The sequence below is a fragment of the Chlorocebus sabaeus genome, chromosome 3 (genome assembly GCF_047675955.1).
Source record: "Chlorocebus sabaeus isolate Y175 chromosome 3, mChlSab1.0.hap1, whole genome shotgun sequence".
Taxonomy (NCBI): Eukaryota; Metazoa; Chordata; class Mammalia; order Primates; family Cercopithecidae; genus Chlorocebus; species Chlorocebus sabaeus.
In genome coordinates, this window is record NC_132906.1 from 71,947,155 (window position 1) to 72,235,512 (window position 288,358).

Consider the following 288,358-nt stretch of genomic DNA (forward strand, 5'->3'; position numbering starts at 1 on the left):
TATAGTAGAGACATAGTTCCTGCACTAATGGAGCTTATAATCTGCTGAGGGATCATATGGTAAAATTATGTTTCATTTTTTGATAAATAACTACACTGCATCTAATGTGTCTGTGGCAGTTTACATTTCCACCAGCAGTGTATGAGAATTTTAATTTCTCCATATTCTTTTCAAAACGTGTTCTGGTCAGTCCTTTTAAGATAGCCATTCTAATAGGTGTGTAATGGTATCGCATTGTGGTTCTACTTTGTATTTCTTGAATGACTAATTAATTGTGTTTATATAATGTTGCATGCCTTTTCATTTGCTGATTTGTCATCCACATATCCTCTTTCTTGAGGTAACTGTAAAAATTGTATCTTCCTTTTAAATGTCGGATGTAAAATATTTTATTATTGGATATTGGCAAGATGGAGGAATAGAAGGCTCTAGACTCCCCTCCAATGACCATGCAAATTTTTTTTCACAGCTCTTCTCTCTGGCTCAGTACAGAGCAAGAAATTGATAAATGCCAGTTGCCAGTTTCTCTCTAAAGGAAGATTGAATTGGCTTACATATTTAGCACCTAAAATTTTATGATTGGTACTTGAGAGACTAGTTTTAACTTACCCTCCTTGTGCAACTTACGGAACTTGGCATATTCTTGTATCCTGGGGATCACTGAGCTTGAATTAACACAAAATTTTGTGAGGCACTTATAATCTCCCGCTGGCCTTACTGGTGAGGGTTATTTCCTGTACAAGGGCAGTCTGTGAAGACTGGGGAAGGGGCTGTTTTGTCTAATGCACAGAAACCAACATGGAGACTCAAGTGAAATCAAGAAACAAGGAAATATATGAGAAATAAAGAATAATATAAACCTCCAGAAATTAACTATAATAAAATAGAGATATGTGACTTATCTAACTGAGAATTCAAAATAACAGTCATAAAAATGCTTGCTCAGATCAGGAGAACTATCATAAAAAATGGGAGAATTTCAATGAAGAAACAGAAAATATATACCTAAAAATACCGTAAAGAAATCAAAGAGCTGAAGGATACAATAACAAAACTGAAATGTTCAATAGAGGGATTGAACAGCAGATTAGATGAAAAGAAAATATCATCACACTTGAAGACAGATCACTGGAAATCATTCTCTCAGAGGAACAAAAAGAAAGGAGAATTGGGAAGAGTGAATATAGCTCAAGAGACTTATGAGATACCGCCAAGCATACCAATATACAAATTATATGAGTTCCAGAAGGAGAAGAAAGAGACAGAGAAAGAAATACAATAGCTTATTTAAAGAAATAATAGCTAAAAACTTTCCAAACTTGGGGATAGTATAGATATCCAGATTCAGAAAGCCTAAAGGGCACCAAAAATATGAAACCAAAGACTCCCACATTGACACATATTTTACTCAAGTTTACAAAAGTTAGAAACAGAGAAAAAACGGAAGATAATAGAAAAGAGACTTATGTACAAAGGACCTCCAAAAGACTATCAGAAGATTTTTGAGGAGAAGCTTTATAGGCCAAAGATAGTGGGATGATATACTTAAAGTAACTAAAAAACAACAAAACACACACAAAAAAATCCTGTGGAACTAGAACACAATACCAAGCAAAACTCTTTTTCAAAAGTGAAGGGACATAATGACTTTCTCACACAAACAAAAGATGAGGCAATTCATTACCATAAAATCTGTCTTACAAAAACTGAAAAAAAAAGTTCAAGTTTAAATGGAAGAATGGTAAAGCAACGTGAAAATAGAGAACTTGTTTGTAAAAGTAAATATATAGACAGAAATGAAATACTGTAGTACTGAAACAGTTGTGAGTAAATCACTCATTTTAAATTTATTGTTTAAATTTTTAATGGCAAAGCATAATTGTATATAATTACGGCTTACAGTGTTATATTTTGATATAACAAAATGATGTGAAATTTCATTTTATATAAAGTTTATGATGTCAAATAAATTTCATTTAATTCCATCCTAAAGTTAAAAGACAAAAGTATTAAAAAGAACTATTACTAAATTATGTTAATGGACACACATTGTAAACAAATGCTAAATCTAACACCAATAGCATAAAATGTAGAGGGAGAAGCAAAGTGTGGTTTTGTATGCAGGAGAAGCTGAGTTATTATCACTTTAAAATAGACTGCTATAGCTGTAAGATGTTTCATATAAACACCATGGGAATTCTAAATAAAATACCTATAAAAGTTATACAAATTAAAAAATGAATCAAAACCTATTAATACAAACAAAACGAAAACAATAAAACACAAGTGAAGAATTCAATAGAAAAAAATAAGTACAAAAGTCCTCCACGACAAATAGAAAACAAATAATAAAATAGCAATAAAGTTTACTTTAAATGTAATTGGATTAAGCTATCTAATTAAAAGAAAGAGCTGGTGAATGGATAAAAAACTAGAATTCAACTGTACACTCTCTATAAGAAAACCACTATAGATTCAAGGACACACATAGGCTGAAAGTGAAAGAACAGAAAAGTTATTCAACACAGATGGTAACTGAAGGGAAATAGCAGTGGCAATGCAAATATAAGAAAAAAATAGATTCTAAATCAAAAACTGTGTCTAAAGACAAAGAAAGTCATTATATAATAATCAAATAGTCAATTCATCAGGAATTTATGACAGTTATAAATAAATATGCACCCAGCAGCAGAAAATCTAAATACATAAGGCGAATATTGACATATCTGAAAGAAGAACTTAGCAGTAATGCAATAATAGTAGACCTCTTTAATACTCCATTTTTAAGAAAGGATAAAACATCCAGACAGAAAAATCAATAAATGAACAGAAAACTTGAAAAACACTAAAGATTAAATGTATCTAAGGCACATATACAGAACTATCCATTCAACAGCAGAAGAGTACACTTTCCCCTCAAGTGCACACCAAACATTTTCCAGGATGGATCACATATTAGGTCACAAAATAAGGCTTAACAAATTTAAAAAGATTGTAATCATAACACATATTTTTTTCTGACTACAACGGAATTAAACTAGAAATAAGTAACAGTAAGAAAACAGAAAAAATCAGCAATATGTGGAAACTAAACACACTCTTGAACAACCATTGAGCCAAATAGAAAATCATAAGGAAACTTTAAAAATATCTTGAGATGAATGAACTTGAAACACAACTTACCAACACTTTTTGGATGCAGCAAAGGCACTGCTAATAGCAATGAATGTCAACTTTAAAAAATAAGACAGATCTCAAACAACTTAATTTACACCACGAAGAACTAGAAAAAAGAATAATTTAAGCCTGGAGTTAGCAGATGAAATAAAATATTAAAGATTAGAACAGAAATAAATCATGTAGAGAACAGAAAATTAATTTTTAAAATTCAAAAAGTTGCTTTTTTGAAAAGTTAAAATTGACAAAGCATTAGCCAGACTAAGATAAAAGAGACAAGACAAATAAAATCAGAAGCAATAGAGGGTCCATTACAATGGAAGTTTCCAAAATAAAAATGATCATAAGGAACTGTTAAGAACAAATGCCAGCAAATCGAATAATCCAGAAAACATGAATAGTTTCCTACAAATAACTCATCAATGTTGACTCAAGAGGAAGTGGAAAACTTGAACAAACCAGTAACAAATAGAGATTGAATCAGTAATAGAATCAGAATAGGTGTATGCTTTTACACTGTTGGTAGGAGCATAAATTAGTTCAACCATTGTGGAAGACAGTGTGGAGATTAACATGGCCTTAGGGTGGGGAAAATAGTTAAAAGGTACAAAGTTTCAATTACCCAGGATAAATAAGTTCTGGAGATCAAATATATAGCATGGTGACTGCACTGAGCAGTACTAAATTGTATACCTGAAATATCCTAGAGGGTAGATACATATGCGTTCTCACTACACACACGCACACATTTGTACACACACGACATAACTACATGAGGTGATACAAATATTTATCAACTTGATTGTGGTGATTTTTTCACAATGTGTACATAAGACAAAATATCAAGTGATACACCTTAAATACATACAATTTTTATTTGTAAATACATTCAATGTCTATACCTCAATAGGGATAAAATTTTTAAAAATAATTGATTTTTAATCATTCTTTTGTATCATAAAGAAAATGTCTTTTTCAAATATATAATTTGAAAATATTTTCTCCCACTTTGTGGCTTGGTTTATCAAACTATTAGCAGTCTCTTTAGAATAGCAGAAAATGTTATTGTAGTGAATTCTGTTTTCTCAAATTATTTTTTTTATTAGCCAGGCTTTTGGTGTTATGTGTGAGAAATCTTAAAATATTTGAAAATTATGTAGTTTATCCTATGGTATTTTTTAGAAATTTTATTCTTTTACAGTGTACGATTTGGTTTGTCATCCTTTTGGTTTGTTTATTGTATATGGTATGAAGTATGTTATGAGATTATGCTTTTTTATTTGTTTTTGAACTTTTAAGTGTTTCAAAACCATGCATTGAAAAGACTACTTTCTCCATTGAATTGCCTTTAAAATTGTTGAAAATCAGTTTATTATATTTGTCTTTGTCTATTTCTGAGTTGCCCTGTTAATTGATGAGTCATCCATCTATCTTTGATAATTGTGGTTCTATAAGTTAATCAGCATGGTTTTTGGTTGCATAAATGACTTCTATTGAGAAGTATCTCTTCATATCCTTTGCCCACTTTTTGATGGGGTTCTTTGTTTTTTTCTTGAAATTTTGTTTATGTTTCTTATAGATTCTGGATATTAGACCCTTGTCAGATGGATAGAATGAAAATTTTTCTGCCATTGTGTAGGCTGCCTGTTCACTCTGATAATAGTTTCTTTTGCTGTGCAGACACTCTTTAGTTGAATTAGATCCCATTTGTCAGTTTTGTCTTTTGTTGTGATTGCTTTTGTGTTTTAGTTATGAAGTCTTTGCCCTTGCGTGTGTCCTGAATGGTATTGCCTAGGTTTTCCTCTAGGGTTTTTGTGGTTTTAGGTTTTACATTTAAGTCTTTAATCGACCCCAAGTTAATTTTTGTATAAGGTGTAAGGAAAGGGTCCAGTTTCTGTTTTATGCATATGGGTAGCCAGCTCGTCATCACTGGTTAACAGAGAAATGCAAATCAAAACCAAAATAAGATACCATCTCACTCCAGTTAGAATGGCAGTTATTAAAAAGTCAGGAAATAACAGATGCTGGCGAGGCTGTGGAGAAATAGGAATGCTTTTACACTATTTGTGGAAATGTAAATTAGTTCAGTCATTGTGGAAGACAGTGTGGCGATTCCTCAAGGATCTAGAACCAGAAATACCATTTGACCCAGCAATCCCATTACTGGGTATATAACCAAGGGATTATAAATCATTCTACTATAAAGACACATGTACATGTGTGTTTATTGCAGCACTATTTACAATAGCAAAGACTTGGAACCAACCCAAATGCCCACCAATGATAGACTGGATAAAGGAAATGTGGCACATACACACCATGGAATACTATGCAGCCATAAAAAATGAGTTTGTGTCCTTGGTAGGGATATGGATGGAGCTGGAAGCCATCATTCTCAGCAAACTAACACAGGAACAGAAAACCAAACACTGCATGTTCTCACTCATAAGTGAGAGTTGAATAATGTAAACACATAGACATAGAGAGGGGAACACACCAGGGCCTGTCAGGGAGTGGACGGCAAGGGAAGGGAGAACATTAGGACAAATAGCTAATGCATGTGGGGCTTGAAAACCTTGATGACGGGTTGATAGGTGCAGCAAATCACCATGGTACCTGTATAACCATGTAACAAAACTGCATAGGTTCTGCACATGTATCCCAGAACTTAAAGTAAAATTTTTAAAAAATTAATCAGTATGTTCATTTTTTCTATTTTACTGGCAATATTTTTCATGTTTATAGTATTTATAGCATTAAGGACTAAACTTTTTCTTCTATTTGTTGAAGATAGTTTTGATTGTTTAATATACAGGTGTAATGAACATATGATAAAATGAACATATTTAAATTATGGAATTGTATTGTTGGCATATGTATACACTAAAGATACCATCACATCAGTCAAAATAAAAAACATGTCTCTTCTTCCAGCCCCTCCATAAACCTTTCCCCTGTTGTTTTCCCATTTAATTCTACCCTTGTCTTTTTAGAATTTGTAACATTTTCTAGATTTTTACATCTTCTGTGTGCTTCTTACTTCTTTTTTTCTGCTTGATCGCACTTAATAAAACATGTGTTATCAGGTTGAATGGAAATAATAAGATTAGACATTTTTCAATTGTTGCAATCTTAGGAAGAATCATTCATATTTTTTACCATTAAGAAAGACACTAGCTATACATATTCACAGATGACCTTTATTTTATTTTATTTTTAAATTTTAGATAGCCTCCTGAAGCTGGATCACAAATGACTTTTATAAAGATTAGCAAGTAATCCTCGTTGTTGGTTGATAGTTTTTTTAAAAAAATCAGGAATCATTGTTGAATTTTTCTGCAATATTTTTTCACTATTGAGGTTATCACCTTTTGTTGTTGATGTTGTTGCTATTATGGTAATTTCAATTAACTGTTTTTTTCATGTTATATTAATAGTGCATCTGTGGTCCAAACATCACTTTTTTTGTTATGCATTATCTTTCCTATGCACTGTCAGACTCTATTTCCTAAAATTTTGTTTAAAGGTTTTACATCTACATTTTCAAAAAATTTTAACTATAGTTTTGTTTTCTAGTAGGGTCTTTATTTTGTTTTGGTATTAAGGTGATTCTGACCTGATAGAATGAGGTGGGATATATCACCCTCTCTTCAGTTTCCTGGAAATGTTCATGTGAGATTGGTATAACTTATTTCTTAAATATATTTAAATTAAATATTTTAAAATATTTCATAATTTAAATATTTAATAATATTTATTAAATAATCTAACAATTGGTAGAATTCATCAATAAAGCCATTTTATCCCAGAATATTCCTTATGCAAATATTTTATTAAAAAATAAAGTTATGTCACTGATGGACATTTGGGTTGATTCCAAGTCTTTGCTTAAGAAAATGTGGCACATATACACCATGGAATACTATGCAGCCATAAAAAAAGGATGAGTTTGTGTCCTTTGTAGGGACGTGGATGCAGTTGAAAACCGTCATTCTCAGCAAACTATCACAAGAACAGAAAACCAAACACCACATGTTCTCACTCATAGGTGTGAATTGAACAATGAGATCACTTGGACACAGGAAGGGGAACATCACACACCAGGGCCTATTGTGGGGAGGGGGGAGGGGGGAGCGATAGCATTAGGAGATATACCTAATGTAAATGACGAGTTAATGGGTGCAGCACACCAACATGGCACATGTATACATATGTAACAAACCTGCACGTTGTGCACATGTACCCTAGAACTTATAGTAATAAAAAAAATTTTAAAAAATAAAATTATGTTTTAAATCTGAATTAATAATTCTGAGATTATTCATTTCATCTATTTCTCTTTTTAAGACCACACTATTGAAATATAATTTCCTTACCTTCAAATTCACCCATTTTAAGCTTACAATTCAATGTTTTTAGTGTATTTACAGAGTTGTATAACTGTCATCACCATTTAATTTTACAACATTCCGTGACCTGAAAGAGAAACCTTCTGCTCAGTGATGATCAATCTTATTTCTCCTCACTAACTCCAGCCTTAACCATTTCCAACTGACTTGTCTTTATAGATTTCCCTTTCATAGACATTTCATAAAAATTGATTCATATAAAACGTAGTATTGGGTTTATAATGTAACATGCGTTAGTACTTTGCTATTTTTTATTGTTGAATAACATTTCATTGTATGCATATACCACTTTTTGCTTATTCATTAGGTTAATTGATTGACATTTGGGTTGTTTCCCCTTTTTGACGCTTATGCTCAATGCTGCTGTGAGCATTAATGTGGAAGTTTTTGTATTGGTATATAGTTTCATTTACCTTGGGTATAAATCTAGGAGTGGAATTGCTAGGTGATAGAAAAACTCTATACTTACCATTTTTCAAAACTGGCAAACTGATTTTCCAGAGTGACTACATTATTTTATATTCCTACCAGCATGTGAGGATTCCAATTTTTCCACATCCACACCAACTGTAGTTATTGTGTGTTATTTTGATGAGGGATTCTGGTCAGTGTGAAGTGGAATTCCGTTGTGGTTTTGGTTTGCATTTACTTAATGACTAATGACGTTGAATATTTATTCACATACTAACTGGCCATCTACGTGTCTTCCTTACAGAGATGCCAATTCGAGTCTTTTGCTCATTTTAAAAATTGGGTTATTGATCTTCCTAATTGTCATTTGTGAGGGTTCTTATACATTCTGTATTCAAGCCTCTTATCAGGTATATGATATGCAAACATTTTCTCCCAGTGTCTGTGCTGCCTTTTCACTATCTTAAACTTGTCTTTTTCAATATTTCTTCTTGAGAGAGATTTTGTTATTTTTGTCTCTCAAGGAAGCATTCATCCAAGTTGTAAAATTGTTGGGAATGATCTTCATAATGATTCCTTATTATCTCTTTACTATCTGTAGAATCTCTAGGGCTGTATCCTTTCTTATTCCTGATAATGATAAATTTTGTATTCCCTGTTTTTTTATTTGTTTATTTTTTTGTAATCAGTTTATCAATTTTATCAGGTTCCTTTGGATTTATTCATTTTCTTTGTTGTTTTCATTTTTGAATTCATTGATTTCCTCTTATATCTTTATTATTTAATTTCTTCTTATTTGTATGTATTTTGCTCTTCTTTATCTAGTTTCTTAACTTTTAAGCTGGATTCATGTATTTGGGAGTTTTCCTTAAGGTATTTCTTGCTGTTGTTAATACAGGTAGTTAGAGCTATACATTTCCAACTACATAATATCTTAGCAATAGCTCACATATTCTGATATGCCACATTTTAATTTAATTTAGCTTAAAATACTTCACAATTTCAATTTTGATTTCTTTTAGACACGGGTTATTTACTAGTAGGTTACCTATCTTCCAGATATTCAGGGATTTTCTAGAGGTTTTTCTTTTGCTCATTTCTAATTAAATTTTATCATTTCTAATTAAATTTTAAATTTACATACTTTTTATGATTTGATTTTTAAAAATTTATTGAGAAATTATGTATGGCCCAAATTTGATCTCTTTGCATAAACTTAAAAATAGCGTATTTCTCTTTTTGTTGAGGAGTAATATATAAATACCATTATATTAGTAATTACTAATGTTGTTAAAGTCTGTTACACCTTAGTTTATTTTCTGTCTATTTGTATCAATTATTGAGAGAAGAATTTCATCTTGAAATTCTATCAGTTTTCTCATCGTGCATTTTGAAGCTTTGTTATTAGGTGCATACTATGTGAGATTCTTGTGTATTCTTAATTAGCACCTTAATTAAGATATGCTTATTGTTATACATGGCTATAATTTTTGCTCTTGAAACTATTTTGTCTGACACTCAGCTGTCTTTTGAGTGATGTTAACATTGTTTAATTTTAAAGTTTATTTTATTTTTAATTGAAAAATGAGAATTACATACATTTTATGGGGTAAAGTGTGATGTTGTATGTATAGATTATATAATAATAAAATCAAAGTAATTAGCACATCAATCACCTTATCTATCATTTCTTTATTGCCAGAATACTTAAAATTATCTTTATTAGCTATTTTTAAAGAGACAGTACTTTTTAATTTACTATAGTCATCTCGTTGTGCAATAGAAGACCAGAACATATTCCTCTAATCTATCTGTAATTTTGTATGCATTGACCAACATCTCTCATTTTCCTCTTCGTCCCATACCCCCTTCAGCATCTGTTAACTGCAATTCTACGCTCTCCTTCTTTGAGTTTGACTTTTAGGTTACACATACAGTTAAGATCATGTGGTATTTATTTCTCTGTGCCTGGTATCTTTTATTTAACATAATGTCATCTTGGTTCACACATGCCGTCACAAACAACAAAATGTATTTTTTTTAAGGCTGAATAGTATTTTGTTGTGTATAGACAGACATGTTAAAAACCCATTCATCTATTAATGGACACAGGTTTTATATAGCTACTGTGAATAATGCTGCAATGATCATGGGACTGCAAACAACTCTTTTTATACTGATTTAAATTTATTTGATAATACCCAGTACTGGGATTTCTAAGTCATATGCTAACTCTATTGTTAGTTTTCAGAGGAACCTCCATACTGTTTTCCATTATGGCTGTACTAATTTACAATATGACTAGTAGTGTATAAGAGTTTCCTTTTCTCTATATCCTCATCAACACTGAAGATTTTTTATCTTTTTAATAATAGCCAATCTACCATATGTGAGGCAATATCTCATAGTGGTTTTAATTTGCATTGCTGTGATGTTTAGAGATTTTGACTATTTAAAAAATATTTCTGTTGGCTATTTTTATGTCTTCTTTTGTGAAATGGTTATTCAAGTCTTTCCCTATTTGTTATTTTTTATTTTTATTTTTTATAATTTCATCTTATGTTTTAGATTCAGGAGGTACATGTGCAGGTTTGTTACATGGGTATATTTCATGATGCTGAGGTTTGGTGTGCAATTAATCCTGTCACTCAGGTAGTGAGCATGGTACTCAATAATTAGTTTTGCAACCCTTATCTCCTCCCTTCTTCCCCATTTCTAGTAGTCCCCAGTGTCTATTGTTGCCATCTTTATGTCTATGAGTACCCAGTGTTTGGCTCCCACTTATAAGTGAGAACATGTAGTATTTGGTTTTGTGTTCCTGTATTAATTTGCTTAGGATATTGTCTTCCAGCTACATCCATGTTGCTGCAAAAATACATGATTTTATTCTTTATTATGGCTGCATAGTATTCCAGGATATATACAAATCACATTAAAAAAAGAAACCAGTCCACCATTGATGGGCACCTAGGTTGATTGCATGTCTTTGCTATTTTGAATAGTGCTGTGATGAAGATACAATTGCATGTTTCTTTCTCGTAGAATGATTTTTTTTTTTTTTTTTTTTTTTTTGGCCATATACCCAGGAAAGAGATTGCTGTATTGAGATGGCTCTATTTAAATTAAAAGATAGAGTCATCTCTATTTTAAGTTCCCAAAGAAATTAAAATCTCCAAACTGCTTTCCACAGTGGCTGAACTAATTTACATTCCCACCAACACTATGTAAACATCCTCTTTTTTCTCCTCAGCCCCGTCAGCATCCATCGTTATTGAATTTTTTTTTTTAACACCCATTCTTACTGGTGTGAGGTGGTATTTCATTTTGGTTTTGATTTGCATTTCTCTAATGATTATGATATTGAGCGTTTTTTCATGTTTGTTAGCTATTTGTATGTCTTCTTTTGAGAAGTTTTAGTTCATGTCTTTCAACCACTTCTTAATGGATTATTTGTATTTTGCTTGTTGGATTGTTTAAGTTCTTATAGATTCTGGATATTAAACTTTTGTTGGATGCATAGTTTGCAATTACTTTATTCCATTCTGTAGGTTGCCTGATTACTCTGTTGTTAGTTTCATTTGCTGTGCAGAAGCTCTTTAGTTTAATTAGGTCTCACTTGTCAATTTTTGCTTGTGTTGCAATTGCTTTAGGCCTTGTCATAAGTTATTTCTCAAGGCTGATGTCCAGAATGGTGTTTTCTAGGTTTTCTAGTAGGATTTTTGCAGTTCGATGTTTTACATTTAAATGATTAATCCATTTTGAGTTAATTTTTATATATGGTGAAAGGTAGGAGTCCAGTTTTAGTCTTCCACTTGGATCTAGCTAGCTATCCAAGCACTATTTATTAAATAGGAAATCCTTTCTGTATTGCTTATTTTTGTCAACTTCGTTGGATATGTGGCTATATTTCTGAGTTCTCTAAACCGTTTCATTGACCTATGTGTCTGTTTTTGTAACCATACCATACTTTTTGGATACTGTAGCCTTGTGGTATAGTTTGAAGTTAGGTGCAGATTCAGTGCTATACCTATCAAACTATCAATGTCATTTTTCACAGACAGAGGAAGAAAAAGACATTCTAAATTTCATATGGAACCAAAAAGTAACCCAAATTGTTTAAGCATTCCTAAGCAAAACAAACAATGACTTATTTTAAAAATATGGCTATTTTGGCTTATTATTATCTAATTTGTGTTTCTTATATATTTATATATTAGCCTCTAATCTGATGTATGATTTGCAAATATTTTCTCCTAGTCTGTGAGTTGTCTCCTCACTCTATTGTCTCCTTCATTACACAAAAGTGTCTTAGTTTAATACAGTCATCTGTCTCTCTTTTTTTTAACTTTCTTTGCTCATGCTTTTGTGGTTATATACAAAAAATCTCTGACCAAACCAATATCATGGGGTTTTCCCCTGTCTTTTCTTCTATTAGGTTTATAGTTTTAGATCTTACATTCAAGTTCTTAATCAACTTTGAGTTAATTTTCCTATAAAGACTGAGATAAGGGTCCATTTTCATTCTTGTGCTTGTGGATATCCAGTTTACCCAAAAATATGGTATATCTTTTAATGTCTTTTTACTTTGAATCTATTTAACATGTATCTTATGGGAAACACGTAATTAGTTCTTCTTCTTTCTGAAGATCTCTGTGGTTAGTGTGTATCAGTCGTTTGCAGTTGATATGATTACTAGTATAATTGGTTTTAATCTATCAGCTTTTCTATTCTATTTCCATCAATTTTCTATTTTATACTTGTATCTTTTCTTTTGCTAACTTGTTAATCCTTTGTTTTGTTTGTGTATACTTTAGGATTTATTGTGTACATATTTAACATACCATAGTCTATTTGTAAGTGATATTGAATCTGCACTTCAGATGTAGTATACATCCATCTCTCCCCTCCCAGTTTTAATGATATTGGCATGCACTTTACTTACGCATGACTTACAAACATTAAAATATATTGTTATTATTTTTTAAACAATGATCTTTTACAGATATTGAAATAATAAGAACATTAATATTTGTCATGTAGTTTTCAAACCAGATGCTGTTCGCTTTTATGTGTGTAGTTCTAGTTTTCCACCTGTGTTTCTACACTTCTGGTAATTTTTCCTTGTTGCCTGATGCACAACATTTTTTTTAATCTAATGTATTTTGTCCATGCTTTTATTGGGTTCAGATGGGAGATTAATGTAGTCTCTATTTCTAAATCTTGGCCAGAAGCAGAATTTTTCTTGCATCAATCCCTATGTGTTAGGTACTCTTATATCCTTCATTTTTATCTTAACTCAATATGGTATAATAACAATTTTGCTTAAAAGATGCATTACTTTTAATGTTCAAGAAAATTTTCTATGGATAATACAGATACATATATATGGCTAATTTAAAAGTTGGAGGGAATTCAGCCCTTGATTTATACTACTCTGACTTTAAACATAGGTTGATTAAGTTGAATCAATAGTGACAAATCAGCCTCAGCTGAAATCAAATAATCGTTAACAATCTCTTTACCTGTCAACAGAAGGAGAGAATGAGGTTGAAAGTAAAGTAACATTTTCATTCCTATCCTTATATGCTCTTCTTTTGGTTGACAGATAATTAGGAACATTCACAGTTATTTGTTTTGTTTTGCTTCCCTTCATTGAGCAAAGGAAGCAATTATGTGCCCCCTGTTATAACTCAGAGAAATCAGACTTAAACTGATATTATTTCTATGGGTTCTTGCATTTAACAGTTTAAACTAATTTTTTAATGATCTGCCTAAAATGCTAGCACTTGCTTATCTAATTTTTGCTTATAGTACTACTTGTATACCCTGCAACCTCTTTCGCTGAAACTACATTACACACATATTTGGTTTATGTAAAATATTCAATTAATTGCATCATGTTTATGAATTTGCCCTATATTTTTGAAGAATGAATCTGTCATTGTCCAGCACTGTAACTTGTGTTTATTGTTTTTCCTTCAGTTTTAATGAATAAGGTTTTTGTCAATGTAATCCCCTCTGCCAGTGACCCTGAAAACATTTTATCCATTATTTTCTGGAATCTCATTCTGTTATATGATGTGTTTTGTACATTTTTCAGACCCTATCTCTTTTGAATTTTCATTTTTTTAAATTTTCTGTTATCCTTTATTCACATCTATGTAACCAGCTCAAATTTCTCCTATTTTGTAGAAATCCTACATGACTAATCATTTACCTCTACCACAGTACTTTTTCACTGTTCTTTAAATTGTGGATTCATGAAATTCATCTCCTCCTGATGACATTATTTACTTATTTCCAATTAACTCTTTGGTCATGTATAAGCTAAATTCTGTCTTTTATTTACTTCAGTGAAATTTCTTAGTGAAAGTCACTATCTTTCATGCTGCCAACTTCAATAAAATTATTTAATTATTTTCTTATTATACATTTCTGCTCGATTGAGCATATTTTTGTGTTCAGTTTTTATAGTCCGTTCTTGATATTGCATTCGAAACTAGAAATCCTGGCCCACTCTTTCAAAGGACATTAATGCCTACAATGTCAACTAAATATCATTCTCATAAACTGGATACAAACTGTTAGGTAAGCATAGGCAACTTAAGACATTTTAAATACCAATATAAACAGAGATATAGTATGCAAAGACTCGAATAATTATAAAACAGTACTTGAAAGACACATGATTTTGATCACAGCCTTGAGTCATGCTACCTTCCTTCCTTGACTTCTATGACACTACTTTTTCTTCAATTTTTGAAAAAAATATATCATTTTAAGTATCTATTTAAATCTATTCTCCAGGGACAACTCTTACATATTTGTTCTCCTTATCACTCTTTCTTTCTTCTATATAAATACTACGTATTTTCATCATTTGAAAATACCCATATCACTACCCTTGATGTTCAACTTAGATAATCCAAACTCAAACGTAAATATATATGTTGGATAAATGTATTTGCAGGCCTACAGCCACAACAAACAATAATTTCAAAACCAAAATTACAAAATTTTCCACAAATTTTATCTGCTTTCTGTATTTCCCAGCTTTTAAAATGACACCAAACATTATCAAGTGACTTAAGTTAGAAACCCTGGACATCATTTGAGACAGACTAGATTTCCTTAGGTCCCATGTATTCCACAAGTAATTAATCATAATATGCAGTCAATATCAGTTCCTTCACGTTTTTCTGGAGAGGGACTTGGCTAGAAAGAAGAAAGTCAATCTTTTGTAAACTAATCACGATCGCAGTATTTCCTTAACATTGGCATCTCTATTGGTTAGAAGCAAACTACACAAATTCCATATAACTTGAGAGTTTCAAACCATATATTGGGTTAAAGGATTAATATTGTCACTGATAAGGGCAGTTTAGAAAGCGCAGCTTGGACTCAGGGTCAACTTGACTTATTTATTCCACGTCCAGTGAAATAAACCTACCCACTCATTCACAGGTCTCCTTCCTCAGGGGTTGAGTCAGCTTCTGTAGGCTTAACTCAGAGAGAAGAGGGGGAAAACAAAACAGAAAAACAATAAAAAGTTCTCCTGACTGTGGGTGGATGTGAATAATATAGCCAGAGACTGATCTATCAAAGGATGCAATGCTGTCATTTCTCCTTCCATATGAAGGAGCAATTTAGAGATTTTTAAAAAGGCAAAATCTTTCCCTCCGTACTTGAGGAAACTTTGTGATTAGAAGCCATTCAAAAACTCTAAAAATAAAATGGTTTTTCTTGACATCTGAAATTCCAGATACCACGAGAACAGATCCCATTATTGCTTTATACAATTAGTAGATATATACTGAAATTTCCTCATCTCTTAATGCTTTTAACAACATGGACATGAGTAAATAATTCCAAATCATAAGGTTCTGTTGCCAAATTTTCTTTGGCAAAACATCACATCCTATCACTGCCCAATCTTATATTCACTAATATTAAACAGAACCACAATCCAGAATAACCCAGCCCATGGTTCTTAGGCCAAATTTTACTGTCAAAGGTAGCTTTATTATTAAACCATGGATTCAGTTGCTTACGGGTCTCACAGATTAATATTTAAGGTGAAAAATTTGGTAACCAGAAGGAATTTCCCAGTGGTCCTTATATTGCACCAGGCATTTGCTCACTTCTCATTTGCTTTATAGATATCTGTTGTTACATCTTCAAGTAAATCCATACTGATACAATAATTCTAAATTATTCATACATATATAATTGTATTTTATATATATCTTATCAATATATGAAAGAACTCTGAATAAAACATGTATAATAATACATGCATAATTTAGATATATACATATATTATTCTTGATATATATAAGAAATATAAATAAGTGTGTGTGTGTGTGTGTGTGTGTGTGTGTGTATATATATCTCCATCTCAGGATAAATTTTATTACTCCCAGTTCTTTGCCTTCCTATAAAACTTAAGATCACATCTAACTTGAGTTCCAATTATTTCATTTAAAAAAAGATAGGGATCTGCTTATTTATCTCCCCCATCAGCAAAATACAAAGGAATGGATTGAATCATTGGAAGTGAGAGATTTAATTTGGTTATAAAACAGAGATTCTTTATATATGGAAAGATACCCACTGGGATGTCACTGTAAATTTTTAAAATGTTTATCTTTAAATCACCCAGAAATAAATTATCTGTACCCTTTCAGATGACACTGAATTTTACTAAGTCTCTGGTGTTAAGTTTAATATATTGATGATTTTATAATATCTATACAATAAACTGTGAACTAATTTGCCTTTATAGGAGTTTCTTTTTCTACTTTTCTAAGCCTGCTGCCACACCTTACCATTTATCTCCCATTACTTTTAGATATTTCTTCTTTCATTCGAATGCTTTCATTTTGCTAAAAAAGAAAATACATCGTGGTGAATGGAGTTTTATTGTATGTTTTTCAACAAGGTGTTAAAATTCCAATTTTAAAATGAACATGTTTAAACAATTATGTGCTAGATACACAGGCTGATTCCAGATAGCTTAAGCAAGCGCAATGGCACTTTTTAAAAGTTAAAGTGCTCTGTGCATTCCACATTAAAAATATGTTCCCTAATTTTGTGACCTTAAATGTTAAATATTAGAAAAATCCACCAGTTATCAACGTATTTCATGTATGCGTGATTATAGACAGGTATGTATGGATTATATTTTAGGAAATATGTGTCCTTAATTTTATCTGTAATTGAATTTAAGTATTACTTATTCAAGTCAAATATAATCCTGAAAATTCAGGTAAGAAACATTTTCAGAGTATGTGTTTATATGCTGTTTCTATATATGCCAGAATAGATGTTGCCTTCATTTTTAAGAAATAATCAGTTTCTGAGGATCCAAGATCAAAATTAGAAGAAGTGCAACCAAACTTCTGTTCAATCAGTCTAATGATAAAGTGGTTTAGTTGCACAAATGCCTAAATTTCTATTTTCAAGAGCCATTCTAGGCACTAGGAATATAGATTGAGCCTTGAAAGTTTAATAACTCCTAGGAGCTTATATTTTAATAAGGTGGAAAATCATAATCAATAAGTTAATAATAATCTTCATGTTGTGATAAGTGGGGTAAGGAAAATAAGTAGGGTGATACAATAGAAAATTATGCTAGTGGGGAAGGTTTACATTAGACAGTGTAATCAAGAAAGACTTCAATTAGTAGACAATGTGAAACTGAGGCCTGAAGAAGAAGTATCTAGCCATTTCACAGCAGAGACAGGAGCATTTAAAGTGTATTCAACAAAACATGCAAATTGTTAATATGATCAAGGAACAGAGAGGTGGCTGGTCTATTTAAAGCAAAGAAGAGAGAATTTGAAGTTTAGACTGAAGTGTGAGAAGGTTAAACCTATAAAATTAACATATTAATAATCTCAAGTAATTGCATATTTTTCTGGGTATCTCTTATGCAAGTTCAATTGCATAAAAACTTCCAAATCTGCCATTTTGATATGACAATAATGTCCACTTTTGCCTATGTTTGACCTTAAGTAATCTATTGTCCATAGTAAGGTTTCTTGCCCTGTAAGTTCTCATATGATTACATGTCTACCATCTCCAGGTGCTGATAATGTGTCAGGTTCTAATGTGTTTATTATATTATTTAATATTCATAGTAAAGCATGTATGGAATCATTCAAGCTTTAGAGTTGAGAAAACTAAGTACTATAGAGGGTAAGCCAAACAAATTGTCTGTAAGATTCAATGCCACCTACTCTCTTCATTGCACAAGCACCATTAACATTTGATAGTGCTGCCTTTACACTGTTGGTGGGAATGTAAACTAGTTCAACCATTGTGGAAGACAGTGTGGCTATTTTTCAAAGACCTAGAACCAGAAATACCATTTGATCAAGCAATCCCATTACTGGGTATATATCCAAAGAAATATAAATCATTCTATTATAAAGATACATGCACATGTATGTTCACTGCAGCACTATTCATAATAGCAAAGACATGGAATCAACCCAAATGCCCATCAAGGATAGACAGATAAAGAAAATGTGGTACATATACATCATGGAATATTATGCAGTCATGAAAAGGAATGAGATCATGTCTTTCTCTGGGACATGGATGGAGTTGGAAGCCGTTATCCTCAGCAAACTAATGAAGGAACAAAAACTAAACCCCACATGTTCTCACTTACAAGCAGTAGATGAACAATGAGAACACATGGACATATGAGGGGGGAAGGAGACTGGAGCCTGTTGGGGTATGAGAGGAGGGAGAGCATCAGGAAGAATTGTTAATGGATGCTGGGTTTAATACCTAGGTGATGAGTTGATCTGTGTAGCAAACCATCATGGCATATATTTGTCTACATAACAAATCTACACATCCTGAATATGTACCCTGGACCTTACAATAAAAGTTGAAGAAAAGAAGAAAATAAATAAATGAATAAATAAGAGCATAAAAACCATTAAATATTAAAAAAAAATTGAGAGTTCTTCCCACTTTCGATCTCTCTGTGTCTCAAACTTTTGAATTCCTGGTCTTTATGAGTTACTAAAGTTACTAGAGAAATATTTCCGCCACCTAAATTTCAAAATTGTGGGGGACATTGATTCCATCCCAGTAACTAAAAAACTCAAGCCCAGTGAAGTTTATGTACACACACGCACAGACACAGACACACACACACACACAATCTAGAGAAATTTATATGCATATATTTATATATAAAGTCCCTTTCATACTGTACTATCATTGTCTATCACCTCTAAATTTATTATCTGTCACTATAACAATTTAAATTTCCCTATAAAATATAAATCTCACCATAAGCAATGGATGCAGATATACTAATATGGAGTGCAGAAAATGAATACGTCTTCAACAAATGAAATAAATGCCACCTACTCCACAAATTTCATCTAGATGTGGCACTCTAATATTGTTTGGACCTCTCTTAGAACATATACTTGTGGTTTGTGTAAAAATCTCATATATTTGACAGGAACAGATCACTTTTCTTTGCACCCATAGCAACTCTATAGGCATTTAATATGCAGTGTGAAGAAGTATAACAAAGGGGCTAGAAGTGTTGAGTTTCTGACCCACGTGCCTGGTTTTACATACTAATTCTAACATATACCAGATTTGTTGCTTTGAACAAGTTTCTATGGTTTAGTTTCTTTATATGTAAACTAAATCTAACTGGTCAGATTGTTTGGAAGACAAAATAAGTTAATATCTATAAGGAATGTGTGGCATACATTCAACGCCATGCATACAACGCTGTGTAACTATTACAAATTAAATTTATACATTTATCTAAATAGATATGATATGACTCACAACAAAGTATACTAAAGTGTATGGATATGCAGTTCGTTGTATATACTATAATTGTTAACCTAAAAAGCATATAGGTCAGATTCACTTGACAGAGTAGGACGATAACTGCCTAGCATTATTATTATTTATTCTGATTGTCTACTTAGGGAACCCAGGAAAAAGGTACAGAGTATTAAATATGAAAATAGATTGCAACAGATTTTTGGTCCAATTTTAATTAACTTAAAAAAACTGCATTGATATGCTCCAGCCTTAAAGCAGTACAACATATAGTTTATAAAATTAAATTATTTAAATAAAATCAAAATTGTAAGTGGTACAAGGATAAATCTAACAATTGACTTCTATAACATTTATGAAGAAATTTCAGAAAAATATATAGATGACCTAGTTAGTAGAATGATAACCATGTTCATGGGTAGGAAGAGTCAGTACGGTAGAGTTGTCATTTGTTCCTTGAGCTAATCTATGAAACTAGGGCAATTTTAATCAAAATGCCGAGAGATTTTTTCATAAGACTTGAAATGTTGATTCTAGGGAAAAACAGAACAGGAATAACTAATCATGTTTTGAAGAAGCACAAGATTATAGAATTTCCTTACCAAAAAGCTAGACATACTATCGAAGTACAGTAATGAGGAAATGTGGTATTGACACAGGAATAGACAAATATGGCAATGCAACATATGTGAGAACCTACATTTATATTGCAGGTAATTGGAAAAAAAATCATATTTTCACAAAATGTGCTGGAACAATTAATTATCAATTTAAACAATTAATTTAAACAATTAATTTAAAAGAGAGCATCAAAATCTTTTCCCACACACAAAAGTTCAGTTACTAGAGCTTAAAGAAGGATTTAAAATAATAAAGTTAGGGCTATGGCCAAAAAGATTAGTTGATCTATTTCTTAAATAACACTAAAAGCGGCACAAACATTTAAAATAAATACATTTTATATTAAAACGTAAAATTCTGTTTATGAAAAGACACCTTAAAAGAGAAAAAAAGCCACTTACTAAAAATACATTTGCAAATGTACAACTAACAAATTTTAGTGACCAGAACATAAGTAAACAACTTCTACAAACCAGTATCAAGATATCAACAACTCACTAGAAAAATCAGAAACAGTTAAAAACATGTCATCAACAGAATATAAAATACAAATGATGCATTAACGTATTCATGAATGTTCAATTTCAGGAGAAATAAGAAAATTCAATAAAAATTAGGATGAGATGTAATTTCATCTCCATTAGAAACAGAACAATTTTTAGGGTCTAACTTTGGCAAGGATATGGAGCAAAGGAACTTTAGTATGCTGCAGGGGGAAGTTATATGATTGTAATTCTCTTGAATAATTTGACAATTTTTAGTTTATTTGAAAATGTACATGCCCTGTGACTAAATTTTACTCAGATCACTTAAAGACTTTTTAGAATGTATATCAAGATACAGGCAAAATTATAATCATAGCAACAGTATTTGTATTTAAAAAAAAGAAAAAAGCACACACTATATTTTTAGCAGTGGTGATAATGAATAGAGTAGCAACATAAACTAGAATAAAATAAATTAGAATAAAATTCGGATACACATATATTTTGAAAAGGAAATGTATTAGAAAAAGAGTGAAGACAGTATTTTTAAAAGTCTGGTTATATAAATATTTACATAGATAAGTTACAGGTAGATTCAGATACAGATATAGATGGAAGACAACAAACCATTGTTAAACAATCATCTTGGGTGGTGCAATAATCAGTAATTGTTTTAATGTTTTTCTGACATATAGTGGTCATATTTTTACAATATCTATCACTCTTATAAAAATATTTGTTATAACATAAATGACGTCTAATGGATTTTTCTTTTCTTTTTTGAGAGGGAGTCTCACTCTGTCGCCCAAGCTGGAGTGCAGTGGCGCGAGCTCGGCTCACTGCAAGCTCCGCCTCCCGGGTTCACGCCATTCTCCGCTGGGACTACAGGCACCCCCCACCACGCCTGGCTAATTTCTCTGTATTTTTAGTAGAGACGGGGTTTCACCGTGTTAGCCAGGATGGTCTGGGTCTCGATCTCCTGATCTCCTGATACACCCGCCTCGGCCTCCCAAAGTGCTGGGATTACAGGCGTGAGCCACAGGGCACCGCCGACATTTAAAGGATTTTTCTACAGGATATATACTATATATGTATATGCATGTGGGTGTAATAAAATAAAACTTTGGTGAGCACTATTTTTCATAAATTTTACACGTTATTATTTTTAATCTTTACAACTGCTGATTGGATAGAGAATCTCACTTTGCATATAAGAAAATTGCCCATTGCTTTTTGTAAATAATAAATTGCTGAGCTCCTAATTCTGATTTGTGCTGAATACTGAGAACTGAAACAAATATAATCGCCTTCCCCATTGGTTAAAAAAAAAAAAAAAAAAGTAAGAACGAGCAAAAATATCTTAGCTATTACCTCCAAAATATATTTGATCCTGGAGCACAAGTCTGAATCAAGTAAAATACATGCATCGTGAATACTGTCAGCTTGTTCATGCAGGCTCCCTCTACTTTCCGTGTCCACCTATTCAAAGTTAGCATGTCACAAAAGCAGCCTAGTACTAGACCATGTCCTACCTTACAAACACCACTGTAAAATCTCCCAGCCTAGTTTCTCCCTTAATGCATTAAGTTACGTAACTTCCCTTTGATTGATCAACAGATTGTTTCGGTTCTTTTTGGAAGAAGCTCACAGTTGTCAGTCCAATATACTATTTTGCATTTTTGTTTCTAGATGTCTAAGAAAAGATAATTTTACACTGTCCCAGTATTTTTCCAACTTTCTCTCTTTTTGAGACATTTTGCAAAATATTTTCTCAGTTGTTGGAACAATGGTTTTATTAAATACATTAATTTAAAATTGTGATTGATTTTTAGATAAGAAATTATTTTCCAGTCTTCATGCATCAGAAAGTTAATCAGTGGTAATGATTATATATGTTCCTAATTTCTCCTTTTCTTGACTAGTTTTACATAGAAAATGTGAGCTAAAAATATTTTTCATAGTATTCAAAATCGTCATATTTGTGGAGGATGGAAAATAATGCTGAAGAAGTTTTTTTTAATTTAAAAGAGATACGTTCTCTAGATCTCATACGTCTCAGTGTATGTTAATCAGTGGTAATGATTATGTATGTTGCTAATTTATTCCTATCTTGGTTACTTTTACATAGAATATGTGAGCTAAAAATATTATTCGTAGTATTTAAAAGTGGTAGTATTGGTGGAGGACGAAAGATAATGCTCATTTTTTTTAATACAAAGGAGACATATTTTCTAGATCGCATAAGAGACTTTGAGACACACACCTTTAATCAATTTGGACCCATCTAATTTGATTCCTTTATTATTTACATACATGGTGCCTGAGAAATGCTCCTCCTCATAGCCTTTAATTGATAACACCTTTCTGATAATTATTGCAGAATATCACATTTGAGGAAAAGTAAAGGTACAAGCATTGGATACAGAATGTTAAATATCTTTCCAATTTTATCACTTGGTTGTGTCTGTGTAAAGTATGTGTTATAGAATAAATATTTATGGTTATTTGAAAGGATAGCAGGAATTGGGACTGAGCATGCTCTCCAATGGCTGATCTTTGGGTTTCTTCTCTTTCACTGATTAACAAAATGTGGTTCTCTAATTTCTAGGAATCTCAATTCTGTCATATTACCCCCGATGCTACTTTACTAGTCTTATCATTTTACCTTGAATGTAATTCTTATTTTCCTTGATTATCAGATAATAAATCTTCCTTAGTAATCATTCCTTATCACAAGTTGCATTGGAAACATCTTCCACATGTCTTCACCTGCAACCAAATTTCCCACTGTCCCCTCACCCTGTCAGCCTTTGCTGGTACTCCTTACAACTGTAAGCCCACGTGCTTTTCAGAGAAGCATCCTTCTAAATACATGTTTTTACTCAAATACTCAAGTAAAATTTAAATTTTATCCCCCTTAAGATGAAAAAGTGGTCAACATTTCCTTGCTTCTAAAAGTCATTACAAATTGTTCCATCTTGGCCTTAGAATTCAGAAGGTAAAGCAGGAGCAGGCACAGCACATGGTGAGATAGGTAGCAAGAAGAGAAAGTGGGGAGGTGCCATACTCTTTTAAGCAACTAGATCTTGCTGAACTACCAGAGCAAAAACTTACTCATCACCAAGAGAATGGCACTAAGTCACTCATGGCAGATCTGCCTGCATGGTTTAATACCTCCCACTAGGCCCCACTTTCAACATTGGGGATTGCATTTCGACGTAAGATTCAGAGGAGACCCACATTTAAACCATGTCAAAACATTCTTTGGAGATCATGCTCCCTCACTAAACTACCTTCATCACATAGCATTATCATCATGTAGCTATAAGGATGTCTTCCATAAATGTAAGAAGTTGGTTGCCAAATACTAACCAAATCTTTGACACACTCATTTCAAGATATAAACTCAGAAAATATGCCTCATATTTTTGTCTGAAGACTACCTCTATGATCTTGAGCATAAGGAAATCCATCATATTTTCTAAATGAGAAAACTGAATTTCCATATTTAGCAAAGCAAATTTTCAAAAATCTGGTGTTTTATAACTAATAGCAGGAATTAAGTGAGATGTGGATTGCACAAACCTTAGATTAGAAGTCCATAACTACAAAGCACTATCTAAATAACCTGTGTGTGAAATGACACTTGCAGAATATCACAGATTGATTTCTGTGAGAATTGATTTCTGCAAGAATAAATTGAATAGATTTAAAGGATAGATTAATACATGGGTAGTGTTGATGGAATTTTCCACAGCATTTGTGTGAGCAATAAAACATTATTATTGACTGGCCAAATCATGGAAAACAGGAAGGATTTTAACAAATGGAAATGCAGATGACACATTATTTCAAGTGGTGGTAAACGCATGAGGAAGGGAAAGCATAAGCTATGTTTATTTTCACAAAGGTTATAAATAGTGAGTAGACACTACCGATGGAAAATGGTTTAGATCACATTTTGAAACACTCTGAAAAGGTTCTTTTTTAGCTTAATTTAATCAGGGGATTTTGATCAGTGATGTGTTTTAGAGAGATCAATCTTCAAGTGGAACTTTAAAGGATGAATTAGAGCAGGAAAAAAACAACTGGTATTGGCAAGCTAATTGCCAAGCCTTTACAAGAGTCAGAGAGAGAGGTACAGAAAAGCTGATGTGGGATGAAGACAATGGGAAAGAAAACAGGAAAGGGAAGGCATCCAAAAAACATACTTAACAACTGTCTCGAAAACAGAAGTTAGAAGAGAGAAGGCGTGGTTTTATTTTGAATCATAAAATAGAAACTGATTAAACCAAGCTTTTCATTTTTAGGTCATATATATGACATTCATTTTGATAAGTTCCTATTTAGATGACAGTGTGCTCATTTATTTAAAATATTCTTATATTGAAAATATAGCTTGAGAGCTACCAGATCTAAACACAGTATGGTGATGAACAGCTCGTATAGAAGAAGACAATATCTGGTCAAAGTAAAAGCCAGGCTGTCCAGATCACAAACAATTCATAAACATACTCCATTTCCTAAAATCTTTCCATTTTCCTCTCTTGTCAACTTTGGGCTTTATTTCTGTTTTTTTCATCCTGTAGTCACCTCCTGAACAGTTATAATGATTGAGTGGTTTTGAACATTAGTACTTTTGCTTGGTAATGGCTTTAAATACAGCTTTGAATTTAATTAGCTTGTAGCCTCTTTGGGCAACAACTTTACCTAAATTTACCCATAGATTCCAGCACCAGAACGAAACTTCAGCCAGAATGTCTAATTCTGCTCACCTCTTTTCCCTATGACTTTATCCCTATCCCCATAAACCTCTACAGACAGTGGGGCACCAGACGGGAGATAAAAAGAGTAGTCAGGGCTAAAATACGAATATATTGAAATTTCATCCACAGGAGGAATAATTGAAATTTTGAGTCATATCTCACCATTTCTGGTTGAACTGTGTCTCCTGAAAAAAAAAAAAAAAAAAAGTCAAACTTCTAATTCTATCACCTGTAAATGTGATCTTATTTGGAAATACGGTCTTTGCAGAGATAATTAAGTTAAGATAATGTCATACTTTTTTATGGTGGGCCCTACTCCGAAGATTGGTATCTTTGTAAAGAGAGGGAAATTTAGACACAGGCACCCAGGTTGAGGCTATGTGAAGATGGAGGCAGAAATCAGAATGATGTATCCATAAGCGAAGGAATGACATAGTTTGTTGGCAATGACCAGAACCTAGAATGAGGTAAGGAAAGATTCTTCCTCTCGTGCCTTCAAAGAGAGTGTAGACTTGCTGACAACTTGATTTTAGACTTCTAGACTCCCAAACTGAGAGAATAAGTGTTTTAAGTCAGTAGTTTGTGCTATTTTGTTCCAGCATCCATTAGAAACTAATACAGCTGTAGTGGCATTTGTAGTATTTCAAAACTTTCCGTATATTTGTGATATATTTTCCTGAAGAATCTTGTAAGATCATTGTAAGAACATGTGCAGTTCTTTTGACATCATCCATCTCATTATGTTGTTTCATTTAATGAAATATGTGTTTTCATTTATTAATTTATTTTAACTTCTAGCCATATACACTGCTTTCAAAATTGGGTGTTATAATTTTAATATCTCAGGGAATTCCCACTAGAGTCAAGAGATGGTATGCATGATCTAACCAGCACATTTATGACTGCTATCATAATCACATGTTGTGAATGATAAAGTCACCTTGCAATGGCTCTATCTCCCCTCCCTAGACTTTGCATTGTAAAGTAGAAGGGTAACATAGCTTTCAATTTCTGAAAAAAGAGATAGATGATAGTTACAGATAGATCATAAGGTGATTGTTTCTGCAGAATAATATCACATGTTCTTTTTTGGCAGAGGTATAAGTAAAAGATGGGGGAGTGGATTCAATGATATTTTTATATTAGAAATGGTAAAAAAAATTAAAAGATGCTGAGAAACTTGCTATACAATAAAATCAAAACAAGCAAATACGTTTATTTTATTTGAAATACACAGAAAAAAGACTGATTTTCTGATAATGACTATATGTGTACTAGCTTCGGAAGTGGGTTCTTCTGTTCAAATAATTAAGAACATGATGAATAAGTGCTAATACTAAGGATGAAAGAAAAAAGATCAAGAATAGGCCTTCCTTTGATGGGGTTCTCAAGTCGAAGGTGTTTCCAGGAAAGAGGTTGGTAGTAGGAAATGCTTAACCCTGAAAAAAAGTCTCAAGATCAGAAGTGTTTCTAAGGTTGAGAACAATAACTTGCTAATTTGATTTATGTCTTTCTTAAAAATGGAATCCACTCTCCTGCCATTATGACATTTATATTGTATCACTATTTGGAAAGAATATAGCATAATTTTAACTAAATATTATATTTGCAAATTCAGACCCAAGTCTAAAATTAATATATTTTAAATATATTCATTTAAAGACAGATTATTTAGTGACTATCTATGGAGTATTTTTGTGTTTAAGGCAAATTCTTAGGTGATTAGAATATAAAAAGAGATAAAATAGATTAAAAGACACTTGTCAATAGATAATACAAATACATATAATAAGTAAATATATGGCATTGAAATCTTAAGAAGGTTTCACATTTTATGTGAAAATATAGAGCAGAGTAATGGAGATTTTAATAACTAGGGTGATATCATGTTTTAAATAAAATGGCAAGGTAGTCTCCATTAAGAAAATGACAATTGAACAAAGTCTGTCTGATGCACATGGCAAGATCTAAATCAACTAAAAGAAGCTGAGCTTACTTTGTTTTTAAAATCCTAAGTAAGGAACAAAGGTTTAGGGCCCTTTTGCTGCCAACCATGAGGATACGAGCATGTATTTTGGTGAAGGCATTGCATCTGTCTCTGAGGATCCCATTTAGACTAAATAGTTAAAACATTAGGCACAGATTGTACTGGAAACACAGTGAATGTATTACTTCACAAGTGATCACATTCCCTTTGAGGTGTGTGAATGCAGAATTTAATTAAAAAGTATCACAATTAGATAATCAATAGTCTGCCACTGAAGTTATTACCATGCAGAAGACACAGACATTACCCTTTAGAAGACATTTTCTCACTGCACTGCTTAATTTCACATAATTTTTTCCACACAAACTTGCACATTCTAGGAAATAAACTAAATAATAAAATTAAAGCAGAATTGTACTACTGAATGTGCTAAATAACTAAAAAAAAGCTTTATATATAATAAAAGCAAAGTAGCAGATAAAAAATATAAAGATTGCTTTTTGCAATTATCTTTTTTTTTTTTTTCAAAAAAAGTATTTTAGAATTTTTAATTCCGAAGACAATTAGGTGTTAGTGATAAATACAGGATTATGTCACACAATTGGCCTAACAGCTCAGTAGATTGTGACATATATATATAAAACCCATTTATATATATATATATATATATATATGTATGTAGTGGAGCAATATATACTATATTATGTATTATATATTTTATGGAGCTATCTCCATAATATATGTATACACATATATATAAATAATGTAACACAAAATATAAACACTGCATAGAATATCTAAAAGAAAAAAATAGTAAACACTTCCAAACAGATTAATCATTTTATAAATGTATAATGAACTTAATGCAAACAACTTCACAAAGCAATTCTAGGTGTGATAGCTATGCCTGTAATCCCAGCACTCTGGAAGACTGAAGCGGGATGATCACACGAGGTCAGGAGTTTGAGACCAGCCTGAGCAACATAGCAAGACCCCAATATCCACAAAAACAACAACACAAATTTGCCAGGTATGGTGGTAGTCTGTAGTCCCAGCTGATATGGTTTGGCTGTGCCCCCACCCATATATCATCTTGAATTGTAATTCCCACATGTTGTGGGAGGAACCTAGTAGGAGGTGATTGAATTATGAGGGTAGATCTTTCCTGTGCTTTTCTAGTGATAGTGAATGAGCCTCATGAGGTCTGATGGTTTTAAAAATGGGAGTTTTCCTGAAAAAGTTCTCTCTTTTTGCCTGCTGCCATCCATGTAAGATGTAACTTGCTCCTCCTTCCCTTCCACCATGATTGTGAGGCCTCCCCAGCCATGTGGAACTGTAAGTCCATTAAATCTCTTTCTTTTGTAAACTGCCCAGTCTCAGATATGTCTTTATCAGTAACGTGCGAACAGGCTAATATAGTAAATTGGTAACAGTAGAGTGGGATGCTGCTGAAAAGATATCTGAAAATGTGGAGACGACTTTGGAAATGGGTAACAGGCAGAGACTGGAACAGTTTGGAGGGCTCAGAAAAAGACAGGGAAATCTGGTAAAGTTTGGAACTCCCTAGAGACTTGCTGAATGGCTTTGATCAAAATGCTGAATATAATATGGACAACGAAACCCAAGCTGAGGTGGTCTCAGATGTAGGTGAGGAACTTGTTGGGAAGTCTCCAACAAGTTCCCAAGTGACAGAGGGTCACTGTCCTCTAGACCCCAGATTGGTAGATTGGTAGATCCAGTCTCAGCTTGCACCATGTGCCTGGAAAAGCCACAGACACTCAACATCAGCCCATGAAAGTAGCCAGGAAGGATGTAGTAACCTGCAAAGCCACAGGAGCAAGAGTTGCCCAAGACCATGGAAATTCACCTTTTGCATCACTGTTACCTGGATGTGAGACACAGAATCAGAAAAGATCATTTTGGAGCTTTAAGATTTTACTACCTCATTGGATTTCAGACTTGCATGGGGCCTGTAGCCCCTTTGATTTGCTCAATTTCTCCCATTTGGAATGGCTGTATTTACCCAATGCCTGTACCCCCATTATATCTAGAAAATAACTAACTTCATTTTGATTTTACAGGCTCATAGGCGGAAGGGATTTGCCTTGTCTCAGATTCTGAGACGTGGGACTGTGGACTTTTGAGTTAATGCCAAAATGAGTTAAAACTTTGGGGGACTGTTGAGAAGGCACAATTGGATATGAGATATAAGGACATGAGATTTGGGAGGGGCAGGGACAGAATGATATGGTTTGGCTCTGTGTCCCTACCAAATCTCTTCTTGAATTGTAACTCCCAGAATTCCCATGTGAGGAATCCAGTGGGAGGTGACTCAATTTTGGGGGATAGGTCTTTCCTTTACTGTTCTCATGATAGTGAAGGAGTCTCATAAGATCTGATGGTTTTTAAAATGGGAGTTTTCCTGCACAAGCTCTCATTTTTTGCCTGCTGCCATCCATGTAAGACATGACTTGCTCCCCCTTGCCTTCTATCATGATTGTGAGGCCTCCTCAGCCATGTGGAACTGTAAGTCTATTAAACTTCATTCTTTTGTAAATTGCCCAGTCTTGGATATGTCTTTATCAGCAGCATGAAAATGGACTAATACACCAGCTAATTAGCAGATTGAGGCAGGAGGATTGCTTGAGCTCAGAAGTTTGAAGCTGCAGTGAACTATGATTATTACATCACTGCACTCCAGCCTGGGTGGCAGTGAAACCCCCATCTGAAAAAGCAATATGACCCGTCTTGGCCTCCCAAAGTGCAGGGATTACAGGTGTTGACCAACATGATGAAAACCCATCTCTTCTAAAAATACAAAAAATTAGCCAGGCATGGTGGCAGGCGGCTGTAATCCCAGCTACTCAGGAGGCCTGAGGCAGGATAATCGCTTGAACCCAGGAGGTGGAGGTTGCAGTGAGCTGAGATCGTGCCACTGCACTCCAGCCTGGGCAACAAAAGCAAAACTCTGCCTCAAAAAAAAAAAAAAAAAAAAAAAGAAGAAGAAAGAAAAGGAAAAGAAAAAGCAATACAAAAATGAAACAAAAATAAAAATAAAATAAAATGCAGTTTTGTTGGTTTACTTTGTTTCTTCACCCCTTTATCTCCTTAAAGGTTGTTCACATTAAAGTATTAAATTGTTACCCTTTATTTAACTTAGTAACTGTCACATCGAGGGCTTAAGGAATCAAGGCAATTTTTTTTATTTTATATATATATTATATATATATATAATATATATATATTTTAACCAGGAACAAAATCTACTATCAAAGCATGCGTATTTTTTATGAACTCTGGGTCCACATTCAGTTTTAGAGAATCACACGGTCACAGGTTTGCATAATAAAGGAACATAAATGTGTAAAGAGCCTATTTCTATTTGAATGTTAACTTTCTTTTTTATGGGAAATATTGTCATAATCACTGATTTTAGTAACTTATTTGCACAATGTAAATTGCATTTTGTAACAGTCTATGAGGGTCATCTGGTTCTCTTTCATTTGTAAAATTTGATCTGGACATTAGGAATATTCTGAGAGTATAGGTGGTGTTTTAATTAAATGACCGCTCTGACACTCTCTGAAGTTGTTATAGATTCAATAGATGAAAACATTTTGTGTATTTCAGTGAATATTTTGCTCTCTTTCTTCTACTACACACTTATAATGCATTTTTTGTTCTTAGACGGAGTCTCACTCTGTTGTCCAGGCTGGAGTGCAGTGTCTGATCTCAGCTCACTGCAACCTCCACCTCCCAGGTTCAAGTAATTCTCCTGCCTTGAGTACCTATGTGTGAGTAGCTGGGATTACAGGTACGTGCCACCACACCCAGCTAATTTTTTGTATTTTTAGTACAGATGGGGTTTCACTGTGCTAGCCATGATGGTCTCGATCGCATGACCTCGTGGTCCGCCTGCCTCGGTTTCCCAAAGTACTGGGATTACCACCGTGCCCGGCTGCAAAATTTTCAAAACGGATTCTTTTCTTCTTTTAGACAACTTTATTTTTACACTTTGATCATCCTCTGCTTCCTTAAAGCATGTTCTATGGCAAAACACAGCATTATTTTAAAAGATCAGATTATTTTCTTCTTTCAAATTTGAAGTTTGTGTATCTGTGTGTCCACATGTGCACGTTTGCAGATCTTTCTCTATTATATTGCTAAACATAAGGCACTGCATATATTTATCACAATTTATTTGTTTATATCTTATAAAACAAAGTGATCAGAAAAATAGCTTAGATGATGCCAATTTCTCCACTGAGAAAGCAAAGTCTAACATCATCAAAATATGTAAAAACTGACCATACGCAGTGACTCACGCCTGTAATCTCAACACTTCGGGAGGCTGAGGCACACAGATCACTTGAAGTCAGGAGTTCGAGACCAGCCTGGCCAACATGGTGAAATCTTGTCCCTACTAAAAAATACAAAAATTAGCCTGGCATGGTGGTGCATGTCTGTAGTCCCAGCTACTTGAGAGGCTGAGGAAGGAGGATCACTTGAACTCAGGAGGCAGAGGTTGCAGCGATCCAAGATCACTTAGGAGATCAATGTAATTTTGAAAATAATTCATACTAGTAAGGCATGAGATATATGGAGATTAGATGCTAACATTCTGAGAAGAACATTTGAAATTCAATGTTAGTGTAGTAAAAGATGCAATTGGTTAATTAAAGATATACTTGACAAGCAAGTGTGTAGTGGGCTTTTTTCCCCTAAAACAAAAATATTCATTATAACAAAAAAGACCAAAATGTAGTGATGTGTGGCTTGTCAGTCAGATCCTCATTTTATTAGCCTGCCTTAATAATGATCTCAGTGAGGATAATGAACTTTCTTCAGACCTTCAACTACGTATCTTAATATTTTCTAGATAATATATATTATCTGGAGAACAGTTTTCCAAAATATGTTATTGGAATATATTACAACCTTAGGACTTCATGAATTACGTAAAAGACAATTTTTTCAGGTATTTGAGGGTTTGAAATTTGTTCTGATGGGTATTTTTCATTTTTGTTATATTCTTATGAGAGGAAATACAAATAATGATGCCATTTAAAAAATTATTAAAGCAGTGGTACAATCAGATTATTAAATTGGCTTCTGCAATCAGACAGAAATATATTGAAAGCTGCCTTCATTTATTTTCTCTGCTAGTTTGAGTTTCAGTTTCCTTAATCTAAAATTTATTATAATAATATCTAACTCATAAGGATGTTTTGAAGATTTGATGAAGTAATAAAAGTAATCTCAGTAACTGTTTCACAGGACTAAATAATTTTGAATGAATAGTTTTTTTCATTTACATTATTGATGATAAGGATTGCTTCAATGTTATCTCTCTAATTATTCATTTATTTATCATATTGGAGACCAATTGGGCTAGTTAGAATATATAGTGACTAATGGAAATGTAGTAGTTCTTTTCTATATAATAGCCTAATAAGGAATTTTTTAAATGTCATCTGGAATGGAGGCTAATAACCATGAAAGCTGTCTGGTACTTCTATTGCTGAGGTCTTCCATTAGGCCAAGGAGGAAAGTGTGACGCTCTTTATGCAGGGTAGAGAAACTTGTGCTTTCACTTCCCCCCTTACAATATGGAATGAGATGGTGGATATTTTAATGGGAGGACTGTAAAGAAAATGATGCCTAAGTTATACAGCACTTTCACAGAACCATGTTTGTCACTGGCTTGTTCTTTAAGTTACTTCCGACAGTTCGTTTTTCACCCCCAAACTGAACAGTTTCAATCTTTCTCTTCCTTTCTCACTCACTCTCTCTCTGAATGCTTTATATGAGTACTTTGCTTCTGATGCTTCAGACGCAGTGCATTTTTATGGTGAATAGTGTTCTTTGTGTATTCATGACAGAGCCTCATGTATTTACGACTATTTTTCTTTCCTCAATCTCTGACCAAGAAGAGAACAAGACCTGATGAATGTCAAGTAACTAGGAGATATAAATACCAAGTTTGTCTGAGTGACACAAGAGAGGTGAATTATTGAACATAAATGGATCATGTCAGCAAAGAATTGTGACTGGAATTTGTAATGGTTTATACTCTTTTTCCTTTTTAGTAATCACAAATGGGAAAAATACAGATACTGCATTTAAACTTTTAAAGCAGAACAACATATAATTACGAAACAAATAAAATCAACATCTTAGTAGCATATTCTGAATAATTAAAATTAAATCTGTTAGGTAAAATATGTCTTGCTTGCTTTTAATTTTATGTAAATATTTAAACATTGACTTTATGACTCACAAGATATTTAAATCCCATAAGTGAACAAGACGTTATTGATAAAATTAAAGTACATATAGGTTTATTCATATAAACGTCCTTATTATTCTAGTAAAAATTGTTACTTTATGTACATAGTAATAACTATATATGTATAGGAATGTATATGCACATACACCATATATATAGTAAAAAGAATATATACTATATATAGTGTGTGTGTATATGTATATAGTATGTGTGTGTATATGTATATAGTATGTGTGTTTGTATGTGTGTGTGTATATATATAAACAAGAACCTAAACAATTTTACATTTTAAACAGTTTTTCTCATATATATGAATACAACTATAAAAAAATTAACAACCTGTGAAATACATTATAGTTATATTTATTTTAAATACATCTTTATTTACACATTGTTTATTCATTAAGATCAATATGCTCTCATTCATTGATTCAACAAAGAGCACATGTAATTAGTTGGTTAATGTGAAATTTTTAAGGTTCTGTTTGTAATTACCTAAAATTACAGAATGAAGAAATAAAAGCTAACAGCCTACTTCTAGGAAATTTCCTACATAAGTTATGTCTCCTCTCTTAATGAGAGAATGAGAGAGAGAAAAACTACTTAAAGGTTGGTATTTTTGAGTAAATCAGAAATAAGAATGCTAACTGCACTGGTCATCAAGAGTTGTTAGTACTTAAAAAAATCATTAGTTACTACTAACTTAGTAGTTACCCAAAGAAAAGAAAACAAATTGAAGGATAATAGTTATGTGTCAATTCTGTAAGTGATTCCTTGAAAGAGAAAAGAGCACCAGCTCCTTCTTCTGAAGTAATAGCCTTTAGAGAAGAAGATTAGCATAAACTGGAAAAATTCATAGTCCCTATGGACAAAAGTCAAGAGGAGGAGTATCATAAATACCTGAGGCTTCATCACAAAATAGCATTGCAATAGTTGTCTTATGTTTATTCTGTTCCAAAATTATTAGAAAGTCATTCTCTAATTATACTTTGAACTGGAGGTGGGGACATCAATGGATTAAAATAGTCAATAAATTATACTGGGAACAATTGATATCCACATTCATCATTAAACATCCATCCCTAGCATTAATTTGACCTAGTTGTGTGAAATGAAGCCAAAAAGAACAAGAGAGTTAGCACCACTTCCTTCTTGGTTGTTATCTCTTAAGTAGTCTTTTTACCATGCACCTTCCTCCCTTACCTCCCCATCCCCACACACAAACGTATTTCTTGGAGCATGCTACTCTTGTTCAACTTGATTTAGATAATTTGTTTTCTAAATAAAAGTTCTTTTTTGATAGTCAAATACTGTGCAAATGGCATATATACAAAAGTACTAAAGTAGACATGGCCCATTTATAAAATAGTAGGGAGATCATAGTACTCAAGTCAAATTTTCCCATGGAGTCAACTGAGGGATTAGAAGGCTAAAAATAGCTGTGTGCAGATTGATGATATTCCATGAAATTGCTTTAATAATTCAATTCACTATTCGAAGTGGCCTACATAAGATCTTATGTTTCAGAGCATCTCTGGCCAATAGAATTTTTTGTATTGATGGAAGTGTTACATAATCTGTGATGTCCAATGTAGTAGTTACTAGCCATATTAACATATGGAGCACTTGAAACATGGCTTGTGTGACTGAACACTTGAATTTTAAATTGTATTTTCTATTAATTAATTTTAAATTAACTTTAAATATACATAGATAGTTTTTGGCTCTTATATGTAGATATTCATTTGGGATGATAATATATGTATTACATATAGTATATGTAGTACATTCTAAATATATAAAGTATCATTTACATCATATAATAGAAAATATAGATAGAATATATATACACAAATAGAACTTTAGGCTTACAAAAAGGCTCCTAACACTAACACTTTACTTAACTATACTACAATTTTTTCAACAAAGAAATTAACATTTATATAATATTATTAATTGAGCTACAGTTGACCTTCCACATCCTTGGACTGGAACAAACACATGAAAAATATTCAGAAAACAAAACCAAAAAATAGCAATACAATCATAAAAAATACAAATAAGGAACCAATACAACATAACAACTATTTATATAGCATATGCATTGAATTAGGTGTTATATGTAATCTAGATATGATTTAAAGTATAGAGGAGGATTTGCCTATATTATAAGCCAGTAGTATGCCATTTTACATAAGGGACTTGAGCATGTGGTCATTGTGGTATCTGCCGAGGTCCTGGAAACAATCCCTCTTGGATACAGAGGAAAGATTTTATAGTCTTTTTTTCCAAGGTTACCGGGTTTCTTCACTCATGCCCTTTTGTTTTTCTACTGGAATCCAAAGCAGCCTTCTGTGTTACATTTAGTTTTAATTTCTCCTTAGTCTCTTCTAATCAGTGTCAATCCTTAGTTATTCTTTGTATTTAATGACTGACATTTCTGAAAAATAATTGTTAGGTTTTTGTTGTTGTTGTTGTTAATTTGGTGGACTGTCCTTCATATTGGGATATTCTCCCATAATTAGACTGAGATTGTGCCCTTTAGGCAAGATCATCATAGAAGTGATGGTCTTAGTATATCACATCAGGGAATACAAGGTGTTGGTATTTATTATTATTGTTATCCTGTTCAATTGGTTGAAGAAATTATGCAATTTTTTTGGTTTGTTTGTTTTTGTGACGAGTCTTGCTCTGTCGCCAGGCTGGAGTGCAGTGGCATGATCTCAGCTCACTGCAACCTCCGCCTCCCGGGCTCAAGCGATTCCCCTGCCTCAGCTTCCCGAGTAGCTGGGATTACAGGCACATGCCACCATGCCCAGCTAATTTTTTGTATTTTTTAGTAGAGATTGGGTTTCACCATGTTAGGCAGATGGCCTCAATCTCCTGACCTTGTGATCTGCCCTCCTCGGCCTCCCAAAGTGCTGGGATTACAGGCGTGAGCCACCGCACCCGGCCAAGATTTCTTCACAATAAAGGTATTATGTTTTTCCTTTGTAATTAATAAATACTTTAGGAGAGGCAATTTGAATATATGCCAATATTATATTTTTTCTCATATGTATGCTCAATAATTTTCTCTTATTGGCCGGGCACGGTGGCTCACACCTGTGGTCCCAGCACTTTGGGAGGCTGAGTGGGGTGGATCCTGGGGTCGAGAGATGGAGATCATCCTGGCCAATATGGTGAAACCCCATCTCTACTGAAAATACAATAATTGGCTGGGCATGGTGTCTCGCACCTGTAGTCCCAGCTACTAGGGAGGCTGAGGTTGGAGAATCGCTTGAACCCAGGAGGCAGAGGTTGCAGTGAGCTGAGATTGTGCCACTGCACTCCAGCCTGGCCACAGAGCAAGACTCTGTCAAAAAAAACAAAAACAAAAACATACCACTTATTTATTTAAATCATTAGAGTAAACTCAGACATTTATTTCATTCTATATATTATACTTTCATATTTATGTTATTTAAATTATTTCTTTCTTGGCCTTTGGCAATTATATAAACATAATAACAAATGGTTGGTTGTACAATCGTATGATTGAATACTATGTATTAAACTCATCTTTTAAACTTTTTAATGTTTAATAATATTGAATACATGTAATAACTATTTAACAATATACAGCAATTAAATAAGATATGTTAAATTTCCAAAAATATTCAAATATTGCTGAAGTTAAAAAATTCATTGGGATTTTGAAGGTATCATGGAAGAATATTCTATTATTTTACACTATGGAAAATTAATCCCAGAAAAAAATAGTTAATGGGGAAGTATGTACAACTGCAAAATTAGGAAAACAAGTTCAAGATGGGTCTGTTTTGGTACTACATGATCATAATTCATTCTCTTCCTTTTTTTCCACTTTTTCCTGGTGTTTGTTTCTTCCCTGTTTTATCTATTTTCTAAGTATTCATATACACACATACATAAATGCATATACATAGTTAGTACTTTAATTATCTCCAAAACCTTATTTTATTTACCATTAAAGGGACACCCTAATATTCTTTAAATACTTTTGTCCCTAGTGCATTATTTATCTAAATGGTATGTTACGATCTTTTCAGTAGTAACTCATAATAATTTGCACTCATTTAGTTTGCAGGAAACTTTAAAGCCTAAATAACATTTTACTATATAGAAATAGACAAGAATTCCTTATTATGTTAACTGTATGTTTTTTATTCTAATGGCTTTAAAATATTTAAGGAAAAGTAAGCTTACAATTATTTAAAGTCCTGATCAAAATACAAATGTAGTTTGTTACTTAAGAATTCTTTTGTTTTACTTTGCAGAAAGTCTTTGGCTGAGTCTTTAGAAGTTCAAATTTAGATAATGTATTATAAAACCATATGCTGTCATGTTTGAACAATTCATTCTAATCCAGTTTACTTTTATTTCTAACAAAATAAAATATTACTAACAAAAGAGTTCAGGTTTTAGTTTCATTGTGAACACTGCATAAAACAAACTTAGGATATTGATGTTACTACTGAGTAATAAATGGGCTTGCTGCCTGGTGCACATAGAGGCCAATCTATTGGCATTGGCTTTTGAAAAAAGAAAAGTTTTATTGTGAGTCAACTGGCAACGAGACAAGATAAAATGCTAAAATCTGTCTCCTCGGCTGGGATTTGGGTTGGGTTTTTTAAGCACAGGGCACTGAGGTATAATCTGACTGGATCTTACAATAAGGAGATGCCAGGAGGCATGACCTGATTGGATTCTGCCATGGGGTAACTCTAAAGCTTGGTCTGATTGGATCTTGGATCCTGCTAAATGGTGTTTGCTTCTTAATTCTGTCTCTGCTCCTTTGTCCCAAAACTTAGGTCCTCCCCTGTGATTGCACAGTTGCTTCATCTGAGCATACTCAGCTTAGATGACCTTCAATCTGGGGGTCCATGGCAACTAAAAACAATTCACAACTTTGTTACATAAAAGTTGAATGAGATTGGTCTGATGTAGATAACAGTGTGCCCCATGGTGACAGTAGGTCAAGGAGAAGGTCGGAAGCACAGAAATTGTGTAAATAGAAAATTCTGAAATACAGCCTGAGGAAAAATGTATAAGCAAGAGTATTTCTGTGAAATGATTTATCTTCCTAAAGGCACACATCTGAATATCACTGGGAAAAGTAATTACAATCCTGTTCTTCTCTATATTTAAAAAGCACGACACCATTTAACTGCTCCTTTAGAATGAATCAAAATTTCAGAATTTCCAATGAGATGTAAAAGTATTGCTTTTATACCTTGGAACAAACAGAAACCTTAGCAAGGAACGTAATACTAAGTATTTTATTTTGCTTAAATTTCTACGACTTAAACCACTTGGAACTAAATTTATACTCACTAAAACGTTTGCAATGACTAGTTCTGAGAATATAACAGTAGGAGCCACACAAATTGGATTCACTTAGAATCTTTTTATGCTTTTGCTTAATGAAATAAAAAGGAAACTCAGCTTTATTTATTACAGCTAATAAATTTTAAAAGTTACAACCTTCAAATTTGAATGGAATGTTAAATGGTTATGGCACAAACATGAAGTCAAGAGTTTTGCAATGAAGCACTATATTGCAACAACATCCTGCAATATTTTTGCATGATTAAATACAAATTGTATTCAGTGGTACGAAAGGCATCACAACACATCAAAAGAAATCAGGAAACACTTTGAAATTATTATTGCAATATTGCAAACACTTTGAAATTATGCATTTATATAAATGTATACTGTATACATTTTTGTAAATGTTGGTATCATTGGAAACTACCTATAGTGTTGTTTTTAGTATGCTATTTTAACTTAGGTATGAGGAACTCAAGCAATTGACAAATGATTTAATTTATTCTTTTTGTAAGCACCAAGCACAGTATTAGGCAATGTGAGCATGAAAATTGTCAGCTTTTTTCCCTGATAGAATGTTTAAAATTATTAAGAAGACAGAAGAATGACTAGAAAAATATATGTTGTGCATATTACAATAGGTATGAGGTGTAGGTAAGCATAAGTTTATTGAGATTTAACAGATGGAACAATTAACTTCATTAAAAACAGATAAAATTACTGCAGTGGAAGAGGCTAGCCCAAATGTAAAAGGAAAGAGACCATTTGGTTAGGTTCAGAAAATAAATTCTATATTAATATTTGAACATATTTGACTTTATCTAGCTAAAGTAGAACATTGGTCAAAAAAAATAAAGGTGGGAGAGGCTATAAAAATAATCTAGCTAATTTCCAAGTTAACAAACTTTGGAAAATTACATACATGTCCTGGTAATTTGGTGTGTGACCAGAAGTTTCTAACATAGTATATTACAATTGCCATTTAGATATTCAAGAAGAGAGGAAACATACCTGCAATAATGTTTAAACAGGATTGAGAGTTAACCTGATGCTGACTCACAATACCAGTGAAACAGAAAAAGGTAAGCCTGTTTGACATGGTATAAAAATGAATGAGGCACTTTTCAATACTAATTATTAACCAAGAACCTGAATGTAGACCATTTGAGCAACAAATCCTGTCTCTTCATTTCAAAAATAAAATCTTGTACCAAGTTCAAAATGGTTCAGGTTTCTTTCTATTGTACAGTGAGTGCTCTTTGGAGCAAACTGAATTTTTCTTTTCATTTCACTATTTATCTCATCCCCAAATATTTTTTTCTAAATTTGCAACTATCAGCAAATGCACTGGTAAGACATTGCTTCCCATAAAATATACTTCATATGCAGAACTGAATGTAAGGCAAAAAATCGGTAGAGATCAGAAAGAAATACAAATCGATGTCTACCATCTGATAATAGGGTCAAATAGCGAAACATTGAGGAAACAATAATATTTTCATCACAATTTATCAGATAACCTAAACATTAAAATTTGGATGTTGGGCCAAGAGTTTTTCATTTAACATACATATCCAGGATGAACTAAAATATTTAAGTCTCATCAAATTGGAAGAGAGAGGGGCTCAGAACAATATTTATCAAGTTTCTACTAAAACATAGGCTTTGGAATAATTTGTTCTTATTTGAGCGTGTGCACCACCACACCTGGCTAAGAATTAACCATTTAAAGAGAATATACTGTAAGGTAAGGAGCCAAGATAAGTGAAAATTGGAAATGGTATACAGAAAGCACCAATGACCTAAAATGCCCAATAGAAAAATTAAAAAACATAAGTTGTAAAATTAATACTGATATATAAAATATGAATCAGGAACATGCAGAAGAGATCTCTCTAAATGCAAGTAGAAAATCTTTCTGAAGAGAAGGATGGATGAGGTGATCTATATGGAAAAAAGCAGAAACCTAACATAAGAACACAGGTACTTTAGAAAAATGAATAAGTGTAATCACAATGGAAGCTATAAAACAAACATTTCCAAGATGATTAAGGAGCCTCCTTTTTAAGAAGCTATTTATTACTATATTTCCCCCAAAAAGCAATTGAGATCTTTAGAGGGCCTGAAAATATATCATATATGCATTTTTACATAGTTGGATAAAAATATCATAGTATGTCAAGTAAAGATTTTTTTTTATCAAAGGAACAAGTACTGGATTGGTGATTTCTCAACAATATTTATATAAGAATATATGGAATATTTATATAAGAATGTTATCAGATCTTTAAATAACAAAGTTTATGACACACGAAATTAACATCTAGCCAAATTCTCTTTCATAAATTGAGGCAATGAAAATGTCTTTATAAATGCAAGAACCTAGAAAATCTAACATTTACATATGGTAATTGAAGAAAATAGAGAGTATGATAAAGGCAAACGGGTTATAAACTGTGAGTACTAACTCAGGATTGAGAAATGGACTATAACTGGGCAAGGGGATGTGGAATTTGGTCAAAGTACATTTGTAAATTGGAAGTAAAATTAGCTTAAATAATAAAATATAACTAACACATATATACTACTAAAATCCACAATAAGGACATAATTGTCAGTCTCAGAGTTTATTTTTAAAGTCTGAGAAAAGCATAGGACAAAAAGATGCGAAGGTGATTGTGCAGACAAAGTGCTCAAAACTATTCTGTCATTTTTTTCTCTCTCAATAATATGATTTAAATAAGTAGCGAGGTGAATTCTTGAAAACTCCTCAGTGATACAACTTAAATAAGCAGGTATATCTACCCAAAACACTGAATATAGGAACGTGGGTTATTTCACTGTATATTTCTTGCCTGGATTAGTATACTGTTTAAAGAGATCACACTTATGTGTCAGGAGCCTTTATGATAGTTATTTGATCTCCAAAGCTTTAGGGCTGAAAAGATTTGGAAGCTGTTGTCAGTAATGGCAGAGAAAAAGCTGCCATCGTATTTGATATCCCTTTGATATTTGGCCTCTTTTTAGTTGTATGGATTCAGAAATCTTTTAGGGTCATGCAGTGATATACGTGGATAATACTTTTGTCTTAAAATCTGGATAAAAAGTATATTTTTAAAATTTATTATTGAATATCTTTAGTCCCAAATTATAAAAACCTAATATTATTTAAAATACAGTTTTTCTTGTATGCCTTGGTCTTTTAATGAGTATAGATGAAATAAAATAGTTATGTGTCAGAATTCCAGTTTTGTTACAATTCCAGACAAAAGGATTGGAGTACATAATTTTTGCTGAGTAAATTATGTAATATAAATAAAACATAATAACAATGCACTAATGAAATATCAATGGCTAAGCAAATGTTTCCCCCTTAGTTTTATTTCTCTAATTCACTTAGAACTAATAAAAGTTGAATTAGAAGGCAAGATGAAATAAAGATTTTAAATTAATTTATCAGAATCATTGCTAAAGTGATAATTTCTTTGGATAAATTAATTAAACAGAGAAATAGAAAAGTAAATGAGGTGAAGGAAAGTTTATCTGAAGGGTATTCTTTAATAATTTTATTTTCAGGAAGACTTGTTTTCTCCAAGAAATAATCTAACTTATTTTAAAATTTCTAGGTAAAGCATTATTTACTAGACTTAGTCTTAATAAGCACTAAGGCTTCAAACTTTAAAAGACACAAAAATGGAATTTATGCCTTTACTCTTAATAGATTGGACTCTCAGGAAAGAGGAAAATATTTTATGTGTTCCAACAGGAAACAGACAACTCTTTGTTGAGAAGTATCATTTGCATAAAATGTAGTATCTGAATTTTCTTCTAGGTTCTTCTCAAAAATCAAATATATAACTGTGCCAATATACTTTTCATTTTCTAACTTCCTTTATACATTATTTTCACAAAAATTTGCGAACAACCCCCAACCAATTCAATATTTTCACTATTCTCATTGTCAATCAGATGATAAAAATCTCTTTTTTTAACAGCAGAAACAAGTGAACATTTATTTATGTGCCTTTTTTCCTATGTGTATGTCAAGTCTTTTTCAAAACGAGGCCCCAGATATCTCCAGATTGAATTATGTACCTGCACTAGATCAACTGCTGCCAGAGTCTTAGGAAGCCTTGTTCAAATGCTAGAGTTATTCATTCACCAACATTAAATCCTAGGAGAGAGGATGCAACAAAGCCGGACTCCTTCCTCCATGGAATGTGCTGATTTCAGAGGAGGTGGCAGCCAATGCGGAAAACACTGGAATTTTTCCTTGGAACTGGACTGCGATGAGACGTGCTTGCCATGAAAATAACCTACTGTCTTTTCTTTGACCCTTCCTTTCTAGTTTTTGAAGATTAAAGCAGGAAATAATTTTATTTGAAGATGCTTGACAAAAATTCCCCCAAAAACAAAAACACATGCTTCCACTTCCCTGATAAAAATTTACTGCAGTTTGGCACCTGAATCTAGCTCAGTTGGTGGATGAGCTGATTGGTGCATTCACCCTGATAGCCAGGTGAGCCCATCTCCTTGAGGAAGCCCATGCATTTTTGGTAGCATGACAGGCCACTGAGAGGTGGCAATGGTGCAAGAACCATGAGATCTCCTGGAAATGCTTCTCCGAAAAGGCAATTTCGTGAATGAGGTCTTCCAAGCAAATGACACCAAACTTCCCCAAGTGCTCCTCAATCACTATGTTGTCTGTTAGAGGAATGGTCTTATTCTTGACCTTGGCTTGTCCATGTTTCAAATTTCAGATTTTGAAACCCTCAGGTCCATAAGGTTCCACTAAAAGCAGCATTTTTAGGTTCTGGGGGGTGACATTTACAAAGACACCACTAAAATTTTTCCTTAAGTGAAGTCTTGCAGCGGGTTCTCTGCACCAGTGAGCTCACGCCATCAATGCTTTCCATGCCTACAACAAAGGCCAAGGAATGTTTATCTGGCAATTCCAAGGTATGAGGTTTCACTTCTAGCTGTCTGAGATGCACCTTGTCACATTTCTGCCTTCAGGAATCACGCAGGAATGATTCCAGTTGCTTAAACCTGAGCCCTTTTCCTTTCCTGTGCTCCTTTGTCAAAATGCCTGCTTTGCCTGGGTGGCTAGGAGGGCTTGATAAGCGTCCCTCTTTTTCAGGAGATTTTCTGGAGCCAAAGGGATTTTTCTTTGGTCTTGTTCCACCATCTTTCTTGTGTTGCGGCTCAAAAATCTTACACGTTATAAATTAACTACACATTTTAAAAATTGCATTATATAATATGTATATACAAGAATATAATATATATGTATACCGTAAAATATGGTAATAAAATGAACAGCTGCTAAGCCAGAACTCAGCCTAAGAAATATCAAAATCCTGGCATTTACTTTTGTATTGCTGTCCATTAAATTCTTCTATCTAATCCAACACGCAGTCACAATATGTTATTAAATTTTGTACTTATCATTACCTTTTTTTAAATTTTATACATTTATCACTCACATATGTGCATCCCATGCAATACAATGTTTAGTGTAGGTTATTTTTTAAACTTTATATAAATATTTTAGTATTTACATTAATTGCTTTTTCACGCAACATTAAATATAGTACAAATGTCCAAGTTTTAGTGTTTTGCTATAATTCATTTGTTTTTTAAGCAATAAAATTATATTGTCTAAATATTTCACATTTTTTTCATCCATCTTCCTGTTGATAGACATGCAACATATTTCTTCTTAGTTTCTGCTTCTGTCAATATTCTGAATATTCGTGTACAGATCTGTTCTATACACACGATTTCCTTAACATATATCCCTAGGAGACAAAATTCCTGTACAAGGTCATGCCACATTATTTTTAAATTTTTAAAGCAATACATACTCTTCAACCCTATCTTCTATAATGCATATTTTTCCCAGATTTTTTTACATGAGTATTGCAGTCTATTAAAGGAAACTGTAGGCAGGAAGAAATGTGAAGAGTCTCCCAGTCTGTCTAGGTCTCCTAAGCAGAAAACTGGGACTGTTACATCAAAGCATGGATTGTATTTAATTCGATGAGTTTTTACTACTCTCTGTATCTATGCAATATCACCCAAAACAAGATGTAGATAGAATATTTCCATCACCTCAGAAAGTTTGCCTGTGTCCCTTTGAAGTTGATCCTTCTTTCCACCCACTGCAACTTTCTGATTTTTAATCCTTTAGAGTAATTTTGCCAAAAAGTTGCCCCTTATATAAAATATATATGAACTCATGTAGTTTATGTTATTTAGTATCTGGCTTCTTTTAACTTATTTTTTCACTTTTATCTATCATTACATCAATTAGTAGTTCCTTCCTTTTGTATTGCTAAGTATTCTTTCACTAAATAAATACGACAAAATATTTTTACAGATACAGAAGGATTATTGATGTAAGTTAATTAATGTAATATCCCAGTTACTTGTGATGCTGAGGTGGGAGGATCACTTGCGCCCAAGATGTCAAGGCTGCAGGGGGCCACAGTTGTACCACTGCACTTCAGCCTGGGTTACAGAGCAAGACACTGTCTCATAAATAATAAAAAGGCATTATAAGAGCTCCTATTATATAAATGTTCAATAAATTTGTTTTGTTATTTCTAACATTTTAATCAAAATAAGTGGTCCACATTTAGTAGTACCAAGGTAATATGTGGAGACTGGTAATTTTAGTTAATTTTAAGATGAGAAATTCTCTTCATTCATTGATTTTTTTAAAGTATCTATTATGGTTTAGGTGATGAGAAAATGTACATAAACAATAAATGATAATCTTATTAATTTTACAGTACTTGAATTTGAAGTATGGTATTTGCTGATAATAAAAATAAACTCGATGCTCTATTGATGAGAATTGTTTAATTTTCATCTCTTTTATATATTCTTAAGGATATATTAAAGGCTCATCTACATAAATTAAGAACATTTAACTCCCTCTGGAATCATTGTGAAAATATATGTCTTTGATTTCCTAGTAGCTATGTAACTCATGAAAATAAGAGAAAGTAAATTTTAAATAAATTTGTATCTACAAATTGATTTATATTTGTACCATCTGAGGACATAGAAATATTTCATAAATCAGATATCAATGATAAAAATATATAATCCATATATAAAGCTTTAAAAGTAAGGTGTTGCATTGAGATTACTTTCTACACATACCCCTTTCAAAGATGTTTAATAATATTTCACACTTAAATGAAGACATACAAATGATACAGTTAACATACTCTCTCTCTCTTTTCTCTCTCACACACATGTATATACATGTTCTTTTTAAAATTCAGAATACTAATAACAAATAAGTCCTTGAGGGGAAAAAAGTAAAAAAAAAAAAGCTCTTTATATGCCAAATTAGTGAGAAAATGTTCAGCTATTTTTTTTTCATCTTTTTTCTTTTATACAGAGAAACTCAGGTATAAACTTCTAGCAGCATTTTGATCAGATTTAGAAAATAGTTGAAAGAGGAAGAACAAAGGGAGATGATAGAAATGGCAGAAAACTTAAGGCATCTTTGGATGAAAAAATAACGTGAATCAAGAAAATGTAATTTTCAATGGTGATTACACTTTGAAGAAAATAAAGTGGATTGAGGAGACAGATATGACTGGGCAGGAAATTAGATAGGGTGGACAAGATGGTCTCTCTAAAAGGGGCTATTGAGCTGATACTTGAATGATAAAAAGGAGCAGGCTATCAGAAGTTATGAGTCAAGTGTTTTTCAGGAAGAGGAAAAGAAAAAATAATGGAAATAGGGATAACCCATTAGAGAAAATGTGAGAAGGCTTACATGGTTGGAACAAAATGAATAAGGGTAAGTTTCAGAAGAAGAGAGTAAAGACAGGAAAATATAAGGTGGGAGGAGATAAAGAGTTTATACCTTATTTTGAGTAATGGGAAATAATCATTGGATTTTATGCTGGATAATATCTGTGATCTGAATTAGAATGTGAAGATTACTGCAGCTGTCTTGCAGGTCATCAATAGTTTTGGGAAAAAGAGAATGTTTTAGAACTGTTCGCAGGTTACTGGAAAGTTTATGTAAAAGATGTTAGATACTTTAGTAGGATCCAGGCAGTACTGTTTTAAGAAATAGTCCAGTTTGGATACTTTCTGAAAAAATAAATAGCAAGATTACATAAGGTTACAATGACTGGAAGGATCAAGGAGAAAGCCTAGTGTTCTGGTCTGAGAGACTGGGTAAATTGAAGTAGTATTAACTATGTTGTATGAAACACACAAAAGCAATTTGTGAGTGGAGAAACACCAGAATTTAATATTCAAAATTCAAGGCCAAATATTGGAATTAATAAATTAATCTCAGTGATGAAAACTTTGTCAAGTTATGCTACTGACATTAAGTGATGATAAAGTGTGTCTGAGGAGAAAAAAATAAATAAATTTACCTATTGGGAAAGTGTTGTTTGAGAAGAGAAAAATGACAAGAACTGAAAACAGTTGTTCTCCATCACTTTGTGGTCTGGAGTAGACAGAAGAGCAAAGGTACAAAGAGTCATCAGCTGGTAATCCTTGAGGGATACTGAGAGAGTGTGGTAACATGGAAACCAAAGCCAATATTTCTAGAATAAAAGTGTTAACTGTGTGAGTGCTGGTGGGAAAGTTGAATATGGGTAATAGACTTGAATAGACAATATGGTGCACATTGGTGACCCTAAAATAAATTTCAGAGGTGTAGTGACAAGGATGAATGGAGGAGATTGAAGAGAATGTGCAGTGGATGAATGGGGAAACTGTTTCTGAGTCCTTTGAAAAAAAATTATTCTAAAAGGGGACAATATTTACTTGGTTGTAGTCAGAGAAGTATCATGTTCAAGAATATGGGACCTATTATAGCAAGTGATATGTAAACAGTAATGTGTTTCCAGATTATTTTTTCCAATCAAAAACAAAGTGGGAAACAACTTTCTACTTTGCAAAATAATTAATGTAATTAATAGATTCTTATTACAATGAAATACATTAAAAAAGTCAGCATTCCAAAAGACAATATTTTCAACAAATTTATTTTTATGCTTTTATTTTTAACAATAATAGTTAACATTAATAAAGTAACTGCATTATTTTCTTATATTCTGGCTGATGAGGTTCTTTGAATTTTTCAAAAGTCTATTAATTGAAGACTTCCCCTCAACTTCCTCCCCATATTCTAGGAAGGATAGATAAGTATAGGGATGTACATATTTCATTGTTATTACATCATGTCCTGGTCTGACCAAGCGTTTCTTTTAAAGTACTGCTAAAACTTGTCTACATTTTATAATTGAGGTGAATGTCAGCAATTTCATCACATTAATGTCTTTTGTTATTAAATGTATTATACTGAGATGTGTGATTTCTGTATCCTCTAATAGAAATATTTCTAATAGCAAACATTTCTCTTTTTATAGAATCAGAATCAAGATTTGTTTTCTCCACCTTGTTGAAACTTATGCAAATATCTCTCGAATAAATAAATTGACCCAAACTTTGTGGAAGTTTGACTATTTCATAATTGTTTATGAAATACACCTATTTTCTACCAGGCGCAGCAAAGAGTGTCACATAATAATGACTAGAAGGACCTCTGTCATGTAAGGCAGAAATTTTCTTACTTCTCATGTATTTTGGTCTGTTTTGTGTTGCTATAAAGGAATACCTGTGGCTGGGTAATTTATAAAGAAAAAGGTTTATTTGGTTCACCTCTCTAATAATCTATAAAATTGAATATTGGCCATCTGCATCTGGTGAGACGCCTTAGGCTGCTTCTATTACAGGTGTTACTAAGAAATAATTTTTAGGCAGCTAGAAAGGGTGAAAGTTCCCGGTGGAACTTTCCTTTAATAAAAAAGCAACTCCCAAACCATGTCTTCTCTATCAGAAAGGGGCTTGAATAACCAGACCTGAAAGCACCGATATACAAATACCGGCAGCTAGAAGCCAGGTCCACCCAATATGGTGGCTCCCACCCTCTTTTCCTTGTCACCAGGTATGCCAGGTGTCATGCCAGCCTCCAGATAAAACCACATGTGTGGGATGGCCAGTCTTTTTGCAGGCTGTGTAGAAGGCACACCTGGTCAAACCAATCCACTAGTCCCTGTGTAAATCAATCACCGCCTCCTCCAGCCTCTGTGCAAAACCTGTTGCATTCCACCAAAAACCAGAGACCCTCTTTTGAGTTTTCTCAACATGAGGACACCATTTCTCTCACTTTTATTCTCTTTCCATTAAACTTTCTGCTCCAAAACCCACTCCTCATGTCCTGAATCCTTTCTCGGCCAAGACCAAGAGCCAGGGTATATACCCCAGACAACAGAGACACTTCACTTCCACTCAGGGCAGAAAGCAAAGAAAGCCAGTGTGTGCGGAGATCACATAACAAGAAAAGAAGAGAGAGAGCAGGGAAGCTCCAGGGTTTTTTTTAAAAACAACCAGCTCTCAAGGGAATTAATACAGTGAGAACTCATTCTCTCCCCCCACCCAAAGAATGCTGTTAAACTACACATAAGGGATCTGGCCCATAACCCAAATACCTCTCATTAGACCCCACCTACAACATTGGGAATCAAATGTCAACATGAGGTTTTGAGGGAACAAACTTGCAAACCATAGCACCAAGTCACAAAACGCTACAGCAGAGATGGAGAATTGAAGATAGAGATTAGTCATGTGAGAGGACAGTTCTGGAGCCAATAAGTGAGAATAGGATCAAGGACACGAGTCAAAATGCTGGTCTGAAATAGAAATAAGTACAGGCCATCTTTTATAACTAATGAGAGGAGAGTTTATGGGTAGAGATACAGGTAAATGTGGAAATTTGATGGTGAGAAGTGGAGGAAATTATCTTCTGAAAGTTTCTATTTACTCATGGACATTTGAATAAATACCATAAACTCAGAGTAAGAAAAATGCATAAAGTAGGAAGGTTGAAAAAAAGAACAAAGGTGAAATACTTATTTCAATTTGTGGAGAAAACAAAGCACATATACTAAGAAATATGGGAAGATTAGCATTATATGGAGTGCCTGATTTCCACTTGGATTTTGCTTTATATATGTGAAATGAGACCAATTGAGATTTTTGCATTTTTCTCAAGCTTCTCAGAGCCACCAGGTTGAGGCAAGAGGATTGAGTTAAACCAAGGTAGAAGTTGTAAAAAAGAAGAGTGTAGTATTCAACACTGTATGCAAAGAAGTAATTCTGGAGGTGACATTTATTTTATTTTTAAATTTCTTGAAAATAGTTATTTAAAGGGAAAATAATTTTTTAGCAAATAATTTTAAACTGCTTCTTGGTATCCAGTCAGATGGTTAATGATGGAAATGAATTTCAAGTTCTATATTTCAGAGGTGATCTTCTAAAAGTATGAATATATGTTCTGCCTAGTTTCATGGTTACCTGTAAGAGATCTATTATTCTATCTCTAGTTATTAATACTAAAATTTTAAAATTGACCTTACATTGCAATTAAACTTTATAACTCATTTACCTTACATTGTAATTAGCTTGAGACTTCTGGAAACAATTATTTCTTGACATAGATATTCTAATCTAGTCATAGTTACCACATTTATTTAGATACACATATACATTCTCTCCTGATACAATCACTATTAATACAAACTCATTGTTCTCTATTAGGCCTTTCTCAATCATAGTATGAGAAATTCAGCTTTCAAAATTTTAGACACTTTTAAATACATAACATTTTTAATGACTTTGGTTGTGGATAATACAATTATGCTTTACCTGAAGTATTTGAAATGAACTTTGCTAATCATATGTATTTTAAGTTTCTTCGTCCAAAGATCATATCTTTCTCCATTGGGCTTTTTTTTGAAATCCAAGATGTCAAAGCCAATACCTAAAACTATTCAATTTCCTTCTCTTTGACCAAACAGTTCATTCTTTTGAGGCATAATCTAACCAATATAGTAATTTCAACATCATGTCTCTAATTTCTAGAATAGTGTAAAATTATATAAATCAGATCCTCACATGTTACTAAATGATGCTTCCTACAGTGATCTCCTTTGACTGCTAATGACTCCCAACAAGTATCTTCCTGCAAATTTTACAGTTTGTCAAAAAAATGAATAAACTCTTCTAAGTGAGAAGTCAGCAAAATGCCCACATAGCATGCAACTTTTGTTTTATTTTATTTTTGGTCCCCATGAAAAATTTCAAAACATTTCTCAAGAATGAACAGGAACTAACACTTCTTGAGCACTTATTGAATATTGCACTATCAAGACAATATTTTATGTACTATTTTGGGATTAAAAAATAAAGTTTTAAAAAGATCAGACTGGTTATTTTAATAGAGGTGAATAGATGTTTACTATTTATACTCTTATACACGTCACTGATGTTCCTCTAATAGGCGAGAAAAGAGTGAGTTACCTTTTCATCTCTTCCAACTATTACCTGGTTTTAGTTACATTCAAGCTTTCAAATTATTTTTCTTTTAATTCTATACTTTCCCTAAAGATATATGATGTTATCTGAAGCAGTTAGTCCAACATAAGTTACTCTGCCATTATTAGAACAAAAAGCCTCTCCTAATACTTAAAATTTGTTTAGTTTTTATATTATAAATTCACCTAAAAAACAAATAATGGAAAATTTTATATCAAAATGAAGTATTTAAGTTTAAGCTTCTTTATCTTAGTTATTTCTTAGAATAAAAGGTAGTTTGGGAAATAATTTTACAAATACAATATTGAAACAATGTTTTTGCTAGTGTTTTTCTAATTATTTTCGTAGAAAGTATTCCATATGTATAAACAATTAAAATAAAATTCATTTAATTTGTGATTTCCTAGGTAATTTTACATAAGCCTATTTAATTTTTTCAACAGAAAAATGCTACTTCAAAATCTGACTAAATCTGAAAAGCATTGCAGATGGTAAGATATGATAACTTGATTATTATCATCAATATTTTAATGACATCTAGCAGGAGCATGTGCAAAAGAAGAATGAATGTTCACCTGAAAAAGTATTGAATATTTTCTATGATCATAATTTCTATGATTATCATTGAATAATTAATTGAGCTACCCACTTGAATAAGTTACGTTGCTTCCTAGAAAATAAAACAAGGGGCCAGGCGCAGTGGCTCACACCTGTAACCCCAGCACTTTGGGAGGCTGAGGCAGGTGGATCACGAAGTCAGGAGTTCAAGACCAGCCTGGCCAAGATGGTGAAACCCCGCCTCTACTAAACATACAAAAAAAATTAGCCATGCATGGTGGCACGCACCTGTAATCCCAGCTACTCCAGAGGCTGAGGCAGAGAATTGCTTAAACCTGGAGGAGTGGAGGTTGCAGTGAGCTGAGATCATGTCACTGCACTCCAGCCTGGGTGACAGAGTGAGACTCCGTCTCAAAAAAAGAAAACAAGAAAAGAAAAAAACCCACTTTATCTGTTATTTTAATTAATTGCAATTTTGCAGAGGTGTCATCACTTCACTTCTTGATTAAGAAATTTTAAAGTGATATAAAAATTACCCAAACATTCTTTAGAATTTGTATATTGTATATAATAGATACACTGTAAATAATCTATTTCTACTTTTCTTGTCATTTCTACAGCAAGTTTATATTTTCTGGGTTCTTGATTCTGGTACATTTAAATATTTTCATATAATTTAATCCAAAATACAGAAGAATGTATTTAATATTTTGGTACTTATCAAGTTACTAAACTTTAAGAGTTTTTCATTATTATATACAAGGTCACAATATTATTGTGTCCTCAGTTTATGACATATTCCATCAACTTTTCTAAGTAAAGATTGATCTCCATCCTCTGCCTGCCATCTAGATTGTCAGATATATGGTTTTATTAGGATTGACCTGTCAACCATGAGATGTTGTCAGTCACAACGCTGGAAAATAAAAATAGTTTATATTTTTCCAGAGCTCTAAAATGTGCTCAGGCAAATCTTGTATCATGTATGCCCAATTATAACAGATTTCTCAATGACCATTCATTTTTTGTTCATGGCCAATACCCTTAAATTTAAACAAATATTTATAACACAGCAGGTATACATATCTTTGGTTAAATATAAAGACTTCCTCTACAATATCCCATGTAATGTAGCACTTCAAATAAGTTATTTATGTGTGTTATATCGTGAGAATAATTGCTCCTGTATGCTAGGATATATATATGTGTATTTTTTTCTATTTTATTCCATTAGAAGTTTAAATCTTTGTAGAAATTATTGTTTGTGTTTGATGGAAAACCCTGTAGCTATATATCTAGTCTTAAAATGCATTGCTTTATTCCTACGGTAATTAGTTACTATCTATTAGCATAACGCATACAAATAATTATGCTAGATTTTATGAGACAAAAACAATTTAAAATGATTTTTAAAAGCATATTTCCTGTTTGTGGAATACATAATTTAATAAATAGATATTTCTCCAATGCTTCTTAAATCTTCTCTGGTGAAAACTGACCTTTACAATGTCTGTCTTATGTAACCAACAGCATCAAATAAGGGTATGCTGCTGTTTTTCATAGCCTAAAGACTGAAGCCTATCATCTTTTCCTACCTCGTTTTGTATTTTCTCATTCCTTTCTAATATCTTTAGCATGCTCATTCTTTCTATAGTTACCTGTAAACAAAATCATATGCGTAAGTCTTAGTGTCTATTGCAGCTCCTCTTCATTTGCTTCTTTTACTAGCTAGGCAGACAGTGCCAGGTCCTCAATCTTCCACAACACCCAAGCAAGCCTCACCTTGGTTCTCTTCCCAACCCTATCTCCTGGTTAGGCTTCTGGAAAAGTAATTCTAACCCAGCAAAAGAGCATGAGAAACTTTCAAATCATGTGTTTAGACAATTCTTACAAATGATTTAAAATTTGCTGGATTCAAAATTATATATAAAATACTTTGTATTTTTAAGGATATAGGATAGGGATTTACTGTCTTTCTTTTATGCTTTACTTGGTTTTATTGTTCTGACTGAAGTATGTACTTTGTGGCCAGGTATTCGCTAGGAGTCCTGTTTGAGGTGAGATTTAGGAGACATAAAAGAGTTAGAGCATCATGAAAGAGGGTCATGCCTTTTTTTGTTGTTTGGCTTTGTTTTTGTTTTGGTTTTTTTGGTTTTTTTGAGATGGAGTTTCACTCTTGTTGCCCACCTCCCGGGTTCAAGCGATTCTCCTGTCTCAGCCTCCCAAGTAGCTGGGATTACAGGTGCCTGCCACCACACCTGGATAATTTTGTATTTTTAGTAGAGATGGGGTTTTGCCATGTTGGTAGACTCGTCTCGAACGCCTGACATCAGGTGATCTGCTCGCCTTGGCCTCTCGAAGTGCTGGGATTACAGGCACGAGCCACCATGCCTGGCCAGGTCATGGTATTATTGTTGACATGAGCAAAGAAGTAATGGTTGAGCAACCAGCGTTCACTCTGTCTTTATTGTCCAGAATTAGTATGCCTGGTTTCAAAAAATGTGAGATGGAATAATCATGATGTGGCCTCTATTTATTAATCCACTTCCTTATTTTGCTGTTTTTCATCAGCTTCCACCTTTTCTTACACATACACTTGCATTCTTGGATTATAGAATTGTTAATACTTCCCCATCATCGTGAAGCTTCACACGTCTCTAAACGTACGTTTATTTTTGCCACTTAAACAAGATCCCTTATTCTTTCAGCTTAAGGATCTTCTGTGTATTCTGTCAACTCAGCTCAGAAATTATCCTCTCTATGAAAATTTGTTGCTACATTTTTTCACCCTAATACACACTTTCTATCATTTGCCCATAATTATAATATTACATGTATACTAGTGTTACGTGTATACATGTAATTATATCTGTCTTATCAGGCTGTTATCACAGTATGAAAGGTTTTTGAAGGCAGAAATTGTATTTTATTCAGCAATGTATCAGAAACGAACAGATGTTTTACATAAGATGTCCAATAAATATTATTCAGTCAGCAGCAACTGGTTGACTAAATGCATATATGGAATGGCAGTTTTCAAACAAATACAGACTAGAGGACAACAATGTTGACTTTAAAAATGACTGTCCTTCCTTTCCAAATGGAATATTGCCAAGATGGTACTCTCATACCCCTGAATTATGAATTTAATGTGTCTTTATTATTATATTTAATAAATAGTATCTATTATATATAATTTTATAAAATAAACATACTTTTAATATCATTCATTCAAAGAATATAGAAGGAAAACATGGCCCTTCTCTGGTTGAGAACAATCTCTAACTATATAAAGGATACAGCCTGGTAGAGAAGACTGTAATAGAGACTCCTATAGCTTGCAAAATTAACAGTTATCTAGGTTATCTAGGTGACCTTAGAGTTTGAAAGACTGAAGAGGTACTAAGCATCAGTATGATTTAGCATCTTTAAAATAGTACTAGTGTTAAGAGATTCAAACTTTGTTCAACTCCCACTTATGAGTGAGAACATGCAGCGTTTGGTTTTCTGTTGTTGTGATAGTTTGCTGAGAATGATGGTTACCAGCTTCATCCATGTCCCTGCAAAGGACATGAACTCATCCTTTTTTATGGCTGCATAGTATTCCATGGTGTATAAGTACCATGTTTTCTTTATCCAGTCTATAATTGATGGGCATTTGGGTTGGTTCCAAGTCTTTGCTATTGTGAACAGTGTCGCAATAAACATATGTGTGCCTGTGTCTTTATAGTAGGATGATTTATAATCCTTTGGGTATATACTCATTAATGGGATTGTGTGTCAAATGATATTTCTAGTTCTAGATCTTTGAGGAATCGCCACACTGTTTTCCACAATGGTTGAACTAATTTACACTCCCGCAAACTGTGTAAAAGCATTCCTATTTCTCCACATCCTCTCTAGCATCTGTTGTTTCCTGACTTTTTAATGATCACCATTCTAAATGGCATGAGATAGTATCTCATTGTGGTTTTCATTTGCATTTTTCTAATGGCCAGTGAGCTTTTTTTCATATGTTTGTTGACTGCATAAATGTTTTCTTTTGAGAAGGGTTTGTTCATATCCTTGGCCCACTTTTTGATGGGGTTGTTTGTTTTTTTCTTGTAAATTTGTTGAAATTCTTTGTAGATTCTGGATATTAGCCCTTTGTCAGATGGATAGATTGCAAAAATTTTCTCCCATTCTGTATGTTGCCTGTTAACTCTGATGATAGTTTCTTTTGCTGTGCAGAAGCTCTTTAGTTTTAATTAGATCCCATTTGTCAATTTTGGCATTTGTTCCCATTGCTTTTGCTGTTTTAGTCAGGAACTCTTTGCCCAAGCCTATGTCCTGAATGGTATTGCTTAGGTTTTCAGGAGTTCGAGACCAGCCTGGCCATCATAGTGAAACCCTATCTCTACTAAAAATACAAAAGAAAAAAAATTAGGTGTGCATGGTGGCAGGTGCCTGTAATCCCAGCTACTCAGGAGGCTGAGGCAGGAGAATTGCTTGAACACGGGAGGCAGAGATTACAATGAGCAAAAGTTGCATCACTGCACACCAGCCTGGGCCAGTGTGAGACTCTATCTTAAAAAAAAAAAAAAAAAAAAAAAAAAAGAGGAAAATAAAATAAAAGAAAAAAATGTGGAAAAAGATGCTGCATGTTTTGAAATAGGATAATTGCTCTGATAAAGGGGAGTATGTGCCCTTCTACAGAAAAAAAAAAGGAAAACACAATCTCTAAAAATATAAAACAAGAAGTTTTTGCATTAATTGAATCAAATCATGCTACTGGCCAAGCAAAACAAGACTGGGTCAGGATGCCTTATTGATAACTGGTTGATCAAAAGCAAAGAATTATCATTCATAATTTATCTTGATCTCAATTTGCACTATTTGATTATTCTTGACATTCCTAGTTCTTTATACTCATTTTGCTACAGGAGTCTCTTCTCCCACAGTTTTGAATACTCCACTGTGTCTGTTAGCTTTGTGACCTTAACATTCCAGTATAGCTCTCCTTGCAAATTGCATTTATCTTTAGAAGTATGAAACTAATTTTCTCTAGCCCTAGGCCATCAAAAGTCCTCCATATGTGGGACCAGCCTCTTCCACTGTTACCAGGGGAGAGGAGGAGAGAACACTGAAGTATTTGGATTGTCCCCCAAAAAAGCTATGTTTCACGTACAACTTTATGTTTTTATATTTGGGGGAATTTTTTTCTCAAGTATTTTAAGACAGCAGGCAATAAAAAAGAAATGTCAGATTTCAGGACACTTCTTTCATAACACGATAGACAAACATTCTCTGTTGGATAACACTGCAAAAGAATTTATGTTTTTATATTTCTACCTAATTTTCTTCATATCTTGTTAGCTCCTGATGTTTTGTTTACAGCTTAAAAAACTGTCAACTGTCAAGAGTTGACAACATACATCATTTGGAAGAATAAACCATTATATTGCCTTACAGGAAATATATGGTTATATTGGGGGAACCCACCCCCAATATTTCAACGTAGGTTCTTTCTCTTTTCCATAAGTGTCAGTTGGCTGAGAAATAAAGAGAGACAGTACAAAGAGAGGAATTTTACAGCTGGGACACCGGGGGTGACAGCACATATCGGTAGGACCATGATGTCTGCCTGAGTCTCAGACCAGCAAGTTTTTATTAAGGGTTTCAAAAGGGGAAGGGGTGTAAGAACAGGAAGTAGGTACAAAGATCACATGCTTCAAAGCACAAAAAGCAGAACCATTAATAAAGGTCTAACAAAGATCACATGCTTCTGAGGGAACAGGACAAAGTGCAAAAGCAGAACCACTGATAAGGGTTTATGTTCAGCGGTGCACGTATTGTCTTGATAAACATCTTTAACAACAGAAAGCAGGTTTTGAGAGCAGATAACCGGTCTGACCACAAATTTACCAGGGCAGAGCTTTTCCCCACCCTAGTAAGCCTGAGGGTTCTGCAGGAGACCAGGGCGTATCTCTGTTCTTATCTCAACTGCACAAGACAGACATTCCCAGAGCGGCTGTTTATAGACCTCCCCCAAGGAACACATTCCTTTCCCAGGGTATTAATATTAATATTCCGTGCTAGGAAAATAATTTAGCAATATCTTTCCTACTTGCACGTCCGTTTATAGGCTCTCTGCAAGAAGAAAAATATGGCTCTTTCTGCCTGATCCCGCAGGCAGTTTGTCCTTATGGTTGTCTTCCCTTGTTCCATAAAAATCGCTGTTATTCTGTTCTTTTTCAAATTGCATTGATTTCATATTATTCAAACACACATGTTTTACAATCAATTTGTACAGTTAACACAATTATCACAGTCATCCCAAGTAGCTGGGACTACAGGCGCCTGCCACCACACCCAGCTAATCTTCTTTTTGTATTTTTAGTAGAGACAGGGTTTCACCGTGTTAGCCAGGATGGTCTTGATCTCCTGACCTGGTGATCCAACCACCTCAGCCTCCCAAAGTGCTGGGATTACAGGCTTGAGCCACCGCTCCCAGCCTATTAACATTTTTTATCAGTGTAGTATGTTTGTTAAAATTGATGGAAAACATTGATACATTGTGTGTTATTAACTAAATTTCACAGTTCACTTTAGGGTTTATACCTTGTGTTGTACAGTTCTATGGATTTTGACAAATGCACAATGTCAGGTAATACATACAGTGATTAAATTATGTGAAGTATTGTATGTATTGTATAGAATATTTTCATGGCCTTGAATGTGTCCTGTACTCCATTTATTCATGCCTTGAGCCCTCTCTTTCACAATCCTGCAACCACTGATTTTTTTTTTTTGTCTCCATAGTTTGCCTTATCAAGAATTTTGTGTGGTTGGAATCATACAGCATGTAGCCTTTCAAACTGGCTTATTTCACTTAGTAATATGCATGTAATGTTCTTCCTTTTTTTTTTTTTTTTTGGCAGCGTATTAGTTCATTTGTTTTCACTGCCAAATAACAGCAGATTATATGGATATAACACAGTTTCTTTATATATTTATCTATTCATTACTTTCAGTGTGTTTCAGTTCTGGTTAAATGTGATACAAACATTTGCAGGTAGGTTTTGTGTGAACATAGGTTTTTAACTAATTTTGGTTAATATCTAAGAGTATGATTTGCTTAGTATCTAAGAGTATGATCATGTGGTAAGACTATGTTCAGCTTTGTAAGAAACCACTAGACTATCTTCCAAAGTGTCTATCCAACTTTGGGTTCTAACCAGCAATAAAAGAACATTGTTGTTGCTTTACGTCCTTGCCAGCATTTGATGTTCTCAGTGTTTTTGGATTTTAGTCATTCTAATAGATGCACATTGGCTTCTCATTGTTTAATTTGTAATTCCTCAGTGATACATATTAGTGAGCATCTCTTCACATGTTTTTTTGCAACTGGTATGTCTTCTTTAGTCAGGTATATAGCAACTTCTTTTGTCCACTCTTCAGTTGGATGGTTTGTTTTCTTATTGTTAAGTTTTAAGAATTTTTGTATATTTTAAATACAAGTACTTTATCAGATATATGCTTTGAAAATATATTTTTCAAGTTTGTGGCTTACCTTTAACTCATTTAGCAATGTTTTCCCCAGAACAGATGTTTTTAATTTTAATGAAATCCAGCTTATCAATTTTGTCTTTTATGGATTGTGCTTTTGCTGTCACATATAAAAAGTTATCACCAAACTCAAGGTCACCCAGATTTTCTCCTGTATTAGCTTGCTGAAGTTGCATAGTTTTGCGCTTTTCATTTAGGTCTATAGTCCATTTTGAGTTTCTTCTGTGAAAAAGAATACCATTTTTCTGTAATTTATTTTTATTTTTACTGCTATCATGTAATCTATAGAATAGGAACTAGTCCCAATTTTTGATTATATCCCAATACTATTATCTGGGATTAATTTTTATTAATAAATGAATGGGAGCACTAATAGCATGTATATGATGAGTCAATTTCATATGTATACTATTTATTCCTACTCAGTCATGGCATGCAGTTTTCACCCTTTGCTTGAAGTGACAACAAATAGCTCAGTATTTCATATTTTATTCTGTTATGAGAAAGATATCATAAAGAAAAATATTTAAAATACTATAAATAATTTAGCCCCAAATATTTCAGCATATTATATCTATTTTATGCTTCTTTAAAAACAACAGGTAAAATAAATTATTCAACCAAAACCAAAAAATAACAATTTAAATAGACCAGATATTTACAATAATGTCTCTAACGTGAACATCTCTTTAAGCTTTAACTTCAAATATTTGTAACATTTGTTTTTTACGTAATGTAAAAATGAAAATGAATTTCATAAATGGAGAATGTTGTAACAGTAAATGTATTTAAGATATATGTTTCTAATATTTTGAAGATAAAATGGAAATTCATGCAAAAGTGCACACATAAATTATGCCCAGACCAGTTTAGCAACCATCCCTACAGACTATCCAGATATATGTATCTTTGGACATGACAAATTAGGCCGCATAGTTAAAGGATTAGCAATTTTGTATATTAGCAGTTCTTTTTATCTATATGTAAGCTTACTATTTTAATAAACAAATATAGAATTTAAACTATTAAAATAGAAATGCATTGCATTTTAATAACATCATATAATTGGGTTCAGACAGTACTTTTCAGTTGTTTTGAGTAATTGAAATGGGTCTTACATAATTTGAAATGCCTCTGAATGAGGCAACAGAGACTACTTACAGGGATAATTCAACAGTATACGGCAGCCAAGGGATTGTGGAGTGATCCTGATTGGAATTGACTAGGATTACAATCTGTATGGAATAAAATGTAGGCGAGCAGCACTTGCATATATATATGCAACTAATACTGTAATAAAAAGAAAAAATAAGCCTAGCATGCTTATAAGATACTCTAAAAGGACATACATTTAAAAATAATTCAGAATGTTTCCATTAAGTAATTTGTATATCAGGAATATAATAATAAGAAAAACAGTTATTCAATTTTAGATTTTAGTTTAAATTATTACATCCTAAGTATTCATACTCAATGTAAAGCAATATTATTAAAAGTTAAGAAAATACATTTTAAGATATACTTTTAAAACAAAATAGACTTTCTTCTGAAACTAGTAGTATGCATTTAAACTTTTCGGAGCAAAGTCATGTAGTAACATAACAGTAACATAAATTAACCTGGTTTTTTGTTTGTTTGTTTGTTTGTTTTTTGAGTTGGGGTCTTGCTCTATTGCCAGGCTGGAGTGCAGTAGTGTGATCTCGGATCACTGCAATCTCTGCCTCCTGGGTTCAAGCAATTCTCCTATCTCAGCCTCCCAAGTAGCTAGGACTACAGGCACGTGTCACCATGCCCAGCTAAGATAAGGTTTCACCATGTTGGCCAGGATGGTCTTGATCTCTTGACCTTGGGATCCGCCCACCTCAGCCTTCCAAAGTGCTGAGATTAGAGGTGTGAGTCACCACGCCCGGCCGTAAATTAACTTGTTTAAGCATGGTGCGTGTTCTTCATTTTGAGGAAAGGTTCATGATGTTTATGTACAATTTTTATTTGCAATTAAGGTGTAACAGTTAATATGTGTGGTGTGTATGTGCCTCTCTGTGTATGGGGGTGTGAGTGTATACGTGTCTGGTCTTTGGAAAATCATAAACTTTTAATTTGAGAATAAACAATCTTAAGAAAATACTGAAATATCTAATATCCAGAAAATAACAGCACATGATTTATTAATGTGATGTCAGTACTTTGTTGATATATTGAATTGAATTTTATTGACATATTCAAGCAAAGACTAAGGAACTATTTATTTAATTTTATAAGGGGAATTTCAAAGCCTTTCAGAAGGCAAGAGTATAAGATAATTTAGGTACTCAGAAATGTATTATTTTGAGATGTATTTACTGTTTAGATGTTGCTTTTTAGAGTTATGTTTTATAAATGAAAGTCATTCAATATATGTATTTATTTTTATACTGCATCAATATTAAAAAGTTTATTATTTGACAGGGCAATTCCTCCTCTTCGAATTTTTTACAGGTATGAAAGTATGTTTACTTGTAGTTTGAACTGAATATGTATAAATGTCTGTTGATAGTGAAGTGATTAAATGTATTATGACATTTCAGTATTTTTGAATAGTATTTCACTATTAAAAATGGGTTAGGCCTTCAGGTACTGGTCTGGAGCGAAGTAATGTTTTGTTAAATTAAAAAGAGTAATAGACAAAAATGTGCATAGTATGATTATCTTTAGGAATAAAAGATTGCACAAAAACACATGCACATTTGCATATGTATATAAATACATTAAAAAGAACACTGGAAATGAATGCTTTGGCAAAAACATCATGTCAAATTTTATTTCAGGGTAGCCAGTGCATACTTTGTAAACATTTACAGTGTTTTATTTATTTATTTTTGCTTTTATTGTTTATTATTAGAATACCATGTACCATGTATTCTATTATTCTAATACCATGTATTAGAATAAACATGTACATGGTTTAAAGAATAACAGATTTTCAGAAATAAAAGGGATCATGTGTAAGTCTAGACCACAAATCATCTATGTTTTGCCATAATAAACACAGCAATCAGATAACCGCGCTTTTGAGGGACGAAGGTTCTTGTGAGAAGAACTCTAAGATAAATACAGACAAAGCCTTTCAGATTTGTATACCACTCGTCCCAATTATTTCTTGAGAGTTGGAGTATTCTTCATTTTTCTTTCAAATATAAATCACTCAAGTATTTGAAGAAAGCAAAAATTCTCAAAGTTTTTGCAGTGCATTCATAAACTGTCACTCCCATTCCCCACAACCAGTGTAAACACACATACTACACACACTACAATACTTCAGATTGAACATCTTAAAACGTTCCCCTAAAATGTGTTTTGAGTCCCTGGTTTACACTAGCAACTCTACTTTCCAACTTTAAAATTTGTCTTCATGTGTCTCAGTAAAAACTGAGAGCCACTCTTAGGTATAGTCTTCTCTAGGGCAGCCTGAGAAACCATCACGACCTCCCTCCAGCTACCCTTACTGTCCTGAAGGGAAATGTAACTATAAAATTGCAGTACTGTTAGGATTTTACAACTAACCCCTCTTAAGTTTGATGTAATTGATGCTCTTAAGCTTTGCCTTCCTGTCCTATACTGTGGGGTTCAGTGTAAAGATCTGGTTTTAATTTGGAGACACAGAGTAATTTCTATCAAATGTGGAGTTGGTGGATGTGGCTTTGTTGAGCCCTAAAGAATTGTTTCTGAGATGTCCTCACATCTTCATCTTCCTGGGCAATTTTATTCTCAATTCATCATTATCTTTTACCTTTAACCAAGTAATTAAGACAAATTAAAATAAAACTCCACATATCCTATAATATGATCCAGGGATATTGTCTCCCTCCTCCACATTAAATTAGTTGTTTTTAAATAATTCCTATAAATTCAATTAGCTATGCTGAATTTGTATTTTCTTTAAGTTCTTTTCTTTGAAAATAACCAAACTCTCTCATAATAGACAATGTTTATGTGATTACAGGGAAAGAATATGTGTGGAATTATATAGGGGGTGAGCTGTAGTAGCCAATAGCCACACGTAGATATTGAGTGCTTGAAATATGACCAGTCCAAATTGTAATGAAAGTAGTACACATTTAGTTTTGAAGAAAAAAAAGTAATGTTAAATTATCTCTATTAATAAATGTTATTATAAGAACACATTGATTTGATGATCTGTGGGGAAAATGCATTAAATAAAATGTTATTAAAATAAATGTCACCTGTTTTCATTTGCTTTCTTTAATATAGCTACTAAAAAATAAAATTGCATATGGGTCTTACATTATATTTCTAGTTTAAAGCTGCCATTATGGGGATAACATTTTCAAAGTTCATGGAGCATTCATACAAATCATGAACCCTGGAAGATTTAAGGCAGTTCTAGACCAATAAGTAACTGCATCAGTTAATAAATCTTTCCCCTAATGTTCCACTATTAACATGACTCAGCTCATCACCATCTATCTACTTCTCTTTGTCATGCTGCTATAAACTGTCTCCTACATCATCTTTCCCTTCCCTTCTAGTTTCTACATTCTTATAGCATTTTTCTCACTTATTATTTTTTTAATGCATAAGCAAAATCATAACCTCTCTTTATCAACACCTTATCTTATTGCCAATTTTTAAATATTTAATTTTTTTTAAAAAAATATGTTTCTAAGAAGGGAAACATCTGCTTGATACAGCAATGTCATCTAAGCAGGGAGAAATCAAAAGTGGTTTGCCACTCCATACATTGCAGTTTCATGAGTAATGTGGTAAACTTGTTTAACTTCTTAGTTATAGCTAGTAGAATCGTATATTTCATATTTTTACACACAAGCTGTGAAATTTAGATACTCTACATTTACATGCATTGTATTATTCCAATATGATAATGAACTACATCTAAAAGTTTTGACCATTCACACCACTGTTATGTAACATATTAATTACATCAAAACTGTAAGGTCTAAAAATAGCATGTATTATATCCCAGTCTCCGAGAAAGCTTACCAGGTTCCCGAGGTTGCTTCCTTGGAAGCCTCTGACTCCAGGTGTTTCATGACATTATAGTCAAGCTATCAGCCAGAGCTGAAGTCCCATCTGAAGGCTTAAATGGAGGTGGATTCCGTTACAAGTTATTTTTACTGTTATTGTCAAAATTCTGTTCAGGTCTCTGGACTGATGGTCTGAATTTCTCATTGCCTATAGGCCACAGGCTCTCTCTATACCATGGTGTAAAGGACTCTCCACAGGGCAACTTATAACATGGCAGCCAGCTTACCTAAAAGCAAAAGACAAAGAGCTGTCAAGATGCAATAGCAATCTTTTTATTACTTAATACTGGAAGAGATATCTCATTATTTCTGCGATATTCTAAGTCAGTAGAAACTTAAGTTTGTTAAGTCATCCCTCTGTTTAAAATAATCTAATGACATTTCATTGCGCCTTGATTAAACTGACAATTTTTTAGACTGGCTGTATTTCCAAAAGTACCATACCTCTATAATTGGCACATTGACTTCACCTTTTTTTGATGGTGTGATAGTTTTTTTTTTGGTTTGGTTTTTTTTTTTTTTTTTGGGACGGAGTCTCACTCTGTCACCCAGGTTGGAGATTTGGAGACGGTGTGATGTCTTTATCCATTTGTGTTGCTATAACAGAATACCTGAGATTGGGTCATTTATAAAGCACAAAATTTTATTTTTTTAGTCTGGAGGCTGGGAGTTCATTTCAAAGCACTAGCAGGCTTGGTATCTGGTGAAAGCCCAGTCTCTGCTTCGAATATGGTATATTGAGGGCAGCATTGTCCAGACAGAAAGAACATTTTGTCTTCATATGGAGAAAGGTGGAAGGACAAGAAGGAGCAAACTCCTTCCGTCCAGCTCTCTTTTACAAGCGTACCTAATTCCATTGATAAGGATGGAACCCTAACGTCTCAATCACCCCTCAGAGGCCTCACCTTCTAAAACCCTTGCCTTGGGGATTAAGTTTCTCATACGAACTCTGGAAGGAACAAAATCATTCAAACCATAGCACCTGACAATGCCTGTTTTTGCTTGATGTATGATATTTCCATCAACTCTTCTCTTATTTTAAGAATGTTTCTTCTGCCCTGTCTTCAGATAGCTGATTCCTTCTGGTCATGTAGACAGTATACATAAAATTAATTCCTCAGCAAGGCCTTCTTCTTTGTCCCATCTGAAGTAGCTAAGGTGGTATCTACTGCATCACTATCTTAATTATCTATATAGTATTTATTGCCATGAGATATTTTCTTCTCTATTTTTATATTTTATATTTATGATTTATCTAAGTAGTGCATATCAAATTTTTCCAAGATAACAGAGACTGACATTATTAATTAAATCTGTATTTGCAAATCCAAGAAATCTGATCATTACATATGCTGCTAATGAAACATGAGAAGCATTCTTAGAATGCTGAGAAAAAGAAAACAAATACATAAAACCAAAGAGCAGTAAGATGACAGATTAATAAGTATAAGGGCAGAGAAGTGCTGTTTGTTGAATCAAATAAATGTCACCATTTCATTTCATTTTACTTCAATTTCTACTTTTGGTGGATATTACAACAACACTGGCTTTGGAGGCAGGCAGGTAGAGATTGCAATGATTTTCAGCAGCATCAGGGTAGTATAAAGTCTATTGGTTTCCTGCTCAGTAGCATCAGTACTATTTCACCAGAGGCAATAAATGTAGCAGAGTATCCAGAATATTAGAGACAAATACAAGTTATGTATTTGGACCAAGGTATAGATGAAGTTCCTCCTAATTTTATACTTTGCATGTCCCCTTTCTATTTTTGCTTTGCCAGTTCTTTCAACATTCACACGAGCAATGACCAGCAATAAATACAGATAAAGAACATAAATAGTCCAGGCGCGGTGGCTCACGCCTATAATCCCAGCACTTTGGAAGGCGAGGTGGGTGGGTCACGAGGTCAGGAAATCCATACCATCCCGGCTAACACAGTGAAACACCGTCTCTACTAAAAATACAACAAATTAGCCGGGCGTGGTGGCCGGCGCCTGTAGTCCCAGCTACTTGGGAGGCTGAGGCAAGAGAATGGCATGAACCTGAGAGGCGGAGCTTGCAGTGAGCCGAGATCTCACCACTGCACTCCAGCCTGGGCGACAGAGCGAGACTCCGTCTCAAAATAAATAAATAAATAAAATTAAAAAAAAAAAAACCCACAAATAATGGAATTGCTTATGTAAATTTCGAAAGAATACATTCAAAGCTGTGAGTACTGATGTAGCAGAGGAAAATATTTCTGAGCTTAAGGTCAATTAAGTGCAGCTTGAAAGACTTGCTATGCACCAAATTTAAGGTGGGTATATGCATTTGAAGGATTACCATCCCACAGACCTGGTCTGCCTGATAGATAATTAAACCACATTTTATTTTCAACACATTTATTTTTTATTTAAAAATAATTAATGATTGATTACTATTTGCAAATAAAGAAATATAAAGATTTTAAGACTAGTAAGACTAGCATACTTCTTGTTCTTATAGATTCTGATTTTAAGGAGAAAAATGAACTATTCACACATGGGAGTGATAAAAACTAAATTCACTTTTTTCCACTGTCACGACAATTTTTTTTCTGGCAATCTTAGTTTGAGATATTAAGGATGATTAAAACATTGAATTCAGAGCAGAATCCTACTAATGGTATGCCAACTTTGTCATCATTCACTGCGGAAGACTTTGCAGGTTGTTATTTTACTCTCCTGGACTTCTTTTGCTTTTATATTTTTAAAAAATAAGAATATTTGAAGTGGGGTACACTGTTTGAAAATAGGAATTAAATTAAAGGCTTGTTTTTTGCAATCTAAAGTTCCTCAAATTAAAAGGTTGTTTACCTGTATGAACACAATAGCATGCTGACAGAGAACCTCAATGAATAACCCATTTGTTAAGAACAGAGGAAATATCAAATGCATTGTATGCATGTAATTGTACATGACAATTTAAAGTGCCTCATAAAAACATGTGTTACTGATTTCCTGGTAAACATTCTGAACTTCAGATATCGGAGGATGAATTAATTCCCACCTCAGTATGACAGTGTTAGTGTTCCTAAATTGCTGGCTTTCTTTATGCCAGACATATTTCAAAGCTCTTTTCCACACACATTAACGTATGAACAGAACCAGCACCATAATTTCTGAGATCAACCACAAAATGAAAATGCAAGACTTTGTTCAAATATTATTAAGAATATCAAGGTGGCAACAGCAGAGCAGTAAATCATGAGACCTTTCTGAAGATACTTTAAGAATTTGTTCATGATCCCAAAGCTACTAAGTAGAAAAGCTGAGATCTGAACTCAGGTAATTTTCAACTGCAGCCTGTAATTATATTTTCTATGCTATAATGTTTCTTCTCACCACATCATAGAAGACCTAAGTAAAAATGAAGTTACTTCTGTGATGCATAACCTATCAGAAAAAGTCTTGAACTATAATAAACATGTAAATCATTTCTTTTCTTTTTTTTTTTTTTTTTTTCTTTGAGACGGAACTTCTCTCCTGTTGCCCAGGCTGGAGTGCAATGGCGTGATCTCAGCTCACCGCAACATCCGCCTCCCCAGTTCAAGTGATTCTCCAGCTTCAGCCTCCCGAGTAGCTGGGATTGCAGGCATGCACCACCATGCTTGGCTAATTTTTGTATTTTTAGTAGAGACAGGGTTTCTCCATGTTGGTCAGGCTGGTCCTGAACTCCCGACCTCAGGTGATCCGCCAACCTCGGCCTCCCAAAGTGCTGGGGTTACAGGCGCAAGCCACGGCACCTGGCCAATGATTTCTACTTCTTAAACATACATTTAACAGCCTAATGCTGTCAGTTTCAATATCCTTTTGCAGTAGTTTTGTATATGCAAGTTATTCTTTATTCTCCTCCAAACCACAGTGCTTCAGGTTAACATATTCTGACTCAAGTTTAGCACACTCTGTTTCTCCTTCAAATCTAGATGAGAAGTAACAGTGAAAATCACACTATGTTTTTAGTGGAAACAATAAAAACTCTTTTCCTAAAAATTTATATTGAATTATTTATTGAAAGCTAATAATTTTACATTAGAAAATACATAAAATACCTTTTGATAATGAATAATACATTTTATTATTGATATACAGAATATTAAGTACCTATGTTTTCATACAGGATTTATTTATTTTTATTTAACACTTTAACATTTTGGTACAATTATATATATTATAAATATAATAAGACTATATTATATAATAAATATATATTTATATCTTTACTATATATTGATTATATGTATAAGATATATAATAAATATATATTATTATGTGTATCTAATCTCTATATAATTATAATAGATAATTATATATCATAATGCATAATTAATATAATAGAGATTGCACATATGTAATATATATTTATATAATATATATTTATGCCAAATTGCTTGTGTTAAATGAAACTTAAAATGTTACCTTTTGAACATTATTTAATCTACTATAATATTTTTATTAATATTTCTTTAAAAATCAACGACGTGTATTTTAGCAGTGTGGGGTGTTATATTCTAAACAAAAATATAAAATCCCAAAAATCGTGATTTTACAGTGCTAATAAGAATATTTTAGCAACTTTTTAAATTCATTGACAAATTGCTAAAATATGTATATGTGTATGTATAATAGGAGATTTAAGGTTTACAGAAAAATTGAATTAAAACACAAAAATAATAAATATAAATTTTATTTTTCAACATGGTCTCTATCACGTTCAAGACAGTTTTATAAGTGATGATACCAGTCAGTCAGTCCATCCCTAAAGACCAGAGAGTCCTGGGAAATTAACCAGATCAGTGCAGTTTTTATCTGAAGAAAAATGGATGCCCTTTATAGATTTTGTAAGATTAAGAAACAAAAATAAGTCAAAAGAAACTACGTCAAGACAGTAAACTTAATGCCTAATGACTTTCCATCAGAACTCTTACAAAATTCCCTTGTTTGATGAGAGGAATGAGCAGGAGCATTGTTTTGGCGTAGAAGAACTCTCTGGTGAAGTCTTCCAGGGTGTTTTTCTGCTAAAGCTTTGGCTAAATTTCCCAGAACACTCGCACAACAAGCAAATGTTATCATCCTTTGGTCCTCCAGAAAGACAACAAGCAAAATGCCTTGAGCATCTCACAAAACTGTTGCCATCACCTTTGTACTTGACTAATAATCTGGTTTTGTTATGACTATACCACCTCTTGGTAGCTGTTGCTTTGATTGTGCTTTTTTTTATCAGTATCATACTGTTAAAGCCATCTGTTGGTAGAACTCTTTGAAGACATGCTTCAGGATTTTGATCGCACTTGTTTGCAATTTCCGTTGAATGCTTTGCTCTCATCTTCAGTTGATCTGGGCACAACAGTTTTGGCACCTATTAAGTGGAAATTTTGCTCAATTTTAATGTTTAGGTCAGAATTCTGTAAGTTGAACCAGTTAAGATGTATGTAGTATTGGCTATCGTTTCTGTTGTTAATCATTGGTCCTCTTCATATGGGCAAGAAGAAAATTATTTTTTTTTCTTACAAATTGTTGTAGATGGTCTGTAATGGTGGGTTTTATCTTCAACATCATCTTGGCCCTTCTTAAAAATGAGTCCACTTGCAAACTGCTGATTTATATAAGACATTAACCCCATAAACTTTCCACAAAGCATCAATGATTTCATCGTTTTTTCACCCAAGCATCACCATAAATTTGATGTTTGTTCTTGCTTCCACTTTAGAATTCATGTTGCTCTGATGGCGGCTCTTTTTAAACTGATGCTTTATTCTTTTTAGTACCTCAAACTGGATCCTGTTAAGGTGTGTTACAACAAGTTAGTGTAAGTTTATTTTGGTGCAAACAAATTTTGAAATTCATGCATACTCTTTTTCATAATATGTGTTTTTCATGAACTTTTTAAAGACCTCTTCTTATGTACGTGTGTGTGTATAAAATTAGTTTTAATTAGTTCAACATGTTATTTAATTAGCTATTGAGTACAATAAAATTTTGTCTATAGAAAATACTCTTGTTCCAATAAATTATTTTTATACTTGATTCTTACGTTAAAAAAAGATAATTAGTATTGTGTCTCATATGAACTTAAATTGACATAAGTTGTTTTTATAATTAGTACCAGCATACTGAAATTGATTTATGAATTAAAATTAATCTTTGGTCTCTTTTCTTTAAAAATAATACAAGAAAGATAGAAACAATGAGACTCACAATGAATGAAGGTAAAAGAGAGAGAGAGTGAGAGAGAGAGTAAGAGAGAAAGCAAGTCCTGGTGTGAAAATATACTTGCGTGTTTTATCCAAAGATGAAATAGCTAACTGAATTGTCCACAATAAAAAAGAATATTATGATTTATTTTTATTTTTGAAGAAGGAAAAATTAATAAATATTTTATCCAATGCTGCTATGAATCAAATATACTCCCAGATTATTTAAATGTGCTACATTAAAAATATGTTGGCTTTAAATAAGTGTAGTGATTCATATGTTTCACTGAGAAACATAACCAAATTGGTCAAATATTAGTAAACTGCACCGCTGTCAATAGGCCCAAAGCAGAGTTTGATTATAAAATGATTTTTTTATACACCACAGCACATGAACGTGCTAATGTGGTTTAACCAACGATTTACTTTTGCAAATAATAGGAAATAGAATCGTTGGTCCAATATTCGTGATACAAGTTAAAAGATAATTTATTTTTAAAAAGGGTTGTGTAAGACATCCTCAGTTAACTTGATTTTTCTTGAGTTCATTGACAAATTGCTAATTTCTTCAAATCGCTTATATCCATTAATTGTATCTATTTAATTTCACTGTACTAAATTCAGTGTTTGGAAATTATATGATTAGACTTTTTTTCAGAAATTAACTGTGATTCATAATAAAACCAGTATGATTAAATGAAAAATTACTATTTTAAAGTGTTAAGGTTGTTTTAATAACTTTCTGAATAAAGTCTTATTTTATTTAGCATGCACTTTGACCTTTCAGACTGTATTAGTCTGTTTTCACACTGCTGTGAAGACCTACCTGAGGCTGTGTAATTGATAAAGAAAAGAGGTTTAACTGACTCCCAGTTCTACATGGCTGCAGAGGCCTCAGGAAACGCAATCATGGCAGAAAGGAAAGGGGAAGCAAGGCATGTCTTACATGGTGACAGAAGAGAGACAGCATGAAGGTGGAAGTGCCACACACTTTCGAACAACCAGATCTTGTCAGAACTCACTCACTATCACGAGAAGAGCAGGGGGACATCCACTCCCATGATTCAATCACCTCCCATCAGGCCCCTCTCCCAACACATGGGGACTTTTACAATCGGAGATGAGATTGGCGGGGAGCAGGTGGGACACAGAGTCAAATAGAATGACCAATCCAGCTGGAATTGCCCATAAAAAAATAGTTTTTAGAAGAATCTTGTGAGGTTTGCATAGATTTTATGTGGGTTTACTCGATTTGGAGAAAAATCTTGCCTACAGATATTTCTACAATAATACCTTCTCTATTTTGGGTTATTTCTGCTGGAGGTACAAGGGACAGTTCCCAAAAGCTTCCTATAGGCCCTCTAGTTTTACTAGTATTAGTGAGAAGATCTGAGGCACACACATAATCTCCTGTGAATGGATTCTCTGGCCTTTTGATCACTGAGCAGCTTAAGTTTGTATAGGAATACACTTACTTTTCCTGCACCACTCTTTTGTAAATTGTCTCCTAATTTTAATCTGGTTAGACTGGGCATTTTCTAAATCAAGTCCTCATTTTATTTTACTTAATGATTATTTTCTCAATTTATCTCTCCCCTCATGCATTTTACTATAAGTAGCGAGAAGAAACCAGATGACATCTTCAACATTTTGCATGGAAATCATCTCAGCTAAATATCAGCATTCATCATTTAACAGGGGTGTTCAATCTTTTGGCTTCCATGGGCTAAACCGAATGAAGAATCATTGTCTTGGGCCACACATAAAATACACTAACAGTAATTATACCTGATGAGCTAAAAATATATCACAAAAAGCTCATAATATTTAAGAAAATTTTACAAATTTGTGTTATAAATTCTATGCTTTCTGCTACTATGTAACAAGGATCTTTAATCATCCAATTTCCAATCACAAGTTCTCATTTTCTTTTAAACCTTCAAAAGCAACATCTTCAACCCTCATATTTCTTGCATCAGTTTGCTCAAGGACACGTACACTTTTTATTATGCTCCTTAAAGTTCTTCTACTCTCCACTCACTGACCACTTCCAAAGACTCTCATTTTTTAAGTTGCTGTTAAGATAACATCCCACTTCCAAGTACCAAAATCTGTTTTTCCTTACTGTTGTGCAACAAATGATCACACATTTAGCAGCTTGCAGCCACTAATTCACTGTCTCACAGTTCTGTAGATGATAAGTTTCTCGGACTTGTCTGGTTTCTCTTAAGAACCACAGAAAGTTTAATTCAAATTGTTGGTTGGACTGGGCTCTTATCTGAAGGCTCTGGGCAATAATTCTTTTCCAAGCTCATTAAGGTTGCAGAAATAATCTATTTTCTTGTTTTTGCAAGTCTGAGGTACCTATTTCTTTGCTGGCTGTCAACTGGAGTATGCTTTCTACATATATAGGCTACCTGCATTTCTTCTCATGAGACCTCTATCTTCAAACCGAAAGTGGTCTGTGGAAATGTTCTTACACTTCCAACCTTTGTGACTTCTTCTGTCATTAGCAAGAGAAAATTCTGCTTTTAAAGGAGTCACATAATTAGACTCAGTGAGGACATCTACTTTCTTCCATATTATGTAACAAAAACACAAGAGTAATACCACAAGGTGAAGTTCATTGGGACTGTCTTAACATTCTACCTAATACATCTAACAATTTAGAATTCAGTGATTTGAACTATGACCAGACCTTGAGAAAAATCAAGGTTTTCACTATATTAAACTTAATTTTAAGGACAACTCAACTTCATGACAGCTATCTATTTGAATAGATTACTGCAAAATTAAATTTATAATTAATTGGTTCACACTTACCAGGCTTCCGTTTCTCCACTACTTTGCCCTATCAAGTAATAAATACTACCACTTTCCTACCTCAATTACCTTGCTCAGCCACAAAACTATTTACAAAAACTAGTCCTTTTAGTTAGAACCTAGGTTATAGCAAATATTTAAAAGAGAAAATCATGACAGGCCTTGTCCTTGTCTTAAGATAAAGCTTATTTGTAAACTGGTGTAATTTTGATGTATTATTTGCTACCCCAAACAGAACAGTACTATATATATTAAAAACAAAACAAAAAACAAAACAAAACAAAACACTTCTCATCTTGTGTGTGTTCTAGCAATATATTGTAGAAACGGCAGATATTAGTTATATTGAGGCCAGACTACATCCATTAAAGAATTCCTACATTTCTTACAAACTGGTCAAATTCCATTACATTCAGGATCACCTTCCTAGGCCTATGGAAGACTGGGGATAGCATGGGTGAAATCTGTTGTTTTACAATACTGTTTAAATTCTAATTCTTTTTCTTTCTTTCTTTTTTTTTTTTTTTTTTTTTTTTTTTTTTTTTTTTGATGGAGTCTTGCTCTATCTCCCAGGTTAAAGTGCAGTGGGGCGATCTCAGTTCACTGCAACCTCCGCCTCTTGGGTTCAAGCAATTATCCTGCCTCAGCCTCCTGAGTAGCTGGTATTACAGATGCCCACCACCACGCCCGGCTAATTTTTGTACTTTTAGTAGAGACGGGGTTTCACCATGTTGGTCAGGCTGGTCTCAAACTCTTGTCCTCGTGATCTGCCCACCTCAGCCTCACAAAGTGCTGGGATTATAGGCGTCAGCCACTACACCCTCCCTAATTTTTCTTTTTGTTGTGTGTCACCGCAAAATTAACTCTTCTCAGTTTATTCATTAACTTGAGGGTTGATTGTAGAATGTCAAACATGCAATATATTTAAATGATCTTCTTCCTCATTTATAACCAATTTCAAGCATCTTTTTTGATATTATTGAAGAAATTAAGAACTCTGGCAGGGAATGAAATATTCATGCTATGGTTGATATTTCTTTGTACATTTCTGTTTCTTATATCCTGATTCATGATTCTAATTAATAAATGATATGATGGGCTATTTTCTGTGAATGAATTAAGGGAAGATTTTTCCTAGAAAGCAACTTTGGTTAGAATATTGGAGGACACCCTGGGAAAGACACACTGTCTTAGTTTGTTTTCTGTTGCTTATGACAGAATATCTGACACCTAATTTATAAGGAAAATTGATTTATTTATTACAGTATGGGAATTCTAAGGTTGAGAAGCTATATTCTAATGTGAGGCTCTTCTTGCTGGTGGGGACTGTCTACAGAGTACCTAGGTGCCCCAGAGCATCACATAGTGAAGGGACTGAGCATGCTAGCTCAGATCGGTCTTCTTATTCCTATAAAGCCACGACTCCCACTCCTGTGATAATCCATTTATCTATTATTGGATCAATCCACTCACAAGGGTGGAGACCTCATGAACTAATAACCTCTTAAAGGCCTCATCTCTCAACATTGCCATGTTGTGCATTCAATTTCAACATGAGCTATAGAAAGGACAGATATTCAAACTACAGCACACCCTGAGAAATTGAAACATCTTTTCACTTCTTGTTTTAGAGACCAGCCTTCGAGTTAACATCTAGAGTGAAAACACAAATACACACATGTAGATACCCACACAAACTCATACAACATATATCTCCTCATCACATTGAACTTTAAAAGCTACAATAAAATGCCCAGAAAAAAGGATAAAACACAAAATATGAAGACCAGCATTCAAGTAGATTAAGAGACAAAGTTTTTTATTATTTGTGTTTTGCAAAGGAAAGAATAAAATGAAATATATTTCATAATACTACAAAAAAACCAAAGTTTTTAAATCTGTAACGAAACAAAGACTGAATTGCTCAGAAGCAATTCAAAAATGGACATACTTTTTAAATATCACATGGAAATGTTAGAAATGTTGAAAATAGTAGAAATTGATAGGGTCTAGTCTCCTGTGAAATTGAGCAATGCATATTCCCCAGCTTACAGAGAAGAGTAAAATAGATCAATGCCAGTCAGAACCTAAAGCCTGAAGTGCTATCAGGCTAGGAGAATAAACAAAATATATTATGCCGTTACTATGTGAACAAACTCCTCTTGAGTGTGAGAGAGTTTTTAACAGAAAATTCCACTAGAAGTACCGATATATGAATAACTGTAGTCTTTACAGTAAAAGAAGATTATTAAATACTGTTATTCACCTGAAGTACTTTCTTTTCAATTTGTATTTTATAAGGGTTGCTACTTAAAGCCTTGTGACCTCTCAATTATAGTCAAGAAACTCAGCCACTTTGGGAAGTTAGTGGGTAATTTTCTTACATAAAATGGAAATGTCAAAGTCAGAATACTTATTAGACGAGTAATTCATGCAAACTGCTCTCAGATAACACGTTTCCTTTCTCACAAGAGTAATAATATAACTCAGAAATGTTCTTTATCAGAATTTCTTCAAAAGACACAATTAAAAAAATGGAAATACAAGTGACTAGGTGTGATATAAGATTTATAAAACACAAAACTGATAGACTGGTATTTAATATGTATGTGTGTGTATGTATATGTATATGTATTTGCATATGTGTGTATGTATATGTGTACATATGTATGCATGTATATGTGTGTGTATCTATATATAAAGATTTTTTATAAATCAAGAAAGACAGATAAATTAAAACAGGATAAGATACTTGAAGAGATACTGAGCCAAAAATATGAAAAAATAATCAACTACATTAACAGTCATGTAAATGCACAGTCATAAAAAATAAGACATTGCTACTGACTCAGTTGAATTGTTATAAGGAAAAGACTGGCAACGCTAAGCGTGTGTTTGTGAAGGTCTATAAGTCTTTCATGTACTATCAATGGGAGTCAAAATCTACCACTAGCTAAAATTCTTCATAATTTTCTAGTAATGTAAAACATGAGTAAATAACTCATGGAAATGTGTGTAGGTATTCATCAAAAGTTATGAATAATAGTTTTATTCCACCATTATTCATAATTTACAAAACAAATGTTCATCAACATTAAAATGGATACATAATGGTATAGAATCCTACACATCAAAGAAAACCAACTAACTAGAGATGTAAACAACATAAATAATTTTAGTCAACATAATGCCTAGCCAATAAAGTCAAATTCAAATGAATATACATTCTACAATTTATTTATATAAACTTCAAAAGCAGGCAAAATGTATATATGGAACTAGAAGTCGTCACAAGGTTGTCTTGGAGAAAATGTAAGGGTGATCACTGTGAAAAGTTAAGAGGGAGGCTTCTGAGATGAAGGTAATATTATAATTCATGACCTGGATGAAGTTTACTTAGGTTCATTTTACATTAATGCATTGAAATACATGCTTATGATATTTGCACTTTTGTATATTTATGTTTTAATATTTTAAAATATTATTGATTAGAAATATTTTCAAAGTAGGGCCGAGTGCAGTGGCTCATGCCTGTAATCCTAAAACTTTGGGAAGCCGAGGCAGGCAGATCACGAGGTCAGGAGATCAAGATTATCCTGGCTAACACGGTGAAACCCTGTCTCTACTAAAAATACAAAAAAATTAGCCGGGCATGGTGGTGGGTGCTTGTATTTCCAGCTACTCAGGAGATTGAAGCAGGAGAATGGCGTGAACCCGGGAGATGGAGTTGTTTGCGGTGAGCCGAGATTGCGCCACTGCACTCCAGTCTGGGAGACAGAGTCAGACTCCGTCTCAAAAAAAAAAAAAAAAAAAAAAGGAAAGAAAGAAATACGTTCAAAGTATGCTAACAGAACTCATAGTTACTTTTTAAATTTTCTCCTTGAAAAAAAAAACAACCAATTATCCTCAAGAATATAATATGCCATAGATATTGCCTACAAGCAAAGAAATGGGCACTAGAAATGTCCTTTAAATATTATCTAGAATATTCACTGAGATTTACCTATGAAGTAATTACCAGGCTATAAGTCAAAACACTAATGCAGGCTTCCGAACTTTATTTTTCTTCTTAGGTTAATCAACACATGTCACGAGAAGAGACAAAAATTTAGTAACTTTTAAATATTAGCTTGACAGGTGTTGCTATTCCAGTAAAAATTAGTCATTATTGTAATTTTGTTTGTTAGCTAGTTTATATTTTGTGAGACTGTGTAACATAATATGTGAAAACATGAGGTTTTCAGATTGAGATGTACACTGTACATGAGCCTTAGTGCTCGCTCTTAACAGTTATTTGCCTTCACCACCCTGTTTCTCATGTCTTTATTGGCAAAGAGCTCATTGTCATACTACTAATCTCATATGGCTCTCATGCAAGTAATGTAATTATGAAAATAAAGCACATCTCATCTCAAGATGCATGGCACATTGAAAATGATCATAAATATAATTGCATTAATTTAAAAAAAATAATGCATCATTCATAATAAAATAGGAAATAAAACCACTAAATAGAATTATCAGTGGAAATCTACTTATTTCAAAATTGTACTATGCTATGTACAACTAGTTTCTACTTCTCTCTGAGTCGCTCAGATAGTTCATAGTTCAGATTCTACTTTTATATTTCATTGTATTAAATTCCCTTTTGCTTAATGAAACATGAAGTGCAGCTGAAACCTAAATTATAAAGTAATCAGTAACATACCTAATTGCAAATAGCCAACCCTAGCAGAATGAGATTTTGAGGTTGGCTATGTAATCTCCTCTAGGTTTTAAAGGCAAAATAATGAAGTTTAACATCTTTAACATTAGAGAATGAAACCTAAGTAGTCTAAGGTGCACAGTGGCTAAACTGTCATTTAAATAACCACCTGTAGTGACCTGGAATAAAATGCCTACTGGCAGCATAACTATGGAGGAACAAATATTGACCAACATAGCATTTGTTCTGGGCACACAAAAGACAGAGGTTATAGAGTGAGGGGGATAAATGCTTCTCACAATACTGAAAAATTGAAGAAAGAAAACAACATTTTCAGTTCCCTGTTCAAGAAATATCTAAAGAGTCCATAAGTTTTTATCATCAAAAGTCATACAAAGACTTTGTGACCAGTGGATATGAATTATGATGTCGATTGAACTGACAGACTTCCAGATTTCTTCTGTCAAAGTTATTCATTAGAAATATTGGGACCTGAGAGCTGGAATAATGACATTCAGAAGTATTTAGATAATCTTGAGAAGCAAAAGTTCGAAATTCATTGAGCCTTTCTAGTCAGCAGAGGTGGTTACTCTTTCACTGTCTGATGAAATCTGACTTGCATTAATTGGAAATCCATTCAGACCTCAATTTAAGTAGCTATCTTTTAAGGGACTGTCAATTTGCTTCATCCTTACCATTCCTGAATGGGTCTTGATCTGTAATCCTGTTAACATCCCAGGCTATCCCAGGGTGTCAGTTAAGAAGTTGAACTTGGGATGGCAAAAGTATTGCAAGGTTTTTAAATCTATACCTTCAAAACCGTGGGTAATTTGTGAGTTTGCTAAACTAAGACGAAGGAAGGAAAAAGATGCTGAGTTCAAAGTATTTTATCCAGCAGTTAGGAATTTTCTCTGTCTCCTTCTCGCTTTCTCTCTCTGTCACATGTCTGAAGCAGACTCAATAATTTTATACTCAGCATGTGATTAAAACACTAGAAATTTCTGGTTATAGTCAAGAACTGTTCTGTTCAGTACAGTATTCATTCATTAGCCAAATATGACTGCCAAGCAATTGAAATGTGATTACTCCAAATCAAGATGTGTTTTAAGTGTAAAATGTACACCATATTTTGAAGGCTTAATACAAAATAAAAGTAAAATATCATTAGTGCATTTTATATTAATTACATGTTAAAGTGATATTTTAGCTATATTAGATTAAATAAAATGTATTATTAAAATATTTTGCATTTTTTTAGTATGACTAAAAAATTTGTAAGACACATATGAATTTAACCCTATATTTGTATTCAATACAGTATTTTCAGAAGAAAGGATCTGAAGACTTTAAAAGATTGGGGTATTCAAATGGAATTATGTGTTTTGGGTTTACCCATGTTTTAACTATGTCTCCCTAGCAGGCCTGGAAGCCACTTCCTTAACCAGTACTTGAACAGTTCATTAGTGAAGAAAGAGCTAATATCCTTGGAAAAAGCTCAAATGATACATTATGGAATCCCTTAGTAAAGATGGGGAGTTGTAGCTATTGAGTTCTCAATGGGAATGATAGAATGAACTCAGTTTTACTAATCATTGACCAGTGCTTACAGTTATGACTATATAGAGGACAGCAAGACAGAGTGGAGATTACTGTGGCATGAAGCTATTGGGCTGCCCTTCAGGATGCAGCACTTGTTCTAAATTAGTCACCGACAAATCATTCTCTTCCTCGCATATCCACAATGGAGAGGTCAGGTAACCAAAGAATAGATGTAAGAGAGGCACACAAACTGTGAGTGTTGTTTATGGGTCTTAGTATTTAATGCAAAAACGATTTCAGCAGGAGTGACCAAGACAGTCTCGACATTTCCTCAGTTAGACTAAACTTTGGAAAATCATCTTTCTGACTCTAGGCCCTGAACTCAATTTCCTTAAAGCATTTAGTTTGGAAGATACATAAGTTGTAATCTTTACTCCACAGCTTTGAAATGTAAATCTTTTTTAGGAGTCTTTACTGGTCTTTCTCAAGGACCTAGGAGTCATCATTTTGAACTGTAATCATCGAGGAAGATAGGATCTCTATCTTCTGTTTTCCGTGGGAGCTTAAGAATGGGTTCCTTTGCTTCAAGTTGTGAAACTGCTTCCCGTCATGAAGATACCAGAAAATTCACTTTTCCTTTAAGTCAAACCAGTCAATAAGCACAGATGGCCAGTAAGCCACTCACCTTAGCTTTTAAAAACTTTCATCTTTTTTTTTTTTTTTTTTTTTTTTTTTTAGTGAAGTTGAGCTTAGACTAAATTCTGGCCTCTCTCCTTTATTGGGATACTTTTGAATAATGTCGGTTTTTTTGTTTGTTTGTTTTTTTGCCTGTTTAACTTAGTCCTCTGTGATTTTTGCTTTGACAAAAAAATTTACAATGCTTCCACTGTTCCAGAAGCCTACGTTGACTTTCAGCCATTATATACTCATCACATTATGGCACCAGTAGGCAAAAAATCCCGAAATGCAGTGGAGACTGAGATGTTATTTTTCTTACCCAAATTTGTTACCTTGTGAATGTAAGCACAATTATGCCAGGAACTTGTGATGTATTCCATTGTACCTCACAGTATTACTAGTCTAGCCATAAAGTTAATGCAAGACCGTAGAAACCCAATGTAAGCAGGGTGACTGAAGACTGATTATCCGTAAATAAAGATTTGAGTCATGCTACAACATATCAAACAGTGACTACCTAAGATGCATTTTGGTATTTAACTCAGAACATCTGAGGACAATGGAACACGCAAATAAGAAAAATGAATATGGAAAAAAGTAATGAAAAAAAAGTAATGAAAAAGTAATTAGTTGTTGCTAATTTTATGTACAGTCCAGTGACAAGATACGGAAATAAGAGCAGTATTAACTACCAAATTTTCTCTTTTGCTTTGTGGATATTAGGTGCACATTCATCTCTCTTTTTTCTACAGTTAGTTTTTAGTTAAGTGTTGCCTTTGAGAGGCATTCAAAGGAGAAAGAAAAAGAGAAATTACATGTTTTCTTTCCTGTTTCTTGCCCTGGCAGGACCTGTGGCGGGTATTTGTAGTTGACAGCAATCTCCAGGTGCCTTGGTGTTGAGTTCAGTAGATGCAGTGGGATTACAGACTTGAGCATATTATGGGCTACAGCAGCAGCAGCAAAAATTTGAACCCCTCACTCAGCATAGCAGTGTGAGATTGTAGATGCTTGTTAACACAATTTTCATTTGGCTTGATGAGTCCTGCTGTGATATGTTTCTATAGCCAACATGTCTGCTATAGTAAATATATATTCTATATATCCAGAATGAATATAATGCAATGAGTGCTAATGTATTTGGAAGTGAGAATAATTCCTATAATATTCAAATTGAATGGGCATACAAAACTGATAAAAGTTCCATATTTTATTATTTAAGTCTATCATACGTATTTTTGTTTCTTTTTGAGACTGGGTCTTGCCCGGTCAACCAGGCTAAATTGTAGTGTCACAATCATGGGTCACTGCAGCCTCAACCTCGTGGGCTCAAGCAGTCCTTCTGTCTAAGCCTCCCAAATTGCTGGGATTATAGACGTGAGCTTCCAAGCACAGCCTGTGATATTTATCTATAAAAAGCAGAAATGGAAAACACATGTAAACGATCTCACAGAGAATTATAAGCCTATTTCACAAGTAGATATTTTAATTTCATAAATAAAGTACTACCAAACACAGCAACAGATCAGTAATAAAATCTGATAATATAATTTGTGGCAAAAATGTAGTCATGCCAAAATAATTGAAAAGTCTACAATATTTAATATAACTAATTATATTACATAACTCGAGACATCTTATTAGATTAAGGGGATAGCTAAATTGCTCTTTTGGGAGTAAAATAATATTATTTGGGGAAAATGGTGATATAATCACTTGGGAGAAAAGACGATACCTCAAAAGATTCGATGTATATAGAACTAAAAGAAAATATGAGCAAGTATAAGAAAAATATAAGTATAAAAAAGAGACACATTTTATAATGCTCTGAAGGAAGTATGTGTGGGAATTCAATTTACACAGCACAATGGAAAGATTACTTGAGTCGTAGAAGATCATTACATAGATCCTCCTCAGGAATTCTCCAAATCTCTTGACTCTGAAACACTGTGGAATAACCTGAGGTTCAAGCAAATTCTATCTTGTATTTCTGGATCAAATTTATATTTAGGCTATATATTTCTGTACATATCTCATGATGTGTCAGTTGAATTATCATTAGGTACATTTACCAGCTGCATATAAAATTCAGTCAAAACCCTTGAACTCTGTGGGAGTAGAAGAGTTCTGATGCTAAATTGATTTGGGCCATCCGTTAAACATATTGAATCTGAGAAAGTTTTTAGATTATTCTTTTAGATTGGTATAATTGTCCTGGGGTAGAAGTTCTTGTGTGGACGAATGTTATGTATATCATATGGGTGTAAGTGTGTATGGACCGTGCATTGTTACACAGTGTTTGGTTTAAACAAAAACCAAAAATGCTAAATATAGGAGGAATTGCAAAAAAATGGGATTCAAATATGTGTCTAAATATATATTTTCAACAATCTACTGGATGCATTGTTACACAGTGTTTGGTTTAAACAAAAACCAAGAATGCTAAATACAGGAGGAATTGCAAAAAAAAAGGGATTCAAATATGTGTCTAAATATATATTTTCAACAATCTACTGGAAATAAAAATGAAATTCAAATCAGATATGCTTAGGCTGATCTAGATACCCCACCTGCTTCAGGTGCCAAGACAAAATCCACTGAAGACCAGCCTCTCACAGTGCGATTGGTGATTATACAAACACTGCTTCTTCTTTAGAGGTTGTAATATATCAGAAACAAGCAATATTCTTAGAAAGTGCAGTGACAAGGAATGGGGATAAGTTTTAAATTGTGGTTCAACATGCAATAGTAGAGAAGTTTCACACCTGGAGGCAAAACAGGAAAGAGATTGATAGAGTTTCTGAGACTGCCATTAGTAGTTAAATGTTGTCTCAAGGTTGCCAATGCCTCGCAGTTGTGGAAATTTGCTGGTAAAAATCAAATGAATGTTCTCTATTATGAAAAGACATAAGTCAATATTTTGACCATGAATGAACACTTAGGAGAAAAGGCACCTGGATGTGTGTTAGGTTAGACATCGTTTTCAACAAATAACACATTTTTTAAAGCACAGTGTTAAGGCATAATCACCATGAATAATTGAATACTGGAACAATTTGTATCAAATTTTGTAACAGAAGCTCAGCTTTTCTGAGAGTCTCCTTTAGTGTTAATGAAATTACTTTAGTATTAAGGAAAGTCCTATTGTAGTGAACAAATAGACTCCCTAACACCTCAAGCATGAAAGAAGGATATTTCATTAGAGAGCTTAAAAAAAAAGTAGCTGGCTTGTGAAGAGAAGAAAGTAAGCGTTAAGAATCAGAAGTGAGATAAAACAGATGTATTCCAGGTTCTAAAAGACAACTAGTATGTCTAAAGCTCAGTGAGGAAGAGGAAGCGTAGTAGGAAAGGGTTGTAAAGATAGAGGCCTGTGTACCACCGGCTTTAGGCTTTAGACATTGTTTGGAAATGACAGGAAGCAACTGAAGGATTTAAGAAATGTAGCTGAAATCTTCAGTCCATGAAGGTGAGTGTGAGGAATCAGGAGCGCAACAGATGAACATAGTGACAATGAGAAAACTGCAAAGCCAGCGGTATCAGTCTCCAAGAAGCTGATAGGTTTGGCAAGAGAAGAGACTGGAACTCAAAAAGTCCACACATTCACTTGGTTTAAGGGTACAATTTATTGTTGAAAAGACTACAGGCAAAAACAAAAAACAAAAACCAGAAAAAAACACTAGGCCTTCAAGGGACAATCAGTTTTAAATTACGATAAAGACACAAAGTCATCAGGAAGTTTGCAGAGAACAAAGTAGAAGGAGGAATAGAGCATTAGATCAAATCATAGGACGTGCAGAAAACAGGGAGATTAGATTTGGATGAAGTCGCTGTGACACAGACTAGTGGGAGACATAATGGAATGTTGATCAACCAAGATGGAAACAGACCGATTGCTGTAGACATACCATTATAGCTCCCCCTGAGGAGAAAGATACCTAATTCCTGTAGTTAATACCACATATGGGTTGGAGCAGCAGTGCAGATGAAAGGTAATATTTTGTTAACTTAAAAAAAAGTGATTTATTTCGAGGCCAGCCTGACCAACATGAGGAAACTCCGTCACTACTAAAAAATATAAAATTAGCTGGGTGTAGTAGTGTATGCCTGTCATCCCAGCTACTCAGGAGGCTGAGGCGGGAGAATCGCTTGAATCCGGGAGGCAGAGGTTATGGTGAGCCGAGATCGTGCCATTGCACTCCAGCCTGGGCAACATGAGGGAAATTCTGTCTAAAAAAAACAAAAAAAACCAAAAAAGTGTGATTAATTAATTTCGAAAATGAAACGAAAGTTTTTTGTTTTTTTTTTTTAAATAAAGTATTACAGACTGCAAGATGGCCATTCCATAAACTGGGAAGCACAACCTTCTGCTAAGACAAAAGACAGGCACTTTGATGGAGGAGGGTTTCAGGTAGAAGTTTATGCTGAATGAGTTGGCTAAATATACATATTTAATAGATGGTAGGAGGAGCTATGAATATACATGAAGGTGGTCCTGACACATGTGTATCGAACAAACACACATGTAACATATACCCCGTGTTCACTTTGGGGCAGAGACCTAACATTTAAATATATTACAATTAGGCCCTGTCTCTCCAAAGACCTTGTCAGGACAAGAAGACGTGCAAGTTTGCAGCCTCTGTAAACCAGCTAGAATCAGTCCCTGGTTAGTGATTTTCTTATCAGAAGAAGGTTACTGAAATCAGTCTCTTGTCCAATCAAAGCTGTAGTTTCGGCTGGTGGAACAGGATGTCAGTTAGTCAGTGTCTTTGAGCTGGATGAGTTGTAATTGTTTTAACATTGCTTATCTTGTGGCCAGTACTTGTTTAAGTGCTAGAAAAAAAGAAAACTTCCTGTGATTATTAGAATATACTTTGTTCGTTAAGTGTAGAGGTACGTGACTTAATCCTTGCTTGGCATAGGCTTAGGTCCTGTTTATTTGGTATCTCATTGCCACAGAGTCTGTTCTGTCAGTCTTAGGATCTCTATTTTAACATTAATGCTGGTCAGTTGTGCCTAAACTATAAAAGGCAGGGGTATAACTAGGCGGATCTGACCTCTCATCTCGTCATGGCTGGAAGTCAGGATTAAGAGTTTGTCTGGGGTCCCGTTGGCCAAGAGGGTGTCTGTTCAGTTGATGGGGCAGAGGCCTAGGATTTTATTTTTAGTTTTACATATATGTATATATATATAAATATATATTTATAATTGCGTGTGTGTATATATATATATTTGCATACTTCTAGCCTATTACACTATCTAAAAATTACATTATCTCCATCAAAAAGTAAAAAAAAAAAAAAAATTAAACTTACAACTCAGGTAAAATGGCAATTAATAGAATCTTTCCCCAAAACACCATGGGGATGTCATGCAATAACTCCATCTTTTCCTCTCATTCCACTGGTTGCCATGGCATATCATCATCACTTTGGCCTTAGGAGGTAGCCAATATAAAAATGAAAAACATTCACTCTTCTGTAACAAAAATGCTCGTTATATTTGTGTAATATAGGTCACCCAAACTAAAATAAAATGTCTTTAATATCATTACCTAAACTAAGATAAAACATTTTTTTAATTCTGTAATTTTTTACCTAAATTTCAGAGAGGTAGGGTGATGAGTCAGCCATGACCTCCTCATTACTCCTTTTTCCATCCTTTATACAGATATGAAATAAATTCTTATGTAAAGAGATGTTGAAATGCTCCAGGGAAACTGGCGCAAGATCCTTATGTTCAGGGAAGTGAACAAAATGTGGATCTACTTGAATCTTGCTGCCATTTCTTACCCTTCAAATAATTTTAAAAATCTATTTTCTGATCTATTTCACTTTGATTTTGTTATAATTATCAAATTTAGTTAGAATTTTATGAATAATGCCTTTGTTTAACCAAGTAAACTTCAAATAAAGGCAGTGTATCTCTGCTAAATAAGCCTCTCAAAAGCATATTATCCTTGTGCCATTGTTTCCTAAAAACACTGAATAAAATTTTAACCAATTTAACAAATGCCTCTGAAATTGAAATAAATTACTTCTGATATGAAATTCTAAAAATAGCTTTGTAATTGTCTTTCTTGACATGGCATCAAAGTAATCCACATGTATCATCATAAATAAGTGTGCAATTTAAACAGAATGATTATAGCAAAACAAATTTCCATTGGGAGCTGCAGCAACACCAGAGTAGGAAAAGAAATGCGTAGTTATATCAATCATAAAGCAATGCCCACAGACACAATTACACTCACAACTATTGAAACATATTTAAGGTAGCTTCACTTTAGTTGTGAACAAAATAGAAGCTAAGGTTAAAATTTGTCTCAATTCATGCTATGAACTTAATCTTCTCTTATTGTAAACACTCTCTGAACTTAGAAAAGAGATATTGATTTATGTTCAATCAAGGATTATCACTTTAATTAAAGTGCCTTAATTAATGGAATTAATTGGAAATTTTATGGTCTACCAGAAATCCCCCATGTTTCAAATCGTGAGCTGCCAAAATTTAATAGAAATAATTTTTTTTTGCTGGAGGCCCTGCTACCCGAGGATTCCTTTAGTACTTTAGGATGCCTATCTGTCCAAAGCTAGTCTATGAAAGTAAGAAAGAAAAGACTCCACTGTGGGCTTAGATTCTCTCCTCAGAGTGCTCTCTTTTTTACTCTATCATCAATTTCTGTATTGAAACTGAGGTATTCAGAGGTCCTTTATGTGTTAGTATGTAAGTAAAACTAAATGATCAACCACACCATAACATCTATTTGTAATAATAGCTTTTGGAAATTTTATGTATTTAATAGGTTCAGGCAGATCTTTGTCAGATTTTAAAGAATAATTTTTTCATTATATCTCTTTTCAGAAGTTTTTAAATAAATGATTAGTACATAAGGAAATGTGAGTAATGTTATATTGTCATTGCTCTATTGCTAAGGTATGTCCTGTTTGTGAAGAGGTTTTTAAATTATTTGTTATCTCACTAATGATTATTTACAACAATGGGTTTTGTACATATCTTTTAAACCTATGTATACCTTCTCATCTACATAGGTACTAATAGTACCATCCTTGCTTTCTATTATGACTTTCCAAATCATTGACTGTTTCTGGAAAATCTGCTCTATTTGAAAACCGTTAGCTCCATTTGAAAAAGACACTTTACACTATGCTCTCCACGTATTTCTGACACGTGTCAACTTCTTTGTGACTACTCTTCTTAAATGAAGACTTATTCCTGAGTCAAATGCTCCATATTTTCTAATTCTGCATCATTCCTAGTGATTTTACACTATTAAATATACACGATAAATCATCCAATATCCTGGACTCTGCTTTTTGAGCTCATCATTATTATGATTACTCTCTGATTACTATATTCTGTCATAAAGTTTTTCTTTCTTCTACAAGCCACTAACTTAACTCATTTTTTTCTAAACTACTTGACTTCACTTTTTTTCGTCACTATTCATCAGCCTTCCTGTGTTCAGCACTCTTCTTGTCCAGACTTGATTCACTGCCTATTGCACGACTCACTCATCAGTCAGTGCCCTCAAATCACCTGTGCATCTTTCATTCCCTTTCCCCACATTGAAAAAACAAAATGGATTAGTCACAACAAATGCCTCTCTATTCTGTATTTGAATTTATATTGGTTAGGAAAGCTAACATAGTGAAGAGACTGTTTCCTCTTTTATTTCAGAAGAAATTCTATCACTTTGTTTGCCATTTTCCAATTCATGATACTAAATTATTATACAAGCTTTTCTATCCCCTTACTTCCCATTCTCTATCCACTGCATCAAAGAAGATATCATCTTCTCTAAGAAAAAAGATGAGCCTAGTTGTGCCCTCGTTTGTCTTCCCACACCCAAGACTGCTGGATTAGTTTCCTTTTCCTGCTGCCTCAAATTACCAAATACATAATGGCTTTAAGAATCATAAATTTATTGTTTTACAGTTTTGGACATCAGAATTTCAACAGTGGGCCTAAATGGAATAAAATTAAAATGTCAGCAGGACTTCATTCTTTCTGAGACTCCAGAGAAGAATCTGTTTCTTGTCTTTTTCAGTTTCTACAGGCTACTACATCTCTTGGTTTAAGGGTCCCTTTTAGCAAGGGGATCACTCTTACCTCTGCTTCCATCTTCATGTGTTCTTCTCTTATTTGGATTCTCCTGGCTCCCTGCAAGGACCACTGTGATCACATCCGTACCTATCTAAATAATGAAGGGTAATCTCCCATCTCAGAATCCTTAATTTGCTCACATCTGCAAAGTTCCTTTTGCCATCTAAGGTAATGCATTCACAGGTTTGAGGAATTAAAACATGAGCACCATTGAGGGGTGGGAAGGCGTTATTCAGCCTACCATATCTACAAGACAACATGCATGTTTACCATCTCTCTTTCTTCCCTTCTATTATAATAGGGAGAAAAATTGTCCCTTTACCTATCAGAAAACAGTCACCCCACTTCCACTCTCTACTTTGGATCGCATTTCCTCCAAATTTCAGAAGGACATTGCTCCTTAATTTACTCTTATTTTCCTTGCAACAGCCATCACTATTTAACAGAGAATTAGTTCATCTGTTACCAAATTTAATATAAAAAAAATCCTTCCTTGACAAAACAGAAAACTTCAAAACAAAACTCTCTTGACCACACATCCCATTAGAGATACTGCCCCTATCATCTACTTTCTTTTCGAGCGTAGTGTGTTCACGCTATTGTGCTTCTTTACTTCCTTTTCATTCAACTTTCCCCAAACTGATGTATGTGCCCAATTTGTCTACTGATGTTATTTATGTTACAATTAAGAAAACCCACCATTTGTTTAATGATATAAATGGAAATAAATTAAATTATCTTGTCTTATTTAGCCAAGTAGGATAAAATCAGCTTTCTTTGATTTTAAGAGCACTTCCTACTTGTTTTCATGTGAACTCACTGTCCACCCCACCTTAATTTTGTTTTCCAGCTCCCTACTTTTCCACTCAATCCTATCAGCATTCTCCAGTGTTTTATCCTTGACTCTATCCTATATCTGCACCATTTCCCTGACAATATTATCAAGACCCAAGGGAATTTCCAATTGGAATGTCTATCTTAACCACAGGTATTTTTATATGAGTCCTCCAGATTTTGGTATCAAACTTCTTGACATCTCTATTTGCCTGTCATCTATATACAAAATAATACAAAGATTTATAGAGACGTACTTGCAAAGTTTTCAACCCTATCATCATTTTTTTTTTTGTCAACGCAAACATAATTTGCCTCCCAGGCAGTTAATTTGCATCTTATCTGGCTTCTTTTCTTCTACTCTCCACCCTGCCTTCATACCAATCAATCACTTCTATCAATGGTCAGCAGAGTGATCCTTTTAAAGTTTAAGTTATGGCATGTTCCTTCTCCACTCAAAATTATTTGATGTCTTTATATGCCAGAGCAGACTTAAAATTTCTACACAGTCTATAAAACCAGACCATACATTCGCTGGTGTCGCATCTCATCTATTACTGAACCTATCATCACCAAAGGTTTAATGCAGGTCTCTTGGCCTCCTAACTTTTGCTTGAACACCCCAGTCTTCCACTTGCTATTTATCTGCCTGAACTGTTATTCCCCCAGTGCCATACCTTAAATGTTTGTATCCCCTCCAAAATTCTTGTTGAAACATAATTGCCAAATAGATAATGTTAAAACGTGGGGCCCTTAACAGGTGGTTGCATCATGAGAAATCTTCCCTTATGAATGGTATTAAGGCTCATATAAAAAAGGCTTCCAAAATTTTGGGGCCCTTTCCCTTATGACCATGTAAGGACACAATACTCAACATGCTACTACGGAAACAGAGACCAGGGTTTCTTAAGACACCAAACTTGCCAGTGACTTAACCTTGGATTTCCCATTCTCCGAATCTATAAGAAATAAATCTTTTTAAAAAATAAAATAAATATACCATTTGGGAGGCTGAGGAGGGTGGATCACCTGAGATCAGGAATTTAAGACCAGCCTGGCCAACATGGTGAAACCCCATCTCTACTAAAAGTATAAAAATTAGTCAGACGTGGTGGCAGGTGCCTGTAATTCCAGCTACTCGGGAGGCTGAGGCAGGAGAATTGCTTGAACCAGGGAGGTGGAGGCTGCAGTGAGCCGAGATCATGCTATTGCACTCTAGCCTGGGCGACAAGAGCAAAATTCTGTCTGAAAAATAAATACATACATACATACAATATAATAAATAGATAAATAAATAAATAAAGGTAACAGTCTCAGATATCTTGTATAGCAGCAAAAATAGAATAAGACACTCAGGTATCAACAAGCCCTGTTCTTTTAATTCCTTATCCCCTCTTTACTTTTTACTCCTTACTCTTTATTACTACTTGCTATATTAGCTGTTTTCCCATTTATTTTATGATACCTCCTGTAGAATTATGATCAGTGATGATAGAACTTCCTATCCTCAGTGGCCTGGCTTAACACATTTGGTGAATGAATAAATGTACTCATATCCCAAATCTCTGGCACCTATTACCTATGTAACTGTTGACATGTTACTTAACAGGTCTAGGCTTAGTAATCTTACTTCTGAGATTCAAATGAAACTGGACTCTAGTATCATAGAATTCTAAGCAGGATTATGTAAGATAAACTATATAAACCATTTAGGCCAGTTAACTAATTTTAGCCCCCATGACTTTTTCCTATCATTCTGATCTCCTATTCCAACTATGCTTAATATTATCCTTCCGTATCATTTATAATAGAGAGATATATTCTAATATATTCTACTTTCATAAGTGCAATTCTTCTAAAACCAGTGCATCTGGTTCACTCATCTAGTTTCAGGAAATTTAGTATAATTATTAAGAATAACATACATGGTTTAAACAGTTATTGCTTTTACCTCTCTCATTCTCTCACTTTCGCCTTGCTTTACCTATAAAGCCTCTCATATATAGGACTTTATACACAAAACATACAAAAACATTGAAAAGGTACATCCTTATTTCTCTTTTTTTTTAGAATTTCATGATAGACGGTAACCAGACACTTCTATTCTAAGTTTCTTCAAAGTTTAAATTATTTCTCTTAAAATGATCTGTCACCTGAAGCTTCCAAATGTCCAATGTCTTCTTATGTCTTTAAAAGACAGCTTGAAAATGATAGATGAGCAGCAACTAAGATAATTCTTCGATTATAATGTGCATATTGCACAATCAACCACTTGAACTGATAGTATTCTCATTTGACAACTAATTTCATTCACGACACCACAATGTACTGTACAGATTGATTACTTATATCCCAAATTTCTAGGAAAGAAAAAGATATTGTCAAATTAGATTTTTTTTCATAACATGACTCCTATCAAAAGTAAGCAAAGAAACATAACTGAAGATGCATGAAACAGCAAACAGCAAAAGTTTATCTGAAGTAAAACATAAAATAAAGCACATAATTAAAATAATGTGTACAATTTACTATATGTATCAGGAGAAATAAATTCCATAAATTCTAAAGCTGATGAAAATTTACCATCTTATTAAATACCCCACTCCATATTCTTAACTCATTTCAACGTACAAATTTTAAAAGGCAATTTCAGTCTTAAAGTATGGTCGCTGATACTTTGAGACAAGAAATGATACTAATGATTAGTATAACAAGATTTCTGTACTGTCTTAGTCAAATAAGTGTACTACAAAGAGTCCACATAAGGGGTTGATAAAGTTGCTGGTTTTGTATCAAAGAAAAGTTGCAATTATTTGTTATCTTTAGTGCCACATTTTATATCAGTAAATATTTCAGATAATGTTTACTGTTTCAAGCAAAATAATTAATTTACTTTAAAAATTTTGCACAGTAATATTTCCCAAATGTAAGTCATCCTGCTGAGTTTTTTAAATAGGGTAAAAAATTGAAGCTTTATGCTAACTTTGTTTCTTTGTTTCACATTAGTGCTGACTCTGGTTTAGAAATCTAGATGCTCCATTAGTATGGTAAAAAGAAACTAAGTTTTAATATTCCCATTTGCACCTAAATTTTGCAAGAGGTGAGAAGTACATTGACCTCTTGGAATTCAACCCTTGGCCCCAGGAAGAATATCAGGTTCTAAGCTTCTAGTTCTTATAATTGCCATTACATCTGCTTTGTATGGGAGCTTTCTTCTTATAATCCTCTACATTTAAAGCTCTGTGGTTCAGGAAAATCAAACCATGAAGAATTATTAATGAAGTAAGGATCAATATGTACATCCATGAATAAAAAATGTAAAATTGACTAAATCCACATTATTTATGTATTTTTCTGTACTTACATTTTTTTAAGCTCATTTCTAGCTCATTGACATTTAGTTGGTGGCAGCCAGTTATGTGAGGTAGGCCTTTTTGTGTAATAATTGAAAAGGAATTTTGGTAGGTTTAGTAAGAGTTTAATGATGTTCTTGCCCCAATAGTGGAAATCTACATATATTACTTGCGTAGCCAAAAAAATTTACAGACGTGATTAATTTAAGAAATTCAACATGGAGAGATTATTTGAATGTCTGGATGAGTCCAAATGTAATCACAATAGTTCTTCCAAAAGGGAGGGAGGAGGGTCAGAGTCAAAATATTGAGATGTTTAATGTAATATTTGATGTAATATTTAGTGTTTTTACAAGGTAAAAACATAAGTATAATGATAGAGATTGAGAAGAGAGTGAGAGAGAGAGAGAGAGACAGAGAGACTTGAAAGTGCTAAATTTGGCTTTCTGTGTGGAGGAAGGGCCCAAGAGCCAAGGAATGCAAGTGATCTCCGGAAGCTAGAAAAGGCAGAGTTGGATTCTGCCCTGTAGTCTCCAGAAAGAACACAGCCCTGTTGGCCAAATATTTTTTTAGGATTTTTGAACTCCAGGATATGAAAAACATTAATTTGTATTATTTTAAATCACTATATTTGTGTTAATTTGTCATAGTAGCAATGGAAAACTAATACAGAAAATATGGGTGGATTAAATATGAAATAAATTATAATAGATAAATATGTTAGAAAATAACTTCACTTTTAAATTACACTATCTGATTATAGCATAAGTAATTGAATTAGTTGCTATAGATAATACTTATATCCCCTCAAGATCATATGTTAAAACCTAATTCTCCTCAAAGTGGTGGTATTTACAGGTGAGGTCTTTGAGAGGTGGTAAGATCATAAGATCAGAGCCCTCATGTATGGAATTAGTGCCTTTATAAAGACTCCAGGAGCTTGACACAGTAGCTCATGCCAATAATACTAGCGTTTTGGGAGGCCAAGGCAGGAGGATCACTTGGGGCCAGGAGTTTAAGGCTGGCCTGGGCAACATAGTGAGACCTTCATCTCTACGCTTTTTTTGTTAATAGTCAGACATAATGGGACACATGTAGTCCAAGTTACTACGGAGACCGAGGCAGGAGCATCGCTTGAGCTTGGAGCTGAGGCTATCACCTAGGAGTTTGAGAGTGTCACAAGCTATGATCTCACCACTGCACTCCATCCTGGTACTGGTGACAAAAGCAAGAAAGACATTGTCTCAAAAAAAAAAAAAAAAAAAGGAAAGAAAGAAAAATAATAGAGAAGTGTTACTGATGGTATTTTAATGAAGCAACAGGAAATGTGACCAGTATCAAGGCTTAGACTTTACCACTCCAGAAAAAATCATATATGAAATTTTCTCTAGATGTGAGAGAAGAGAGTGCACAATACTGAAAAAGTAGCTTCATTCACAATAATATGTTAAAATAGGTAAAATATATGTTAAAATGTTTACGGAAATTTTATTTCTTAAAAATCTCAAGTCAAAAGGATATTGTAAACAGTATTACGATGTAGAGATATATATATGTTCTGATACATATATGTCTAAATGTGTATTTTATATATGTACACATATATATCAGAATAAGTCTCTCAAGTCAGAGAAAATGGTAAATGTGATTTGTGATATCTTAAGCAATCACAATTTCTCTCTCCATATATATATGTATATATGTGTATGTATCAGGAGTATAGATATCATTTTAAAATAATTTTCTCTTAGATATCTAGAGGATAAAATAAGAAATCATATTCATGATATTGTAGTTTATTAATGAGTAAGGAATTTCATAATAAAATTCTATAGATCTTTTATAGAAGCAAATCAAGCAATTTAAAACTTCTTTGCATATTTCTATAAATAAAACGATTTCTGTAAATCGTTTTGATAATTTAGGACGTGATCATTTGTTTTCAAGGCATTTCTGCTGTTCTGAAAATTTTTGCCATCAGGAACTTTGAGTCAGTTTTGGCTCCAGCTCTTGTGCCTTGGGGTGATAGGCTGTGGGTGACCATCCAACTGCATCAGTAACATCTGGAGCCCAAATCTCCACCGAGAAAAAACAGCAGGGAGGACCAGCAGAAATTATGCCAGATGTACTATAATTATCATATTTGTGAAATAAGTTGGTTTCATGTGCTTTATCAGTTTTAACACTTTTTAAATATCTGATAAATTTGGTGCTTCATTTAGGGTCTTTGATAGTATGAAAAATCTCTGTGAATTTAGTAACAAAAAGATAAATAATTTTACTATCACTTACTAGATTTGAAAGGAAAACCTGGTAAATAAATAGCGGATTGTTAGATACAGCTTAACTCAACACATGATCCAGAACCACTACTAAGACAGACTAATGGCACGGTCTTCTTGTTCCTTTGTTTTAAATCAATTGTTATTAGTGCCTATGACCAGAACAGGAGGCTAATTTTTATGACAAAGCACAGGAAAGATGATTCAATTTAATTCAATTTTCAAACTATTTAACAGTACTAGGTAAAATAATATAAAAAAGTAAATTAATGTGCCAGAATCCTCAGAGTCTAGGAGCTAGAAATACTAAAATATACAAGAAAGAGTATAACACACCATGGCAGGCTCAGTACACTGCCTGGCCAACATGGGTTTACAAACCCCTCTTTTCCCATTGACTTTGTTCCAGGTCAACTTTGCTCACCCAGTAAAACTTAAGGTCTGTGGGGTCCAGCCCCACAGGGTTGGTGGTTTTCTTCCCCCGTGTGTGGAGACAAGAGATTGTAGAAATAAAGACACAAGACAAAGAGATAAAAGAAAAGACAGCTGGGTCCCAGGGACCACTACCACCAAGACGCGGAGACTGGTAGTGGCCTCGAATGCCAGGCTGCACTGACATTTATTGGATACAAGACAAAGGGGCAGGGTAAGGAGTTTGAACCATCTCCAATGATAAGTAAGGTCACATGGGTCACATGTCCACTGGACAGGGGGCCCCTTTCCTGCCTGGCAGCCAAGGCAGAGAGAGAGAGAGAGAGAGAGAGAGAGAGAGAGAGCTTACACCATTATTTCTGCATGTCAGAGACTTTTATTACTTTCACTAATTTTGCTACTGCTATCTAAAAGGCAGAGCCAGGTATACAGGATGGAACATGAAAATGGACCAGGAGCGTGACCACTGAAGCACAGCATCACAGGGAGACCGATGTCAGGCCCTCCACAAGAGGTGGAGAAGTAGAGTCTTCTCTAAACTCCCCTGGGGAAAAGGAGAGTCCCTTTCCTGGTCCACTAAGTAGCGGGTGGTTTTCCTTGGCACTGAAGCTACGGCTAGACCACGGTCCACTTGGCCACAGGTGTCTTTGCAGACGCTGGCATTACCAGTAGACTAAGGAGCCCTCTGGTGGCCCTGCCCGGGCATAACAGAAGGCTCGCACTCTTGTCTTCTGCTCACTTCTCACTATGTCCCTTTGGCTCCTATCTCTGTATGTATGGTCTGGTTTTTCCTAGGTTATACATGTAGAGCAAGGAATATTATAATATTGGAATAAGAAATAATGGCTACAAACTAATGGTTAATGATATTCATATATAATCATGTCTATTATCTAGATCTAGTATAACTCTTGTTGTTTTATATATTTTATTATACTGGAGCGGCTCGTGCCCTTGGTCTCTTGCCTCGGCACCTGGATGGCTTGCTGCCCACACAGGTGAAGTCTCCTGGGATGTTTTTGGTGAAATTTCTACTTTCTCACAAAAGTGAAAGGCAGAGAGTTTTACCTTCTTACCTTTACCATTTTATTCTACCTAATATTTAGATTTGATGTTAAGGATTGTGATAGCCCTATGGTAACCATAAGGTGATGAATATAGGACAACAGACAGTAAAACAAAATCCTGTATCATTTTTGTTATGCGCAAATAGATGCCAGCATCCACCACCCTCTAGCCTTCTTGGTAAGTGGGTTAATAAATTTCTGCATAGTTGAAGCCCCTATTAATTATGGCTCCTGTTTCTTTCAGCACACTGCTTTTTCTGATGGTAAAGAAAATATAACTATCTTGTGGTCAAAAAGGGACTACAATAATTTGTTTACTTAGTGAGAATTTGTAAATTAATGAAATAACGTGGATATGTGTGTGTGTATTTCAGTAAATTTGTATATATACATGCACATATATACATATATTATATATGTAAATGTCAGTATATGATAAGTATTTTGAGAAAAACTTAATTGGATAAGGATATTGAGGTGTCACTTTACATGAGGATTTTTCTGAGGGCATGACGTTAAAGTCACACGGATGAATGATATACTTATATTCTGTGCTTTTAAAATTAATTTTATTGTTCACTTTTAATCTATGGATCAGGAAATAAATCATAGCGGAAGGGCTGAACATTTTTCAAGAATAATGGAAGAAAATAGAAAATATGGTAAGAAGCAATATGATCTAAAAGCTATAAAAAGTGATAACAGAAATATAGACATAAATATAAATAAGTAAATGTAAATATGACACACATTCTTTGTTTACACCTGTTTATATTCAGTGATCTTAAATCAAATTTTCTGCCTTCCAAAATGATTTATTTGTAATAATCTATTTTTGACTAAAATGATTTAATAATACACGTATTATAGAGTCTACATGTTCCCCTGTCTAGGAGAAAAGATATAAATATTATAATTTTTATATTTTTTGAGTATACAATGAAATTTTTCTTCATTGAATGTTGCTATTATTATTATTATTTTTTTTTTGAGACCGATTCTCACTCTGTTGCCAGGCTGGAGTGCAGTGGCATGATCTTGGCTCACTGCAACCTCCGCCTCCCAGGTTCAAGCAATTCTTCAGCCCCAGCCTCCTGAGTAGCTGGGATTACAGGTGTTCACCACCATGCCCGGCTAATTTTTGTATTTTTAGTAGAGACGGGATTTCACCATGTTGACCAGGGGGGTCTCGAACTCCTGACCTCAAGTAATCCGCCCACCTCGACCTATCAAAGTGCTGAGACTACAGGTGTGAGCCACCGCATCTGGCCACAAATGTTACCATTCTTGAAAATAGAGCTACATATTACTTATAAGCACTTATTTAAAAAATTTCAAATAGATTATTTATCAGTAATTTGACACCTAATAATATAATTATCAAAACAGAACTTTGTAGTGTGCATCATAATTATCCAATATGTTTCATCATGGAGTCCTTTTAAAGGTTGTTCAATCATTTTCCCTATTTGAAGGAATAAATCTGAGATATGAAAATATCGGTCACCACAAGGTATGTATTTCTACTCTAGACATGACTTGTTTACTTACTTTTGTTCACTTTTGTTGAATATGCTACTTGATATGTGCATACTGTGGCCTAGGGCTAACCTGTGAACCTGTGAGTTCATTTCTGTAAACTTTTTTTTTCCAGAAACTTTGTGCTCCATGACTGGGGTTCCCATAAGATATTTTTCAATAGGTCATTGCTTAGTGTCACCTTCTCTATATTTCTCCCTTATTCCCAGCAAAGTTTATTACATCTGCTCCTTAGCCTCTTGCATTTTGCTGAAAACCCAGTGAAAGAAATGATTCTTAAGATCTTGTATCTATTACATAGACCATATTGCAACTGTATTTCAGATGTTCCTGGAGAAAATGTATGTACCTAGGAAGTGGAAGAAATTTCAGTCAATACAGCAAACCAAATGCAGAATATTTTTTATGGCAAGACATCAATACACTTAAATGTACACTATATATGCAAAGTAACAGATTTTCTAGAAATAGTGAATAAAGAAATAGCAAATAAAAGTGTTATCTGAACCTCCCTTGACTGAATCACAGTTGGTGACTATATATTCATCTACAGTTAGTGATGCATTTCCAATGTAGTGTTCTTGAAAATAAACACTGGGCAAGCTAACAGTAATAAGAGCAAACCATTTTGAGGGCTTATTACAAACCACACATCGTGTTAAGTGCCCTACCTGGATTATCTCATTGACTCCTCAAAAGCACGCTACTTAGCACATGATATCTGTATTTTCAAAGTGGGAAAACTGAGGTGTATAGAATATAAGTGACTGAGATGAGGTCCAAATGCACTCGCTGTGATTCCAAAGGTCATACTCTTAACCTACATAACATATCCACATTCACATCTAGGTCACATAACATTGGCATAGGATTGAGCAGAAGGCTACATAAGGAAAACTCAACAGTTGGGGAAATGTGCATAGGGACAGTGAGAGAGGGAACTGGTTTGGTCAACCTACCAAAAAAAAAAAAAAAACCTGTAAGAAAGATTATTGATATTGGTTCACTGGTACTAGAAACTGCCAAATAAATAAACATGGTGATACACATGAACATAAAAGATGCCAAATTGCAACAAATTTACTTTTATTTGCTACTTGCTGACTTGGATTCCAGAAGCTGGGATGGGATGGGGGTTATATGGAAGCACCATCACTTAATTTTTCCTGCAGTAGCTTGAAAGTTTTATTTGTCAGTGGGCATAAGAGAGTATATTATTCATATAATGGCTATTTCCAGTTTAAAGTGTCTGGTTTTATCACCATTATTTTATAACCAAGTCCTCAGCTAAGCATAGATGGATGTTGATAGTGCTCTTTTCCTTTCCTCCTTATGCACCCTGAGTGCAAGACACTGATGAATCAGGCTGAGCAATACCCTGTCCTTTGAGCCAGTGTGAGGGGGACACATTTTAAATTGGAACACAGGAATAAAATTTAAATAGAACACCATCTCTATTCCCTAGTGAATAAGTTTATATTCTTCCATGAAAACTGATAAATGTCAAAGTCCCCTTTGTTGATTGAAGAAAAAGAGCACTTTTTTTTTTCTTCACTGTCTTGCCTTTTCAGTGTAAAAAAGAAGTTGGAGAGAGAACTTGACAAAACACAGATAGATGCTCTGAGTCTGGTTGCAGAATAGAAACATTCAAAGACTAAACAGATGAAATAAGGTGATGAATCGTTGCTAATATGACACAGAGGCAGACAAACGAAGATGCTGTGAGCTCCCAAGCTGAGTTTTGGGATACAGAGAAGAACCAGGCCAGGTAAGGACAACCCAGGATTTTGTATTTGGAATCCACAAAAAAATTACATGAACAACAGTGTTGAATTCCTAAAGTTTAGTCTTTGTGGTACATTAAAACATACGCCACACACAAACACACAAAACCTTATTTTGTCAGAGTACCAAGTTGCTTTCTAACTCTAGGTTTGTTTTTTTGTCCACTATTTGTTTCAGCAATACTACAATGATTTGACTTACATCCATCTCTTTCTCAAGCTGCTATTACCTTGTCAAAAATCTTATGGAATAAGACACGTTCCTGATAATATTTATCACTATTTTGCTATTATCTGATAAAGCTTTCATACTATTACCAGAAACATCATTCTAGAATATTATTGCTATCATTTTTATTTTTTGCAAATTTTAGTGGCCTCCAATGACCTGGATAATCTTTGAAAAAGGAACAAATTCTACAAGGTCCTATGACAATGTGATCATTGTCATACTATTTCCAGCCTCTTCGACAACCTAACCTGGTACTGTAATTGCTTTGAGCATACCATAGATCTCCTCCAATTTATTCACTCTAATTCCTTTCTTTTTTCCATAAATATTTATTGAGCATCTACTATGTGGAAGGCATTGTCAAAATTGTTGTGACACAGTGAAAGAAAAAAATCTTGCCATTTTGAAGTCTACATTCCTGTGGGAGAAAGCAGGAGATAAATATGATAAATAAGTATATTACACTGTATATTAAAAGGTGAAAGGGCCGGGTGCGGTGGCTTACGCCTGTAATCCTAGCACTTTGAGAATCCGAGGTGGTCAGATCACGACATCAAGAGGTAGAGATCATCCTGGCCAACATGGTGAAACCCTGTCTCTACTAAAAATACAAAAATTAGCTGGGTGTGGTGGCGTGTGCCTGTAATCCCAGCTACTTGGGAGGTTGAGGCAGGAGAATCACTTGAACCTGGGAGGTGGAGGTTGTAGTGAGCCGAGGTCACACCACTGCACTCTAGCCTGGCAACAGAGCAAAACTCTGTCTCAAAAAAGAAAAAAAAGTGAAAGGTGGTAGGAGTAAAAAAAATACTGAATAGGAGTGTATGCTGTTGTAGGGGGAGGGGCTTCAAGAATGCATTACATTGGGGAATATATATTTTTTCTATCAATATTTTTGTTCTACAACTAGAATTAATAGGCCTATCTTTTCCAAAGAGAATCTACATATAATATCCTGCATCTGCAGAAAATACTCGGAAAACTGCTTTCTCCCTGAAAACTGTGTTCCCAAATCTGAACACCTTTCCTCCCTAAAGCTGCATTTGTAGCATTTAAAAATTGATGTTTAACAGTATCTCCCAAGGCTCTCTTATAAATTATATTCTACATTTTTGCATTTCTTTTGGGAAAATCATTCACTCTCAAGGCTTCAGGAATCCTCATTGGGCAGATGACATTCACATTTATATACTCGCCAATGGCATTTATTTTATGGGATCTGGCAGTAGCCTGCAATGCAATGGGGCTCTCTCTTTGTCCCCAGCGGATCGGCAGGTCGAGAAATACTAGACACACACAAGATAGTGAAAGCTGGGTCCAGGAGGTCACCGCATTCTGGTCCCGCGATGCCGCCAATGCACTGGATATACCAGCATTTATCATTGAATTTTGGTGAGGGTGGGCGTAGGTTAGTGAGGGATTTAGGGTCATTTGATTATGAGGTGAGATGGTCACATGGGGATGAAGTAATTCTTTCACATAACGTCTGTATGCAGAAGTACAGTACACAGAGATACGAATTTACAATATAGTGTGTGCATCAGTAATTTCTAACAGAGCCTTAAAACGGAAACACAGTCTTTCCATAACCTATGATTAGCAAGATATTAATCAGCAGTAACAGTTGCAGCAAAAGCTAGTTACAAACAATCAATAGAAACAGGACGTGAAGCTAGACAACTGGTTAGACCAGAAATTCTCAGAAGGGAGTATGCCTTAATCCTGAAGAGGCCTAGAAGAGCCATGGCAAGATGAGGGCATTTATATTCCTATCTTAGCCATATGAACTGGCACCCCTCATGCGTCCATTTATAGGCTCTCCACAAGGGTCGCATTCCATTCATCCCCAGAGCTATGAACATCTGCTTTTCTGGGATAGGAGTCTTGGTGATGTGAAATCTCCCTGACTGCACGTCTGCTCATAGGCTCTCTGCAGGGGGAAGCAGATCACGCGCTGTTGGCTCATTCTGGCAGCCCACCCTGGCATTGTCTTTACACAATCCTGCATGCAGTTCTGTATTTACAATAATCAGGAGCATTTCATCTTTTCTTCTGTAGCAATAGTTTCAGGGGGTCTCCCTACACACTTCCTAGAATACTAGCTCATATACCTAACTAGCTGCCAGAGTTACCCATCTGAATGTCTCAACAATACCTCAGTTTTTAAACTAAATTCTGATCTTTCCTGTGAAACTAGCCCCTGACCCCCAAAAATGAAAATTCTGGAATAGGTGCTATTCATTTTGAAGCCTAAGTCAGAAAACCAGAAGTCATTCTTGATCCATTCCTTTGTTTCACTAACCACAGCCAATGCCTTAGATTTTTCTCTATTTCTATTACTAAACTCTTCATGCTCCTCATGGTTGGTCTCTATGAATCCACTCTGGTACTGGGCAAACCATTTTACACATTAATACCAAATATATATACATACATATACATATGTATAGCTATGAAATACATACATATATGTATATATGAAATAAATATATGTATATATAAAATACATATATATAAACATCACATTCTACACTATATATACACATATACATGTGTGTGTATATATATACATATGCTGGTCTCTATGAATCTACTGTAGTCCTCTCCAATCCATTTTACACATTAAGGACATATATATATATGTGTGTATGTATATATATTTGCCTAAATCTGTGAATGTATATATAAAATACAATGATTATAAAAAATACGTATATTACATGTAAATATATTTGGCCTTAATGTGTAAAATGGATTGGAGAGGACCAGAGTAGATTCATAGAGACCAGCATACACACACACACACACACACACACACAGATATATATGTTTAGATATACATAGTAAGGTGATTACTACAGTTAAGCAAATTAACATACTTATTATCTCATATAGTTTTCTTTTTTCTTTCTTTCCCTTTTACTTATTTTTTTATTATGCATATATATGAAACTATATAAGCATTTCCAACTTTAAGTAACTGGTAAGAGTACCTAAAATCTACTCACTTGGCAAATTACCAATAATAATATTGTACAGTATACAGTACAATATTAACTAGAGTCTTACTTTTTTTTACGGTAGCTCTCTAGACTTATCTAGCCAATATAACTGCAACTTTGTACGCTTTAACCTATATCTTCCCAATTCTTCACCCACAGCTCCACCCAACCCACTCTAGCATCTGCTAGCCACCACTCTACTTTCTGTTTCGATCTATTCCCTATCTTTTAAAGATTTCGCATATTGAATCTGTAAAAGGTGATTATTCAAATTGGGCCATTCTTGTCATTCTAACTAAAACAGAGATGAGAAGCCAGGGGGGAAAAACACTCAGGGTGCAGAATATTGCTCTAAAAAATGTAATTGACTGCAAGCCATGAAGCTAAAACTGCCTGCTGTAACCCTAAACCAGTTTCGTCAAACGGCTCCTAAAAGATCTGCTGTAACTCTCAGACTAGTTTTGCCCACCACCATCACTTACCAGTCACAACTTGCCTCCTCCTCAGAACCTTACTAGCACCAGTGAATTTTCTCAAAGAGCAATATGTAATATTTATCCTTTTTATAAGACCTCTACCCTTCCTGTTCTTCGGACATATTGAAGATAACTCGGTTTGCGTGTGTGTCCTGAATTGCAATTATTTTCTCCCAAATAAACTATTTTAATTTCAGAGATTTGTCTCTATAGCTTATTTGACTTTAATAAATAATAATAAAATTACTGAGACCCTGCAGTACGTCTTTCTGTGTCTGACTCCTTTCACTTATAATATCCTCTAGGTTTATTCATTTTGTAGCACAAAATGTTTTTTAAACTGATGATTTTATTCACTTGGTTAATATTTCTCTTAACTTTTTATCGCTATTTAGAAAAAAAGCACAGTTCTTCAAGAGGCTTAAAGACCCACTAATGTAATCGCTGACTCCCTTTCGAACCTGATTACAACTAATCTGCTCCTGGGTTTTGTGCCCGAATCTTCCTGACCTTGTTTCCGTGTCACTAATGTTCCATGTTTTCTCCTACCATTGATATTTTGCACATTATTTCCCTTCCTCCTGTATTATTCCATTCTCTTATAATCAGAACTTCCCTAATCAGTATTATGCTCTCTTTACTCAAACGTCAGAATTTAGGACATATTCTGACTTGATCATTATATATTATATGCATATAACAAAATACTACAGGTACCCCATAAAGAGATACAAATTTTATTTATCAATAAAAATAAATACATTAAAAGATTTAAGAAAAGAATTTAGGATAGCTATAAATTCCCCCAAGATACTATTCCTAATCTTCCGTTCAAATACAAGGTATTTTTCTAACTTATTTTTCCCAGAACCCATTTGTCTGCCTTTACAACACATCTCAATCTGTATTTCTACATTTATTGTTGTTTCTTTTTTTTCCAATGCTAGTGTACTCATCATACCAAAAGAACCATAGCAAGCAGGAACTATGTATCTTCTTTTTGCTCACCATTTTATTCCCAGTGTCTTGCCGTGGTCCTAGTACACAGTAGTGTTACTGACACACCAGGGATTCGGTGTCAGTCCTGCTGTTCGCCACACAAAAAGCCCATCACTGGCCAGGCGCGGCGGCTCATGCCTGTAATCCCTGCACTTTGGGAGGCTGAGGCAGGCAGCCCAGAGGCCAAGAGATGGAGACCATTCTGGCGAACGTGGTGAATCCCCATCTCTACTAAAAACACAAAAATTAGCTGGGCGTGGTGGCGCGTGCTTGTAGTCCCAGTTCCAGCTACTTGGGAAGCTGAGACAGGAGAATCACTTGAACCCGTGAGGCAGAAGTTGCAGGGAGCTGAGATGGCACCATTGCACTCCAGCCTGGCGACAGAGCGAGACTCTATCAGGGGGAAAAAAAAAAAAAAGGGGGGGCCCATCACTGAGACATTGAGTATTGCCAACTAAAAAAGCTTTTATTGGGTGTTGCAGTCAGAGATGAGAGCTCAGTCAGTCTCAAATCCAACTCCCTGACTAACTGAAACCAGAGGTTTATATAGCAGGCAAGAAGAAAACAGAAACTTCGGAGGGGCGAGGAAGCAACCGTGTGGAATGAGGGGTGCAATCTGGTTTCAGTTCTTTGATACTTTTGTGAGAGGCCTGATGGTCATTTCCTGAGGAAGAAACTCAGACAAAACAACTGTAAGTATCAAGCTTTTAAGACAAGGAAGGTCAATTTCTATGTTTATCAAAAAGGACAGTCTATTGGGCAACTGGGTGAGTTTCAGTGGGAAATCTCAAATTTGTGAAATGCGTGAGGAAACACTAAGTCTGCCTCTGGTACTTTATGAAAACAATTTAAACTATTTTGAAAAGCTTCCATAACTTTTTACTGCAAATCTGGATTAATTAGAAAGGTATTGCTTCTATAAAATTGAGATAATTTCATTGTTCAAATAGAAGGACATGAAAAGATATAAATATTTTCTTTGAATTTTGTTGGTAGTGTTTACAATATTGCAACTTCTAAATAATTCTTAAATATTATACTTAGTACAGACATAATTTGCAAGTTACACATATTTACAACTTATGCTTTGAAAATACCCTTAAAAATAACAGAACCTTATTTATTTGAAATATTTATTATGACTTATTCTGTCTATAGATTTTTCCACTTTACATAACTGATGAGTTCTACATTAGCAATACTATAACAAGTACTGTTTTTTTAAGTAGAGGTTATGAAGCATCTATAACTCTTAGAACCTTTGTGATTTTTCTTCAGAGTACCTTCTGAAGTCAAAGGTCTCCAAAAGCAAAGATAAAAGCTATAGATGGACTCTGTAGGGAACAACTGCACAGAATGAGTTGAATGATACCCTGGAGCCATCTTTTGAAGACGGATACTCTCTCTGGGTCAGGTTGGAGTACAGTGTTAATGTCAAACGACCATCACACAAACCAAGCTCCCCTGTGACTTTAGCAGTGATGTATACTCCCAATAAAGAAGTCATTATGAGTTCCTCCAATGACTGACCCCATTTATATAGTACCTAATCTATTTCTAATGAAAATACACTGGCTAGATGCACTTACAGTCTTTTTAAGGAATCATACTCTGTATGTTATACATTCTGGAATGCCCATTTCACCAAGTCTTTGCAGCGTATGCAGTTGCCTGCTATAGAATCATGATTTTGAATTAAAAAAAATAGGCCGGGCGCGGTGGCTCAAGCCTGTAATCCCAGCACTTTGGGAGCTGAGACGGGCGGATCACAAGGTCAGGAGATCGAGACCATCCTGGCTAACCTGGTGAAACCTCGTCTCTACTAAAAAATACAAAAAACTAGCCGGGCGAGGTGGCGGGCGCCTGTAGTCCCAGCTACTCAGGAGCCTGAGGCAGGAGAATAGCATAAACCCGGGAGGCGGAGGTTGCAGTGAGCTGAGATCTGGCCACTGCACTCCAGTCTGGGCGACAGAGTGAGACTCCATCTCAAAAAAAATAAATAAAAATGAATTTAAAAAAATAAAATAAAATTCTGATATTGAATGGCCTTTCTGAATCTGGAAACAGACCCTACATCTTCTTTATCAGAAAACATGCTATTTAAAAACTAAATGCAAAGAATCAATGGAAGTACTTTAACCTGAGGCACTCCAAATAATAGAGATGCTCTCAAAATATAATGTTTCCAATCCAAATAAAGATTAGCATCCAAGAAGGGGAATAAGGAAAACATTAAATGCCTTACAAATTATAAGGATGTAGTAGTTGGCGATTTAATTAGCTAGTGATTTAAGTCATCTGAGTTCTTAGAGAAGAAGTTCAATATGAAGGCTGAGTTATGACTATTATAAGCCAGATAACTCATACTAAGGAAACAATTTATATGAATTAAAAATATTTTATGAGCTTTATATAGTGGTGATGGTAGTACATAATTTCAGTATAGCTAGAAAGGAGAAAATATTTATTATGCTTATTAGAGAAGAAAGATAATATTTTTAGCTTAAGAAAAACAATATAAAACAGACCTTTCATAAAAGCATATTTTAATGCACCTACATTGTTATTCTATCCCTGTGTTCCATAATTGTTAAGTCTAGTTTCCCAGCACGGATGATCCATCATATAAATTGACTTGGAATATAATTGATGTTCTCCTCGTATCAGTATACTTCAATTTATGTCTTAGCCATTAAAAATATATATTCAGCATTTCAGCACTGATTAAACACTATAATAAATTTGATTTTACTGAAAAAGTCAATGCAATTTATTTTTAAAAATTAGAATATATTAGTTGTCTCTGAATTTTTTTATAATCATTTGAACATTTGAAAAGCAGACAAAGCAAAAATACAGACTAAGGAAATATCTGTATTATTCCTTGAGTATTTTGGTAAACTGTTTCTGTAAACGTTTTATAAATAAACTCTTTATCCTTACTGGCAGCCTTGCAATTGTGACTGACAGTTTTCTTAGGATACTTAGAAAGTTTCCTTTAAGTAAGTGAGTTTCACATTCTACTTACTTGCTCATAGTTCTTTAAGTATTGCCATTTCTACTCAAAACCACCATTATAAACAGATAACATAAATGTCTTGCTATTAGCCCTGTGTTTACATCATTATAGCTCCTTTCATCTGCCTAGTGCCCATCAAAGGCTTCTCATTTTATTTAGAGTCAACTCCAAATCCCTTGTCATAGCTCAGAAGACTCTGTATCATTGTCATGATTTGTTTTATGTGTCAACTTAGCTAGGCTATAGTACTTAGTTATTTAGTTGAACACTAATATAGATATTGCAGTGAAATCATTTAATAAATGGTGATAATATCTGAGATAAATCTCTTTATATGTACACATATGTACGTATACACACACACATGAACATACTTTTCATTCAATCACATGCACATTCACTTACATGCACATAGTCTGTTGGTTCTGTTCTCTGGAGAACCTTGACTGACACCAATCGTCCATCTCTGTGCTATCTCACCAGCCTCGTTTCCCACGAGTGTCTTCCCTACTGAGACTGCTGTAGGCACAATTTTCTTGGGTTTAACATTTTTGAACCAAGGGTGGTGGTTTTTTTTTTTTCTGGTGCTCAGTGTCCTAATTTGGCCATTATCTTATTACATTTCTTCACCTGTTTTAGGATTCCATTTTCTTTCCTAAAAGCTGTCAGCCAAAAACCTTACTGCATATAGAATTTACTTCTCATGATATGGAATTAGAAATTTCAGATTTTCTTTCTGCTTTATTAGTAACCTCATTTGTCATTCATATTTTATTTCAACATTTTCTTTTAGAATGCTGGTGATATATATTTTTTACTCAGGGCAAAAATACAAAAGATTTGGGAAATAAATCACATTTTTGAAGCAAAGTTCCTCAAAAATATTGTCTATTACCTCAGTTGCCTTTTTATCTTCTTGTGTGTATATGTGTATCTATGTATCTATCTCTATTGTGTGCACATTATTTTTAAAAATAACAGTGATCTAACTGAAAAGAGAAATGTTGGCACAGCCTGGCCATGGATTCTACTCATTCTTGTTTAATCTAGTTTATATTATGAGATGGGTGAGGTGGAAGTATTCAGATTTCTGACATCTAGTTTTCACATATCCTGGCGGAGCATTTCATTTAAGTAACTATAACCATTCAAAATTAACACTTACATTCATACATATTATCTGTCATACTTAATTAGCAATGTTTTGATTTGATCTTTGTCATATTTTCCGTTCTAAAAGTATTTGATTTCCAAGACAGAGGGGAACTTCTCCAAATTATAGTCCTCTGTGATTTTTTTTTTAAATTGAACAGATGACTTACTTCATAAAACTATTTTCTTGCTAAAATTAGCAACAATTTTTAAAAAATCATAAATGGTTATAACTGAATCTTTCTATTCTCTGTTGTTCCCATTTCTTTCTAATTGCAAACCATTCTTCCTGAGAAATAGTATATTTACTCCTTAATAGCCTTTCTCCTCCTGCTGTTTATTCTTTAGCTAAAGTCATAATCTCACATTTGTGGCATTATAATCATCTCTACAGTCACTAATTGTTCTAAAATGCTACTTTAGGTGAAGGTATACAGCAGGGAGTCAGTAAGCTATGGGAAAAACAATGATGCAGTTCTCACCTGTGCACATTTCTTTGTGTGATGAAGGGAACAATTATCAAATAGAGGTTGATTTCCTGCAATTGCTTCAAGTTATGTTGTTTTTTGAACTTTAAAAAATAGATCATGTTTCGTAAGTTAGTTACTTTTTAGTGCTAACATAATAGATTTTTAAATCACTTCACCTGGTGAGCGAGTATAATTAATCGTTTTGCATTTATTTTGCTTTGTAGAATCCAACCTACGTTTATGCTTGCTCAAAGATACAACATTCCCAATTATTTTCTAAAGATAATTTTTGGGATTATTTTGTGTGGGAAAATCTAGATGAAAACAAATTATGAAATAAAATCTGTGAAAGTAACTTGTACTTTGAAAGCACAATTATATTTGAAGAAAATCACTTATAAAATGTTAGATTCCTTTTTGGTTCTGTCACTGCATGATGAAACATCTATATTAATTTAGGTTCATTTAATATAATTTAACATAAGTACAAATCTGACTCAAAAATTAAATAATTTATATATGTATGTGTGTATATACATATATATTCGTAATTTAATGAAGACTTCATATATATTTAATGAAGATTTCCTTAAAGGGTATTCGTGGACTTTTACTTAACACACTTCTCAGCAAACTTCTGAGATTTTTTCTGCAGACACTTTCCTCTTTCGAAATCTCACAATTACAAAGGAATTTATCATTCTTTCCCGCTGTCCTATCAGTGTGCTTTTTTTAGAGTAACACTTCTCTCCTCCTTTACCCTTTCACTTATCTTCGAATATCATAATGACTGCCCACATACTAACACTGAGTTCTTCCCTATTGTCTGAACTAAATGAGCCAGAGGCAAATTGTCCTATTGTATTGTTTCCCTCTATGTACATATCACGGAAGTGTGATATTTTCTTGCATTACCTTCCTTACAAAAACACTCATGGAATATTTCTGATGCATAATTGTTGCCCTTTTTATAAGGATCAAAATTTCTTCCTCAGTGCATTGTAAATATAAACAGTGTGTCGTTTTATCAATGACATACTTAGAATAGATTATTAATAAATATTTACCTATCCATTAATACATATCAATAAATATTTACCAATTTAGGAAACTAATTTGACCCCAACCTTAATTCTACCTTTTTATGAACAACAACAAAACAATCTGGGAAGATAATTTCACAAGGTGCCAGGAGACAGTATCTTGTTCATTCGTTGCTAAAACATTAGATGTTTTCTCCTGTAGCAATTGCTTTCATTTCTATAAATTGAACCATTCACCTGTTCATTGAAGCAAATAACTTTATTACATAATATTTGTATTGAGGTTTTTGAAACTCTGATGAATTTGATTTTCTAGATTGGATTTTTAATGTTTGTCCAAGTTGTATTTTTTTCTACGCCTTTGAATATTCTTTTGGAAGCTACTCTAGGGGACTGTCCTTTAGTTCTCTTGTTTTAGACACTCTGAAAAAAGAAGGCACTGCTGCCGTGGGAGGGCTCCCTTTAATTTGTTCTTGGTGTTGTATGCCCTTAGAAATTCAAAATCACTTTTCGTTTTTAGCTTAGTGGAATTGAAAACATTAGCTCCAAGAGGGTCAAATCATATGACCTTGGAAAGAGGATTTAATGGAGATATACTATTGATTGTTTTTGAATATCACTTGCCTAAATTTTTTTAGATAGCAAACGATAAGTAGAGCACTGAGTAAAAGGCAAAACTTTTAGAGAAGTAACTTTAAATTTTCAGGTTATTTTTCCTGTTTTGAAAAATATATGTTTAATATCTCCTTACCACCTCTTGCAAGTAATAGTTTACCTGTTCATGCATAGCAAATTACCTCTCATATAGCTTAGAGAAATGTGTGAACTCTTTATATAAACGAAAAGGAGATTGCTTCTTAGAAGAGTAGGTACTACTTCTGGCTCTGCTACTTTCTCTTTTGTAACCTTGCTTAAATTACTTAAAATTTACTAATGTATAATGATAAAGTGCAACAATATGTGATCTTTAATATCTTTGCATATCTCCATAAGGCAGGACCTTAATACCTGCCCTCTGTTGTTATATTGAGCTCTCTGTTTATATGTGTGTGTATCACAGTATATTTTTGATTCTGTAACTGACATTTTAACATGGTTATGTTAAAATCATGTTAAAACTAATCATGATAAAATGTTAAGTTACATAATCGGACTTGCATTATCTATCTTGCATTGCGTCAGTCACCCAAGTTCTAACTACCATATGTTCCATTACTAAAATACAAAAACATCAGCAGGACAAGTTATTTAATATCAAAAACTCCCTAGGGGTCTTTTTGTATTTCTGTCTTCAGTATACTCACCTGTTTTATGAGCATGTAATCTCAATAGAACTCCGTAATTATAAATCTATGATAATTTTTAAAATAATAGATGAAAATGCGAAAAATAATAAAGAAGAATCAAGATACTTTATAGACTCATGTTTTTTATTTTAGTATTGGAAAGACCTGAAAGAAAACACCACCTCTTATTCCTGAATAATTTCAATAAATGGTCATTCAGCTTCTGATCACTTCCACTGACCGGGGATCCAAAAACTTCCAAGCTACCCACTTTGAATCATGGACAACTAACAATACTTCCATGTAGTGAACTAAGCTTTATTGCTTTGTGACTTTAATTGTTATCATTAGCGCATCTCTTTGAGGTAGTATGGTCTAATTTTCTAAGGAAATTTCTTCAAACACTTGAGTATAATTATTATAGGCCCTACAGTATTTCTATTTTTTAGAATAAACATTGCCAGCTTCTATAATTATTTTTACAAACTCATAATTAATGGTCTTAAGACATACTTCTGAATATACAGAAATGTATCTATCAATTTAGTGTCCAGGAACAAACATACAGCTGCAGCTGTGAGAATTTAATCCTGAGTCAATTGGGATCTCATATTCTTTGACTACATATAATCTTTAATTAAAATTGTTTAAAGTAAAGACACATATTTATATCAGCCCAAGCACACTTTTAGTTTTAATGCAGGTAATTCTAAATTTGGAATATTCTTCAGAAATATAACCATTGCTCAAATTATCTGCATTCTGATTATTCCACAACTTTGGTAAGTTACTGAACGTAATTTCGAAATGTCCATGTTTGTATACGCATATTTAATAAAATTGAAAGTTAACCATTCACTAAACTCTGAATAGATTCAGAAAATTTTTTTGAGTAGTAAAAATGTATACAATGGGTGTCTTAGTCTGTTAGGGCTGCAAGAAAAAAAATATCATAGATTGAGTGGCTTTTAAACAACATGTCATGGGTAATCAGCAACTATCTCAGGAAGATTTATTAGAGAAAGTATAAACATACATTGCAAGGAAGCAACAGGCAGGCCAGCAAGTGAGGAGCTGACTGCAAAGAGACAAAGGCTTGCTGGGGATTTTATAGGATGGTGTCTGTGCTATGTGCTGAGGAGGGCTTTGTGCAGTATTGATAATGCCAAGGTTGTAGCGAGTTAACTTGCAGTTTTTATATCACCTGAGGGTCTAGCAATAACTGGTCTGGGAGATTGTGAGTTATTTGTGCAGGAGGGCTATGCGTTCTGGACCATGAAGAAAGGCAGACTTAGCTTATCTGCATTCTTTTTTACTTTTCCTTGGTGTTACCAACCTGACTCCTTTTTGCTAATTAGGACTGCACACAACAGAAATTTATTTCTCACAATTTTAGAGGCTAAGAAGTGCAAGGTTAATTAAGTGCAATTTTAGAGGCTGAGAAGTGCTGGACAGGACATATTTCCTATAGATAGCAGTCTTCTAATGTAACCTCACATAGTGAAAGGTGCAAGGGATCCCTCTGGTGTCTCTTTTGTAAAGTCTCTAAAATCTCATTAATAAGTCCTCTGCCGTCATGACTTAATCACTTCCCAAAGGTTCCACCTCCTAATACCTTGGGGGTTAAAATTCCAATATATGAATTTTGGGGCAACATAAATATCCAATCCTTTGCAATGGATAAACAGACTCTTAACTACAAATGAGGTGACAGTCTGTCATTCAAATAATAGTTGGACTAGGGAAACATTAGAGGAAGAATAAGAACAATACAGGGAATGAATGAGTAATCATGGTAATGTATTCCCTAGCAAGATCAGTTAGTGAGAAGCCTTAGATTAGTGAGTCAAAAGGGGCACTAAAGCAGACATGTCTCTGAAAGAGAGTTGAAAATCAGTGCAATAGAATCTAGGAAATAATCTATTTACTATGTTATTAGTAAGGGTTCTCAAGAGGGACAGAACTAATAGGAGACACACACACACATATATATGTATGTATGTATGTATGTATATATATGTAAAGGGGTATTGATTAAGTTTTAACTTACATGATCACAAGGTCCCACAATAGGCCGTCTGCAAGCTGAGGAGCAAGGTGAGCCAGTCCAAGTCCCAAACTGAAGAAACTGGAGTCCCATGTTCGAGGGCAGGAGGCATCCAGAATGGGAGAAAGATGTAGGCTGGGAGACTAGGCCACTCTCCCCTTTTCACATTTTTCTTCCTGCTTTATATTGACTGGCAACTAATTCGATTGTGCCCACCAGATTAGTGGTGAATCTGCCTTCCCTCGCCCACTGACTCAAATGTTAATCTCTTTTGGCAACACCCTCAAAGATGCACCCAGTATCAATACTTTGTATCCTTCAATCCAATCAAGTTGACACACAGTATTAACCATCACAACTATTATCACCTTGAGTTGAGCCTGTGTGGTAAACTGTTTTGACATTGGGGAATGAAAGACAAATAATGCACAATTCAAGTTCCCAGAGTTCACAATCTAACAAAGACCATTAACTCATGAACTTGTGTATTATTTGTTCTCAAGCTGCTATAAAGAACTGCCAGAAACTGGGTAATATATAAAGAAAAGAAGTTTAATTGACTCACAGTTCTGCATGACTGGGGAGACCTCAGGAAACTTACAATCATGGCAGAAGGGGAAGCAAGCACGTTCTTCTTCACATGATGGCAAGGAGGAGAAGTGCAAGAAGGGTAAATGCTAGACACTTATAAAACCACCAGATCTCATGAGACTATCTTATTATCACAAGAACAGCATGGGAGAAACCACCCCCATCATTTAATTACCTCCACCTGGTCCCGTCCTTGACATATGGGGATTAAGGGGATTACAATTCAAGGTGAGATTTGGGTGGGGACACAAAACCAAACCATATCAACTTGCTATAATAAAACGTGCTGGGAATGGAATTACATAGTAACACTAAGTCTTGATATTGATAAAATTACATAGTTTCAAATATGTCCATGTAAAAATGTAGGGTAGCTAAAAATAGAATGCAAATATAATATGATGTACATACTACAAAAAATACAATTGACCAAAAAAAAAAAATGCCTAACAAGCATAAACCATTTTATGAAATAGCAAAAATAAAAACTAAAATCTTATTCACTACCTTAAACATGAATGTGTTCTTTTTCCTTGTTAAGGAATCAAATTTAGCAAATTTAAATTTATCTTTTCGCTATTTACAAGAAATTTTAACTAAAAATGAAATTGTATCTAAAGATTGAAAGGAAGAAAAAATATGTATTTTAATGAGTTAATGTTAACAAAGGCCAAGCATAGTGATACTAGTAACAGAAATATCCACAGTCATTATTCTCAGAGCTTGACCTATTTGTTGCCTAAAAATAGAAATGCACAGTTTTAAATAAAATTAAAAACAAGGTAGATTTAATTTAAAAATTAATATCACTTGAATTTTTATGTATGCAATTAAAATGCATTATGCCCTTCAAGTAAAAAAATAAAATACATAAATGAAACATTGTAGCAAAAGTAAAAATTGGCTTACAAAATAGAAAAAAATCTATAAATATATACATATTCCAAAATCAGAAATCATACAGACTGTAACCTATAATTAGAATGCAATGAAACTATATTATAATGAATATAAATATGCAATTTTTAAAAATCTGGTTTTATTATTTTATTCAGTCTTCTAAATAAGTCTTAATCACAGATAAAATATAAAAGCAAATATGTATAGCATAGTAAATACATTCATCATTAGATAAAAAATTATTGTAATTTTTTGTCATTAATAAATAGAATTGTGTATACCAACCACGACTGTGAAAAGTTGAAAAATAATTAAAAGTTAGCTTAAGGGATAGAAGAAAAACACTGATAATGAAAGTGAAAATCTATGAAGTCAAAATTCAAAAAGAACTAAAAATCGAAGACTTTGAAATGACCAATTTATTCAACGAGAACTGTTAATACTTTCACATACAAAACATTACAAATATACCCACATATACACACACCCCACAAATACACATCCACCATGAAGAAATAGAAGTAAATAAAATAAAGCTAAAATAAGTTTCAAAGTAACAAGATGAAATTGACAATTTTGTAGTGGCATACATATTGATAAAAATTAGGAGTTACAGTAAAACCAAGAAATAGAAAACCTAAATAGAACATTAAATGCTAAATATATTTTAAGCATTGTCTAAGGATTACTCCAAGAACTTTACAAGGAAATTCTATTTTAGTTGAATCAACTGGATTGTCCATACACACTTAATTTTAAACATAAGGCAGAAAGTTTTCCCCAAATAGTTTTAATATGCAATTATAATTATGATTTGCATTTGGTATATTAATATACATGTCTATTTCTATCATTTACCAATCATCTATCTATGTGTTTATATACAAGATCAGTCATTGTTGGCAATTTGATCAAAAGAAGTGAATAATTTAGAGTTTTTAAAATATTCTGACATGAATCTCCTATTTAAATGTTTATATCATATAAGTTAATTTAATAATGGAAAGTAAATTAATATAAAAATTTTAACTTATAGTCAAGACATAAGTTAGATCATTTTGGACTCAGGGTACTAATGAAATAGGGGTTAATATAAAGATTTAAAGTCAGGTGGTCTTGTGATGGATGACTTAGATGTAGAGGCTGAGTCAGAAATTGAAGTGCACATAAAACTTTAAGGATTTATGGGTATATATGTGAAGGAAAAGAAATGAAATGCACATGCAGCTTTAAGTCCTGTTTAGGAAAAACTTGTAATGAGGGAAATGAAGCAGAATAGAGAAAATTAAAGAGACCAGCATGGTTGTGCTCTCCATTAAATTCTAAGCCTAGGCTACTCTAAGGGTAGATTCTGCAACGTAAAAATGTACTTCAGTTGAATCAATGGATATAGTTGTTTGTACCTCTTATAATTCATAATTAGCTGTGGGTCAACTCTTAAGAAAGAAAGCATGCTACTCTTTGCAAGGCAGTGCCAGTTAGGTCAGTTCTCTGGAGAACCGAATCAACTGTGAGTTATTAACTGCCAACACTCAGTAGCAACTAGAAGACAAATAAACTGACCTGGCAAAAGGGATCTGGAGGAGACAACTTGAATCTACTGTCTCCAACCTTTGTACCATTTAATTCATTTTTTCTTTTTTTTGCTTCTGGAGAAACTTAAAAGAAGAGGCATAACAGAATGAATTGCACTCCCTGTTGCTAAAGCTATTTCTAGTTTCAGGACTATTACTCATCATCTCCATCCTGGAACATCCATTCAAAATGTTTCCCTCCCGTTATATATAGCACTTCTGCTGATCTAGGTACCCTGTCTGTTGGGATAAAGCAGACTTTCATTTCTGAATTGTCTGTGTCCCTGGTTTCACATGCGCTTACCCAGCTGTGGTTGCTATATTTGTTCATTTATAATTAAAACGGAACCTGGAAGTACAAAAAGATATACCTTAGCACATTAAACTAAGTTCCAGGCATATTCCCTTCCTATGCCATTGCAACCGCACTAACTTCTCATAAGTTTATTTCCAATAATTCTTCCAGCTTGATATTTCTTTCATGCCTGTTGATCTACTGATACAAAAAGCATCAAATGACCAAGTGAAAGCTGGGGTTTTAAGTTTGGAGATAGAATTAATGTGTTTGTGGTGTCTCTGCTCAGAAAACCAGGATTTCTACTCTCACAGAGCCAAAATGTTTGGGGATGGATTGTAGAAAGTTACCATATGAGTCACAATATTTATATTCCTTAGTTCCCAGATCCATTCTACCTATTGCAGACACAATACCAGATAATGGGCTTCAGTTTAAAATATAAAAGGATTCTGAAGTATCACTCACCATCTGATATGGTTTGGATATTTATCCCCCCAAATCTCATGTTGAAATGTAACCCCTAATGTTGAAGGTAGGGCCTGGTGTAAGGTGTTTGGATCATTGAGGCAGATCTCTCGTGGCTTGGAGCTGTCTTCAGGATAGTGAGTGATTTCACATAAAATCTGTTTGTTTAAAAGTGTAGAGAGACCTCCCCCACACTCTGTCTTGCTCTAGCTTCGGCCATGTGATATGGCTGCTCCCACATTTTTTCCCATCATGATTAAAAGCTCCCTGAGGCCTCTCTGGAAGCTGAGCACATGCCAGCATACTATTTCCTCTATAGCCTGCAGAACTGTGAGTCAGTTAAACCTCTTTACTTCATAAATTGCCCAGGCTCAGGCTCAGGCTCAGATATTTTCTTATGGAAATACAAGAATGGCCTAATACATCATTTTTTTAAATTTTTATTTATTTATTTATTTAATTTTTTTGAGACGGAGTCTCACTCTGTCACAAGGCACGATCGCGCAGTGGCACGATCTTGGCTCACTGCAACCTCCACCTCCTGGGTTCAAGCGATTCTTCTGCTTCAGCCTCCCGAGTAGCTGGGACTACAGGTGTGTGCCACCATGCCTAGCTAATTTTTGTATTTTTAGTAGAGACAGGATTTCACCATGTAAAACATCATTCTTAAAGGGTATCATCTTCAAGTTGTCACATGATCTGTATCGTCAGTGATATATATTCGAAGGGAAGGAAATCAGTATGCTGAAGAGATGCCTGTACTCTCGTGTTCATTGCAGTATTATTCACAATAACCAAGGTACAGGATCGAACTCAGTGTCCATCAACAGAGGAATGTATAAAGAAATTTCGTACATAATGGAACACTTTTCACCTATAAAAAAATAATGAAATAATATCATTTGCATCAACATGCATGAGCCTGGAGGACATTATGTTAGGTGAAATAAAGCAGGCACAGAAAAAAATATACCACATGATACTGGGGAAGCTAAAAAAGTTGATGCCATAGAAGTAGAGAGTTTTTAGGGATCAGGGAGTTGGAGATAGAGAAAGGTTTGCTAAAGGATACAAGATTACAGCTAGATGGGAAGAATAACTTGTAGTGTTTTAAAACACTGTAGGGTGACTTTAGTTAACAATAATTTATGGTATATTTCAAATAGCTATGAGATAATATTTTGAATATTCTCAACACAAAGAAATTATAAATGTTTGAGGTGATGAGTAAGTTATTTGCCCTGATGTGATCATTGCATTCTGTATAAATGAACTGAAATATCACTCTGTACCCCATAATTATGTACAAGTGTAATGTTATGTGCCAATTAAAAACAATAATAATTTTAAAGCAGAGAAAATACCAAGTATAGCTGAGGATGTAGAGAACACTTGTGATTGCTGAAGTTAATATACAATGGCGCAATGTTTATGAAAAACTTTATGGCAGTTCCTCAAAAAATTAAACACAGACTTAACATATGATTTAGATTTTGACTTCTGGAAATATATACCCCAAAGAAAATAGAAACTCAAAAAGATAGTGTTACTATAACCATTTTCACAGCAACTTTTTTTTAAATAGCTAAATGTTGGAAACAACCCAAATGCCCATTGACAGTTGAATGGATAAACAAAATGTGACCTGTACATACAATGGAATATTATTCAACTTTAAAAAGGAAGGAAATTCTGACACATGGTACAATATGGCACAACACTGAAAACATTATTCCAACTGAAATAAGACAATCACAAACAGACGACTATGGTATAATTCCACTTATATGAGATACCTAGTATAGTCTAATTTGTGATGACAGAAAATAGAATGGTTGTTGCTAAGACAGGGAGAAGGGGCAATGGGGAATTATTTTTTAATGGGAATACAGTTCCAGCTTGGAAAGATACTAAAGTTCTAGAGCTGGATGGTAATAATGGTTGCACGACAATGTGACTATACTTCATCCCACTGAATTTAACAAATAAAAATTGTTAATATGGAAAAAAAATCATTTCACTATCCTGTCAGGATGGCCAATGCACCTGATCGTCATGTGACTACTGTCTCAAGTCCTCTTCTGCAAAATTATTATCTTGGCATGATTGTTTTGCAATTAATTACACACTCCATTAGTGCTTAGATAGTGTGCTATGGGAAGTCCTGAGGGGAGAGAAAACATATAGCCAGGATATGTGTGAATCTCGTGGATATTCACAGAATGAATAGCTCCCCACTCCAGAATGGAAGAGATCTGATACAATCAACCTGCCACCCAATGGCTGCCGAGCATCCTGAAGCATGAGGCTATTCTGTGGGCTCACCAACAGCCTTTATTGCTTATAGGTAGTACATTTTTCAGCAGTCATCACTAGAGCAACCTTGGAAAGCAGGATCTCATACTTTAGTCCCATGCAGAGCTTCCATTTCTGCTACTCAATTTACTTTGTACATAGGCCTACCACACAAAATGACCAAGGAAAGAGTCATGCTCACATCAACTGATCAAGTCACCATTGGGTATCTCATGTCTTTTTCTTAGTGTTCTCTTGTGTGTGCTGGTGAATACTATAAAGTTTTCACACTCTGGTCATTACACATGCCTCTACATTACATATCCGTAACCATCCAATCAGCTAAGCAATTTTCTGCAATTTGTAATTGCATATCTATTCTTACTGGGACCACTTCTCTCTTCACACAAGGTAGGCTACTGAGTGCACTACCTAAAATAAATTTAGAGTCATCTTTGAGTGATGGGATAAAGATACAGCTGCCCATTTGTGGCATGCACAGCATATTAAGCTGTCTCATCTCAGAATTCAGCTCTGATTCCTTCACTTTAGCTAACTTGGTCATTGGGATCCCCTGTGAGGCCACAGATAAGAGCTGAAGAAGAAATATAGCAGGGATAGGTGACACAGGATAGGGGGCTAGTTCACTTTACACAGCTTATGTATGCCCTCTGTCCAATGCAGGAAAACTAACTTCCATGCTATGAAAGATTGCTTTCTGAGCTTGAGAGCTGGTGGGTTTGACAGCAGCCAGCAGATGACGGACAGGTCTGGCTGCATGGTCGTGTGACGTCTCATGGTCAGATATTCTGCAACCTCCAAGGGACTAGTAGCATGTCAAGAGCTATTTTATGTTTTACCCTAGAAATATAGAGGTCTGTAATGTGGCTTTTCTTTTGCACTTGACAGAAATTTCAAATGACACTCTTCTACCATAGATATCTATCATAGTTTGGGTCTGCCAGATCACATAGCCTAAACTGCTGAGCTGCCAGCATAATCAGCTAGACCTGCTGCAGAGCCATTTCTTACTCTGAACTCAATTCAAAATTACCCATCTTCTGCACACCTATTAAGTAGGTAAGAGCAGTATTCTCAAAAGTATCATATCCTAAATCCTAATGGTAAGAAGATCTACCAACCACTCAGCTTCTTTCTTAGAGACAAACAAGGACTGCAAGGTACTACAACCTGTTTTTTTACTTTAAAGGGGATGTCCTGGAATATCCTCAGCAATTCACCTCCTAAAATCTCAACCCAAGTGGCAGGCCTTTGAATCTTTGGAGGGGTTATATCCAACATCCAGAGAGCATGTATCTTCCCAGGACATTCAGATTAGATGCCGTTTTGTTCTCATCAGATTCAATTATCATGATGGCATTGATAGAGTGGATCTATGACATGTTCATAGGAATGCCAGATGGTCTAGATTCTGTCACACTGTACTGTAACAGAGTGAAAACTAATGAACTTAGCTTTGGGTCAAGACCATAGAGTTGTCTTTACAATGTGAATGCTATAGCATATAATATTCCACACTGATGGGTATGGAAAACACATTTGTCCAGAAAAAGTTTTATTCTAGTGGCCAAGATTGTGTTGGTTGGCTCTAGTAAAAATTCCTTATCCAGCACAGCAGCTGCAATTGGGACTACTATTTGATTAAGTTTGTGGTATCCCACTTTCATCTGTCATTGTCCATCTGGTTTTTGCAAGTGCCAAACTGGAGAGCAAAATGAGAATACGAGAAGACAACATTCATGCATCTTTTAGGACTTTTTGGGTGAATCTAATTTATATTATTCCCCTAGAATGCAATTATTTTTATTTTACTCATATTATAGTGAAGACAGTACGTTAGTAAGGTACTCTATTTAGCTTTTTCTATTACGATAGATCTAACTCTTCAAGTAAGGAAAGAAACCTCAGTCATTTTCCGATATCTAGGTAAATGCATTCTAATTATATATTCAGCAAATTACTACCAGGTAGGTCCATGGATCTAGTGGAGTCACTGTGAGATGAACCTGCATAAAGACTCCTTTAATACCTGACTCCCATATATCCTTAGTCCAATAGGGGAACTATGCTAGCACTTTGGATTTCCAGTTATTGGTATCAACTCTACCCTTGTAGTCAAGGGTTCTCAAAAGATCCGGAAAGTTCCTTTTCCTCAGTGTATAGTTACCTAAGAATATAGTTTTGGGTCCATTTCCAGCAGAGTTCTTGCATCTCTACTACATTTGGAGAGTTATTGGAATAATCAATACTGCATGCACTTGCTACAGTGTTTAAAGGATGTTTCTTCATGAGAACCCAATCTTGGACTAGTTCTCTCTTTCAGTCAATAGGTCTGAAAACTGGAGAAAGAATTAAGACTACCATTGTAGCAATTGAGTGCAGTCTTACTCTCATTCATTATTAACCACTTGTGATTATACATAAGCAATACTGTTATTGATTACTTATTTATGTTGCTTACTGGAACACCAAATTATACTATCCATCTCTGTAAAGTCTAGCAAGTCAAAAGCCCCAGATATCATTCTGAACCTGTTGTTCATTATGGTAATTATACCCACCTTATTTCTATTTGTAAATGCTGCCACCTGGCCTTTGAATTGCTACATCTGATCATACCATTTGCTACCAAGATGATCAATTCTGTAATAGCGTCTCCTACCATTAGTTCTGGTCTACCAAGTAATAGGCATGACAAGCCTACTCAAGGAAGTTTATGCTTCTCTCGCCACTGTGTTTGTTTTTACCTTAGGTAAAGAACACCTAAGGCTTTCCTGATATCCCTTTAACTGTTAATAAATTCAATTTGCTAGCATAAAAGATTTTAATCTTGGCCAGGCATGATGACTCACGCCTGTAATCCCAGCACTTGGGAGACCAAGGCGGGTAGATCACCTGAGGTCAGGAGTTCGAGACCAGCCTGACCAACATGGCAAAACCATGTCTGTGTTAAAAAACACCAAAAAAATTAGCTTGGCATGGTGGTGCATGCCTGTAGTCCCAGCTACTCAGGAGGCTGAGGCAGGAGAATCGTTTGAACCCAGCAGGTGGAGGTTGCAGTGAGTTGAAATTGTACCACTGCACTCCAGCCTGGGTGACAGAGTGAGACTCCAACTCAAAACAATAAACAAATAAAATAATCTCAGCAAAGTTGGAGGCTTTTCCTTACAGAGTAGCCCCATGATAGCAGTCAAAACGATCAGAACCTTTTGTGCTCTTCCATAGTCTTTCATGACAGTTCTCATACCTCTACTTCTTTAATGTGAGCCATTGCTTTTCTCAAAATTCCCAGAGCTACTCCACCTGTAATAGAATACACCCTGGGATTTTTGCAAGGACGTTAAACGCTATGTCATGGCAGAGTGACTCTATATTAACAAACATTCTCTTATTCACCTTTACATTTAACTTCCTTAGGAGGCATACCTAGTTCTCCTCTCTCAGGCACATGATAGCCAGGTCTTACAGCTTCTTCAGCATATGATCCTTCTCTTTCTTTAGCAAATCCAGAACTTGCCTAGTAAAATCATGTAGAGATTTAACCCTAGTTATTGGTCTAAGAAAGAAGAGATGAAGGCAGATTCCAAGGAAGGAAGCATTATCTTACAAGATACCTTCTTATTGGACATTTGTATAGTTCTTAAGCAAGGCAAGTTTCTACATTTGAACTGAGGAAGGGAAACAGTTAAGTGAATTGTTCTATCATTGGTATTATGCAAATGTATCTAAACTTGATTTAATATTTATGATTTTGTCGATACCCTAATCTTGTCATTTTCTCTCTTTAAATGTTAGAGATATGGTTTGAGACAGGGCATTCTTTTCCACCTGTGTTACATTCCACATTAACACAGGTAAAGGCTTAGCAGCTACACTCTGTAATGAGCGATGAGTAGAGATGAGGTTCATCAGCCAGTAAGTAACCCAACTCTAGAAGCTCATCCATAGAGCTTACTTTGGAAGACCAATTTTGTTTTTCCTTCCTTTATCCAGCACTCTTGGAATCCACTCCTGTCCTACCCTCCCAGTTCCTGCCTTTACAAGTTAACCAGTTTTGCAGCTCCTTTGGCATGTAATCTATTTCCTTAATCTTGCCCAGTTGCTTCCTATAGTGATATAACCCTAGATATTGGCATGGTAGAGGGAAGGAGAGAGTACCAAATGTCTTAGTTTGGGTTTCCAAGGAGCAGATTGAGAAAAGTATTCAAGTGCCTGTCACTTTATAATAAAGTGTGCTTCAGAAAAACCTGCAACCGAGGAAATGAAAAAAATAGGGAAGGGAAAAGAGCTTGGCAAGGATTCAGTTTCAGGTAAAGCCTTGCTAGAGTTGCCTCTACCTGAGAAAGGAAATCTAGGCTCGTGTATGTCCATATTAGTGAGCCATTAGCTATCACTCATCCGAGGAGTGGGGGTTGGGTAAACAAAATTTCCCAGACTAAGGTGACTCTCATTAATTGTGGCTAATTCTTTAGTGAAGCTAGGATAGGTTTGGAAGAGGATGAGGACCTGGATATGATATTCATTTCTTACAGCTTCTGGGAGTTGGATGCAGTTATCCTTTAAAAAAGATCCTTAAAAGAAAAATATTTTAAACATGTAATTCTATTTTTTTGTACTTATATTATCAAACAATGTAACATAAAACTGCTTTACTACTTTTTAGCTCTTGTCTAGAAAGTAGGGGAACAGACTGAATGCTAGCTAGGGCTTAGTTACATCTAACATTCTTTTTCTCAATATGGAGAAAAAAGTACCTTACTTAAGTCTTCTTTTAATGAACTTATAAGATCATGATGTGAAAGATAGCATTTAATCTATTAAGTTGTATACATATGCAAAATATTTCTAATTACATAATCATTAATGGAACAAAATATTCATTATCAATTTATACTAATAAGTAATACATAAAATTATAAAGTTGCAACTGTATTACATGGGTCTGCATCTAGACATGTTATATGGAGGATTATAATAGAGAATGCATATGTTAATTACAGCAAGATTTCTCAACCTCAGCCCTACTAACATTTTGGTCCAGATAATTCTTTGTTTTAAAGAGTTGTCTTATGCTTTGTTGGATGTTCAGCAACATCCTTAGCCTTTACCCACTTGATACTCCCAGTTGAACATTGTTGGTTTAGAGCAAAAGCACAACAACATATGTCACCTGCTTCTGTAACAGACTACTCGGGTAGTCAAAAGAGAGTCCAGACTTCTGTATGAGACAATACTAAAGAGTTCAGAATATAATGAAAATGTCTCATTTTTTAATTATTTGAAATCCAAATTAATACCTGTTCTTAGTTTCCATGGGAAGCCTAACTAAGATATATATCAATATGCATTTTTAATTGAGGATTGCTCTGGATTTGAGCTAAAGTAGATATACCAAAGAGATTGGTACTGAGATTTCAGAAAATGTGTAATTCACAATGTCTGTATTGTATTACTCAGGCTGGCGTGCAGAAGCAGAAGCCTGAATGATTCAACAGGTCACCCAAGTAATGTGGAGATATGCAGTGGTAGGTTGATAGCCTACGGATGGCAGAACTAGATGTGCTCCAGCAACTAGCAAAAAAAGAGGAAGTATGCCATATTCTGAATAATGCTGAAATTCTCATCTATTGAGTTCTACCTTTCTTTGAAAGCCTACTACTTAGAATAGACTAAAGGTGGTGGTGTTCTAATGAGCTAGAATTTGTTAATTAAGTGGGGAGTTTTTCGACACCAATTCTCCAATGTGGCCATTGAAAGGATGGAAGCATATGAGCTATGGAGAAAAGTCACTGCAACATACAGACTTTGCAGAGCAGCAAAATCAAAAGTAATCCAAGCAGCTTATTCAGAATCAGAAAAGATAGGAGAATTAGGCACCTCAATGAGCTGACTCAATAGGCAAAAATCGTAACTCTTTTCTCTAAATATTTCTAGGAAGAGAAGAATCCTTGAAAGTCTGTGATTTCTTATACCTAAGGGAATGTGTATCAGGAAGGAGGTGATGGTGGTGGTTGATAGGAGACAGATGCTTAAATTAAAGCAGTTTTCCTTGAAATCCATTATCAACAGATACGAAAATGCCATTTTTAAGATTGTCTGTTTCAGTTTGGGGCCAGTCCTCCTCTTTAGTCAAAGTTTGTACCCCTGGGCTGTGTGTGCTGGCAGTTGTCACACCCACCGCTGATCCAAACAAAGAATGTCTGGAAGAGCTCAATTTAATTCTGTAATTGCAGCAGAAAGAAAAAGATGAAAAACATAGAAAATGCTTGGTGCCATTTGCCAATTTATGCAAGTACTCTGCTATAATATCTACTGTTCAAGCAAATACTAATCATCTATGTATCTGAGTACTAACTTAAAGAAATGTACTTTTAAGTTTCTGATAAAACCCTTATGAGCACATGTCACATTCTTCTGCTTGACTTTATGTCACATCTCTTCCTTTCCCATTATATTTTGACTCAGACCCATTCTTCTCCCTCAAGGCAGAGGATCAGCCTGACCTATTTTATTTAATTGCCATTTGGATTTCAGGGGATGTTTCATTTTGAAAAGTAGAATTTTTCTAACTGAAGGTATTTCAGTTAAATGTACTTTGAAAATTAAACAATTGAGGTGAACTAGTTATATAATGAGTTCCACTAAACAAATTCTGATATGAAAAACAAGCAAAAGTGAAAAAAGAATTTTCATCATGTATCACAATCTAAGCAGTTTCAATAAAGCTAATTAAAAATCTTTCTCATTTTCACAGTGGGTAATAGTTTCAATCATGACTCTAATAACTCTTTCAAAAAATTATTAAACTATAAATGTGTTTTTATACCGAGTATCAATTTTCAGGTTGAGTTAGCTACAAAAGTGTATGATTTTAAAGTAAAAAGTTAATTGCTCATCAAATGAGTCATAGTAGAATTATTAACACACTGCCTCTTTTAGATTAAAGTATATTCAAATATTATAGTTTTAAGGAGAATTTTGAATACCTCTACAGGACGCTAAATTAGATGTGTTTTATTTTTGTTGTAGGGATATCAGATTCTTACATATGTTATATTATATGCCACTACCATGCCATGGCCACTGTACACTGAACATGAACTCAAGTAAACACTGAGAGGTGGAAACCTCTAAGCACATGCTCCCTGGGTTGTGTTGATTTAGCCTTCATTGCTCGCAAATCCTCATTTTAGAACAAAACTTCCTTGTTCATTAATTGTGAGCAGAACTTCCCAGTGCTTCCTCTGAGTTGGTTGTTTTTACTCTGTGCTTCGGTTTCTAACCTCTGATAATCCAACCTCTGGTGATATTATGAAGGTTTAATAGTAATAGTTTAATAGTTAGGACATTTTTAAATTTTCAGAAGATTCTTTCTTATATTGTGCTGAATTTAGCTCACACACAGTAGCTACTCTTCTCTTTTCCATCCCTAGTGTTGTACTTTAACGCACTCATTCATTTCAAATGTATTTATCAAAGATGAACTCTATGCTAGGTGCTGTTTAAAGAACAACATCAAATACTGACAGAGAGCATTACTACGTGTCATCTTTTCAAGTATTTGCCTATTTTTTCATGTTAAAGTTGAAAGTGTTTGCCAACCATATTCTATTGATTTTACCTCTTAAACATCACTAATTCATGTGTTTATTTATCTTCACCTCCACAGTCTTAGTGAAAGCTTTCTAGTTATTCTTGTTTATACATAAGGTTCTCTAATGATCCATTCAATAAGGAAAGTAATCCCTAAAACTTGCAAAGCTGATAAATTTTCTCCCTGGTTAGCCTCTATAAACAGATTTTCTTTGTAGCACAAATATAAGCTATAACTTTTATGAAATGTTGTACAAATAATCTGCTTGTTCTGACCCTTGCATACATTTTCAACATCAATTTCCACTACTCTCCCTTCAGGCATACCACTCTTCATTCAGATATGAGCATTCTGATCTGTTTCCTGCCTCCAGGTCTTTTCACATGCACTTTCTCTCTCTGGTTTTTCACTTCATCCTACTCTCTTCTAGGAAAACTACTCACCATTTCTCAGGAATGATCTGAAAAAAAGCTGACTTAAACCATCCCATGGCAGAAATTGCTAGCTGTTTACCAAAATCCATTCACTCTTTGGAACTATTTGCCAGACATGTAACTGAGTGAAACCGAAATGGAAGGGATGTGTGTTACTATAGGGAAAGGGCTTTTATGAAGTAGTGTGTCTCTTACAGCTCTCATTTTCCTCTCCCTGGATTCATGTGAAAACAAGGCCCAGTAGAATTGCAGAATCACTTGGAAACAGGATCAGTGAGACCTGACTGAATAGAGAGGAAAGCCACACCTTAAAGAGTACATCTTCCATGGACAACCAAGCAAGTTTAGTGCTACGGTTTTTTATGATCTTCCGTTGCCTATTTTCATTTCTTATCGATTTTAAATATCCATAATTGACGTTATTATTGCCAAGCACAGTTGAAGACAGAACAGAAAAATAAACAGAGTCACAAGACTTTTGTTATACTTATGGAGGGGTAAAACATAAACAAACCAACACATATTTACCTTGCTGGTATAAAAAGAGAAGAATAAGGTGATTAAGAAAGCTAATTATGGAGGTAACGTTACCAAAATTGGCAAAATGGGAAAGTCCAGAGCTCAGTCCCTCCTCAAATGTAATTAATGAACTGGCAAGAATCAATAGAAGTGACTTTCCAGAACACTGGAATCTATTTGAAACCTTACCACAGACAGGGGATGTCTTGAAAACAGAAGCTGTTGCCTTGTGCACTGTCCTGGTTTAAATAGCCTGACTACCAAACTCCATGCACAAGATTGATAGCAGCAGTGAGGATGGCAGCTGGAATTCTATTTCCTCAACCAGTGCCAGAGGAAACAGACTCTTTTTTGTTTTGTTTTTAATTATACTTTAAGTTCTAGGTTACGTGTGCACACTGTGCACGTTTGTTACATAGGTATACGTGTGCCATGTTAGTTTGCTACACGCATCAACTCGTCATTTACATTAGTTATATCTCCTAATGCTATCCCTCCCCCAGGCCCCCACTCCCTGACAGGCCCTGGTGTGTGATGTTCCCCACCCTGTGTCCAAGTGTTCTCATTGTTCTCACCCACCAATGAGTGAGAACATGCAGTATTTGGTTTTCTGTCCTTGTGACAGTTTGCTGAGAATGATGGTTTCCAGCTTCATCCATGTCCCTGCAAAGGACATGAACGCATTCTTTCTTATGGCTGCATAGTATTCCATGCAGTATTCCATCCATGGTGTATATGTGTCATAATTTCTTAATCCAGGAAACAGACCATATTCTGAAAGAATTGTACTTGAAGCGTCAGTCTGCCTGGTGACTCCTCAAATCCATGTGCAAAGTCTCCCCTTTGCTTTGCCTGACATGGAGTCCTCCCAGGGCTGGACAACTTTCTGGGGAGCTATGGCTGTAGGTATTGGCCTCACCAGCCTGGGGCAAGAAACATCATTTTTTATTTTCAGAATTATATTGGCTATTCAAGTTTATTTTTATTTCCATGTACATTTTGAACCAACTTATTGATTTTGGCCAAAATACTGATAGGATTTTAGGGAAATTGTGTTAAATCTTTACACCATTTGCGGAAAAAATGACAATGTTACTTCTCATAATGATAATGGTGTATAGCTCCTTTTATTTAAATCTTCTTTAATTTGCTTTATTGTCCTGTTATAGTTTTTTAGTATGAAGCTCTTGAACACATTCTGTTAGATTTGTACCTATATAGTCCATTTTGTATTACTTTTTTTTTTTTTTTTTTTTGAGATGGAGTCTCACTCTGTCGCCCAGGCTTTATTTTATTATCTTTTTTTTACCTTTACATACTTTAAAAAACAAAAACAATAACACTATACCTTGTCGTCCTCCATATTTGTTGCCCTTTCACTTTCTATTTGAGGCTTTTGTCTTCAGAAGCAAAGAGTTTGGTCAAGGCTTTCTGCCTCTTCCCTTGTGGCGGCTGCTACCTTCTTCCAGGCCTGAACCAGGTAGGTGGTCTTATCCTGCCTTTTACTCATTGCTCAGACGAACTTCTGTGTGCCTTGTGGAGTTTCATGACGAATAGCAGAAGAGTGCCTACAAAATCTCCAACATGTCTGCAGCTCTCATGTTAAGCTACAATCAGTCTTTAGCAATAAACTGAAAATTGTAACGGAAATTTTTTTCTTTTGAAACGGACCTATTAAGGCCATCAAAAAAAATGTTTAAATCAACATAGAAATTGACATTTCTAGTCTTAAAACTTGAAAAGTGCATTTGTTTTATCTGAGTTCTTTCCTCTGGAAAAGACCCTCAGGACTCTCAAAAGGTATCAAAACAAGTAAAACTCACCAGCTTATCATATCCAGACAGTGAGATGCCAGGCCCTGTATTTGTCATGATTCCTTCCTACCCCTCCCGAGTGCCTATGTTCCCATACATAGTTACATTTCTTCCCTGCTATATAAACCCTCTAAGTTTAGTCAGTCAGAGAGATGAATTTGAGACTGATATCCCATTTCCTCTACTGCAGCCCCTGATTAAAGTCTTCTTCCTTGGCAATCATCACCGTCTTAGTGATTGGCTGTCTGTACTGTAAGCAGCAGGACCAAGACTGAACCCCTGGCTTTCAGTAACAGATTTTGGTTCCCTGACAGAAACCTGTTGCTTGTGGCTCAGTTGCCATGGGCTGGGAGCTTCAGAAGCCCTCCTGAGCAGTGTTTTGCGTCCAGACAAGATCTGCTGCTCTCAGTTTGGAAAATTTTAAAGGAATTTCCACTTGCAGGCTAACAAGCCCAGCTGACTGACAGAGAGAAGCACTCTGACTGTTTCAGTATGGACACTTGGGGGCTTGTTCGTAATTGTGTGTTTTGTGTGTGTCCAGGCAAGTGAGTGTGTTTTGTGGCTACCACACAGTGCTATCTGCTTCTCTGAATTTGGAAAATTCTGAAGGAATTTCCATTTCAAGGTTGAAAAAGCCCAACATATTGAGAGGAATGCACCGTGACTGTTACAGTTTGGACACTCTTGGGGATTGTCTGTTGCTGCAGAAGTTGAACTGCGTTTTGGTTATTTTGTGTGTGTGTGTGTGTGTGTGTGTGTGTATGTGTGTGTGTGTGAATATAAATTATGGGAAATTGGAATTTGCTAAACTGATATTTGTTTTGTAATGCTGTTTGGCCCCAGTATTCTTTGGAGTTTGGAGTTTGCTGTTGAATTAAAAAGTGAGATGAATTTCTATGTATTCAGGTTTTTATGTTGCTGTTCTAAGCATGGTTGGGCCTCCTTGTTAGGGTCCAAGTGATATCCTTCTGTGGTGCTGTTTGGCTCCAGTGTTCTTTAGAGTCTGGGGAAGTTTGGTCATCAAAAATTAAACAGCTTTACTAAAAAGTGGAAACGGCTTTACCAAAAAGTTTGGTTCACAGCCTTCATTGGATTGCCTACTGGGGCAAAAAAAAAAATATGTAGCTATGTAAACTGGTGAGTTTGTACGGCTATCTCATGGCTACAGTTCTGAAATAAAAGCCATTGGATCTTTGTTTTTATGTGTGTATACATTCTGTATGTATTTATGTATGTACATTTATTATGTTAAATGTTGTATCTACCAAATTGGCTTACAAATGAAAGAGCACTCATAAATTAAGTGAGTCCAAAGTATTTTTCAAGTCCCCATGACATAAGTAAACCTTTAATAAACAATCTGGTTTTAAAATTATTGATAAAATATAAATAGAACTCTCTTCAGAATTGTCAGCATACATCTTTGTCTGGGTTTATATTTGTCTCTGCTAGATATTTTGAGGTATTAAGGTTTGGCATAGAACATTATAAAATGATAAACCCTGCCAAAATGAACTAATCTTGGTGTATGTCACTTCTTTGACAAATGAGACTAACTTAATGCTGTTAGCTGAATCTTCTGCGTTATTGCCAAAAATACCTGTGTAGTTAATGTTAAAATTCTTACCTAGGTGAGTATTTGATGTTCACTGACTATAAAAAAAAAATGGTTAACAAGGAAATAGATAACTTTAAATGAGGACAAGCTGTGTCTAGTATCACAGTTTTCAAAAGTAACTAGAACTTAAAAATGAATAAAATGAGTACATGGAAGTGAGATAAATGTTGTAGGTAAACTTTTTGTGTAATATAAGTTCTTAAACTTGTTTTGGATTTTTTTTTTTTTTTTTTTTTTTTTTTTTGAGGCAGAGTCTCGCTCTGTCACCCAGACTGGAGTGCAGTGGCGTGATATCGGCTCACTGCCAGCTCTGCCTCCTGGGTTCATGCCATTCTCCTGCCTCAGCCTCCTGAGTAGCTGGGACTACAGGTGCCCGCCACCATGCCTGGCTAATTTTTTTTGTATTTTTAATAGAGATGGGGTTTCATCGTGTTAGCCAGGATGGTCTCAATCTCCTGACCTCATGATCCTCCCGCCTCAGCCTCCCAAAGTGCTGGAATTACAGGCATGAGCCACCACGCCTGGCCTGTTTTGGATTTTATAATAGATGCTCACTGGATATCTGGGACATTTACAATTAAGAGAAGTTTATGATGTTGGGAAATATGTTTCTAAAAATTGTGGAATGGTTCCCATCAATAAAATGCTAATATTGAATAGTCAGTTCAGGATTTCTTAATTCCTAGGTTTTCACTAAAATTTGAGGTTACTAAGGATAAGAATGATATATTCTGGTTAATATATAATTATGTATAAAATATGCCAAAGATGTGTTTTTATAGAGAAAAAGAATCATTTTACTAATTTGTAAGTTATCAAAAGTTAATTCAAATTATGTATTAGAAAAGGTTATTTACAAAACAGGGTAGCAAGGAACCAGTAAATATTGAAGAGAGATGTAAACATAGTTACAGATATGAAGATGTGTTTTTGGTAAGGAAGGTTATAAAGAAAAACTTATAGTTTTGCATGGGAAAAGATCATGTGTGGTGAATTATTCTCCTAAACTAAAATGACTGGATGACTGGTTGTTTATTAAAAAAAAAAAAAAAGAAAGAAAGAAAGAAAAAAATAAAAAGAAAAGAAAGAAAATTTAGGACAAAACAGAAAGTTCAAGCATATCATAGATGGTCTGTGTAAGTCATATGCAGTTTTTACCCTGTTTCTCCATGTGTCTGTATTCATGCACGTACAAAGAAAATAGAAAGTGGAAAAAGTTTAAGTAATAAGATATTATTTAAAGCCTGATAGAAAATTGGATAAATTTGGTTGATTAATATTGCTTATAGTTAAGGCTCTTTGTCTTGATGAAGGTAAAATAAGAAATATAATAAATAAATAAATACATTGGCAGTTTGGCATTCTTTTTTAATATAATTAAACATGCAGCTAGATTTAGAGTGGCATGCGTCACCATGCCCAGCTAATTTTTGTGTTTTTAGTAGAGACAGGGTTTCATCATGTTGCCCAGGATGGTCTCGATCTCCTGACCTCATGATTTACCTGCCTCCACCTTCCAAAGTGATGGGATTACAGGCATGAGCCACCACGCCCAACCAATTTGTCTCTTTGTGTTACAGTGCTCTCTTAGTTCCACCATCCATGGAGAGCAGTGTGTTAGAAAGTCAGTAGGCCACTTGCCTCATTGCATGGGGTGGCCACCCTCCACCAGCAAGGACAAAGGGCTGGTGTGTTGGCCTTTCTGGATAGCCAGACACAGGAGTTCCTGAGCTCTTGTCTGGTGTCCATGAAGAAGGAGGTTGCACAGACAATTGAAGGGCAGAGAATTTTATTAAGCAATGAAAATGGCTCTCCATGGAGAGGCAAGCTGCAGAGGATACTGGATGGGCTGGTCATTTTGCTGCATAGTCAGGTTGTCTCTTCCATAGCCCAGCCATCTCTTCCCCGAAGTCCAGCCATTTCACTGAAGTCTGGCCATCTTCCCCTCTACCAAAGGAGTCTGGGGTCTTCAGAGGCACAGGTTGGGGGTGGGTGGGCTGTAGGTAGTTTTGGAAAAGGCAGCATTCAATTGGTAAAAGTACATTATTTAGGGATATAGTGGGCAAACAGGAATAGCATTTCTCACTTTGATGTTTCAGTTTCAGGCATGGATTGAAGGTAGGGTTTCACTGGGGACCCAACCTTGTCTGCCTAGAATTTCTCTGCCTCTTACCTCTATCATTACTTTGATAAAATGGGCAAAGAACCTGTCAATTTTTGATGCTTTTGGTTACAGTTCTGTCACTAAAATGCTAGCAGTTAGACATATGCAAGGAGTAATCTAACCACTTTAATACAATGAAGTGCTGCAGGCAGTCACCACAGGACACCAAATCATAGTGTTTTAATTTGTAATATAATAGACAGAATGATAGGATTTTCTGTAGTATAAATATCCTATGAACTAATCCTTGTGCTATTAAGTTACAGGGCTTTGACTTCTGGGTCTGAAAAAGTCACTGCTAAATCTTGAGCATTGACAGTAGTCGAATCCTTGTCTTCAGACCCGGGAAAACATGACAATCAAAATGAACAGTTTTCTTGAGACACAGGGTCAGAAATTAAAACCATTCAGTTGAGGCCCAAGGACTATTGTAGAAAAGGTGGGCATGTGAGATTGTAAGAACCGATTGAGGGCTAAGATTAGTTCAGAATTTTTCTATGAATTAAACATTAATATCAAAAGCACACTGATGCGAGGCCTGAATCTGGGCTCATGTGTCATAATAATAGGGTTTTCTTGGAGTATTGATCTACTCTTTAATAAAGAATTGTAAAAGCTTATAAAAAGTTTATGGATATCCTACCTTATGGTCAAACTGATTTTAATTAAATAGACATGCTTATAAAATTTATTAAAATAACTTTCACATTAATAATATATCATACAAAGGTAACATTTTTATTTTCACTTTTGAACATGATGTTGTGTAATATTATTAAGAGAGAAAATATTTTTGCTTACCTTTTAGGTGAACTGCAGGGAAAAAGTGGAGGAGGGAGAGACAGATTCATTTGGCCTCATACTGTCTTTATTAGGTCTTACTGTTTGGGAACCTGAGTCTCCTCTCTATCAAAAGGTAAACATTTCAATTTTATCATTTTGGCTAAATGAATGACTATTTTATTGTGACCTGTGATCCTATTTTGTGATTTCAAGTGTCTTAATACTTTTATATTCGTCAATCTTCCCAAGAGCAAAATTTCAAGTTCTAAATTCAGACTTTTTTACCTCAGAATAACTATTTTGGATATTAGGTTTCCTGAAGTCCAAGGGAGATATAACTTTTTCCTTTTGAGCTATTTATAACCTTTAACAATTGAGTATACTATGATAAACATAATTTGAGGCACATTTCTCCATCTGCTTAATTTCTCCAGAATTTGTAAATTATTTGTATTTATGAATATTTTGAATTCATACAACTTCTTTGAATAAGTTCAATAAGAATCTATTTTCTAACAGGACACAAGTGGAGGTACTGGTTATTTGCTCAGGGCTTTAACTGAAATGGTTTTGTGAGAGGTCTAGCAAGGCCAATGTAGGAGAACCTATGTGGACAATTAGTCTTGCTGCATTTTGTGTGGGTAATTAGGCCAAGTATATGGGACTGCAGCTTACTTTGCAGGTAGGTTGATCCTGCTGTGATCTGCCTTTGGTGGAAGTGGGGGACTGGAGAGAGAAAGATTGTGTTTCAGAAGAAAACTAGTCACCCGTGCTATGGAGCTTCCCACGATTCCCCTCCTCAGCATGAAGAAGCCAGAAAAATTGACAACAGATTCACCATGATTGAAGAATGGATAAATAGAAAAAAGGGGCTGAAACAAACCCAAATGTCCCATAGACTCTTTGTTTTTATTTTGATAAACATAGAAATTGACTCTTCTGGTCTTAAATCTTGAAACTTATGCCAGTTTTATCTGGGTTCTTTCCTGAGAAATGGACCCTCAGGACTATTAAAAAGTATCAAAGAACTGAAACATGCATCCAGGCAATAATATGCTGGGCCCCTCATCCATGATTGCTTCCTTACCCCACCTAGTTCCTGTTTTTTTCATACATAGTTACATTTCTTCTTTGCTACATAAAGCCATAATTTTAGTTCATCAGTGAAATGGACTTAACACCCATTTCCTTGGGTGCAGAACCTGATTCGCTTGCTTCCCTATTAATACTCATCATTTCAGTGATTGGCTTTCTGTGCTGAGAGAAACAACATTTCAGTGACTGGCTTTCTGTGCTGAAACCCTGGCATTTAGATAACACTTTAATGACAGTATTATTTTCCTTACCCTCTGCCATCAGTGAGCCAGTCTATTTCTCCTTACATGCATCTATTACCATTTATTTATTTATTTTTAATTTTTTTTTTTAGAACATCGTACCTTTGACGTTATTTCTGTAGAAATAATACCCCTTCCAGCTTTATACTTGCATTACTCAGGGCTCTCTAGAGGGACAGAACTAATAGGATATATGTATATATGAAAGGGAGTTTATTAAGGAGAATTGACATACATGATAACAAGATAATCTCCCCTGATAGTCCATCTGCAAATCGAGTAGCAAAGAAACCAGTGGTGGATTACTTTGAGTTCCAAAACCTCAAAAGTAGGGAAGCCGACAGTGCAGCCCTCAGTCTCTGGCCAAAGGCCCAAGAACCTCTGGCAAACCACTGGTGTAAGTCCAAGAATCCAAAAGCTGAAAAACTCGGAGTCTAATGTTTGAGGGCAGGAAGCATACAGTATGGGAGAAAGATGAAAGCCAGAAGACTCAGCAAGTCAAATCCTTCCAAATTCTTTCTGCTTGTTTTATTCTAGCCACGCTGGCAGCTGACTAGATGGTGCCCACCAAGACTGACAGTGGTTTTGCCTTTCCCAGTCCACTGATTCAAATGTTAATCTCCTTTGGCAACACCCTCACAGACATAACCATACTTTGCATTCCTCAGTCCAATCAAGTTGACACTGAATATTAATCATTACACTACACTACTTCTTAGACAAAAGTTGGAATCCTGATTTATATTTTAATTTATATAATTTCATTGATTGTTATAATATACTCCTTTGGGTACTCTCTTGTAGACTCCTTTATTTTAATAATGTAATTTATATTCTAGGTTTCCCAGATTGTCAACAGTTTTAAGAATCTTTTACAAAAACTTCCTCTCACTCACTAGTATGATTCCCATAGAGAGATAATCTATCAGTCCAAAATACAACTCAATTCTTCATGTGTTTTCTTTTCTGTCTAATATCTGTAGTAAGTGTTTCATCTTATATTCCTTCCTTTAGCATCCTAAATCTATAAATTTGCCAGACACCTGGATTACAGAAAGAGCTATTTATCCTTCCAAAACTAGAATCATTGAATTCATTTTAAATTCCCCTAATAAGGCATAAAGTAGTCTGTGCTGATGCCTTCAAATCTAGACATATCCATGCTGAATGGTTTTCTGACAACTCTTAGTATTGATTCTGCCACTGCAGCTTTAAAAAGTTCTGTCGATTTTCATTCATCAGAGCTACTTCTGGGAAAGACTTTTCAGTTCGTTTACAAACGCTCTTTCTCTCTTATTCGATCTATTCCATATTACTCTGTTTTCTAGCAGCACTCCAAGATTTATTATAAGTTTAAAATTTACCTTTATAAAAACTGCTTGTTTGTAGAAGGAAACAGTAAGTATATTTAGAAGCAAAGATAGAACTAGAACAAGAAAGACGCAACTTTGCAAGCATAATGTAAACGCTGGCTAAAGTCAGGATAGTAGATGGATTCAAAACTTTTGGGTGTAAGTTTACTGACTAATGATGTATTTAAAAGAAAAAAATGAACTTTTGCAATGAGCTAGTTATGGCAGTTAGTATCTCATTCAAGTTGTCAAACAGTATCACCAATAGTGGTAAATGATAATTAAGATTGATCAATTAATATGGAACTATTTTAACAGTTTTTTAAGTTTGAGGAAATTATACTATTGTTTTTTAAAAAACAAAGATAAATAATGGATACCATCATGTTGAAAATGATTATTCCACATGACATTACTTAATCAGAGCATCAGCTTCTGAGTTGCCTTTTAAGACTATAATGCAAAGTGATGGTGGGAGTGGATGCTTTATGCTCAATAGTTATGCATCAATGGCAAGGAGAGGGCTGTTTAAAGTAAGACAATGGCAAGTGGAGCATGTAATCATAAAATTGATCCACATTTTATGCTCATGCTTCTCTTGTAAAGTGTATTTTTTAAATCAATTAACAGTAGTAAACCTGCTGTGTGTATGCATATATATGTGTATACACATATATTTCATTTCATTATTTCATTTAATTTCATTGTATTATATATATGTATTATATACATATACAATGAGAGTGGGAGAAACAGTTTTTTTAAACCAAAAATGGAAAACAAACCCCAAAATTGAGCAAATTTTATGATGTGAGTCTGAAATGTATCTAAAAGAGTGTGGGTAAACTTCAAGAGTTGCATCTTCAAATGATATGGTATATGTACGTGTGTGTGTGTGTGCATATGTGTATTCATATATATTTTTTCTTCTCTCCAGTCCTTTTCGTTCATTCTGAATTCCAATTACACAGATTTCATTCTCTAATATTATCTAACTGATTCTATGGCTCTGTTCCTTTTCATTTATATTTGTGTGTGTGTGTATGTGGTGGTGGTGGTGATGGTGGTGGTTGTTTTTCACTTATTGGTCTTCCTTCAAGGTCACTTTCTCTTTCCCTTGTCATCTCCATTAAGGTTTATGTTCATCTAACGAGTTTACTATTTCAGAGATTGTACTTTTCACATCTAAGTTACATTTTACATTTGCTTTCTCCTTATGTAGATATATTAAGAATTCCTATCTTTCCTTAATTATGAGCATATTGTGGTGATCTTTATTTATGGTAGTTATATCTGCTATTGTAACATTGATGTCTGCTATTTACAATATCGAGGTTATCTTGTTATTGGTATCACTTTTTCCTTTTGAGAATGTTTCCCATTTTCCCAGTTTTTCTTATATAGAGTAATTTTAGATGGAGTCTTCAGAATTGTGAATAGAAACTTGGAAAGACAGAAGATTATGTCATTTTTCTCCTTTGAGAGTTGTTTCTGTTTAGCATTCAACTATCTTCACTGGACACAAATCAAACCTGTTTATTGGCCCCATCCACTGTCTCATTTTAGAGATATAATTTTTTGCTGAGTTTTTTTCTTAAATCTATTCCACACATGCATAGTTCAAGGGTCAGATAGAGCTATAGTAGAGATAATTTGCCATCTCCTTTTTTTTCTTTTTTCTAATTTTCAATTTTCACAAGTTTTTCCTCTTTTTGCAGCAACCACTGATTCCCCATTTTCAGTTCTCTGATTTTCCAGGCAACAATGATGGGATTTCCACTGACACCTGATACACTATAACATGCAGAATCTCCAGATAAAATCCACAAAAAATTGAATCGTACTTCGTAAAAATCCCCTTCTCTGAGCATATACCTGCACCAAAATATGACAAATTCTTTTGTTAACCAGTGCTGTCTTGTATCATATCAAATTTCGTAGTGGTTTTCTGAAGGCAGCCATTTTGGTGAGATCTTATTCATTAACAGGTTATGTCCTGTCAATATTCTTTTCTGATTACATGTTATATTAGACTGATTGTGGTTCAGGCTTTTAAAAGGATTCCTTGGCCAGTAATGCTTCAGACCTTTACTTTGATGATGATGTATGTCACTGAAACTGATCTTCAAATATGGTTGCATTGTTCTTTTGACCAGAATGTTGTCCCCTTTCTGTGATCAGCAACAACCCCATTGTCCATCTAGCATTGTTTTATCATCACTATTTGCTTAACTATTTATTTCAGTAAAGCATATGCATCTTACAATTCAGAACCACACTTTAATATTTTTCCTTATCACCAAGGTCTATCTAGTCCTCATTCATAAAGAGTAGTTAATATATGTACACTGGGTGAATGAAATGATTAAGATGAGTAAAATTATACTACACCATTCTGTAATCTCCTCTGCTGCTCCCTTGTTGATAGGGAACTTATTTGGTGTAAGTGTTGCCTCTGGATCTGAGAAAATTTTGAATATTATTTCAAGAAAATAATCATGGAAGCTAGATGAATGCTAAAGTTAAATGGAAACATATCAATAAAGTGAATTTAAAAAATAGTTGGGGAAGGTGACTTTCCTGAAAGATATTGAAAACTTGTAAAATGTTACTAAATGTTTCAATGAGCACTTCAGTTATCAAGAGAAGTACTCCTCTGGTAACTTGAAGAAATGTGCATCCTTCAAGTGCTGCATTATTCACATTGGAAGAAACAGCTTAATAAATAAATCACAAGGCAGAAACGCAGACTTTTTAATATATGATAAATAAGGATGTTCTGCACATTCTATAGTAGACACACATCTTTTTGGTGCTGCCTAGCATTTTGTAAAACATCTGACTCATTATCTGTCCTAGAGTCTCAGCCTTGAACAATGCAACATCAAAATAGTTCTTTGTAGAGACTTCTAGTTACCATCTCAGTCTAAAGATCACTAAGGACTTAAAAATACAGTATTTAATGTTATTTCACCTTTAATACTTCTCACTGAGATGTGTATTACGTGGGTGTGAAAATGATCATTATTACCTTTTATCTAATTATGTTAATTTGAAGTATATTTTAAGACATCCTTCTGCCCTCTATAAAAATATAGTAAGAAAAAGTAATAATAGATTCAAATTCAATATATAGTTGTGATACCCTGTGCTAGGTACTATTGTAGATATTAGAGACTTATAAAATATGACCTTCACTCAGGGGAATTTTAATTGATTCAGAAAATACTATAGAACACAAAATATGCTCCACTTATATTAACAATAAAGATTACATTGACAAAAAGATTGGAAAGTATTGAAGGACTTGATAGGATAATAGATATCACCAATAATCCCTTTTGTTGAGGAATGTTAGCACTCTAAATCATTTTTCATACCAATGTTTTCACACAAGGTAAGTTATGTATGGGCCGTATAACATTTTTTCATTTTTTAACTTATTTCATCTAATTTTTATGTCCCAATTAGCCTGATTATTATACATTTTATATTATACAAATATCAAAATATTACACATACCTCAAAAATATGTACAACTATTATATATCCATTTAAAAAAGAAAAGTGTTAACTACATAGATTTATGTAATTTTTGTTTGTTTGTTCGTTTTTGGGTTTTTTTTGTTTTTTTTGAGACGAAGTCTCGCTCTGTCGCCCAGGCTGGAGTGCAGTGGCCGGATCTCAGCTCACTGCAAGCTCCACCTCCCGGGTTCATGCCATTCTCCTGCCTCAGCCTCCTGAGCAGCTGGGACTACAGGTGCCCGCCACCTCGCCCGGCTAGTTTTTTTTTTTGTATTTTTTAGTAGAGACGGGGTTTCACTGGGTTAGCCAGGATGGTCTCGATCTCCTGACCTCGTGATCCGCCCGCCTCGGCCTCCCAAAGTGCTGGGATTACAGGCTTGAGCCACCACGCCCAGCCTATGTAATATTTTTTGAAATGTTATCTCTGCCTTTGTAGCTTGTCTAAAAAATATAATATTCAAAATATATTATTTTTTAAAATATAGAAATTATTTGTCAATATAATTATATTTTCACTGATAGTTATGACATGTAAGAGGTAAAAAGTAATTTTACACATTCATATAAATCAGATATCCATTTACAAAAGTTATCTAGTCAGAGCATATATCCTTTTCTTGGTCCCATGACTAAAAAAATAAAAAAATAATTTGACGTATCTGCTAAGGGGATCAAACTCCATCATTACGGTCAGTAGTCACACTTGGCCCTACTTCTTACCACACTCATACAAGATAGCTTTAAGGATCTAAAGTAAAGTGACACTGGTGGTTATGTTGAAGAAAAAATGAATGTGATCATGATATGTTGGTTTGCTTTGTATTAAAAAAAAAAAAAAGAAGAAAGCTAAAATATTTTTTGCAAATAATTTAGACAAGAGTACACGTCAAACTTTTGCTTTATTTCGCTGTAAGTTAATAAAGCCCTTAAGCAAGCAAAGTAAATATTTTACTCTCATGAGGGTGATTTTTTTAAGACAAGATAAAGCCAAAACTTAGTTACTACAATTGCTTGTTAGTACGATAATCTCTTTATCAATATAAACTTCAACTGTATGTTTCAGTATTTGTAGCAAATATGTGGGAGACGTAGACTAAGATTAGTCCCCTCTTTAATCTATACTTTTTGGTAAGTCCTCCGAAGTTCTCTTTAAACAAGAAACCTACAGTATATCACGCAGTCATATCTCCTGACTTGTGGAGAAATTCTACTAAGAAAATGATTCTGACATCTGAGATGTGTGAAAACAAGGTGTAAAGATAGCGTACAATGTTCAAGTCCCTCACTGCAGTTGTCACTATAGTCAACCCTACTCTGGTGGTTCAGTGGCTCAATGACCTAAGCCATTCAATTCCCCCCTTCCCTTTTGTTTTCTTAAAGTGCGTTCGATTTAACTTTCTTACCATGAGCAGCACAAAGTCAGAGATAACCAGGTCCAGGTAGGCTTGTGTCTTTCCACAATGTCACACCTTTATTGATGCAATTTCAATCCTAAAAGCAAGCCTCATGAGGTTTGCAAGGATGTAGTTCTTCTTAGTTCATCCTGTTCACAATAGTCGGAGCTGTGAGCACACAGGCTCAAGCAATTCCACAAATCAGTCAATATTGTAATCCATATACAATAGTATACATAGTTAATATAAAAATATTATAAATTAAACAATCCACAGCAAACAAAGTATACTAACATTTAATATCCAGAGAAAAGGGTTAGGAAAAAGGGTTAATGAATCAGTTCTTGGAAAGCAACATGGACAGAAACAATGTCCTACCTTGGCCCTGTACAGACAATGAGCATCAGCGACTTGCAAGGAAATGTCTTTGATGTTGTAGCAGAGCCTTAGGCTGGGGTTGCCAGGTGCTTATCACAAGTGACAGCAAGACGTTGTCTAGTAAAATGTATGTTTAGAGCTGATGAAGTCCTGCTCTTTTTATGGCCACAGAATCTTCTGGTGAGGGTTGATAGTGGAAGAGTGTGCTTGGTTATGTCCTTATCTGGTTGGATGTAGTCTTTATTGATTAGGTAAAACATCTTGTCTCTGTTGGCATGGTGCCTATTGACATGTAAGATGGAGCCTTTTTCTAAGATGGAGTTACTTGTGTACGGGGTGCTGTATAAATCTCTTCTATTAGAAACAGAAGTATCTTGATTATTACGAAAAAAGATCACATAAAATGTCATGGAAGTTTGACAAGATTCAACATAGAAAGTTTAGAACACCAAAGGAGAAAGCTGTGAAAACAAAATGGGAAAGCGAAATGAAATCATGGCATTATGAAAGTGTCTCAGTGATGTTTTGGGACCCAATAAGAAAAATATTAGAAATATACTTTATACTTTTATTGAGAAGAAACTGGAAGTCATTTCTGTCTTATTTTCTCTCCTCAATATTATGAGCTCAGTTGGCATTAAGACATACATGTTGACAAAATTTTAGTGTGTTTTAGGCACCAGAAACCTTGACAAACATTGAAATAAACTGATGAATATTGACTAATTGTTAGACTTATTGTTCATAACAGTTAAGGCTTCCTGAACTAGAGGCATTTTTAAGAAGATTGAAATATCATTGTGCACAATATGGGCAATAGTATGAGAGTGCTGATGGTACAGAAGAATGGAAGTCAATGAAAAATATTTGACTTAAATGATGCATTAAAAAGTTAGATGTCTTTAAGTCTTGATTGAGCAATATCAAATCTATTGCACTCTCATAATTTGGGGATTCTTGGAGATTCCTGGATTGTTATATTTCAAAGATATTCTGGAAATAAAATGAATCAAGAAGAACTGAGGTGAGGACATGCGACCAAATCCAAGAATGTCTAAATTTATAAATATTTTTCAAAGAATTTGAAAATATGAGTGTTTATATTAAATTTTTAAGAAGCCTTTTAAAAAGTTAATTTCTAAATAAATAAATTTCAGGTCTGTCATTACTGTATTTTAAAAATGTCTTTAAAATAAAATTAGCTCTGATTTATAAAAAGTACTTGTTGCGGATCTTCGGTTTAAGAACAACAAAAACAAATTATTTTGCTGTGTTGACCAGATTCCTAATAAGAATTGTTACTACATCAAGCAAGTTAACTATCTTAATGTTTACTCTAATAAAGTTAGCTTCTTAAATGTTGTACTCACACAGCCTTTCCTTTAACCTGCCCTTAAACTTAGGTTCATGGAAAGGTCACTGCTAACAATGATAAACTGAGTGCCTTAATGATGGATTTTTATTCAGTTGCTCATCACCAGGGGAGTTATATATCTAGAAAGAAGGGAGCAGTAATTAAAAGCACAGACTGCTTCAGGGTTTCTACTGTAAGTGTAACTCAGGCTTGCTAGGGATTAATGCAGATTCTAGCTGAAATTCCTAGACTGCTAATGCATTCAATCACTCAGATAGTACTAAAATATTGCAGAATAATCCTTAGAGAAATTTTGTAACAATTTTTGTATTGCATCCTAATAGTATGTTCAAGACAGAAAGCAATTTTTAACATCAATTACACATTATATGAAAAGCTCTCACTAAGCTCACAACTGCATGCACAGATATTCCTTAAGTATACATTGATAGAGTTTAGAAGCTCATAATAGTTTGATTTTACAGTACTTTAAAGTGTTAGGGAATAGTAATATGTAAAAATTCATTGGATATTCAAAAAAATCCAAAGTAGAAGTGATGAATAAATAATAGATTTTCAGATAATACTTTAAAAATTCTTTGTACATGTTTATGGAAAACCATTTGATACCTTAAAAACATGATAATTACATTTGTGAAAAACAAAAACATACTGATATAATCCTAAACAGTATAATTTGTATTTTATTTTTGTATATGAAAGCCATGTATGTTTTCACTTCAAAACCAGCAACTTAATTATGTATTTATAAATATTGAGGAACTCCAATTATATGTTTTGTGATCACAATTACAGACTAATTTAAATAACATGCATATCAAAACAAAATATGTCCATACGTGTTTGTAATGTTTAAAAGCACATTTGAAGAGTTCTAAATGTGTTTCAATTTTGTTTGGTCAAATTTTCAGTTGGCTTAACCATGATGTTCAAACACGGAAATAAAAGTTTATTAAAAATGGAATAAATATGGTCTTGTAATAGCTTCTTAAAAATATCAGACTTAGCTTCAATATTTTAAAATCTATTAAAAAAATACACATATTAAATAGACCCTATTGTATAAATACATACATGCTTACTTTGTACACAAAATCAATCTTCCTCCATAGAATGTAAACTACAGCAAAGCAGAATTTTTTGTTCGGTTGTTTTCTCTGCTGTAATTTATTTTCAACTTCTAGAATAGTGCACGGCACTTACTGAGTTCACAAAGAATATTTTTGGTATAGACTGCAATGGTTAATTTTATGTATCAACGAGGTTGTGTCACAGGGTGCCCAGGTACTGGGTTAAACCTTATTCTGGGTTTGTCTGGGAGGATGTTTTGGACGAGATTAACACTTGAATTGCCAGACTGAGCAGAGCAGATTGCTGTCACTACTGTGGTAGCCTTCATCCAACCAGTTGAAACCTTGAATAGAACAAAAAAGCTGACTCTCCTGTAAATAAGAGGAAAATCCTCCTGACTGTCTGAGCAGGAACATCCACCTTTTTCATACCTTTTGATTCAAGCTGATACATGGGCTCTTTGTGGGTCTTGAGTATGTCAGATTTTGAACCACACCATTGGCTCTCCTGGGTCTCTAAGAGGCCTGCTGATTATTGATCTTGGGACTTCTCGACCTTCAAAATCATTTGAGCCAATTCCTTATAATAAATCTCTCTCTCTCTTACCCTACACACACACACACACACACACACACACACACACACACTATTGGTTCTGATTCTCTGAAGAACACTGATTAATAGAGGTAGCAGTACATTTTAAAAATTCTATTTTTTCCAAAAAGACAAGAACTTTTGGATTTATTAAAGCCAGGATGAACAGTCAACTATAGAAAAATAAATACATTTTTAAAACTAAATGTTCATCAACCCATATGAAAACATGTGTACTTGTAGAAATATTGTCAGAGACTCAGCAGGGTCTCAGGATGCCGGTGAGACCTCAGCCCCAGCTGATTCCCAGACCCTTGATATATTTGCAAGAAAGAATTCAGGGATAAGTCAGAATGAAGTAAAAGGCAAGGACTGTTACTGCAAAACAAAAGTACACACTGAAGAGAGAAGTGCAGGCATGCTCATGAGAACGAGTCACACACCACAGAGTTTGGGTTTCTCATTTTATGGGTGTTTCTTTAATTAGAGGGTGAAATAATCATTCGATATTCTGGAACAACGGAGGATTTCAAGGATGCCCCTCATTGCTATCCCCTTTCCTCCTTATTTGGGCTTGCCCAGAAGAGTTATGGACATGTCACCTTGACTGAGATTTTGGCCATTTACTCTCTCTTATTTGGGATTTTCTGTTATCCTGTGGATTTATTTTTGCATAGTTCCTGTTTTAGCTCTTGTTTGGATTTTTCCATCCTCTTGTGACTACCCAGTGCTATTCCTAGCTCAGAAGCAATTATGTGCTATTCAAATAAAGTACCAACATTCAAACATTTTCTCTGTTTAAAGGGTTGTTCATTTTTTCTATCATTCATTGACTTTTCCAAATTTTTATTTGTATTATTTCAGCCATTAAGTTGTGGTGATTTGTTACAGCAACAATTTTTTTTAAAAATTATAAACCCTTCTATCTCAATGACCACCTTTTATTAATCTCATTGGCTGATCTTTATGATCTCTTCTTCTATGTGTCAGATGGGAATTTTAGGAGCTCTCCTCTTTCTTACCTAAATTCACTTATTTTTATTTATTTATTTTTTGTCCAGTCTCAGAACTTTGAAGACCAGTGTTATGGATTGAAGTGTGCTCTCTCCCTCTCCAAATGAGTTGAAGTCTTAACCCACAGTGCCAGCGAATGTTATTTTATTTGGAAATAGGGTCTTTACAGTCCCTTTCCAGACTTGATTAACTTGATTAATCAACTTAATTCGAGTTAAGATGATGCCATTACGGCGGGTCTTAATCTAACATGACCAATGCCCTTATAAATGAGAAAAATGTCATGTAAAGAGTGAGACACACAGGAAGAGTAGCATGCAATGACAGAAGCAGAGATTGGAATGATGCAGCTGTCAGACAAGGAGAAGCAAGGATTGATGGCCACCACAAGAAGCTACAAAGAGACAAGGAAGGATTCTGCCCATACTTTCAGAAGGAACATGACCACGATGAGACGATGATTGTGGACTTTAAGCTTCTAGAACTATGAGGAAGTTGTGTTTGTTGGTTTTTTTCAAGCCGTCTAGTCTGTAGTACTTTGTTATGGCAGCCCTAGGAAACCATCTACGATGCTACTGCTCATTCATTCCCAGAAACAAACTTTATCTGATTGCTTACTAGATATTCTGATCACAAATTTATATTGGATTATATTTTTCCCAATCTGGCATGCCCAGTACCCCCTTTGGAGGTCCCTTCTGCATGGTGAGGAACAACTAAGAGCATATCCTGGTGTCTACTGCCCTCTATGGTTCTTGTTAGGACTGTCAGTGGGAAGGTTTCAGTATCTGGATAGCAAAAGGAAAGGAACACCATTATTCTCTAATGGAAGTAGCAGCCAGACGTGTGGGTAGGCATGAGAGTCACAGCCCGATACATGAGAACTTGAGAATCACCTGATTCATTGCTACATACTGAGACAATATGAAGTTTGTCAGTCAGTCTTAAGATTTGAAAATTTCCAGGCAACACTTGAGAACTACGGGCTTCAGTGCTTTGGTGTCTGCTTCACCTCTAGCTATGATTTCCCTGACCTTCGGTAATGATTTCCCTGATCAATGTACCTGGATTCCCAAATCATCCAACATTGGTATGAATCCTAATTTCTATATCCAATGGAGTTTTAATTTCTTTATCAAATTTATTTTCCTGAACAAACTCAAAGCAAAACCAAAGAGGACAATAAGCATCTCAACTTTACCATGCCCAAGACTAACTCCTGCCCTTTGCTGTCCTCTCTTCTGACCCCAGACCTGCTCCTTCCAAAGTATTCCCAGCTCAGTCCATAAAAACTTTATCTAGGTGATTCAGCTATGACTATTATAACTATTCTTCATTGCTATATTTCTCTCACATCCCATTCCCAATTCATTAGTATATTCTATTTAAAAATACACAAAAATCTGACTGTCTCACTACTTTTTCACTACCACCACAATGGTCTATTAACAGTTGTCTGAATTCTGATTATTGTCATAGTCTCAACCAGTGTTTCTTCTGCTGTTACTCCCTTACAGATTATTTTCAGCACAGAAGACCATCCATTGTACTATATAGAACTATATTATATTGTCTGAATGTATTGAAGGCACGGTGGCTCATACTTTTAATTCCAGCAACTGAGGAGGCTGAGGCAGGAGGATTACTTGAGGCCAGGAGTTTGAGAGTACACGTAAATGGTGTTGTATAGTGACTGTGAGCACCCTCTCAACGTTGATTCTATCGACACCACCTATTAGCTGGGTGGGCTTAGGAAAGTGATGTAATCTCTGTTAAATACAATTTGTTCTTCTTGAAAATAAGCTGATAATACTTTCTCATAGAATTGTTAGCACAGGACCTAATAAAATGTGCTCTGAAATGGTGACAATAATTACTATCAGAAAAATACTGGATCCCTTGAACTGTAAAATATGACCAAAGTTTATTCTTACTAACCTCCCATGCAACATGTATCCAAAGGCATAAATACAAGAACATAAATACAGATATCTTTTCATTCCCAGGAAGAAATGTCTCTTTAGGTTTGGCAGATGGTCCCTGAACAAGTTTGAACCATTTAGGGGATCATTAACTCTGAATTAGTTAAGAAGAATAAGCAAATCTTGCATGTGAAAAACTAGTCCATTTACCTTACAAAGCAATCAAAGCAAATTTCTTGTGGGAAAAGTAGTGGAACTGTCAGCAGTAGGATACAAGAAAATATCCTTAATACAGAAAGAAAAGATGGTGGTTTGTTTTCCTTCTCTCTGCCTCTGTCACTCTCTCTTCTTTCTCTCTCGTTATCTCTCCCTCTTGCTCTCTCTCTCTTCCTCTCTCCCTCCCTCCTCGCTGTCTCTCTCTTGCTCTCTCCCTCCCTCCCTCCCTCTTATCTCTATCTATCTATCTATCTATCTATCTATCTATCTATCTATTATCTATCATTTATCTGTTTATGTATGTATATGTGTATGTATGTATTTATCTCCATCCATCCTATCTCTCATCTATCTATGTATCTATGTATCTATCTATCATGTATCTATGTATGCATCAATCTATCAATTAATCTATCATCTGCTTTCTGGAAAAAAGAATTGACTTTTACAAATGTTATTTTCTTTACCTCTCAATTACCATCGCAAATTATAAACTATTATCACTTTTAGTCCTTATGAAGTATCTTCTAATGGATACTTTTTTTTTCTTACTCAGTTAAGTTAAAAAATAATTTTCAGAGGATTTAATGAGAACCATCTCTCCAATTACTGTCTTAAAATATTATTCAGCCTTGAGGCACTTGGTGGTGTGGAGAGAAGGTTGAATTATGTGGCTTTGTTTGTTGTCTGCCTATGTGATGCCAACACCATATATGGCCCTTTTTTTTGCCGCGTTCTCAACTATAGTTATAGGCAGGTTACTCACTCATTGTATGAAAAAAGATCTCTTTCAACTTATTTAGCTTATATCGATATGTCAGTTTTTCTGAATACTTCAGTTGGTATTTGAGCACCAAGGATTAATAGGCTGCTCCAAGATCTCATTGGCTTGCAGGAAACTTACTGAGTGTCTAAAGCGTGTAACATATGTAACATACTATCCGCTGGGTATTTTACTCATTTTATCTCCCTGGAATTCTTTTTACCTATAATGTGGGCTCAAGTCTCCTCTACACTCTCAAAACTCCTAAACTAATGGGTGAATTGCTTAAATTTCAACCCACCCAGGAATCTACCAATATTGAAGTCTTTATAGTTCTCCTTATGATTTTCTAGCTCCACATACCTAGAGAAATATGAGCAGATTTGTAAAGTTTAGGTTGCATTGTATCTATCAGATAAATATCATGCCTTGTGTTTCCCTCAGCCTTGCTATCCCTCCAAAAAAACAAAAGGGATAGTTTTTCCTTTTTAAATGTCTATTGTCTAAGGCAAGTCAGTCTTTATAATCTAGTCATCTGAATGCAGTAACCATCAAGAAACAGAAAAAATCAGAAAATATTTTAAAATATCTTCATACTAGACTTTACGTTACACTGAATCTTTCAATTTGACTTCTGCATTCTTAAAATATGTCTTTTATTTTAGCTAAAAAATATTTCAGTTTTCAGGACTCTAAAGGCTTCTCCAGGTTTGAAGTTGACTTCTCTGGGTTTTATGATTAGACCCAGATATCTTAAAATGAACACTTTAATTTTTTGCCATAGTAGATAAAACATTGTTTACTACATTAATATTTAAGGTTGTCAAAGGGTATGTGATAATTTAACATGAAACTAATAATTTTATTATTACTGTAATTAAATGTTTTCTAGTTGAGATGCATTTTGTGGCTCCCTGATACAAAAGAATCACAGTAAAACCCATTTATTTTCTTGTTTAATAAGTATACATTTAGAGAAAAGCAGCTAAATTATAGGTCAAAATACATTGCAAAACTCCAGTTTTGTAAACATTATTGTGAAGTTATATTCTAAAAAGTACTTACATAAAATTGTTCTATGGGTGAAAATTTGGATCATTTAATGTTTTTGTCATCATAACCTCTGTGTATATTTTTACACACTTTCAGATAATTTTATTAAATACATTCCCAGAAGCAGATATGTCAGGGCAAAGACACACACATAAAATGTCAGTATATAATGCTGTAAACCAAAAATAAAATCCTAAGCCCCCCAGCCTACTGAATGAAATCTCCTCTTGGCCAGGAGGACCCCAGAGAAACCTAAAAACCTGGATTGTTGGCCATGACGGAAGGAGGGTTGGACATTTCTCATTATATCCTCTCCTTTTTGGAGTTCAGGCATAACTGGTCAGCGTTAACATTGAAATAGAGAGTGTAAGACTGACAAAATAGTCTCTGTGACAATAAGTTATCAAATTCCAACTTGAATCTAGTATAGCATCACATGACAGATAGCAGACCTTGAAGGAAATAAAAATATTTTACCTCAAAATAAATTTGACAGATTTTGAAATGGCCCTGCAAAACCATCTCTTGTGGGGAAAATTTGCATCTATAGAGAATCTCCATTAATGCAGCAGGCCTTCCCTTTGTAGGTATATGTCTTTCCCAGATCTACTACAGATTAAAAGAGTCTAACCTTTAAGGTCTGAAAAGAGACATTTATCATTGATTCTGTCTAAAGGCTGCTACCTGGAGGCTTCGTCTACCTTATGAGAACCTTGGCCTCCACAACCTCCCCTTATCTTAACTCAAGTGTTTACTTGAAGTATTTAGGCAAAGCTTAACTCTTTCAACCAACTGTCAATCAATCAGAAACTCTTTGAATCCACCTATGACTTGTGAATCACCCTACTTCAAGGTATTCTGCCTCTTTAGGCTACACTAATTTATGTCTTCCATGTATTGACTTATGATTTACCTAAAATATATTGACTTAATGGTTTTAGCTAAAAGGTATAAAACCAACCCATACCCTGGATACCTCAGATACACTTTCTCAGGACTGCTTGAGACTGTTCCCCAAGCCATATTTACTCATATTAGCTCAGAATAAACCACTTTAAATATTTGACAGTTTTGTTTTTCTGATAACAATGCCAAATTATTCCCCAAAAGTGACCACAATCATCTTTCAATCAAAGGTTATACATGACATGATTAATTTTCCTAAATCTAGACCAGTGTTTATAAGCAATGATTTTAATTCTTCTTTAATACAGTAATTGAGAAATGGAAATACAGTAATTCAGAAATTAGTTTTAATGTTTTGTATAATTTCACATATTTATTGACATTGTACATTTATTTTCTTGAGTTGTCACTTTTTTGTACCATTTTCTATATTATTTTTTATTAAACTTTATGTATTATATATTATAATTTTTGCCAGTTCAAGTTCCAAGTTTTGGTTTGTTATTGTTATTATTTTTTAAAACAATTGATTAACTTTTCTTTAGCTATCGTATAACTTACTCATTTCAGGTTATTCTTTTATTACAGTAACTGTAAATTTTATTTTATAGAAATTATATTTGACTCTTTACCAAATCTAGCTTCTATTTATATTATTGCTAATTCTTACATTTTAGTATCTGTTAGAGTCTAGCCATAATATTCTATATCCTTATATATATATATTTTTTTCTTTAATGTCCCTGAGGGCATTTAAACATAAATGGTTTGAGTCCCTTCCCGATTGCTCTATTATCTTTAGCTCCTGGCATGTGAATTTGATAGCTCCTAGATGTACAAATTGTCAGTTGCTACCGAGTGCTCACTATTACTAATAACTTACCCAATGACTTGGTTTGACTGAACATTAGTGGATTTTCTTTCCTCCCCATAGTCTCTTAAATTTTGGATTGACTTAAAGCTTCAGCAATCAATATGGTGCCACAGAGAAGAACATTTCCTGTTAAATTGGCAGGCAAGGGTGAACAGACAACCTGATCATGGTGACTTCTCACCCCTACCTGCTTGTCCTACTTACCTACAAAGTTCCTGCCAGCCCTGTTTGTCTGTTTGTTATTTTGACAAACTTTTGTCTCTTTTCCTTTTCCTGACCATTCCTAGGTGTTAAGTTCCACTAATTGCAAGCTGATTGCTTTGATGTTTTCAATAATGACTTGGGACATAACCTGCCCCACAGACTAATCTAATCAAATACCAGCACTTCAAAGGGAGAATTCCTGAAGTCAGTATTTTAGATTTGTTCTGACCACAGGAGGACTTTTCCAGCCATCTCTCTCCCTGTTAATCTTTGGCAAATTAACCAGCTTACATTTCAGACTCTGTTTTAAACAAACTTACCAATTCTTCCCAATTTCCCTTCATCACAACTTTCACTGGTTCAAGAGCTTTCATAGGCTTGAACACCTCCATGCACTGTTGCAAGTAAAGTCAATTTTGAGGGGAGGGATGGAAGTTTTGTACTGTGACCTGCTTCCCCCAGGGCAAATTCCCTGAGCCACAGTGTCTTTGCTGTGGGTGAGGACGATGGTGTGCTTCTGTCTGAAGACACTCCCCCTTTAGGAACTAAACTGTCAGTGGACAGGGAAGGCATCCGCACTAGGTCTTCCTGACTTGCATCTCACAGCAATGAGCCACAGTAAAGGCAATCAGGACCCCAGAATTCTCAGAGGCACAGGGTAGACCCCCAACACCACATCTCATGAGCAGGAGCTCAGTGGAAGAGTAGTCTCTGCCTCTTGGCCACACTCACTAGGAACTTAGCCTCCACAATAGGTAGCTGGGGGAAGCATGAGAAATACTGTCTTGCCTGTCTTTGGAGAATGGCCTTTTTCTTGGGACCTGCAGGGGGAAAGGGAGCCCTGTGTTCTTGGCTGTACCAGTCCAAAGTGGAGTTTTCATCTCACACAGCTGGGGAAAGGATGGAGGGCAAGCAGTAAGATACTGCAGACTCACAATTCTTAATGAGTTTTCATAGATTTTCTTGAATAACTATTTCTTCATTTATTTTATGCCCTTAGGGATATTTCCAGATACTTTAAAAATTACCTTACAAAAATTTTCACTATTTATGCTGAGGAGCTTCTCCTGCTGTCAAGTGAGAAGTGGTTTGCTATGTTGACTTTTGATATCATTTTTTGTCACTTTGATTAAATAGGTAGCCAAGTATTGTTTCTCACAACCCACAATTCTACTTAATCAAATGCTCAAACTTTCCGACAACTTTTAACATTTTTCTCTTCCTCAAAGCAAGTCCTAAATTAAAGATATATTTTCCGCATAAAACTATCTTTGAGATTTTCCAGAGAGTCCGTGGAAAATCATAAAGGATTTGCTCTTTCACCTTGTAATGACAGAGGTGCCAGAAATGATTAGGGTTATTTGATATATTGTAAATTTTATGGGGAATGTTGTCAAGTCAGATGAAATACTTGGCCCTTCCTAGATTAAATAGGCATAAATAAATTATTAATATAAATATTTTAGACACTGTATAAGTCTCCTAGTAATGTATCAATGCTCTCACTGTTCTGATATATTTGTATTCATCAAAATTCTGTCCTGTTTTGCCTGATGTTTATTAGGCAAAAAAGTATAGTGTTATCAGTCATAATTTCAGTAATCTTTAACATATTAACTTGGTTACTGTTAAATGTCTTTCATTTGAATACAGTATAGTCTAGGTCAGTGGTTTTCAATTAAGAATTAACATTCCTTATTATGGAGTTTTTTTATTTATTTAAGATTTTTTCTTCTTCTTCTTATTTTTGTACATGACTAAATTCTTTAGCGGTGATTTTTGAGATTTTGGTGCACCCATCACCTGTAGTCTTTTCTCTCTCATCCCCCTCCCACCCTTTCCTCCGAGCCCCCAAAGTCCATTTTATCATTCTATTTTTTGTTATTGAGACAGGGTCTCCTTCTCTCCCCAAGGCTGGAGTGCAGTGGCGTGATCTCGGCTCACTGCAAGCTCCCCTTCCTGGGTTCACGCCATTCTCCCGCCTCAACCTCCTGAGTAGCTGGGACTACAGGCTCCCACCACCACGTCCAGGTAATTTTGTTTTTGTATTTTCAGTAGAGACAGGGTTTCACTGTATTAGCCAGGATGGTCTTGATCTCTTGACCTCGTGATCCGCCCACCTTGGCCTCCCCAAGTGCTGAGATTACAGGTGTGAGTCACCACACCAGGCCAGTCCTTTGTATCATTCTTATGCCTTTGCGCCCTCATGGATTAGCTCTCACTTGTAAGAAAGACCTTATAATGTTTGCTTTTCCACTCCTGAGTTACGTCACAGAATAATGGTCTCCAGTTGCATACAGGTTACTGTGAATCCCATCATTTCATTCATTCATTTTTATGTCTGAGAGGTAATTCATGGTGAATATATATATTTTTTATAAATATATATTTATATACACACACACACACACACATATATATATATTCACATTTTCTTTATCCGCTCATTGATTGATGTGCATTTGGGCTGGTTCCATATTTTTGCAATTGAGAATTGTGCTGCTATAAACATGAGTATTATCTTTTTTGTATAATGATTTATTTTCCTCTGAGTAGACACCCAGTAGTGGGATTACTGAATCAAATGGTAGTTTTACTTTTAGTTCTTTAAGGAGTCTCCATACTGTTTTCCATGGTGGTTAGACTTGTTTACATTCCCACCAACAGTGGAAAAGTGTTCATTTTTCACAGTGTAAAATATGAAACTGTTCCCTTTTCACCATAGCCATGCCAACACCTATTATTTTTTGTTGTTGTTGTGGCCACCTTTTCAGAAGTAAGGTAGTATTGCATTGTGGTTTTGATTTGCATTTCTCTGATTTTTAGTTATGTTGAGCATTTTTTCATACGTTTCTTGGCCTACTTTTATATCTTATTTTGAGAATTGTCTATTCATGTCCTTAGCCCAATTTTTGATGAGATGGCTTGTTTTTGTTTGTTTTTCTTGCTGATTTGTTGGAGTTCATATAGATTCTGGATATTAGTCCTTTGCCAGAGGTATGGATCATGTAGATTTTCTCCCACTCTGTTTACTTTGCTGATTGTTTCTTTGGCTGTGAAGAATCTTTTTAGTTTAATTAGGTCCCACCCATTCATCTTCATTTTTGTTGCATTTGCTTTCGGGTTCTTTGTCATGAAGTCTTTACCTAAGCCAATATCTAGATGTGTTTTTCCAATGCTATCTTCTAGATTTTTTTTATGATTTCAGGTCTTAGATTTACGTCCTTGATACACCTTGAGTTGACTTTTGCATAAGGTGAGAGATGAAGATCCAGTTTCATTCTTCTACATGAATGAAATAGGATGTCCTTTCCCCGCCTATGTTTTTGTTTGATTTTTCAAAGAACACTTGACTGTAAGTATTTGACTTTATTTCTGGGTTCTCTATTTTGTTCCATTGGTCTATGAGCCTATTTTTATAGAAGTACTATGTTGTTTTTGGTGACTCTGGCCTGATAGTACAACTCAAAGTCGGATAGTGTGATGCCTCCAGATTTATTCTTTTTGCTTGTTCCTGCTTTGTCTATGTGGACTCTTTTTTGGTTCCATATGAATTTTAGGATTTTTTTTTTCTAGTTCTGTGAAGAATGATGGTGGTATTTTGATGAGATTTGTTTGATTTGTAGATTTCACTTGGAAGTATGGTCAATTTTACAATACTGATTCTACCTATCCATGAGCAGGGGATATGTTTCCATTTGGTTGTGTTGTCTATTATTTCTGTCAGCAGTGTTTTGTAGTTTTCCATGTAGAGGTGTTTCACCTCCTTGGCTAAATATATTCCTAAGTATTTTATTTTGTTTGCAGTTATTGTAAAAGGGGTTGAGTTCTTGATTTGATTCTTAACTTAGTCGCTCTTGGTGCATAGCAGAGCTACTGTTTTGTGTACATTAATTTAATATCCTGAAGCTTTGCTGAATTCATTTAAATTTCTAGGAGCTACTTGGATGAGTCTTTAGGGTTTCTAGGTATATGATCATGTCATCAGCAAACAGCAACAGTTTGACTTCCTCTTTACTGATTTGAATGCCCTTGATTTCTTTTTCTTGTCTGATTGCTCAGGCTAGGACTTTCAGTACTATATTGAATAGAAGTAATGAAAGTGGACATTCTTGTATTGTTCCAGTTCTTGTCTTGTTCAGTATAATGTTTGCTGTGGGTTTGTCATAAATGGCTTTTGTTACCTTAAGGTATGCCCCTTCTGTACCAATTTTGCTAAGCGTTTTAAGCATAAAGAGAGGCTAGATTTTACCAAATACTTTTTCTGCATCTATTAAGATGATCATGTGGTTTTTGTTTTTAATTCCATTTTTGTGGGGTATCACATTTATTGGCTTGAGTATGCTAAACCATCCTTGCATCCCTGGTATGATACCAACTTGATATGGTGCAATGTCTTTTGATATGGTGTTGGATTCAGTTACTATTTTGTTGTTGGGGTTTTGTTGTTGTTGTTGTCATTGCTTTGTTTTTTTGAGACAGAGTTTCACTCTTGTTGCCCAGGGTGGAATGCGATGGCATGACCTTGGCTCACTGCAGCCTCTGTCCCTGGGTTCAAGCGATTCTCCTGCCTCAGCCTCCTGAGTAGCTGGGATTATAGGCACCTGTCACCACGTCCAGCTAATTTTTTGTAATTTTAGTAGAGACCTGGTTTCACCATGTTGGCCAGGCTGGTCTCTAACTCCTGGCCTCGGGTTATCTGCTCTCTTTGACCTCCCAAAGTGCTGGGATTACAAGCATGAACCACCACACTTGACCAGTTACTAAGTATTTTGTTGAGGATTTTTGTGTATGTGTTTATCAGGGATATTGGTCTGTAGTTTTCTATTCGGATTATCTCCTTTCCTGATTTTGGTATTAGGGTGAGGCTGGCTTCATAGAATTATTTAGGAAGGGTTCCTTCTTCCTCTATCCTGTGGAATAGTGTCAAGAGGATCAGTATCAATTCTTTTTTGAAAGTCTGATAGAATTCAGCTGTGAATCCATCTGGTCTTGGACTTTTTTTTTTGTTGGCAGTTTTAAAATTATCATTTCAATCTTGCTGCTTGTTATTGGTCTATTTAGAGTTTCTAATTCTTCCTGATTTAATCTAGGAGGGTCATATATTTCCAGGACTTTATCCATCTCCTCTAGATTTTCTAGTTTATGCATGTAAAGGTGTTCAGAGTAGCCTTGAATGATTTTCTGTATTTCTGCCATATTGGTTGTAATAGCTCCTTTTTCATTTCATTGATATACAGATGCTACCCCAGACTTACTGAATGTGTTTACTTAATAGTCTTAATGTATTTTTATATATTTTAATTATTGGCTTGTTATTTTTGTAGTATGTTATGTCTTAGAATTGTTATGTACCTGAAATTTCTTCTGCAAATATTATGTTAATCTCTTTTCATAAATTAGATACACTCAATCTTTGTTGAAAATAAAATTAATAATTAAATTTATTATGCAATTTCTCGAACACATTTGGGATTTACTTTGTTTTGTTTTGCATTCCACAGAAACAACTTTGCCACTTACATTATTTTTATAATAACTTTTATATGACATTTTAGTTTCAAATATTATCAGCAAGATTGCCAGAACGATTTTAAGCCTTTTATCACCTACATGTGGTTTTTAACTCTCATGTGTGCCTGAAAGCACTTTTGTGTCAACTACAGGTCAGATTTTTCAAAAAAAAAAAAACAAGATTTTCTTACAGACTCATAAAAATGACTGTGTCAGCCAGTTTTGAGCAAGACCTCTGATGGAATAATTTAAATAACAGTTAGACCATCTCAGTGGACTGAGTCAGGATATGAAGAATTCTAGTAAACAAAAAAGCAGATGGGATAAAGAGATGCTATCTCAAGATTGAGCAGAACAAAAAATTAATTACAATAATCTCCATTCATCTGTGGTTTCCTTTTCCTCCATTTCAGTTACCTGAAGTCAACTATGGTCTGAAAATATTAAATGAAAAATTCCAGAAATGAACAATTCATAAGTTTTAAATTGCACACCATTCTGAGTAGTGTAATAAGATATTATACTGTCCCACTCTGTCCCTCCCAGGACATGAATTGTCCTTTTGTCCACAGTCTCCATGTTATATATGTTAAACACTCATGAGTCAATAAATAGCATCTTTAGTCTGGATTGTCATAGCCCTTATCATATCATCTGCCCTGGTAGACAAGTGCTTATGTTCAACTAATCCATATTTTACTTAATAATGGCCCCAAAGCACAAGAGTAGTATTGCTAACATATTGCTATAGTTGTCATACTTGTTCTGTTTTTAGTTGTTGTTGTTGATTTCTTACTTTGCCTAATTCTCAAATTAAACTTTATCAGGGTATGTATAGGAAAAATATAGTATAGTGTTAAGTGCTATCCATGGTTTCATGTATCTCCTGGGAACCTTGAAATGTATGCCGTGTGGATAAGTTTGGATTATTATACATAAGACTGAATAAACTTGTGTACAATTTTGAGATAAAAAAGGATAATTATGGTTTTGTTTGAAACAAAATTGTTGCCGCATTCTATTTTCTGGACTTAAGAAATCTTTCTTTTCCTTTAAGCTATTTATAACCGTAAAACTTAGTCGACTATGCTTTTGTAAACAGGATTGAAATATTTATCTTTTCTCTCTGTCTGGCTCCTCTTTGAAATCTATTATTATTACTTTCATGGCAATATAATTATTGCGTAGATTCCGTAAGAGTCTGCCCTCCTTATTAAAGGAATACATTGGTCATGCAACCAAGGATTTGACTGAAATATCATATTTAAGAATATTACTCATTTGATCAAATATGAAAAGACACTTTTAAGGAGGTAAGATTAACTTAACGGAACCAATGCTTACAAAGACCTTTTGAGAAAATTGGCTTGTTGACTGGGTTATAAGGTTTCCAGTCTTTCAAATGAGTGGGTAAGTTCACTTCCGGTCAGACCCAGGAATCTTAGCATATTTTGGTTACAAAGAGAAAAGTGAAATTCACTCAAATCTGTAAGTACTACACACAAAATTGTACAGTAAGCTCTCAGCTCGGCTTCATAGCCTCGAGAGGCTTTTAAAAGTCTAATCTGATACATTTTTTATAACTTCTAGCAAAGCAAGTTAAGCAAGGCTTTAAGGTAAATTATCACTGTTGTAGTGCCTGTATAAAGAATCAGGCCAAACCTAACAAGGCTAGTCTTACTTTGTTGTCAAGAATAATAGATCTTTGAAATTATCCATAATCAAAGGGAGAGTGGCTGTAAAATAAACATTTTATATATCAGAAAATTATAAGACACACTTTTGGTTTACATTTCCTCTCTCACTATGGATAAAACAGCTTTGTCTCTTAACTATGAATTGGGCTATGTCCTGTCACCTAACACAAATTGTCAACCATTACCAAGTGTTTAATTCTTCCATTTTCTTTCATCATCTTTTAAAATCTTCCAAACAAGTTTGTGCAATTTTTCTCTCTCTCTCCTGACTTGGTGTCACCAAGAACTAAAACTTGACTCTCCAGCACCTTATTGGATCTAAAAAGTACTGCAAGCTAAAAGTACACCAATGATTTGATGTGTACTTTGAAGGACTCATCATTGTTGCAGTTCTATCATGAATAACTTTTTGTGCCTTGTGCTACTGCTGCTTGGGCAACTCGAGAAATGCATTGAATCTTTGCTATGATTTGCTAAGAGAATAACCAGGATTGTGTGGCAATCTTACCAAAACCGCTAACATCATCACCAGAGAACTATAAAATGGAATGGTGCTTCAAAATATGTGTCAGTGGACGTAATTTGTGCTTTCTAGAAAGACATTTGCATAGCGGTCAGAGCAATTACTGTATGTATTTTTTTTTTCCACAATCTCTCTGATGTCTATGCCATCACCAAAAATATTCAGACCACAACCTTGAAAATTTGATGAATTGCCAGTCCTCCTTATTCCACAACCTAAGAATTCTTCAGTCCTGAAATGTTCTCATCTTCCCACAAACTTCCCTTCAAAACTTACATATTGACTTTATTCACTTATTTAGCCTTTAATAATTATTATTTTTATTATATTCTTGGCTTATCTTTTGTCTAGTGCCTGATATATAAGACCTTCCGACAACTGCCAGTCTCGCAAATACTCCAGAGATGAGACAGTCCATCCTTCAAGGCCAACAGACTCATAAAAGCCAGTCTACCTCTGAAAACTACTTTGACTAATCTCAGCCTTGCAGTGACTCCTGTTCTATTCTTATCAGTGTCTAAAGGGCACGCTTTGTGTCTAACAACAGGAGGTGCTGACCAAGTGCTCACAATATACTGTAACTTACCCAGTGACTTGACTTGTCCAAACTTTAGTCAGGCTTCTCGTCTCCCCCTCTGGCCCCTAAAATTTGGCTCAATCCAGAGTTAAGCAAACACTAATGTGCAGAACATCCTCCGTTAACAACTCATTTTCAAGAGTCAACTGACAACAGAGGACATTTTCTACTAGACTGTTCCATTGATGCTGCATATTCACTCCCATGCCTACGTTTCACCCCTACATGGGCAGGATTTGCAGGAATTTCCCCACAAAGTTCCTGTATACCCTGTTTAAACCTCCCTATACAAGAAAGCTCTTTTACTGTGTGATTTTGAGAAGTTTGTTACACATGCTGAGGTCAGAGTGCTTTCTCTATTGTAGTAGTCTTTTCAAATAAAATCTCTCCTTCCTTAAGTCTAGATTTGTTTTTTAATTGAGAGTTGGAAATAAGTTTCTATGTATGCTTTGTGATTACAGAATGTGCGCTCCTTAACCAGGGCTTTATTTTCTCCATTTGTAGGTAAGACAGGCTTTGCCCAGCTCCTTGATTTATGGAATTTATCGGGTTTAGCTGTAGCCATGCATCCGTCTTAAAGCCTTGACTCTGATCTTCATACTAGTTTTAAAATCCAAGCCTCTAAGCCATATCCAGTCAAAATATACCCTGGGGATAATGCAACTTTGATTTCAGTCTACCACTGTGGTTTTTGAGTTCCTTTATGTTAATTGGCACCTAGGTATCCCTCTTTTTTGTTTTTAAGCTCATATACATTAAAATTGCTTTTGTATTCACTATTTCATATGTTTGAAGTATTAAGGCATTATAAAACATCAGTTAAATACCTCATAGTAAAAGAAATTACTCATTGGAAATTTGGTAGAATAATTTATTCAACTTTATTTTATGTCTTTTAAAATAATTGAGCTCTATCCTTTGGAATAGGAAAAATACCTAGTTCACATTGTATTGTTAAGTAAAGCAGTAAATTAACAGTACTATTCGTATGATAATTCCTTTTTGTTAAAACATGTTTATGGCATAATAGTATTTACATAGATATAAATGATAATTCTTAGAAGGATATATTTAATATTATTAATAGTTAGCTAAGAAGTAGGATTGGAATAGGATTATGAGCTGTTCTCAGAAATCCTTGATTGATGGCTTTTTATATTGTTTAAATTTGCTCTTCCTTTTTCCTTTTCTCTTAAAACAATGTATCACTGAGCAATTTTGTGAGCACTTCTAAAAGATAAATTCATAGACAGTAGTGCTTAAAGCATGAATTGTAGAAGTCTTTCAGGAAATTATATTATTAATGTGCGTTCTCTATAGGACTTTAGAATATATTACTAAATTGTTTAATAGCATTAAATATGCACCTATTTTGTGACTAAATATAATTTAGTTTAAATTTGTTTTTTATTCTTGGGTAAGAAAACTAAGTGACTAAAGATTCTTAAAGAGACCATGTGATTTTTATTCCATAGAAGGGAGAAACTAAGAGAAAGTTGTGTTGAGATAGGAAAAACTATTTATTTATTTTTTATTTCATTTTTGTCTCTCATTAGAAAAACAAAAAGTTTTATATGATAAAAGTTTCATCAATTGTGAAACATTCATTATCTCACAAAACTCTCTGGCTATAAAGAAATAAGAAATAATCAACAGAAATGCATAATTCCCTAGGTCTTGTAAGTGGACCACCAATCTTCACTGGTCAAGTCACACCATGCAGAGCGAATGCTTCAGAGAATGAGAGGCATGCAGGAACAGGGAGCTTCTCTGACTACCTTTTACCTACTTAAGAGCAGTGTTTATCAGTGGCAGCAAAGGGTCAACATATACATTTACACTGTTGTTGTAATTATTAAATGAGGTATCTAACATAGTTTAACAGCTGGAAATATACTTCATTTTCTCCCGGGGTATTAACCCTATCTAGGATTGAGCTGTGAAATTTCATAAATTAGTAATATCTGAATTGAAGGTTCGGGGATGAGTCAAATATTGTCAGATGAACTCTAAACAACTTCAATGGACAGAAAGAAAGTTGTGCAGATGGAAGTATGTGTGAGATGATATGGAAACTTTGGGAACACTTAAGATACACGAAATTCCCCGAAGAGGGCAAAGGAGGGTTTAGCTTGGAATGTCAGGAGATGAAGATGAAAGCAAACATGGCCCAAAAGGTAATCAACCTGTCATGACATGCCAAGAATTTTTATACTTCATTCTCAGTGGCACTTAGTTTTTTATATATATATATAAAATAATGCATAGAAAATGAGTAGTAGATATTCTCAAAGTTTGTTATACATTGGTCTAGAATAGAAATCAGGAAACTACTTGATTAAATAATGCTTGTAAGTTGAAAGAAGTACATATGTGATAGATTTATTCGTATAGTAAACTAAGTTTTAAGTTAAATGACCACTGTAAAATTTATAATTTAAAACATAAATGAAAATATATTTAATGATAAGTAAATATAACCAGAACTACTTAGGAATATTAAATAGAAATATAAAAAAAGAACACAACTGTTTTCCAACATTCACTATGTTTATTAAAAGCCAAGAATGGGCATATAAATTTGGGTTAATGTTCTAAATAATTTTAAACACTTTCATGCTTCTTAGCACTACCTCTATTTCGCTTTCATGAAAATCTGTATTTGAAGAACACTGATATGGTTTGGCTCTGTGTCCCTACGCAAATCTCATTTCGAATTGTAATCTCCACATGTCTAATGAGAGATCGGGTGGGAGGTGATAGGGTCATGAAGGCAGTATTCCCCATGCTGTTCTCATGACAATGAGGGAATTCTCATGAGATCTGATGGTTTTAAAAATGTTAGTTTCCTCTGAACACTTTCTCTCCCCTACTGCCTTGTGAAGAAGGTGCCTCCTTCCCCTTCACCTTCCACCATGATTGTAAGTTTCCTCAGGCCTACTCAGCCTTGCAGAACCATGAGTCAATTAAACCTCTTTTCTTTTTAAATTCCCCAGTCTCCAGCGGTATCTTCATGTAAGTGTGAAAATGGACTAATACAAACACAAACACAGATGGTAGTTTTGGTGTTACTTCGTTAAAGAGATGCAGCATTTTCCCAATTTTGTGAGTATCAGGTCTTTTGCAAATGATTCACAAGTTTTTTTTTTTTTTTTTTTAGAAAGTTTTAAAATAAGATAGTAAATCAGGATGTTTTTAAATAGAACTGTGCAACATATTTTGTGATGAATGATATTGAGGAAATGGCCTGACTTTTCTAGGTCTGAGTTTCTTTATTTCTAAGCAACTGAAGGAAGTGGAAATGCATGACATCTAATATCCCTTACCACAAGAAATAACGATGCTTTATTTTCACCAAAAATATTCAGTATGAATGTGTGCATACATTTTATCACATAACCAGGTGACTATGACATGGTGGGGCAGGAAAATTCAGTAGGCTGAATAGGAATGTGTGATCCAAGGAGGCAGTCATGCAGATTCTCTCAAAAAGATATCTTTAAATCACACTCAGAAGAAAAATAGGAAGTTGTTTATATATTAAAAATATACTGAACCTCACACATGCATATACTCCCTTATTTTGTAATATAACATCAAGCTAAAACTAAGTCCCAGATAGTGAAAACAAATATGATAAGTTAAAGCAGGAGAAAATAATGCCATGAATTAGTTTGAAGACAGGATAGATATATTACTTATTGTAAGTCCTATCACCAAATTGCTACAACTAGTTTTTAATACAGTTCCTATAGAGGGCAGGAGGTATGAGTTACCTTGGAACCAAATGAGGTCAGAAACTAAAACCAAAATCACGCCAAAGAAACTTCATAATCCAATAATAGTTGTCCTCTAATAAAACTTACACCAGAGAAAAATCTGCCTATGTATTTAAGAAGGTACCAGAAAGTCTGTCCTATGCCTCTATGCTGTGGTAGCAGAAATGTCTCTTACAAAAAATTTAATCCCTGCACTTGTTCTATGTACAAGTGAGAAATCCAAGCTAACACTATGCAAATGATATGAATTTTGGGAAGAAGAATTAAAAGGAAAAATTCTAGTTTATTAACATTTTGTCAAAATTCACAAGAAGTACTCTCTTGAGAATAAATTTTATGTCTTTAGCCAATATTTTTAGTTTACTGAATTGTGTTTATTGTCATATGTTCTTGTTAGTAAGAGGATTTACTGGATTTGGAGTTCTGTATGTAGTTACAGAACAAAACAATTCCCACTATATATATACACATATATATATATGCACACACACACATATATATATACATGCATGCCTTTTTGTCAGACAGTAAATTGCTTAGAAATGGAAAACTTAGTTACCTCTTTTTGTCATCCAGCTGCCTTTGAATCCATTATTCTTCATCGAGACAGCTTATTTCCCTGAGTGTTTTAATGCAATTCCAGAATTATAACAATAACACATTACATTTAGTGCAATAGAATGATTATCTCTTCTACTTTCTGCTTCAGTCTCATTCAATAAATTAAAATCTTTTAGAAAAATGTATTCAGTCTGATAGGGAAGCACTTCAGCAGGCATATTACTAATGTCTAGTAGATATCCCAATAAATAAACCTTTCCTTATTTTCCAGATGTGGTTTTTATGCTGCATTACTACTCACAGTAAACAATAGACTAGTAAAACAGACAGTACAGGTTTAATGATGAATTAAACTGCATTGCATTGACATTCTCTAAGCCAGTAAGCTCTATATAATTGATTTTCTTTCAGAGGTCAATGTGTAACAGCAGTTTGAAAGTGACATCCCCAAATAAATGGTAATCGTTGACCCCTGCCGCAACTTTCTCTATATCATTAGCTGAGGCATTAAACCTGTATATTTCTTCACCTGTATTACACAATAAAAATAATGATTTTCTACCAGAAGATTGTGAGTAAAATCATTGATACAATGTTTAAAACATTGTAAAATATTAATTCATACTCTTCAAAGGCAGATACAATTAACATGACTATGTCATGATCATTATGAGTACATTCTCTCTCAGTGTATGTATGTATATACTAGTTATATTGCAAATTATAATTATCTAGAAGGTAACCCTTCTAAAATGTCAATGACTTAACTAGCTTTAGATAAATGTAAGAATGGAACTTTAGAAATAATAAATAAGCAATATATTACAGTATTTGAAATAACATTTCATTTTCTTAAACTCTTAGCGTTTATATTTACCCTGTAGTTTCTGTGACTTTACCCAAATTATGGTGATTTACATTGCCAACTTCTGTTTGAAGTGTGTGTGATTTACAATTTTTTGACTATTTTGAGATTTTAAACTGAGAGCATGTTTTTACTACTTATATCACTATTATTTTCACAATATATTTGTGTGATCCTGAAGTAGAGTGACATCTTCTTTGGAACAATCACTTCATAAATTTGATCAATTTGAAAGTCCAAACATGTAGCATGTGTTAGGATTGCCTTCTTTTGTAATAATCCAAATAATATTTTCTTGTAAATACCTACCACATTTTGCTTATCTATTCATATATAGTCAGATGTTTGGATTGCTTCCACCTTTGACAATTGCACATAATTCTGCTTTGAAGATTGTTGTACAAGTATCTCTTCAAGTACTTGCTTTCAATAATTTTGGTTATACACCCCAAAGAATTACTAGATCATATTGTATTTTTAACTTTATGAGGAACTAACATAGATATTTCAGCATTTCACATTCCCAGCAACGGTGCATAACGGGTTACAATTTCTTCACATCCTCACCAATACTTGATATTTTCTGTTTTACTTTTGTTTTTTCGGTAGCCACCCTCATAGATAAGTTGGTATCTCATTGTGGTTGTCATTTGAATTGTCCTAATGATTGGGGGTATCGGCCATCTTTTCATACACTTATTGACTGTTTTAATATTTCTTATGATAAAACATCTATGCAAGTCGTTTGTTCATTTTCCAGTTAAATTTTGTGTGTTTGTGTTGTTGTTGTTGCTGCAGAAGATTTTTTCTTAATATTCTGAATAGCAACCTCTTATTAGATACATAATTTGCAAATATTCCCTCTCATTTTGTGGGTGGTCTTTCACTCTATTAATTGAGTCCCTAATACACAAAAGTTATTTTGAAGTAATCCAGTTTATCAATTTTAGTAGGTTTTATCTCAATGAATTTTTTATTTTACTTAAGTTGTCAATTTTTTGGCATATTATGCTTCTTATATTCCTTAATTACCCTTTATTGTTGGTATAATACATTTCCATTTGTCTTTTTTTCTGTATTAGTCTTACTAGAGATTGATCAACTTTACTGATATTCTCAAACAACAAGTTTTTATTTTGTTGACTTTTCTCTGTTAATTTTCAGTTTCTCTATTTCATTAATTACTTGTTTGATCTCTGCCATTTTCGTATTTCTTCTTGTGTTTTTCTAAATTCTTAAAGGAGAAGCTGAGTTCATTGAGTTTTAAAAATTTTGTTTTCTAATGTTTAGTATTATAAATATCTATAAATATCCTAAGTACTGCTTTACAGATATCTTGTAGATTTTGGTATGTTGCATTTCATTTTTATTTGTTCAGAATATGTACTTTCTAACTTTATTTTTTATTTCTTCTTTGATGTATATTCTGTTTAGAAGCATTTTGTTCAATTTCTATAGATTAGGGAATTTTCCTGATATCTTTCTGTTGTTTTTTTTCTAATTAAATCCCACTGTGATCAGACAATGTACTATGTAGACTTTTATCTATTTAAATATGTTAAGACTTTTATAATGGGCCATGGATATATTACAGGGAGAGGATATTGACATATCTGATTGTGACTGTGGATTCTTTTATTTCTTCATATAACTATCAGTTTGTTTCATATATTTGAAGCTATGCTTTAAGTGAATAAATATTTTGGATTTGTAGATCCTCTTGCCAAATTGACCCCCTTTATAAGTGGATGTTGATTTGTTACCCAATCTGGTAATAATCAGGATGTCTTCCAATAATGTCCTCTAATCAGGATGTTTCCAACATTTTAATTTAATGTCGTTATTGATATATTAAAGTATATCTATAGCCTTACTAGTTGTTTTTCTTGTGATTTTACTGGTTGTCCCATTGTTTTTTCTTACTTTTTCCTCATTTTCCACTTGTATTCTATTATTTAAATTTTTATGATTCCATTTTACCTACATTATTGGCTTATTATTTGAAAACTTTTTATATATTTTATTTATTATCCTAGAGTTTACCAAAGGCATCTTGCTTTTATTACGATCTACCTGTCAATTGTATTACACCATTTCACGTACAGTATAAAATACCAAGTATTTATTTCTAAAAATTTGTTTTATTGGAAATAGTTGTCATATAAAACTTAGTTTTTAGTAGTTACAATGAAACAAAATTTAGAATAGGAAAAATATCTTCTGAACTATATTGTTATGCTTAAAATTTCTACCAACAGCAAAGACTTAAAATTCTAACACTCATTTGTCAAAAGCTACTTACAGTCTATTTGTCAAAGAAGCGTCAGTTTCTATGGGAATGAAATGAAGTACTCTCAGCAGTGGGTTGCAGAATTGTGTTAAATTTCAATGACTGAAACTCAGCACTCCTCTAATAACATAACTAATCATTCAGTGCTAAATTCAGCAATGGTTTTTCAAACACATTCTTAGAGTGACTATCATAATTCTCTGAATAGTGGCTAACTGAAAATGAGTATTTATAGAACAGTTTTTGAAATTATTACAGTGTAAAGTGTGCATCTTCAACCCTGTGCAAAATCACCATGTTATAGAATTCACAACTTGGTTGTTCATTTAAATAAAATACTTTCAATATACCATCACTATTCAGAAATGAATAGAAAGCAATTGAATTCTCCATGGGAACTTGGATAAACAGGTCTGTTATTTGTCATCACAGTATTGGCTTCCAAGTTTAAGAGCCAAATTCTCTTATTTACCAAAATACATACTTATGATCTCCTGATGTGATCAAATTATCATTGAAGTAGTAAATGACTTCCTAGATTCAACTCCACTTGACAATGTATCAATGTCTGAGGCACAGGGTATTTTTTCCCCAGAAATATTTTATTTACCAACAGGATGCGATTTCAGTGTATGTTTTGTTTAATTTTCAATGAAAAATATTTTTAAAAATCTCTACATATTCTTGGCGGGGCGCGGTGACTGACGCCTGTAATCCCAGCACTTTGGTAGGTTAAGGCAGGTAGATCACAAGGTCAAGAGATCGAGACCATCCTGGCCAACATGGTGAAACCCAGTCTGTACTCAAAATACAAAAATTAACTAGGTGTGTGTCACATGCCTGTAGTCCCAGCTACTCGGGAGACTGAGAGGAAAATTGTTTGAACCCGGGACGCGGAAGTTGTAGTGAGCCGAGGTCGCACAACTGCACTCCAGCCTGGTAACGGAGCAAGACTCGGTCTCAAAAAAAAAAAAAAAAAAAACACTACATACTCTAAATAATAGGCTTCATTCAGACAGACAAACTAAATAATTTTTGTTATTCAAATTATAGTCATAGCAATTTATGTCAAGAAATTTAGCTGAATAATCTGGTTATTTAACAAAGTTTTCTTTTTTGTTTTGGTTGAAAACATTTTGAGGAAAAACATAAATGTAAGTATGAAAACAAATAAAAACACAACTTCCAATATATTTCTTCAGAGAGAGTCAACACGTATAAATTAACCTGCTGCCTCCCCATTCTGAGTGCTGTTGTCTTCTGTTAATTTTTACTCAACCTTTTCGGCTCAGTTACAGTGCCTCTGAATTCAGGGCTCAGTTCTGACCACCAAATACTAGAAGACACAATGAAGAAGCTGGTGGATATTCAGGTGGTGCAAAGAATAAGAAATGCTTAAACGAATGCAAAATATAAGATTTTATTTTTTTAATGAGTTCTTATAATCCCTGCCTTTCATTTGAAGTGCCTAGTTTACTAACATTTAATGAAAATATTTATATGGTTGAATTTTGGTCTGCCTTTTTTTTTTTTTTCTGACTGCTGTTTTTATTTTATGTTCCTTTCTGTCCCACTTCCGGCTCTTTTAAATTATTTGGACACTCCTAAAATTATTTTATTTTATTTTATTTTATTTTATTTTATTTTTTTTAGATAGAGCCTCGCTTTCTCACGCAGGCTGGAGTGCAGTGGCGTGATCTCAGCTCACTGCAACCTTCGGCTCTTAGGTTCAAGCGATTCTCCTGCCTCAGCCTCCGGAGTAGCTGGGACTATAGAAGCATGCTACCACGCCTGGCTAAGTTTTTGTATTTTTTTTTTTTTTTTTTAGCAGAGACGGGGTTTCACCGTGTTAGCCAGAAAGGTCTCGATCACCTGACCTCGAAATCCACCCGCCTCGGCCTCGCAAAATGCCGGGATTACAGGCGTGAGGCAGGCGCTGTGCCCGGCCCTAACATTTAATTTTTTAACTTTTCTATTGATCTTTCAGCTCAACCTCTTTGCATTATATCTTTTCGGGATTTGCTTAGGGATTAATATTTATGGTGTACCTTTTTATGTAGTTTGTTTACTGATAACCTTCAATGATGTAAATTCATCTATCCACCATATCAACCTTTATACTATAGGTGTCATATGTATTGCTACCACATATATCTTACTCCCACAAAAAAAGTGTTAAAATGTCTACTTTAAACAGTAGTGTAAATTTTAAATAAAGATTAAAAATATTATTGTATATATAAAACTATATTTACTATTTCTGATGCTCTTCATTTTCTTATTTTAATGGCCAGATTTTCACTCCTGTATATTTCCCTTCAGCTTGAAAAACTTCCCTTAGCATTTCCTGTATCACATGTCTAGTGACAGCAAATTTTATTATTTTTTTCTTTATCTGAAAGTGTTTTTATTTTAAATTCACTTTTGAAGGAGATTTAAATGAATACAGAATTACCAGTTGAAAGTCTTCATTTTTATTTTTTTCTTCTGTCTCTTAAAGCTGTTGTCCCTCTCTCTGTGGTCACCATAGTTTCTACATTTGTGGTAATTAAAATTACTGATTCTTTTCAAGATTTTTCGTAATATTTTTGGTTTTTAGAAGTTTAAATATGATGTGCCTAGGATGATTCTCTGAATTCCTCTCATTGGGGGATTTTCTTGTATCTATAACTTTATGTCTTTTGCCAAAGTTGGAAAATGTTGGCCATAATTTTATTTTTCTCTTCTCCCTTTGTGACTCAAATCATGTAAATATTAGAACTTGGTGAAATTCTCTTAAAAGTGTGTATGCCACTGTTTGCATGTTAACATGGTTTCAGTGCCCTATGATATCAGACTGGCAGTGAAATGCATGGATATATTGTAAGTTCTGCCTACATTTTTGAAGGACTGACAAAAAATGTTTCACAGCAGCTGCGCATTTGCATTTTACATTTCCACTAGCAGTGGTATAAAGGTTGCGGTTTCTCCACATCTTTGCCTGCAGTTGATTTTTTATATTTTTTGTTGGTTGCTCGGTTGGTTAGATTTGGTTTGGTTATACTCATGTTGGTAGGCGTAAAGTGGTGTTTTATTGCAGTTTTGTTTGCATTTCTGTAATGACCATTGATGTTGAGTATCTTTTCCTGTGTCTGCTGGCCTTATGTATATTTTCTTTGCAGAAATACCTGTCAAATTATTTTCTTTTTTAAATGATTTTATTATTTTAGTACACATGATGTAGAAATATATTTTAGATACTAAAAACTTATTAGATACATGATTTAAAAATATTTCCTCTCATTCTATAAGTTGGTGGTCATTTTTACTTTTTTGATAGGGTCCTCTGAATAACGTAAGTTTTTGTTTTGTTTTCTAATTGTGATGACATCCAATTTATTTTAAAATTCTTTTTATCTTTGTTCTTTTGGTGATGTATTTAGGAAGCCATTACCTAATTCAAGATCATAAAATTTTACACCTATGTTTTCTTCTAAGAGTTTTATGTATTACATTTAAATCTTTCATCCATTTGAGCTAATGTTTGTGTATAGTACGTGATAGTGGTCCACATTTTTATTTTCCATGCAGATGTCCAGTTGTCCCAGCACCATTTGTGGAAAAGACTATTCTTCCCTTATTGAATAATCATACGTCCCTGATATGTTTACTTCTGAGCTTTCAATTATAATCCATTGATTTCTATGTTTATCCTTATGCCAGTCCCACACTGCTTTAATTACTGCAGCTTTGCAGTAAGTTTGGAAATCAGACATCTGAGTCCTACAATTTTGTTTCTATTTTAAAAACTGTTTTGGCTCTTCAGGTCCCTTATATTTTTATATGCATTTCAGGAGCAGGTTGTAGGCCAAAAAGACTGTTGCAATTTTGATTTGGGACAGCATTGAATCTGTAGGTCAATTCAGTGACTTGCTATCTTACAACATCATATCTTCCAATCGATGAATAAGACATGACTTTTCATTTGTTGGTCTTATTTAATTTCTCACAATGTTTTATATCTTACACTTCCTTATTAATTATATACTTACACACTTGTTTATGTTGTTATAAATGAAATTGTTCTTTTATAGATTGTTCATTATCATTGTACAGAAATTAAACTGATTTTCATATTGAGCTTGTATCTGCTACTTTGCTGATCTTCTTTATTAAGACTTATAGATTTCCATGTACATGTATTATTAAGGTATTCTATCAATAAAGTCATATATGTATTGTGAATTGAGATAATTTTACTTCTTTGATTCCAATTGGAATACGTTTTATGTCTTTTTCTTGTCTTATCTGGCTAGAACTTCTAGTATAATGTGGAATAGAATTGGCAAGGGTGGACACTCTTGTCTTATTCCTGATCTAGTGGGGAAAGTTTTTTTCAATATTATATAATGTTAACTGTGGGATTTTGGAGATGCAAGAAAGTTTCCTTCCATTTCTACTTTGATGAATGTTTTATCATGTTGAAGTGTATATTTTGTCGATTCTTAAAAATCAATTGAGATAACTATTTTCTTTTATTTTACTAATATCAGATATTACTTTGATTGATTTCATATTTTGTGCCTATGTTGCATTATTGGGGTAAATTCCGTTTGATCATAGTGTATAATTCTTTAATATGCTGCTGGATTTTGTTTGCTAGTATTTTGTTGAAGATACTTGTATCTGTATTTATAGGGTATGCTGGTGTGTAGTTTTTATTTCTTGTGATGTCTTTGTCTGGCTTTGATGGCAGGGTAATATAGCCCTCATAAAATAATTTGGAAAGTATCTTCTCATTTTATTTTATAGAATAGTTTGAGAAGCAATGATGTTAATTTCTTTTAAAGCCTTGATTAAAACAGAGAAGGCATTTCTCCTACGGCTTTTCTTTGTTGAAGCACTCACTCCTCCAAACCAATAGCAGATTCTCTTACTGTTTTTAAGTAGTAATTTTTAAAATAGGGAGATGCTACTTATAATAGTCATATGGTTATTTAAGATGGGGGAACTATGTATTTTTATGTATACAAACACACACACAGAGTGAGAAATATAAACTATTTTCTATAAATATTCACACATGGTTAGGCAACTACATGGTAGTATGCTGTATATCAAGTTATAATTTGAAAACATGAAGAATTTCTTTGGCATAAAATTGGAGCACAGACAATTTTTTTTTTTTTTTTTTTGGGACAGAGTTTTGCTCTTGTTGCCCAGGCTGGAGTGCAATGGCACGACCTTGACTCACTGCAACCTCCCCCTCCAGGGTTCAAGCGATTCTCCTGCCTCAGCCTCTCGAGTAGCTGGGATGACAGACATGTGCTACCACGCCCAGTCAAATTTGCATTTTTCGTAGAGACGGGGTTTCTCCATGTTGATCAGGCTGGTCTCAAACACCCGCCCTCAGGTGACCTGCCTGCCTCAGCCTCCCAAAGTGCTGGGATTACAGGCATGAGCTACCGTGCCTGGCCGAGCATAGACTTTTTAATGAAGAAACTAAATATTTAAAGTGTGTAAGAACTTCTGAACACACTTGACACAAATAATACTTATGAATAAGTGTCTCTAGAGGATGAAAAGAGAACAATTAACTCATTTGTTGAAGAACCTGAAATTCTGTGTATAAAAAAATGGGGAATTGTGTATCTATACATATAAATATATGTACACATGTATATACATATCTACACATAGCTCCAACAAAATTTAGTAATATATTTTAATATATGTATTCATTAATAATTATGGAAGAAAAATTTTATAAATGAATTATACTTTAAAAATATTTTTGCGCGTTCTAATTATAAACCTCTCCAGATATCTGTGGAAAATAGATTTAAGAGAACAGCCGTTTTACTATTTAGTCACGATATCTGAATTAAATATGAACTGTCAGTTCTTTAATTAAAAGCATTTTTGTTTTTCATTTTCAACTTTTACTATCATATTAAATCTAAATTAAACACTTATTGGAGGCACTCAATTTTAAATGTTACCCTTTTATTTACTTTGACAGTCAAATGACAAATGGATTTGCTATTCTAATTATATACTTACTAAGATTTCTGCACGGAAGTCTAAAGCACTTGTTCTTCTATTAAGTTTTGCTTTGTTTTCTTCAGCTTCTTCAATTTCTCACTTCTATTTATTTCATCACTTAATTTCTTATTTACTCACAGTTCTATTATGAAAGCTGGATAATTTTTCTAGTGACTTTCCTTAAATTGTTGCCTAATATTACTACTAATAGCAGCAATAAAATGAACTTATAATTTGAAAATCAGATCTGGAAAAAAATAGAATACTTATTTTTATTCATGTTTATAGACTCCTCCAAGCATAACTTATTTAAAATAAGACATATATAATAATAATTTTCTGTATTTGTAACTATCAAAATAACTTTTTCAAAACATTACAGATAGTTGAAAACAATATTAAACTATGGCAAATATTTTTAGTGTTAGATTTGATTACAGACTTTTATGAAATTATATTTTCTCTATGCAGTCTGATTAGTTTTGAAGTATCCTATGCACATGTAGAAAATACTACATCTTTATATATGAAACCATGACAGAGACCATTACTTTAAGCTTAGGAATTTTACAGTTGAATAATTTATTACCTAATTTACTGGTTTCTTTGTAAATATAGCTTTTGAAATGCATATATATGTATGTATTTAAACAGGTATAAACATATATTTTAAAATAGGCAAAGTGACTAATAGATTTTCTATTTTAAATACTATGCATTTTAGAGTTTTCATTTTTAAACTAATAAACTTAATAAAAATTAAAGTGGCACTATTAATAACAATACTATATTAAGATAGGCACATGAGCAGCATGCTCATGAAATGGTAGAACCCATGGATGACCAGTGGCATTAGATAAAGTTGAAGAAGTTTAAGATTTAAAGACCTTCATTTACACAAACTCCCTACAAGACCCTAGGAGAGGTATTAAGAATGGTTTCATAAAATGAATTGTTCCCTACCTTCACCTCCCATAAATTCACTGAAGCCCTGACCATCAGTGTGACTCTATTTGGAGACAGAGCCTATGAGACAGTAACTAAGGTTAAATGAGGTCATAAGGTTGGACACTGATCTAATAATGTCATTATAGGAAGAGACAGCAGAGAGCTCTCTCTCCCCATGCACCCACACTGAGGAAAGAGCAACATGATGACATAGTGAGATTGCAGCCATCTGCAAACCAGAAAGAGGCCTTCACCAGAAACAGAGTTTGTTAGCACCTCTATCAGTGGAATTTCAGCTTCCAGAACTTTGAGAAAATTAATTTTTTGAAGTCAACCAGTCTGTGATATTTTGTTATGGAATGCTGAGCTGACTAATATATATGGTCCTATGTTTACATAACAATTTCTATGTTTTAAAATATTTTATTTGCATTTGCTTCAACCAAGTTTATTACCCCTCTTATTTGTTCTCCATCCCACCTTTCCTACTGTCGATGTTGCTACAGTGCTTCCAGACAATTTTAGGATCTGGTTCAGAAGAAGCTGAGCTGAGATAGTCTGGATTTTGTGGAAAAAAATATTTTTCTGTATCACAGACACTTCCACAGAAAGTCAAATTTTACTCTCTGTTTAATCTAGGAGTGCTTTCAGAAGTCATTCTACTGCCCACAATCGCTAGTCCGTCACTAGAGTGCAAGAGAAATAGGTCTAGAAGAGGTATCACAACATCAACATGATACAAAAAACTGCCTCGCATCAGTTGTGAGGAGTTGATTAAATAGAAGAAACAAGATTCCACATGTTTGGAGTCAGAAGATAGTCTGTGAAAAATTATACTAATCATCAGGAATATAAAATAATACGCAAAAGATTGATTCTTATTGATGTCTAATCAAAAAGGAAGAAATGTTCTGTCAGGCATATACACTATAATGCATCGTATGCCAGATAAGAAAAAAAAAACAGGTATTTTTCTTTGTGGGGGCATTGCATAAAGTAGAATTTATCAGAAACATGTTTATAGGGCACAAGTTTGTATCATTAAAACAAATATTGAGTATGTCTGCGTGTGAGATCACACATTTTATATATTACCACTTATTATTGTGTTGTGTCAGCTCATTGGCCAAAGATTTGTTTCTTGTTTGTTTGACACAAAATACTGACATTGACAAAGATAATAGACAATTCATAATACAAATAACATTGTAAGAGCATCAGTGACAAACTGGCTAATTGGTAGCATCAATTCAGCTAGTATATAAAATGTCACCCCAAATGACAATTTTCAATGACTTGTAGTTTTGTATTCTAAGTGGAAGAAACGTGGTAATAGTTTTCCCAAATTTAACAATAAATCTGAATGTTTGATAATAATTTCAGTATTAAGCTGTGAACCTGAATCGAACACTTTCTAAACTTGCTTCCTTTTAATAATAATAATAGTAATAAATGTAACAAATTTTAACAAGCGTGCTAGAGGAAAGAGAAAACTAGTTTTCTGTAATTTATATAGGAAACTATATTATGAAATCATTGTCCTATGAAGTAGTCATGAAATATGCCACCAATATTTTAGAAAAATATATTCTACAGCTGTGTTGAGCTGTTTATTAATAAAAATGTTTTGTTATTTTTTGGAACTACATGAAATTTGTGGTATTTGTAATTGGTGGTGATTTACTTTCTCATGCTAAACTTTTATTCTTATGTAAGCTAGTAACATTAATTTTGAATTATTTTTCTAAGAGGCTCCACAAATTGCATATGTTTCAGAAACCACAAACTCTAGATCATCCCTTGCCTATATCTCTGCAAAGTGTCTATACTAATAATTACCGTTTGTTAAGAACCATAGAGAATATTATTTCTTCAATTGTACAATTGAGTGGACTGAGTGGTAACCACATTTACACAAATAAGAATTGAATTGAATAATTGAATAGTCAATTAAATAGACCTCATATCTGTCTAACTCAAAAGTTTGAGCTGTATTTCTGTTAAATCCTGCTACATCTGATACACACAAACAGCTGGATTCTTTTCTATTGTTTGAGTCTCCATTTTCAACTGTGTCCTTTTCTCAATTTGTGTATCCTCTTACTCTCATTGTCCTGCCCAGCCTCCATCCCACAGTTTGCCTTTTCTATTTAGTTAATATATTATTATTTATATTTATTTAATATCTGGTTTTGTCTCACTTACCTCAATCTGAGCCATTTCATCTCCCTGATCATTAAATCTTGAATATACATTTCTTTAAGTATGGAAAAAGGTGATTACTTTCATAGATACATTTTAAAAAATTTTAGTAGTTCTATTGGGATATAATTGATATACAAAAACTGTACTTATTTAATGTGTACAAAATTGATGAGTTTGGACATATGCAAACAACTGTGACAACATCACCACAATCAAGGAAGCAGACATATCTGACACCTCCTAAAGTATTCTTGTTTCTTTTTGTTTCCTTGTGTCTTTTCGTTTTGTTTCTATGGTAAGAACACGACATGAAATCTATGCTCTTAGCAAATTTTGAAATACGCAGTACCATCTAGGTTAACTGTAGGCACTATTTTGTACAACAGATATTGGGATCATACTCAGTTGTGTAATTGTAACTTTATACAGGTTGAATAACATCTCACCATTTCTCCCACCACCTAGCCCCTGAAAAACCAACATTCTATTTTTGGCTTCTATAATTTTAACTATTTTATATGTTTTCTGTAAGTGGCATTTTTCTTCTGTGACTGACTGAGTTCACTTAGCATAATATCATCCAGGTCCCACTATGTTGCTACAAATGGAGGGATAGATTTTGTTCTTCTTTAAGGATGAATTATGTTCTATGATGTGTAGATACCACAGTTTCTTTATCCATTTTTATTCATTGGCCCATGGACACATGGACTGTTTTCATATCTTGGCTATTGTGAATAATGCTGCAGTAAACATTGGTATGAAGATATCCCTTTGAGATCCTGATTCCTATTCCCTTGCATATTTACCCAGGAGAAAGATGGCAGGATCATACCATAGTTTCATTTTCAATTTTTTTGGGAACATCCATACTGTGTTCCATAGCTGCCAAACCATCTTACATTCCCACCAACAGTGTACAAGGATTCCAATTTCTTCACATTCTCACCAGTTCTTATATTTTCTATTTTATAATAACCATCCTAGCATGTATAAGGTGATACTTCATTGTACTGTAGCTTTCAACTATATTTGCCTGATAATTAATGATGTTGAGCATTTTTTTTTGGTATACGTTTTGGCCATTGGCATGTCTTCTTTTAAGAAATATCCATTCATGTGCTTTTCCCATGTTTAATCAGGTTGTTTGTTTGTTTTGCTTAGTTGTAGAGGTTCGTTATATAGTTTGAAAACTAACTTCCTTATCAGATATTTGGCTTGAAATATTTTCTCCTATTCCATAGGTTGCCTTTTCATTCTGTTGATGGTTTACTTTACTGTATAGAATCTTTTTAGTTTGATGTAGTCTCACTTGCTATTTTCCTTTTGTTGCCTGAGCATATTGGTGGATATTGGTGTCATATCCAAGAAACAATCACCAAGACCAATGTCATAAAGCTCTTCCTCCATTATTCTTTGTGGGAGTTTCACAGTTGTAGGTCTTAAGTTTAAGTCTTTATTCCATTTTGTGTTGAATTTTGTGTATGGGGTGAGATAAGGGTCTGAACTTATTCTTTTGCATGTAGATATCTAGTTTGCCAAACACCATTTGATGAAGACAGTGTCATTTCCCCATTGTGTGTTCCTGGCACCTTTGTCTAAGAGCAGCTGACATTATGTGCATGAATTTATTTCTGGACCCTCCATTTTGTCCCATTGGTTTTATGTCTGTCTTTTGTGTGTATGTCAGTGCCATACTGTTTCATTACTGTAGCTTTGTAATATATTTTGAGGTCAGGATGTGATATGTTTCCATCTTTGTTCTTTTTTCTCAAGATTATTAAATGGAAATAGTCTTGAGATTATTAAATGGAAATAGTCTATTAAGTGTCATTATCCCGATATTTTCATATAAGGAACACTTTATGAAGTTACGTCTTGGCAAATTCAATTACATTGAAAAATTCTACATAGTCATTAAGGATCACAGCAAACTTTGGAAAGTAAGTTTGTTTGACTCTAATTACCAGACCTTTAACCAGAGTGATACCCTACTTTCCAGTTACTCTTAGATTTTGTTTACAAAACAAAACTGGGCTTGAAGGAGACTAGTAAATATGAGCTCATCTGCTCATCCAATGATGCTGCCCAATGTAAATATGAATATTTCATGATGTAACTCCACTCTTTCTAATTATAATTTAAGGAAGGTCAAAATCAAGGTTCAGAAACAGTATAATTCACACAAATGTAAAATGGAAATAAAAGTAATCCTACTGGAAATTGTGATACATTAGAGACAATAATATATAATTACAATCAGAGGAATAGTATGAGCTTATTCAAATTCAGTGTAAAGGAATTTAAGCTTGGTCTTTTCCTCATGACATTTTTAATTTTCTGGAACCATCTTATATGTAAATGAGTTTCTATTATGATAGCTTTCATATGCATTGATGTTTCTATTTGTGCAGTGAAGCATTGAACTCAAGATAGAAATAACATGTATCTCCCTGTAATAATGAATGAAGCCATGTAGATATATATTTTAAGTACAAGGCTTTTATTCCACTAGATTAGAACTTTCAAGTACATGTATAATGAGGGATCATTGTCCTTATTTATTTCATTGCTGAACATGCTCACTTGGGAGCCTGAATGCCAAGAAGAACCAATGAAATTTTAAAGGATTATTGTGTGTTGTGTAAGGTATAAGGCATATTCTTATTTTGTTTTTTTTTAAAAAAATAAATTAACAACAAAAATTGTTCTATTTTTATTTTGGAAATTCTATCAAAACTAAGTTTTATTAAGTAGATTTAGCTAAACTTAGTTGATCTTATCAGATATATTTGCCTAGAATATGTGGTATATACTTTTGGCTGATAAGATATATTTGCCAAAAGTATATACCACATATTTGCCAGATATATTTGCATAAAATATGTGGTATATATGGGGTATATATTTTGGTATGGATCTGCACATGTATGTGTGTGTGTGCATGTTTGTACTGATTGACATATTTCTCATTCTCCACCAGAATACGTATCTTTCTAGAAAGTATTGATTTTCTATGTTTTATTGACCAGCCAAACATTAATATGTACAAAACTATGTATACATTTTTATCAATTAAATGAACTATAGAAAAATTTATTTTTGTTATCCTTGACTCTACTTCTCTCTAGTTTTTCCAATTTTATTCATTTTTATGTATTTACTGAGGAATGCAAATTATTTTAATTTTTAAATATTATTTAAAAGTACATTTCATGTACATTTAAAAACAATTGGTTTCCTAATTTAAGTAATATTAACGATGACTTTCTAGAAAATTTGAATGTGAGTTAAAAATGGAGAAATCATTAATCTTGTAATCTTTCTGATATCAAGTTTTCTATACATTTTGTTTACTAAGATGAGTATTCTGCCATGGGAAAAATCATTTTTCTCTTCTTTGGCTGAACTGTTCATCTTTGTTACCTAATTGGTTTGCTTGCCAGAATTAATTGACAAGGATGTCTCTGGAAACATTATGTAAATTCTATCTGGCAGCTCTTTGTAAGCTAAATTGATAGCTATATAATATTGTTTAAGTGTGCAATTCCCCAAATGGAAATATGCCATAATTTATTTTGAGTTCAGAATCGTAGCATATTGCACCAAATCACAACAACGTTGCACCAAAAAGTTTTGCATGGAAAAGTTCCTACATAAAACTATTTATTTGCTTGTAACAGCAGCATTATTTTCTGTTTTTTGTTTTTGTTTTTTTTTTCTGAGACAGAGTCTCGCTCTGTCGCCCAGGCTGGAGTGTAGTGGCGGGATCTCAGCTCACTGCAAGCTCCGCCTCCTGGGTTTACGCCATTCTCCTGCCTCAGCCTCCAGAGTAGCTGGGACTACAGGCGCCTGCCACCTTGCCCGGCTAGTTTTTTGTATTTTTTAGTAGAGACGGGGTTTCACCGTGTTAGCCAGGATGGTCTCGATCTTGTGACCTCGTGATCCACCCGTCTCGGCCTCCCAAAGTGCTGGGATTACAGGCTTGAGCCACCGCGCCAGGCCTCTGTTTTTGTTTTCAACTATTTTTCACATGAGATCTCGCTCTGTTCCCCAGGCTGGAGTGCAGTAGCATGATCACAGCTCACTGCAGCCTTAAACACCCAAGCTCAAGCAATACTTCCATCTCAGCCTCTTGAGTAGCTAGGAATACATATGTGTGCCACTACACTACCCACTACATCTGGGTAGTTATTTATTTGTTTGTCTGTTTATTTATTTATTTATTTATTCATTCATTTATTTTGAGATGGAGTCTTGCTCTGTTGCCCAGGCTGGAGTGCAGTGGCATGATCATAGCTCACTTAGCCTCAAACTCTCGGGCTCAAACAATTCTCCCACTTCAGTCTCCCAAGTAGCTGGGTCCACAGGCATGTGCCACGAAGTACTCATCCTGAGCTCAAGCAATTGCCTTACCTTGGCCTTGCAAAGTGCTGGGATTATAGGTGTGAGCCACTGCACCTGACTCTGGTTAATTTTAAAACTTTTTTTTTTTTTTTTTTTTTTTGGAGAGACAAGGTCTCAACTATGTTGCCCAGGCTGGTCATGAACTCTTGGACTCAAACAATCCTCCTGCCTCAACTTCTGAAAATGCTGGAATTACAGACATAAGCCACTATGTTAGTCCTAAAAACAGTTATTTTTAATGGTGTTCTAAAAGCAATTTGGACTGTAACATTGTATTTCGTATCATGTCATATGCACATTTGTTTTGTATTGTTCTGAAAAAGTTTCAATGCTTATGTAAACTAAGAAAATCTTGATTTTCCAAATCTGTGAAAGCCACATTACTCCCATTAGGCATGTCTGTTGGAATAGAGCTAGCAGAAGCAATGTGCCTTTTCAATGAACAACCTTCTATGCATAATGGCTGTGATCTCATTTAAAATCCAAAGTTTCCTAGCGGTTTGGATAAATTCGAAATCTGTGTCTTATTGTTTCCTAGCTCATTCTGATTTGGAGATGATATTTGATACCTGAACTGTAAGGTTAAATAAATCAAGAGATTTAATTATATATATTATAATTACATATTATATGACATATAATATATATTATAAATATATTATAAGATATATAATATATTATAAATATAATTATAGACTATATAATTATAATATATTATAAATATATAATGTATAATATATAATTATATCAATTAATTAATTTAATATATAATATATAATTATATGTTATACTATAAGTATATATATTTTTATATATGTAGGTCTTGCAGCAACTGGCAAGCTCCTCTCAAATCAAACATTGCAATATGATTCTTTTGTTGAGCTATAACACAATGAGGATTATGACTACTTATAATGTAATTTTAAAATTCGAATCAGATATTAAGAAGTTAACTTTTTACACACAATTGAGAACCTTTTTGTAAATGCAAGTACATTTAATATATATATATTTTAACTATCTATGACTTCAGCATTTAGATAGAGGTAATATTTACAGACTAGTTTTTATTTTCAAAATGCTCTCACGTGTTTCACCTAATGCCATTCTATTATAATACTCTGAGTTACATTTAATAAGGTTTAACTTCATCTTGCAGGTGCTGACTTTGATATGTTAAGAGAAAATGTATGTGAAATATTTACATATTCACTGGTATTTAATGAACGAGGTTTAGGTAAAAGTATGTCTTGCAGCTACTGGCAAGCTCCTCTCAAATCAAACATTGCAATATGATTCTTTTGTTGAAATACAACACAATGTTTGAGGACTATGACTACTTATAATGTATTTTTAAAATTCATATCAGATATTAAGAAGTTAGCTTTGTACACATGATTGAGAATCGTTTTATAAATGCAAGTACATTTAATTATCTTTGTAGTATGCACATGTTTCAAAGTAACTATCTTTAAGTCATGTATTTTATCACATTACACTGGTACATTTAAGGTACTATTATGGGTATAGAATGCATTTACTTAGTCATATGGAATGCAATAACTGTGTAGTACAAAAGTCACTGCCCAGTACTCAAACTAAATTTAAAACCAAAAAATTTTATCAAATTAAACCCTCAACTGATTAATATATGTTTAAGAGATGATCGACAAACTCAGAGAGAAACTTGAATTTGGGATATAACTGGCTCCATATAATATATGTTAGCATATATTAGCATCTTTGACATTTAGTCTAATGAATAATTCTCTAGGAGAATTGTTCATTCATGATTTTCAGTGGAAGGATCATCCACTATTATTTCACTCCCAGTACAGTCATGTTTTCTCTACTTTTCATTTATAATATTTTCATGGACTACACAGAAAATGCTTTTTCCTCTTTCATTCTGTCAGCCAAAATGTTATCAAATGGAATGAGTAACTGGCTGGGCAGAGATGCCTAGGGCTTTTCATTTAAGGTTACTGCGAGGGCTGAGTGTTGTTATGTTGCTATGTTGTGCTATGCAGGGATTTATTTATAATCTAGAGCATACACATCCACAAACAGCTCAAATCCCTGCTGTGTTCCCAATAAACTTTTAACATAGTCTGCTCCATTTACAATAGGACTGTAATCAGGGCTGTAGATGCAGGATCACCAGCACTGCATAGTTCGGGGAATACAGAGATGTTGACTCTCCTAGTTGAAAAACATAATTAAAGGTATTTGCAGAAGAGTAGATTCCTTGTCATGCTTAATGAAGTAATGACATATTGTGCATAAACTCCGGAGAAAGGACATATTCCTGTGCTCAAATGTCAGCACTGCTACTGATTGTGACTATTTCAGCTTGGTATATCAATAAAACGAAGGGTCGCTTTTATCACTTGCAAAAATAATAATTCCAAAAACATTCTTTCTAAAATCTACTCAAATTCTAAAATTCAGTGACTTTTCTTTTTTTATTTGATATTGTAAAATGAATTACTTGTTTCTAATTATGTTTTCTTTGCAATGTATTTCAATAAATGTTGTAGAACAACACACAATAAAAGTGTGTGGCATTCTTTTATCTTCCTTAATCAAGGTTAAGATCAGAAATTGCAATCAGAACTTTTAGCTTTAAATGATCATCTTAATTTCTTAACAAGCTGTTTTTGAGGCAGTGAGGCTTAAATACCATCATTGTGGCCATTATTTGTAATTCAAATGCTGAAATTTCTAGTATTCACTTATGTACACACCAGCACAAATTAATATGTAGATAACTGGGGTCATATTTTTAAAATGCTAGAAAGAAATGATTACATCACACATGGATTTTTAGGATACATGCCTGGAATTTGCATTTAGATGGCCTAGCCAAAGAAGGCACAACATTCTTAAGGTCTATAATGTTGTAAGCATGTGTGGGTTTTGAATAAGTACATGTTTGGTAAATAATGGACTTTTAAAAATAGGTAATAAATAGATGATAGATGTAGCCCTGATTCATGTTGTACATTTTGTTCATTTGATTTGATTTTTGGGTTTATTGTTAAGAATTTAATAAATAAATGATTTGACCCAGTTTTGTTTCACTTGTCTGAGTATTAATTGTATTAGATGGCACCAGAATGAGAATAGGACTTAAGAACTATTCCCTAGTCTATTGCTCTACAAAGTTCCAAATCAATTAACCATCAAAGCAAGGACTACTAAATTTGAATTACTTCTTTCTTTGTCCTGTTAACTTTCTGAATAACCTATAATTTTAGGTCAATTATACAAGTGGTATAAAAACCTTAAGATGAAAAATAGAATATAAAAATCTTCCAATTTATTAATTAAACAAATAACCTCATAATGTCAAAAACTGAAAAAAAAAGGTTTTTTTAATGTTTTCTAAGTCATCAATTACTTATTCACGTTTTGAAAATGTCTGGGACATTTCTTCCTCCACACAAATAAAGTTTGGATTGCCTGCAAATGTTTACAGAATGGTAACTTAATACAAGTTCATTTGAATTTGATTTTCCCTTAAAAATTCCTACAAGACATCATTTAAGCATTGTTTTACAAGTGAGAAATTCGTAATCACAACTCTCGAGGAGTTGTGATGTCAAAAGTTATGAGTTCAAAGGTGTATTAAGGCCATGCAGTTAGTGTATATATAAATAAATCAAGCAGGCAGGCATCGAAAAATAAACATTGGTGCGTCTGTGACACAAAATATAATCTATGCTCTCCTTAATTCCTTACACTTATCACTTCAGTGTATTTGAGCTGGACTTCCAAATGTCAGTGTTCATTGTTTTTGCCTGAGGGCTTTCTCTGGCTATCGGGGCCCAATTTTCAGCACACACAGAGCCAACCAGATGTGCTCACATTAAGGCATCCCAGGAGCAGCCCTAGCACTGACATCTCAGCTCCCTTGTCCTGTGGGAGGAACAACTGAAGTGCTTGTCCTGTATCTGCTCTCACAGTTCTCCTGAAAGATTAAGCTCCAATTACCCACTGCAGTAGCTTGTCTGCTAATGCGATAATGTTGGTCTTTTATCCTTCTTTGTCTCACTTCCTTATTCCTTGTCAGTGTTTCTTGGATCACTCCTGAAATAAACTACTTCCATTCATATATTCGCCTCGGCATATGCTTCTAGAAGAACTGAGAACGTACATATCTGACTAAATGTATTTAAATTAAAATAAATAAAAACTTATAAAGGACAAGATAAAATGCACACCTACTGTCATTTTGCTACACTTCTTACATCAGTACTAAAACATTTTAGTCACTACCTGCACACATGGTTCAGTTAGCAGAGTCCATTTGGAACTGTTGTCACAGAAGAGGTTAAAGCACATTGGCCTAATTTCTACTCAAATTAAAATCACTTTTAGGCTCATATATCCTGGATTTGACTTTATTTTCACTCCTATGCTTAAATGCCCAGAAAAGAGGCAATTAATAAAACTAGCATGAATTTTAGCTTATAAACTCTACGTACAAACATATTTAATCTACCTATTTATTTGTTTATTTTTTAGAGTGCATTCTGGAGTGCAGTGGCATGATCCTAGCTCATGCAGCCTCGTACTCCTGGGCTCAAGCGATCCTCCTGTCTCAGCCTCCCAAGGAGCTGGCACATACCACCATGCCTGGCTAATTTGTTTTATTTATTTATTTATTTTTTGTAGACTTGGAGTCTTGTTTTTTTGCCCGGGCTGGTCTTGACCTCCCGACCTCAAACAATCCTCCTGCCTCCACCTCCCAAAACACTGACATTACAGGTAGATGCCACCATGCCCAGCTAATTGTTTTTAAAAATTATTTTCCAGAGGCCGGGCGCGGTGGCTCAAGCCTGTAATCCCAGCACTTAGGGAGGCCGAGACGGGCGGATCACGAGGTCAGGAGATCGAGACCATCCTGGCTAACACGGTGAAACCCCGTCTCTACTAAAAATACAAAAAACTAGCCGGGCGAGGTGGTGGGCGCCTATAGTCCCAGCTACTCCGGAGGCTGAGGCAGGAGAATGGCGTGAACCCGGGAGGCGGAGCTTGCAGTGAGCTGAGATCCGGCCACTGCAGTCCAGCCTGGGCGACAGAGCAAGACTCCGTCTCAAAAAAAAAAAAAAAAAAAAAAAATTATTTTCCAGAGAAGAGGTCTTTCTAGGTTGCCTTATCTATGTATTTTTGATAAAACGAGTAGATCTTGATTTTAAGTATTTATTCCCAACAGGGGAATGGGGCATTTATCTTCACTCTCATTAGTCTTCATTAGCCTTGAGGGCAGAACCTGATTTCTTGGGTCCTCAGTGTCTGAATGTCCCGTCAGTTGTTGTTAGTTGAATAGTTACAGATATAATCGCTTTTATTAAAGCCCCTGAGTTTTCTTCTGCTGTTCCTCATGGGTTACCAAATTATTTGGCAAAATCCAGCATTTGAGAACCTCCCTGGTACCACATGAACACTTTGCAGTCCTGCCAGGCCTTCAGAGAGCAGCTGAGAATTAGGGAAGAATTCTAAATATCTCTGGGTGTTTCTGAAAAATTTCCTTTCAGTCTGAGGACATCTTAAACTAACAGTCTTTCTCTTTTCTCTTCCTCTCCCTTCCCTTTCTCTTTCTTCCTTTTCTTTTCCTTCTTGATCCTCGTGCTCCCCCTGACTTCCCTCTTCTCTCCTTGCCTGCCTCCATCACTGTATTCCCTCTTTCTTCAGCCCTGTTCTCCTCTAACATTGTATAATTGGGGAACAAACAAACAAAAACAGAAGATAAATTATCTTAAGATACTGTTTTTGCAATGTACTTGTCAAAAAAATTTTCCTAAATGTTAAGAAGCACAGAGCTGCATTCTTAGCCTATTGGGCAGTAGGTTGCCTATGGATAAAGAAGATATCAAAGAAGAAATATATTTTCATATGTAAAAACTCTTTTGCACTATAAAGTTGTCCGACCCAATCTACTTTGGGAATTTGTTTTTAAATTTAATACTGGGTAGCAGAGATATCCAAAGCAGAGTTCTTACGATAGTGCATTGCTGCTTTGAAATTAATAATAAAAAGGATTACTATTTCTTTCCTTTTATTTTTCTTTCTCTCTCTCTCTTTTTTTTTTTTTTTTGAAACAGGGTTTCCCAGGCTGGAGTGTAGTAGTGCAATCGTAGCTCGCTTCAGCCTTGAACTCCTGGGCTCAGCCTTCCAGAGGGCTGGGATTACAGGCATGAGTTACCACCCCCAGCTTATTATTTCTATTTAGCATTTATCTTGTAATTTATATTGTATCTTTCAAATCAATATTGCAATATGCACTGTATATTGGAATAGTATCTGAAAAAAACATACTTAATTTTTTTTTTTACCAGCGGAAAATACTAAAAAGTTAAGACTCAAAAGCTTATTTTTCTCTCCTGCTATGTTTTTATCTCAGGACGTAAGCAAAATGAAGCAAAATGAACACTTGACCACAGATTGAGCCTCACTAAATATAGGCAGACATCTTTGATCTTTGAGTTTCCTCCAAGTAGATCTTCAAATGTGTATCCTGTACCGCTACTAAGATAGCTCAGTTACTCTACAGTTATAAGCAGTTGCAACCAGACCCTAAATACCACCAGAGCACATCGATGCTCTTTTGTAATCATAGTTTTTAACTAATTTTTGTTGATGTTTTGCTGAATGCATCCATATTTCAGATAGATTATAAAAAACTGCATATCCTGAAGTGCTGCATATCTAAAAAAGGATTTTTCCTTTATATTAGTTGTATACTCAAGCTAAACATATAGTTCCAGGTCCCACATTTTCCACATCTAATTCCTTTTCTGAGGCTCATTTGATTTTCTTCTATCTTTCTCCCTCTCATTTGAATCTCTGGACTTTTTTTTTTTTTTTTAATTGGAATTTTTTCTTGAATAAAGGTATATTGAGACACCAAAATGGGAAAGTGTCCCTGGAGAAACTCCAAGCAGCCTGCACGCTGGGGCAGAGCCACAGACGTTGACACCCTTTGCAGCTGGCAGGAGTCAGGCTCCTTCCCTTCCTGTGAGGAACGTGAGATTTGAATGGCGGGTGGGAAGCTCTCCAGCAGGGACTCTGGCTTTGTGAGAGTCCCTGTTTCCCCCTTTTCTTCCTTTTCACGAAATAAAACGCTACCTTACTCACCCTTCAAACTGTCTGCACACCTAAATCTTTGTGGCCGTGGAATGGACAAGGACCCCATCTTTAGCTGAAGTAAGGAAAAGTCCTGCAACAATAGGATTTAGTTTGGCTTACCCTGAAACCAGAACCTACAAAAATGATTTAATTATAGCTAGTTTATTTGGAAGATGACACCATGAAGGAAGAGTGAGGGGACACAGAGGGGACACAGACTGTGAGACAGAAAGGGGAAAGGCAATACAGAGTATATTAGTGAGATTGTTCATATGGGCCACTGGGTGCTCAATTTTACCAGAACCTTTGAAAGAAAATGCCTCTTATGACTGTTCATCTGAAGGACAAGAGGTTGGGATACTTGCCCACCCCAACCATTATCCATCAGGCGAGAACTTCTTCTAGATGTTTAATTTTCTTGTACATTTAATATTTTCTTTGATGCTATACAGGGGCTCCTACAACTTTTAAGAAAATAGTCAAGAGTGGCAATCAGGGGTGAGCATTTGGCAAGGAGCACAGAAAAAAAAAATGTCTGCCTAAGTATGAAATTGAGAGAAGTCACATGAAATCATTTTGGGGATCTAATTGGCTTTCATCTCAATTGTTGCTGAGCTCAGGGAAATAGCACTAACCCACACCCAGCTCCTGAAGGCAACACTAATTTTTCATCTTAGATTCATCCCCTTATTGACTTTACCTACATTACCCATTCATTATGAATACTTGACAGCCCACTCTCCAGGAAACCTCTTGAATTTGGTCACTTTTATCGCCTGTAGTCCTAAAGCCCTAGTCTGAAACAGGATTATTTCCTACCTGCATTGCATAAGAATCCTGTTCATGTCTTTCTTCCTCTACTCTAGCCTCTGACGTCCATTTACCCACAGAGATATTGTTAAGGGATACATTTTTTAAGACATCTATCTCCGGCTTAAATGTATCCAAAGTCTTTCTACTGTATTCTGAATAAGATCCTACCTAGTCTCTTCCCTGATCTGGCTCCCACCAGCCCCTCCAATCCCCTCATCCTACACCAGCTAACCCTCATTGATTATGCTATAAACACTTGATCTCCTTAAATATGTCAAACTCATTCTACCTTTGTTTTCACTGCCTATTTGGCCGGGAGGGAGGGCAGATATAATTCCCTTGAATCTTCCAAGTGTAGCCTTCTGGGTTCAGGTCTCAATTCAAATGCACCGCCTGCAGTCAGACCTACCCTGACCATTAAGATCAAAGACTATTTTCAACTCTATCTCTACGATAGCCTTCTATTATGTATTGTTCCCTGCACTTAATACTTCTGATAAATGCTCACTTGCTAATGTGTTTAAATTCACAGGGCTGTCTCTCATGGAACATAAGGGATATTCTGTTGTTGATGTTTTATTCTGCTGTTTATGTTTATCAGGTAAATTCTATGATCAATCATTAGAATTATTCACTTACTTAAAACTCTCAATTATTTCCTCTTCTTTTCATTGTTTTTCAGGCTTACTTGTCTAAAACTTAGCCCAGCAACTCTTCCTCAAGTTAGTGCAAGAACTAGTGTGCTTCAAGATATATGGAGAAAATGCCTTTATCCTGACTGGTTTAAGTTTAAATTAATCAACACTACTCTTCTCTGGCCCTTAGCAATGCCTAGAATAAATTTTAAATTCCATCACCTTTATCGCTCTACTCTACTAGGTGAGAATTTGTGATCTTAGATTCCTTTTGCACTTCAAACAACGAACCACATCCTATCTCTTATTGTTCATATCACTTCCTTTTTTCCACTGAGAAAAGAGGAGCAATCAAAAGAGTTTCCATCACTATTCCTACACACTTTTCTTTTCTGTAACGATGTACTGTACCTTCTGTTCTATTCCATCTTTCCAAAGATGAACTACCTGAGCTCCTAGCTGAAACTATCCCCTGTACTGACTCACTGAATGTTGTCAGGAAAATATAATTAAAAACAAAATTTCCTACCAACTCAGAAACACCCTCACAAAAGAACAGAAAGAAAAGTTTTATTATGGAGTAAACCTTAAATCAGAATGTGATGCATATCATAGGCAGCCTGCTAAAGAGAATACAAAGACAGAAAGAACTCTTATCCTTTGTTAAGCCAAGCAGATACAACTCTTTACACACATATGCTCAAGATATACTTGTTTTCAAGAGGATGTGACAGCAACATTTGTTACACATTGTTCATCTTAAATTTACCTAGTACTTGTGGTGACTGTGTCACCTAAATGACTTTATTTAAAGGAAAAGTAAACAATACATTCATGATGGGTAGTAGTTTTGCAACTTGGAGTGAGGTACCCACTGAAGGTAGGCTCCCACACTCCCAGAGAAACTGGAGATAGAGGCTCTATATTCCTTAATGTTTGCATTTCAAAGACATTCCTCCCAGGTTCTTGAGAAAAACATCCCTGGGCCATAAAACCAGCAAGATGTTTATTTGGCATTTACAATGATTTACATACGTATCAAAGAAACAGAAAAAGAATTTACAATGACCAGCTCTCTAAAGAAACTGCTCTAAGAAAAAAGAAAGGAGTAGTTTCTTTTCTTTCTTACTGAAAGGAAAATTATTGTTATTTTTCTTCGGATTTGTATTTACTCTTACAATACTATCCCTTTTTTTCTTCTCTAGCATCAAATATTCCTATTCTGGATTGTTTCCATAAACATATAAAAGTGCCATAATTTCTGTCTCAACCAAAAAATTAAAACATAAACTATGATGCACTATTGTCTTTCCATCCTTTTATGATTATAGTCCTTCGCTTTGCTCAAGACTCTATAAAGATTTGTCTATTAAAACTGCTTCCAATTTCTCTTGGAAAATACAATCTCAGGACACCAAAACTCCTTATGACAAAGGGAAAGTTAAGCTTGGAGGCTGAGTCACCCTATGTTGCCATCGTCTTCCCTGATGAATAACATGAATAACTTTTACTTCCCAATCTGGTGTCAAAACATTATATAGTGGTGGCTCATGCCTGTAATCCCAGGACTTTGGGAGGCCAAGGTGGTTAGATGACTTCAGCCCGGGAATGTGAGAGCAGCCTGGGCAACATGACAAAACCCCTTCTCTGCAAATAATACCAAAATTAGCTGGGTGTGGTGGCGTGTGCCTGTGGTCCCAGCTACTCGGGAAGCTGAGGTGGAAGGATCGCTGGAGCTCAGGAGGCAGAAGCTGCAGTGAGCCATGGTTATGCCACTGCACTCTGGTGGAGATCCTGTCTCGAAAAACAAACAAACAAACAAACAAACAAAACCCTTTATATATTAGACAGACCCCATAGTAAGGCAAAAACCTCAGACATTTCCTGGTGACTACTCACCACAAAAACACTCATAAGTAAATTCTTTACTGGCCTCAAAACCTTCTAATGTATATCTTCCCACAAAACAAGGTCACGTAAATTGAAACTCTAGATCTGCAACAGATGTCTAGCTCCTAAAACCAAAGTCTTTTGGCTTCCACACTGATAGAATGTCCATTATTAGTTTATATTTCTGGTGCAAAACAAAGGTAAGATGAGATCAATTGTTCCTTCACCCCCTACCCAGAAATCTGCATAATTATTTTCTTATTCTATTTCCTTTTTCTTCAAATGTTCACTTTATCTTATGTAAAATGTAGATTAACTGCACATTAACTAAAGTCTCACAAGTATGTAATGATTTGTCTCACTGCATCCTCCCTTCTTTTTAGGAAAATGTATAAATACTAAACCTCCTGAGAACCTCTGGAAAAAAACAGTCATGGTTGTGTCTGTGACTTGTGTGAAAGCTGGTTCAACTGATTGAACTAGACTCATTCACTCATTTCATTTAACATTTTGAAATTTCTGAAATTACTCCACCTATTCCAGCCAACCACAAGACTTTTCCTATCATGTTTTCTAATGATATGCATGTTGCTGAATCCTATTATTATTTGTCAATATTCATCTGTATTTAATACCAACAACATTTAGCACATTCAACTTTCATTGGAGCACTTTCTTCACTTGGTTTTTAGTTTACCACACTCATCCTGTTTTCCTCCTATTTTAAACGATGTACCTCAGTATGCTTTGCTGGATTCTCTTCATCTAAATGTTCCAGCCTCTTAGTATTGGAGTGTGTTAGGGCTCAGTCCTTGGACTGAGTCTCTTTCTATCCATATTTACTCCTTCGGTGATGTCAGACAGCTTCCTGGTTTTCCGTATTAAATACATACATACACTAATTTTTCTCAAGTTTACCTTTCTAGCCTAGATCTCTCCCAGGAATCATAGAACCTTGAATCTTAAGGAATCATAAACAAACATCAAAAACAATGCACCTCCAACTGAGCTTCTGATATTCCCCCCACGCCTTGTCTTTTCATAGTCTTTCTCATTTTGGTAAATGGTGACAATGATCTTTCAGTAGTTCAGGATCCAGTTTTGAAGCTATTGCAAAACCTTTTCAATGTTTCATATTTTCCTTTTCCTGCTTTACTTTTCTCTTTTGTTTTTATGGCCATATAACATGTTGTATATTTAATATATTTATCTTGATTACTTTCAAACTCCTTCAGTAGAAAGCAAGCTTCATGAAAGAGTATGTTTTCCTCATCGGTATATTCCTAGTGTTTAAAGTTGTGCCTAGCACAATGAAGGCTCAATAAATGTCTGTTAAATACATGAATAAAAATTGAATAAGCATTTTCTGAATCAGACAAATTTCTTTTAAATTTCCTGAATGCTGAAGTATGAAGGAGTAAAATAGAGAGAAATGAAATACATTTAGTGATATGGTTTAGTTGTGTCCCTACCCAAATCTCATCTTGAATTGTAGTTCCCATAATCCCCATGTGTCATGGGAGTGACCCTGTGGGAGGTAATTTAATCACAAGATCAGTTACCCTCATGCTGTTCTGGTGATAGTAAGTGGATTCTCACAAGTTCTGATGGTTTTATAAGGGGCTTCTCATGCTTTACTTGGCAATTTAATCACCTGCTGCCGTGTGAAGAAGGACATGTTTCCTTCCCCTTCCACCATGACTGTAAGCTTCCTGAGGCCTCTGCAGCCCAACTGTGAGTCGATTAAACCTCTTTCCTTTATAAATTACCCAGTCTTATGTATTTCTTCATAGCAGAGTGAAAATGAACTAATGCATTTAACTACTAAGACAGATAAATCTAAATTTGAGAAACCTAATTGAGTTGGTTGGTTCTAAATATAAAATTGTGTGACATAATCAGTGAAATTCATTCTGAAGAAATAATGTCTGTGTCTCTTAGTGTACCTTTAACTCTAATTAGTTGTACTGTAAAAATAATTGATCAAACAGCATTTTGACATATAAAATGAGATTTTATCAACGAAAATACATCAGGCTTACTTAGAAATCCTTATGTCCTCTTAATAATGGACCATTTGCATTCTTTTATATATATTCTTATCAGTCATTTTTTTTTCTTTTTTAAAAGTTTTCCCCTCTGCCTGTTAACCACTTTTCTGTTATAGCTTCAGGTTATCTTACTGACACTGACAATTATTTTTCCAAATTCTTTCTTTTGTGATAAAGAGAAATGAGATTTCCTGGGAGTAAGCTGTGTATGCTGTATAGGAATTACACATCATTACTTTTAGAGGTTTGCTCTGAAACACTCTGGACTGATTTTACATTGTTCCGACATGATTTGGTGATGACACATCAAGGATCTGTTTACATTCTCTTTTCCAAAAGAGGCATACTCTGCATACTCTTCAATATTTAAGAAAATAAAATAGTATGTATGATTTAATGTGTTTTTCTTCAGTTTGCACATCAATCATTTGCTTGGGGTCCCTGAAGTAATATTTTCTTTACTGTGAGCACCCAGTAGTATTTTAAAATATGTTTTAAAATTGTTATCAGTCTATAAAGCATAGTGGTTCATTTTGCAATGAAAACTTTTGGCTTATGTCACTGAATAACAATTATATGAAATTAAAATAATTTAATTAATTTAGTGGTAACAAATTAACACTTACGCTTTCAATTATTTATATGGGCTTAATCAAGTAGTTGGTAGGCATTATTTAATTTAACTTTTACAAGAATGCTTGTAATACTATACTAATTTTATTTCCATTGTGCAAATTAATGAACTAATTTGTGGTGGTTAAATGTATTGCTCAATCTTAAACCAATACTTTGGGGAAGAACAGGTGTTTCCAAATTGAGAAGTTTAGTTTACATTTGCACTCGTAGGTGGGATCTACTGCACCCGAATCTTTAGTATAGAAGGTCACCGTGTGCAGCTACAAACTTTATGTCTTCCAGCTCCAGACACTGCCTTCCATATGGACTGAGATGTGAAAGATGTTTATTGAATGTGTCCAACTGTGCAGCTCTGAATACAGTTAGAATTAACACATTTTTTATTTCTTCTTCCATGTGGTAAATATAATTCATAAGCCCTTGTTAGTTAGCATAACACAATGGTCATTTATTACTTTCATTTGATGAACATATTTTATCACATATCTAAATTATATTTTTTACATTCCAGATATGCTAACTGGAGTTTTTTTAGTAGTTTGGCCTTAATTTTTACATTTATGGCTGTGTCTTAATTTATCTAGATATTTACCCTGTCTATCTAGATTTTATTTTCCTTGATTAAAATAAAACACTATTTTTGACCACTTAAGAGTGAAACTCAGCATCCAAAAATATAGATGCAATGTTTTCTTTGTGAAAATGATGCTGTGGATTTTTATATATTAGAAATGTAAGAAAAGACAGAGAAGTTACTAGGTAAGAAGTACTGTAGATGTGGATATGGATTAATGGATTTGTGTCATTAAAAGTGTTCTGCTCTATAATTTATTAAACTGAGACAATAATATATGAATTTTACATGTTACTTTGATATATATTAATGAAGCAAAAGCCAGTAAGTGCAAGAACCAATATATCTATATTTAAATAATATAACATGTTCAAACAAGAATTATTCTTTTATATTTAGGTTTAATACTGCATGGAAAGAATTATTCTAAAAGAAGTAATACTCTAGTTAGAAAGTTAACAAAATCTTTAAAGCATATAATATTGAAAAATAAGCATAAAAATAAAAATAAATACGGTTTTGGATATTGGAATGTGCATTTTTAAAAACTGATTTTCCTTATAGAGTCAAAAATTAGATGGTGACTTGTTTTTCCTCATTAAATATTACAATCACCCTTGTTCCATTGTACATCTTTGAAATAATGCCAATTATGTGATTACTTATCTGATAGCTATATACTGAAGAGAAGAAAATATTTCATCGGAGAAATTCATAATTTTAAAGTTAAAAATTTATATTTTAATTTTAATGTATAATTCCCATAGTTAACAATGGGAGCATCAGTAAATGTGGATTACATAGTAAACTATAATTGTATTAGTTTGATTTTGCATTGCTATAAAGAAATGCCCGAGACTGGGTAATTTATTAAAAAAGATAGAAGTTTAATTGTCTCATGATTTTGAAGGCTGCACAGGAAGCATGCCTGAGGAGGCCTCAGGGAGCATTTACTCATGGCAGAAGGCAAAGGGAAAGCAGTCAAGCGCTTATATGGTTGAAGCAGAAGGAAGAGTGAGAGGGTAGGTGTCACAGACTTTTAAACAACCAGATCTCATGAGAACTCGTATCACCAGATCAGCCCCAAAGGAGGAAATCTGTCCCTATGATCCAATCACCTTCTACCAGGCCCCACCTCTTACATTGGGATTACCATCCAACATGAGATTTGGATGGGGACACAGATCCAAACAACATCAATAATCATTTGGAAAAAGATATCCCAGTCTGTGATAATGCCAGTCATTATATCTCTCTGAAGGAAAATATTGGAAGTCCTCTACTTTTTTTTACTGAATTTGTGTAAATAGCTGCAGAGATACTGAAGATTGTCCCAGATGGGGTTACTCTCTCCTTGCAAAATGTATAGTAACTATGTGATAATAGTAAATAATTTTCTATTGTGGGGAACTGAGAATCACTAACCATTTATTTGCAAATGACATATGCATTCTTTCTGCTCTCCAGCATAATACTTTGATTAGTAGAACGATCCTGAAAAAGAATAATCTGTTCTTAAAGAGACAATTAACGAACAGGTTTTATAATATACAATATTTTCCTGATATGTAATACATGTCAAATAATTTGTTTTGCTGAATGAATAAATAATCTGATAAATATTATTCATATCGAGTGTAACGTGATTAGGCTTTTAACTACACTGACATTTACCAGTCATCTTAATTTTAATAATATTATGGCCTATATATTATTTTTGTTCAATTTTTTTCCTATTGAATACCATATTGTCTGGATCTTGGAGGGAGGAACTGCTAAAAATGTTGATGATAAATCAATGTACATGTGTACACACATTTTGATTCCATGATTAATAGATATTATGCTCAAAATGATATTTTAGAGAAAAGTACTAACTTTAAAATAAGAGAAAGTAAATAAAACTCTAAATAGCCAAAAACATTTCCTAAATAAATATTTATGAACAATTAAAATGATCTTACAGAGCATAAATTAAATAATAAAATTTAAGTTGTCAACAATGTAATATTTGTTGACAAACATATAATGTAATATCTACAGTTTCTTCAAGTTAAGCATTTTTATAAATAATTTAAGTGAGATATGATATAATGTTCAAATGTTTACAAGCATTGGAATGATAAAATGATTGATAACTTTACAAATACTGATTGCATCTTGGTGGAAATTCTTTTGAAGGAGTGGAAGAAATGATATCTAAAGACAGTCATTAAGTACTTCATAGTCTCATGAAATTTTGAGGAGTAATTAATAAAATGAATCTATATCACATTATTTATTGGAGGAATAATCATCAATTTTTGAAATAATAACATTTTCTCAATTTGTCTTTGTGGATTGTTACCAATCTCAACTCAGTCTAATAAAACTCAGAGAAAGAGTCTGCTTATTTTATCTTAACCCAACATGTAGCTTTAGTGATTTAGTTTGAATTTTTAGAACATAGACTAATGTTTTACCAGGATATTTTTCTCAGTAGAAAAGATTTCCTTTAAAATACAGATCGCATTTTAAAGTATTCATCTTAATGCATTTTTAGGTTTTATTCTTTCATTATTACATATATGCATGTATACACAAATACATATATATAATATACATATACGTATATATACACATATATCAAACATATCTATAAAGAATCTAAATATAATTCATGCATATATATTTTCAAGTAGACCAAAACTTTCTTATAATGAAGAATAATTGCTTACCTAACTTTAGTTTCTATTGATAGTTCATTGAGCAAATGAAATTTTCTGTGATTCTAAGATCCAGTTGATTGTAAGCTATAGTATTCATTTAATAACACTGTCGTATTAAATACATTTACTAGATTTTAAAAACAGGAGTTTACTAAAATGTCTGCATGTCAAATTAGGGCCATACGGTTGTCACAAATCCAGAAATGTTTGGTAATTATGGTCCTCTTACATTGTAGTTGTTGAATAAACAACTTGATATCTGTGACAAAAAGATAGATTCTTTTTTCTAATTTATCGCTAGTTAGTTGTGTTACTATAAGCCAATGATGGTCTTTGCTTTCTAATTCGTAAAACAACAACAATAAAAATCAATAGGGTCTTATTTTGTATGTAACTGCTTTTCAAAAATTATTTTATTTTACATTATTTTCTGTTATTGATGCATAATATTTTACATATTTCTGGGGTACATGTAAGAGCTCTCTACATGCATAGAACATGTTACGTCCAAGTCAGGCATTTTCGCTATCTGTCACCTTGAGTCTTTATCATCTCTTTGTTTTGGAACTTCTTAATTATTATTACCTTATTACAGCAGACCACCTAAATATAAAAATATCCACACCAAGGTATACACCTGGAAGTGTATCTCTATAAAGAAGCAATGCTTTGTGGGTGATGATGGTGCTTTATGTGTTACAGGAAAGGATCCTGATCCAGACCCCAAGAGAGGGCTCTTGGATCTCGCTCAAGAAAGAATTCAGGGCTAGTCCACAATGCAAAGTGATAACTAGTTTCTTAAGAAAGTAAAGGAATCAAAGAATGGCTACTCCATAGTCAGAGCAGCCCCGAGAGCTGTTGGCTGTCGGTTGCCCATTTTTGTGGTAATTTCTTGATAATATGCTAAACAAGGCGTGGATTATTTACGCCTCCCCTTTTTAGACCATATAGAGTAACTTCCTGATGTTGCCATGACATTTGTAAACTGTCACAGTACTGAAGGGAGTGTAGCAGTGAGGACGACCAGAGGTCACTTTCCTCACCATTTTGTTTTTGGTGGGTTTTGGCAAACTCCTTTCCTGCAACCTGTTTTATCAGCAAGGCTTTTATGACCTGTATTTTGTGTTGACCTCCTGTCTCATCCTATGACTTAGAATGCCTTAGCCATCTGGGAATGCAGCCCAGTGTTTCAGCCTCATTTTACCCAGCTCCTATTTAAGATGGAGTTGTTCTTGTTTACATGCTTCTGACGTGTGTGTCTGTGTAAACAAATACCAATTACTATTCTTGTACTATCGAACTTATTCTTTCACCTGGGAAATAAATTTAAATGTTCTCTAATTTTTCAGAGACACTTTTGCTCAGAATTTTTTCTGTGTGTTTTGATTAGGGCAATCAACTATTTCATTTGTACTTTTTCTTCTTTGACTGAAAAACTAGAAAGAATGAGATTGCTATTTAAGGTTGCCTCTACTAAGCTCTACCAATTACTATCTCACTGTTTCATCATGTCATACATTCTCCTAAATAAATCTATGAAAACAGAAAAAAATATACAATGCACAATATTAAAAAAATAACTCCAGGCCAGGTGCGGTGACTCATGCCTGTAATCCCAGCACTTTGGAAAGATGAAGTGGGCAAATCACGAGGTCAGGAGATCGAGACCATCCTGGCTAACACAGTGAAATCCCATCTCTACTAAAAATACAAAAAAGAAAAAAAAAGCCATGCATGGTCGCACACACCTGTAGTCGCACCTACTCTGGAGGCTGAGGCAGGAGAATTGCATGTAACCAGGAGACAGAGGTTGCAGTGGGTCGAGATCACACCACTGCACTCCAACCTGGGTGACAGAGCAAGATTCCATCTCAAGAAAAAAAAAAAAAAAAAAAACACAAAACTGCAAACTATTAATGAAATCTGGCTGCAAGACACATAATGGACATGAAAATGAAACAATTAGCAAAACTGTTAACCAGTGTATGACTTGTCCTCTGTAGCACTGTTGTGTTACAGTCCTGGAAAACTTTTATATCTCCTTTGTTTTGTCCTGAGCTGCTATAGTCTGAAGATTTGTGCCCCTTAACCACAAACCCAACCCCAAATTCATATGTTGAAGTTGTAACCCTCAAGGTATGATATTAGAAGATGGGACCTTTGGGAGGGGATTACATTATAATTGCAGAGCCCTTATAAAAGAGGATTCAGAGAGCTTCCTCACCCTTCCACTGTAAACCAAAAACAAATTCTAAGTTCCTCAGTCACCTGAATGGACACTTTTTCTTGAAGGACATTCTAAAGTAAACCTGAAACACTAGTTCAGATAATAATGGGAATGAGTATTTGGACACACCTCATTATACTTCCCTCTCTTTAGATTTCAGGCACAGTTGACTAGTATTAACACGAAAACAGAGACCTTAAGACTAACAAAGTAGATTATTTGTATCAATAAGATACCAACATGACAAATAGCAGGCCTTGAAAGAAACTTAAGTATTTTAACCCAATATATGCATATTTTTGACATACTTTGAAATGGCCCTGCAAAGCTGTATCTTGGGAAAATCTACATTATGTAGAAAATGACCTGCCCTTTTCAGGTCTTTGTTCAAACCCAGGAGAGAATTACCTAAGAGTCTGGCACCATTTTAAGTCTGATAAGAAACATTTACATTTACAATCTATTCTCTCTGAAGCCTGCTACCTAGAAGCTTCATCTACGTAATAAGAACCTTGGTCTCCATGAGCCTTTGTCTTAATCCCAGACACTCCCTTCTATTTGATTCTTGATCTTCAGATAAAATCTCTTTCAATCAATTGCCAATTGCCAATCAGAAAATCTTTGAATCTACCTATGACTTGGAAGCTCCTGCTTACAGTTATCCCACCTTTCTTGACAGAACCAATGTACATCTTAAATGTATTGTTTGATGTCTTATATCTCCCTAAAATGTATAAAACCATGCCGTAACCCTACCACCCTGGGCACATGTTCTCAGGATTTTCTAGGGCTGTTTCGTGAGCCATTAGTCACTCATGTTTGGCTCAGAATAAACCTCTTCAAATATTTTACAGAGTTTGCCTGTTTTTGTTGATACTACCAGTGGTGAAACAGCGAGATGATGGCTGTCAATGAGCCAGAAAGCTCATCATACTCTCAAACATTGAATCAGCCAGCACCTTGATCATAGACTTGCCAGCCTTCACAGCTATGAGAAATAAATTTCTGTTATTTGTAATCCACCTGTTTTATAATATTTTGCTATAGCAGTCTGAACAGAATAAGCCATGAATCATGTTATCTTTACTCAACAAATAAGTAGGCATTTATCTAATTTTTAATTCAAGGAGCTTCTAAATTAGCTAGAGGGCAGTTGAAAAGTTGTTAGTGATCTACTCCTATAGTCACCAATCCACAAAAACATCTTTTTTTTTTAATAACTATGCAAAAAATTACCTTTCCTAGCATCAATATTACTGGAAACAAGATACATTTGATACTAACTGAGCACTGTAACATAAGAAGTTCATTTTACAAAGTGGTCCAGCATTTAATATTCCATGTGTCTAAGTCATCAGAAGACAAATCCTCTGAAAATATTCGCTAAATTAGTGTATAGATATTTAAACTGTGAGGTTGAATAATGAAGGTTAACACAAGTTTTCACAGCAAACTCCTCCCCTTGCTCCCCTTCTGACAAATGAAGTTACTAGAATAAAATTAATGTGAGCATTATCAAGAACAATTCAAAGATTTTATCTCTTGGTCAATATTGCCTTTGATTATAACAAATAACAGTATCAATGAATAAACAGAAAAAATAGATAAAACAGACAAAGGGAGATGAACTAAGTCTCCAGAAAGGGATGACTGTCACAAGAATGAAAATGAGATCATGCTATAATCACACAATTTACTATAAAATTATATAAAAATATTAGAAAAAAAATTTCTTGGTATACTCATAGGGAGGTGACAAAATGTCTTATTGTAATAGGATCAGTACATCTACAAGAATTATTTTAAAAATACAAGAAGGTAAATTACAAACAAACAGCTGATTAATAAGTATTTTGATATTTATTTTACAGAGGCATGATAATAAATGCAAAAACAATAATATATTGTCCAATCAAAGGAACAATAGAAGTATAATTGAAAATTAAATAGGTCAAAATAGTCATTGAGTGAAGTTGAAAATAAATGTGATTTTTTTTTTTTTTTTTGAGATGGAGTCTGGCTCTTTTGCCCAGGCTGGAGTGCAGTGGTATAATCTTGGCTCACTGAAAGTTCCACCTCCTGGGTTCATGCTATTCTCCTGCCTCAGCCTCCCAAGTAGCTGGGACTACTTTTTTGTATTTTTAGTAGGCACTGCACTCGGCTAATTTTTTGTATTTTTAGTAGACAAGGGGTTTCACCATGTGAGTCAGGATGGTCTTGATCTCCTGACCTTGTGATCCACCTGCCTCGGCCTCCCAAAGTGCTGGGATTACAGGTGTGAGCCACCATGCCCAGCTATAAATGTGAAATTTTAGAAGAGTAAAATAGTCTTTAAAAAAGGCAAATCTTCACAAGATAGTTTAAGAAGAACAGAAAACATAATAAAAGAAAATAATATATATATAATAATACATATGTAAAAAATCAAACAATCTGTATATTATAATTTTTATTGATTTGAAGAATACATGCCATAAAAACTTAATTCTCAGACTAGAAGAAATAACCTAAATATAATTGAATAAAATTTTTCTTAATAGAAGTTTGGTTATATATATGAAGAGGAAAATAATGTTGTTTGTATCTGGTGCTTTTTATTTTTCTTTGGCAGTAAAATGCTATTTTACTGAACTTTGCATATGTATTCAGACCAAACAATAAAAAAGGAAAAAAGTAAGTAATGATATTTGAGCATTATATTAATGTATTTTTTGGAAGAAAGAAAAGCCAGTTAATCTAGTTTAACAAATAATGTATAACATCTAAATAAATATCAGAAAAAAAATTTAAATTAACTACAGTATTTTATTAGCATTGACCTGTATTTCCTTTATTTGCCAAGAAATAAAATCAGGCTAGACTCACTCACATTAAATGTCAGACAGCAATGTGATAGCATCTTTTTAATACTTAAAGAATTCTACAGTAAGAATGTTATGCTCAGGGTAAGAGTCACCCATGTAGAAAATCAAACACAAGGCATTTTCAAATAAGCAGAAAGTCGGGTATTGTACTGCTCTTGATCACTTTCATTTCTTCTTCCTGTTGCACTCACATACAGTGTTAAGTAAGTTGCAACCAACAGATAAATACATCCAAACAAATGATAAAGTGAAAACATAATGACAAAGTACACTTTAAATCACTTGTCTTAGGAAAGAAGATATAGAGTGTCTAACATTTAGTAAACATGATATTTATCTAATACTTCAAATTGTATTGAAAGATATTTGGAAATTGCAAAAACCTAAAGATATCCTTATACTATTGAGGAGAAAATAAAAAAGATACTCCTCTTGTTTGACAAGAACAGTTAATCTTAAATGTATGTTATACACATGTAACAATGATAAAATTAAAAACTTTATGTATAATGATAATTTCTGAGTAAATAAAAGCAGAACAATATAGTCTAAACAATAAAAAGTACACAAAAGAAATTTATTTTTAGAAATAAATGACACAGAGAAGAAAAGACCACTATGAGAACAAAAAATCATGTGTTCTGAAACAGATACATTTAAAATATATATATAGTAGTGTAAAATTGGTCTAATTACATTTTTTATAGAATAATTAAATGAATGAGCATATGTCAGGCATTCTAAATAAAACTTAACATTTTCAACAAGAGATGTGTATATAAATATTCATGACTGCCTTGTTTGTAACATTAGAAAGAAAAAAGGTGTCATCCAAACTTCTATAAAAAAAGAATGACTATATTTAGTATGGTGCAATTAAGCAAGAAAATACTATATATATATATTTTTGAAAGTAAAGGTAGATGGGCTGGGCGCAGTGGCTCATGCCTGTAATCCCAGCCCTTTGGGAGGCCAAAGCGGGTGCATCATGAGGTCAGGAGATTGAGATCATCCTGGCCAACATGGTGAAACCCCATCTCTAATAAAATACAAAAAAAAATTAGCTGAGCATGGTGGCAGGTGCCCACAGTCCCAGCTACTCAGGAGGCTGAGGCAGAAGAATTGTTTGAACCTGGGAGGTAGAGGCTGCAGTGAGCCAAGGTCGTGCCACTGCACTCCAGCCTGGCAACAGAGCGAAACACCATCTAAAAATAAATAAATAAATAAAATAAAATAAAATAAAGTAAATGAATTACAGGTTCAGGGACCAAGATTGATGATTGTCAAAAATAAATTTGTAGTCAAGAAGAGACAAATATAGAAATCATAATAAAATGAGTTATGTTTTGTTAACTTACATAAATCTTAAGAATATGCAAAATATAAGAATGACTTTTTAGTAGAATACACATTATATATAGAATATTCCATTCTCATGCTGTTATAAGGACATACCCAAGACTGGGTAATTTAGAAAGGAAAGAGGTTTAATTGACTAAGAGTTCCTCATGGCTGGGGAAGCCTCAGGAAACTTACAATGATGGTGCATGGGGAAGCAAACACATCATTCTTCACATAATGGTAGGAGATAAAAGTACCAAGCAAAGGGGAAAAAGCCCCTATAAAACCATCAGATCTTGTGAGAACTCACTCACTATCATAAGAAAGTCACCATGGAAGTAAATGCCCCATGATGTAATTACCTCCCACAAGATCCCTCCCAAAACATATAGGCATTATGGGAACTACAACTAAAAATGGAATTTGGGTAGGGACACAGCCAAACCATATTGTTCATCCCCTGGCCCCTGCCAAATCTCATGCACTCACATTTCAAAACCCAATCATGCCTTTCCAACAGTCCCCCAAAGTGTTAGCTCATTCCAGCATTAACCCAAAAGTTCAAGTCCAAAATCTCCTCACAGACAAGATAAATCTCTTCTGCCCATGAGACTGTAAAATCAAAAGCAACTTAGTTACTTTATAGATACAATGGGAGTACAAGCATTGGGTAAACACACCCATTCCAAATGGGAGAAATTGGCCAAAACAAAGGGGCTATAAGACCCATACAAACCCAAACTCCTGTAGAGCAGTCTTCATGTCTTACACCCAGGTCACACTTAGGTAAGAAGTAAGCTCCCACAGCCTTGGACAGCTGTGCCCCTGTGGCTTTGCAGGGTACAGGCTCCTCTCAGTTGCTTTCATGGGCTGGCATTGTCTGCAGCTTTTCCAGGTGCACGGTGTAAGCTGTCAGTAGATCTACTATTCTGGGGTCTGGAGGTCAGTGGCTCTCTTCTCATAGCTCCACTAGACAGTGCCCCAGTAGGGACTCTGTGTGGGAGCTGCAATCTCATATTTCCCTTCCACACTGCCCTAGCAGAGGTTCTCTATGAGGGCTCTGCTCCTGCAGCAAACTTCTGCCTGGGCATTCAGGCATTTTCATACACCTGAAATCTAGGCTTCTGTGCACCCACAGGCTCCAAACCATGTGTAGGCTACCAAGGCTTGGGGCTTGCACCCTCTGAAGAAACAGCCTGAGCTGTATATTAGTCCCTTTTAGCCACAACTGGAAAGCAGGGCACCAAGTCCCATGACTGCACAAAGCACCAAGACCCTGGGCCCAGCCCACAAAAGCATTTTTCCCTCACAATCCTCTTGACCTGTGATAGGAAACATTGCCATGAAGATCTCTGACATGCCATGGGGACATTTTGTTATTGTCTTGGTGATTAACATTTGGCTCCTCATTACTTATGCAAATTTCTGCAGCCAGCTTGAATGTCTGCTCAGAAATGTCTACTGGGTTTTTTTTTTTTTTCTATCTCATCATCAGGCTGCAAATTTTCCAGACTTCAAAGTTTCTGGTCTGTTTTCCTTTTAAACATAAATTACAATTCCAAGCCATATCTTTGTGAATGCATAAAACCAAATGCTTTTAAGAGTACCCAAGTTACCTCTTGAACACTTTGCTGCTTAGAAATTTCTTCTGCCACATACCATGAATTATCTCTCTCAAGTTCAAAGTTCCACAGATCTCTAGGGCAGGGACAAAATGTCACCAGTCTCTTTGCTAAAGCATAGCAAGAGTGACCTTTCCTCCAGTTCCTAACAAGTTCCTCGTCTCCATCTGAGACTACCTCAGCTTTAACTTCATTGTCCATGTAACTATCAACATTTTGGTGAAAGCCTTTCAACAAGTCTCTAGGAAGTTCCAAACTTTCCCATATCTTCCTGTCTTCTTCTGAGCCTTCTAAACTGTTTCAACCTCTCCCTGTTACCCAGTTTCAAAAATGCTTCCACAATTTTGGGTTTCTTTATAGCAGTACCCCACTCTCTGTGGTATCAATTTACTGTATTAGTTCATTCTCACACTGCTATAGGAACACACCCAAAACTGAGTAATTTATAAAAGGAAAGAGGTTTAGTGAACTCAGAGTTCCATGCTGAGTCTGTCCCACAGACCCTGGCTGAGTGACAGATGAAAGAAGTATGCTGACACAGGTATTTTGCCTAACAGTGCAGCTAGGGGACCGCGTGGCACAGCACCTCCAATGAGACAGTACAGCAGCCACTGAGACAGTGCAGCTCCCATATGCCGGAGACACTCATATTTATTTTAGTACAGATTTAACGACAAAGGCTTGGAGCAAACACAATTTGTAGGTAATTAACATTGTCAAACCCCTGAATAGAGGGCAGTCCTGCACACGAATGATCAAAGGTTGGTTTCTGGAGACAGGAGTAAACAAATTTATCTAGATAAGTTCCTTTACATTACCTTCTTATCTGCCCTTTGCTCTCAGGCTCCAGATAAGAAAATTTGGCTGCCTTCAACCATAATCTCGTTCTGAAGGTTTTGCAAAACCTTCCAGCCTTCCAAGAAGGTTTGCTTCTTTCCCTATAACTTTTTCTTACAACTTTTTCCCACCACCCTGACTGAACTGCTACAGTTCCACATAGCTGGGGATGCTTCAGGAAGCTTACAGTCAGGGCAGAAGTGGAAGCAAACATGTCCTTCTTCCCATGACAGCAGGAGAAATTCCTAGCAATGGGGAAAAAGCTGCTTATAAAACCATCAGCTCTTGTGAAAACTCATTCACTATCACAAGAACAGCAGCATAGGGGTAGGCACCCTCATGATTAAATTACCTCCCACTGCGTCCTTTCCATGACATGTGGGGATTATGGGAACTGCAATTCAAGAGGGTAGGGACACAGCCAATCCATATTACACATATGCATAATATTAAAAATGGAGAAAAAAAGTAAAAGCAAACCCATGGTAATAGTTAGCCCTGTGGAATGAGAGGGATAGGCACTTGGGTAACAATACTCCACAAGGAATTTCATTTTTTTAGGTTTTCATTTTTTCTTACTTATTAAAATATGTTTTACTTAATTGCATCTAGCATGAAGAAGCATATCTTTTGATTTAATCATAATGCAAATTATTCTTTTCTTGTCATACTTTAAATTTAATTTTAGTAAATTTCCCCTCTTTCTCCTCCCCTACCCCATAGTAGTTTTTCCAGGGCAAGTTCCATTAATTTTCCATTCATCTTAGACAATATACATCGCTGAAGGATCTTTATGTTGTAGCACAGTCTCAGTATACAAATTAAAACTTCCATGCTGCATGCTTCAATCTTTACTTCCAGATAAGTCTATTCCTTTTGCTAAGCTGATTAGTGGTGACCACCTTTTATCTGGAAAAGGCTTTTGGTTTGTTTGGCTTTCTCTCCTAGTTTCTCTCAATCTCAATTTCCTACTTGAAACAATTCTTCCCTACAGAGTGAAAAGAAAGAGGCTTTAGGGGACTGCACACTTATTAAATGGGTGAGTCTCTTTATTGTTTCTAGGTCTCAAAGACAGTTTAAACTCCTGTTTCCTTTAGTGGGAAACTGTGTGTGTGTGTGTGTGTGTGTGTGTGTGTGTGTGTGTGTGTGTGTGTAGTGTTTTGTTTTTGTCTTTTAATTTTTTTTTTTTTCACTTTTGGTAATACTGATATCATGGAGACTTGTCAACACTATACCATAACATAGGCAAATCATATTTTCCTTTATAACATTCCCTAAGATCTGCCTCGGCAGTGTCTACCCCATGAGAACTTTCATTCTGGAAATCACCTTACCACCAGCACAGCCTGTTTGATACAAGATCCTTTTTAAATGACCCTAAGTAAATATTTTTACTACAAGTTCCACACATGTTTTGGGGATTTACTTATCTTAGATCAAGTTTGAAGAGACTGTGTGCTTTTAATCTCTCCTTCTCTTTTCTACTGCCGAAGCACCTGGCCAATTATTTTCTGTCCAATGTTTTTCCAGCTTTGCGTGCAAACCTAGCCCATGCTCTCTACAAATACAAGCATCATATATGAAGTATTCTCTGCAATTGTTTGAAGGATGCCACTGTAAGCACTACTTTCCCGCCATGAAAGAGGAATTAGGATTATGGCAGAGGTTTCTCCTAAGAAATAGTCCTGAACTTTTCTGAATTTTATTCTCTGCCCTCTGCCTTACTTTTTATGCTCTTGATCTATCTGAGAATTCTAAGAATTATGAAATTAGTTTTTATTAATGTTAGTTGTAAATTCTACATGAGTATAATTGTTATACTCACTTTGGTATCTGATATCGATCATATTCATACTGCATTCAAGAGTGAAGCAAAAAGGGTACCATTTAAAAATTCTATTGCATTTCATGTGTGCTGATGCTATATTAGTTTTTGTTCCTATTGTATCAAATTACTTAAAAATAGCAAGTTTATTATTTTATAGTTCTTATAGGTCAGAAATTTCACATGGGTCTCACAGTGCTAAAACCAAGAGCAAGGCTGTATTCCTCCCTGGGAGCTACTGGAGAAAATGTATTTCGTTGCTCATTCAAGTGGTTGAAAGAATTCAATTCCCTCTAATTACAGAATTGAGTTATAGGATGTAAGCTGAGTTCCCTGTTGTTAAAATAAAAACTGTAAATAAATTAAATTCACAGAGTTTATTTTAGCCAAGAATGATTCATAAATTGGTCAGCACTCAGAACTAGGAGTGGTACAGAGAGCTCTACTCAGCGATGTGGGTGGACAGTGAGTATAAAGAGAAGATTAAAAAGTCACCTAAAATTATAACTTATTGGTTACAACCTGACATTTCCCTTAGTGGGCAGGGTGTGAGCAGTTGGCAGTTTGTGATTGGCTGAAGCTTGGCTCCTGTGATTGGCTGAGATTCTTGCTACAAGAGGTACTCAAGTTAGGTTGCGGTTTGTTTACAAACTGAGGTTGCAGTTCCTCAGTAGAAACTCAAAGTAATGAGGCAGCCTCAGGCCAACATTAGTTTCATTTCACACTCTTCTGGTTGTAGAAGTCAGTTTCCTATAAGGTGTAATCTGAGATCATTCCCAGCCTTTGGAGCCTCCCTGCGTTCTTTGGCTCCCATCTCCAGTATTTTATCTTCCGAACCAGTAAGGATGAGATGAGTCCCTCTCACGCTTTTAATCTCTCCTCTGTTGTGCTTCTGTTAAATCTCTCTGTTGACATTTTCTGCCTTTGTCTTCTACACTTAAGGGAACACAGGATTACATTGGGACCTCCCTGATAATCCCCTGTAATCTTCCTAAAGATTAACTGATTAACAAATGTAATTTCATGGAGAAATTTAATTCCCTATTTTACATAAGATGTTAAAACAGCCGGGCGCGGTGGCTCACGCCTGTAATCCCAGCACTTTGGGAGGCGAGGTGGGCAGATCACTAGGCCAGGAACTCGGGACCAGCCTGGCCAACAGTGTGAAACCCCGTCTTGACTAAAAATACAAAAATTAACAGGGCATGGTGGCACACACCTGTAATCCCATCTATTCAGAAGGCTGAGCCAGGAGAATAGATTGAACCTGGGAAGCAGAGGTTGTGGTGAGATGAGATCATGTCACTGCACTCCAGCCTGGGCAGCAGAACAAGACTCAGTCTGAAAAAAAAAAAAAGAAGTTAAAATATTCACAGGGATTAAGATATACACATTTTTAGTGGGACATTAACCTGTCACAGATGTGTAAGGAACATTTAATAAGTAATTTCTTTTTAAAGATACTAAAAGTGTGTCAGGTAAAAACAAACATAAATCAAAGGGGTTAATAATATCCACTAAACAATACTTAAAGTAAAAATGCATTTAGTAGAATAAGAGGGTAATTTATACATAAGTTTAAAAAAAAAAGTCACAATAGGGTTTTGAAGTTTTAAGCAGTTAATACCTTATCATCTCAATAATCACATATTTTTTCAAACTACAAGGAAATTGGACCAAAAATAACAATTTTGTTAGATAATTTTTAAAATATTTTAGCCTATCAGATAAAACAAGCAAAACACAAACAAACATCTGAGGACACTGAGAGTTTTAAAAATATAGTATATGTCTAAAGAAGGTCTAGTTCAAGCTTGTCCAACCCACCACCCACAGTCTGCATGCAGCCTATAATGGCTTTGAATGAGGCCCAACACAAATTCATAAACTTTCTTAAAACTCTATGAGATTTTTGTTATTTTTGAAAGCTTATCAACTATCAAAAGTGTTAGTGTATTGTATATGTGGCCCAAGAAAATTCTTATTCCAACGTGGCCCAGGGAAGCCAAAAGATTAGACACCCTTGATCTAGTTGAAATATATCAGGCAATGGTGCTGAAAAGGCTATTTTGTTGGAGAGGGACTCCATGGTTTATTTGAATTCAAATTGCAAGAATATATTGTGAAAAGAAGTAGAAAGAATAAATTTTCATAAAGAGACATTCCAACTTGGTTAAGAATCATTTTTTAAACCAATTTGTGGCTATCTGATATCACAAAATGAAACAGTAAAGCACAGAGTTTAAGAAACGGCATGGGTCCACCCTTACATTGCTCAAATGGTGGCTCTAACATTTGCCACTTACGTAATCTTTGTAAAGCCATTTAATTTCCCTTATCTCAGTTTCCTTATATCTAAAAGCATCCTTGTGAAGATTAGACTAGTTAATGCATGTGAACCTTTTAAAAGTTTCTAGGCTTTTGTGAAATCCACAGTAAGTTCAGTAATCATGTTAAGCAGTCAAGAGAAGATGGATGGCATTATAAATTGAAGACACACTTTTTACTCAAATTATAAGCTATCTGAGTCCCAGACACCTCTTTTTATTGCTGAAGCATATTATAATTTTGCAATATATCGACCTTTGTGTATTAGAAATACTATGTCATATTTTTCACTGTATTCTAAGTCAAGAGTTAGAGTGGGACTCCATATGATGCAAAATAAACCAGGAAACATTTTTTCTTCTCTTCTTGATTAAACCCATTCTGAGGGGCTAATTATTCCCTTCTGTTTTATGATATTAAAGGAATTTCCTGTGACTTCAGTAGTTAATCAACAAAATGACAACATAACCATTTTTCCAGTTACTTTCAGTCTCACGAAAGATCTATGTAATCAAAAATTAAATTATCCTGTATAATAGTGAAACTCCAAGTTTTATTTAAAGATTCCTCATTTCACTGACTTGGCTTTATATGAGGCTGGAGATCCAATCTGGAAACGGACATTTGGTAGACTTTTTCATCCCCCACATTGCTCTCCTGCTTTTCTCCGTTGCTTATTAATCATGGCGTATGACCTCCCAGGGAAACAGCCAGGAGGAGATTAGAAAATATGTTTAAAGGGCAAAAACATTTTCACTTGCTTGGTTGCATAATGATTTGATTTCTATCTCTTGGAGCTTGGGATCTGGCCAAATATTACTCTATAGTAAGGTACATTTTAAGTTTCTTAACTTTAAGACATGCCAGCTCAAAGAATGTCTAAATTTAGTTTGCCGGACTGAGTGCCTGGACTTCCAGATGTCTACCCTGTTGCTGGCATTATGTAATTCCTTCAGATAGTATTTCTAAGGAGCATTTTAAATGGTATCAGCTTGGCTCCCTTTTTGCATAGCACATATCTGGTACAATCCAAATTTATGTACATGTAGCTAGCTCCCAATAAAGTATTTTCTCTCTCCTGTTTTGCCATTTCAGGTAGATAGCAAAACCTCAGGCTAATCTTGTGTGAAATAGACAGTGTCCACTGTACCCAAATTCAAAGAGGATATGTCAGTGTGACGAGGTATTTTTATCTACTCCTTCCACTAAAAAAGGGGAAGAAAAATGATAGGAAACCTCTCACGTTTCCTTCCAAATATATTTTCTTCTCTATTCTTTACCTTAAAAATAAATACCAAAAAAAATTACCTTTTCTTTCCTAATGCTCTAAAGAAAACTTAGTGGCTCAGTTTAGAATATGGAACAATTGCCACATATGTTTCTTCCTCAATCATCTGAAGTCTGGTTAACACCATTCTTCTAGACTCTAAATTGCTTTTCCTATTTTCTTTCATTCCTTCTTTTTCTTTCTTTCTTTTTTTTTTTTTTTTCGAGACAGAGTCTTGCTCTGTTGTCTAGGCTGGAGTGCGATGGTGCAATCACAGCCCACTACAGCCTTGACCTCCTGGGCTCAAGTGATCCTTTCACCTCAGCCTCCCAGGGTGGCGGCGACTACAGGCACATGCCACCATGCCCTGGTAAATTTTTTCTTTTTTTAAAGATGGGGTTTCACCATGTTGCCCCAATCCACCTGCCTAGGAATTACAGGCATGCTGGAAAGGTGCTGGAATTACAGATGTGAGCCACCACACCTGTCCAACTCTAATTCATAATGCAAACCAGTGCTTGCCCTGTTAATAATTATTTGTGTAACTCCTTGTCTTATTTTTGAGAAAGTACTTGCTATATAGTAGTCACTTTAAAAAATGCTAGTTTTTATTATCCATATAGATAAAAAATAATAAGATATTTAAAATAGTTTAGTAGTGTATGGGCAGAAGCTTTACAAAGCCGATAAATTTTTCATATAACTTTTTTCATAGAAATACGAGTAATAATTATATTTAAGGATTACATAAATTTGGTCTATCATAAAATACAAAAATTAAACAATTTAAAAATGGGGTTAAAAGCATTTGATAAAATGCAACATACATTTTTTAAAATCCTTGGGAATTGAAAAAATAAACATTAAAATATATCAATGTTAATTCAATTAAAATATGAAATGCTAAGGTGATTATGTTAAAACATGAAATGAAAGAGAATGGTCATAAAATACATAATGATCATAAAATATACATGATGTGGAAACCCATTCGAATGCCCATAGAAGTAATGCATTTCCAATAGCATGATTTGACAAAAATGAGCCAAAATACAGAGCTTTATGACATAAAGAGAACTCTTTTAAAAATATTTTTATCACTAAATAACAAAAGTAAAATACTTCTGAAACAGCCAAAGAAAAATGTATTTGATAGAGGTAACTGATAATACCAAAATTTACCAGGGATTATAATATATGAATTTAATAATGGGAAAGAGTCATTATTCCTGGGAGGAAATTCTGATAATGATAGAAACAATATGTCTACATATTATGTCATGGTTAGAATATCTTTCTCTTTATTTTTTTGAGACGGAGTCTTGCTCCGTCGCCAGACTGGAGTGCAGTGACACCATCTCAGCCCACGGCAACATCTCAGCCCACGGCAATCTCCGCCTCCCGGGTTCAAGGGATTTCCCCGCCTCAGCTTCCCAAGTAGTTGGGATTACAGGCATGGGCCACCACTCCTGGCTAGTATTTTTTGTATTTTAGTAGGAACGGGGTTTCACCATGTTGGTCAAGATGGTCTCAATCTCCTGAGCTCGTGATCCGCCCGCCTTGACCTCCCAAAGTGCTAGGACTACAGGCATGAACCACCATGCCCAGCCATAGTTAGAAATTTTAAGCTAAATCCCTGTTGTAGCTTTTGAAGCTTAAACTCATGCATATTAAACTCATACATACCATGTAAAAAATAGTAATCAAAAATATATTTGGAAAAAAAAAGGTTTTTACCAGTTGCAACTAAAATAATTAAAATATTATTACACCAAATAGGGATATATAGTCTCAATAGTAAGTCAGAATAAATAAGATAACTAAGATAACCAGAAATAAATGTAAAAATTGGTTATTTATAAAACACAGAAACAAACAAAAAGTAGACACAAAAAAGCTCTGAAACCTGCCAAAATTATTTTTCATTTTTTGGCTTAAGGCTGAGTATAGGATATTCTTTATAAAATGTTTAGACATTTTATATTTAGTATCTATATAAGATATATAATAATATGGTATCACTAATAGTATTATTAATATTATTAATTATATAGAATATATTTTTTATAAAATGTTCAGACATTTGGCACTACCATAGTTCTGAATTTGCTGATGTGCCAAAACAAATATAATTACTTCGGATGTTACATAAATTAAGAAATGATATTTTTAATTTTATGTGTATGCTCTTGGTCCAAATGTTTATCAAATCTTTTTTGGTAATATTATCATCTTATGTTTAAACTATAACTTGTCTTTGGCAATAGAGATAAATTTAGCATTCTAAAATTAAAACACTTGTTCAATTTATTATCAAAATGGATGTGCCTTTACAAAGTACGATGGAAGATTTTTTTTTTTTATGATGGGCTTACCTGTTTCTTCAATGGAATATTACGGAAGACAAATTCCTAAGTTAATAAAATTAGAGTGCACTTCATATAAAGGAGGAAATGACTCCAAAATTTTAATCTTGTAGTAAATCAACATTAAATATTGAATTTCCCAGGACATACTCATAACCAAATTGCACTGGACTGAATGTACCCCCGTCTTCCCAAATTCATATGTTTAAACCCTAATCCCAGTATGATAGTATTTGGAGGTGAGGTTCTTAGGAAGTGATCCGGTCATGAGAATGGAGTCTTCATGAGTGGAATTAATGCCCTTATGAAAGGAACCCATAGAGTAAGCTGACTCTTCCTGCCATTTGAGGACGCAAGAAGTTTTTAAACCAGAACTGGGTCCTCATCAAGAACTTTGACACTGCTGACACTCTTAACTTCCAATGTCCAGAAATATGAGAAAAAAAAGTATGTTGTTTAAGCCACCCAACTTCTAGTATGTTATTATAATAGCCTGAGCTTACTAAAACTAAATGGAAGACAAATATGGAAGGGATATTTTTCAAAACTTGAAACATTTCTTATGTCTTTGTCTTCTTGGTAATTATTTTCTAATTAGTTTTTATGGACTTTGCCTTTATGATAATAGAGCAGTTTTCCCTTAAGGCCTATGTGAATAATACATGACTTAAATATAGAAGTATATAAACACAAGCAAAATTTTGGAACAGCAAAATTGTAGGAATAAAAATTAAGTGTTGGAGACTGAAAGTTTTTTCTTCTTTCGGTTTATAGTTCAATAGGTAATCCTGGAGAGACTACTTTGACAATAGGTAGATGCTATATTTTAAAAATAACCTTTAATGATAATTGTCTTGTAAAAATTTTTGAAAATCTAAATATCTCAAATAAATATCTTAAATATAAGCTTTTCCCCCCCTGAGTTTCATTAGCAAAACTATACTCCAAAAATAGAGAAAAGTTATAAATTTGGACACTTGCTGAGCTCATAACCTAGGTCACATGAAAGAGCAGGACTAGGTTAGAAGGCTTAGCAAAAATTGTATGAAAATAATTTTTAAGTTTGTCTTTAGGCTTAGAAATGAGCCTAAACTTGTTGTTGCTTTTATTTATTTGTTTGTTTTGTTTATTTATATATTTATCATATTTCTACATTTGTTTGAGAGACTGTATCAAAAGACAAATTTGTCCTTAAGAAGCAGTGGCTTAAAATAATAAAATTCACATTCTCTTTTATACTGTTTTGAGCAGTATTAACTTTCATGTAAGTCAGTTCAAAAGTCAGAAACCTGTGAGTTCTGTTGCTTCTTAATACCATTTGCTATTATTACATTTTTGAATTTTCTATATACTCAATATCGTACTTCAATATCAGCATATTCTATTTTCAAGATAAAAATATTATATATGATCCTCAGACTTTTAAGTATGCATTACCAATTTTAAATATTTCTTCTTTGAAGGTATTGAGGCTCAAAAACAAAGAAGTTTCCAAAATGGAACACCTAGGATAAACATGTGTGTTTCTACCCCAAAATATATCTGCTTTCTGTTATGCATAATTTTCTTCTTCAAAACGCTACTGTGTGCATTGTTTAACTAGAAACATTTTAGCATCGGTTACTTAATCTACCTGCTTCAGTATATAGCTCCTTTAAAAAGTCAGTGTTTTTAAAATTTGAGACTTTATAAAACCGCTATTTTTCGTTGAGGATTACGACAAATTTGAAATACAGCATATACAATTAAACAGTTTGACACTAACAGCTCACATAATCAGATATAATAACAGTGTAATTCCTATGTGATCCACATTTAAAAACAGTCTTCAGGTGTTTTATAAATTAAGTGTAGTTTGGAAAATTTCTGCTACATTCCTTGCTGCCGATTATTTGTCTACTCTGTTTTGTATCTCTCCACTAGTCTTCTCTGCTAGTCTTGCATCAGAGTCCATTGTTGTCAATGTTTCAGCTTTCGTTTTATCTACACTGAGACTTTATAGTACAGGGCCTTTACAAATGTTGTTTTTGTAAGTTTAGCTATATATTCTGTTATTTCTATTACCTCATATATACAAATGGAAGAGGTCTGACTCTTCTTTACTGAATTATCTTCACATTTGCTGCTTATTTCAGAGCTTCTCTGATGGAAGAAATTTGCTTCCCATGCTTTTGTAAGAAACATATTGACTGCTATGTAAAACTGCTTATTTTTATTGTATTCTACAGGTAATTCTTACTTCTTAGGAAATGCCACTTTCAGCAGGAGCAACAAACTGAAAAACCATCCCTTTGCTACCTCGCAGTAATATTGTTTAAGTTTATTTTGTCAATTTATCTTTGATTTCCCCTTCTTGCATTTCACCAGCCTGAAATACGCCCAGAAATGTCCTTTCCACCCATACAAATTCTTCTCTGCCATCGAATTACAACTCAGATATGTCAATTTTCGGAACAAGCAGTTCCTCAGCCCTTGAACTTGAATAGAGCTCTTCATCTTATAAATGCCAGATAAATTACTTTCAGACTAATTCATGTGGAACCGATTCTTGGGAAATGTCTTTTGTTCACATTTTGCTATTGTTTTGATATAATTTATCTCCCAGACTGTTCTTTAATTTTGTATATTTGTCTTGTTTCTATAGGGGGATGATGTTTTCTTTTCTTTCTGAATAGAAAAGATTCAGTTCTATATTCTTTGGAATCAAACAGCACTTTGCCTTTTAAAATCATTTGTCTTAAAATATTGATGGACTATGTTTTGGGTACCTGAAACGTAACACAAGGGAAGGGAGCTTTGTTCTTTTTTTTTTTTTTTTTTTTTTTTTTCCAGACAGAGTCTCACTCTGTCGCTCGGAGTGCAGTGGCGCAATCTCGGCTCACTGCAACCTCCACCTCCCAAGTTCAAACGTTTCTCCTGTCTCAGCCTCCTGAGTAGCTGGGATTACAGGTGCACACCACCATGCCTGGCTAATTTTTGTTTCTGTTTTGTTTTGTTTTTGAGAAACGGAGTTTTGAGATGTGATTTTGCTCTGTAAAGCCCAAGCTGGAGTGCAGTGGCGCAATCTCGGCTCACTGCGAGCTCCGCCTCCCGGGTTTACGCCATTCTCCTGCTTCAGCCTCCCGAGTAGCTGGGACTACAGGTGCCCGCCACCTCGCCTGGCTAATTTTTTGTATTTTTAGTAGAGACGGGGTTTCACAATGTTTGCCGGGATGGTGTCGATCTCCTGACCTCGTCATCCTCCCGCCTCGGCCTCCCAAAGTGCTGGGATTACAGGCGTGAGCCACTGCGACTGGCCCTGATTTTTGTATTTTTAGTAGAGACAGGGTTTCACCATATTGATCAGGCTGGTCTCGAACTCCTGAACTCAGGTGATCCACCTACCTCGGCCTCCCAAAGTGCTAGGCTTACAGGCGTGAGCTACCGCGCCCGGCCGCATCAGAAATTTCTGCATGTGTTCTCTGAAGTAATCACAGTTAAAATTACATGATCAAGTGTATATTCATGTTTTCTATGTAGCTCCCCAAATTTTGTAAGCCAAACATGGGGGTGGTATCTTTCATTTATCACTGTAATGTCAGTGCCTAGGCTGTAAGTGATGAGTAACAACCAATATCTGTTGCATGTACAAAGGTAATAATACTAGAAGTTTAATAAACATTTCTTGTGGGTGAAAAATGGGAAAAACTACGTATAGAGAAAAAGAAAAAGTAACAAGTTAAATATATTTTTGAAGTTCATATTCTTAATGGGGAAATTTAGTCTTCGGGAGAAAAACATTTTCTAAATATTACATAATCTAACAAATATTAAAATATCTTGGCAGCACATTAGAGATAGTTAGAGCTAAATGCAACTCATCTGGATGAAAAGAAAATACAGTAGTCCAAAAACGATATGCTGTGGGTTTTGCTGGAAGTATAAACATTATAAACAGAAAATTAAAATCAATGTTAGTTGGTAAAAAGATAAAAATTGAGTATTATTTTGCTTAAAATTTGAATACTTTTTTCTTGTGATAGTTTGCATAAGGCTTTCTTTAGTGTTTACAGACATAGAACACCTTCAAGTGGTTTAGATTAGTTTTCTAATTTACTAAAACTTTTCAATGTTGGAAAGGAAATCCCCAAATTTTAATTTAGCAATGTATTTTGTGATAAACTCAACTTTTTGTTGTATTTATAGAAGAGGTAAATAAGTTGAACTATGATTGAGTTAAACACCTTAAATTATTATTCAGTTATAAATTGGTTTTAATTCGTTGATTGGTTTCATGCTTACATTTAGTAGAAGACACTGTTGTATTTTGAATGCAAGCGTTGATGATATAAAAGGCCACATTGCTTTTTACATATTTAGCAATATTTGTGTTATTCAAAATAATACATGAAAGGGGAAGCTAAGTGATTTCAGGAATTAAAATATATGACTAAATGGGTCTTGTAGTTATAATTTGTATGCCATCTTTATAAAAATCGTGATAAATGTCGAAATATATACAATTAAAGGAGAAACAGTTACTCTTCAGGAAAATGTAATAAAATATCTTTACGTTTCTGAAGAGTATAATATGAAAGGTAAAGCTTCATGTTCAGGCCTCAGGCTAACTTCCTTTGAGTTTGAGAAGGGTCAAAGCGTACAAGAGGATGAAAACAAAGGGCACTCCAACTGGGAGGGGAAAGCATGAACAGCAGCAGCAACACAAGGAACAGTCAGGATAAGCTAGAGTCTGTGATGTAAGCACTGATGAACATATATGACCAGAAATGTTTAAAATATCATAACTAATTGCTTGGTGAGATTTATATTACTGTGACTTTATGACACTTTATTATTTGCCTCGTTTCAATGAAGAAAAGTCAAAATATCTCTTTTTGCTTGAGAAAAAAGAAAACCCGCTCCATATAATATAAAACACTGTCCATGTGTGATGACTCACACCTGTAATCCCAGCACTTTGGGAGGTTGAGGTGGGCGGATCACTGGGGTCAGGAGTTCAAGACTAGCCTGGCCAACATGGCCAAACCCTGTCTCTACTAAAAATACAAAAATTAGCCAGGTGTAGTTGTGCATACCTGTAGTCCTAGCTACTTGAGAGGCTGAGGCATGAGAATTGCTTGAGTCCAGGAGGCAGAGGTTGCAGTGAGCCAAGTTTGCGCCACTGAGCTGCAGCCTGAGTGACAGAGACCTGTCTGAGACAAGGTGACAAGTGTCAGACCTGTCTGAGACAAGACAAAGTGACAAGATCCTGTCTCAAAAATTTTTAAATATATATGTGTGTGTTTTTATATAACATGTCATATATTATTTATATACATAACATGTTATATATATGTTGTATATTATTTCCATATATAGCATGTTATATATAAATAAAATATATGACATGCTATATACATGTTATATATATTTATATATAAAACATGAGAGAGAGATATATATATATAACATTCTCTGCGCCTTGTCTGGGGTCAGTGAGCAAAAGTGGGCGCTGGAGGGGATACTCAAAGCAGACAGCTGGAGCCAGTCCTTGTGTCCGAAACTCACACTGGCACCTCTGAGTCCTCACAATCCGCTGACTTTTGAGCTCTCATGGTTGGGTGGTGGGGATGGGATTCCTGGTTCACAGATCCAGAGGATCGCGCTCCTTCCTGGATACCTGTCCCACACAGCCACGTTCTGCCCTGAGATGCAGCATTTGACAACTTACCCCCTTACCACACACCACTTCCACCCACGTCCGAGTCACCTTTGTTCTTAACCTCCTTGAGACTCCCCTGTGCCTCCACAACAGGTCTTTTTCTCCCAGTTCATTGAGTTTGGAGTTTTGGATACCACGCAGAAAGTTTACTTTTAAGATTGAGCATTCTTTTGATGCCCTTCCTCCCAAAAACGTTCATGCTCACAAGTTTGTGGGTAAAGTGAAAGCCAGTACACACAGGAAGCTATGGCTGAACTCAGGCTCACATCACGACTGTTTCTGTGGCTGTTGACCAGCCATCCATCTTTGTGGTGGTAGCACAGGACAGTTTAATGACAGCAGTGAGATCTGATCTTCAGCATGTGGTCAAGGTTCTTGCAGAATCACATCCCACCAACTATGGCTTCTTGTGGAGGTGGTTTGATGAAATCTTTACTCTGCTACATCTCCTGCTCCAACAGTATAACTGTCTAGAACCAGTGCCTCATTTTCTAAAATCTTTTGTGGCTTAAAGAGAATCATAATGGGGGACACTCACAAGTCTCAGAGATTGGCTAGTGTTGGTCTCCTAAGGAAGCAGCTTTGGAAATCAATTATGCTCCTGGTTCTTCTTTTCTATCTGAAAATGAAGCTGGAGAAGCTGGCTTCTAGCCGAGAGAAGAGGATGAATATTCTATTCATTCCCCTTCTTCCAAATGGAAACCATTTTACAGACCCTTCCTGGCAACCTACCCATTTGTTAACATGGCCTGGGCAGGATGGTTTCTTGTACAACTTCGATGCATCCCAGGAAAATCTCAGCATCACTCACCACTGCTGAGACTGGCTGGAGTTCAGCTAGGTCGACTGACAGTTCAGGATATACAAGCTCTGGAGCACAGACCAGCTGAAGCCAGCATGATATAGCAACCAGCCAGGAGTGTTAGTGAGAAGATAAAGTCAGCTCTGAAGAAAGCTGTGAGGGGTGTTGCCTTATCCCTGTCTACTGGCCTTTCTGTCAGTGTATTCTTCTTGCAGTTCCTTGACTGGTGGTACTCATCTGAAAACCAATAAACCATCAATCATTGACTGCCTCGCCTACTCCACCACCACCTGTCCACCTAGACTATAACTCTGATTATCGCCTCTTACCCAAAATGCAGACTGTGTGCCCCCTGTATCGTAAAACCCAGGTGACTGATACTGTTATTGCTGCTTCTAGCTATGTGTTTTGTTACGGCTGCGTGTTTCATTATGTGAGGAGTCACTAAGCTTGTCCCATTACAGGTTATCCAACAGAAGTACAACATCTGATTAAATTCTACTCCCCTGAGAACAGAAAAACAAAATTGCATACAATACTTTATGAAGAAACAAAATAATTACTGGATTTCAGATTTCAAATGAAATATTTCTGGTCAAAATATTGTATGAGTATAAGATAATCTCAGTTGTTTGCCTTTTAGTGACTGGAATACAGGGAATTGGTTAGACTTTTGTTTGAAAGCAGAAATCAAGATAGATGATTGAAACAGTAAGCAGCCACGATCCACTGAGTAGCAACAAAAACGAAAAAGTGAGGTCACCAAGTATGAGTGGTTGGAGAAAGCGTCCCGTTGACCTATGTCCTGGATTCAGCCCACTGAAGAGACAGAGCTGGCTCACACTGCTCACACCAGGGTCTCTCTGTTCAACATATCTGATAATTGAAGTGCAAAACACAGAGTGAAAAAACACCAAACAAACCTGGAAGCTAGGAAAATGCTGACAGACCTAAAACCAAGAAGAAATGAGGCCTTTTCTTCCCTCTCCTTGCCTTCAAATGTCTGAACAATGCTTTGTGAAGACAGAACCTCAGCACACTAACTAGCAAAATAGTCTGAGAAGAGAGTACTCGAACTCCATTCCTAGCCTGAGAGAGCAGAGAATTCAGGGTGGAACTGTTGCTGAGAGGCAATAGGTAGATAATCAATTCAACATCATATTTAACGATTACAAAATAGTGTGGCTTATGGGCTAACATATTTGGCATTAAGTATGTTCAAGTGTAATTTGTTTGCCCCTTAAAAATTTCCAAGTAATGAAAAAACATTTTAGTCCAGGAATTTCTGCCACTTAGCTTGTAAAGCCTCCGTAAGCCTCGATTTCTTTAAAATAAGAATCTGTCATAATGTTTTGTGTTTTATTTCTATAATTCTCACGTCTTTATCAGTAAACTACTTTATATAATTTTTTAATGTAGGTAAATCCATTTTATGGGTAAAACAAAGACAAAATCAAAGTGTGGTGTCCAGGAAATAGACTGGATTGCAGTTTTACAGGCATGCATTCTATTCCTGGCTGCAGCAATAGCAATAATTAGAAGTTAAGGCAACTAATTAACTTCTGTGACAATCAATCAGTTCATCTAAAAATAATTAACAGAAATAACTACCTTGCAAGTGTATTATAAAATTAGATATAAAAGATTGAAATCATTATTGAAACATAACAAAAGTGTAATGAAAAAAACTGCAAGAGTGATTAGGCAATGATGTTAAGATTATGTTGATTTAACCCTAAGGATATGCAAGTTGTAAGGCAACAAAACAATATTACAACTAAACTATTTAACCCTTACAGCCATAATATTGATAAAATTATTAATGTGTAATATCCATAACACACAAAAATGTCTAGAACAGCATTTCTAATCACCTTGTCTCATAGAAATATTGTAAAATGATGACAATGTGTACTGTTCATATGGGTTTTTATATGATGATTTGAAGTAACCCAGTTACTGCTGATTTATATCTCCAAACTGATGTTTAACAACTTAGTTCAATATTATGTTGTTTATCATTTAATTACATATCCCTGACTTAAGCAAAACTTACTAACCCAAAATGACTATGCAACTCAGTGTCCTGAAATTATGATTTCTTAGTTCATCAACCATGTCTTGATAATATGTAATACTTTTATGCACATTTAAAATGAAATTATGAAAATTTAATTACTGACCAAGATATGTGCAGGCATTTACAGACTATTTTGCACGTATCTATAAACATCCATTTATTTCATAATTATTCAAAACAGTTCCTTTGTGTCTGATGCTGTGCTTGGGGTACATACTTGAAAGATTAAGCATTAGCTCCCATAAGAAGCACAGAATGTATTAGAGATAAATGCCAGTCATCCCATAATATAAAGCATTCAATAATACAGGGATATTACAAAAGGATGAAAGGAGCACATTTGTCAATTTGACTCATGAGAGAGTTCACAATGTAGGGAAAGCATGCAAATTAGCAGGGGTATTGTGCCGAAGGTCGTTTTTAGATGTGGCTCATACCTGCAGTCACTTGCCTTTACATAAAGGAGATTATTCTCTTTAATCTTCTTGGACTTCATCTAATCGGAAGGCCTTAGAGCAAAATCAGATTTCCCTGAGAAACAAATTCTACTGTGTATCTCCCAGTTAATTCTAGTGATTCTGTTTCTCTGGAGAACTCTGACTGATGCAAAATCACTCCCAAACACTTAGATATCTTTTCCAAAAACAGGGATATTCTCTTAAATAACACAACTAAGCCATCAAACTCAGGAAACTGACATTGATACATTAGTCTCATCTAACCTTCAGAACACTTTCAGGATTCAGGCTGGGCATGGTGGCTCACACCTGGAATTCCATCAGTTTGGGAGGCTGAGGCAGGAGGATTGCTTGAGTCCAAGAGTGTGGGACCAGCCTGGGCAACATAGCAAGACCCCATCTCTACAAAAAATAAAAATAAATTAACTAGATGTGATGGTACACCTGTATGCCCAGCTACTTGGTAGACTGAGACAGGAGGATCCCTTGAGCCCAGGAGGTCAAAGCTATGGTGAACCTTGATCAAGCCTGGGTTGACAGGGTGACCCTGTCACAAGTAAACAGACAAAAACTGTACAATAATACCTGCTATAGCATAATTACCCAGTTTAGAAAAAAACTGGTGCATTTAGTTGTCATGTTTGTAGTGTTCTTCAATCTGAAAGTTTCCCAGACTTTACTTTTGTGGACTTGCCAATTTTGAAAACTACAGACCAATTTTATTATGCAGTGCCCATTATGTTGGCTTTGTATGATGTTTCCTCATGGTTTAATTGGGTTTGGAATACTTGGCAGGAACATTAGAGACGCGTCACTGTGCTCTCATTGCCTACCCTCAGGTAGCACCAAATATTTTTGCCCTATGTTAGTGTCAGTTATTTGATTTATTAGTACCTACCAGACATCTCCACCATAAAACCATTCTCTTTTCTTTTGTAAGTAATTAGAATGTAATGTTAAGGCATTGTGAAACTGCGTAAATATCTTCCACATGAAAATCACAATGTATTGATTTATTCTTATCAGTATAGACTCATAGTTTATTTTTCTGTGTGTTATAATCCATCATTATTGTTCATTATTGTTATTTATTTTCCTGCTCAAATTATTCCAGATTTTGCCAGTGAAAACCTCCTTTAACCAGATTTTGTGTCTTTTTGACAAGTCTCAAATCATTCTTTGAACTAATTTCTTATGTTTGGTACCAAATTATATTTCTTCATTCTAAAATTCAGGATTATATTGTGCTTCTCCTGCTCCAAATCTGGAATTTAAAAATTTTCCAAGGAGTTGAGGTTCCTTTTAGTGGAAGTTAATGCTGGAAAACCAAAATCTAGAAGCTAGCCATTTCATTGTTTGGAGAATATTACTCTTCACAGATTTTCTCAGTGGCTAGAGTTGGAAAATATAACACAATAAATGTTCATTCATAGTTACTCACAAGAATTTACATCTATTTTTACTTCTTGAGTTCACGCCAGTTAGGAGGAGGCAGCCACATTAACTTTTTCGCACCTATGCACTGGTTCACCCTTACCCTCTTTCCTGTACAAATAATATACTTAGTCTGTAGACCACAGTGAATCCTTGCTTAATGAGGTATTAGAGTATCCTGACTCTCCCTTAATGGGGATATGCTTAATCTGCTCAAGTTCTGACATCTGTGCTGTATTTTTCTTCTTCTTCTACACTTATTCTTCTTATCCTGATAAACTCATTTGTAACACACATTCTAGGCTACTTGCCAATCTCCCAGTAACCTTATCACTTCACTTGGACATATTTTTCTTTCATTCTTGAAATTTGCAAATTCTACTGGGTTAATTCCCCAGTAAGTTGATCTTCACTGTTTTTGCCTGGTGCTTTATAAGCACTTTCAATCATAAAACTAGTTCTTTGTCACCCCTTAGAGTACCTTTCTCAATATTCTAGATGTCTTTTTCATAACTAATTATAAAATTCCAATCCAATCCCTTAAAATTCAATCTCTTGAATATTTCTGAAGATATACGTTGGTATTGTGTGAAAGTTTGACCTTGTGGTCTCTGTTCCATGGTCTGCTTTTACTGTGATTTTTCTCATTCTTTCTTCTCTTTTGAACTATCATAAGTGTTATCATGATGGATTCTTTTTTCTTTTTAATGCATTCACTAAGAATATAGTCTGTATTCCTCAATTATTGAGTATTAAAAAGACAAATATCAGAGATATTTTAGATCTATGTCTAATTTTTCTGTATAATAAGAGTTTAATACAGATTTTCTTTTTAAACAGCACATCTAAGAGCTTATGAGAATGAAGACTTCTATGTTAAAAAAAGACAGTCATATGATGAAGTTTTAGTTCTGCATTTCATTATTACTTTGTTTTTTTTTTTCTTTTTTTTGAGACTGGGTCTCACCCTGTCACTCAAGCTGGAGTGCAGTGGCACAATCACGGCTCATTGCACCCTCTACCTCTGAGACTTAAGCAATCCTCCCATCTCAGCCTACTGAGTAGGTGGTACCACAGGCTCACACCACCACACCCGGCTACGTTTTGTATTTTTAGTAGAGACAGGGGTTTGCTGTGTTGCCCCAGCTGGTCTCATTCTCCTGAGCTCAAGTAATCTACCTGCTTAGGCCTCCCAAAATGTTGGGATTACAGGCATGAGCCACTGCGCCTGGCCCTACTTTACATTGATACTTGGGACTGACTAAACCTAATTGTGTGTCCCTTATTTGAATATGAACCACCTTACAATTATTCTTACCAACTTACTTGCGTTTGCCCAGCACAGTTATTTGTAACAGGTGTAATATAGAAAAATGTCCCATGAAAGATCTCCTTGTGGTCTTTGACATACCATGCTCATTCAAGACATTCTGGCATTTTTAGGTTTATACAATAGCAATGTTTCATGGACTTTCTTCTTCTCCTTGTAATACCAACCAAGATGAAAATTACTGACACACATAATTAGGAAGTCTAGTCAGATGTGACTGAATTTAGGCAATCAAATTGAACCATCATAAAATTTGAATTAACTTTGATTTTGATTTGTTGGATCAGATTTCTCCATTCAGTTGAAAACATGGTTACTACATAGTTTCAGATTCATATTCCACAAGTTTGGTAAGCCCAGTCTTTATGAGTAGTCCTTCAGAAAATTCCAGTGAAGACTCAGATTGACATGGCGTGGGTCATGTGTCTCTTAATACTATATAATCAGAAAATGTGAGGAATAGTAATCAGAAGCAACTAAACTAAATTAAATGCCTTCAGTATATGCAAAGACTGTGGCACCAGAAAAGGAGGGTGAAGCAACACTGAAAAATTATATGCTAACACAAAAACTTGTGCACGAATATTTATAGCAGCATTATTGATAATAGTCAAAAAGTGGAAATAACCCAGATATCTGTCAACTAATGAATAGATAAACAAAATTCTATATCCATGAGGCAAAATATTATTGAGCCATAACAGAGATGGAAATACATAATATGGATGAACTTTAAAAATATTGTGCTAAATAAAACAGCCAGAAACAAAAAGTCACAAATTATGTGAATTCAACTATATTAATGTCCAGAATAGGCAAATCCTTAGCAGTAGAAAACACATTAGTATTTGCCAGTGAATACCTAAGGGTGTGGAGTTTCTTTTAGGGTTGATAAAAATGTTCTGGCGTTTGGTAATAGCTATGTAATCTTGTGAACATACTGCATTCACTGAAACGTATGATTAAAAATACTTAATTTTATGGTATGTGAATTATATCTCAACTTCAAAATGGAAAAAATGTATGTTGCAATCTGTCCTGCCTTTAGATATGCAATGCTGTCTGGTTGGGCATAGTTCTCTCCCCAGGATTTCATAAATTTCTTGGGCCATATGAGGCAGCACTTCTTGCCTGAGGGGCTTCTCAGCACAAAGTGTTCACATCACTTCTCCTGTCAATAGCATATAAAACTTCATTTATAACTCATTTATGATTCTTTCTTGTCCCCTTTGAGAATGTCTCCCGTTCGGCTACGAGCTATTTCTACCAGCTTGCTTACTTGTGCCCACAAACAAAGGTGTCCCCATAATGAGTGCCACTCCTGCTAGGAATTCTCAGAAATGCTATTCAGGGTGGTGGTGAGTATGTGAGGGAATGAGGCAGATGGTAGCAAGATCCGGTTACATTTAGAGTTTTGCTTTTAAGCTGAATCCATCTAATGCAAGCTTATCTGCTGGTGGCTACAAAACACCCTTCTCAAGCTTGTGTCGTGAATCTGGTGTTGGGTATTTGTTATGATTCATCTGTAACTTGCAATGCTCATGTCTACTGCCTACACACCTCAAGATGTTGAGAGAAGTTGGCTGATTATATGGTGTATTCCATTAGCTTCACTCAATATGGAGGAGCATTATCAATTAAGGGACCAGGGCCAAATAAATTCAGGGTACAGTGAGATGGGACTTGCTGTCCCTGGAGGTTTTCTGAGTTATCAATCTGCAAAGATCAGGGAGTACTTAGTGCTAATTCATGTTGCCATCCTAATTCCCTGAGAGAATCTTAAATAGCAATCGGAGGTTTCTGCCCAAGAGACAGGACATCAAGGATTGGGAAAGTAACTTTACAAAAGGGGCATTGAATGATAAATACTCTCAAGTGGTAAGTAGATACTACAGAGAAAGAACTAAAGAAAACTTTGTGATAATTAGGGGAATAGTTCCCCATTTGCTATTCAAAATCTTCAAGAATAAATGAATGAAGGAATGAATGAGAATGTTGCATGTGATCTTTTCATGAAAATACATAAAGTGAGAATGCCTTAATTTTTCCAATGAAGGATTTTGGAACAAGGCTAACGAATTGAGGAAATTCTTGAAAATGGGACTACAATTAAAGGGTAAACATGTGTCCCACTTGCTGAAGACTTTTTACGGGTTAGCCTTTTTTGCTCTACACTACTTCAGCAACTCCCTTAATCACCACATCACATGATTGTAGGAGAAGAAGACAGCATCACATCAGGTAATTTCTTTCAGATCCCACTGTTCAATTAATATGAATATTCTACCTTGGAACTGTTGTCTAAGACAATCCCAGACACCATGCAGTGAACCATTTTTTCCCTGTTGCCTCTAAAACAAAAAGGATGGTGCGGCCAGGTAAAGAAGAGTTGATTCTCAGAGCTGCTTTAAAGTGGAAGCAATAAAAGGCAGGGCAGCTGTTCATAATTATCAGGGATCTCAGCGGGCTGTCTGAGTTCTTCACCTTCCTACTTTTGACTCTACTAGACTTCTCACTATCAAACAGCGACCCTGGTTTTGAATTTACCTATTTTTAAATCCGTTTCCCCAGACCTCATTCCTAGGTATGAGATTTAGAGTGGGTCCATAATTAACTGATAATATTTTAACCATAATAGGTTCATTTCATGTTGCACACAGCAAGTCAATAAGCTGAGACACTGGGTTACAGAAAAGAAAGAGGTGTAATTGTAGGATCACCAAACTAGGAGATGGGAGGAAACCTCAAATCCATCTCCCCAAGGAATTTAGAGTTAGGATTTCTAAGGGTTTGGGAGTAGGCTGAAGTGTAGAGATCATTGATTAGTAGAAGGAAGAGTGCAGGGTGAGTTCACAGGATAGGGAGATGCAGAAGCTGTGTTCTCATGCTAATCCCATCCCTCTAGAGAGGTCTTCAAAGTGATTGCTGCAATTCAGGGTCTGAGAAACATCTTAAGCAATCCTCACACAAAAGCCTTTGTTTTGATTCTAATGTCAGACATCCTGTCTTTAGGAACAATGAAGATGAAAATCAATTCTTTAACAGTCTTATGACCTTAGTGTCAGAAATTTTATTTATAGGAACAATTAGGATGGCAATGGTCAGTTATCTATTGCTATGTGACTTTTAGCAACAAGGAAATCCGCCAAAGTTCAGCCTGACTAATGCTTAATTATAACTATACCTCTGTCCAGAACCCAGCATGCAATTCTTGTCAACCCTGTGGGGATGGTTTCAGTGCTGGCATGCGATTGGCTAGAACACAGTGCAGAAACTATTTTAGGAAGATATGGGTTGCTTCAAAAGGCTGAATTTAATGGTGAAGCATTAGTCAGAGTGGAAGTCCAGCAGGACTATTGTAGGTAATCTTTTTGTATACCTGCATGTGTACCTCACCCATGCTCTGCCTAAGAATCCACGATAACTCTAAAAAAGCACATTTAATATATAGTAGAAAGGTAGACATTGGTCAGAAATATTCCACTGAGTTGACACCTTTTAATAAACCTAAGCATTACTGTGATGACCAATGTGGGAATTAGCAGGTGGGAGGGCTACCAAGGACAGAGACATCAGTGTATTTAGGGGTACTTGGAGGAATGTTGATGAAAAAGTCAGACTATGTGAAATATTTAAAGAGGTTTATTATAAGCCAATGTGAGTTACCATGTCCCAAGGACTAGTCTCAGGAAGTCCTGAGAATGTGTGCCCAAGGTCGTTGGGTTATAGTTTTGTTTCAGACATTTTAGGGAGTCAAACGTTACAGGCAAAGACGTAAATCAATACATCCCTTTTGGAGTTAGGCACAATGAACCAGCATTCACATTAAATAGAGGTATACGTTAGTTCAATCTGGAAAGGCAGGACATCTCGATGCAGGGTTTACAGGTCATAGGTGAATTCGAAGATTTTGTGATTGGTAATTTGTTGAAAGAGTTAAGCTCTGTCTAAAGACGTGAAGTGAATAAGTGAATAGTAGTAGAAGATAAAGAAGGTTGTGAAAGCCAAGGTTCTTGCTAAGTAGATGAAGCCTCTATGTAGCAGCCTTAGATAATATGGTAAATGTCTCTTTTCTAATCTTAAAGGTATCAGACTTTCATTTAATCTCTCTTAGATCTGGGAAAGACCTAGAAAAGTAAGGAAATTCTCTACAGATGCAAATTTCTTCCACAAAATATGTCTTTGAAGAGCCATTTCAAAATATATTTTGATTTCCTTCAAGATCTGCTATCTATCTTATAATGCTACACAAGAATCAGGTTTGATTTTGGTGTCTTATTGTTAGAAAGTATCTGTTTTTTCAGTCTTATGATCTCTATTTTAATGTTAATGTTGGTCAGTTGTGCCTAAATTCCAAAAGGAAGGTGGTATAATGAGGCATGTCTGACCTCTCTTCCTGTCTTGGTTGGGAATTCAATTTTTCAGGTTTCCCTTGCCACAGGGTGGGGGTCTGTTTGTCACTGCCCGGTGGGTTCTCCTTGCCTGCTGCCTAGACAGAGCCAATTTCTCGAGACAGTAGAATTGTAATAGAGTGTACACCAAAAATAAAATTCTAAAGGCAGCCCACAACCATCTGGATGGATTCCCTCCTCAGCCAGGTAACCCTAACATTTAACCTGAAAAACTAGTTCAGACCATGACAGGAAGTAGGGTTTGGATATGCCTTATTATAACCCTCCAGCATTAAAATCAACACAGACCTCAAATCTGATGAGAAACACAGCCTATTCTCTCTAAAAAGCCTGCTACTTAGAGACTTGTTTGCATAATAAAACCTAGGTCTCCACAACCTTTTATTATAACCCAGACATTTCTTTCTATCCATAATAACTGTTTCAACCAATTGCCAATCAAAATATGTTTAAATTTACCTATGACTTGGAAGCCAGCACTTCAAGTTGTTCTGTCATTGTAAATATTATATGTACTGATTGATGTATTATGTGTCCTTAAAATGTATAAAAGCAAGCTGTACCTTGATGACCTTGGGCATATGTCATCAGCAGCTTCCGGGGCTGTGTCACAGTGTATCCTTAAACTTGCAAAAATAAACTTTCTAAATTGATTGAGACTTGTCTCAGATACTTTTTGGTTTGCAAGAGATAAAGTTTAATTCATTCAGAGCTGCCTACACAGGAGACACAAGTTTTATTATTATTCAAATCAGTCTCCTCGAGAATTTGGGGCCTGGAGTTTTTAAGGATAATTTGGTGGGCAGGGGGCCAGTGAGTTGGGAGTACTAATTAGTTGGTTTTGAAATGACCATCATAGGATGTGGAAGCTGTTCTCTTGTGCTGAGTCACTTCCTGGGTGTGGACCACAGCAGACCACATGGAGCCATCTGGTTGTCAGAAACGCAAAAACATGAAAAGACATCTCAAAAGGCTAATCTTAGGTTTTACAATAGTATTATCTATACAATAATAGATGTTATCTTCAAGAGTAATTGGGGAAGTTAACAATCTTATGACCTCAAGAATAATTTAGATAATTATCTAGAATTCCAGGCCCTCTCATCCTAACTTGGTGGTCTTTTATGGGTTTTACAAGAACAGTTTAGGATTCAGGAAGGGCTACTATTTAAACTATAAACTTTTTTTTTTTTTCCCCACAAAGCTAGTTTAGCTCATGCTCAGGAATGAGCAAAGATAGCCAGCCTGTGAATCTAGAGACAAGATGGAGTCAGCCATGTCAGATATCTCTGTCAAAATTCCCTCCGTTATAATTTTTGCAAAGGAGGTTTCATGTTCAGTCAGTTGGGAGTTTAGAATTATATTTCTGGTTTACAAGAACAATGTGTTTTTCCATGTTTTCCTGTGCTTTCAATTCATTTCTTCTTCAGCACTCTGAGTTTAGAATGTGTCTCTTTTGTGCCACCCTTTTGGGGCATGAGGAAATGAAACCAAGAGTGAAACTGAAGACAACCAATCAATATCCTAGACACATTAAGCTGCCAGGCATTATGGACACAAAATCCATTAACTACCTTGGGCAGGTTCTGTGCTAAGCAATTAGCTCTCATAATTTCTCTTTCTGCTCTTGGTAATCTCGGGAGCCAGGCACTACACATATGTGCCAGAGAAGCTAAGGACATACAGCTAATAAGTTGTACGGCAAAGGCTGGAATCCAGTTTCATCTGACTCCTGAATCCAAATAAGTCTGTCTGTGCTTATTCACCAAAGCAAGCTACAATGGCATGGAGTTTATTTGGGAGTATTGACAAGTAAAGAGATACACATTTGTGAAAAGAAAAATCTTGGGCCCTCAAAATCATTAAATTAAAGGGAAAATTCAACCTGGAAATTGTTTAGGACAAACCTGTGTCCCATTTTATTTAAAGTCATCCCTCTGTTCAATGAGACAAATTTACATCTGATTACCTTCTTTGGAAAGGCTAATCAGAAACTCAAAAGTATACAGCCATTTGTTTCTCACCTATCTGGGACCTCCCCACTTCTGAGTTACTTGCATTTGTCTGGCTTTTGCTTCGAGTTTTCCTACCTTTCAAGGCCAAACAAATGTTCATTTTACATATTGATTGATGTCTCATGTCTCCCTATAATGTATAAAATCAAACTGTGCTCTGACTACCTTGGGCACATGTCATCAAGACCTCCTGAGACTGTGTCACAGGTAGGCATCCTCAACCTTGACAAAATAAACTTTCTAAAGTAACTGAAACCTGTCTCAAATTTCCGAGGTCTACACAATAAGGATATTTTGAGAATAGATGTTATTAGAAAAAAAAATTATTTTGACATGTAAGTTAAAATACTTTCATATTTCTTTTCATTTTCTTCTTATCCTTCCTTTGCAGAATCGTGTGTGGTATGCACAGAAGCACACATGCTTGTGTGTGCATCTGTGTGACTCTCCTGTGTATAAAATGTATATGCTGTTGCTTTTATGCAACTTATACACATTATCCAATAATTAATTTTTGTAGACTGTATTTCATATTACACATGAGCATTTTCCAAGCTACAATTAATTATTAACTTTAAAAGGCAACTTGAGGGGTCAGCTAGTTAATCCATTAGGGTTCAGAAGTGTGTCCCTTGAAAAATGAAAAGTTAGGTTGATTTTTAAACCTAGAAAAGAGATTACTAACAATCTTTCTTATAATACTGAAGTATGCTACTAATTAATAAAATGTTCCATATGGTGACAACATGTAATAAATATTGATATAAGGAATACTTATCTATTTCATTCATTTCTGAATGATCAGGGTAGGCAATATGATAGGAAACAATGAAACAAAAAATACGAAATTAGCTTTGACAAAATCGACTTTTTGAAGAAAATTTTGAAGTTTATAAAGACCAATTCAAGGAATATATAACAAATAAATGTTCATTTGTATATGCTTGTGAATGAGAGTTCCAAATTTTGTCAATATGCCAATGTACTTAAAAAAATAGAACTAATATATATATGAAGTTTGATGAAACTGAACTCAGATCAAAATCTAAATGATAGGTTTGTGGATGTTTATTTTAAATTTTATGAAAAGATTTAAAATTTCAAGTAAAGTACTATATATGTAAAAACTAAACACAATTTTTAGAAATAAAAAGAATAATAATTGAACCCACCAATAGATAGTGTGAGAACCTATGGAGTTATAGTAACTTAAGCAATATAATGTTGATTTCCATAAAACAGAGATAAATTAATGGACTATGTAAAAAAAAAAAGCCTATAAACACTACAAACTGTTCATTATAATGGAATAATTAAGATTTTATATCATAGCTGTTGGAATAGATTGTCCTAAAACAGTAAGTCTTCTTTAAAAAAAAAGTGAAATCACTATATAATATTACATAGCAGCATAAACTGCAAACAGATTATTAGAAAATAATTACAAGCTGGTTTTCTCCTTTCCTATATTTTTCATTCCTTATTTCCACTGTTTCTTATCATTTAAGGTGGGCAGAACTTCTTAAAATTTTACAAATAGGTCAGGTGCATTTGCTCATGCCTGTAATCCCAGCACTTTAGGAGGCAGAGGCGGGTGGAACACCTGAGGTAACGAGTTCAAGACCAGTCTGACCACATGGTGAAAGCCAATCTCTACTAAAAATACAAACATTAGCCAGATGTGATGGCATGCACCTGCAATCCCAGCTTCTCGGGAGGCTGATGCAGGAGAATCACTTGAACCCGGGAGGCAGAGGTTGCAGTGAGCCGTGAATGCACCACTGCACTCCAGCCTGGGTGAGAGAGCAAGACTCTGCCTCAAAAAAATTTAAAAATATAAAAAATTATAAATAATAGTGAAGTATGTCCTGGTCATACATTCCCAATAGTAAAGGTAAGCAGAAGACTATTGCACGGGGTCTCATGGAGACTCATTAACGAAGGGCTCCTGTCTCTAGGGGAAATTTGGATTCCTAGGAGAAGTAAGATTCCTTGACCAATCTGAGATCTGGAATGAGTGGTATACAAGAGAAATCACTAACATCAACTCACTGAAGTATTGATTTTTAAGTGAATTCCAAAATTGCAGACTGTAGCTTGAGTTTATAAGCCTTTACTAGTAATTTTCATGTTGCTTATGCCTTTACTGTCTCCCATCGCGGCCAGACGGGCCCCTCTAGTTGCAGGAAAACAGGCTCAGTGTTCCCACTGATTCTACATTACGGTGAGTTGTATGTATAAATATGCAATTATTTCATTATGTATTACAATGTAATAATAATAATAGAAATAAAGTGCCCAATAAATGCAATGTGCTTGAATCATTCCGAAATGATCCCTCACCCCTGGTCTGTGGGAAAATTGTCTTCCATGAAACCAGTCCCTGGGGCCAATAAGGTTGGGGACAGCAGAGTTAGGGAACATTTCACTGAATCAAACAAGTGAAGACCTTGATTGAACTGAACAGTTTTGTTCAAATCCCTCATTTTCACATCACAGAAAAAACATTCCAATAAAACCAGATTAATTTCAAGCATTCATCATTTAATGTTTCAAGAGGAGTTTGCACCAACATTCTGCCCTGACAAGAATTTTAGAAGATGTGTATGAAGTCTTTCTTCTTGTGTTCATATAGAACAATGTGCAATTCAGTCATGGGGTGAAGGCTTTGTTGAAAGGAACTGAGATAGTTATTTACTGGAAGGGATTTCAGTCTTGTTGCATTTACACAGCACTGGCTATTCTGCTGATAATCACTTAATGAAAACTTAAAAATAAAAACATTTGGAAAGTGTGCCAAAAATAAATAAATAAATAAATAAAATAAAATAAAATAAAATATATGTGTGTATCGGGTGGAGGAGGAATTTTTCCAAGGTGAGTATCTTAGGATTTACTCATATTAGTGCTGTGCCTTCATCAAAAAATCGGTTATTTCCTGTTTCTTCCCTTACTATTGAAGCTGATTCCCTATAGCTTCCAAGAAATTTTATATATTCTTTAAGTGACCAGAATTGCTATTATGGCTTGAAATCAAAAGAATCAATTGGTAATGACTTTTTCCTTTTTCTTTTTGTTACATAATTTGTTATACTTTTTCCCTCTTAATGACCACAATGAAAAGTTTCACCACTATCTGGGTTAGTTCTATATTTATTATTACTGTTCATAATGCAGTTAACTCATTTAAAGTTGTTGAGTCTCACTTCAGCACAGGAATTTTTTAAAAGTATTAATCTTATGTTTGTTAATAACTTTTGGGAATACATCACCTCATATTGGGATGCCTGAATTGCAATGATTCCATCTCTTTTGCTAAGTGAAAAGTCCCTGAGATCTACCAAGTCTTTATAATTGCCATGTCTGCTACAATTCCCAACCAAATTTCCTTATGGTATAGGGATTGCATATAATTTTGATAAATACATCACTGCATTAAAGATGATAAAACAAAATACTTTATATCTTATGGTTATACAAAATTTTTCTTGGTATGCAATGAACAAGGATTTAAAAAATTCCAGTTCAAAACTATTATTTCTAATCCAAATATGGAAGACATAGTTGTTAAATTGTAAATAATGTTCCATCTCTGGAAGTTGGAAGAATAATTACATGGCTGTGGCATTGGAGGTACTGGGGTGAGGAATTAAAACAATAAACATTTTCCTCATTTATATAAAATTATACTGGCTTTTGTATCTCATAGATAATTTAAGCTAGTCTTCTAGACATAGACATAATATAATGGGAAAAATTAGATCCAAGATTTGCTTTTACTATGTGATAGAAACTGTACTGAAGCATTACGTTCCTTGGAGACCATGATGCTACTTACTAGGAAACATAATGAGATCCTTGTCTGCACACCTGGCCTAATGCTGCTGGACTTATCTTCACATACGTATTGGAGGTAGAAAATAAAGACGTAGAGGTCAAATCACATTTGATTTTAAGGTTAAATTATCTGAAATATTAATTACACTTCTTAAAAGCACGGGAAGTATATTAGAAATGTATTTTTAAACTGTGACTAGAAAATGAATAGATAATTAACATGATGTGGGATTTATATAACATCTTTTATGGCATATTATAAAATTTCAGTACTCTAAGCAAATTTTCTCCTGTTCTTGAAACCTCTTGTTATGTGATTATTAATACTAGATTTTAATTTAGTATTAAATTAACCAGATGGACAAATGCATTTAATAATATGGGTGCTACTGGGTATCAAATGAAAGCAAAAAAGCAAACTAAAAAAGAGAAGGAAACAATAAAACAAACGAACAAAGGATGCAACGAAGGAAGGGATCTCAAAAGTATCCCAGAATTAAGACCGAACAAATTTACATTTAAACAAATCTAGGTGAGTTTAACTCATTTATTAAAACAGTTCCAATATGACCAGAAACGTGTATTTGTCTTTATGTTGTATGCAAGAAACACACCTAAAACATAATGATTCCTGAAAGCTAAACATTGAAAAAAGAGCCAAAATATTATAGGAAGACTAAAATAAAAAATAAAGGGACCTGATTTTGACACTAAAGTAGTAATTAGCCCCCAAAATAGTTGCTAAAAAGTTAAAGAGAGAAAATTTGTGAGCTGTAACTATAATTCAGAGTGAAGATGTAACATTTATTTATACCTATAAAATATATAATAAAGCAACAACTTCCGTTAAGCAGAAATTTAGAAGAAAAACAGAGAGTTCCATAGAAAATGACACATGCAAAGTAGATTTTAACACAGCCCTTAAACCTAGATGAATCAAGTGGATGCAAATAAATAAGATTTATATGCTATGATCACTATTAATATATAGGTAGATTAGATATATAAATTGATAGATAAGTAGATAAAAAAGCAAGAGAAACAGTGAAAGAGGGAAAGGGTGAGAGAAAAAGAGAGATATGCTGAATATCAGATGATATATGTTTCATCTTAAAGTGAAGATAGAACATTTGTAAAAAGTATTTTATTGGACCATATAGACATCTGACACCATATTTCAAACAGTAGAAACAATACAATACTGACCAAAAGTTCATGAGGCAAGACATTAATAAATTGTAATGGCTTTCAAATTGGAAACTAAAGCAAACAAACAAACAAAAAATTTAATATCATTTTGGAAAATCAAGGACAGATTCTATAGACATCCTTCAAGTTCCTGTGGCTTTAAAATAAGTCTTTATTTCTTGCTGATGCGAAATGTTTGTAAATTTCCCTGTAAAGTGCCTCTGATCTTGAGTTGCCCTAGGAAGTTAGGCACATTTGCCAGGCTACCATGCTAAACAGGGTACTGATTAGAGTGACTGCCCTCGAGGTAGACAGGCCGGCTAGGAAGGAAAAGCCTGACACTGAAAGCTGGCCTGTGATCCCATTGAGACCCCACTGAAGCCGCTGTTAGGGGGAAATGGGAGAGGAGCATAGATTGCGGGGAGGAAGCCCAGTAGCCTGTTTGGAGCAGTAGTACCTGACAAGAACCTAGGATTCTAATCTACTACTAAGTGATAGACTGTCCTCCAGAGGACCCCTAGCTCCCCTCCAATCATAGACATCCCTCTCCTTTTTGTGTGCAAATCTCCCACCACACCTAGGGTGTTTCTAGGATTGCTTGTCAACACTCTTTGTATTCCTGCATTTCTCATCGTTTGCATACCTTTAGTCCTCTTCTGTGCTTACCAGGAGTTTCCTAGAACATTTTTTTTAACAAAAGATGCCACTCTCTGCTTGTTTCATAACTGGTTGAAAAGAAAAAGTAGTTGATAAGTCTCTGCTTCCTGAAACATACCGGTATCTTCAGCGACCTTCTACCTCATGGGGGAAGCTCCTCCTCCTTCACTTTGGAGATCAGAGAGGAAAACTGGCTTTCTTAATTTTTCTTAATTCTCATCTTTATTCATTCTCTCTCTCTCTTTCCCTTTATTTTTTCAGCAAAATGTCCGAAGTTATCTACCACCTTACTTTCACATTTCATTCTCTGGGAAGACTTACCCAAAGTCATTTTATTTTGCTTTTTACTTTTATTAAACACGAAAGTGTCTAATAGCAGCTAATAATTTATTTCCAGTTATCATTTAAAGACTTATTTTGTGATCTTAATAGTTATTATTTGTACAAAAGTTCCAGCTTTTCAAGAATCAAATTATTTTCTTTTTTTTTTTTTTTGAGACGGAGTCTCGCTCTGTCGCCCAGGCTGGAGTGCAGTGACCGGATCTCAGCTCACTACAAGCTCCGCCTCCCGGGTTCACGCCATTCTCCTGTCTCAGCCTCCGGAGTAGCTGGGACTACAGGCGCCCGCCACCTTGCCCGGCTAGTTTTTTGTATTTTTTTAGTAGAGACGGGGTTTCACCGTGTTAGCCAGGATGGTCTCGATCTCCTGAACTCGTGATCCGCCAGTCTCGGCCTCCCAAAGTGCTGAGATTACAGGCTTGAGCCACCGCGCCCGGCCTAGAATCAATTATTTTCAAACCCCAAAGGGTAAATCGTACTTTTACTTTTGGAAACTTTTTGAGTAACCTTACAGCACTGAAATTTACATTTAGACACAAACTGTTAACTGAAAGCACTCAGCTTCTATGGACTCAAACAAAGCATCTAAATAATATATAAAACATCATAGGTTTATATAATGGTAAATTTGATGATAACTTAAAAAAAAGTGTGCTATAATTATATTTTATTGAAAAATAGAGGTTCTCCACTTAAATAAAGCAATGCTATATCATACACTGAAAGTGCCTTGTTATTTCAGGTTTCCATTCTATTTTTTGTGACAGGTGAAAAGTAAGCAATAAACAAGAAAAGCTGATAAGGTCAAATACCTGTAATGTTGTTTCCAGTTTGAAACACTTCAATGTCATAAAGATGCTGACAAATGGAAAGACCTTTGAAGAAAATGCAGAAAAATGATTAAGGAGCTGAGAAGTTAAAATGAGAGATTAAAAGAATGAAATATGTACACTCTAGCTCAACCATGACAAAGTAGGATGAGCTAAGTTATCTGTTTTGAAAAATATGGAAGTTATAATGCCAAAGAGCTTGCAGTGTCATTTTACACACACACACACACACACACACACACACACACACACACACACACACACACAGTGTTTCTGAAATAATGGCTATATTTCCTTTGGTAAAATTTTAATATAAAAGACATTCAAGCCTCAAAAATATAAATATCAAAAATACATGTTTACGTAATTATTCATATATTAAATTTTACCTTCTAAAATATTGAGATAAAATTCTAAGAGAAGAAATAGCTCCATATTATTAATTATCTATACATCTACACTAAAATTGTTTTTATTTTTATTTTTATTTTTTTTTGAGACGGAGTCTCGCTCTGTCACCCAGGCTGGAGTGCAGTGGCACAATCTCGGCTCACTGCAAGCTCCGCTCTGCCTCCCGGGTTCACACCATTCTCCTGCCTCAGTTTCCCAAGTAGCTGGGACTACAGGCGTACGCCACCACGCCCGGCTAATTTTTTGTGATTTTAGTAGAGATGGGGTTTCACCATGTTAGCCAGGATGGTCTCGAACTCCTGACCTCGTGATCCGCCCGCCTCGGCCTCCCAAAGTGCTGGGATTACAGACGTGAGCCACCGCGCCCGGCCTAAAATTGTTTTGCTATGGTTCGTCTCAGGGTATTGAATAGAGTATAAGGCTGGGAAAAATATATCCTGTTCTATAATATCATATCTGTCATGCACTAACAGTAGTCCCTTAACCTCTTCCAACCTTAGTTTCTTCATCTATGTATTATAATAGGAATATTGCATTGGACGTCTTTTTAAAACTTTCCTGGAGCAATATTCACAATTTTATCAAAAGAAAATGTAAACTATTGCTTGTTGGTGATATTTCTTTGAATAAACAAATGGAATAGGGAGTGTAGAAAGTACTCTTAAATGTTTTTAAGAATAATTTTCTAATAAAATATAGTGATCTATACAGCAGCAACAAAAGAAGCTGAAAAATATAGGAACTGCCTCTTTTTTCCAACTTCTTGATAAAAAGATTCAGTAAATAAACTAAGACTTCTATCTTAGGTAAGGTAAAATTTAAGCTTGTCAATTCGTTTTCTAAAAGTGAGTACAGGAGGGTTTTTTCACTGACTCTGAAGCCAGGGAAGCAAAGATGGCGGTGGAAGGACGAAGACTTAGCAGAGGACATGAGAATTCGGGTAGGTGGTTGAATTCCTTGGTAAGGTGGTTAGGAGGATTACACTGCCTATTGACTATTGGAATCACTTTTAGAAACTAATTTAAGAGAACCTTTTGGACTGAAGAAGACTTCCCTCTAGAGAAATTAAATCTTGTCCTTTCTTATGGGCAATATTTTCTTCTTCCGTACTTCTTTTGAAGAGTAAATAAGAAGGAAAATAATTTTAATTACAAAAATAATTAGAAGTGTCAAGGAATTTATGCATTTACTCAAATGACCAATGAGAGTTTTCAACATGACTAAAAACTGACCCACACATAGCTTATATTTTGTTGGATGAAAGAACAAAAAAGTAAACCAATAAATATGTAATAAAGTAGGGGTGGTTATAAATGCTCTTAATAACAATAACATATGAAAATAACTTATGGTGTGACTAGGGTAGGGATGGTGTACTTTTGCACATAAGATGATCAAGATAATGCCTCTCTGAGACTATGACATCAATAATCACATTCTTCATTATAGTTCAAAAGGAAACCACAAAATTATGTTAAAATATGAGAAAACAGTATTTCAAGCAAAAATAACTTTCTGAAACTACAAAGACATGATACCTTATTCAAAACTTTAAATAGAAGAATTAGAAAGAAAAGGTTATTTCTTAGAAATGAATTAAGTCTATGGGTATAAAATGGATGGAATACTGTGCAAACAAAACAAGAATACAAATAAATGATAACTAAAATTGGAAGTATAAGAGATGCATTTGAAGAAAAGATATTAGAAACTTACTGTGCAAGTCAAATTTTAGAATCATGAAATGAAGTGACACTGAAATAACAACTCATAATAATTAATAGAAGAAAATATCTCTTAGCTAAATAAATATTTTAAGTGTTAAAAGTAGAATAGATCTGTAAGTTCCTGGAATTTTAAATGAAAAAGACATATGTCTAGGTGCATTATGGTGATATATATGAATCAAAAGAAGTAGAAAACTAAATAAAGTTTTGTAGAAACAGCCATAACAACAACTTGCTTACTTAGGAAAGACTAAGTACTAGTCTTTTCATGTACAACACTAGAAGCTAGAAGACATTTGAAAATCATTTACCATTTATAGATAATTAAAAGTAAATGGACTGTGAGCTAAGAATGATATTCCCAGCCAATATCTCCATCTTTAGAGAAAGGGAAAGACCAGGCCGGGCGCGGTGGCTCAAGCCTGTAATCCCAGCACTTTGGGAGGCCGAGACGGGCGGATCACGAGGTCAAGAGATCGAGACCATCCTGGCTAACACGGTGAAACCCCGTCTCTACTAAAAAAATACAAAAAACTAGCCGGGCGAGGTGGCGGGCGCCTGTAGTCCCAGCTACTCGGGAGGCTGAGGCAGGAGAATGGCGTAAACCCGGGAGGCGGAGCTTGCAGTGAGCTGAGATCCGGCCACTGCACTCCAGCCTGGGTGACAGAGCCAGACTCCGTCTCAAAAAAAAAAAAAAAAAAAAAAGGGAAAGAGAACAAGTTGTCAGATGTACAAGAATTCCAAGAGCAGAGATTATATAACCCTCAAAAAAACAGAAAATTACTCAAACTAAATAGAACAAAATCTCAGGACAAGACCAAAGGGGACATTAAAGTGATTAGCAATAAATCTTTGTAGCATGTACAGTTACATCTAAAACTATCGTGAGAATACAATTATGTGTTTTGTATTTGTAATTATAATTTCTTAGAATTGAAGGCATACAAAGAACTATAGTAAAATTAATAATAATAATAATAAAAGCCTAGCAGTCTAGCACTAGCTTTGTAACTTATTTTCACAAGATTTAATGTTTGTTGGGGAAGACAAGTGTAGAGTTGGGGTAGTGGTTGTGAAAAATCAGAATATCTTAGTAATGCCAAGGTGTGTATAAAAGAACTTCATGTCATATAACAATAGAAATAATTAGAGTTGGTTTATAGATTTAAACTCAGTAAACAAGCATTGGTGACTTTGTTTCTTTGACTGTTAGCAATATAATATATTTTTAAGCAGCAGATGATTATATATTTGTTCTAGGAATATTTTTGACCTTGATCTTTCTTCACTATTTTCAATCATTGTTTTTTGAATTTTTATTTTTTAACACTTGGTGTTCTTTTGTATATCAAGCACCTTTTGTTTTATTTCATTATTTGATATAAATTCTGTGATCAAATAATTTCTTTGCTTAATTTAAATTTTTATTTTATTTTATTGAAGAGAAAAATATTTATATTATGCAACAAATTTACTTTAAAGGAGCATAATACATCCTTAAATAAAGATTAGCAAATGATTAACTTATTATTTCTAATTGCAGAATTTGTGGTTATAAAAATCAATTCTGGCAAATCAGAAGGTAACTTCTTTCTGCCAAGTAACTTGAATGTGAAAAATTTTAAAGGCTTGAATACTCCTGAATATGGTATGGATAGACACTTCTCTTATGAATTTGTGAATCTCTTTGAATTGCTCCAATTCTGATAGACCTGGAAGCTCCTTCATTTCAAGTTCCATCTTTCAAATGTCTCCTGACACATTTCACTAGAACATTTGCCTAGTTGTGAGGATCCTAAATGTTCATTAGCAGAATAACAAATTGACTACTTGTAACTGATGACAGTTAAAAGTAACAAATTAAAATAATTTTATTTTAAAGTTTAAAAACAATTTTTAAGTTTTAAAAATAATTTAAAATAATTTTGTTTTAAAGTCGCTTATCAAAGAACAAGAGAAGAAAATTTGATTTTTACTGGATAATGTGTGAATTTATTTGATGATAGCATCTTTTATAAGATAAAGTTATATCACTAAGCTACAGAATTTCTCTAGATAGACTGGGAAAGTGAGCTCCCTGTATTCCAGATATTTTGGTTTTAAAAGTTAAATATTAGAAAGATTTTGCTCTTACTAGTTTAAGAATTTAAAACATACTTCATCAATTGCATTGAAATGTCCCTACTATAAAATACAGATAAATAGTCCTTTTTTTCCTCTTTTCCATTTCAGTTAAAACAGCTTCCTCTCTATGCCACTCTAGCAATTATCGTCATAAGTAAAGACACGTAGATATGAGTGATTGCTTTTGGATTGGTAAAGTACGGATATATAGAAATTGAAAAAGTCAGGGTCCAAATTTTCACTACTAACATAGTAATATGGAACAAAAGCCATAGTCTGAAAAGTTTCTTTTATTAGGAGAGAAAAGCTGTATTTGACATCCCTTAACTCCTATATACTAAGAGGAAGGCAGAGTCAACTAGATCATAAAATGCAAATTTTATGCTGAAGTAGAAAGATAAAAATAGAAATGATACAGAAAACAGAAAACCTATTCTTTTGGATAACAGAATTATGGGCAGAAGATGAAGAAGGAAAGGAACTGATTGCCAGAATGTGTGGTATTCTGTCCCTGGGCAGAAGTGTTGAAGCAAGAGGTTTGGTAGATTGGTTAAAGGTAGACTACTTAAGTAGATCATTCTGTGCTAGCTTCTAGTCTCCTGGTCTGAAAAGTACCCAGAGAGATCATCATGTCCTTATGAAAGGATAAAGGATGCTGCTTAAGGTGCTGCTGAGATATTAGGAAGATAAGTAGTTTGAGAGAAAATCTGATCTGTTTTGTCATTAGGGGCCCTATAGCAGCCTGCTCAGGCTGAGAGATAATGAGAATCACTGCCAGACACAGGCATATACACGACACTGGCAATATAGTCATGGGGCTAAATGCAAAATAAAGAATTAGAGTTTCTTGTTAAATTTTTAAAAGAATTCCAAGATGGTGATACCAGAGCATTAGATCAAGTGTAGGGTACTTCTGAGCATGGGCCCTACTAGGACTACAATGGTCATTCACCCATTGAACCAACTGAGCACATACACGGAATCAGTGAGAACTCGCGTAGAACAGAGTCAATACAGTAGGTAAGGATCATCTGTACTGAGAATGGGGCAGTCAGCAACAAAGCAAAAGGAAGATGTTTCAGCGGAAACAAGAAGACCTGAAGATTCAACTTCTTTCCTCACCATTTGTTGAATGGGAGCTTGTAAGGAAGAGTGATTCAATGATATAACCAAAAGAAACTTCAATTATTTGGCTATTTATAAAACTCCAAACCAATTAATAGCTTTTAAAATCAACTTAAGAAAAATAAAAGCTTTAAACAAATGTTAAGTATGACTTACTATTTTTGTAAGTGAAATTGTATCTTTTATTTTTGAAAAAAAAAAAAATACTAACTTTCTTATTCATCTAAATTACCCTGGTCAAAGAACTTTATCAGATATTACATAAAGTTTACTTGAAATTGTCTGTTAGTTTTCATTAATTATAAAATTAGGTTACCTTAGGAAAAATATAATTAACCATGACAAAATTATCTCATTAATTTGTATTTTAATATTTCATACTTATAATTAATAAATAGATCTCATTACTTTCATAATCATTCACATCTATTTTATAAGTATACAGAAAAGATATATTTACTACTGATTTCAGTAAGTTTGTACTACTTTGAAGTGAGATATAGATTCCTTCTTTAAATAAAAAGTTTGGCAGTCTGTGGTGAAAATTTAAAAACACATTCAATAATTTATAGGCACTTATATTTTCAGTGGAAAATGCACAGAATCATCAATAGAGACAGGAGAAAGCAACTGCACCTTGTATCAAGGTAATTTGCTCGGGAAGTGCTGAATATATGTGCCAGGAATGAGTGTTTTGTTTTGTTTTGTCTTGTTTTGAGACAGAGTCTTGCTCTGTGTTGCCCAGACTGGAGTGCAGTGGCATGATATCCGCTCACTGCAACCTCTGCCTCCTGGGTTCAAGCAATTCTCCTGCCTCAGCCTCCTGAGTAGCTGGGATTACAGTCACGTGCCACCTCGCCTGGCTAATTTTTGTATTTTTAGTAGAGACAGGGTTTCACCGTGTTGGTCAGGCTATGTTGGAGTTGGGATGAGAGGCGAGAGGAATAGAGCAAGGTAAAATGGCACAAAGCTTGCTGTTCTTAAATAGATCAGCCATTTTTCCTGAGTAAATGCTTGTTGGATGTTGAAAGTTTTTAGCTAATTTCCAAAATTATGAAAATGTTGCTATTTTTCAAATGTCGCTGGTGTTCTGTATGGCTTTTATGAAAGAGCATATTTATGGAGGCCCTTACTCTGCCAGTCTGGAAATGTTTCCCTTGCCATGAATTTTAAATAACATGTTTCTTCTTTGTCTTGACGGTCAGCTAAATTTGACATCTGATATGACAATAGTTTTCATAGCTCCTATCTACTACTACTAATACTGTGTTACTCAAATATTGCAAGTACTCCTCTTGGTGTGTTATTTGGCAAATACTCCACCCATTTTATTGATAAAGCCTAAAGTCTCTGAGCTACAGTCATTGATGAATCTGATGGTCATGCAAACATTTATTGGTCTGTGTGATTTTAAAATACTGCATAATAACCTCCTATTAGATTTTCTTATAATAATATTTTTTCATTATTAATATTTGTTATTATTTAATATCTTTGAAATTTAGTGACCTTTAAAATGTCTTTTTTTGAATAGATTTATAAAAAAGATTTGGAAAATTACAAAATTGAATTGATCTGATTTTTTTTTTTTTTTTTTGAGACAGGCTGGAACGCAGTGGTGCAATCTCGGCTCACTGCAATGTCTGCCTCCCAGTTTCAAGCAATTCTCCTGTCTCAGCCTCCTGAGTAGCTGGGACTACAACACACGCCACTATGCCCAGCTAATTTTTGTATTTTCAGTAGAGACGGGGTTTTGCCATATTGGTCAGGTTGGTCTCGAACTCTTGACCTCAGGTGACCGACGCGCCTCAGCCTCCCAAAGTGCTGAGATTACAGGTGTGAACCACTACACCCAGCCTCGATCTGAATTTTAAATTTTTCAAACATTCTTCTCAACTCTGAGTATTTCAACGTTAGCACACTGCTCACATACTTTCTAACAATACATTTTTCAGATAAAGGCTATTTACATTTGCTATGCTCTGTACCATCAGTTATGAAATTTTGCTATGCACTAATTACTAATTATGAGATTCAAATATATGTTTAATTATTTATATTTTAAATGTGTTAAAGATACTATATACTTTTGAAGAAATATATCAAAATATCTGTATATTTGAAAATTTTAACAAATTATATCAGATATAACCTTTTGATATAATTTTAAAAGTTTAAGATTTTTAACACATAATTAGGATATTTTTCTTTAATTTGAATGGATCAAACACTCATATCTTTCATATCACTTTAGGATTCATATAACTGTGGTGTTTTAAGTTTCTGTTACATGTTAGATTTAATTACATACCTTTAATATAAAAACAATGTATAATTACGAGTTTATATTTTTTGACCACCGTACATCCTTTCACTGAAACTATTACCTTACTATTACATGTCATGTCATATTGTCTCAATACATTAGCTGCAGCCAAAGTATAATTTTAAAATGTAAAAACAGCCACATCATTTCCCTCTTAATTTTCATTATTGGTTTTTGAATTTGCACAACATAGTTTACAAGGACTTTCACAACCCTGCTATTTCAGTCTTTTTATAAAATATCATTACATTAAGAACTCCCAGCTCTTCTATTATTTTGCATTTTTTCATGCCATATTTATGGTTTAATATCTGTGTTCTATACTAGACCATAACAAGCACGATCATTGAGCTTTGCCTGATTTAAACATTCTCAAATATTTGGAACCCAAAATATTCCTGCCATGTAGTAGGTGCTTAGTCCTAGTAGTTGAAAAATGACTAACTTGACATTACGTTATTTAAGTATTTTGTGATTTACATATTTTCTCCTTAAAATTGTTTTTAGTTTACTAGATTATCTTTTACACTCCATTGTGTTCTTGTCTTGTAAAGATATTAGTCGAATTGTATGATGTAGAGCAATGGAGTAAGGCAAAATATCAACCCTAATTTTATATTATAAAATGACATCAAGCATTCTTAGGAGAAATCTTTCAGAGAGATAAGAAAAAAACGACAAGAAATATAACCAGTCTGAACTACTCAGCATATTAAGGAAAATATTGTAGTATCATTTATTTCCCAATTAATTGCTTCAGCTTCTATCTACCCCATTAACAGGAAATGTAACATCTCCCTATTGGGCTAGAGTCTTCAAAGTATCTGAAGAAGGCTAGGACTTCTTTGTTCAGAGAACTGTTGGAGTCTCTTTTTCGTCTCCAATGAGGACACAAAAGAAATTTCATCAGGCTGATAATGCCATGACTTATGAAAAATAATGATAGAATCATAATTTTCAAATTTTAAAATGTGAGCATTTAAAAAGCATGTATAAAAGTAGGTAATAACATAATGACCATGAGTATCCTTAATTCTGTCTTCATAATCACCAACAGCCCTTTTGTTATTCATCTCTTTACCCCTTTTTAAAGGAGGCGGGAGTCTAGAGTATTTTAAAGGAAATCCAAGACAACACATCATTTCACTAAAAAAAAGCCTTACTACACATCTTTCACAGATAGTGAGTTTTTAATGATATCTCAATCCTGCTATCACACTTAAGAAAATTTAATTTAATATCACCATTGCCTACTCAGTTTCAATATTTTTCTGATTGCCTAAAAAAGTTTCTTTGCAACTAGTTTGTTTTAATCAAGATGCAAATAAGATTTGCATATTAACATTATGGTTTATTTTGTTACATATAAAAATATTGGAGACTGATCACCTCATCACCTGAGGTCAGGAGTTCAAGACTGGCTTGACCAAAATGGCAAAACCCCATCTCTACTAAAAATACAAATGGTCTAGCAGAGTTATACAACTAACTGTCATTATGTGAGACGGCATCACAATCTATGAAATTCATGGATCATCTACTAACACACAGGGCAATAAATATGGCCCTTTCGCTCTCTTAGACATAAATCCCAGGGCTTTCAAAATTTTCCTTTTGAATTGGCCAGGCACAAATTGCCTGATTATATACTCTTGTCCCAATGCAATGTGCTATTCACTCTATATTTTTCTTTCTGCATGCTTCAGGGTATTACATTACTTTAAGAAAGACTTTGCAAGTGATTCTAAAGTATCTTGTGCTGTGGTAGTTTTAGCAACATCAAAATGATGCCATATTTATTGGCTTAAAATAACAAGCATTTATTTAGCTCATAATTAAGAGAGCGCACCTGGGCAACTTGTGTTGCAGCAGCCCTTCTGTTGGTTTTGTCTAGGGTCACTGGTATTACTCCATTCATCTGGGCACCTTTGCTCTTTGAGTTTGGCTGACCATTAGCCAGAATGATAAAAAATGAACCATATGTTTCTCTTATTATATGTACAGTTTGGTCTTCTCCACGTAGTGGCAGTTGAAGGGGTTTCAACAGCAGTAAGAGAAGCAAAGTTGCATTGTACAAACATTATTTACTTTTCACGTTGCATCATGGTCGCTATTATCCTATTGACCAAAACCTGTCATACGGTCTAGCCCAGTATCAATGTGGTAAGGAACAACATGAACGTAGGGTAGGCTAAGGAAAATGGAGAACAGTTCTCCAGTAGTTTGCCATGTATCTCTACCATTCCAGTGCCTTGTCGTTTATGATTTATTTTGACATATTCTTCACTAGAGAAAAGAAAAGCAATTCCACAAATTTAATTTCCAGTTAAGCATTTCGCTGTAAAGTGAACCAATTAAATATACATTTTTTTGGAAAAAAATACAACAATTTTATATTTATAACACTAATACTTTATCTGAGCCTTAATTAAGCCTCACAGATAAACTCGCTTATGGCAGAGCTTGATTTCCCTCAAATAAAATGAGATTATATCTGTCTACTCCCCATCAGGACGACATTTTCAATTGCCATATCAACTCCACCAGATAACCACAAGACTCAAATCTGACAGAGCTGTCTCTCAATACACAATGGGGGAAACTGACAATGAAGCCCTGGGAGACTGATGCATTTTCAATAATGCAGGGATTATTTTTTTTTTTCTTTAAAGCTGCCTTTTCCCCCCACAGGGAAGAGGTTTAAAGCATTCATTGTGAGAGAAAAGCTATTTTGCTGTTTTTTTTTTAAATGGGTATTTCTTCGAACTTGAAAAGTTTTATGTCACTTTCAAGCACATTATTAAGAAAGGCAGAGCCAGATCAGATTCAAACTTTCCTCTCTCACAGACAAATCTTCTGCAATTGAAAACGCCAGGGTGACAAAAGAAGCTGAAGTGCAAGAAATAAACTGTTCTGACTGAAAGGACCTAACGGCCCCCGTCATCCTGATGCTACCTGTGTTATTTCATGGGTGTCGTGCTTAGATTAGATAGAAATATTACGATTAAGTGGAAAACTAATAGCACCACAGGAAAAATGCCCACCAAATGTTATTTTTCCAATAATCTTTGTTAATTGTGAGAATCTAATGTGAGCTGTCTAGTGCTGGTGTTTATGAAGGCTGTCACGCTTCTGTAAGATGAGCTGAAAGACATTATGAGCTTGGTCAGGAAATTCATTATTTTATATAAATGATGTGACAGAAAAATCACTAATACTCACAGTTGTCTATAGGTCTTATCTTTTTCTTTTTAGCATTAGTTATTAATACTAGTATCTGTCTTTCTGTTTCCTGTAGGATTGTATCAGCTTATATAGATTTATAGATTTCAGAAAGCTGGACAGCAATCAGACAAAAAAGAATTAGTAAGCTTCATTAACTCATCAGTTTTTATCTCTTTCTGAAGAGATCAGCTACCCTCCTAAAACACTGTAAAAATACAATATAATTACTAAAAAAATTAAAATATTTCTACTCTTATTTTTACTATTAGATTTTATAAAATGTAGTATTACTGTCTCTTCAAAAAGTAAAGTTTAAACATAAAGCTAAAGTGTTTGGAATTTGTTTGTTTTATTCCTCAATAGTAGCAGCTTTAATTTAGTAGTTACTTTTCTAAAAGATAATTTTAGACTGACAAACAAGTTTCACAAGAATAGTTTAATGAATTTGTATATGTCCTTCACACAACTATCTTTCCTAACATCTTATGGTATCATAGAACATTTGTTAAAACTAGATTAACCAGGGATCAATACTGTGGATGAAAGTACAGAATTTTAGGAGGTTTCACCAGATTTTTCGTGACTGTGCTTTCTTTGTTTTGGAATCCTACGTTACATTTAGTTTTCACTTCTGCGTAGAATTCCGTAACTGTGATAGTTCTTTATCATTTCTAGTTTTTTTTTTTTTTAATTGCATTAACACTTTGGAAGAGAAGTAGTCAGTTATTTTACAGATGGTTGCTGTATTTGAATTTGCCTGGTATTTTCTTATGGTTATATTGAAGTTAGACATTATTGAGAAGAATGCCCCAAAAGTGATATGCTCTTTTCAATCACAGCATATCATGGGGTGCATAATATAAAAACTGGTGATACTAAACATTGATCACTCATTGAAGTGATGTTTGCCAGAATTCATCACTGTAGGCTCAGTATTTTTCTCTTTGTATTGGCTAAATATTTGCAAAATAAATCTAGAGCCTATACATACGTTGTGATTTTGTTCAACTTTTTTCTGCTAATTTTAGCATCCATCAGTCTTTCTTGCAGGCAGCAATTATTACTGTAGTTTTCTAATGGTGATTTTCTATTTCCCTCATTCCCTCTATATTTGTTAGTTAAAAATCTTTTGTTAGAAAGGGATATTCCTTCACTTACTTAGCTGGCTATTCACATATATCATTATAAAATTATGAATACTAATTTTATTTTGGGGGGTTATAACACAATACTATACTTACTTATGGTGTGACCAAATTATTCCAACTTTGGCCATTAGAATTTCTTTCAGTTTGATGCCTGTGACTTTTTAAAATATGCTTCCACACTTTATTATTTTATTTATCACTTGTTTCTGGCAACATCAGATTCTTTAGACTCATCTTATAGTATGCTGGAATCAACAAGTTTTCCAAGAATCCTTGTGTTCTTTCAGTGAAAAAGATTTTAGAAACCAGTGGCTAGGCATTAGGTGTGCTTATAGATACTGGGTGTCTCTCCATCCAGCTTCTCTCAGTGGATAGGTAGCACAATGATATCCATTTCAGACTTCTAACATACAAAATGGTAAGATAATAAGATAATATTATCTTCTACTTCTAACATACAAATTTCTTGTACTTCTAACATACAAATTAGTAAGATAATAAGATAATACATTTATTCTTTCTTAAGACACTAATTTTGTGACAACTTGTCATAGGAGCAATAGAAAACAGATATCGTGCTACATGGTACTACATCTTTAGAGACAACTGCTCTCCCACTCTAAATTCTTCTAAACATTGATCTATTTTCCACACTAAAACTTTGCCTTTTACAGAGTGTCGTGTGAATAAAACAAATAATAAATAGCTTTTTGGCTTGCATTTTCACTTAGCAAAATGAATCTTAGCTTCGTTCATGTTGTTGTGTGAATCAAACTTATCCCTTTTTATTGTTGAGTAGTACTGCATTGTATGGAGACCACAATTTATTCATTCACCAATTGAAGTATATATTATTAATGATTTCTGGTAATTCTGAATAAAGCTGCTAGAAACATTCACCTAGAGGTTTCTGTGTCACCATAAGTTTTCATTTACCTTGAGTAGACACGTGGGAGTGAGATTTCTGGGTCATACAGTAAGTGAATTTTATTAAATGTTTCTAACTCTTCAAAATAATGTTCAATTACTTATCATCCTCATCAATACCTCCTATTGCTAGATTTTCTTGGTATGCATTTTAAGATATAGGGAGTGGTAACTCCTTAGCTCATTTGGTTTTATGTTTGCATTTCTGAGCATATTTCAAGTGTTTTACTTCCATCTGAATTTCTGTTTTGGTAAGGTGTCTGCTCAGAATTTTTACCAATGTTTTTCTTTTTTTTTTTCTTATTTTGCAATTTTCAGAGTTTTTTAAAATTTTGATTTGCAAATATTTTTTCTTAGTCTGGGTTTTTTTTTTTTTTTTTTAATCTTTACCGAGCAAACACATTTTTTTCTTTTATTTTGAATTTTATTTTATTTTAAATTCAACGACTACATATGCAGGTTGTTACATGTGTATATTGAATGATGCAGATTTGAGCTTGTAATGATCTCGTTTCTAAGTAGTAAAAATAGTACATGACAGGTAGTTTTCAAATTTTGCCTCTGTCTTGCCTCTCTCCTTCTGGAATTCTTAGTGTTTATTTTGCCCATCTTTGTGTCTGTGTGTACCAAAAAATTTTTTTAATTTTAATAATTCTAGATTTTACTTTTTTTCTAAGTTGTGCTGTTTTGCTCTTTTTATTTTACACTTAAGACTTATCTATTTTTTATTTCTATATGGATGAGATACAATAAATTATTGGGTATACATGGACATATTGATGGAAACAGAAGACACTGGGGACTAACAGAGAGGAGAGGGAATGGATAGGGCAAGTGTTGAAAACCTGCCTGTTGAGTACTATACTCACTACTTGGCAAATGGGTTCAGGTATCCCTAGTTTCAGTATCATACAATGTACTCTTGTAACAAACCTGCACATGTACCCCCTGAATATAAATTCAAATCAAAATTTAAAAAAATACATCCATCCCCTTGTTAAATAGGGATAAAAATTATTTAACATTTGGAGTTACTTTGTCTATCACCATGTGTTTGAATGACTTTTTTTCCTCCATTGAATTGTTTTAGTACCATTGACAAACACCACTTGTCTATATTGGTTGGATTTAGTCCTATGTTCCTTACACTCCTGCTTAAATCAACAAGTCTTTAGTGCCAATGCCACACTATCTTCATTATGGTAGCTCTATAATCCTATTGAGTAGCTTGCATATTTCAGCTTTTCTTGATCATGAGGGCTTCGGTCTGCTATAATGTGGATCCTCTGAAGCAGCAGTGATATGGATTGGCTTCGTCCAAATCGTAGCCTGAATTGTAGTTTCCATAATTCCTACTTGTCATGGGAAGGATCCAGTGGGAGGTCATTGAATCATAGGGACAGTTACCCCCATGCTGCTATTCTCATGATAGTGAGTTAGTTCTCACAAGATCCGACGGTTTTATAATGGGCATTTCCCCCTTTGCTTGGCACTTCTCTTTCCTGCCCTCACATGAATAAGGACATGTTTGCTTCCCCTTCTGCCATGAGCGTAAGTTTCCTGAGGCCTCCCAAGTCATGTGGAACTGTGAGTGAATTAAATCATTTCCTTTATAAATTACCCAGACACAGGCAGTTCTTTATAGCAGCAGAGAATTGACTGATACAATAAATTGGTATCAGTTAGTGGGGAGCTGCTCTAAAGATAATCAAAAATTTGAAAGTGACTTTGGAACTGGGTAACAGGCAGAGGTTTGAACAGTTTGGAGGGCTCAGAAGAAGACAGGAAAATATGGGAAAGTTTGGAACTTTCTAGAGACTTCTTGAATGGCTTTTACCAAAATGCCGATAGGAATATAGACAATGAAGTCTAGGTTGAGGTGGTCTCAGATGGAGATGAGGAACTTGTTGGGAATTGAAATAAAGGTACCCTTGCTATGTTTTAGCAAAGAGTTTGGCACCATTTAGCCCCTGCCTTAGAGATCTGTGGAACTTTATACTTGACATAGATAATTTAGGGTATATGGTGGAAGAAATTTCTAAGCAGCAAAGCATTCAAGATGTGACTTGGGTGCTGTTAAAAGCATTCAGTTTTATGTATTCACAAAGACATTCTTTGGAATTAGAACTTATGTTTAAAAGGGAAGCAGAGCAAAAAACTTCAGAAAATTTGTAGCCTGATAATGCGACAGAAAAGAAAAAGCCATTTTCTGTGAAGAATTCAAACTGGCTGCAGAAATTTGCATAAGGAACAAGGAGCCAAATGTTAATCATCAAGGCAATGGGGAAAATTTCTCCAAGGCATGTCAGAAGTCTTCATGGCAGCCACTCTTTATTACTGACCCAGAGGCCTAGGAGGAAAAATGGTTTCCTGAGTCAGGCTCAGGCCTTGCTGCTTTGTGCCATCTCAAGACTTGGTACCATGCATCCTAGCCATGGCTAAAAGGGGACTACATACATGTCAGGCCATGCCTTCGGAGGGTGCAAACCCCAAGCCTTGGCAGCTTCCACGTGGTATTGAGCCTATGGGTGCACAGAAGTCAAGAATTGAGGTTTGGCAACCTCTGCCTAGATTTTAGAAAACATATGAAAATACCTAGATGTCCTGACAGAAGTTTGCTGCAGGTGCAGAGCCCTCATGGGGAACCTCTGCGAGGGCAATGTAGAGTGGAAGGGAAATGTGGGGTTGGAGTCCAGAGTCCCTACTGTGGCACTGTCTTGTGGAGCCATGAGAAAAGGTCCATCATCCTCCAGATCCCAGAATGGTAGATCTACCAACCACTTGCATCTTACACCTTGAAAAGCCACAGACATTCAATGTCAGTCCCTGAAGGCAGCCAAGATGGGGCTGTACTCTGCAAAGTTACAGGGGTGAAGCTGCCCAAGGCTACAGGAGCCCACCTCTTGCACTGGTGTGACTTGGATGTGAGACATGGAGTCAAAGAAGATCATTCTGGAGCTTTAAGATTTGACTGCCCTGCTAGATTTTGGACTTGTATAATGCCTGTAGCCCCTAAGTTTGGGCCAGTTTATCCTATTTGGAATAGGTTTACTTACCACATGCCCATAACCCCATTGTGTCTAGGAAGTAACAAACTTGCTTTTGATTTTAAAAGATCATAGGCAGAACAGACTTGCCTTGTGTGAGATAAGACTTTAGACTTGGACTTTTGGGTTAATGCTGGAATGAATTAAAACTTTGGGGGACTGCTGGGAAAGCAGAATTGTGTTTTGAAATGTGAGGACATGGGATTTGGGAGGGGCCAGGGGCAGAATGACATGGTTTGGCTTTGTGTCCCCTCTCAAATCTCATCTTGAATTGTAGTTCCCATAATCCCCATATGTTGTGGAAGGGACCCAGTGGGAGATAATTGAATCATGAGGGAGTTTACACCCATGCTACTATTCTTGTGAAAGTGAGTGAGTTCTCACATGATCAGATGGTTTTATAAGGGGCTTTTTCCTCTTTGCTCCTTCCTGCCATCATGTGAAGAAGGATGTGTTTGTTTCCCCTTCCACCATGATTGTAAGTTTCCTGAGGCCTCCCCAGCCATGAACTGTAAGTCCATTAAACCCCTTTGCATCAAAAATTACCTAGTCTCTGGCAGTTATTTACAGCAGTGTGAGAACAAAATTACACAAACCACATGCCACGAAACTTTTTCTGTGTTTGTTTTTAGTGGCACTCAGGCATTTAGAATGTGCTTGATTCCCATCAGCTTTGTGAGTTGGGCTAGATAGAAATTAGTCCCATGGGCAGTTCCTCAAAAGCCAGAACACTGAACACATGCTCCACTCTTTTCTTTCCTTTCTTCGAGCATCTGTGGTGTGTAATTCTCCATTCTCTGTTCTGTGTGTCTGCTGGAGGATGCACACAACATCTAGCTCTTTATATTCTCAGTGGTCCCCAGGCACTCAGAGTGTGCAGGGTCTGATCAGTACTCTGTGTCAGATGAGACAAAGCCCAGTTCCTTGGATCCCTTCCAATTAAAATCAGAATGTTGGATGTACAGTCTAGTCTTTGGTTTCACTTCCCTGGGAGAAGCTAGGAGGTCTGAATTCCTTCTTGACCGTGTGGTGCTGCATTAGGGGAAGGGACTATGGTGTGAGGATGGCAAAAGTTTCTCTACTACCTTTGATGAAGCTTATTGTACACTGGCCTGGGTGCAGGAGCCTTTTAAATAGTTACTGGGGCTGGGCACAGTGGCTCACACCTGTAATCCCACCACTTTGGGAGGGTGAGGTGGGCAGATTGCCTGAAGTCAAGAGTTTGAGACCTATTTGGCCAGCATGGTGAAACTATGTCTCTACTAAAAATACAAAACTTAGCTGGGCGTGATGGTGGGTACCTGTAATCTCAGCTACACGGGAGACTGAAGCAGGAGAATTGCTTGTACTTGGGAGACGGAGGTTGTAGTGAGCCGAGATTGTACCACTGCACTTCAGCCTTGGTAACAGAATGAGACTTCATTTCAACAAAAACAAAATTTTTGTTTGTTTGTTTTCTCATAAATGGAATTGGTGTCTTCATGGGAAGAAGTGTTTAGACCTTCCCGTTTGGCCATCTTGCTGATGTCCCAAACATCAATTTTGTTTTCGTATACTAACAATGAGGAATTGGAATTTTAAAAAATTACCACCTAATATAGAACCAAAAATAAAATAATTAGGTATGAATTCAACATATGTTACAGAATATTTGTGTTGAAAACTAAGAAACACTCTTTACAGAAAGAAAAGAAAAAAATAACTAAATAAATTGAGAAATATATTGTGTTCGCAGTCTGAAAAACTAATATTGATGTGATGAAAACTTTTCTAAATTTGATTTATAGACTCAATGCAATAGCTATGACTGTAATATAATCAGGCAATCACTTTATAGACATTGATATATTGATTCTAAAATCTATTTAAAAATTCAATGGGATTAGAATGACAAAACAACCTTGAAAATTAATGAGGCTGTGTTTGGTTCCTCATGACTATAATCCCAGCACTTTGAGAGGCCAACACAGATGGATGACTTGAGGTCAGGAGTTCAAGACCAGCCTGGTCAACATAGTAAAACTCCCTCTCTACTAAAAATGCAAAAATTAGTCAGGTGTGGTGGGATGCACCTGTAGTCCCAGCTACTTGGGAGGCTGAGGCACAGGAATTGCCTGAACCCAGGAGGCAAAAGGTTGCAGTGAGCCAAGATTGTACTACTGTACTCCAGACTGGGTGACAGAGTGAGACTCCATCTCAAAAAAAAAGAAAGAAAGAAAAAAAAGAAAAGCTGAAGTACACAAGTGACTCAATAAGATTATAAAGCTACACTATAAATGGATTTATTCAATAAAGCTGCAGGATATAAAATCAGCATACAAAAGTCAGTTGTGTTTGTGTTTCTATATTTTAACAGAAAAGAAGTTAAAAAAACTATGATGATAATTTCATTTACAATAGCATCAAAAGAATAAAATAGTTAGAAATAAACGGATGAAGGCAAAAGACATGGACAGTAAACATTATTATACATGAATGAAAGAAATGGAAAAAGATAAAAATAAATAAGAAGATATCTCATGTTCATGGATTGGAAGATTTAATATTATTAAATGTTCATACTACCCAAAGTGATCTCCCCAAAGTGATCTACACATTTAATACAATTCCCATCAAAATGCAAAGGCAATTTTTACAGAAACAGGTAAGAATCTCAACATTTATATGAAACTAAAACATATAGAATAGCCAAAATAATCTTGAAAAAGAACAAAGCCAGAGGATTTATGTTTCCTGGTTTGAGAACGTATTACAAAGCTACAGTAATTAAACTAGTATGTTACTGGCATTAATGACAGCCACATAGATTAACAGAACAGAATAGAGAGCCCAGAAGTAAATTCACACATATATATGATCAACTGATTTTAGCAAAAGTACCAAGAATACACAATGAGGAAAGGAGAGTACCTCCAACAAATAGTATTGCGAAAACTTGATACTCACACAAAAAAATAATAAAATTGAAACTTTATCTCATGCTCAAAAATCAACTGAGACTAGACTGAAGACTTAGGCAACAGACTTTAAATGGTAAAACTCCTGAAAGGAAACATACATGTAAAGCTTTGTGACATTAGTCGTGTCAATGATTCATTAAATTGGACACTAAAAGCACATGTCACAAAAGCTAAAATAGGTAAGTGAGACTGGATTATACTAAAAAGCTTCTGTATAGTAAAGGAAACAATAAACAAACTGAAAAACTCATCTATGTACTTGGAGAAAATAATTGCAAATTTTGTATCTGTTAAGAGATTAATATCCAAAATACATAAAGACTTGCTACAACTCAGTAGAAAAAAAAAATAGCCCCATCAAATAACTGAAAAATGAGCAAATGAATTGATTAGACACTCTTTTCAAAAAAGACTTATCTATGATCAAGAGATACATGAAATAAGTTCAACATCACTAATTATCATAAAACTGTAAATCAAACCATAAGATATTACCTAACATCTATCATGGCAGTCCATATTTAAAACAAAACAAAAATAGCCAGTGTTATTAAGGTTGTGAAGATACTGGAAAACTTCTGTACTGTTAGTAAGACTGTAAAATGGTGCATCCAATATGGAAAATATTATGGAGATTTGTAGAAAAATTAACAATATAACTCCAATATGATTAAGCAATTCCATGTCTGGGTAATCAACCAAAATAATTGAAAGCAGAATCTTGAAGAGACATTTGCACTCTCATATTCTTTGCAGCATTAGTCATGATACCAGAGAAGTAGAAACAACGTAAATGCCCACTGAGAGGAGAATGGATAAAAAAAAATTATATGCAAACACTGGAATACTATTCAGTCATAAAAAAGTACAAAATCCTGTAGTATGTTAACACAGGAATGAATCTTTAAACATTGTGTTTTGTGAAACAGGCCAGTCACATTAGGACAAACACTGCATGATTCCGGTTATATGAGGTACACAAATACTGAAACTTGTAAAAGCAGCAGGTAGAATGTTAGTTTCTAGGTGCTGGGGGAAAAGTAAGTGAGAAGTTGATGTTTAATAGCGATGGTGGCGGGAGGCAGACAGGTTCCCAGGCAGGAAGGGATGGGTTCCTGGTGAAGCCCAACCTTCAATTCAGGGACAGCCTGAAGCCTGGGGTCTGGGTTGCCAGTTCTGGGGGGGAGTCCATGACCCAGAGTGGGAACTTCCTTGATATATTTTGGACAGTCAGATGGTGCTTTTTCTGAGGCCAACCCATGGACCAATGCACTTCCTCCATTCTGAGCCCTTAAAAACCCCAGATTCAGACAAACCTAGACACATGTTGAGACTACTCCCCTGCAGGTAGAGCTACCCACTTCCGATCTCCTCTCCCCTGAGAGTTGTTTTGCTGCTGAATGAAACTCTTCTCCACCTTGCTCACCCTCCAGTTATTTGGGTAACCTCATTCTTCCTAGACACCGGACAAGAGCTTGGGCCTCACCAAACAGCAGGTGCAAAAAGGGCTGTAACAGTTTCCTGGCTGGCTCACTGATCTGTGGGCAGTGATACACTCTCATTCATTGGACTGCAGGAGTGAAGAGTGGCAACCCTTCTGACGGCCCAGACCTTAGGATTCCCTGAGCCAAAGCTGACTCACTACAGTCCTCCCACCCTCCACCAGGGTTGGGTGGCCACCCCACATGATGGAAAGCAGTGGTCAGACCAGCCCAGGAGCCACAGGACAAAGCAGGGCAGTGGGACTGAACAAGCTCTAACACGAACGGGCTGAAATACACCCCTGCCCCAATTCACCACACTGTGGGTGGCAGGAACAAGAGAGATGTAACACACCCTGCCACCTACTCCTTGACGCTCCACGCTTGCTGGTGTCCCCGAGTTTTCAGGCGCCACTGCTTTCCTCTCCTCCAGACAATGGTGCTCATGGCAGAAGCTGCTTGCAGTAGGCCTGTCCCAAGTGCAGCTTTGCAGGGAACCAGCACCTGTGCGGTGCCTGGAGCTGTCCACCCCATGGCAGCAGCCAGTGCACCTGGCTGTGTGCAGTGGCTGGACCCTTGGCAGTCTCACTCACACTCCCCTCACCGCTCTGCACCGAGTTTTCAGGCACCACTCGGCTCGTGGCTCGCCCTTGGTGGTCATGGGATGGGGGCCAGTTGCCTGAGCCGAGCCCAGCCTGCCAGGCTGAGTGGGTGGAATGAGCCCAGTGGGCATCAGCAAAACTCAAGCAGGGGCGCCACCAGTCACAGAGGTTTCTGGCTGGCAAGGTGACACCCTAAAGATTCTTTGACAATAATTATCAAGTTTTAGTAATGAAAGATTAAAAAGTTCTGGAGATTTACTATACAACATTGTGCTTACAGTTAGCAATATTGTACTGTACTAGACAATTAAATATTTACCAAGAGGGTGGAACTAATGTTATGTGATTTTTACCACTATAAAAAAAGCACAATTGATATTTGCACGTTGATTTTGTCTCCAATGACATTTCTAAACTCTTTTATTCGTTCTTATGGCATTTCAGAGGAACTTCTTCTTAGTACTTTTATATATACAAGTGTGTCATCCAAACATAGAGACAATTGTATTTAGTTGTATCTAGTCTGCATTCCATCTATTTCCTATGTACTGGCTAGGAGTTCAAGTATCGTGGAGTGGTAAGAGGGGACGTTTTTGCTTTTATTCCAATCAGGGCAATACATTCAGTCTTTGACCATTAAATATAATATTAGCCCTGTGGTTTCTTGTAGAGGCCATTTATCAGGTAAAAAAAAGTTCATTTCTCTTTCTAATTTACTGAGAATTTTTATAATAAGAGAACATTAAATTTTCTTAAATAAGTTTTCTCCATTACCGCGATAGTCAACAGTTATTTTTTGTATTCAGTCAATTATGGTGAAACACATTAATCTATTTCCTAATGTTGACAATCTAGCACTCCTGAGGTCAAATTCCACTTGGTCTTGATTGATTATGCTTTGTATATATTGTTATGTTCAATTTGTTAATATATTTTTGGGAATTTTTAAATCTAAGTTCACCAGTAATATTTATGGTTTTCGTTGCTTGTAACGCCTTTGTCTGTTTTTGAGATTACAGTAAATACTTTGGGAAGTATTTTCATGCCTGCTTTTTCAGATAAACTGTGTGGAATAGGTATTATTTTCTCATATTTACTAGTAAACTCATCTGATTCCTGAACTGAATTTTAAACACAATTTTTAAACTAAACATTTATTTAATAGATGTAGTGCTATTCAATTTTTCAATTTTGTGAGATTATGTCTTACAAGAAGTTTGTCAATTTAAGTTTTTGGATTCATGGGCATATAGTTGTTTTATTATTTCCTTATCATTCTTTTAATGTCTGTAATACTAGAGTGCTATCACTTCTTTTCTTCTTGATATTGGCAAAGAGTACCAAAGAGTACTTCCTATCTCTTGTTTTTTGTTTTGTTTTGTTTTGTTTTTTTTCAGACTGGCTGGAGATTTATCAGTTTTACTAATTCTTCAAATAACAGAATCAACTTTAGATTTTCTTTATTTTTCTCTACATCTTTTTAATTTTCTTTTTCATTGATTTTTACTCTGATCTTTATTATTTCTTTCCTTCTGCTTTCTTTGGGTTTATTTTTATTTTTATTTTTCCCTTTTATTAAGGTAGAAATCCAGATTATTAACTTTAGATTTGTAATATAGACTGCAAATTTCCTTGGGGGTACTATTTTAACTGCATCATACAATTTTTGAAATACTGTCTTATGAGCTCAAAATATATTTTAATTTTCTTGAGAATTCGTTTTCTACTTTTTTTTTTTTTTTTTTTTTTTTGAGACAGAGTCAGGCTGGAATGCAGTGGCACGATCTCAATTCACTGCAACCTCCACCTCCTGGGTTCAAGGGATTCTGGTGCCTCAGCCTCCCGAGTAGCTGGGATTACATGCACCTACTACCATGCCTGGCTAATTTTTTGTACTTTTAGAAGAGATGGAGTTTTGCCATGTTGCCCAGGCTAGTCTCAAACTCCTGAGCTCAGGTGATCCACCCACCTCGGCCTCCAAAAGTGCTAGAATTACAGGTGTGAGCCATCAAGCCTGGTCATTTTTCACATTAATTTTGTGGGTAATTTTCAAAGTTTTGAGAACTTCCCTATATATATTTTTAAAATTTCTACTTTAATTATATTATGGCCCCATAATACAGTTTCTATGATTTCTAGTGCTTAAAATTAGTTCAGATTTTTATTTTGTCTCTGAATATGGTCTACTTTTTTGAATGTTTTATGTGTGCTTGAAAAGAAAATGCATTCTAATCGAGGGAAAATGTTCTCATTTTTGTATAAAAGTCCCCAATGTCACTAGTATCGACAGTCATCCTATTTAGGTGCTTTGAATAATCTGAGATTTCTTTATCAATTTTCTATAATGATATATATTCAAGAACATTTTAATAATGTTCCTTGATTAAATTTGACTAGCCAGTAAGGACAGAAATATTATCTGCATTAGTGTACTTCTAGAAAGTTGATGTAACAACTATTTCTTGGATAGGCAACAAGATGAATCCTGAATCTTAAAGAAAAATCTTCTCAAACTCAATCACTGTATTTACAAAATGAAATCTGCTTTTTTTGTATCTATATCAACCAGAGGCATCTCATACAAGCATTCTTTACATAGTTAAAGTGAAACAAAATGTAGTATATATTTTAAATTTTACCTCTATTTTTGAAAAATCAAGATTTTAATTGCTTTATCATCATCTTAATATAAAAAGTTTATGATTTATTTGATTATTATTTTGCTTTATGAGCTTCTTGATCCAATCTCCCTTAATTTTGTACCTGAGGCAAGTGCCTCACTCAAGTCCTGGCCTTGGGTAGTGCAAGAGAGCTGAGAAAGCAGAAGTCTTTCTATTATTATTACTTTATTATTATTATTTATAGAGTCATGGTCTTGCTATGTTTCCCAGGCTGCTCTTGCACTCCTAGGCTCAAGTGATTCCCCTGCCTCAGCCTCCTGAAGTGCTGGGATTACAGACATGAGCCACTACACCTGGCCTTGTTTGATTTTTTAAATCATGCTTTGTGAGGTATTTTTAAAGCAATTCTAGTTTTTTCCTGAAAGATTTGTAATTATTGATTTCCTTAAACATAGCCAGTAGGAATAATGTAAAAGTAATCCAGCATTAGCGCAAAGCATTTTTCTGAATTATCCCTGCTAGTATTACTATTTGAAGGCTTCAAAAGGTAAAGTGGTACAGTCTTATTTTGCATTGTTCACTGGAATAATGGAAGGAGAAAATTGCATTTAGAATTTTCATTCACAGCTTCTATCTTTTGCTAATGTGTAAGGATTGCTTAGTTAAGAAACATTAATAGCTTGTTTTTGTCAAGAGCATGCTTCAAATTTTAAACATATTGACATGGGATCAGGTTCAAGTGTTTCTTTATTCCTTTATTTCTTTCGATCTTCAGGAAAGTCTACCTTTATTATAATTTACCTTTGATAAGGTTTTATCTTCAATGCCTAAACTTCAAAGCCCAATTCTGAATGACCTTTTACTAGAACAGAGTCAGATATTGAGAATTAGATATTCTACACAATGAATTAAATATATTAGCATATTCGGATTTGACATTTAATGTTGCAGAATATGACATTGCTTTTCCCTTAAATTCCAAAGAAACCTTGTATTTCTACCACAGAAAGTTATTGGAAAAAGCTGGTTTAATTTGATTTAAATGTTCCTTGACCTCCATATACTCTAAGGTTTTTGTTTGTTTATTTGCTTGCTTAATTCTAGCATATGTTATTTTTGTTGCTCATGATGTGTGCTGGTCAATATCTCTGGATAAAAAGAAACACTTCTGTAAACTGAAAGTTTTGGTTGTAAATCCTGTGTGTGAAAAGTGAGCTGTATCTTTTCAAATAAAAAGCATTTATATCCTAATAACTTCAGTGCATTTAGTTTTCAATACACTTCTCATCTCAACCTGCCCTTAACTGGATATGGATATGATTATATTAGTAGCTGTTCTTAGAGATAAACAGGAGATGTAAATGTTGATGTGGTCAAAATTAATCATCTTCCTAAGAACAAAAATGTTTCTATTAACCATGTCAAGTTTCCTTTATACTTTTTCTTTTAGGAAAAAGAAATTGGTCCCTTTTAAAAGGGATACTAAATTGGCTTATTCCTGTTTTAACCATGTAGATCCCGACATAAGTTTTGGCTTAAGCTGGTTTATTATCGCCACCACCTGCATATCTACAGTAGTCCTCCCCATATCAGCTGTTTGGTTTTCCATGGTTTCAGTTATCCAAGACCAACCATGATGCAAAAACATTAAATGAAAAATTTCAGAAATAGTCATACATTTTAAATTGTGCACCATTCTGAGTAGCATGATGAAATCTCACACCGTTCGACTCAGTCCCGCCTGGGACATAAATCACACTTCTGTTTAGCAGATCCATGCTGTAGACACTGCCCACCCCTTTAGTCACTTCGTAGCCATCTTGGTTCTCAGGTTAACCTTTCTGGTACTGCAGTCCTTGTGTTTAGATAATCTTTATTTAACTTAATAATGGCCCCAAAGCACAAGAGTAGTGATGCTGGTAATATTGATATCCTAAGCAGAAGCCGTAACATGTATTCTTTAAGTGGAAAAAATGAAAGTTATTGACTTAATGAGAAAAGAGAAAAACACCATATTCAAAGGTTGCTAATGTCTATGGTAAAGACAATCTTTTATCCATAAAATTGTAAAGATGGAAAAAGAAATTTGTGTCAGTTTTGCTCTTGCAACTTAACCTGGTAAAGTTGTGGCCATAGTACAAAATATGTGTTTAGTTAGGATGAAAAAGACACTACATTTGTGAGTATAAGACATGATCAGAAATATTTTCTGATTGACAGCAATTGGGTTGGTTACTTTTTGTGGTTTCAGGCATCAACTCAGGATCTTGGAATGAATTTCCTGCCAATAATTACTGGCTCATAGGAATAACTAATTTTGATTTATAAAAAACACATTAGGCAACTCTCAATTGGAATTAAACAGTTTGGTGTGTGATACAAAATTCTAAAATATAAATCAATTTCATATTTTATGAATTTTTGAGAAGGTATCATAATTATATGTGCATATATCAGATTACTCCAAGTTTATGGTTAAAAAAATCATTGCCTAAAGTGCTGTAAAATGATATTTTTAAATGCTTATCATATTCAATAGGAATAAAATATTGATATCTTATTATGAGGAAAATCATGTTTTAACATGAGGTATAAATGTATTTAACCCTAGCTATGGTTTTTTTAAATTATTAAAACTTTTAATATATGAAAAACTTAGTGAATTACTTTTCAATATTCCAAGTTATTAAAAATCTGTGGCTACATTATTAATTAATTTCGGTATCCAGGTCATTAAGTTGCTTCTCCAAGTTTTGCTAACGCTCAAGGCATAGATTTAAATGAATCAATGTATAACACACAAAAAAAATGATGTTCATTAACCGTATTAAAGAAGTACTGGGATATCCTTTGCATAAAATATCTTAAAACTAATTCAGAGCCCAGTATTCCTCTCTCACCAGAAGAAAGGAAAATTCTGGCCTTGAGATTTAAAAATCACGATGGCTTTATACCTGAACACTGCAGCGTTTATGTAGAATGCAATTCCAATGACGTATTTAGAAACACAAACATAATAACACTATTGTACATGAAAAGTGATAAATATTTGTTACATTATTAAGTGCATATTAGTTAGTAATTGATATGGTTTGGCTGTATGTCCTTGCCCAAATCTCATTGGACTTGTAATTCTCATATGTCAGGACAGGGACCTGGTGGGAGGTGACTGGATCATGGAAGACTTTCCTCTTTCTGTTCTGGTGATAGTGAGTGAGTTGTCATGAGATCTGATAGTTAAAAGTGTGTGGCACTTCCCCCTTCACTCTCTGTCTCTCCTGCCCCCATGTGAAGAAGGTGCCTGCTTTCACTTCCGCCATGATTGCAAGTTTCCTGAGCCCTTTCACTCATGCTTCCTGTTAAGCTTGCAGAACTCTGAGTCAATTAAATCTCTCTTTTTCATAAATTACCCAGTGTCAGGTAGTTCTTTATATCAATATAAGAATGAACTAATGTATTAATTATAAGGCATTGGGAAACTCACTGAAATATGCAGTAATAAACCTGTTATAAAAACTTCACCTTTATTGAGAAGTCATTGTAATTTTTGAAATTTTATGTTTTCAATAATTTTAGTAAAGATAATTGTTTCTTTTCTCTCCTCTTAGAAAATATACGAGTATATTATGGAGGATGCACAACATAAAACTGATATTTATATTTAATTTAATGCGAAATTCTTGAGGTTGAATGACTATATAAGGGAAGATGTTGTCAACTGGGAAAGAGGCGGGGAGTTCTACGATGTATCAGATTTCTCTCACAAATGACTAGAAGGGTTGCAGAGCATAGATAAATGATACAAAATGCAGCACTCCAGGGTATATGACACATTATGAAAGAGAAAACAGCAATTCTTTTTTTAGAATGTGAAAAAGGAGGAGAGATGCTAGCTGAAGAAGCTAGTCTGCTCTTGTTTTCACATCTTCTCTAGAATCATGGAAGGAGGTTTATCCATATTTCTTGGCCAGCAATCAATTGAGAAAGGTGCTGGCTTGTTGATCCAAGGATATATAACCATATTATGATCTAAAATCCTACATCACACAATAAACAAAATCTATTCCTGATGTAATATATAAAATAATCTTAGAAATCAATGATAAAAATAATCTGTTTTTGTTAAATATGCATAAAAATAGGGGGTTTTAATAAAAATAATTTTGAGTGACTAAAAGGTGTATAAAGGAGCTCAACATCATTAGTTAGTAGGGTAATGAGATTCCACTAATTTATTCATTAATAATGCAAAATATAAAATTGTAAAATATCAAGTTATGACAAGGAGCAGCTGAAACTCTCATACAGTACTGGAAAGAGTGAATATTATTAGAACCACTTTGGGAAACTATGTGGCATTATATATTAAAGATAAATATACAAAAATCTATGACCTAATAACCCCCTAAGTAAATAAAGAATAGATTTTCCTTTTAGTCTTCATACTAACAATATCAGTGATGTAATATCCTAACTATAGTGTTTGAGTGTTCTGTATTTTTTTGTGTACCTTCTTTATCAATGAGTTATTTACATTTAAATGATTTATTGTTGCTCATTAGCTATCTTTTCTTTCACACAGAAGAACTCACTTTAGTATTTCTTGTAAATCAGGTCTGGTGTTGATTAAATCCCTCAGCTTTTGTTTGTTTGGTAATATCTTTATTTCTCCTTTATGTTTGAAGGATCTAGTGGATATAATAAAGAAAACTTTATGTTTTCTTCAACACTTTGAATACGCCATCCCATTCCCTTGTAGCCAGTAAGGTTTATATTGATAAGTTTGAGGCCAGACATATAAGAGCTCCTTTATATGTAATTTTATTTTTCTTCTTCTATGATGCTTTTTTTGTCCATGACATTTGAGAGCTGGATTATTATATGCCTTGATGTAGTTATATTTGGGTTGAATGTTCTGGTGTTCATTGACCTTCTTGTACCTAAATACTTGTATCTTTCTATAGGTTTGATAAGTTTCCTGTTATTTCTTGAACAAATTTGTATCCTATCCTGATCTCTTTCTCTATATCCAGTTTGAGGCCAATAACTCTTAGATTTGCTTTTTGGAAACTATTTTCTAGATCTTGTGAGCATGCTTTATTAATTTTTTTTTCTTTTTCCCCCTCTCTAACTAGGAATATTTACATAGGTGTTGCAGAGCTTACTACTATTTTCTTCTGATTGACTCTGACACATTTTTTAGTGTGACAACTGAATTTTTCAACTTCAGAATCTGCTTTTTTTCCATTCTTTCAATCTGTGTTAAACTTCTCTGACAGAATTCCAATTTTTTTCTCTGTGCTATTTTAAAATTGGTTAAGCTTCCTCAAGACAACTATTTTGAATTATTTGTTGAACAGATCACATATCTTCATCACCCCACAATTAGTTACTGATGCCTTGTTTAGTCTTTTTGGTGAGGTCATGTTTTCTGGAATGTTCTTAATGGTTGTGGATGTTTTCCAGTGTCTGGTCATCAATGGATAAGGTATTTGGTTCAGTCTTTGCACTCTGGGCTTATTTGTACTCATCCTTCTTGAGAGAACTTCCCTAGAATTCAAAGGGATTTGAGTTTTGATACTTAAACTTGTTATCACTGCCACCAATTTTAGTAGTGGGAACCCTAGTTGAACAACTATCAACTATCCTAAGCCCAGGAATGATGCCACTCTTTTAGACTTCCAGATACACAGCCCTGATGGACTGGGGAATTATAAAGGGGACTTATTTGGTTTCCAAGTAAATTTTCTTACTTCCTTCCCTCATTTTCCCTCAAGCAGAACAAGTGTCTCCCTACACTGTGCCACCTGGAGTTAGGGGAGGGGTAATGTGGGCATTACCATGGCCATCACAGCTGGCACCATGCTGGGTTGCATTTAAAGCCCACAGTCTTTCACCAGCACAGTACTTGGGCTCACCCAAGGCCTCAGTCTCCTGCTGCCTGGCTGTCACTGATGTTTATTCCAGGCATAAAGCTATTTTAATTAGCAGGTGGTAAATACTGCCGTGACTGTTTCCATCTCACCAATGCAGCAGATTATCTTCTGGCCCAAGTTGGGTCTAAAAACACCATCTGGGAGCAAAAGCCTGGAATCGGAGGTTTAAGAGATCTGCCTGGTGCTTTGTTTTACTGTGACTGAGCTTGTACCCAAGTGGAAAGACAAAGTCCTCTTCCTTTGGCTTCCTCTAGGCAGAACAAGTCTCTCCTCACACCGCACTGCCTGGATTTGGGGAAGGGCAATCCCCGCACTCTCATAGCACTGGTGTTGGCAGTGTAGACACCGCCAAGGTTGGTGTCAAACTGGGTTGCATCCGAAGCCCACTGCCTATGAGACTAGCACAGTGCCAAGGCTTGCCCAGGGACTACAATCTCCGTGGCCTGCCACTCAAATTTATTTGTGGCCCTAGGCCTCTTTAGTTGGTCAGTGATGAAGACAGTTGAGATTCAGGTTCCTGCAGCTGGGGTAAAGGATTCTCTTCTGGACCAGCAATGGTTTAACTGCTCCCTCTGTGGGCACCAGCAAAATTTTTCCTAGTGTTATGACAGTGACAGAGAAGCACTTAATTTCAACGGAAATTCCCATATTCATTTTGCTCTCCCTCTCCCAAGCATAGTTTCTTTCTCTCTGCTATGCTGCCTGGAGTTGGGGCAGGAGTGGTGTAGGTATATCATGGCTCTCCCTCCTACCTTCTTCACTGCCTTTTTCTTTGTTATTATGATAAAACCAGGTATTGTGATTGCTCATCTTACTTTTTGGTTATAAGGGTGCTTTCTTGTGTAAATATTTGTTCAGTTTGGGTTTCCTCCAGGGGATGATTGCTAGAATGTTGAATTCAGTCATCTTGCTTCAGCTTTTCTTCCATTTCTAGTTTTGAGTTGAAAAATGATCTGAAATTATATTTGAAAGTCTGTCAAACAAAAAATTGTTTTATAATTGGGGGAATTTCAGGATTTCCCTTTGGAAAGTAAACTAAGCTTTGCTTTGCATGTTTTGGTTAACAAGGATAAGGGCCCTCTACTCAGAATATGATTTATGGAGTTCTATGATAAAACATATTATTAAAGCCTCTATTTGAATTTGAGGTGATTTATTATACTTGATATAAAATGAGGTTAATGAATCATAGCTGGTAGAGTCCTGAGGTCTTCAAAATTAAGGGTAATTATGACAGACCTCTAAAGTGAAAAGATATATATCTCACCTTATTTTTAATGACATTTTGTGTCCCTTCAATGTCTATATGTTGAACATTAATTTCTATTTTTGTTCTACGAGCAGTACTATTGAGCTTTAAGAATCTAACTTGAATGAATGATTGAATGTGTAGAGAAATGAACTAACACAGTTACTTTCCTACCTACTATTGCATTTGTAATTATAATACAATATGCTGTGACTATGCAAACACAGGAAATGTGCAAGATGCAAGATGTGCCTTTCACAGAAGCTGGTTTCCTGAAATTTATGACCACTTACTTTGGTAGCTCTGTAACAAGCTTTTATAAATAATAGAAGAATACTGTAATCTGACAAACTCCATAATTTAAATTATATGCTAATTGTACTAGTTTTGCTCTTCTTATTGTCTTCATACCCTTATTTAACAAAGATTTTTGTTTAAGAATAGAAATGCAAATCCTTTCATAGTGGACTTAAATATACCTATTTTTCATAACCTATTGTTGACATAATTGGTTATGGTTTATTCAAAATTATATTTGACCTTGAAAAGAATGGTCAATGAATAAAATAAAGTCATGTGATCATATTTTTTCCTAATCAAATGTATGTAGACATTATATCACATTAAATTTTGTATTAAAAAATATAGCCACCTTTTTAAAAAAGACATGATACTAATTCATATTTTGTTTCCTTAGATTCTTTAGAGAAATACATGTAGAACATGCTCAATAATCTCCAGTAGGATGGTCTAGCATTTCACTATTCCCATTGTTTTAGAATGCAAAGAATTTGAATTAGCCTAGTGAATATTAAAGACGCCTACAGAGAGAAGGAATTTAAGCACAGCAAGCAACCTAGGCAATGTGGATAAACCCATGCTGACATTTCAAACCTGAGCCAGAATCCAAGAATGTTGTTACCAAATCATCTAATTCACACTTCTAAAATGACACCAGATAGTAGCTTTTCTTAGCTTTTTGATGATTAGTTTTTCTTATTTTGGGGGGGAAGATTAATTAATCTTATGTTTGTCAGTTACTGATTATGTTTCCTTTATATTAAAATGATTTTGGAATATTTTATAAAACAAACATGACCAAACAATAAAAAGCTATGCAAAACTAAGTTAAAATGTTAAATAAGTCTGTCACTAGTTAAAATAAACACAAAAGAGTTATAAAATTAAAATATCTAAACACATTTAATAAATAGTATGATTTTATAACACTGATTTACTGACACTCAAGCTATACAATAAAAAATTATTAACTCACATACCTAAAAAGACAAAAGGTAGTGTGGTCTTCAAATATGACTTCATCCAGGTTCTCAAATGATGTATCAGAATTAACTCTGCTGCTAACTCCTGATTCTCTTTTCAGAACAGCTAGAAGGCAGGCTTTCTTCATAATGTAGAGAGATGGACACCAACAGCTTCAGACTTGCATCTTATTGTATAGAAAAGCATTGGAATACTTCCTGAACACTGTTAAAAAATAATAGCCTTTTGCTTTGGAAAATAAGACATGTATTTATGAAACAGTTTAAAGTACAGGTAATGTAACATTTAATGGCAAAATATATGACATAGAAACTAAATGCCATTAGGATTCTTAAGAGAGAAGGTCTGCCAGTGCAAATCTTTGCTTTGTTTCAGCCCTTGTCCATCAGATAATTTTTCGCCAGGCTTGCCCAAGTGAAAATTCCCTTTATCTTTCTCTTTCTCCAAACTGGTTTGCCTAACAACTTGTCTGCACTTAATGCTTACTTTCATCTCCATCATTTTGCATTCATCTGCTCTATTCCATTATGTACTCTGTTCCTTTTACCAAATTAATATTTTATTGCATTTCCTATGAAATATTCTCACTGGTTTGATTTGTTGCATGTAGTTATCTGTAATACTTTCCAAATAACACGATTATCTTGATTTGGAACTCTTATTTTCCCTCCTGACTATTCAGATAATCATATACAAAATGCCATTTATATGAATCATTTTTTTTCTTTCAGAGGGGTCTCATCTATGCTTATTTTAATCTTCAACTCTGCCAAGGCCTGACTTTCAATGGACTCGTTGCATTAAATTGATGCAATAAGCAGCACACTCAATTCTAAAGGTTTAACACTATGCTCTTCCTATGATTAAATTACATTTCAAATAAAACCTAGAATATTCTCAATAGGATTCATGCACTACGGAAATTAGAAGAAAACTATTTCTAGATGAGAGTTCTAAGACATTCCCTGAAATCACACTATGTACTTAACTGTTAACTTGATGGTGATAATAATTTGATTAACAAGTGTTCCCATTCCCCAAATATTTTATTTGCTGTAATTTAAAAACAACTAAATAACATTATATATAGATTATACATGCATTTGTGTATATATATATATTTTATATATAGAGAGAGATAAATAAATATACATATTTATTTATTTATTTTGATGTGGGGTCAAAAAGAGAGTTTCTCCTTTGCCCTCTGAAGACTCACTGCAGATAAATAGGAAAAAAAACCCAAAAAACAAAAAAAACACAAAAAATGTAATGTGCATAAGCACAGAATTACAGAATGACTACTCACTAACCTACTGTAGTCTAGATGCTTATATGTCCTTCTTCATAGGGAGCCAGAGGTGGATGTGTTGGAGCATATGATTTTCAGGGAATATGAATGAGTCCAAAAAACTCTGGGTCAAAATCCCTCTGAGCTCCAGCAAAGGTGGTGGGAAAGTAAACGGCTGAACTTCACTGCGAACAAAATTTGTCTTACGCAGAGAAAGTCTACAGGGAAATCTCTGGGAGGGCTCCTCAAAAGAAAAAATTAAACCTTGTCTAGGCATGGTGATAACTCCTCGTTTCTCCTCTTCTCCTGTGGTTAAATTTTCTGTTTATTTGATGAGACCCTTAGGAGAGGTTCTTAAGACAATTGCATTTCTCTTGGAGAAAATCTTCCCTAGTCAAATAAGGAAATTCCAGAGAGGGTAACTCTTAGTATTTTGGTGCTTCATAAAATAAAAAGAATAAAGAGAAAGTGGGGCAGGGGAGGGTCAGAGAGTGACCTTGGTTTTGAGCCTTATTTCTAATGGCTATTTAATTTCCTTTAATTCAAAGAACTTACCTGCCAAAGTGCCATATTCTTCATGTATCGTTTTTTTGAAGCTGAGTATCAGCAAATCATGCAATGATATTTTATACAAACACACTAACACACACTCACACACACACACATACACACACACACTGAGAGAGAGAACAGAAACTATAAGGCAATGGATGTTAAATGAAAACCATAATCTATAATATTTCAAAAAACTATTTTACTATATTCAAATACATTTCACTATTTGCATTATTTGTTTATATTTAAAATGTTTGTTATCTAGCAAGTAATTACAAAACTCAAACTGGAAATGAATACACTATTTTGAAACATACCAAGTATTTGCATTTACATTAAAGCATTTGTTTATACTGCTTTATATCATGATAAAATATGACTTTTCTGATAGGTAGAAAGTGCCTTTACTCTCACAATTACTGTATAAATTTTTTATTATTCTAAATTGTTCAGTCACAGTAGTTAACATCCTATACATAGAGCATGTTCATTTGTATATGCTGCTTTTAGGAGAATGTGAGAACCAAAAATGCTGTTTGGAATGTATTGCACAAGTTACTTTTTTCCTGATAATCCAGTTTTAGCATTATTCATTTCAGATTCTGACTAGGTAAGAAAGGCTTCCAAATGACCTTAATCTTCTACAGTTGCCTACTATTTTATTGCCTAAATAGAAACATCAAAATATACAATGTTATTTCTGATGAGTGGAATGGGAGATTGTAGGATTATGTGTGATAGTCATGATTGATATCTAAAGTCTCAACCACAAGGCTCAACTTTTAACATTAGCATTAGCTGTGATGGACACTACCTAATTTCACAGATATGTTCCAACATCTCAGCTTTCTGCCTCAGGCTTTCCTTGACACCCTAAGAGCTTAATCAGTGCAAGTATATCCTTGAAGTGCAGGGAAGTTGATGCTCCTGGGAAGAGCCTGCGTTAATAGAGAATGGTGGTCAGTGAATAGACACTCCAGTCTCCAGTCTCCCAGAAGGACAATTCTAAGTTGTGTTCCATGTCATTCTTCAGAGAGTCCCCAGCAGGATTCACGTCTTTCTGATAATTATCTGGAAATGTAATACCCGTTTGGCTTCTTTGTTATCCCTATATCAGTTTCCCAGTCCCTTTACTCTCACTTCTTAAGACAATCCCTTGCCCACAATACCTACCTGTTCTCAAGTCTTCTCTTGCTCTGTATCAGGAGAATAAACTAATGATATCCTACCACCAGATTAACATTGTATTCATTTTCATATCTTAATTGTCAATAAAACACGTGAAATATAATGGAGTTTGTCTAGAATGTATAATTTATAGTATCTCAATTGCCAGTTTGTAATGTATTTATCACTAGGAAATGTGATTTTTATCTTCTGACGTGTCCATGATGTATATATTCTTCTAGAAATTATGTGTGTTTGTTTTTCTTTGGTCTATTAAATAAGATGTGAAATTTTCTAGTGTCTGATTTATTTTACAGTCAGTAGAGTGTAAATTTAGAATGAAATGAATTTGCTAAATATGGAACTATGTATCACCTTCGTTTAGATTTTATGTCTTTTGCAGCTTTCAGAATATTTTCTACTAAAATACTGATTCCAAAAGCCACATAAGTTTTCAATTGAATTTATTTTGTTGACAGGGAGTTTGACTCGATGATCAACAGTGTTCATCTGGAATACTGATTCCTTGCCTTGCTAGAAGGCAAAAGCCACAGTGCACATTGACAAAAGCTCTGGTTTTATTTGCTGTATTCTAATAAACACAGGTTCAGTGAGGTGTTTCTGTTGAACTTCCTTTTAGAATGGGTGAATACATCCAGAGCAACTATTCTGTGTAAACTTTTAAATTACTTTCTTACTAAAATGCAGTAAATGGATCAGGAGATTGTTACCCTCCTAAGTGGACCTAGAGACAGAAAGGTAACATAATCGTGTATTTTTAATTATTATTGTAAGCTCAATTAAATAAACTAACGTTATGAGCTACTAACTTTTTTTTCTCAGGGCATTAGACTGTCTAAATGCTTTTAGTGTTAATTGAAGAGAAAGTGCCATTTTAAATATAGGCTTTTAAAAAATTGTCTCTGTATGTTTTAAAGCACTTTTTTCATTTTATTATTTCTTCCTTACCTTAATTTTTGTCACTTTTTTTGGCTAGATGTACAAATAAAACTAATATGGAATATTATATATATAAAATAATATATCTTATCACACACATATATATAATATGCAATTATATTTTAAAAATTTAAGTAATAAAGGAAAATCTTCAAAATCTGTCAAATTAGTTAATTAACTTTTATTTGACCATACGAAATATCCTCCCAAAACAAAGTGCCAGTTATATCAAAGGAAATTTGCAGCACAGCTTGGGATGGGCTGCATGAAAGAGCTTTGAAACTTAGCTTTGCTCAGCTTCTCTCTTACTCTGTGTTTTGCGTGTATCACCAAAACAGATGAAAGTCTCGCTGGGTAGTATGCCAGAGTATACTGGGAGATACATAAGCAGCGCTCAGCCAAGGGAACAGGATAAGCCCCCGTGGGCCTGGGACGATAGAGCCAATTTCAGGGGCAAAGTGGCCTTAGTCTAAGAAAAGTAAGCTACATCAACCAGGAAGCATGACTGGGTTCCAGCCATGCTGAGTAATCACAGGTCATGGTTCACACCTACTACAAACTTCGTCTAGAGCTGTCACACTGGTCAGTACCAGAAAAACAGAGGATTCAGAAGACAGGCCGTGTAGAACAGAACCAAATGGCACCACATAGAGCCCAGAAAAACAACTACTCTCCCTCATTATCAAGGAACCATCAGGCTCCATGGAGTAGATCTGTAAACAGCAATGTGGGTGAAACTCAGGGCATATGAGCATTTTTACCCAGAACAACTAAGTGTTACTTATAGATTATAAACATAATTACATTGGATAAACTACATTGAATGAAACTGCATTCTAGTTCTTTACAACTTTTGAAGAAGAATGAATCAATTATAAATACAACAAAGTAGCTTCGTTCTTTTGCACTTCAGAGCTGAATGTGAATATAATTTATGCTACCACCATACACAGGTGCACTATACTTGTCCATATCTTTCAAATGGTTTTAGAGTGCATTAGGATTCTGAAGGTGGACAAGCATGGCAAATGCATTTCATCATTCAGTAAAGTCTTAAGTATAAGGAGCTAGTGATATGAAGACAGGTGGTGCCTATTTGCTACTATACATATACATATATGTACTTCATATATCTGTGATGATGTATGAACTATATATAAGAGCATATATATTTTATGATATACATCAGCATATTTCATATATCTTCCGTATGTACATATACACATAAACACACTATTTGCTACTATACATGTATATGTATTTCTTATATCTTTTATATGTACACATACACATATGTGTACACAGCTTGCTATTATACATATACATATATGTATTTCATATGAAAGATAAGAAATACATATGTGTATTATAGCAAGCAGTGTGTACATATATGTGTATGTATATATTTATAGCTGTGTGTGTGTGTGTGTGTATGTAGAGTGATAGTAATATAGCTGTGGCCACTGTATTTTGGGGTACAAAGTAACAGGCCAAAAATTCATCATTCCCTTCTACACACATATAAGGCCACTCATTCTACACTTAATGAGATATAAAGACTATTTGTGAACTAATGTAAATATTTATTTTCTTTATGTGTGTTTTCAAGTAGTTATTCCAAAATATCTTTTCTAAATCTATTATTTATCCAAATAGTTATTCCAAAATATCTTTTCTAAATCTATTATTTATCCAAATAGTTATTCCAAAATATCTTTTCTAAATCTATTATTTATCTTAACTCAGGCTTTTTTTTTTGGTAATTTGCCAACATTTTTTAAAAAATTCATTGCCACCTCACAAAAAAATTAAATTTAATCTGACTCAAAATAAAACATAAACATTGTGCAGAAACATTCAGAAAATGCATGATGACTTAATGAATACTTTACAGAGACCTAAGGAAATGTCTGTGCTTCTTGTTTTTGAATTAAAACTAATTTGATTCGGAATTTAAACATTCTCATGCTTGCAGTTATGGAACTATTTGAGTATATGATATGATGTCAGCAGACAGTAGTGGTATCAGTAACAATCTTAACAACAATAAGTTACTTTTTCTATTAATGTACTATTCCCCACAGTTGAATATTTTCAATTATACATTTGTACCTGTACAAGATTCTGAATTTATGGTATGGCGTAAAATACAGAAACTTAAGTTATTATGTCATCTCTCCATGTTTCTATCTATCCAAAAATAATCAAACACTATGCAAAGTAAATTGAGATATTGAAAGAATAATAGAATATAACCCTGTTATTCAAGATGCTCATAATTTATTTAGAAAATAAACATATTTGTCCTTAGGGTAGAATAGAAAATAATATAAAGGTTGTAGAATAAATTATTAGAATTTCAGAATATCACATAAAGGATACAATCTTTCAAGCAGCATCAATAGGTAATCATAGATATTTTTAAAATTCTATTTCACTCTTCCTTTGTAAATAACTAAATGCAAAATATATATTTGCATACATACATATTCCCCACCTCACATTACCACATACATCTCCTTTTTTGCTGAGTGATTATTTCTACCAACTTACTTAGTGCATCTTTAAGAGTCTATATTCTTTAATGACTTTTCAAGGTCTGCTCTTTTAACAGAACTGTCAGGGTCTGGAAGTGGCACAAAGCGAGTAACTGACAGTAGGTAAGTTAACACTGTTTCTGTTAGCAGTCTTTCTTATTACACAAAAATATTTTGTCAATACAATATGATACATCAGTAAAGTCATTGTTTATCTGTTTAAATATATTTAACATATTGCTAAGGCTTTTGGCCAGTCCTCTCTATTCTACTTTTAGCAGTGATGTTTTATAAAATTATCTGATTAAGTATTAGATTCAGATTAACCTCTATAATATAAACTATTCCTGTTATTAAAATTTTTTCAGAATGATTTGGGAAAATAAATTTCACCTAAATCAGAGTCAATTAAAATCATGAAATTTGGATTAGAGGAAAATAATCATATGTCTTTTCTTTACATAAAGTTAAAGATATAGCATTATCTCAATCAGCTGTGAAATTCCATTCATATTTCTCAAAAACCTGTATGATTCTTACATGTACATTTTAATAAAGCAAAAGTTGTTAGACAAAAATGAATATAAACTACAAAAATGAATACAAAAGCATATATGTATTCAGCACTAACTAAGTCAAAAAACAGATTGGTTTAAGAATCTCACTTTCCTCTTTAATGTTGTGGACAAACACTTTAAAACTTTATATGTTTTGGGGTGAGAAATATTTTTTAATATCACACTGTGATTTATTGACATTTCAGCCTTGCTAGTATTTTCCAATTTCTTCAACTATAAATTATGTATGATAATTTTCCTCCTGAAAATAACTAGATTTACATGGCAATAAACACCTAATTCTGGACATTGTCAAATTGCTATTTTATAGTTATGATTATTTGAAGGAATCTGATAATATTTTAATTGGAGTTTGATTATATGAGAAATCTTTGCACTTGTTAAGGTGCATAAATTAAGATATTAACTGAAAAGATCACTTTTCTTCCTACCTTACACCTCAGAAGTAACAGTCTCAAATGATATTTTCTTTTACCAAAAGTGATCAGAAACAATTGACAAGTGTTGCATTTTAATAATCTAAAAGACCATTATATATTTTTTAAAAAGATTAAATTCAACTTATGTTGTATTCACTTTGAATTTATTTTCAAGTCTTCCAAAATTTATATTTACTATACAAGGGAAATCCTTTTTTATGCAAGAAACAGAAACAAAATTTAAGAAAAGGGTTGACAGAGTAAAATCAAATGTGAAAAAGACTAGGAAATAAGACTATTAGCTTTTTAAACAACACTGCCAATGTCTGGCTTATGTTCTTTAGGAGTTATTAGTAAAAAAAAATAATAATAAATAAAGCAAACTGACAATATGACAATCTTGTTTTATTTGTAATATATAACAGAAGTAATGGAAATTCATACTTTCAATGATTTTTACCTCAAAACATTTAAATATATCTTAGTCATGAGAGAGTAAAACGTTTCTGAAATTTTATTTTAATATTCTAAAAAATAATGCAATGTGTGAAACAGAGATTTTAGAGTCTTCACACAACACTCTAATTCAAATGGGAAAAAAACAAAACAGCAAGAAATGAGCTCAGTCTGAGAAGTGGGTACACTTTGTTTCTATTTTCTGAAGACTTAGGCTTATAGGAGAGAACATTAACTTGATGGGAGCAATACAAATACAGTTATCGAGTGACAAAGCTAAGCTAGTATTATTAAAACCAACATCACTGCAATAAAGAACAAGGGCGAGATGTTTGAAACATACAAAATTTAAATAAGCAAGACTCAAAGGATATGGAAGTTATAATTTATATAATTATGTAAATGATGAGTCCAGAAAACAACAGATGCCTGTAGTTTTGTCTTGTTTTAGAACCTGTAGCAATAGAAATTATGATATATCTATTTCATTGTTTAGAATTCAGAGAGAACAGATTTCTAAGAACTCATTGGAGCTTCTGAAATATATTAACCACTAATGTTGCATTGCTTTAAAGAACCTCACACAAAATCTAATCATCTGCAGAGAAAAATATAACATATGATTATTAGAATATCAGAATTATGAAATGATTAAAAATTGTGATCAATGTGCATGCTCGCCTATTTCATCAAAGCACAGCATGGTTTCGTAACAGACGAGAAGGTGAAGATGAATTTTATAAGAGATTTAGGTTACATTTGAAATTATTTAAAACACAAATCACAGTACCTCAAGCCACAGGAGAATCATTTCTGCATGGATTTTTGCAGGTAGTAAATTGGTCCTGTTTATAAATAGATATGAATGAAATAAATCTGACATAAGGCACAACTGAGAGAATGGATAAAGCTGGATCAATTTTACAATACAATCCCTTGAAAAATTGGGTAATTTTGAAAAAAGTAAACATAAATTATTTCCCATGGAGCCAAGTTAACTGACTATATTGCTGAAAAAAGAAAAAGGAAACAAAAACACAAACATTTTTTATTCCTTTTTTTAAGTTTTATTTTTTAAGTTTACTTTAAGTGAAGTTTGTGACAAGAAGCAATGGAGTAATGGAAGGCCACGGGAGTGTATGGCATTTGGTGAGTGCCAGCAGTCATGCAATCCCTTCCTCACACTGACTAATATATGCAGAACCAAGTACCCTTTTCAGTGTTCTAAGCATTCCTTCAATCCTGTGAATGTGTCTATGATAGTAGATATCTGTGGCTTTTTCTACATCTTGGCCCAATACCACACATGTCCTTGAGGGTATCTTATCTATACTTTAATACTAACTTTACTTAGTTTGTATTCCTTATTATTTTTCTGCGGTTGCAAGCAACAGTAACTGATACCAGCTACAAAATAATGTTTATTGATAAAATGAGGGGACTAACAAATAAAGGACTAGCTCAACGTCAGTACTCAAGAAAGACAAAAATCAGGGTAACTCTAATGATCAGTAAGTGCTGAAGCTCCCAAGTGAACAAAATTGGCCAAGTAAATATTTTTACTCTTAGTTAGTGACATTTAATTTTACGTAGTAAAGAAAAGTATATTTGTTTTGCAAATTTTTAAATACTGTATATTTTCAGAATAGACTAAGCTGTATATAATTTACAAATAAATGAAGAAATATCTGGGGCATATTGTTACAATTTACTTGTTGCTAAGAGTGCATGAGCTTTCACCCTTGGGTTACAGAGCACAAGGTCATTGCCCTAAGAAGAATAAACCCACTATACCACCTCCGTCAGTCACTGCACATCTATTCATATTATTAGCAAATCCTTGATTACATTCCCTTATTATGATGAGGAATTGGCATCAGATGGGGATTTCTGCTACCAGAAAAAAAAGAGAAATCTGCTGTGGGAAAAAAAAGCTATTAGAAGAAGATAATTTATAGTAAAACAATTTCTCATTTAACGGTTATTATATAACAGTTTACTACCATATGCCAATTAGAATTATACTGAAATGGATAAATTAGTTCCAACGCTAGTGGAAGGAAAATAAAGAAACTCTTTTTAACTATGGAGTTAAATATAACTTAATAAGAAAAAAATATGCAAATATGTATGACTAGCAGATAGACTAGATCCGTTTTAACTAATATTTATTGGCTACGTTTTACATATCAGACATGCTGCTAGGCAAAGGGAACATAATGCTGAATGGGATATATACGTACAATTCATAATTAGGATATATCCCAATTATAAATATATTCTAACTATAGAGCTATCATATATAACCATACATATGTGTGAGTTTAAGGCCCATTGAGATAGGTAAACATTCTATGGATAATTATATAAAATGTGATAAATATTTCAAGAAATCTAAATTAGACTAAGTAAATTCGTATGCCAAGTGATTAATTTATTCAGTTATCAATTGAACTAAATATAGTGATTTTTATAATACATTTAAGGGATAAGTTAATTATCAAAATTAAAAGATAAATTGTTTGAGTTAGAAACAAGATAAAACAATAAAATTAACACAAACATATCTTAAAAATTAGAAATAAACACATCTGCTGAAAACAAATGGGTTGAAAAATGCAACAATATGTATATAGTGATACTGAAGAGACAGGATAATGATCAATTTATGAAGAAAAGTTAAAATTTTAAAATATAGTTTATGAATATTAATATAAATATTTAAATAAATATATGGAGTATTTTCACAACAGATTCAAGAAAGAAAATAAGAACAAACCAATAAAGATGAAATATGCTTGAAAATATATATCCAGAAAACTCTAAAAAGGCATTGAGGGCAGCACTTTGTGAATTTTTAATTCTGAGGTTTTTTCAGAGTTTAGGAAAATATAGAGAGTCTTAGATGATGTAAATCATGACAAATCCAAAGATTTCAAAGTGAAAAAAATACAAGCCATCACCTTGTAATTAATATGATTCATGAATGCAATGTAAAATAAAAGCTTTTAGTTGCACTACAATAATAGACCAGACAACCTCCTTTTCACTTGAAATATGAAATAAAAGAATAAAAACATTAACATCACAAGAAATCTAAATTAAATAATTTCAAAGACCATTTATAATATTTGTGAAACAATTTTAAAAATGAAAAATAACCCTAGCCAGTAACCAAGAAGATGCTTAGGGTAGCACCTAGAAACTGGAAAGGGCTCAAAAACTTTTGCAATCCCAAGTTGTTGTTATTACTCATAAGACAGTGCAAACCAATACAATGTAGACATCTTAGAGGAGTTACAATTTCAAAATGTTTTGAACTGTAGCATTTATATAGGTGTATATGTATGCTCATATATGTAATAATTATATTATTACAAATGGATTATTTTATACTTTATTAAATAGAGTCAACATCCTTCTATATATCTCATCTTTCCACATGGAACACACTAGTTTTTTTTAAAATTGGTTTATATAGGTAACAGAATCCTGAGAAAACCAGTTGATAAAGCAAAATTAAAAAATAATTATTTCAGCAATACATATTGCTTCAAGAATTTTAAGATGCATATTTTCAAGGTAATTTTGGAAACTTGTCACCATGATAACTATTGCCCAAAATGCTTGAAACTTCATTAACAGAACATAAAAATTAAAAATACATAATTATAATATATCCAAGTGATAAGACATTTGTTAATAATTGGTAACAACCTAGCACATGTATACACATATATACATATATACATACTTACATATTATTTATATATATATAATTTCAATATGTCTTTATTTTTGATATATCAGTTATCCTTGGAAACCTCTAGAGAGGAACATAGGATCAAGTTTACAAACATCCTACAGCCATTTTAATATCACTTCTGTCTTAGCATTACCTATGGCACAAATTAAATTAACTCATCCTCATTCAGGTCTATGTCTTCAAGCTCTGCTCTCCAACATCCCTACCTATGGTTTTAAATTCACAAATTCTTAACCTTGTGGTACATCGGTGGTCTCTCTGGCAGGCAGATGGAATTCAGCAAATTGCATACTGGCTCTTAAAGTCTAATTTATTAAGTGTTTTGAAGTGCTTGAAAGAATTAGACATATTGAACTTGTAATTGTAATCTGAAGTGTCATGATTATTTAATGAAATTTATAAATAGTTGTAGATGGTTAGAAAAATTTAATCTGTCAAATTTACAAGTTAATTGAGCATAAACCAAAGAACAAGTGATGACTTAAGTGGTTTTAATTTTATCAAAATCTTATTTCATTTATAAATACAGTGAGAATTGCAAGTTGAATGTAAAGTTTAAGGAAATACAAGTAGAAACGTTATTTTCCTTATAATAAGCCTCATTGAATTTTTCAAAGGTGTCTATTTGCTTAACTATTTTTGAGCTCCAAGAGGAAACGCTTGGAGAAGAATATGAGATGATCTTCATATCCAAGAAATAATAGTGCCACAGAGCTAGAGATGTCCACAAAACAGCAGTCTTGCTATTGTTCTGTCCTCACACTGAGGTAGTATTAATATATGGATATATGTCTCAAAGTAGACATGGAGAAACTACCAAAGTTTTCATAGGAACCCAGACACAGTATTCTAATTGCATAAATTCAAAAGTAAAAATTAAATTTACCTATCCATTTTATATCTTTATTTTTTATCTCACTCTCTTATTTTTCTTGACCTAGAACATTTTTCAACACTCTCTACTAAATTTTCGCTACTATGAGTAAAATGTAACTTTCACCTTTGTCTAAGAAAAATGTCCTTTCAAAAATTGCAGCCAGTACCTGACTGGCAGAACATTGAATAACTATGTTTTATTAAACACTGCCCTAGGAGAGACTTATCTTTCATGTCATTATGCTGATCAAAGCATTTACCTAACAAACAATTTCCCTGTAATAAAGGGAGAGAATTTGGGCTCTGACAAAAATAAAAAGGTTTTTTTGTTTGTTTCCGGAAAGTTTGTGTACCTCCATGGAGTGAGGGACATTGAATGTCAGATATTGACAGGAAAATTTTGAGGAATATTTGCTTTTGTGTTAACTAACTATAAGTCTAGAATGTTAAATTCATTCTGTGGAATACATATAAATCAATAGCTGTTATTAGATACCTAATGAGTTAAACACAGAAACTGGTGAGCAATTTGGAGAACACTGACCAGATTCACTGTATCAGAAATAGTTAACTGTGGTACAGGTTTTTAGTGGTAGATTAGGCAAGTATTGAAAGTTTCATGTACCCAAATTATATAAATTTATGTGAAAGTGCTTATGATATTCTAAATGAAAATGAAGCCCTCATACCTTTATACTGCTATTTAATTCAATTGCCTATTGATATGGTTTCATTGTGTTCCTATCCATATCTCATCTTCAATTTTAGCTCCCATAATTCCCACATGTCCTGGGAGGGACTTAATGGGAGGTAATTGAATGATGGGGGCAGGTTTTTCCCATGCTGTTCTCATGATAGGGAATAATTCTCATGAGATCTGGTAGTTTAATAAAGGGCAGTTCCCCTGCACATGCTCTCTTGCCTGCTGCCATGTAAGATGTGCCTTTGCTCCTCCTTTGTCTTCCACCATGACTGTGAGTCCTCCCCAGCCATGTGGAACTGTGAGTCCATTAAACTTCTTTCCTTTATAAACTAGCCAGTCTTGGACATAAGTTTATTAATGTGTGAGAACATATTAATACAACTATATATTTCTCTATTATTCAGTATTATTTGTAACTATGTTTACAAATAGTTTATAGTTAATGCATAGCTTATATATGCATATGTATGTGCATAATGCTATAGAATGTATGCATAATGCAGGAGAGTAAAATGAATAAATGACAAAAACAAGTTGAAAGGAAAATAAGAGAAAGCAAAACACAGAAAATGTAACTTGATAAAAAGCATGCAAATTCTACCAACTACAGAGAATGGAATAAAAATGATTTGGATGAAATATTTGCCTTGCACTTAATTTTTATAGTTTGTTCCAGGGCAAACTAAAATAAGAAGCAGAACTTCATAACATGGAAATGTTATGCAACACTTGCATAAAAACAATTAGAGCAGGTCATATGAATTGATTTTACAAAGAGACAATGTTCTCCAAATATTCAGTTCATTGATGGTACAATCTGATCTGGCGATAATATTGCACATGTCGGGATAAATGAGTAAATTCTACTTTCAACTCCGTTTAAAATAACACAATGTTATGTATCTTAACATTAAAGATAAATGAACTTGACTATTGATGGTGGTGTGTTTGAGTATCTGGATGGCTGAATAATGATGTTCTCAGTGCAATTCAGGCAATGCAAGTATCTATATGAAATATTTTTTGTAGCTTTGTGTATGCATTCTAAAACACTTGATTCACTGGCAATATATTTTAAAATGATTTTTAAAAATAATTACTGTGAAGTATTTAGTTTAGCTAGCTGTATATTAGAACTCTCAATGCATGTGATAATACAATCACATCATCCATGTGTAAGCAGATGAGGTAGTGTAGAGTGCTGAGTGAAAACACAGCTGGGAGAATTGCACCAGTCCTACCATTAACCAGCATGTGACTTTCTGGAACATAAATTGCTCTCATATTCTTATTTTCTTTTTCTGTAAAATGAGTTTCTTTATCTCTAAAATCCTTATAAAAATCAAAAATTCATTAAATGATTAAATCATTCAGTATTTGAAAAGCTATTGGAATAGTATGTAGGACATGGTAGATAATATGTTAATGTTATTGTCTTAAGTTGGTATTAAATGAATGAGTCGTAGAAGGTGAGGCTGACAATAAACCTTTTTTTAATCCCAAATTAACTTCATTATCTTTGTGAAATAGATCTAATTGCCAATAACAGGTTAGCATTAAAGAAACACATATGAGAGTATAAAAAGCAATGCATCTTAACATATTATATCTTACATCTTTAAGGGCATTTAAAAATAATGCCCATTTTAAGAAACATTTCTAAAAATATTATTGCTATTAATGGTTATTTCATAACAGAATAAAATGCTATTAATGGTTATTTTTGGAGGCAAAGATTAAAAGGTGTCTGGGAGTAGTTTTTTGTCTTCCAAACAAATACCTCAAAAAATATTTTGATTACTTTTTATTTATGTTTTCTGTGGTGTATCTTTTCCAAAACTGCTCATAGTCAAAATTGTAATGTATAGCTTCAGATGCACGCGCGCGCGTGTGTGTGTAAAGAGACAGAGGGGGATGGCGGTGAGAGAGAGAGGGAAGCAGAGAGACTAGAGAGAGAGAGATGTCAGATCCTGTACCTGATATTATAAAAACAGTGAATAAAGGGAAAAAGTTTCAATCTTCCTGTCTTTCTGTGATTAAAGCCTAATTATGCAGAAATGAGATTCTTTGCAGCAATTTTCTTTAGCCGTCTTTCCATACACACACATTTCTATCACAACCTCAGCAACTTCATCTGAGTCTACAATCAGCGCTCCATTTCATGAATTTGTCTTTACTTGTTAATCTCAGGAATTTTTTGCTAGGGGTGTAATTCAATACT

General features: G+C 34.4%; 1 non-coding gene and 2 pseudogenes across 1 annotated transcript; 2 read left to right on the forward strand and 1 right to left on the reverse strand.

The window, feature by feature from the left end:
* Positions 1-43,798: 43,798 nt before the first annotated feature.
* LOC119627531 (ribosomal protein uL30-like) lies at positions 43,799-44,520 on the reverse strand (annotated as a pseudogene).
* Positions 44,521-47,658: 3,138 nt separating this feature from the next.
* LOC119627598 (small nucleolar RNA SNORD38) lies at positions 47,659-47,727 on the forward strand. The gene has a single exon (XR_005243797.1). It is a non-coding gene; the product is annotated as a small nucleolar RNA SNORD38 (small nucleolar RNA).
* Positions 47,728-101,701: 53,974 nt separating this feature from the next.
* On the forward strand, positions 101,702-222,615 carry LOC103214875 (peroxisome assembly protein 12 pseudogene; annotated as a pseudogene).
* Positions 222,616-288,358: the final 65,743 nt, after the last annotated feature.